At 37.0% G+C, this 243,793-nt stretch overlaps 1 protein-coding gene and 1 pseudogene across 11 annotated transcripts; one reads left to right on the top strand and one right to left on the bottom strand.

Moving 5' to 3' along the window:
* Nucleotides 1–767: 767 nt before the first annotated feature.
* Nucleotides 768–8,735, bottom strand: LOC137218907 (RNA-binding protein with multiple splicing 2-like; annotated as a pseudogene).
* Nucleotides 8,736–18,707: 9,972 nt separating this feature from the next.
* Nucleotides 18,708–176,437, top strand: TTLL7 (tubulin tyrosine ligase like 7). Of its 11 annotated transcripts, none has more exons than XR_010940918.1 (23): nucleotides 18,708–18,863; nucleotides 78,474–78,675; nucleotides 78,880–79,011; nucleotides 83,532–83,653; nucleotides 84,283–84,350; nucleotides 86,723–86,881; nucleotides 91,124–91,340; nucleotides 95,802–95,966; nucleotides 100,836–100,994; nucleotides 111,582–111,676; nucleotides 126,366–126,513; nucleotides 126,599–126,672; nucleotides 128,003–128,138; nucleotides 132,154–132,240; nucleotides 136,348–136,546; nucleotides 140,052–140,257; nucleotides 141,212–141,346; nucleotides 143,145–143,225; nucleotides 158,953–159,113; nucleotides 165,436–165,609; nucleotides 171,754–171,858; nucleotides 173,244–173,347; nucleotides 175,562–176,437. XR_010940918.1 is itself a non-coding variant. In XM_067726699.1 (22 exons), the coding sequence occupies exons 2-22, from the start codon at nucleotides 78,651–78,653 to the stop codon at nucleotides 175,569–175,571; spliced, it is 2,658 nt and encodes an 885-aa protein (XP_067582800.1). In that variant the 5' UTR covers nucleotides 18,708–18,863; nucleotides 78,474–78,650; the 3' UTR covers nucleotides 175,572–176,437. The 11 variants fall into 11 exon arrangements, 9 of the variants coding, with proteins under 9 accessions (XP_067582800.1, XP_067582799.1, XP_067582801.1 ...); XR_010940919.1 differs by adding an exon at nucleotides 165,786–165,845 and having other exon boundaries at nucleotides 173,244–176,437; XM_067726699.1 differs by lacking the exon at nucleotides 173,244–173,347.
* The last annotated feature ends 67,356 nt before the right edge of the window (nucleotides 176,438–243,793 follow it).

The following is a 243,793-nucleotide window of genomic DNA, read 5'->3' as shown; positions in this document are numbered from 1 at the left end:
CCTGTGCTCCACAACGGGAGAGGCCACAACAGTGAGAGGCCCTCGTACTGCAAAAAAAAAGAAAAAAAAAATAAGGGCAGAGAAAGAATTTCCTTAAAGGGTGTTGGCCTGTCTGAGGAGAAGGACGTGGAGGACCCTGATTTGAAATGACAAAGAAAACACTCTCTCTGTGTTGGGTGGTCCTTCCTGTTCAGCCTGGGAGTGTGTGTGGTAGTGGGGAGTGCTGGTCCCTGGGGAAAAACAGGCTGCAGCGCTTGGCCCTCACTGAAGCAGGATAGGTACAGGGGAGAGGTACAGGGAGGGACCAGGAATGATGAACTATTCGTGGCCAGGACCTGTTGCTATGGCGACACAATGTGAGAACAAACTGTACACTCACATATACACAAGTTTGTGTCTTAATTCATGTCAGAAAACACGGAAAATGAAAGGCCTTGTTTCTCTGAGTTGGAGCTACAGAAGCAAGTTTGGAGTGGAGGTCGGGTCTTGCTCAGTCCCAGAGAGGCCTCTCAGCTGGATCTGGGTGGCCCAGCAAGAAGGCCCCTGAATCCTGCCATGAGGCCTTGGAGAGGGGATTTAGGGCTGGGCAGGGCTGAGGAAGAGGAGAAAAAGGAAACAGGAAGCAGTCCACTGAGTCAGGCTTAAAATTCACAGTCTTTGGAGGGAAGTGGCAGCTCTGCACAGGCCACTTGGGGGCAGGGGGCGCTCAGGGAATCTTCCTCCCCAGTGGGGCAGGGGCTTCAAGCCGTGGTGACAAGACTGAAGATCTAACAGAACTGGCCATATTTCCATCCTTTCTGGGTGGTGTCTGAGGAAGGGGGCCAACGTAGCAGAACAGGCAGGGCGGTGGCAGCAGTGGTAGCTGGGCAGGTGAGAGCAGCAGGTGAGATGGCTGGGGTCAGCTCTGTGGGGTACAGAGGGTAGGAGACCCAGGCCTCTGGGGATGTGGGGATCAGAGTGGTCCCCATCAGGTCATAGAGGCCCTTGCGATAAACTGTACTCCTAGGGCGGGGTGGGCATTGGTGGGATTTGGTATAGCCATTAGCTTGTTCTTGGCCCTCTCGGTTTGGCTTTGGCAAACTCTACCCTCAAGATCTGCAGATTCTTGGGATCTAAGTGAATACATTTCCATGCATTCTTGGCCACTTCTGCTCCTGCCCAGCTGTCAAAGATCACAAAACAAAGCCTCTCTCTATGTGAGCTTGATCAGGGACGCTTCATACTCCTTGGATGTTACAAGGGGACGCAGAGGGCAAGCAGGGCTTCCGGCTTCGGGGAGGAGGTGGGAAGGGGCGCGGTGAGCCGTGGGCTCCGGGGGTGGAGCATTGGGGCCATGAGCGGGGCAGCCTCTGTTTGGGGCTGGATCACCTCAACTTTGCCTGATGTGGGAGATGGGGAGGGGTGCGGGGGCGGCACTGGGAACCTGAGCCGACTGGAGCTTTCTCACTGTGTCTACACATCCTGTCGATGGCAGCCAGACTCTGTCTTGTATCTGGGATTGGTCTTGTGCAGGAGTTTCTTGCCTCTCCCTCGCTGGTGGCAGCACTCTGATAAGATCAAGATCCAGGATGGTTTCTTGCCTCTCTTCCAGAGCAGGTGGCTTTTTGCTTCTACTTCCTCCTTAGATGCAAGGCGTCTTTGCCTCTACCCTGTAAGCAAGAGGGTTTGCTGCCCTTCCTTGCAGAGATTAAGGCCTTTGCTTCGTAGGGGAGAAGAAAACAAGGGAGCAAGTAAGGCCTTGTGCCCATCCCCAAATAGCCGTCCATTACTTCTTCATACCTGCATTAGCGAGGTGGTTCTCTCAAATCTCCTGCCCAGTCCCCAGTCTCTTTGTGAGTACCCTGTGGAAGCCTGTGGGCAAAAGCTTGCAGTGAGTGCAATCTCCCCTTGTTTCTAGGAGGTTCAGCTATCCCAAACTGATGCATCAGCCCACATGTGTCTTTAATATATATTTTTAAAATTTTAGCTATTTTTCCCCAACCCATTTATTTGTATGGCTGCCACCAGCTTTCCCCCTACTCTGCCACAGGTTGAAAGGCTCACGTGTTCCATCTGTCCTGGAAGGATTTTGTCCCTTATTAGAATTCAGGTTATGCAGTTGCCTTGTGATCTCAGCTCTCTGAAATGCTCAAGGAAAGTTTTTGCTTTTGTGGGTTAACTACCTTTCACACCCCCCCTCATGTTTAGGTTTAATGCGATAATCTTTACAAGTTTGTACATCCTAGGTGGGAGCTGAAATTTTGTGTTCTTCAGTTTTAAGTAATAGAAATTAATTCTAGCTAATTAAAGCAGAAAAGACATCTTATTACATTGATACTTATTAAAAAGCAGAAAAGACATACTTATTACATTGATAATTAACAAAATCTACAGGTAAGGTAAAGAACAAAGCTCAAATTAGACAAGAACCAGGGGGATTCTAAGGGTCCAGTCAACAAGGACTACTTAGCTCTCTTGGCAGGGTACCTTTACAGGAAGGAACAAATTCCAGCAGTCCTAGGTTCTCAAGATTTGGCCTTGGGAAAATTTCTAATTGGTCAGTTTGGCCCTCATGCTTTCCTCTTAGTTTTAAGAAGAAACAGTGGTTATACAAATGGAAGATAGGAATGTACCAAAATAGGTGTTATATCACTGGAATAGGGTGAGTGGACTCTGGATAGGGAAGAAAAACAATTTCCTACTATGCCTATAGGGGTTCCTGATTTACTGATTTCGATCTGTTATAAAGATTTCATTCATTTGTTTGTTCAACAAATATTTACCAAATATTTATTATATGCAAGGCAATGTTCTTGTTAGAATCATGTGCAAATGAGCCCAAAATAGGGAACATTTAATTAATTAAATTATTAATTTTGTGATATATATGAATGTTTTTGCTTGCTTCCGTGTTCTCAGTTTTATTCTTGGATATTTAGATAATAATGAGTATGTAAAATTTGAATCTTTTGTTTTGGAAGTGAGTTACAGGGGAAGAGTAAACAATAGTAATAGGGAATGTATTTTTACTCACTGAAAATGTGAAATCATCATTCAGATTGTTGCATGATACTTTAAGAGATAGAATAGACTTTAGAAGAGAAATGCTCTGTCTAGTATCAAAAATACTTAAAAAAATCTTTGTATAATTAGATGAATTTCAATAATTATTCTCTATATCCTGAAAATATTATGAGAACTAGTAACTTAAGGCAAAAGGGCAAGGTCAGAGGCAGTACAGAAGTACATCTGATAGAATTATTTATAGTACATTCCTTGTACTTCTAAGGAAATTATTCTTCTTGGAATCTGAGAATGGGCCAAATGGTTTGCAAGTTTAATTTTTTCTTATTTGCCTGGCAAATGGAATGGCTTTTCCTAAGGAATTGGTCTGATGATAAAATGTGCTAAGTCTGGGATACTTGGGTCCACAAATGGGATAAAATATATTAGCTTCTCTTCCTCAATGAGGCAGTAGAATGGGACAGGAGCTCAGGAATCAGAACGAGCTAGATTTAGACAAACCTGGATTTAAGTCGCACTTTGGCAATTTCTAGCTTTTTAACATTCCAGAAGTTATTTAATTCCTTTACATTTTCAGTTTCTTTATCTATAAGATGGGACTAACATGGTCTTTTCATGAGTTTAAATGAAGATTAAATGAAGTATTTAGTATAGTGTATTTTACTTACTGAAAACTCAATAAAAAAGTACTATTATTATTATTATTATTTTTTTTTTTTTGCGGTACGCGGGCCTCTCACTGTTGTGGCCTCTCCCGTTGTGGAGCACAGGCTCCGGACGCGCAGCTCAGTGGCCATGGCTCAGGGGCCTAGCCGCTCTGCGGCATGTGGGATCTTCCCAGAACCCATGTCCCTGCATCGGCAGGCAGACTCTCAACCACTGCGCCACCAGGGAAGCCCAAAAAGTACTATTATTATTAGCTCTCTTACCATAATAATCTACCAAGCTTGTATGTTCTCTGGATGATTTATGTTGAATTATTTATAATTTATTCTGGAAATGAACTTGATACACTGAAATCCTGTTATTAATACATGGATTTACTATAATTATCAACCAGAAATATTACAGTCTCACTTTTAAATAACCAGATGTGCAAATTACAATTATAAGAAGAAAGGCGTCTGTCACTGGGAGCAGCAAACAGAAAACCTTAAGCTACATCCTCGACAGAGTGAAGAAGAGGGGTTGCATTGGATAGGAAGGGCCAAGTTCCTTCTTCAAAACATATCACTGTTGTGTGGGAAACATGCACAAGACTGAAGATCAGTCACTGCTTGAAGGGCTGACAAGCTTGTAGTCTCTCAAATCCAATTATAAAATCGTAGAGCCATTAATCAGTGGGACAAATATTTGAGGGTTTTTATATTTTGTCTGCTTTGTTATGATTTACTTTGAATCATTCCTTCCTTCAATGAAAGGGGACTGACATCATGGGTTAAAAACTAGACAAACTAGGCTTTAGTCAGACCCATTTTTAATTTCTTATGTGACTCTGGCAAGTGCTCATGTGACTCAGTTTCCTTCTCTGTCAAGCGTTGGTTATAAAATTGTGTTTCCTCCAACTTCAGCAGCTGTGAGTAAAAAAGAGAGACACAATAACTACAACAATTAGTATTCCTGTTTTCTTTCCCCATGTTTCCTAGGATTTCCCCGCATCTTTGTGTGAGGTACCTTGAGTTTTACTCAGAGTGTTCCTGTTATTTCAGGGAGAAAAATGGGACTGATGAAGAGTTGCCTGAGAACTTAAGATGCCCAGTTATCTTAGAGAACTTGCCATTTCCTTTCCCTCTGCTTGAGTATCCAGGAAATCACAGTCTGTTTCTGCCTGTGATGCAGCTTCTCCCCAGTTTGCTGGTATTGCTGATGCCCGTGTGTGATAAGTGACTATCCTCAAAATGGCCACAGCTGATATTAGGATAAAAAACAAGCAGTAACAACACCAAAATTAAACAAAAACTCCCACCCATTTTTTTCATGGAGGTCCCAATTATTCCTGTTTTATGTTTTCAGTGTCTTATTGAGTTTTCAGTAAAACAGTTTTTCTTGAGCCCTTGTTTTCCTAGGACTTGAACCTGAGAACTGGGCTAGAACTCAATGTGAGCAAAAGATACCTAGCTGCACTCAAATTCTGCCACTGAGCACAGAAGCATAATTATTGAAACAAGCTGGCGAACCTGACTTTTTTTTCCCAGAAGACTCCTCAGTCCCTCATTGAAATATGTTCTTGGCAGACATTAGTCTTGTAGACAAGCCCTAACTGAACTTCAAAGCATGGACTGCCTGAGCTCAGCCAAGAACCCTAGTTTCATTGTCATTTATGTGTCCTTTCTATAACATGAAATAGGTGTTAGAACATGTAATAACAACTAACACAGTTTGGCTCTACACAGGTGGAGTTTGCAAAATGGATACATGACTCAGACCAGATGCCCACTTCTCCTGTCCAAACATCTCAGCACCACATAAGAACTCCAGAATCAGGATTCTGTTCCAGAGAAAAAAAGACAGGATCTTGAATTGACTGAGATTAAATCTTTATTACCTGATGGAGCGAGAAACTTAAGTAAAAGTTGACGTGAGTTACAGAAAAGCACAGTTAGATTTCTGCACCCAACATAGGAGTATCTGAATACATAAGGCAAATGCTAACAGCCATAAAAGGGGAAATCAACAGTAACATAATCAGAGTAGGGGACTTTATCACCCCACTTTCACCAATGGACAGATCATCCAAAATGAAAATAAATAAGGAAACACAAGCTTTAAACGACACATTAGACAAGATGGACTTAATTGATATTTATAAGACATTCTATTCAAAAACAACAAAATACACTTTCTTCTCAAGTGCACATGGAACATTCTCCAGGATAGATCAAATCTTGGGTCACAAATCAAGCCTTGGTAAATTTAAGAAAATTGAAATCACATCAAGTATCTTTCCGACCACAACACTATGAGACTAGATATCAATTACAGGAAAACAACTGTAAAAAGTACAAACACATGGAGGCTAAACAATACACTACTAAATAACCAAGAGATCACAAAAGAAATCAAGAGGAAATCAAAAAATACCTAGAAACAAATGACAATGAAAACACGACGACCCAAAACCTATGGGATGCAGCAAAAGCAGTTCTAAGAGGGAGGTTTATAGCAATACAATCCTACCTCAAGAAGCAAGAAACATCTCAAATAAAATATCTAACCTTACATCTAAAGCAATTAGAGAAAGAAGAACAAAAGAAAGCCCAAAGTTAGCATAAGGAAAGAAATCATAAAGATCTGATAAGAAATAAATGAAAAATAAATGAAGGAAACAATAGCAAAGACCACTAAAACTAAAAGTTGGTTCTTTGAGAAGATAAACAAAATTGATAAACCATTAGCCAGACTCATCAAGAAAAAAAGGGAGAAGACTCAAATCAGCAGAATTAGAAATGAAAAAGAAGTAACAACTGACACTGCAGACATACAAAGGATCATGAGAGGTTACTACAAGCAACTCTATGCCAATAAAATGGACAACCTGGAAGAAATGGACAAATTCTTACAAAAGCACAACCTTCCAAGACTGAACCAGGAAGAAATAGAAAATATGAACCGACCAATCACAAGCACTGAAATGAAACTGTGATTAAAAATTTTCCGACAAACAAAAGCCCAGGACCAGTTGGCTTCACAGGTGAGTTCTATCAAAAATTTAGGGAAGAGCTAACACCTATCCTTCTCAAACTCTTCCAAAAGATAGCAGTGGGAGGAACACTCCCAAACTCATTCTACGAGGCCACCATCACCCTGATACCCAAACCAGACAAAAATGTCACAAAAAAAGAAAACTACATACCAATATCACTGACGAACATAGATGCAAATATCCTCAGCAAAATACTAGCAAACAGAATCCAACAGCACACTAAAAGGATGATACACCACGATCAAGCGAGATTTATCCTAGGAATTCAAGAATTCTTCAATATACGCAAATCAATCAATGTGATACATCATATTAACAAACTGAATGAGAAAAACCATATGCTCATCTCAATAGATGCAGAAAAAGCTTTTGACAAAATTCAACACCAATTTATGATAAAAATTCTCCAGAAAGTGGGCATAGAGGGAATCTACCTCAACCTAATAAAGGCCATATATGAGAAACCCACAGCCAACATCATTCTCAATGGTGAAAAACTGAAACCATTTCCTCTAAGATCAGGAACAAGACAAGGTTGCCCACTCTCACCACTACTATTCAACATAGTTTTGAAAGTTTTAGCCATGGCAATCAGAGAAGAAAAAGAAATAAAAGGAATCCAAATCAGAAAAGAAGTAAAACTGTCACTGTTTGCAGATGACCTGATACTTTTCATAGAGAATCCTAAAGATGCTACTGGAAAACTACTAGAGCTAATCAATGAATTTGGTAGAGTAGCAGGATATAAAGTTAATGTACAGAAATATCTTGCATTCCTATACACTAATGATGAAAAATCTGAAAGAGAAATTATGGAAACACTCTCATTTACCATTGCAACAAAAAGAATAAAATACCTAGGAATAAACCTCCCTAGGGAGACAAAAGACCTGTATGCAGAAAACTATAGGACACTGATAAAAGAAATTAAAGAATATACCAACAGTTGGAGCGATATACCATGTTTGTGGATCGGAAGAAACAATATTGTGAAAATGACTATACTACTGCAAGCAATCTACAGATTCAATGCAATCCCTATCAAATTACCAATGGCATTTTTTACAGAACTAGAACAAAAAATCTTAAAATTTGTATGGAAACAAAAAAGACCCCGAATAGCCAAAGCAGTCTTGAGGGAAAGAAATGGAGCTGGAGGAATCAGACTGTCAAACTTTGGAGTAACTACAAAGCTACAGTAATCAAGACTGTATGGTACTGGGACCAAAAACAGAAATACAGATCAATGAAACAGGATAGAAAGCCCAGAGATAAACCCACACACCTATGGTCAACTAATCTATGACAAAGGAGGCAAGGACATACAATGGAGAATAGACAGTCTCTTCAATAAGTGGTGCTGGGAAAACTGGACAGCTACATGTAAAAGAATGAAATTAGAACACTTCCTAACACCATACACAAAAATAAACTCAAAATGGATTAGAGACCTAAATGTAAGGCCTGACACTATAAAACTCTTAGAGGAAAACATAGGAAGAACACTCTTTGACCTAAATCACAGCAAGATCTTTTTCGACCCACCTCCTAGAGTAATGGAAATAAAAGCAAAAATAAACAAATGGGACCTAATGAAACTTAAAAGCTTTTGCACAGCAAAGGAAACCATAAACAAGATGAAAAGACAACCCTCAGAATGGGAGAAAATATTTGCAAATGAAGAAACCGACAAAGGATTAATCTCCAGAATATACAAGCAGCTCATGCCGCTCAATATCAAAAAAACAAACCACCCAATCCAAAATGGGCAGAAGACCTAAATAGACATTTCTCCAAAGAAGATATACAGATTGCTAGCAAACACATGAAAGGATGCTCAACATCACTAATCATTAGAGATATGCAAATCAAAACCACAGTGAGGTATCATCTCACACTGGTCAGAATGGCCATCATCAAAAATCTACAAACAGGGCTTCTCTGGTGGCGCAGCGGTTGAGAGTCCGCCTGCCGATGCAGGGGACACGGGTTCGTGCCCCAGTCCAGGAAGATCCCACACGCCGCGGAACGGTTGGCCCGTGAGCCATGGCCGCTGAGCCTGCGTGTCCGGAGCCTGTGCTCCACAATGGAAGAGGCCACAACAGTGAGAGATCCACATACTGCAAAAAAAAAAAAAAAAATCTACAAACAATAAATGCTGGAAAGGGTATGGAATAAAGGGAACCCTCTTGCACTGTTGGTGGGAATGTAAATTGATACAACCACTATGGAGAACAGTATGGAGGTTCCTTAAAAAACTACAAATAGAACTACCATATGACTCAGCAATCCCCCTACTGGGCATATGCCCTGAGAAAACCATAATTCAAAGAGAGACTTGTACCACAATGTTCATTACAGCACTATTTACAATAGCCAGGACATGAAAGCAACCTAAGTGTCCATTGACAAATGAGTGGATAAAGAAGATGTGGCACATATAAACAATGGAATATTACTCAGCCATAAAGAGAAAAGAAATTGAGTTATTTGTAGTGAGGTTGATGGACCTAGAGTCTATCATACAGAGTGAAGTAAGTCAGAAAGAGAAAAACAAATACCACATGCTAACAAATATATATGGAATCTACCAAAAAAAAAATGGTTCTGATGAACCTATGGGCAGAACAGGAATAAAGACACAGATGTGGAGAATGGACTTGAGGATATGGGGAGGGGGAAGGGTAAGCTGGGATGAAGTGGGAGAGTAGCATTGACATATATACACTGCCAAATGTAAAATAGATAGCTAGTGGGAAGCAGCTGCATAGCACAAGGGGATCCTCTTGGTGCTTTGTGACCACCTACAGGGGTGGGATAGGGAGGGTGGGAGGGAGACGCAAGAGGGAGGAGATATGGGGATATATGTATATGTATAGCTGATTCACTTTGTTATACAGCAGCAACTAACACACCATTGTAAAGCAATTATACTCCAAAAATGATGTTAAAAAAACCCCAAAAAACAGGCTTAAGGGAGATTCTGGTGGTATGTTGACATGAACTCAGCTCCTCTTTCCTTCGCCCTCAGCTCTAAGCTATCTGCCTTTCAAGAGCCTAATGGCTGCTGGCTTCCATGGGAGGCTAGGGAGATGTTAGGTCTCAGGCTCTGTTGAGGTTCTAGCAGAGGGTAATTAGTCTGATGCTTTTTCCTTTATGGGAAGTGTAACGTCCTCAGTGGATGTTCGGAAATGCTGGGAGGTCAGAGATCTGTAACTCTCCAGACAGAAGACAATGTTGGCCCAGATCTTCTTACCTTCACACGGCCAAACCAAAGCTGTGCAGGAACACTGGATCTCCCTGTTCCTCAGGCTGTGGGAGATCTGAGAGCAGGGAGGGGGTTTCCTTCAAGACCAGCAGCAGGGTCTGGCAGGCTCCTGTAGTTAGAGATAGCTTCATCTTTCAAGGTCTGTGAGATTCTTTTCATTTAGCATCTGAGCTCCAATGAGTTGACATAGAAAAATAACCCACACAATAACTGAGAGAAAAGCAGTCATTAGAACAGACACACCACTGATAGAGTGCTGTTGAAGGAGATGGTGACATTTTGAATTAAGATTCAAGACTAGAATAAAAAAATTCTTCCTATAATTGAAAATGTGGCTTCCAAAATAAAAAAAAATCAGGAAAAGAACTGTGGGAGAGGACAGTCTCTATTGAAACTGAATCAGTGGTCTGAAACATCAAGTGCTAAGAAATATCTCAAAGCATAAGGCAAAGCGAAGTGAACCTCAAAAGGAAATGGAAGTCAGGTCCAAGGGACCTAACACCTATGGAATTTCAAAGGGAGAAGAAAGAACAATTGGAGATAAGGCAATAAGTAAAAATAATCAGTATAAAAATTTCCCTATTTTAAGACCTAAGTCTGCTAAAATCCCTGAATGCCAAGGATACAGGGGAAATTCTCACATGTTTCCAAGCACTTATGAACAAATTATCTAAAAAAACCCATCAGACTTCTTATTTGCAACAATGGAGCTAGAAACAAGAATGTACTAGTATCTGTAGATTTCTCTCAGAATAGGACCACAACCAAAGAATTCAGTACCTGGACAAGTATGAAAGAAAGGTATTTGAAGATATACAAGAAAGAGTTTACTACTTATGCACCTCATCAGAGGCAAATCTACAAGAAAAGGCTTTAACCAAATAAGACACAGGCCAGAATAGAAATTTCAAGATGGAAAAAGATAAAGACAGAAATAGAACTGGAGCGTAGGAGAGAAAGAATGTTGAAAGAGAAAGAATGTTGAAAGAGGAAGAAAGTGAAAGTATTCTAAACCTTATTGAAATGGAAAAGGAGGAAAATAGAATCTTGGTAAGGAAAGTAATTAATATCTTGCTCTCATATAATAGCCCAGTAATAATATCTGATTATGAGAACAAGAGAAGGGGAGATAACCATTTATGAAAAACAAATTAAAAGATGGTATAACTTGCAAATAAACAAGGGGAAAGAGGAATGAATAAAACTTGATCAGACAAGCAAGCATAAAAAAGGTAAAGGTTTCCCCTTATCCCACTTATCATAATGTGGTGTGATAAGTAAGTAAAAAATAATATGGAAAGAGCAATGTGATACATATCAAGCATTATATAAAATGTGATAGACTCAAATTCTATTATTACAAAAGTCTGTTACAGTTTTTTAAAAAAGAGCAGAATTTTGCTCTTTGCAAAATACATACTTAAAATACAGTAATAAAAGGGATTTGAAAATAAAAGAACCATAAAAACCAAAACCAAACAAAACATTGGAAATGCATAGAAAGACATCAAGAGAGGAAATATTAATGGCAGACAAAGTGGAATAGAAGGATAAAAGCACCCAATAGGATAAGGACAGACATTATAAATTGATTAAATGCACTGTTTTTAGCAAATAAAATAAGAAACTAAATATACAAACAAAACTTTTAGGATTACAAGGGGACATTTTATTTCTATGAAAAAAAATAAATGAAAGAACATGATAAAAATACAATTGTACTGAATTTTTCAGTATATTTCCAAGAATTCGAATAATTTAATAGACTCCCCCCGCAAAAGCTATAGAGAGGATATAGAGGAAACGAATAATGCAATTTATAAACTTGATTTAACATATTAATATAGAACATTTTATTTCTTGAATAGGATATATAAAAACATGTTTCCACAGAATATTTCCAAAAATCAATCATGTGCTAGGCAAAAAGAAAACCTTAACAAATTCAAAGTAGAGAGCTTACACGTTATGTTCTCTCATTACAGTCCAATAAAGTTAATTGGAAATTAAGAAATACACAATGAGATAAGCCTGGTATGAAAGAGAAAATTAAAGAATTGTTTTAGTCTCTCTGGGCTGTTATAACAAAATATCACAGATTGAGTAGCTTATAAACAACAAAAAATTATTTCTCACAGTTCTGGAAGCTGGAAGTCTAATATCACTTCTGGTGAGGGTTTTATTCCTGGTTCATAGCAGGCACTTTCTCACTGTGTCCTCACATGGTGGAAGGGACTAAGGATCTTTCTAGGACTCTTTTTACAAAGGCACTAATCTCATTCATGAGGGATTCACCCTCATAACTTTAGCACATCCCAAAGGCTCCACCTCCTAATACCATTATCTTTGGGGATTAAGATTTTAACATATGAATTTGGGAGGGGACATAAATGTTCATACCACAGAAGCAATGGAAAAACAAACAATTTGTACTAAAATAATGGGGAACAGCAAAGGTGAACTTAGAGGAAAATGTGTTGCCCTTAGGTATGGAAGCAGAAATGTAAAAATAAAAGAATTAAGTACTTATCTTAATGAATCCAGATAAGAACATTAATGAAAGCAAAACAAAAGAAACTTTGAAGAGAGAATTAATATTGATAAAAGCTGAAATTATTAAAATAGATGAAATAGCAGAAAAGAATAATAAATTCAAAGATTGATTCTTTAAGAAGACCAATAAAATAGATAAATACTATGTGAGCCTGATAAGAAAAGAGAATGCAATAAAAATTAGACAAGATTAATAATGTGAAAGTAGAAAGAACTTAAAAGAATTCCAAGTAAATACAGTGACTCTAAAGCAGTATTAAAAGAACAAGAACCTAGAAGAAATGAATACTTTCCTAGGAAAATATACATGATCACAAATGAGATAGAGGTGAAAACTTGAATAGACCAATTATTACAGAAAAGATTGGAAAAGTGATAAATGATCTCCTATCAAAAAAGGCAGCAGGCAGATGGATTCACAGGTGAATTTTTAATCTAACCATTAAAGAATAGATAATTCCAATATTATTTAAACTATTGTGGGTCTTAGAAAAGGATTGAAAGTTCTCCAGTTAGTTTTATGAGACCAGAGCACCTCCAATACTGATGCCAAAGAAGGAATGCAACAACAACAACAAAAGTGCAGGCCATTTCATCTATGACTATAAATGCCAAATGTTTAAATAATATATTAGAGAACATAATAGAGGAGTGAATCAAGTGAGTGATACACTATGACAAAACAGTCTTTTATTAGAGAAGTGAAAGGGCAGTTCAATTCCAGGAAGTCTACCTACATATTGATTACATTAAAAATTAAAGGGAAAAATCCCAACCATTATCAATAGGTGGTGAAAAGGCATCAGACAAAGGTCAAGCAACCAATGCCAAGGGAAACTTGAAGCAAAATAGGAATAGAAGGAAATTACTTATAATAAAGAGAAGCCCACAAATAAACATTATCTTAAATGGCAAAAAATATATCTTTCACTTAAAATCAGGAATCAGACAGGCATCACTGTAATCACTTGTATTGGTGGTTCTAGCAAATGTAAGTAAAATAACTAGTATAAATAATGGAAAAGGAGATAAAGTTCCTGATGATGATGACTGTTTTTTTAGAAAACCCAAAAGACTCTCATGAAAAAGCAAGTTAGAAGAGAATCTGGTGTGTTGAATACAAAATAAATTACAGAAGTAACCAGTCTAGCTCTGTTCACGCAAAAGCACCTAAAAAAAGAAATGGGAAGAATATTTTACTCAAAGGACAAATGCTAGAAAATAATTTGGTGTAAGTTTAGTAGGTGCAGAACATATATGAACAAAACTACGAAAATATTCTTAGGAAATGCATGACAAAATATAAGCAAATGGAAAAGTCCATTATCATCTTGGATGGAATGACTTATTGTTACAGATATGTCAATTCTCCAAAAATTAATGCATAAATTTACACTGTGCTGATTGGACTCTTTTTTCTTGCACGAAAAATACCATATAATAATTGAAAAGAGTCTTAAGTTCCAGATATCTACATATAATAGTAATTGTGAGTGAGTATAATCTTTAACTTAAGGCTTTTTGAAGAATTTTCAGAATGATCAAAACAATACTGAAAAAGACTCTAAACAATTTAATAAATACACTTCAGTACAAGAAATGTGAAATTATATATAGTAGGTTTTAAATACTAGTCTCCCATTTCCTTCTCAATAATTGGTAGGGTTAAGGGGCGAGTCTAGGAGACTGGATGTTTTTGTGAGCCCCAAGCTGTTCTTGTTTGTATGGACTGGTCAAACTTGGTTGTGCATTAGAATCACCTATGGTGCTTCATAAAAGTAGAGATTCTAGGGTCTCACCCAGGAGTTCCTGCAATCAGAATCTGTAGCAAAAGTGTAGAAATCACTGGCTAAGTCTATACTGCAATGGTCACTTCTTGTTTCAGGGTTTCTATTCCGAGCACGGAAACCTAACGTTTACCCAATGTTCCACTGAAACAGTCCATAGAAAAGGGTACAGTGTTTCCACTGGGAGGACTCTCATTTAAATCCTCTTTGTGAGAAATGATTCATTTCCTTTTAAATATGAGAGTTGAAAATCAATTACAAAAAAAGAAAATAGATTTCCCACGGTAGACAAACATACGATGTGAAACTTGCTTTCTGTGTATCAGGAGGCAGTAAAAGTATGTAGACAGTTACGTCATGTATTGGTTTGAGTTTGAAACCTGGCTTTGCTTTTTTCCAGCTGTGTTACCTTTGACAAATTAACCTTTAAGTATCTTCATCTAAAAAATGAGGATGAAAATAGTGCTTCATAGGATAATAGTACTTACTTTAAAAATAATAATGATTTAAAAAGTGTTAGCTAAAAGCAAATAAACAGAAATAATGATCTCAGGGGACCTGTAGGGTGGCCACGGCTGTGGGGACTTGAAGTGGCATCTCGGTTCCCCGACCAGGGATTGAACCTAGATGGCAGCACTGCTTTGGGTCTCGGCCCCTTTGGGAAAGAATTTCAACAAAGAGATGGAAAATAGCCAAGCAGGTAAAGTGCTTATTAAGAGAGGAATATGTGCGGATAGACACATGGGTGGGCTCAGTAAGAGTTGTACCTTTGGGAAGTTTAGATCATTTATAAGGGGGCAGTCTTCCAGGTCTTTGTTTTCCTCTGGCCAGTTGTCTTGCTTTGACCCTGTACCTGATTTGTCTCAGGGTCCTCCCTATGTGCACGTGCATCCTTTAGCCAAGATGGATTTCAACTTGAGGGTCTCTGGGAAGTTAGCAAAACTTATTGTGGTCTGGTGCCCCCTCTCCTGAGGAAACTTTCTGTGCATGTGTAATTTGGGGCGTCTCCCTGACCCCAACAATGAGAAAGATGTGACTTCCTTATCTTTTATCCAAGCAGGGCTTAGCCCCTCTCTGCCTCTGCCATTACTGTTATCTTAAAGTGTTCACAGGAGACAAAGTCCAGCTATTCATCCTATTCCTGTTGTTATTTCTATCTGAAGTATAAATAGGAGGCTAGTTGTAAATTCTACAACTGGAACCCATTTATCTCCTGCCTCAATTACGCTAGTAAATACTCTCCTCAGCAAGACTAGCTTGGAAGGTTAATGTCACCATACACCTTAGTATGGGGCCAACACATAGTAGGTACTTAATATTCTTGAATCAAGTTTCAACATGGTGTGGCTCACACTGTACTTTTATCAAAGGCATTAAGTAGTTTCTTTCTCTCTAGCTCTCTTTTTATTAATATAATTTTAAGTGTAATATCATTTGAACATCCCCAGGTGATTCTGGTTTGTGAATACAAATGAATTCACCTTAATATCACTGCCTAAATAAGTTTTATCAATTACCTCCCTCTACCCGGGCTCCACCACTTAGGACTGGAAATCTTCAGTTGTTTCTCTCAGATGCTCAGGAAGAATTCCACTTCTGTTCTACTGGTCTGTGCTCCTCATCAAGTTATCTTGACCCTGGATTGGGCACTAGTGTCCTTTATGAGAATATGCCTTCTCTGGGTAGAGCCCTTCCTTACTGGTGACAAGGTACACAGAGGTCTGTGGCAGACTGGGTTGAGAGAATGACCCTCTCTCCAGTTCTGTGCTATACTTTGTCACCAGAGCCCAAAGTAATACTTCTTAAATCTGAAATCCCACAGTCATTTGCAAAAATGATTCCTCAGTCTCTGGCCCTAAGTTATTTCCCCAAAGGGCTTAAAACCCTTCAAAGACTCTGTGGGAGAGCAGGGAATGCAGGCACAACATCACTCCCTCCATTCCTTTCGACAGTTTCCCAAGGCCTCTGGCACAAAATTTCTCCATCCTTCTTTATTCAGAAACACATGCTCCAAGATCATCAATGTATACGAACAGATGGCTGGAGCTGTCACCAAGTCCATCAGGTTTATAGAAGATAAGGTTCTAAATCCCAGTTTGGTCTCAGGTGGCCCACCAAAGACCTTATGCTCCTTGCTTATATCTCCGTCAACCAGACAGAGAATTCTAATTCAAAAGGCATCTTGTCTACCTCAGTTCTGTTCCTTTGTTGTCTCCTTTGAAAGTGAAACATCTGTGCGTGGAGAGAAGAATCACACATTTCCGAGGCAGAGGCCATCCTGGCCCTGAGTCACAGCTGCCTGGCTTCACTGAGGATCTAGTGCCCCGGCTTCTCAGCAACGTGGAGCTCAGGGCATTTCTGTTGCGCTGGTACTGATGTACGAACATCTATAACAAAAGTTAACATAATAACAATGGCACAACATAAGGTTAACAATTTAATTTCTTAATTTTCAGAAAGCTTCTTTAAGGTGATATGAAAGTTGTTAATGCCCTGTTAACTTCTTTAAATTCTAGTAAGGTATATAAGGAGTTATATAATGACATTAGGCTCATTAAAAAACTCTTTCTCCTACCTGGGATTGGAAGAATAATAGCGTAAAGTGTAATAGAGTAACAGTTGTTTAAGTGTTGTGTAAAATGCCATATAGTGATTAACAAAAAAATAGTGAAGAATTCCTCCTCACCTTCACATGACTTTAATCATGCGTTTTTGAAATAGATGTTTTCAGTCTAGTTCTGGATGAAGTCCAGCTTCTTCTTCCTGATCCTTATTCCTAATCTCAGGGTGACATCCAACTTAGATACTGAAGTGTTCCTTTCTCCACTATGAAACCTAGTTTTCACAAGGGAAGGATAAACAAACTCATGTTCAAGTGCCAATCATGGGTGGGATAAGGCTTAGCCTGTGTTTCCCAGAGGCATTCTAGTGGAAAGGCGTTAGTCAAAAGCTCCAGGTTGCAATGCCTGGTCTGCCACTCATTCTATGATATGTGAACCCAGCACAACAAACTCTGAGGCCAGTTTCTCTTTTTTAAAAATAGCAGCTATATGGGGACTTCCCTGGCAGTCCAGTGGTTAAGACCTCATGCTTCCACTGCAGGGGCCACCGGTTGATTCCTGGTTGGGAAACTAAAATCCCTCATGCCCCATGTTTGGTCCATAGCTGGTACTCAATTTATGTTAAAAAGTCTTGTTAATTTACTCAAAAGAGAACAAAGCCTTAATCCAGAGAAAACGGCTTTTAACTGTGGAATTTCATATTGAGGAGAATCTGGTGGGCCTTTTTTTGGTCTCCCTTAAATCATATTTTATAGGTAGTTGCCAACTCTGTTCTTTTTTTTTTCTTTCTATAAGGAGAACAATACACTTGTCTCCATCTCCACCATGGTCTGACAGGAACTTGTTTCAGCCTGGTTGTGTCAGGGGCAGGGACCACAAAAGTGCTTTCACTAAAGTCTAAGGGATGTCACGTGTGGGGCGTCTCTTTCCAGTTACATAAAGTTCACTTCATATGAAGACACGATTCCCTCCCCATTCCCAAGACACTGATCTGTAAAATGGTGCACAATGACCCTCAAATAGTTGTGCATTTCTTTAATCATCTTGTATAGATCTATATGTTAAAGCGGTTTCCTAAATCTACATTTTCCATCTGCTGTGGTTCAACCTTTGCGAAGGAAAGGAAAACGGATATCAGACTGTCGCTCACTTCTCCGTAACTACAAAGCACCTACAGGATGGGGGCACCACTTGATTTTACTTTCTAACTTTCAAGCTGGCTTTGGATAAATACCCTTTTATTTTTTGCTCCACAGAGATGCTTGGATAAAAGATCTGAAGAGTCCCTTCAAGTGCTCCAGACGGCCCGCTCTGTTTGGTGGTAATACATCAGTGGTGAGCTCTGCAGCAGGACTGGCGCCCCGGGGGCCCGCGCTGGAGCAGCAGGGGCACGGAGGCAGGGCTCCGGGCCAGCGCCCTTTCACATCTCCTTAGGAGGGGACACCGCCCAGGCGCCCGCGTTGCTAGGTCTTCTGTTTGCCGGCTTCTAAAAGAACCCAGAGCGGGACCAAAGCAAACCGGGAGGGGGGCCGGAAAAGCTAAAGCGCCTTCTCAGTCATCAGTAGGGAAAAGCGGTCGCTCCTCGGTTGGCCCTTCCCGCCCGTAGCCATCCCGGAGAGGGGCGGGGTGCTGAGAAGCCCCCTCGTCCTTGGTTCCTCCCAACCGTCGCCGGCCCCGGCGCCCTCGCTCCCGCTCCGCCGCGCACGTCGCGCACCCCCGGTCGCCGCCCGCGAATGGTCTGGCCCGTCGGTAGCCACCACCCCTTTGGCAACGACCCCTGTTCCAGCTGCTCCGGGTCGAGCGCCGGCGCCCAGAGCTGTGGCTGCCGCGGGCGGTGGGTGGGTGGGCGGGCGGAGGGGAGCAGCCGACGTTCAGCGCGGGCTGCCGGGCCCGGGGCAGCTGCGGTGGGAAGCCGAGGCGCGCGGGAGCCGTGGAGGGACCGTCCGCAGCCCGGAGGCGAGGACCCGGGCTGGGTTTTCCTTACTCCGGTGAGTACCTGCTGCCCCGATCCTCCCTGACCCCCTTTCCCTGTCCCCACGCCCCCGAGGTGTCGGTCCCCCCCCGGACGGTCACTGCTCCGGGGACACTGGCCCCCGCGGGAGCAGCGGCACGGGGAGCTGCTGCTGTTGGTGCTAATGATTCAGCACCATTCGCGCCCTGAGAGATTTGGGCAGAATGGGGGAGGGTGGGGGGGCGAGGTCAGTTGCTGCTCTCTCCTCAGCTTCTGGGTTCCAGATGAACGACCCCGGCGGGCGAGGTCGGGTGGGGGGAGCTAGGAGGCTCCCTGCTGGCTTGTTCTGTGATTCTGTCCTTTTCCCACATCACGGTACAGACCTCCGTGAGTGTGCGGTGCAGTATTCAGTGTGTCTTTTTCGCACAGGCGAGTGAAGTCTAGGGCCCTTTTCTACACCTGTCATTTTTTCTACTTCTTCCTCGGTTGGATGCCCAATTCGTGCCATCATTCGTGCAACTTGACATCGCGTTGCATCCCCCGCAAACGTGTGAGAAAGATGCTGTATCCAACCTGTCTTGTATTCAGAGTGGGTTTGATTGGTCTTGACATAGTAGGAAAAGATTTAAGGGAGGTTGGAAATAATACTTTCAGAGCCTAGGCACTTTATGTATACATACATATATATATATATATAAATAATTTCATTAAATCACGACAACAACTCAGAACCAAATGTACAAAGTGAAAAGCGGGGAAGTTAAATTACGTGCTCAAGGTTACAGCATAGGTATTTGGATATGAGATGCCCTGATCCCAAAGCCCACGAACCTTCCACTGTATTAAGGAGTTGTGTATCCAAGTGTGTCCAAGTTATATGTACAAGTATATGATTTATTACATATTAAACATAGTATTAATTTTCATAGAAGTAATCTCAAACAACAGCAACAACCTGTAAACTTCCTGTGTATGGAATTATCATTCTTTTAGTGTAAAAGTAGGAGCATTCTTTGAATTATATGAAAAAATATACTATTTTCTTAGAAAGCATATGCCAAAATGTAGTATCTTGACCACACTGCATAGGAGAGCTAGGTCATAACAGGAGCTGTTCAACACTTTTTTGGCAGTGATAGATGGTGAATGCTTTGTGCTTTGGCATAGCAGGTGATAGCTCCATTTTACAGACGAAGGAACTGAAATACAGAGAAGGTTCAAGATTACACAGCTAGCTAGTGGTGGAATCTGGACAAGCATTGACTCTTACACAAAACATGTGTTGTAGCAAAGTGTAGCTCTGTATAGTGGGAGACTGTATTGATTTGTTTTTACCCTGCCCTTCAGAGTCAACAGTTATATTGACCTTGTATGCTCTTTCTATAAAAATAATGGATGCTAGGTTTTTCTTTGTTCCTTGCTTGGCCATTTGATTTGCTTTCATTTACGATTTATGTATTTTCTCTTAAGATATGCAACTCTTGTTGATGTTTCAGGAAGCAGGTTGCTATAGTACAAATGCTCATTATCTCCAAGTACTGGACTAGTATATGAGGGCAGATAGGATCATAGTCATCTTCGTCCATCATTTCTAAAGTATTTAACCATTTGCATTGGAGAATTCTTTTTTGAGTTGATGAGGATATTGATAGACTAAAGGGATAAAATGGAGGCACAAATTTACATTTGTTGTTCAGACAAGGCTGTTAAGAGAAGTAGGGTCTTGAGATGAGTCTTAAGTTTGATTTCTAGGAGGTCATTTCTTTTTGTTCTTTATATGGCTATAGACCATACCCTGACCTCAGTGAGGCCTCTTGTGGTCCAATCTGTTTAATCCCAAAGGAGACAGCAGAATTGGTATAAATGAATAAGCAAAAATACAATCCCACTGCTATTTAAAAAAAAAGGAAAGTGCATGTTCTAGCGTTGGAGGGTCAGTAGGAGCATTTTAAAACAGATGCAATACACTTTATTTAGATAACATCACTGAGTATGAATATAATACCAACTTGGCTTTGGAACTGTATTCTCTCTCTCTCTTCCCTTTGTGTGTGTGTGTGTTTGTCAAATGACTACTATCTGCAGACCATCTAAATTCTAAAAGTCTAGCTGGGGAAAATAAAAGTCTAGCTGGGAAAATATTTACCTACATATGAGCGATTAACCAAATAGGTAGAATTGGCTTAATACCGGAAAAATGTAGTGCAGACTTAAGTGCCATATGAACACCTTAAGAAGAAGGAGAAATAGTAATGGCTAGGGCCATAAGAGGATCAGGAAAGTCTTCATGGATGGAAGTGTATTAAATCACTCTCTGAGAGATGGGAAGGCTTTTAGTAGGAAAGAGAAAGCCAGATGAAGAAGTTCAGCAGAGAAGTGGTCATGTACTGTTTGGATGCATGATGACAAATTATGAGGAACCTTGCGTATCAGGCAGTGAAATCTGCTCCTTATTGGGTAATTATAGGGAACTAGTGTAGGTGACTGAGCAAGCCAAGTTTCTCTTTGGCTTGTCTTGCTCCATATTCCTTGTTCCAAGTGCTGTTTGAGAAAATGTTATATTTCCTGGGTACTGATATTAAAAGTACTAACCCAGAAAGTTTTCTATGCAAGTAAGATTTTTCCTCTTCCAAGGAGGTTTGCCTTTTTAAAAGCTTTCCCCCTTTCATTATAGTATTACAAACAATTTGGAAACTAAGAATATATTAAAAAAATCACCATAATCTTACTAACTGAAGACAACCACTATTAACATACTGATGTGTTTCCTTCCACTCTTTTTTCCGCACATAGTTTTAATCATGCTGTGTATATTACTTTTTATACATTTTTACTTTAAATTTTATAACAGTAATTTTCACTTAATTACAATTTGACAGTGAACATTTAAAATGCCTACATAAGTTTCCATGAGGTAGATGTGCCATAAATTCCTAATCACTCCTCATTGGCACTGTATTTTTAAAAAAAATTTTATTGCAGTATAATTGATTTACAATGTTGTGTTAGTTTCAGGTATACAGCAAAGTGAATCTGTTATACAAATACATAGCCATTGTATAATAAATAACACTGTGATGAACATCTTTGTTCATAAGCTCTTTTCTAAATTTTAGAAATTAGTTCCTTAGGATAGAGTCTCAGAAATAAAAGTTCTGGGTTAAAAGGTATGAGTTCTTGTTTGACTTTTTTTAAAAAAATTGAGCTATAATTGGTATATAACATTTTATTAGTTTTGGGTATATAACATAATGATTTAATATTTGTATATGTTGCAAAATGATCACCACAGTAAGTCTAGTTAACATCCATTACTACACATAGTTACAGGTTTTTTTTGTGATGCTTACTTTGACTAAATTTTATGCAAGTTTTAAAACTCTACTGGATTTTGTATTCTTTGGAGCATTAGCATATTAAGTACAGGATATTTGCATGTTAATAATTAATAACACTCCTGTCTGTGACTCCTCAGATTATACTGTTTCAGGCAAACTTGTCTTTTGATTAGAAAGATTAGTTAAATCATGGATACTGGGAGAAAGGCAGGCAGTTGGGGCCACTGAAGAGAGAAGATGTAAATAATGGAGGACAGGTTTGGTGAGAGTGAGCAAGAGTTTGTAGCCAGAGAAGGGGCTTGTGTGATAGACTACTTTCTGATCCTGGTGTTGTATTTGTGGACGTCAACTCTCTCCTTTACCGTGCTCTTCCCTCAGGAATCCACCCCTATCCTCCACACAATATCTGTCTCTTTCAAACTTCTTCCACCCTTCTGTATCAGGTTCCCAGGTCTCAGCTGCAGTATCCCAGCAGTGCAAGGCTTATGAACTCACTATCGCGTTCTAATTTGAAGAATCCACATAGGTAAGCGCAGGAATTCCAGACCTCCTTCAGTTCTCAGCAGAAGCCCAGGTTACATGGTGCAAGAGTGTCTGGTGGACGTTGAAGACTCTCGCCCTCTCCACCGTGCACATTGCCAGAGATGGCCTTTGAGAACAGCAGCCGCTGGGGAGTCGCCTAAGGTTTCCAACATCCCCTGCTGGCATTCGGGTGTCCCCTCCTCTCGTTCCCAGTATTTCTCGACCAGAGGAAATTCCCCTCATTGAGGAGAGACAGTGTGCTTCAGTGTTCCACCAGTTGTAGGGTTACATGACGCTACCTCCTTGGACAGGTACATTGGCCAGGCCTCTGCCTTGCTTCCCCAGGCTCTCACCTGGGTTTCCTCTGGATCCCACCCCCATTCTCCTTGGAATTTGAGGCCAGGGAGCCACTGAGGCAGGGAGGCCATGAAGTGTCTCTGAGAACCAGTGGAAGGGGAGTTAGGGATACGAAAGTGCCTCGAGGGCACAAGTAGTTAGCAGAGAGGCAGGCACTTGGAATATATCATCAGTTTGGGAAGATGTGAAAGGAAACAATGAAAACTGAAGCATCACTTTACAAACCAAAAATAGGCCCCGTCTTTTTAGGACCTGACAGATGATTTCTGGTGGAAATTGGGCACTGAGGTAGGCTGAGTAATATTCTGGGCAGAATTTGTCGTGTGCTTAGTTGGGACCTACTATTTAAAACAGTTTGCTTAAGCTATTAGAAGGTGGTAAGTCTATTTCCATTCCTCCCAGGCATTATTTGTCAAAGTTCAACTGGGCTTAGTCAACAGTTTTCCCTAGGGTTAAGTTAAAGCTAAAAACTTAAATTATTTATTATTATTATTTATTCTCCACTACCCTTGTTTCGTTAGTTCCCATTTGACATTTACCTGACACGTTCCCACCCATGGTATACATGATAGTTGACAAAGCCAAGGTGTTGGGTTGTTTAGGCTCTGGGAGTTGAGTGATAAATCCAATTTTCTCTTTTTTCTTTCACTTCTTACTTGTAAGCAACTAGTTGGACTGTGTTTCTTTGACTTCTTTGAAGGTTTAGAGTTAGGTGGTCAAGTGGTCACTGCGTCTCCCCTGGGGCTGATTACTCCTTTCTTTTGAAATTGATGATATTTTGGGTCCAATGGGCATGCTGAACTGTCCACATTGTTTGGTTTTTCTAAATTGTGTTATGGCACCTGAGCTTCCAAACTTCTGTGTTATTTTTGTTCTGCGTAGCTACGTGAAATGGAACATTATGTTTGATAAAAGATTATTTTGAACATTTCTATCTCTTTTACCCACTACTTTGCAAAGTCTGAACTGGTGACACATCTAATTCAGCAAGGTGGCAGTAGCTTGTTTTCATAAAAATTCTCCTCCCTCCTCTGTGAGCTTATTTGCAGTGAAGTTGACTTTTTAAAGTAAAGTGAGCATTTGTAAATTTGGAAGATGGATCAGCAGTAATCCAGGCAGCAGCTTCAAGATTATTTCTATGCTCTTTGCTGGATTAGAATTTTAGGGCTGTTTAGGTATACTTCTCATTTAAGGTAGTACTGTCTTTCTTTTGTAAGAGAAGAGAGCCCACTTAAAATTTGTGTAAAATCTAATTGATGTGATTCTAGTGCTGTGTTTGACTGGCTTTGTGATATGAATGGTTGTATGTGTGGTGTATTGGTAGGAAAAGTTAGGAACTGTGGATTTAATTTGCATCATTGCATTTGATGGGAAGATTTTCATGTGTAATTTTGTCATTGCTATTATTTAAAATATATTTTTTCCAGGTATTTAATAAATAAAATCTGTAATCATGTGTGACATTCATAGTGATTGCTGAAAAATCAGGACAGTAATTTTAGCACGCGTCTCAGTTTATATTTAGAATCGGTCTGTCTGCAGTTACCCAAACAAATATGTGCTAGCTACTCTATGGAGAGGAAAGATAGAAATTGAACACTTTCTACAATCAGTTTAGTTCACATGAAACCAGATGGAGACATTTTCATTTAGCTGTAGGTTTGAGCACATCCAAGATGATAATGTTGTATTTAATTACTTACATCTCTCAATCTAGAATCCTAAAGATTGACAGATATTACTTCCTCCGTTTTAATGATGTGAAAAATCGAGCTAGGCAGAGGGAAAAAAAAAAAAAAAACCAGGCAAAATGCATGCCGAATCATCATAGGATTAGAAATTGGTCTACAGCTGCCCCTTTTATACTAATTTTGACAATAGGCGCTACTATTTACTGTTACATGTAAACAAGGGGATGACCTTCATTCATTTATTAGATAGTTTTAGTTTAATTAGATGGTTTTGCTACTTTTACAGTATTTGAGGAAAAGAAAAAGTCGTCAAATCCATTGAATACTTTTTCCTAATCTCTGATGTCTACTTTAGTCCATGTCAGTTTCACCCTTAGTCAACACACACATACTTCAATCCATTATTTTTGGAAAATTTAAACAAGTTATTTCTGGAATTTGCTGCAAAAATTAAAGGAAAACATACATTTTAATATTCAGGAAAGTTTTAAAGGGAGGGATCAGTGCTTCTTAAAATCAAGTGGACTATACATATGTGGAAAACTTTTTCACTTGTCAGAAATCAGTGCCAAATGGGCATTTCTGGCAGAAAGAAAAGTTTGCTGCTACATATGTTAGGAGGTTGTCATTTTGGAATAGGAGGCATTTTCTCTTTTAAAAATGTATCTTGGGGCTTCCCTGGTGGCGCAGTGGTTGAGAGTCCGCCTGCCGATACAGGGGACACGGGTTCGTGCCCCGGTCCGGGAAGATCCCACATACCACAGAGCGGCTGGGCCCGTGAGCCGTGGCTGCTGAGCTTGCGCGTCGGGAGCCTGTGCTCCGCAACGGGAGAGACCACAGCAGTGAGAGGCCCGCGTACCGCAAAAAACAAAAACAAAAACAAACAAACATGTATCTTGGGTATGTGTTGAGAGCTATTTTCATCCTTGACTAAGGAATTAAAAGTTAAATGTATTTTTCATTAGTTGTAATATGGCCTATTTACTTCCATAATGTGCTTGAAAGCATATCTGTGAATTTTGTTTTTGAATTCATAAGGAACCAGAATAATAAATATAGGATGAAGTGAAGGTCCTGAAGTATAGCTTCTACTGAGAACAAAATTAAACAAATACACTCAGCAATACCTATGAATATAGATATTTAGATCTCCAAGTAAAATTACCTAATGGTAATCCAAGAGTTTTCTCCCGTTGGTATAACTATACATATTATGGTAATATGCAAGTGATATTCATGTTTTCTGGAAGAAAAGAGTCTAGAGTAGTGTAAAAATACTGTGATTTATGTAATTGTTTGGGTGATTTCTGATATTTTGTAGGCATTCCACAAATGCAACAATTTTTTCTTTCAGTTAATGTTTTGTATTTTTTATCGTGATAAAAACACATAACATAAAATTTACCATGTTAACCATTTTTAAGTGTATTGTTCAGTAGTGTTAAATATATTCACATTGTTGTGAAATAGATCCCTAGATCTTTCTCATCTTGCAAATCTGAAATTTTATATCCATTAAACAACAACTCCCCTTTCCCCTTCCCCCAGGTCTCTGGTAACCACCATTCTACTTTCTGTTTCTATGAGTTTTAGTAGTTTAGATACCTTAATATAAATGGAATCATACAGTATTTGTCTTTTTGTGACTGGTTTATTTCACTTAATAAAATGCCCTAAGGTTTTATCCATGTTGTAGCATATGACAGTATTTCCTTCCTTTTTAAAGCCAAGTAATATTCCATTGTATATACACCACATTTTGTTTATCCATTCATCTGTTGATGTATATTTGGGTTGCTTCCACATCTTTGCTATTGAGAATAGTGCCATTATGAACATAGGTGTGCAAATATCTCTCCAATACCCTGCTTTCAGTTCTTTTTGATATATAGCTAGAAATGGGATTGTTGTATCATCTTTGGAGAAATGTCTATGCAAGTCCTTTCCCCATTTTTACTCTAAACCAGTCAAACAACTGTTTTTTTGTTTTTGTTTTTTTTTGTGGTACGCGGGCCTCTCACTGTTGTGGCCTCTCCCGTTGCGGAGCACAGGCTCCTGACACGCAGGCTCAGCGGCCATGGCTCACGGGCCCAGACACTCCGCGGCATGTGGGATCTTCCCGGACGGGGGCACGAACCCATGTCCCCTGCATCGGCAGGCGGACTCTCAACCACTGTGCCACCAAGGAAGCCCCTTTCCCCATTTTTAAATCTGGTTATTTGATTTTTTGTTGTTAAGTTGTTGGAATTCTTTATATCAGATAAATGATTTTCTCCCACTCCATAGGTTGCCTTTTCACTCTATTGATTGTGTTCTTTGACGTACACAAAAATTTTGTTTAATGTAGTCTCATTTGTGTAGTTTTGCTTTTATTGCCTGTGTAGCACTGATTATTTTTAGCAGTTTAAAAATGTATTGATAGAATTGTTTCAAGTTGCTGTTTATTATTTTCCTCTTTATTCTTTGAAGTCCATGAGATTTTTTGAGACTTTGCAATTATGATGCCTGGTGTAATTATTTAACAAATTAAACTTAATTTTGATTAACTTTTTCTTTTTCAAAGATCCATTTTTTAATCTGTTTAATGTAGAATTTTGTTGCTGTAACTTAACTAATATGTTAATAGGAATTATGTTAATCCTGTACATTAATTTAGGGAGAATTAACATTTTTAAAAAATTAATTAATTAATTTTTGGCTGCATTGGGTCTTTGTTGCTGTGCATTGGCTTTCTCTAGTTGCGGCAAGCAGGGGCTACTCTTTGTTGCAGTGCTAGGGCTTCTCATTGCAGTGGCTTCTCTTGTTGTGGAGCATGGGCTCTAGGCACGCAGGCTTCAGTAGTTGTGGCACGTGGGCATGGTAGTTGTGGCCCGTGGGCTTAGTTGCTCCATGGTATGTGGGGTCTTCCCAGACCAGGGCTTGAACCCGTGTCCCCTGCATTGGCAGGCAGATTCTTAACCACTGCACCACCAGGGAAGTCCAGAATTAACATCTTTACTATATTGATTCTTCCAATCTGTGAACATGATATGTGTCTCCAGGTATATATGTCTCCCTTGATTTCTTTTATCAAAATACCATAATTTTAATTACACATATCTTGCACATGTTTTGTTAGATTTATACTTAAGTATTTCATATTCTTTGGGGCAACTGTAAATGATACTGCATTAAAATTTTTTTGTTTCCATTTCTTTGCTGTCAATATATAGAAATGCAATTGGTTTTTGTGTTGGTCTTGTATCCTGAAACCTCATTGAACTCACATTTTGGATCTAGGACTGTAGATCCTTTGATTTTTTTTAATGTAGACAGTCATGTCATTTGCAAACTGAAACAATTTCTTTTCAACCTGTATGCCTTTAATTTATTTTTCTTGCCTTGTTGCAATGGCTAGAACTTCTAGTATTGTGCTAAATAATTTGAATGGTGAGAGTGGACGTCCTTGCCTTCTTCCCAATATTAGAGAAAAATTATTCTGTCTTTTACAATTAAGTATGATGTTAGCTGTATGTTTTTTTGTAGATGTTCTTTATTAGGTTGAGGTGGTTCCCCCCTCTGTTCCTAGTGTACTGAGACTTTTTATCCTGAGTGGATATCAAATTACATCAAATGCTTTTTCTGCAACAACTGATATGGACATATGATTTTTCCCTTAGCCTATTGATATGGTGGATTGTATTGATTAATTTTTTTAATATTGAATCAGCCTTGCGTACATGGAATAAATCCCATTTGGTCATGTATACATGACACACACATACATACACATATACAAACACACATACATATACATGCTTATTGTAGTATTCAATTTGCCAACATTGTTAAATATTTTTTGCTATTAATTTCAGGAGAGATATTGGTTGTAGTTTCCTTTTTGTTGTGCTTCCTTTATTTGGTTTTGGTTGTTAGAATATTACTGGCCTCATGTGGTACCAAGAAACTACCGCTTGTTGAGTTTGGGTGTTGTATCAAATTCAAATATCTATAATAACCTGAGAAGGGTATTAAAATACTCCTTTTTTCCAACTACATATCTCTGTGAGGCCAATTTTTTCCATATATTTCAACCAGAAGAACTTATCAAAATGAATGCAGAAACAGGTATGAGAATCTATTTTCTTGAAGAAAGATATTAGAGGAATTTGAAAAAGTATAAAACAATGTTACTCATTCCTTTTTAAGAAAACTATAGTTACTTTTTAATACAGTATGTTTTTGTTAACATGTAATGGCTTTATTATTGTTATTTTTAAATGAATGAATAAGTATTTTAAACATTTATCAGTTTTACTTTCTAATAAGGTGAATATTGATAGATATGACCCACAAAAACAAAGCTCAACAAAACTGAAAGAGCATAAAGAGTTCCAGCACCAAAAGTTTGAGAAGCACTACTAAGATGACCAAGGCAAGGAGAAAAGTGAAGCCAGAGGCATGGGCATATGCATCTCACACTTGGCATTGGTTTAAACAAGTTGTTACACGTGCACATTTTCCTCTTTCTCCGCTAGTATTTTTATTTCACAAAAAGATGCTTTTTCCTCCACATCAATTCATTGATATGTATGCTAATCTCTTAGGAAAAAATACAACACATCAATTCATTGATATGTATGCTAATCTCTTAGGAAAAAATACGATAAATAGACCAATAGAAGTCCATAATGTAATCTTTACAAAATGAAATGCCTCAAAATTATCTCCACCCTAACTTTAACAAATGTTTTATATAGACATATAACTATATTTTAAGTTACAAATTATAAAAGAAATATTCAGTTATAACTTATGCAAGGATTAAGTAATTTAGAATGTTTTACCAAGAATTGACTAAGAGATAGTACAAGAGATATTTACATTACTGTCTTTTGATTTTGATTATTGTAAATGGCTTTTCTTTTGTATTTTTCCCCAGTACTTCATTGAAGTATAATTTGTATATAGTAAAATGTACACGTTGTAGAGTTTTTATAAGATTTTGGTAATACCATTCGAAGATACCTAGTTTGTAATAGAATGAACATGCAAGATGAGATGATAAAAAAATCTTAGGGGTCTTCCTTGGTGGCGCAGTGGTTGAGAGTCCGCCTGCCGATGCGGGGGACACGGGTGCGTGCCGCGGTCCGGGAGAATCCCACATACCACGGAGCGGCTGGGCCCGTGAGCCATGGCCGCTAAGCCTGTGTGTCCGGAGCCTGTGCTCCGCAGCGGGAGGGGCCACAACAGTGAGAGGCCCGAGTACCGCAAAAAAAAAAAAAAAAAAAAAAACTTAGAATATCAGTGAGGGGAAAAAATAAGATGAAGTGAGCTAGGGGAGACATTAGCTCACAAAATCCATGTTATGAAATCCTGCATGTTTATTAGAGCTGGACACGCTTTTTTTTTTTTAACATCTTTATTGGAGTATAATTGCTTTACAGTGTTGTGTAAGTTTCTGCTGTATAACAACGTGAATCAACTGTATGCATACATATATCCCCATATCCCCTCCCTCTTGCATCTCCCTTCCACCCTCCTTATCCCACCCCTCTAGGTGGTCGCAAAGCACTGAGAGCTGGGCACACATTTAATTCAAGTTTTCTAACTTCCAGGCAAAGAGGGACATACACAGAAAGTTTAATGATTAATTGAAAAGCTAATCAAAGAGAAAAACAAACCAATTGCCTAAGAGGAACAAAGTTGTTGCTATGTAGAATCCAAAGTGAAATTTATGCTACAGTTTCTTTTAAAATGAATTCAGTATAGTGTAATGCAAAATGTCTTCAACATCCTTACAGTGGAATTCAGTAGGATATTTTGGGCTGTTTTTTATAATGTCCTTCAATGGGCCCATGATGTGGATCTGTGTTTTGGGGGGAAGTAACCTCCAAAGATCTGATTATTTTCTTCTCTAACATGAGAATAATATCTACCTTGAGAGCATTGTGATATAGGTAAAGATTGTAGTCTGTGCTCAATAAATGATAACTATTCTGTTATAGGGTGGCTGTGACCAACAGTGTAGTGTGGTCCAGATATGTAGCTCTCTGATGATCTGGCTTAATCTAGGAATGGATGTTACAGTGTCTCAAAGAAAGTTCTGCATATCTTTTAGGAATTCCTTCATACATATTATTATTCTTAGCTGAGATGTTAAGGAGCAATCCGTCTGAGGTTTTGCTCCCTGAGAATTACCTGCTATTATTTCTTTTCAGTCAAGTAAAGAATTCCATGATTTGAGAGTCAGCTGGACCAAGTAATAGGAGGACTTTACCAAATGTATGTAGCTAAATAGAAGGCCACAGCTCCTCTGCAGCAAATGGGCTAAAGTAATGATCTTAGACAGGTTTAAATCTCCTCCAAAATCAATTTTGCATTTGTTCCAACACACAGAAGAGTAGGTGTTGGAAGTCCTAAATTTATGACATGGAATGTGGCTCCAAATGCCCATTTCAGCTAGAACAGTTTTAGGTAGAGATAAAATAGTTGGAATTACCACTTCCGCTTCTCTTGCAGAGAAGTGTAATTTTTTTCTTCAGACCAAAATATTTTTTCTGGAGTGTTTTTTAAACCATCAGTTAAGTTTCTGTCGAGAGAAAGTGAAAACAAAATTGTTGGGGTTTGGAAAATTCTCACCTAGCGAAAGTTGAATTAGGCCTCAGACTTTTTTGAATAGAGGAGTAAACTTAGTTTGTAGTAATTGCATGAGCATTTTAGGTTGGTTTGCTTCCTGAGCAGTAGTCTTTTAAAGTCAGCTATCAGATCAACGTAATGGGTATTTGATTTTTAAAAATCTTTTGAGCGTTTGAGTCTAATTTTCTTTCATTAGTAATCCCTTGTGAATTTGCCTTAAGTAAGTCCTACAATCTGTACACATTTTCCACATCATTTAAAGCCTTCTGGGGCTGCCCACGGTGGACTAACTCAGATTCACTGTGATGTCTGCAGGCGGCTGAAGCTAGAGCACGGGCTCCTCTCTGCTTCCCAGGGCCCACAAGAGAAAGGAGGGCCCATCCTTCTTGTCCAGACTAAATCAGTGGGAAGGTCATGATCTTAGGTTTGGAGTCAGTTAGGTACTTTTAACATGTGCTAAAGAATGAATTAGACTCAATTATATATCGTAGCCTCAATGATTGTTTTCAAATTCTAAGCAACTAATTGGATTATAACGTAGCCAAATTTCCATCATATTAGAAATTTCCATTTTCCTCACTGCCAGATTAGAGTTTTGGGGTTTAAATAAATGCTTATTTATTTGTAACATATAAAAATAACATAATCTATTATTAATTATAAATGATTATTAATATATAGTATTATATGTTATAATAATATAATAAACTATAATTCTCATTCAGTTTTCCTTTTCCAAATACCAAAACACCTCTTGCTTTATTGGAAAGTCTTCTGTATAGTTTGATTTAATTTTGATTTAAACTGATCCTTAAAAAATGAGTCATACAATGTGTTACAAAAATCAGTTATAAAAATATAAAAATATTTAATTATTAGATTTATTTATTAGTCTTGCTTTCATGGTTGAGATTTGCAGTTTCTCATAGGAAAACTAGATGAATGTTTAATTTTTGGCAAAGAGCAATTCTTCTCTATATTATGGAAAATCTGCAGGATGTCATTCTAGAGGGTAAATAAGAGGGGTACCCTTTCCCCTCCCCTCCCCTCCCCTCCCCTCCCCTCCCCTTCCCTTCCTTCCCCTCCCCTCTCCTCTCCTTTCCTCTCCTCTCCTTTCCTTTCCTTTCTTTCTATGACTATAATTTATCTGTCTCATTTGAGTTTTGGATGTGGTTCTGGTTTAGGGTCCCTTAGTCTATCTCCTCTAATTAGTGGATTCTGGTCTGTGAGGAGCCAGATAAATGGACTGGGAAGCTGAGAAAGAAAAGCTTCTCTGGTGCATATAGTCCCCAGGGCACATTTGTAACTCAATCTCTATGACTGGTGTCTGCATCATTTTTATCCTAATGGTCTTCTTAAGCAGTTGTCTCAGATTGTGTAATATAATAGATGAAGGGTTATTATTTTAACTCTAAAATGTTTAGGTATATATTTGGTAGGTGAGATAGTTGTTATATAAATTCTAATGGACTAAAATGAGGAAAATAGGAAATTCATTTTTTTTGTTATAGGTTACCTCCAGGTTATAAAGTACAAGCTAAATACTTAGTATAGTATAGGTGAAATAGTCATGTAACTTGTTAATGAAATTACGTGAAACAGGAAAATGTTACTGTATTCTAAAAAGCATATTTAAATTGTCCAATCTTGGGATCACAGTATAGCTCTGCAAATTATTACTTTTACCTCCCCACTGCCCTTTTCTGGCCCAAAGGAACCACATTTAAATTGAAATTCAAATGTAGTGAGCTCAGAGTTTTGTCTACTTCCAGTCCTTCTGTCTGTGCTCCAAGAGGAAATACTTGGCTTATGACCATTACTTTACCCTCTTTGGACATCATCAGAACTGTGGGTGCTGCAGCCTGCTTCTCCTGAGATGAATCAGCGATGCTGTCTGCCAGTCCGCTCCAGCCATGGCTGGCTGTTCATTCTAATAGTTGGGCCCATAATGTTCCATGAAGCTGCATAAAGTAGAAGGTCATAAAGCCATTTGATTTGGGCCAAAAATTTGAAACCAAAGAATGGTATGTGATTTTCTTCTTCACATTTTAAGATTGCAAAAGTTTGTAACTAGAAATTTTGAAGGTTAACTTTGCAGAAAGACTGGCAGAATTTTTCACATGGATTCCTAAAATAGATTTTTAGGGAGTATGCTTTCTGGCATTCTTTCAATTTTAATTCTCATTTATATCCTATTATAATTTTAAATTACTTTCTTCTAATGCTAAATAAATTTGAGTTCTGTTTTATTTAAATTTCTGTAGTTTCTATTAACTGCTTACTAGATATGGTGAATGATATCTGTTAAATGTCTTAATTATTCAGATCAGTGTGATAATATTGGACTTTTGACTGGTCAGGGATATAAGATATTAAAACCTCATATTTGTATATATATTTATATATATAATGTATATTTTTAAGACTTTTTTTGAATAATCAAATAGTGCCAGTATTTCAATGAAGTTAAGAAATGTGAAAGACATGATAAAAATACCTTTATGTAGATGAACATAGATGATAAAAAGAGTTTGGTGGAGTTAAGAATTCAAGATTAAGAGAGAATAAATCATTATTTGTTTCATTTTGATTTGCCTTTTAGTAAAAATGTTTTTTTTTCCCCATTACCATTTGTAAAATGGAAACAAAACATAACCTATTTAGTGTATTTTGTTTGGTAAGTGTTCAGTAAATCTGTTTAATTAAAACCAAGTATGAAAACAGAAATTGGAAAAGTCTATTTAATATTAAAATAGATAAGAGAGTAGGCTGGTATAAACAATGTAGGCTAATGCAATAGAGATATCTTCAAAGTTTGTCTTCCTGCTTCTTTGATGTAATCCTTGGCAGAGAAAGGGTATCATGTAGACTAGCTGTCGATAAGCCAGATATTAAAGTAACTATATTTGTGATTATTTAGAAAGATGGAAGATGTGATTCATTCTTAACCTTTATTTTGTATCACCAAAATTTCATGAGTAAAATAATGCAGAGTTGCTGTAACCTAATTTAAAAAAAACCCAGATAAACACATTAAGCTCTACTATGTATCAGGCTCTGTGTTTTGTTCATATTGCTCAGAATGAGAGACACTGCCTTTTCCAGTAAAGAACTTTAAATCAAATACTTTAAAAATACGATACAATGTGGTAGATTATGTAACAGTGTTCATGGGAAAGACAGACCATTGTGCCTAAGAGACAGAAGGAAAAGAAAGGGCATCTAAGCTGTGCTTGAATGTTGGGTGGTGAAAGAGAACATTCCAGGATTAGAGAAAAACACAGGTTAAGTGCATGCAAATTAGAAAATGAATACCATTTTCAGGATCGTCTTTTTATCTCATGCTTTTATCTCTAGCTAGAATATTTTTCAAACATATTTGGCTGCAACTCATGGTAAGAAGAAATAACAATTTATTTCTTGCCATAGTATACATACACCCAAACACACCCATGCGTTCCCCCCTGCCCCCCACCAGAAAGAAAAATGTCAAGACTCAGTACTTACTTTTCCTCCTACATGCAATGCAGTCTGTCTCTCTTATATTTTCATCTATTCTATTCTTTCATTTAAAAATGCTGATTGAATCTCACTAAATTGATTTCATGACCCTCTATAGGTCATGGTCTGTATTTAAAAAACAAATAAGCAAAAACCTGTACTAGAGTTCAGAATTCATAGGGAGGACCCTTTCATACCCAATATGCAGGTTTACAAAGGAACTATTTGGCTTTTTCTCATCAGGGTTTTAAGATTGTGAGAAACAGACCGATGGCTTTAGCATATTTGCAGTTCAGAAGGCAACATGGTATAGTTCAAAGGTTTTGAGAGCGGAGGAGACCTGTCCAAGTCTTTGACAAGTTAGTGAATCTGTCTGAATCTCAGTTTTCCCATCTGTAAAATGGAACTATGAGGATCAAATGAAACAACACATCTATTTAGATAGTGGTTCTCAAACTTTTCTGTATGTCTAAATCATATGGGGAGCTTTAACAAATTTCAGTGCCCAGCCTGTATCTCAGACCAATTAAATTGGAATGTTTGGGGCTGGGACCCAGGCATCAGTATTTTTTTTTTTTCTTTTTTGAAACTTTATATTTTTTGAATAGCAACTCTTCATATTCCCCTCCCTTCAACTCCTGGCAACTGCCATTCTTCTTTCTGTTTCTCCTTGTTTGACTATTATAGACACCTCATAAAAATGTTATTATGCAGTATCTGTCATTCTGTGACTGGTTTATTCCACTTAACATAATATCCTCAAGATTCACCCATATTGTCATATATGGCAGGATTTCTTTCTTTTTTAAAGCATAATAATATTCCATTGTGTGCATACACCACATTTTATTTATCCCTTCATCTACTGATGGACATTTAGGTTGTTTCCATGTCTTGGAATGAACCTGGGAGTGAAGATGTCTCTTCATAATCATGATTTCAATTATTTTGGATAAATACTCAGAAGTGGGATTGCTGGATCATATGGTAGTTCTATTTTTAATTTTTTGAGGAAACTTCATACTGTTTTTCACAGTGCCTGCACCATTTTACATTCCCACCAACAATGTGAGAGGGTTCCAGTTTCACCTCATCCTCACCAACACTTGTTATCTTTTTTTTTTTTTTGAATAATAGCCAGTCTAATTGTGTGAGGTGATATCTCATTGTGGTTTTGATTTGCATTTCTCTGATAATTAGTGATATTGAGAATCTTTTCATATACCTGTTGACCATTTGCAGGTCTTCTATGGAGAAATGTCTATTCAACTCCTTTGCCCATTTTTTAATTGGTTTATTGTTTTGCTATTGAGTTGAAGGAGTTTCTCATATATTATGACTATTAGCCCCTTATCAGATATATGGTTTGCAAATATTTTCTCCCATTCTGTAGATTGTCCTTTCACTCTTTTGACAGTTTCATTTGCTGTGCAGAAACTTTAGTTTGATGTAGTCCCACTTGTCTACCTTTGCTTTTGTTGCCTGTACTTTTGGTGTCATATCCAAGAAATCATTGCCAAGACCACTATCATGAAGCATTTCCCTTGTTTTCTTCTAGGAGTCTACAGTTTCAGGTCTTACACTTAAGTGTTTAATCCATTTTGATTTTTTGCATATAGTGTTAAGATAGGGTCCAATTTCATCCTGTTGCATGTGGATGTACAGTTTTCCCAACACCATTTGTTGAAGGGACTATCCTTTCCCTATTGTTTATGCTTGGAATCCTTGTCGAAGATAAGTTGACCATATTTACATGGGTTTATTTCTGGACTCTCTTTTGTTCCACTGGTCTATGTGTCTAGCCTTATGCCAGTATCATGCTATTATAATTACTATAAGTTTGTAATATATTTTGAAATTAGGAAGTATGTTACCTTCAGCTTTGTTCTTTCTCAAAATAGTTTTGGCTTTTTGATGTCCTTTGTAGTTCCATATGAATTTTAAGATTCTTTTCTCTATTTCTATAAGAAATGTCATTGGGATTTTGGTAGGGATTGCATTGAATCTGTAAGTCGTTTTGGGAAGTGTGGCTATTTTAACAGTATTGTCTTCTAATTCATGAACGTGGGGTGTCTTTCCATTTACTTGGCCCTTTTAGGATTTCTTTTGTCACTGTTCTGTAGTTTTTAGTGTACAAGTTTCACGTCCTTAGTTAAGCTTATTCCTAAGTATTGTATAGGCATAAGTATATTTTTAAACCTCCTCTGGTGCAGTGTATGTTGAAATGCCTGATTGTGAAGCCTATAGTGGAATGTGTGGAATATGGTAGACATTTGATACATGTCTGGTTTCCTTGATTAACAACATCAACAATAATGTATAGCTAACCCTTTTGTGGTGCTTACTATGTTTCAGGCACTGTGCTAAATAAACACTTTTCATATCATGTAGAAAACACCATGTTTTGTTTTTGTTCTGTCAAACAATAGAATAGCATATGACTGAGAAAAAAAGGGAGAACACTGCTTACTAGAGAGGAAAATGGCTACTTTTATCATCAGGAGCTGAGTTACCCATGCAGTTATTTCAATGAATTATAGAATTGTCTTTCACTGAACAGCCTCAAGAATATAGATTGAATACCTTAAAAAAATATTTTAGATTCAAGTTTAAACCTTACACAGTGACTTACAGGGCAGGTATAGCAGATCAGTTTGATTCAGATAAATATCTCAAACGTGAGTATTCTAATTTTATTAGAAATGTATTGATATTATATAGTGGATTGTGTCTGGTGTATATTTTCTAGAAAGTACAAAAAAGTGAGTATTAACCTACAAATGCTTTTGCCACTTGACGTCAAAATCTGTTACGCTTAATATCATGATGACTGGAATATTTTTTGTGTGCTTATTAACAACGTCTATATTTTCCATTGTATTAAGTTGATATACTTAGTAGTCTTCTGGTATGCTTTTTCCTATTGTTGTTTGTTTTGATTTTGGTCTTAGGAAGCTTATTTATTTATTATAATTATTTTTCAGTATGATTTTTCTGTAATATAATTGCTTCAAAAAGAATATCTGAATGATTTATTTCAAATATATAATTTATTAGTTGCCTTTGCATTTAAATAACAATTTACTAGTTCTTGTCATAATCTTTAGTTTGCTTCTTAGTTTTCAATAACAGCTTCCATAATGGTGACTGAGAAAGCATTCATTTTTCATGGATGTATGCGTTCCTTATACTTAATAATGTTCAAATAACAAAACAAACATTTTTTTGTGTCCAGGAAATGGATTTGTAAGTTGCTACATCAACTCTGTTTAGATAAAGTGCATTCTTGTCTTACCTTTTTCTTTGTGCATTTTCTTTCAACCTATTCAAGTATTAAAGCATTTGTAGGGTACATATGCTCTTAAATTTAAATGAGTTAATAGATGTAAAGTTCTTAGAATAGTATCTGGTACTTAGTAAGCATTTACTATATGTTAGTTATTGTTTATTGACAGTGACTTACAAAAATGTGTAATGCAAAAGTGTATCATGGTAGAGTCAGATATTTGCAAAAGAAGTTGAAGAACTTTATGCTTTGTGACTGAGAATAAAAGTTGGTATTTCTGCTTGTCAGTGCACCTGAAAATGAAATGCTTGATATACCAACAGGCATCATGTATTCAAAGCTGAAATTAGGTATTTAAAATTGAAGTGTCAGATTTCAGGAAGGAAAATTAGCTTTTTAAGGTTTTACAGATGATTTAGTTTAAAAAGCTTTGCTATTGAGGTTATCAAGAAAATTAAAGAATTTTAAGCCTAAAGAAGGGCTTAATCCTTTACTTTGTTAGCCTTTGTAGGCACAAAATTAAATTCATTTGATAGCAGTAGAACAGTTTTGAGGTGAGGTATTAGTAGAGAAAGGAAGAACATTTTCTGAATGTTGGATTTGAATGAAGGATTATTTGTTTCCAGAGCATTCCAATATGATAAAACCCAAGCTAGGAATAATCCACTTGGATTGGACTTTAGAATTTGTGAGAAGTATCTAAACCATTGAGTTGAGTCTTATAAAGATTGACATGTGTTGTCGGTATGATTATCTGCCATGTGCTCTCACTCTGCTGTCCTCATTCTCAAATTATTACCTTTGACACTGTGGAACTATTAGAGTCTCTTGTGATTGACAGTTGAAATCTAGAATGTGTCACACAGGACAGCCGTTGTCAGAGGCCGTGTGATATACTTAGAATTAATGACTAAGCATAGTTTGTAGAGGCAAATGAAATCATACACTCCTATGTGACTGAAAAAATGGCTTACTTTTGTTAGGAAGAAAAATTTAACTCTCAACCCATCCTTTCCACCCTCTTCCCTTGGCTTTCCTCCCTTACTCTTTTATTCTATTTTTTTATTTTTGGCTGTGTTGGGTCTTCGTTGCTGCTCAGGCTTTCTCTAGTTGTGGCGAGCAGGGGCTGCTCTTTGTTGCGGTGCGCAGGCTTCTCACCGCGGTGTCTTCTCTTGTTGCGGAGCACGGGCTCTAGGCGCGTGGGCTTCAGTAGTTGCAGCACGCGGGCTCAGTCATTGTGGCTTGCAGGCTCTAGAGTGCAGGCTCAGTAGTTATGGTGCACGGGCTTAGTTGCTCTGCGGCATGTGGGATCTTCCTGGACCAGGGCTCAAACCTGTGTCGCCTGCATTGACAGGCAGATTCTTAACCACTGTGCCACCAGGGAAGCCCTCCCTTACTCTTATTTCTTCCTTCTTCCTTACTTCCTTTTCCTTATGAAAAGTTAACTTCATCCTTTTGAAGAACTTTTCCATATAAATATGCTATGATATACATTTTCCCCCGTTCTATATTCCCTTTGATTAAAGGTCTTAAGATGTGTTAAAATGATGCTAACGGAAACTAAGCCATGGCATTGTATGACATTAGCATACAACTGTGTTGTTTAAAGTGCTGTGCTATGTCTTTCCTTTAACTTTATTAATTTCTGAAAAGAAGATCGTGCTCATAGAGAGTTTACTGTGGAGGTTAGTCACAGAAGGAGAGATTTGGTGAATCTGAATGTGGATACAGTACAGGGATGAATTTTGTGCCTGGCTGCAGAGAGGTAGCGGGATTAAGGTTTTTTTTTAAAAAAGCAACGAAGTTGGTGTTGGACCTGGGCTCTAGCCTTAGCTGGTACCTAGCATGGCCTTAGGCAAGTCAATTAACTTCTTAACTCTCAGCTTATTCATTTGTCAAATGAAAAAGAAAAATCTTATTAAATTGGCCTTATAGTGTTGTGAAGGGCAAAGGGATTGATAGTGTGAATGCTGGAGTAAAGCTGTTCTTTGTGCATAAGTGGTAAGGTACCAGTCTTACCACTTATAACAATGTAACTTCATCTATTCATCTGTAAAATGGGAATGATAATAGTTCCAGACTCATAGCGTTTTTGTAAGTATTACATGAGATAATCTACATAAAGCATTTTACATAGTGCTTGGTACAAAGCAAATATTCATTCATTTATTCACTCATTATTGAGCGCCTGTCATGTCCCAGGTGCTTTTCTAGGTGCTTGGAAAACACCTGTGAGCAGAACCAAACATAGTCGCATTTCTTTGCAAGTTTATAGGCCAGTGACAGAGATGGAATTGATTAAAAATAAATGTATAATTATTACTATAAGTGCTATGAAGGAAAAGTACCCAATGCTCTGAGAGTAATGTCAGGGAAGGTGGGCTCTAACTAGGCAAAGGCCAGGGACCGATGGAGGTGGATTTCAGTCAGAAAGAGTATCATGTATAAAGCCTGTGTAGTGGGAACATGCAGTGGGTGGTTACTGCACAGAGAGTGAAAGGGAAGGTGGCTCAGAGCCTGGAAAGACAGGCAGGCTAATCGGCCCTTGCATCTGTTCAGGGTTCCATCAGCGAAGCAGAACCACTAAGAGTGATATGGAATAAAATATTTATTATAAAGATGAAAAGAGGTCTACAGAGGGCTTATAATTTTGCATCTGGTGCTGGGTCAGCAGGGCTGAAAATCGGAAAGAACTAATATGAACTAGAATCTACTAGAACGGATTGGAACCCATAAGAACAAACTGGAACCTATATCTGACTCTTGCCTTCTTTAGTCTTGACAATGTGGGTGACCTCCAGGAAGAGGTGCTGTTCTTTGCCATGGAACTGCACGTGTGCCTGGTCCAGAAAGGCTTGATGTGCCAGGATTTGGAGAAGCTGAAGAAGATCTGGCAGGATCTGGAGCAGCTGCAGGCTCAGATGCTGCTCTATACCAACAGGGGGAGCCAGCAGATTAGTGTCAACATGCACAGCAGTGCATGGCGCCCCTGTACTGACCTTTGGAGCATAAAGGCTACTTCTTTACTTCTGCCTTCAAAATTACATGCAGATTTCTTCTTGTGGCTAACTCTAACCTGAAACTATGTAAGGAAGGGATATCTAGGAAATATTATTAGCTTAGCTGAATTGACTAGTATCACAGGTCTTTTTTGGAAAGGTCTTTTTGGGCCATGAGTGGGCTTTTGGATTTTATCAGATGAGCACTGAAAAGCTGTCAAAGGGGTTTAAGCCAGCTAGGATGACGGGGGGTGGGGGGGGAAGGGAAGTGCGAGAATAACATGACAAGATTGTGATCAGATTTGTATTTTGGAATCTGTATTGTAGGAAATGGATTGGACTAAGAATATAAGTATGAGTAGTTCTATTAGGAAGCTAGTGTAGTGGTTCAAGTGAAAGAGTGATGGTGGCTAGGACTAGATGTGGAGGTGAAGGGGACAGAAACAAGTAGATGGGTTCCAAAAATAATCGGGGATAAACAAAGCAGGACTTGAGCATGGAATTGCTAGTGGGTAGGGAGAGGAAGATTCCAAGATTATGAGCTTGATTTTGAGTTTGTGGTGACATTGAAAATATCCAGATGGAAATGTTCAGTAAGCAGTATGATATTAACATTAGTCATTGCTGTAGTAGTAGAAGCATCAGTAGTAGTTGTTAACATTATTATAGTTGACTTATTTTCTGGCGGCCTGAAACCATTTCTAATTTATATATGGACACTCAGTGCACTGCTCATTCCCTGGCATAGAATAGGACTAATTTTTTTATATCCCTCCCTCTCTCGACCACTATTTGTTGACAAAATCTCACATTTTCTACTCTTGTAGAGAGTTAACCTCTCTATGTCTATTAATTCTCCTTTTAGCTCTTAGAGTACCCTCATTCTGGGGTCAGTAAACTTTTCTGTATGAGGTCAGATGGTTTCTATTGCAACTATTCAGTCCTACTGTTTTAGGGCAAAAACAGCCTTAGACAATGATATGCAAATGGGGGGGGTCACTGTGTTACACTAAATATTTATTTATAAAATAGGCAGTAGGCTGGATTTGGCCTGTGGGCTGTAGTTAGATCCTTGTGCCTAGCCCATTAGGCATTTCATTCCTTTTTTATTTTTAATTATTTTTAACTCACTGGCTCAACATATTCAAGTTTTTTCTCTCATATCCCTCTCTTACTACACATCTCCAAAAAGACCCAACTTTCCTTTAGACCTTCTTTCCCTTAAACTACATGCCATCTTTCTTTTCCCATTCCCTTTTGAAGGTCATCTCTTCCTTTTTTTATCTAGTAAACCCTCAGTAATCTGACTTTTCCTGTTGCTGTTCCCCAAACAGTCATAACTTCCACTTTTCTAAATAAGGTGACTACTTCTTGGTCGTTTTTCTTTCTGATTTTTCTTTCTGTAGTACTCATGTGGTTGATCATACCTTACCTTTTTGGAAACCCTGTTCTCCTTTTGACTTCTGTGACCCTGGAGTCTCCTTATTCTCCTCCTATCTCTGATGGTTCTGTATCACTACCTTTTTAAAAATTGAGGTCTCACACACATGCACACACACATACACACACACAAATATATGTAACATATATAGAGTAAACGGCACACATATTAAGGATATGGCTTGATGGATTTTTAAGTATGTTTAAACTTGTGTAAGCATCACCCAGGTAGAGATATAGAACATTTCCAGCATCCCAGGTTTCCCTCATGACTAGTCACAGTGAATGACCTCTGATTCTACCCAGAGGTGGCCTTTATTCTGAATTGTATCATTTTAGGTTTATGTTTTTTTTAAAAATTGAATCATAGTTGATTTACAATATTATATTAGTTTCAGTTGTACAACGTAGTAATTCAATATTTTTATAGATTCTACTCCATTCACAGTTATTACAAACTAATGGCTTTATTTCTCTGTACTATAAAATATATCCCTGTTGCTTATTTATTTTATACATAGTTGTTTGTATCTCTTAATACCATATCTCTATCTTGTGCCTCCCCTGTTTCCTCTCCTCACTGGTAACCAATAGTTTGTTCTCTATATCTGTGAGTTTGTTTCTGTTTTGTTATACACATTTGTTTTATTGTTTTAGATTCCACATGTAAGTGATAACATAGAGTATTTGTCTTTCCCTGTCTGACTTATTGCACTAAGCATAACACCCTCTAGGTACATCCACGTTTTTGCAAATGGCATTATTTCATTCTTTTTTATGGCTGAGTAATACCCCTGTCTGTGTGGGCGTGTGTGTATGTGTGTGTACATCTTCTTTATCCATTCATCTGTTGATGGACACTTAGGTTGCTTCCATATCTTAGCTACTGTACATAATGCTGCTATGAACATTGGGGTTCATGTATCCTTTTGAATTAGTGTTTTCATTTTCTTTGGATATATACCCAGGAGTAGAATAGCTAGCACATATGGTATTTCTATTTTTAGTTTTTTGAGGAACCTCCATACTGCTTTCTATAGTGGCTGCACCAATTTACATTCCCGCCAACAGTGTACTAAGGTTCACTTTTCTCTACATCCTCACCATTTGTTATTTATAGACTTTTTGATAATAGCCATTTTGACAGGTATGAGGTGATATCTCATTGTGGTTCTGATTTGCAGTTTCTTTGATGATTAGTGATGTTGAGTTTTTTTTTTTTTTTTTTTGCGGTACACGGGCCTCACTGTTGTGGCCTCTCCCGTTGTGGAGCACAGGCTCAGGACGCGCAGGCTCAGCGGCCATGGCTCACCGGCCCAGCCGCTCCGCGGCATGTGGGATCTTCCCGGACCGGGGCATGAACCTGTGTCCCCTGCATCGGCAGGCGGACCCTCAACCACTGTGCCACCAGGGAAGCCCCCATGTTGAGCATTTTTAATGTGCCTGTTGGCCATCTGTATATCTTCTTTGGAAAAATGTCTATTCATGTCTTCTGCCCATGTGTTAATCAGGTTGTTTATGTTTTCTTGATACTGATTTGTTTGAACATTTTATATACTTTGGATATTAACCTCTTATCAGTCATATCATTTGCAAATATTTTCTTCCATTCAGTATGTTGTCTTTTCTTTTTGTCGGTGGTTTCTTTTGCTGTGCAAAAGCTTTTAAGTTTTTAGGTCCCATTTGTTTATTTTTGCTTCTATTTCTTTTGCCTTAGGAGACAGATAAAAAACAATATTGCTACTATGTAAGTCAAAGAGCGTTCTGCCTATGTTCTCTTCTAGGGGTTTTATGGTTTCAGGTCTTATATTTAGGTCTTTAATCCATTTTGAGTTTATTTTTGTACATTGTATGAAAATATGTTATAATTTCATTCTTTTATATGTAGCTGTCCAGTTTTCCATTACCACTTATCGGAGAGATTTTCTTTTTCCATTGTATATTCTTGCCTCCTTTGTTGTGGAATAATTGATCATAAGTGCATGAGTTTATTTCTGGGCTGTCTATTCTGTTTCATTGATCTACGTGTCTGTTTTTGTGCCAGTAGTACCATGCTGTTTTGATTATTGTATAGATTTAGTTTTTCCTGTTCTTGAACCTCATATAAATGAAATCATACAGAATATATGGGCATACTATTTCATATCCAGCTTCTTTCACTCATCATTATGCTGTGATAGTAATCCATGTTGTTGTGACTAGATGTAGTTCATTCTTTTTTAATATGTAGTTTTCCATTGTATTGATATGTCACAATTTATTTCTTCATTTTACTCTTAGTTGTTATTTGTGTTGTTTCTGGTTTCATCCTATTATTACTAAAGCTGCTATGAATATTCTCATACAAGTCTCTTGGTAGACATATGGGATGTGTTACTTACTGGGATTGTTGAAGTTTTAAGATAGAAAATGCTACTAAGTTTGAAATGTCAGAGGGAAAAGCTTTGGTTATAGAATCTGGAGTTTAAAGGAGAGTTAGGAACTAGAGGTTTAAATGGTGTAAATCCTTCCCATCTCTTCCTTTTCTTCCTCTTACCTTATATTTTTAGGATTGGTTTTTACAGGGCAGGGGGACTGGAGTGGGAAGTTTATTATTAGAGATAACAGAGGCATTAAAACCTTAACAGCAAAGAGAACCAAGGACTACATGCCAAGAACTGGAAGATAAGTCTGAATAGGCAGTAAAACTGTAGGGTCCAGAAGAAACATTCCAGGATGGGGTACAGAACCAGGAGTGTAGCAAACTCCAGTGCATGCAGTGGAGTTGACAGAATGAAAGATTCCAGCAGTGGGCCACTGAGGTGTATCCTGTGGATGTGAACCACATATGTAGAACCTCTACATCAACTTCATCAAAATCACACATACACACACACACAAAACCCAATCTAATTAATATAGAATACCTACTATGCAAATACAGCAAGTAAACAATATAAGCAACTGTAGTGTACTTGATGTGCAATATCAAATCTCCTAGCATACCCATCTAAACCAGATTGTTATTCCTAAGTCCTCCATGTAGAAACTGGATCCTAGACCTTGCTAAGAACTGGTGCTGATATTTTAACTTGTTTTTATATGATAGCTGGGCCACGATAGATGGTCTGTTGGTTGAATTTAAACGATAGTGTAGAATGGATCCATCATCAGGTAAGTGATAATTAAGTCTTGGACACAAATAATGTAATTTAGGGATAGCTGTTGATTAAAAGCCCTCAGTGTCCTGACCATATCTTTGGTACTTTACCACTTCATTATGCTCTCCCTACTTCCACCTGCTTGCCAACATCTGCATTACTTTCCCTTAGGGCTTTTGACAACCTTTCTGGAAGCCATGGAACTACAGGACCCTTGCCTTTCCAGACCTCATCTCCCCACACCCACTCTCACCCCTCAGGAGGGCTAAAAGTGCTAGGGAATTAATACTCATCTGCCCCCTACAGCAGCCGTCAACCAGTGGTTGATCCATGGCTAGGTTAACTCTGAAGCGTGGCGTTTTACACTGATTCTCAGAGTTTCCTCAGGGATTAAGCTTCAGCCACCTATAGTGTAGCTGGCTTTGACTGGCTTGATTGACTTCCTTCCCTTACCTGTCTCACTTCCCAGTTCCCCTAACAGGATTTCCTGTACTTCCTGAAATAAACTACTTGTATCTGAATCCTATTATTAGGGTTTGTTTATGGGGATCTCAAACTAAGGGAGATCTCTTTCATAATATTCCCAGCTGAAAGGTAGACAAGTGAAGAACTACATCTTATTTATTTTTATTTTTTTGCGGTACGCGAGCCTCTCACTGTTGTGGCCTCTCCCGTTGCGGAGCACAGGCTCTGGACGCACAGGCTCAGCGGCCATGTCTCACGGGCCCAGCCTCTCCGCAGCATGTGGGATCTTCCCGGACCGGGGCACGAACCTGTATCCCCTGCATTGGCAGGCGGACTCTCAACCACTGCGCCACCAGGGAAGCCCTAAAGGGAAACATTTTTAAGTGAGTTCAGTATTACTATGTGTTCTTAATTTTCTCTGAGTTGCAATGTGAATAAAACCTCAAACAAGTATAACTTGTACTGTACCTAACTTGCTAGATACTTTTACTTGATGATCTAAGTCTTGGCTTGAATTCCTGGAATCCGGGATCACTTAGTTTACATTTTGATTTACTCTAGAAATGTTAACCTCTGAGGTAGTTTAGAAAACACTTCAAGTACCAAAATAAACACAATGTTGTAATTCACAATCATAATCCTTGTGTACTACTTAGGAATCAGTCTTTTTTTAGAAGTAGCCAATTTATAGATTTATTTTAAGTGGTTTTTATTAATACTGTATACTAAAGTTCATCCTGGCATATAATTCATAATTGATGATTTTCGTATCTTTGCTTTAAAGTATTTTGAAATTTCAGAAAACTAAAAATAGAACTACCATATGACCCAGCAATCCCACTACTGGCCATATACCCTGAGAAAACCATAATTCCAAAAGAGTCATGTACCACAATGTTCATTGTGACTCTATTTACAATAGCCAGGACATGGAAGCAACCTAAGTGTCCATTGACAGATGAATGGATAAAGAGGATGTGGCACATATATACAATGGAATATTACTCAGCCATAAAAAGAAACAAAATTGAGTTATTTGTAGTGAGGCAGATGGACCTAGAGCCTGTCATATAGAGTGAAGTAAATCAGAAAAAGAAAAACAAATACCGTATGTTAACACATATATATGGAACCAAAAAAAGGTTCTGATGAACCTAGGGGCAAGACAGGAATAAAGATGCAGACGTAGAGAATGGAGTTGAAGCCATGGGGTGGGGGAAGGATAATCTGGGACGAAGTGAGAGAGTAGCACTGACATATACACACTACCAAATGTAAAATAGATAGCTAGTGGGAAGCAGCCACATAGCACAGGGAGATCAGCTCAGCTTTGTGACCACCTAGAGGGGTGGGATAGGGAGGGTGGGAGGGAGACGCAAGAGGGAGGAGATATGGGGATATATGTATATGTATAGCTGATTCACTTTGTTATAAAGCAGAAACTAACACACCATTGTAAAGCAATTATACTCCAATAAAGACGTTAAAAACAAACAAGCAAACAAAAACAAATGGAATGTGGCATGTAAAGCAGGTAAATGGTGAATATAAGATCTCAGTGTGAACCGACCAATCAGAAGCACTGAAATGAAACTGTGATTAAAAAATCTTCCAACAAACGAAAGCCCAGGACCAGATGGCTTCACAGGTAAATTCTATCAAAAATTTAGAGAAGAGCTAACACCTATCCTTCTCAAACTCTTCCAAAATATAGCAGAGGGAGGAACACTCCCAAGCTCATTCTACAAGGCCACCATCACCCTGATACCAAAACCAGACAAAGATGTCACAAAGAAAGAAAACTACAGGCCAATATCACTGATGAACATAGATTCAAAAATCCTCAACAAAATACTAGCAAGCAGAATCTAACAGCACATTAAAAGAATCATATACCATGATCAAGTGGGGTTTATCCCAGGAATGCAAGGATTCTTCAGTATATGCAAATCAATCAATGTGATACACCATATTAACGAATTGAAGGATAAAAACCGTATGCTCATCTCAATAGATGCAGAAAAAGCATTTGACAAAATTCAAAACTCATTTATGATAAAAACTCTCCAGAAAGTGGGCATAGAGGGAACCTACCTCAACATAATAAAGGCCATATATGGCAAACCCACAGCCAACATCGTTCTCAATGGTGAAAAACTGAAACCATTTCTCTAACATAGGAAAAGGACAAGGCTGCACACTCTTACCACTATTATTCAACATAGTTTTGGAAGTTTTAGCCACGGCAATCAGAGAAGAAAAAGAAATAAAAGGAATCCAAATCAGAAAAGAAGTAAAACTGCCACTGTTTGCAGATGACTTGGTACTATACATAGAGGATCCTAAAGATGCTACCAGAAAACTACTAGAGCTAATCAATGAATTTGGTGGAGTAGCAGGATACAAAGTTAACGCACAGGAATCTCTTGCATTCCTATACACTAATGGTGAAAAATCTGAAAGAGAAATTAAGGAAGCACTCCCATTTACTATTGCAGCAGAAAGAATAAAATACCTAGGAATAAACCTCTCTAGGGAGACAAAAGACCTGTATGCAGAAAACTGTAGGACACTGATGAAAGAAATTAAAGATGATACCAAGAGATGGAGAGATATACCATGTTCTTGGATTGGAAGAATCAATATTATGAAAATGACTATACTACCCAAAGCAATGTACAGATTCAATGCAATCCCTATCAAATTACCAATGGCATTTTTTATAGAACTAGAACAAAAAATCTTAAATTTTGTATGGAGACACAGAAGACCCCCAATAGCCAAAGCAGTCTTGAGGGAAAGAAATGGAGCAGGAGGAATCAGACTCCCTGACTTCGGACTATACTATAAAGCTACAGTAATCAAGACAATATGGTACTGGCACAAAAAGAGAAACACAGATCAATGGAACAAGATAGAAAGCCCAGAGATAAACCCACACACCTATGGTCAACTAATCTATGACAAAGGAGGCAAGGATATACAATGGAGAAAATAAAGTCTCTTCAATAGGTGGTGCTGGGAAAACTAGACAGCTACATGTAAAAGAATGAAATTAGACAGCTTCCTAACACAATGCACGAAAATACCCTCAAAATGGATTAGAGACCTTAGTGTAAGACCAGACACTGTAAAACTCTTAGAAGAAAACATAGGAAGAACACTCTTTTTTTTTTTTTTTTGTGGTATGCGGGCCTCTCACTGTTGTGGCCTCTCCCGTTGCAGAGCACAGGCTCCGGACATGCAGGCTCAGTGGCCATGTCTCATGGGCCTTGCCGCTCCACGGTATGTGGGGTCTTCCTGGACCGGGGCATGAACCCGTGTCCGCTGCGTCGACAGGTGGACTCTCAACCACTGCACCACCAGGGAAGCCCAGGAAGAACACTCTTTGACATAAATCACCGCAATATCTTTTTTGATCCACCTCCTAGAGTAATGAAAATAAAAACAAAAATAAACAGATGGGACCTAATGAAACTTCAAAGCTTTTGCAAATCAAAGGAAACTACAAACAAGACGAAAAGACAACCCTCAGAATGGGAGACAGTATTTGCAAATGAATCAATGAACAAAGGATTAATCTGCAAAATATATAAACAGCTCATGCAGCTCAATATTAAAGAAAAAACAACCCAATCCAAAAACGGGCAGAAGACCTAAATAGACATTTCTCCAAAGAAGACATACTGATGGCAATAAAGCACGTGAAAATCTGTTCAACATCACTAATTATTAGAGAAATGCAAATCAAAACTACAATGAAGTATCACCTCAGACCAGTTAGAATGGGCATCATCAGAAAATCTACAAACAACAAATGCTCAAGAGGGTGTGGAGAAAAGGGAACCCTCTTGCCCCATTGGTGGGAATGTAAATTGATACAGCCACTATGGAGGTTCCTGAAAAAACTAAAAATAGAATTACCATGTGACCCAGCAATCCCACTACTGGTGGGCATATACCCAGAGAAAACCATAATTCAAAAAGACACATGCACTCCAATGTTCATTGCAGCACTATTTACAATAGCCAGGTTATGAAAGCAACCTAAATGCCCATAGACAGATGAGTGGATAAAGAAGATGTGGTACATATATACAGTGGAATATTACTCAGCCATAAAAAGGAACGAAATTGGGTCATTTGTAGAGATGTGGATGAATTTAGAGACTGTCATACAGAGTGAAGTAAGTCAGAAAGATAAAAACAAATATCATATGTTAACGCATATATGTGGAACCTAGAAAAATGGCACAGAGGAACCGGTTTGCAGGGCAGAAATTGATGTAGAGAACAAATGTATGGACACCAAGCGGGGAAAGCAGTGGCGGGTGGGGGTGGTGGTGTGATGAATTGGGAGATTGGGATTGACATGTATACACTGATGTGTATAAAATTGATGACTAATAAGAACCTGCTGTATAAAAAATAATAATAAATAAAATGCATATTTAAATAAAGGGTAGACAGAGAGACTTCCTATAAAGAACTTCTACATTTATTATTAATATCTTCACCACAACTTACCACCTCCTTGGGTGAAGGAAAATTCCATTTGACAGTTATATAGATTGAGATTATAAAGTTAGCATTTCCATTTTTCTTTGACAGCATAAGATGGAAACTCTGTTGTGGGAATAAACATTAGGGACTCATAAGTTGAGAAAGTTATCTCAATTCCTTAACCTTAGTGTTACAAGAGGGCAAAAGAAAAGATACTTTTCCAGGCCAATATCTTAGCTGACTTTTATTAGTGTTTGTAATAAAACCTCTTCTCCTTGGAACTCAATTGTAATATGTCTCATCTAACTAGAACCCAACTGAGAGTCAAGAAGCAGATATAATTGACTTCTCACTAGCCAGAGGGGAGTAATGTCTTCATTGAAAACATGAATTTAGATATAATCTGTGTGTCTTTGGATTCCATGCTTAAGTTCTTATTCTTTTTAGGGGTGGGTAAGGAGTAGAGGTGATGAGTAAAGAGGGCAGAGAAAATGGCAGGCCACTCTTCATTTTGGGATTAGGTGTGATGGAGGGTGGGTACTTATGACTCCAGTATTTTTCTGGTCCAGTAATGGTATAGACAGGATCACAGCCACAGGCAACTGTGATGTTGGCCTTCCCTGATTATTTGCCACCAAGTTTGCTATTCTTTTTCATAATACCTATGGGCATGGTGCTTTTCCACACTTTGCTCCAAATCAAGTCAGGTCTATTTAGCAGCAAAGCTGCTGCATTTAATGCCCTGCCCAGCCCTGGTACTGATGGAGCTAGAGGGTACTGGTGTATGAGGACGGCTCCAGGCTAAAATGCCACTCCCACTGTTCTTCCTCCAAGTTCAGTACTTTTTCTTGAGTGAAAGCCTTTCAATGTCTTATATTCCAGAGGCCTGGAATGGTTGTTTGTGACAGTTTTGTGCAGTGATAAACATTGTTTTGAGGAGAAGAATTGCTGAACTTTTCACTTCACTATTTTAGAAGTTCTTCATTTGGAGTCCAGTTTTAACTGGAATGTTAAAATTTATATTTTGAGTGAGGCCTGAGTAGAAAGCCTATCCAGATCATGAGTGACCTAGATTATAATTTGTTTTTCTTTGCTTGGGACAAAGATTTTAGAATTTTAGAACTAGAAGGGGTCTTAGTTCTTCCCTTTTTTTCAGGTTAATAATTGGAAATGTTAGTACGTTGTGCAGTTACCACACAGATTGTTGGTGTCAGAATTGGATTTGGAAATGGATCACACATGTGTCAGTCACTGTTTCCCCTCCCTCTGTGCAGCTGTAGGTACTGATACCCTTTCTCTGCAGGCTCAACCCTTTGCCCTGAGCTAATCCTGCCCAGGTCAAGAGTATATGAGTTTCGCAGCCTTGCTGTGGTAGGTCTGACATGAGTTGTGCTGCCTTGAGCGAAAAGCTTGGGGAAGGGGCCTAGCAATCTTATTCAAGCCCTCCAGGAGATTTTGATGCATATTCAAGTTTGAGAACTGTTGGCATAGAGTGAAGGTTCAAAAGATGGTTGGAGTTGTCATTAGTTCTATACACTCTATATTCTGATAGCCAATATGCTGCTATTTTTCACTGCAGTTAAGATCACATTCATTGTAAGACACACTGTTGTTTTATCAGTTTGGGAAAAAAAAACCCTCTGCAATTTCAACTATGAAGCGACACTTTCTTAGTACTACAATTTTATTTTATACACACTGGAAGAGCATTTATTTTAAATGCTCTTAAAGATAATTTTAAAAAGTCACATCACTTTCATGCAAACAAGAAAAGGAAAAATATGTCAGATAAATTGATCAAGGCATTCCTTAAACTTCTTCACATTCAAAGGCAGACACTTTTGAATCTCTTATTCTTTAGAGTCCTCATTGTCCATGTTTTTCTGTACAACATCATCCTCTCTGTCGTCAAGAGTTGGTGATGCAACATTTCTTAAAAGAGTGTTCCATTATCATATCTGCGTTTTTCTCTCAGTCTCTGACACTGGTTCTGCGAATTTTGATGTAAATGCACAGGCAGTGATCACTATGTCAGGACTGCCACCCAGCTATCAGTGATTGTAAGATGCATCACAATTTTATATGTTTTTGAATGTTAAGAAACAAAACAGGGGCTTCCCTGGTGGCGCAGTGGTTGAGAGTCCGCCTGCCGAAGCAGGGGACACGGGTTCGTGCTCCGGTCCGGGAGGATCCCACATACCGCGGAGTGGCTGAGCCCGTGAGCCATGGCTGCTGGGCCTGCGCGTCTGGAGCCTGTGCTCCACAACGGGAGAGGCCACAACAGTGAGAGACCCGCTTACCACAAAAAAACCCAAAAAACAAAAAACAAACAAAAAACCCAAAACAGTATGGTTTAGAATCAAAGAAATATGGTGGTAATTATGAAATAGTCTATATAATCTACTCTTTTTCTCTCTTCTATTAAGATAAATCCTGTAGATTGTTCTTTATACAACTGTCCTCATCCATCCTTTTTATAATAATCTAACATCCTTAGTTTAGGCCTTGGTTATATTTAGGTTGGTATATCTTTTTCTCCAGAAACTTTTTGCCTTAAAGAGTATGTTAAATCATGGTTTTAGTCTCATGAAATGTAGCTGACCCTGTGGAATAATGAATGTATTACTCAGGGTTCTCTCAAGAAAGAGAACCAATAGTATATATAGAGTGGAAAGGACGAGGGGGAGAGGGAGTGGGAGAGGGAGGAGGAGAGAATGAATATGAATTGGTTTATGTGACTGTGGCCACTGGGAAATCCAAAATCTGCAGGATTGGCAATCTGGAGACCCAGGGAAGAGCTGATGTTGCAACTCAAATCCAAGACAGTCTGAGGCTGAGTTCCCTCTTTCTTTGGGGTTTCAGTGTGTTTTCTCTTAAGGCCTTCAACTAATTGAATGAGGCCCACCCGCATTTTGAACATGCGGAGTGCTGTGGAGAATGCAGAATATATATACTGTACAGAAGCTTATATTCTAGTTAAAGAAGACATTAAAGTGCATATTTAAATAACTAAATAATAGCAGAAAATAACATAGGTAGAGACAATATTTAAAATTGCACACCAAATGTATATTGCTGTTTTAAGATTCATCTTTTTCATGTTCTTAAAGAAAGCAAATCTTTTTTCTTTAATAGATTGATTGGGAAGATATAAATGAAGCTTTAAAAAAATAATCTGTTAGTATAAGTTCTAGCAATGTGGCATGATCACCAAAGTCAGCCCAAGACAGAAATAGATGACAGTTTAAAATTGTTTTAAAGAAAGCACATTTTTATAGTCAGACTTGTATAATATATGGATAGCTTTTTAAAATTTCTCCTTCTTATTGAAGTATAGTTAATTTATAATATTATGTTAGTTTCAGGTGTACAGCATAGTGATTCAGTATTTTTGCAGATTATACTCCATTATAGGTTATTACAAGGTAATAGGTATAATTCCCTGTGCTATACAGTATATCCTTGTTGTTTATCTATTTTATATATAGCAATTTGTGTCTCTCAATCCCATACCCCTAATTTGTCACTCTCTCCTTTGGTAACAAATTAGTTTTCTATATCTGTGAGTCTGTTTCTGTTTTGCATATACATTTGTGTTATTTTTTAGATTTCACATGTGGTATCATAGAGTATTTGTCTTTCTTTGTCTGACTCATTTCACTAAGCATAATATTTAGTGCATCCACATTGCTGCAAATGGCCGTATTTCATTCTTTTTTATGGCTGAGTAATATTCCATTTTATTATACTCCATATCATGCATATATTACATATATATATGTATATATACCACATCTTCTAATCCAATCATCTGTTGATGGGCACTTGGGTTGCTTCCATGTCTTGGCTATTGTAGATAGTGCTGCTATGAGCATTGGGGTGCATGTATCTTTTTGAATTAAGAGTTTTCATCTTTTCTGGATATATGCCCAGGAGTGGGTTGGGTGGATCATATGGTAGCTTTAGTTTTAGTGTTTTGAGGAACCTGCATACTGTTCTCCATAATGTTTGTACCAACTTACATTCCCACCAACAGTGTATGAGGGTTCCTTTTTCTCCACACCCTCTCCAGCATTTATTATTTGTAGACTTTTTGATGATAGCCATTCTGACAGGTGTGAGGTGATATCTCATTGTTTTGATTTGCATTTCTCTAACAATTAGTGATATTCAGCAACTTTTCATGTGCCTGTTAACCATCTGCATGTCTTCTTTGGAAAAGTGTCTATTTAGGTCTTCTGCTCATTTTTTGATTGGGTTGTTTGTTTTTTGATATTGAGTTATAAGAGCTGTTTGTATAATTTGGATATTAACCCCTTGTCAGTCACATCATTTGCAAATATTTTCTCTCATTCCGTAGGTTGTCTTTTTATTTTGTTGATAGTCTCCTTTGCTATGCAAAAGCTTTTTAAGTTTAATTAGATCCCATTTGTTTATTTTTGCTTTTATTTATTTTGCCTTACAATACTGATCCAAGGAAATGTTGCTACAATTTATGTCAAAGAGTGTTCCACCTACATTCTCTTCTAGGAGTTTTATGGTTTCAAACCGCTCTTACATTTAAGTCTTTAAACCATGTTGAGTTTATTTCTGTATATGGTGTGAGAGAATGTTCTAATCTCATTGCTTTACATGTGGCTGTCCAGTTTTCTCAGCACCACTTGTTGAAGAGACTGTCTTTTCTTCATTGTATACTCTTGCCTCCTTTGTCGTAGATCAATTGCATAGGTTTATTTCTGGGTTCTCTATTCTGCTTCATTGATCTCTGTGTCTGTTTTTGTGCCAGTACCGTGCTGTTTTGATTACTGTAGCTGTGTAGTATTGTCTGAAGTCTAGGAGGTTTATACTTCCAGCTTTGTTCTTTTTTCTCAAGACTGCTTTGGCAATTCAGGGTCTTTTGTGGTGCTATATGAATTTTAGGATTATTTGTTCTAGTTCTTTGAAAAATGTTATGGGTATTTTGATAGGTGTCATGTTAAATCTCTAGATTTCTTTTGGTAGTACAGCCATTTTAACAATATTAATTCTTCCAATCCAAGAGCATGGGATATCTTTCTGTTTCTTTGTATCATCTTTAAATTCCTTCATCAATGTTTTATAGTTTTTAGAGTATAGGTCTTTCACCTCCTTGGTTAAGTTTATTCCTAGTTTTTTTTTTTTTCAAAAAACTTTCTCATATTTCATTATTAGTGTAGAGAAATGCAACAGATTTCTGTATATTAATCTTGTATCCTTCAACATAGCTGAGTTCATTTATTAGTTCTAATACTTTTTTGGGTAGAGACTTTGAGGTTCTCTATAGAGTGTCATGTCATCTGCAAATAGTGATAATTTTACCTCTTCCCTTCGAATTTGGATATCTTTTACTTCTTTCTCTTGTCTGATTGCTGTTGCTAGGACTTCTAATACTATATGACTAGAAGTGGTGAGAGTGGGCATTCCTGTCTTGTTCTTGAATATAGTGAAGGCTTTTAGCTTTTCTTATTCCTTTTTTTTTTTTATTGTTTCACTTTATTGCACTTCACAGATACTGTATTTTTTTTTTTTTTTTTTTTACAAATTGAAGGTTTGTGACAACCTGCATGGAGCTAGACTATTGGCGCCATTTTTCCAACAGCATTTGCTTACTTACTGTGTCACATCTTTTAAATTTAAATTTAATTTAATTTATTTTTTATACAGTAGGTTCTTATTAGTCATCAATTTTATACACATCAGTGTATACAAGTCAATCCCAATCGCCCAATTCATCACTCCACCACCTCCACCCCCTGCCGCTTTCCCCCCTTGGTATCTATACGTTTGTTCTCTATATCTGTGTCTCAATTTCTGCCCTGCAAACCGGATCATCTGTACCACTTTTCTGGGTTCCACATATATACGTTAATATATGATATTTGTTTTCCTCTTTCTGACTTACTTCACTCTGTATGACAGTCTCTAGACCCACTCATGGCTCAACAGATGACCCAATTTCGTTCCTTTTTATGGCTGAGTAATATTGCATTGTATATATGTACTACATCTTCTTTATCCATTCATCTGTCGATGGGCATTTAGGTTGCTTCCATGACTATTGTAAATAGTGCTGCAGTGGACACTGGGGTGCATGTGTCTTTTTGAATTATGCTTTTCTCTGGGTATGTGCCCAGTCGTGGGATTGTTGGATCATCTGGTAATTCTATTTTTACTTTTTTCAGGAACCTCCATACTGGTTTCCATAGTGGCTGTATCAATTTACATTCCCACCAACAGTGCAAGGGGGGTTCCCTTTTCTCCACATCCACTCCAGCATTTGTTGTTTGTAGATTTTCTGATGATGCCCATTCTAACTGGTTTGAGGTGATGCCTCATTGTAGTTTTGATTTGCATTTCTCTAATAATTAGTGATGCTGAGCAGCTTTTCATGTGCTTCTTGGCCATCTGTATGTTTTCTTTGCAGAAATGTCTATTTAGGTCTTCTGCTCCTTTTTGGATTGGGTTGTTTGTTTCTTTAATATTGAGCTGCATGAGCTGTTTATACATTTTGCAGATTAATCCTTTGTCCATTGATTCATTTGCAAATATTGTCTCCCATTCTGAGGGTTGTCTTTTCGTCTTGTTTATGGTTACCTTTGCTGTGAAAAAGCTTTTAAGTTTCATTAGATCCCATCTGTTTATTTTTGTTTTTATTTCCATTACTGTAGGAGGTGGATCAAAAAAGATCTTGCTGTGATTTATGTCAAAGAGTGTTCTTCTTATGTTTTCCTCTAAGAGTTTTATACTGTCTGGTCTTACATTTAGGTCTCTAATCCATTTTGAGGGTATTTTTGTGCATTCTGTTAGGAAGCTTTCTAATTTCATTCTTTTTTTTTTTTTGTTGTTGTTGTTGTACACGGGCCTCTCACTGTTGTGGCCTCTCCTGTTGCAGAGCACAGGCTCCGGATGCACAAGCTCAGCGGCCATGGCTCACGGGCCCAGCCGTTCTGCGGCATGTGGGATCTTCCCAGACCAGGACATGAACCCGTGTGCCCTGCATTGGCAGGCGGACTCTCAACCACTGTGCCACCAGGGAAGCCCTAATTTCCTTCTTTTACATGTAGCTGTCCAGTTTTCCCAGCACCACTTATTGAAGAGACTGTCTTTTCTCCATTGTATATCCTTGCCTCCTTTGTCATGGATTAGTTGACCATAGGTGCGTGGGTATACCTCAGGGCTTTCTATCTTGTTCCATTGATCTGTGTTTCTCTTTTTGTGCCAGTACCATATTGTCTTGATTACTGTAGCTTTATAGTATAGTCTGAAGTCAGGGAGTCTGGTTCCTCCTGCTCCACTTTTTTCCCTCGTGACTGCTTTGGCAATTGGGGGTCTTCTTGTCTCCATACAAAATTTAAGAATGTTTGTTCTAGTTTTGTAAAAAATGCCATTGGTAATTTGATAGGGATTGCATTGAATCTGTAGATTGCTTTGGGTAGTATAGTCATCTTCACAATATTGATTCTTCCAATCCAAGAACATGGTATATCTCTGCATCTGTTGGTATCGTCTTTAATTTCTTTCATCAGTGTCTTATAGTTTTCTGCATACAGGTCTTTTGTCTCCCTAGGTAGGTTTATTCCTAGGTATCTTATTTGTTTTGTTGCAGTGGTAAATGGGAGTGTTTCCTTAATTTCTCTTTCAGATTTTTCATCAGTAGTGTATAGGAATGCAAGAGATTTCTGTGCATTAATTTTGTATACTGCAACTTTACCAAATTCATTGATCAGCTCTAGTAGTTTTCTGGTGGCATCTTTAGGATTCTCTATGTATAGTATCATGTCATCTGCAAACAGTGACAGTTTTACTTCTTCTTTTCCAATTTGGATTCCTTTTATTTCTTTTTCTTCTCTGATTCCTGTGGCTAGGACTTGCAAAACTATGTTGAATAATAGTGGCGAGAGTGGACATCCTTGTCTTGTTCCTGATCTTAGAGGAAATGCTTTCAGTGTTTCACCATTGAGAATGATGTTTACTGTGGGTTTGTCAGCTATGTCCTTTATTATGTTGAGGTAGGTTCCCTCTATGCCCACTTTCTGGAGAGTTTTTATTGTAAATGGGTGTTGAATTTTGTCAAAAGCTTTTTCTGCATCTGTTGAAAATGAGCATATAGTTTTTATTCTTCAGTTTGTTAATATGGTGTATCACATTGATTGATTTGCATATATTGAAGAATCCTTGCATCCCTAGGATAAATCCCACTTGATCATGGTGTATGATCTTTTTAATGTGTTGTTGGAGTCTGTTTGCTAGTATTTTGTTGAGAATTTTTGAATCTATTTTCATTAGTGATATTGGTCTGTAATTTTCGTTTTTTTGTAGTATTTTTGTCTGGTTTTGATATCAGGGTGATGGTGGCCTCATAGAATGAGTTTGGGAGTGTTCCTTCCTCTGCAATTTTTGGGAAGACTTTGAGAAGGATGGGTGTTATCTCTTCTCTAAATGTTTGATAGAATTCACCTGTGAAGTCATCTGGTCCTGGACTTCTGTTTGTTGGAAGATTTTTAATCACAGTTTGAATTTCATTACTTGTGATTTGTCTGTTCATATTTTCTATTTCTTCCTCGTTCAGTCTTAGAAGGTTATACCTTTCTAAGAATTTGTACATTTCTTCCAGGTTGTCCATTTTATTGGCATAGCGTTGCTTGTAGTAGTCTCTTAGGATGCTTTGTATTTCTGCGGTGTCTGTTGTAACTTCTTTTTTATTTATAACTTTATTGATTTGAGTCCTCTCCCTCTTTTTCTTGTTTGTTTTTTTTTTTGCAGTACGTGGGCCTCTCACTGTCGTGGCCTCTCCCGTTGCGGAGCACAGGCTCCGGACGCGCAGGCTCAGCGGCCATGGCTCACGGGCCTAACCGCTCTGCGGCATGTGGGATCTTCCCGGACCAGGGCACGAACCCATGTCCCCTGCATTGGCAGGCAGACTGTCAACCACTGCGCCACCAGGGAAGCCCTCCCTCTTTTTCTTGATGAGTCTGGCTAATGGTTTATCAAGTTTTTTTATCTTCTCAAAGAACCAGCTTTTAGTTTTATTGATCTTTAGTATTGTTTTCTTTGTTTGTGTTTCATTTATTTCTGCTCTGATCTTTATGATTTCTTTCCTTGTGCTAAGTTTTGGTTTTGTTTCTTCTTCTTCTCTAGTTCCTTCAGTTGTAAGGTTAGATTGTTTATTTGAGGTTTTTCTTGTTTCTTGAAGTAGGTTTGTATAGCTATAAACTTCCCTCTTAGCACTGCTTTTGCTGCATCCCATAGATTTTGGATCGTCGTGTTTTCATTGTCATTTGTCTCTAGGTATTTTTTGATTTCCTTTTTGATTTCTTCAGTGATCTCTTGGTTATTTAGTAACATATTGTTTAGCCTTCATGTGTTTGTTTTTTTCCCTTTTTTCCCCCTATAGTTGATTTCTAATCTCATAGCATTGTGGTCAGAAAAGATGCTTGATATGATTTCAGTTTTCTTAAATTTACTGAGGCTTGATTTGTGAACCAAGATGTGATCTATCTTGGAGAATGTTCCGTGTGCACTTGAGAAGAAAGTGTAATCTACTGTTTTTGGATGGAATGTCCTATAAATATCAATTAAATCTATCTGGTCTATTGTGTCATTTAAAGCTTGTGTTTCCTTATTTATTTTCATTTTGGATGATCTGTCCATTGGTTGTAATTGAGGTGTTTAAGTCCCCCACTATTATCGTGTTACTGTCTATTTCCTCTTTTATAGCTGTTAGCAGTTGCCTTATGTATTGAGTTGCTCCTATGTTGGGTGCATATATGTTTATAATTGTTATATCTTCTTCTTGGATTGATCCCCTGATCATTAGGTAGTGTCCTTCCTTGTCTTTTGTAACATTCTTTTTTTTAAAGTCTATTTTATCTGATATGAGTATTGCTACTCCAGCTTTCTTTTTTTTTTTGGTACGCGGGCCTCTCACTGTTGTGGCCTGTCCCGTTGCGGAGCACAGGCTCCGGACACACAGGTTCCGCGGCCATGGCTCACGGGCCCAGCCGCTCCGCGGCATGTGGGATCTTCCCAGACCGGGGCAAGAACCCATGTCCCCTGCATTGGCAGGCCGACTCTCAACCACTGCGCCACCAGGGAAGCCCTCCAGCTTTCTTTTGATTTCCATTTGCATGGAATATCTTTTTCCATCCCCTCACTTTCAGTCTGAATATGTCCCTAGGTATGAAGTGGGTCTCTTGTAGACGGCATATATATGGGTCTTGGTTTTGTATACATTCAGCAAGCCTGTGTCTTTTGGTTGGAGCATTTAATCTATTCACGTTTAAGGTAATTATCAATATGTATGTTCCTATGACCACTTTCTTAATTGTTTTCGGTTTGTTTTTGTAGGTCCTTTTCTTCTCTTGTGTTTCCTACTTAGAGAAGTTCCTTTAGCATTTGTTGTAGAGCTGGTTTGGTTGTGCTGAATTCTCTTAGCTTTTGCTTTGTCTGTAAAGCTTTTGATTTCTCCATCGAATCCGAATGAGATCCTTGCTGGGTAGAAAAATCTTGTTTGTAGGCTCTTCCCTTTCATCACTTTGAGTATATCATGCCACTCCCTTCTGGCTTGTAGAGTGTCTGCTGAGAAATCAGCTGTTAACCCTATGGGAGTTCCCTTGTATGTTATTTGTCATTTTTCCCTTGCTGCTTTTAATAATTTTTCTTTGTCTTTCATTTTGGCCAATTTGATTACTATGTGTCTCGGCGTGTTTCTCTTTGGGTTTATCCTGTATGGGACTCTCTGTGCTTCCTGGACTTGCGTGGCCATTTCCTTTCCCATGTTAAGGAAGTTTTTGACTATTATCTCTTCAAATATTTTCTCAGGTCCTTTCTCTCTTTCTTCTCCTTCTGGGACCCCCACAATGCAAATGTTGTTGCATTTAATGTTGTCCCAGAGGTCTTTTAGGCTGTCTTCGTTTCTTTTCATTCTTTTTTCTTTATTGTGTTCCACAGCAGTGAATTCCACCATTCTCTCTTCCAGGTCACTTATGCGTTCTTCTGCCTCAGTGATTCTGCTATTGATTCCTTCTACTGTATTTTTAATTTCAGTTATTGTATTGTTCATCTCTGTTTGTTTGTTCGTTAATTCTTCTAGGCCTTTGTTAAACATTTCTTGCATCTTCTCAATCTTTGCTTCCATTCTTTTTCTGAGGTCCTGGATCATCTTCACTGTCACTATTCTGAATTCTTTTTCTGGAAGGTTGCCTATCTCCACTTCATTTGGTTGTTTTTCTGGGGTTTTATCTTGTTCCTTCATCTGGTATATAGTCCTCTGCCTTTTCATCTTGTCTATCTTTCTGTGAATGTGGTTTTTGTTCCACAGGCTGCAGGATTGTAATTCTTCTTGCTGCTGCTGTCTGCCCTCTCGCTTTTAGCTTTTCACCGTTGAGTAGTCTATTGGCTGTGAGTTTGTCATAAAGAGTTTTTATTATATTGGGGGGTGTTCCTTCCTCTTCAATCTTTTGGAATAGTTTGAGAAGGATAGGTATTAGTTCTTTATATGTTTGGTAGAATTCCCCAGTGAATCTATGTGGTCCTGGAATTTTGCTTGTTGCGAGTTTCTAAATTACTGATTCAAATTCATTACTGGTAATTTGTCTGTTCGTATTTTCTATTTCTTCCTGTTTCAGTCTTGGTAGTTAGCAGTTTAGCTCCTTGTTCTAGGCTGTGTATTTGAGATTGAAGAATATGTAAATTAAAAGACAATTTTAAAGCTGCTGCCTCAGAGCTAATTTTCTCATGGAAGAAACATGTAAGGAAGCCTGTTCTTATTTTACCTGAGTTGTGGCATTTTATGTAAGGACATTGGGAAGTAATTTTCTTTGTTTAAGAACAAAATAATAAAATGGAACGTAAGCTTATAATTGTTTGTATTGGTTAGGAATCTGGTTTAAGCAAAAAAGGAATTTTTTAGTTTATTTTTTCAGCCATAATTTCTTCAAATACATTCTCATTACTCATCTTGCTCTCTCATCTCCTTCTGGAACCCCTATAATATGAATGCTGGCATGTTTAATGTTATCCCATAGATCTCATATGTTGCTTTCATTTTTTTTTTATTTGTCTTTCTGTCTGCTGATCTGAATGAGTGACTTCCATTATTCTCTCTTCCAGATCACTTATGCATTCTTCTGTGTCATTTAGTCTGCTATTCATTGCTTCTAGTGTGCTTTTTATCTCAGATATTGAATTATCTATTTTTGATTGGCTTTTTATATTTTCTACTTCCTTGTTAAAATGATTTGTGTTTAGATCAATTCTCTCCTCTAATTCAGTTAGTGTATTTATTGCAAAGGTTTTGAATTATTTGTGTGGTAGATTGACTGTTTCTGTTTCATTATTTAGTTTTTTCAGGGGTTTTCTCTTGCTTTTTCAATTGAGAGTAGTTCCTTTTTATTTTACTTAACTTTATCTGTCTCTATGAATTTAGGTGAAATAGTTATCTGTTGTGGTCTTGAAGGGGTATTCTTATGTAGGAGCATCCTTATGTAGACTGTGTTTGCCCAGTGCGTTTGGTGGGAGGGCTGGATTTGATGTGGACCCCAGCTGACTTTCCTCAGGGTGTGCTGACCACTATCTCCTTAATAGGTGGTGTGGCTGGTGATGGAGCAGCTAGAGCCTGTGCAGGGTGTGAGGCACTATTTTCTCTTTGCTCAGTGGCTATCACTGCCTGCTTAAGGGCCTATCTGCTTCCAAGTTGCTGGAGTGGAATCCCTGAGTGTCAGGTTTGAGCTGACTCTGTTCCGTTTAAGTGTGTGTTTTTGCTTCTCTCTGCACTGGGGCCTTTGCCCCAATAGAGGGAGGTGCTGAAGCAGTTTGAATTTGTGTACTTACAGAGATTTGATCGGCTGCTTGTGTAGGCATCTGTGGCTCTGTTCAGATGCAACCCCCAGTCATGTCTTTTCCCCTGTTGTGGCTGCCCCAGGTCTAGTGCTAGTCTGTAGCATGGAGTGGGTGGGGCAGGAGCATTTGCTCAGCTAGAACTGGGTAGGGCAAGGTGGTCTCAGGAATTCTGGTGGCCATGGTGCCAGGAGTTTGGGCTGCTTCTGGGGTGCTGTTTATGTAAGTGCTAACAGTGCTGCTGCTGCTGCCCCACCTGGACCACACCCTAGGCCCCTGGGTCACCTGTGCATCCCTAGATCGAGTCTTTTCCCAGGTCCTGGCTGCTATAGACCCAGCATCAAGCTGTGGCGTGGAGTGAGGGGGGCTGGGGTGTTCACTTGCCTCAGATTAGGTAGTGGAGAGGCGGTAGCTGCTAGGGCAGGCCTCTTTCCGCCCTGCCTGGGGGCAAACCAGCACCGGTGCTCTCTCACCAGTGGAGTCTAGGCTTCCCCAGTCTTTCTATCTGTCCCAGCAGTTCTCCAAGTAGTCAAGGTGGCTTGTCTCTTATGCGTTGGACCCCAGGACTGGGACACCCACTCATTCCCCAGGAGGAATGTCTGCCTGTGTGATGTCCCTTTTCCTCCTAATCCCCTCCTAGGGGCAGAGGTCCCGACCTCATGCTTTTCTTCCCACCCTACCCAATTCCGTGTAAATCTTTTCTGCAGCCTTTGTTATATAGGAGTCCTGCTGCAGGTTTCCAGTTAGTTTCCCATGAGAGTTATTCCACTTGTAGTTGTTTTTTTGATGTGTTTGTGGGGGAGGTGAGCTCCACATCATCTTACATTGCCATCTTGAGCTCCTGTATATGGATAACTTTGAATACTAGGTAAGAATAGAAAATAGTAAATGTAAATCCCATGAGGCACAACTGAAAATCAGCTTTGTTGATTTTATATAGTAGTTAATTTATAACACTGAGATACATGTTGTGGATATATGGTTGCATGTATAATTTTATAGATACTTAGGGTCTACTTTCATTCTTAAGTATATTTCTATTGATATAATCAGTATGTCAGTCTGTTTTAGATGAATTCTTATCTTTTAGGTAGTTTTGGATATGCTTAGCTACTTCTCTCAAAGATAAATGTGTATGTCGAAGGCAAGATGCATATTTTTTTTCTCAGTAGAGACCTAATAAAATGATGAGCATTAAAATGTGTATTGCCTTAATTAGGAATGTGATGAGATAATGGAGGGTAACTAAACTTCAAACAGATCGGTGATACATCCTAATAGTATTTATTTACTCTGTGTGAGAAGGGAAGGTAGAGGTCAAGAGAAGAAAGAACTATTAAAAAAGAAATTTGTATTGCTTGAGCGTTTAGTATCTGTGGATATTATATTATTGAGCACTGGTTAACTTCGGCCACTAATTCTATTCTGCATTCCGTTATTGTTTTTAGAATGAAGGACAAAAATAGTTCTTTTTCTATGCATTTCTATAAAAGGACTGGTTTCACAGCAAAGATTGTGGTGCCAGATAGATACACTGTTTTTAAAGGTATGGAATGACTTTGGGGAAAGATTCTTATTTTAAAATGAGCTAAACTTATTAAAATATAGTTAAGTTTAATTAGTTTTCTTAATACTGGGCCTGTTAGATAAAAGCTATTAGTATTTTACTTCTTTCCAAAAGCTGATCTTGTAAATTCTCTTTACACCTAGTTTAACCATCTAGAAACAAAGTAGTCTTATTATTCCTTCCCTCCTTAGGATCTTATGGTGACATACTCAGCTTAATTTAGCTGATGGGGGCATGCAGAGCATTATATGAACTAGGCCTGTGCATTTTCCTTTTTCCATATGGATTTTCTACACTTAGACTGACTCTAAGACCATGGATTAATTTTACTGGGATTTAATTTAATTTAGAGGGATTTGAAAACTGTGACAAATTTACCTGATTCTATTGATAGAAATTAATACAATGGAAATTTAAAAAGTTTTTATATAGTTTTAAATGTTACACTCCATTTACAGTTATCACAAAATACTGGTTATCTTCCCCATGTTGTACAATACATCCTTGTAGCCTATCTCACACCCAGTAGTTTATACCTCCCACTTCCTCACCCCTATATTGTCCCACCCCTCCCTCCCCACTCGTAACCACTAGTTTGTTCTCTATATCTGTGAGTCTGCTTTCTTATTTTAAGTTCAAAAACCTCCTACAGAACTGTATCCCTCTGATATGGAAGCTCAGCAGTTTAGTTTCTATGTTCCAGACTGTGTGTTTGAGATTGAAGAATATGTAAATTAAAATACTTTTTTCTAAAGCTGTTGCCTTGGAGCCAATTGTCTCATGGAGAAAACGTGCAAGGAAGCCTGTTCTTATTTCACTTGAGTTGTGGAATTTTATGCAAGGACATTTTGAAGTAACTTTCTTTATTTAAAATCAAAATTAAAAATGGAACCTATGTTGGTTAAGTTCCATTGGTTAGGAATCTGTTTTAAGCAAAAAATGAATTTTTTAGGTTATGTTACTGAAAAGTTCAGGAATATGTTATCTGTCTTTGTCGCTGCCTCCCTCACGTTGACTTTATCCTCAGCCTCTGTGTAGAGGCAAGATGACGACCAGCAATGCAGATCCTCTCAGGTTCAAATCCAGCTCAGAAGAGAACCTATATTCTTTAAGAGTCTGAAGGCGAGTTCTAGACTTGATTCTTGCTGGTCTTAGTTGGATCCAGTGTTCCTCTCTGAACCAGTTCCATGGTCAAGGGAATGGACTTCCACAATCACTTTAGATCTGAGTCATTTGCCTAGCCTTGGGGCTGGGATTGGCATCAACCCCATGAAGGCACAGGGAATGAAAGCAGGCGGAGTAGTTCTTCACAGGAGATTCAGATCACTGTTCACAGAAAATGGGTAAATGTAAGCTGTGGCAAAAACGATAAATGCCTAAAGTCACTTGTGCCAGTGACTTTGCATTTGGTTTATCTTTTTCAGAAACAAAACTCATAATTTCTATTGGAGTAGCATGTCCATTAGAAGGCACATCTAGCTGATGATGACAGAAACTTAAAATAACCATGGCTTAACAAGATGGAGGCCCCCCCACCCCAGGTAGGCAGTCCAAGACTGAATTAGCATTTCCATGACAAAACCAACGCCCCTTTGAATTGCTGCAGCTCCTGCAATCACATTTGCATTCCAGGATGGAAGGAAGAAAGCAAATAAATGAGTGTCCATCAATTGTCTACCTCCCTTTTACTGGAAAGTCCTGCTCAACAACTTCTACTTGCACCTCACTGGCCAGAACTTGGTCACATGGCCATGTATACCTGTAAGGATGTCTGGGAAATGTGCTTATTTAGATCGGTACAATGCCACCTCTAATAATAACTCAATAGGTGTTTTGTTAGTAAGGAAGAACTAGTGAAAGGCTATTAGGTAGATAGCTAGTGGTCTTTCTACATGTGTTAACTCATTAACTGATATGGATGCCATCTGAGGTTTAACAACCCAATGCATTTTATACATTTACGACTTAAAACACATTTTAGAGGTAGATGGTAAGATGAATAATGGAACTAATATATACCCTAAAATTAGTAACAGGGTGTTCATTGAATGAGTATCAAACAAGGAAGTCAAAAAAAGAGTTAAAGATGATTCTGACTTATCTGTCTCTTGAATACTTGGCTGTAGTGATGCCTTTGCCTAAGATAAGGAACATAAGAGGAGTGCCAGGTTTTCAGCAGAAGTTAAAGCGTTAAGTTTTGGACATTGAACACTATAAATGCTGGCATCAGATGACCTTTCGGGTGATGTCATTTGTTCACCAGCTGCGCATTTTGATATCTATTGTGCATTTTCTGGCAGAGTACAGAGAACTAGATACTTTAGAAATTTTCCGCTTCCCTCAGTCCCTCTCTTTCAACTTGTGATCTAGGTGCCTGAAAATCATGGAAAGTTGGGTCCAAGGAACCTTTAACTCCAATTCTATAGCTTAGAACAAGAGAGAGGTCTTTGTGGAGTCAAGCATGGGTTGCGTATTTTTCATTATCCTAAGTACTGGAAATACATCTATTAATAAGGAAAAAAATGCCTTCAAGCTATGCTTTGTTATCATTACTTATTTATCAATCCCTATTTTTTCATGTCATACTACACTAAATTCCAAAGACAAGGAATTCCACAGAGCTTAGTGGAATTTTGTATGGGTGCTGTAATTTAATTATAAACATTGAACAAATGCTAAACAGTCTAAGGCAATTTGAAATATAAATAAGCAGTACATTCATGGGAGCTACTGTTGCTCAAGGTAAATATTAATTGTTGCTAGAATGAATAAATAGTTCTTCTGTTTATTCTTATGTAATGTCACACTTGGCTTCCTATTGGGTCTTTACAAGTGGTTGATCAAATGGTTTTTTTTAAGGTCTGGAAAACACTACGGATCTAGCTTTTGAGAATATACCCAGTCTGGGATAGGGAGACAAAAGTTTCTGTGTTCAGGGAGTAAGTAGCTTCTCTAAAAACCCTTTTAATTTGTACACACAATGAGTGGTGGCAAAGCAGTATCACTGTGACAGTTGTTTGGGTGATGTCATTTGTTCACCAGTCAGGCAGCTGGGCATTTTGAAAATCTGTTGCCATTTCTTGGCAGAGAGCACAGAGATAAGAGCATTTATGCTTTGGAAAGGACCTTTCTGTGTTTAACCAAAAGCATTTTATTTTTAAAAGTGGAGGTTTTCCTTATCTTCAGTCATCACTAATTCCATTGTCTTATTGTCTTTTTTTTTCCATCTATCCTTTTCTGCAAATATAAAACTGAAATCATCTTATCCCTCAAAATGCCTTTTCTTTCTGCTTTCTCTTGTTGAATGGTGCTGTCTTCTACCCAGTTCTCCTAAGGCAGAGATCTGTAAGTCATCCAAGATTACTTTTTCCTTCTTGATCACCAAGTTCTGCTGTTCTTCCGTAGTTAACGTGTTCTTTCTCCCTGTGTCTGTTGCTTGTATCCATGATCGAACTCTTACCATCTCTCTCCTGGACTTGTGCAACTCTTGAGACTCTCTGTTCACTCCTGCCCCTCTCCCATCCAGCCCCCACAATAACTGCTGGTGTAATCTATAAAAAAGAAATTTGGATTATGTTACTCCTCTTTAAATCCTTCAGTGACTCCACCATATTGCTAGTGAGTCAGAATTGGACCTACATTTTCAACAGTGTGACTTAAAACAGAATACTTCCAAGGAGACATATAGTGGTTCAAACAAAAGTATTTTGGCTATTTCATTTCTCCCTATTCTTTCAAAAGGCTAGAATGATAAGGGTATATTCATTCTTTACATTAAGGGTTACATCTTTGGCATGTATAGGAGCATAGCTGCTCACTTTCTGTAAAACAGGACTGGCTATTACATGCTCTCCCTTCCTCTCAAGAGGTATCATGGGGTGTTTATCATCCCCATGTAGTTCTTTACACTTTTATTTCATATGCATTAATTTCTAAGAGATCTATATGTATATCTCAATGTTTATCATATATTATTGTTTTAATAATTTTAAACTTCATGTAAATAATGTACTGCCGTGTATATTCCTCAACTTTTTTGATATGCATTGCTTGTGAGATTCATCATGTAGTTCTAGTTCATTTAGTTTCACTCGTGTATAGTACTTTCACTGTATGAGTGTACCACAATGTGTGCACTGTCCTGTTGATCATTTTATCCCCTCTCCCACCATTTTACTGCTATCCATGACCTTTTCAGATCAAGCTCCCACGCTCCTGGACCAACTTGGGAGTAGAGGGTATATAATTGATCTTTGTGGTTGCTGTTAATCTTCAAATAATTATTTTTGGTAGATTGCTTATCTTTAAAATGAATGTCTTTGTTGGTCAGCACTGGCAACTGCCTTGGGCTCAAGCAAGGGGTATAAATTGTCTTTCTAAATTAGCAAAACCTCACCTCACTTAGCAGGGCTGTCTGCAGTAGTAAATGAGATCCTTTGTAGCAAATGCCTTCCTTTGCAGCTGCTCAAAGCCCTGTGTGACATGTGCTTTCTCCACTACTTGTTGCTTGGCCAGGTGATTTCTAAGTCATATGGCTTTGCTTCAAAAGACCCGTGAGGAGAGAGTAGGCTCCAGTAGTGGTGTCCCTTACTTTCTTGGGGTTTGCATGTCACTGGTGCTTGGCCCTCTAGTACAGTGGTTATCAAACTTTAGCCTACATCAGAATCACCTGGAGAGCTTGTCAACTGGTGGGCCTCACCCCCAGATTTCTGATTCAGAAGATCTCAGGTTGGGTCTGAGAATATGCATTTCTCATACGTTTGCAGGTGATACTGCTGTTCCTAGGACCGTACTTTTGAGAATCACTGTTCTAGGTCAACATTTCCCAACCTTTTAAATTTTATTTTAATTTTTTTGACTCATGGACCCATTTAATATTAATACATAACTTCACATAACTACATGAATTTAAAAATAATTTTAGGCCTTCCCCGGTGGCACAGTGGTTAAGAATCCACCTGCTAATGCAGGGGACATGGGTTCGATCGCTGGTCTGGGCAGATCCCACATGCTGCGGAGCAATTAAGCCCATGCACCACAACTACTGAGCCTGCGCTCTAGAGCCTGTGAGCCACAACTACTGAGCCCAGGTGCCTAGACCCCGTGCTCTGCAACAAGAGAAGCCACTGCAATAAGAAGCATACGCACCGCAACCAAGAGTAGCCACCTCTCGCTGCAACTAGAGAAAGCCCACGCGCAGCAACAAAGACCCAATGCAGCCAAAAATAAATAAATAGAATAAATAAATTAAAAAAATTAAAAAATCAGTTTATAATTTCATAATTTTTACATATTATAAAGAAAGGCTTTAAGTTAAAAAAATTCTATCAGCATAATATTAAGCATTGTGGTTGTCTAGAGCCTTGCTACTCTAAGTGTGGTCTATAGACCAACAGAGCTGGGAACTTGTTAGAAATGCAGACTCTCAGGCCTCACCCCAGACCTAATGAATCAGAATCTGAACTTTAACAACATACCCAGGTGATTAGTATGCACATTAAAATTGAAGTTGGTGGTCTAAGGCTCACATTAAATATGATCCTAATCATATGTAAAACAAATAAGAAACACTTCAAATTTTAACGTTTAAAAAGTAGCACATGATTCATTTACTTTCATTATCTTATTTTCATGTAAGAAAATGCATCATTTCTTGGAAAATAAAAATAACATCAAATTTGGTTTGAGGACCAACTGCTGACATTTAATGATGTTTTAAAACACAACAATGGACAAAATTGTATTTATGACCTGATGTTTGGAAATATTACTATTTTACCTAAAAAACCAACTGCCTTATTTTGATGATTTTCATGAAATAATAGATTCCTGACTGCTACTTGCAATAACCTCTCTGCAAATAATACATTATGTGTAAGGCGAGTGTTTTCCCCACCAAGTTAAATGGATATAATTTTTGTTATATTTATTATTTTTCATTTTTCTTGAAGTAGTAGTCGAAACATCTTTCATCAGTTGATAACAGTTTGACATCCAGAGAGAATTATCTTGGGGCAAATTTGCAAAATTGTTATCACTTAAAAATTTTATTTGTGTTTTAATATCATTGTTCATTATACCTCTTTTCTTTAAACAACCGTCTGTGGGGATAATAATAACAGGATACCATTTAGGGTTGGGAAGATCAGAGTTTTATATGTAGAAACCTAAAAGAGTGCCTGGCACATAGTATGTTTTACATAAATGACTGTGTCAACCCCATCCTCCTCTTCCTCCTTGTCTTCTTCCTCTTCTTCACCATCTTTATTTCATTCCATAGCAGCTCAGGATAGAGAAATTTAACTATCTACTGCGTAAAGCTGAGAGGTAGAGTGGACCCAATACAGATCTCAGCAATTTTTCTTCCAGGCAAGGGAGAACACTATAAAGTGGAGTCACGGAGAACTAGAAACTAGGTTCATGTAAGCAGTAATCAAGGTCTGAGTCTGTGATGGTTCTTAGTGTTATTTACTGGCTTTTTTTCCTGCTAGTCATTTGATATGATTGCACTTCCTAACTCTTGTTGGCCAGGGTCATGTGACTGCTTGAGGCCATTGAATTGTGAGCGGAAATTGTGTGTGTCATTAGCTGCTGGGAAAAGATCCTCCAAAACTTTCTTTCCCTCTGGCACAGTGACTGGTTATTGTTAGGATGATGACTGTTCTGACAGCTTGGGTTTCTGTGTGACTGTGATATGTGGAGCACCCCTGCCATGGTTGAGATGTAACATGATCAAGAAATAGACCTTAGTTGTTTCAAGCTGCTAAGATTTGGGGGTTGTTTATTATTGCAGCATTATATAGCTTGTACTGACTAATATAGATTTTTTGATGGGTTTTGAAAACTGAAAGTATAGAAGTGGGGTGAGAGTGAGGTAGATGCCAAAAACTACACAGTTTTTGCTAGGAGCCCAAGAACCAAAGAGAGTCCTCAGGAGTGTGTCACAGTCTAGTGTCGGTATAGGGGACACAAGGTGGAGGGAGTGGTTGGGATCTTTCTAGTGCCTCCCTCCTTCAGAAAAGTGATACACTATCAAAAGTATACAAATCTACATACGTTGTGAAACATATCTGTTCTACTCCTTGCCAGTGTGAAAATAGAAATATGAAAATCAATGTAGAAAATGAAGTAGGAAAACTAGGATTTAGGAAGAATCATGTTGAAGGGCTGAAAGATTGTTCAGTACCCAGAAGGTAGTAGGTTTCCCCATTTCCCCCCTATTGTACATGTTCACATCCACACATGCTTACATGCCCATATGCTCACATATGCATAATATTTTTAAAAAATATTTATTTATTTATTTATGGCTGAGTTGTGTCTTTGTTGCTGCTCGCGGGCTCTCTCTAGTTGTGGCGAGCAGGGGCTACTCTTCGTTGTGGTGTGCGGGCTTCTCATTGTGGTGGCTTCTTTTGTTGCAGAGCATGGGCTCTAGGCGCTCAGAATTCAGTAGTTGTGGCTCGCGGGCTCTAGAGCGCAGGCTCAGCAGTTGTGGTGCATGTGGGATCTTCCTGGACCAGGGCTCGAACCCATGTCCCCTGCATTGGCAGGCAGATTCTTAACCACTACGCCCTGGGAAGCCCCTGCATAATATTTTTATCAACTCCACTTGTGATTACAAATCATTGTCCTCCTTAGTATATCATCCCCAGTGAGGCCTGTCTGGATACAGTACTTAAAATTGCAAACTTTCACCCTTTCCCCCCCACACTACTGACATCCTAACTAGTAGCTCTGTTTTTTTTTTCCCCATAGAACTTAGCATATTCTTTAGTTTATTTACTTATTTTTAAAATTTATGTCAATAATTTTATTGACATATATAGTTGATTTACAGTGTTGTTTTAATTTCTACTGTAAAACAAAATGACTCAGTTATACATATATATTCTTTTTCATATTCTTTTCCATTATGGTTTATCACAGGATATTGAATATAGTTCCCTATGCTATGAAGTAGGACGTTGTTTATCCATCCTATATATAATAGTTTTCATCTGCTAATCCCAAACTCCCAATTCTTTGCCCCCTCCCAACACCCTGGCAACCACAAATATGTTCTCTATGTCTGTGAGTCTGTTCTTGTTTTTGTACACATGTTCATTTGTGTCGTATTTTAGATTCCACGTATGTGATATCATATGGTATTTGTCTTTCTCTTTCTGACTTACGTTGCTTAGTATGATAATCTCTAGGTCCATTCATGTTGCTGCAAATGGCATTATTTCATTCATTTTAATGGCTGAGTAATATTACATTGAATATATACCACATCTTCTTTAGCCATTCATCTGTTGATGGACATTTAGGTTGCTTCCATGTCTTGGCTATTGTAAATAGTGCTGCTATGACCATAGGGGTGCATGTATCTTTTCTAATTATAGTTTGTCTGGGTATATGCCCAGGAGTGGATTACTGGATCATATGGCAATTCTATTTTTACTTTTTTGAGGAACCTCTGTACTGTTTTCCATAGTGGCTGCACAAATGTACATTCCCACCAACAGCATAGGGGGGTTCCCTTCACACCCTCTCCAGCATTTATTATTTGTAGACTTTTTAATGATGGCCATTTTGACTGGTGTGATGTGGTACCTTGTTGGTTTGATTTGCATTTCTCTAATAATTAGCAACGATGAGCATCTTTTTTGTGTGCCTATTGGCCATCCATGTGTCTTCTTTGGAGAAATGTCTATTTAGGTCTTCTGCCCATTTTTCAACTGGGTTTTTTGTTATTAAATTGTAGGAGCTGTTTGTATATTTTTGAAGTTAGGCCCTTGTCAGTCACATCATTTGCAAATATTTTCTCCCAGTCTGTAGGTTGTCTTTTCATTTTGTTTATGGCTTCCTTTGCTGTGCAAAAGCTTGTAAGTTTCATTAGGTCCCATTTGTTTATTTTTGCTTTTATATCTATTGCCTTGGAAGAGTGACCTAAGAAAATTTCTGTAGTTTACTGTTATTGTTTGTCTCTCCACAACTAGAATGCAAGCACCACAGAGAAAGAAAATTTTTATCTATTTTGTTTACTGAGAACAGTACCTGATATATAACAATACTTGTTGAATTGCAGTACATTCATGAAGGAGAAACCCGGGAAGATGATCTGGATCCTGCTAGCTGCCTAGGTGTTCCAAGAAGAAAAACTAAAGCTGATGCAACTTTGTGATCTCAACCACATTTTAAACTACACTTTGATTCCTTACTTTCATTCCCTAGCTTTTAAAATAGTTCCAGTCAAGCAGAATTAAGCTTCTTTGTGAAATTGTTAATATGTCATGTTTAAAGACTGAGTTTTGAAGGTAGCACAAAAAGTGGGAAAGAATATGGGCTTTAGAGAGAAATCACTTCATTGTCACCTATTAAGGTGTGACTTTGGGCAAGTTACTTATCCACGGACTCTAAATTTTACCATATGTAAAATTAGAATAAAAAATGCTTTGTATGGACTAAATACACATAAAGTTATGTGAAAGTGCTTAGTATACAGTAGGTACTGGTTTATTTGGGTCCCTTCTCCTTTCTCTCATCACCAGAAAACCAGCTTTTATTACATTTCTATTTAATGTTATTATACATATTTTCAATTTAGCTCTAATTTTGGTTCCCATGACTTTTTGTTAGATTATTTTAGTAATCTTTGGTAAGCTAAAATTTCAGTACATACAAAGAGCCCATATACCATTCACCAGGGCATGGGTTTGGGGGAATTGTTGGAGAAGGTCTGAGTTTCCTAGTTTTTTTACACAAAAGTAGTTTTGCCTTCATCTTGTTGTCATCTGAAATATCAACAATGCTATCCTCATTGGTTGACATTTTAGACTTTAGGGCTGGAAAGAATCAATTCCTTCCTTTCGCATATTAAGAAATTAAGTCATCTATTTGGTAAATGGCAGAGTAAAGGGTAAGAGTTCTAATTGACTTCTTGTTCAGTGCTCTTTCTACCATATTATACTTTCATCTAGATTAAATTATTTTCATCTAAATGAAATACACAATTTGATGGGTTTTGTTGTCCACATGATAATGTTGACACAAACTTTTATCACATATATTTAACTTTTTGAATAGGTGATACATGCTTGGGTCACTGAAGGGTATACATGAAAGTTAGCCTCCCTTAGCTCTGCCCCCAGCTACAAAAGGCCACCACTGCTCTGTGCATATATCCATGTATTCACCTATCATTTTACACAAATGTAAACTTTTATGTACTTTGCTGTTTTCACTTAAAAATGTGAAAGTACTATATACATGTGTTTTGCTTCTCAGAGCTCCATAACCGCCTCTTCTTACTCCCAGGTGTCGTTAGTTGATTGATTTTTTAAAATTCATGAACAAGCACTCATTGAGCACTGAGTTAGGTACTATTCTAGGCTCTGGGAGTGGAAGAGTAAACAAGATAGAAGAAAACCACTGTTTTCACAGAGCTTAGTTTCTTGGTTTGTGATTGGTGATATGATAGGGGTACAAATAATGGTCTCTAGGATAGGCCAGAAGAGGGAGAAATGAATTTCTTCAGACATGATCAGAGGAAGCTTTAAGGAAAAAGTGGAAATTTATTTGGATTTTAAGTGATGGGTAGAAATTCAGCAGGAAGAACTGGGAAGAAAGGGTACTCCATCACGAATATATTAGAATTTTTGTTGTTTCAGTCTTATGCAGCTGTTGTTTTGCATGGTAGCACTTGAAGTTCTACATTTAAGGATACTATTTGCTTGACATTTTAGTAAATTGATTCCTTTTGGAGATGGCTTCTTTACTTGCAAAATAAAATTGTCTTAGAAATCAATTTCTGCTGATCTAATTCTTTTTTCTTCTAATTTGTTTACTTGAACTAGATATGAGGATTTTTATAGATGACTTCTACCTATTTGACCCTTTTCATTCAGTTATAAGAGTTTTCATCTTTGTTTTACTTTTTTATTATAATTTGATATGTGTATGTTGTAATTAACTATTATTTGCTTTAGTGCAGTTATGTGCTTACAGCAGAGGTTGTCAACCTTGGCTGTACACTAGGATCATTTGGAGAGTTTTAAAAATGCTGATGCTTAAACCCCACCTGGGTCTGGGATGTGGCCTGGGTACCAGGATTTTCAAAAGTGCCTCAGGTGATTTTACTTTGCAGCGAAACTTGGCTTATTTGGGAGGTAACCAAAACATGCTTTCTGCTTTCGGAAAGTAGGTAACCATGGTTCACCTGAGTGGTGTGATCAATCTGTCATCTCAAATCTCTTGTTTAGAATAAAGTGAAATGGTTAGAATTGGATGGCAGAATGAGGTCCTGGAGTTTGTTAGAGCACTTTTATTGTTAATCACCAAACCATAAATGGAATTAAGCATAATCTATGGAGAGAATAATTTTAAGGCCTTTAAATTCTGTGTGGGTGGGGGAAGGGATAACAGTTCTTGTTTTGAGCTCTATACAAATCAAAGTTATTAGGCTCATTATGTAAGTCAGAAACTAATAAATCTGTTTTTACAGCCTATAACAATTATTAATTTATTGTTAGTATAGTTAGGCAAACATTGTTCTCAAGCTCTTGCTTACTTTGTCACCTACTTTCAATGTAATAAGTACTCCATTACCGTAAGAGGATCTTTGTTTATTCCAGTAACAAGGTGTTGCACAAGGACTTGTAAACTCAAATAGTTACCTCCCTGAGGTATCAGACCTTCCAGAAGGAAACCAAACTGAACCATAGACTACTCCTTTCTTTTATTCTGAAAAATGATCTAGTCTATTTCCAGCTTGGAATTGGGAACTGTTGTCAGGTTAGGGATGTTTACTGTGATTTCACTGTTGGGTTTGAAGTATCGTGAATTCCCAGATACACCCATATCTTGCAGTATGGACTGCAGTAGGGTCACAAACTTCTTGTACATCTATGTAGCATATTAGCACGCTGTCTGAAACTAGTGGGGCTCAGTGAATAGAACAGATAATCAGACAAAATTGGGTTCAAAGCCCAGATTTTCTATTTATAAGCTGTATTACCTTGATTTACTTAACTTATTTAACCTTAGTTTCCAAGTCTGGAAAACTGGGGGAAATGATACCTAAGTTCCAAGTTTGTTAATGAGGTAAAATAGTTTAGATTCTTAACATAGTGCCTGCCCACAGTTGGTCTGTAATAAATAATAGTGCCCTGGTTTTGATATTGAATTACTCTAGAGAATTATTCTAGTGAAATGATACTTGAGAACAAATCAAGCTCTATATTTTCTTATTGAATCTATTATGAATCTTATTATTAATAATGTCTGTTGGGAGTGGTGTATATGAGTCACATTTTATGTAGCTGAAGTTTTAAATACTTGTGAACTTCTCATAAACCTGATAATATCCTGATAAAGGTGTTGATACCATACCTGTGTTTATTGTGATAGGTTTTATAACTTTCATTATGTTTAGAGACATTTTACAAGAACTTGAAGATTCTTGAAGTATGAAGGGAGAAGTTAGAAAGTTGATAGTATAGACTGGGCAGTATAGTATAGTCAGGGCACAACCCCTAGGTTCATACATACACAATGAAAATATAAGTGAAGTGTAATAGGCCATGTTGAGGCATAGCCAAACTAATTAGTTCATTCATTACAAAATGTTTATTGTGTTCCTCCGTGTGCCCAAATAAGATCATCATGGTAATGACTCCTATTTTCTGCCTTTCAAAATTGTTCTCATTTTTAAAGGCGTAATTCAAATGTGGTCTGTTTGATGAAGTCACCCCTCCCCCTCACACAACTTAAAAGGAATTTCTTTTTCCTCCATTCTGTCAGCATGTGATCTCTACCCTGGCACTGGCACTTATTTCACTGTTTCATATTAAAAGCGGGGCTGCAACTAAGTTACAGGCATTGGGTTTGAAGGTTGTATGGGGTCCTGGTTAAGGGCACTGGTTTTAACATCAGAGAGATGTTATTTTAATCTCTACTTTGTCACTTACTTTCTTTGTGAAGATTTGTCCTTTCTGAGCTCAATTTACTTATCTGTTAGATGGGGATAAAAGCTTCTACCTTATAGTTTTGTTGAAAGTTTAAGTGGTATAAGTGACCTGAGATAGTAAATGTTCAACAAATGGTAGTGAATATTGTTATTGTTGTTCTTGTTTGTGTAAAGCATGTTATTTATTGTATGCAAATATGATACATGACTTAAAACCTCCTCCTTTAGATTGTGCACTTTTAAAAACGGGGGACTATTGCTTGGCATTTTTACATAAGGTTTAATAAATTAATATTTGTTGATTAACTACATTAACTTTCATCTCTCCTTGACTTTTAAAAAGAAGAATATTGGCATATATCAAAAAAATGTCATAAAAGTTGTTTTCTAATGCCTTTGTTTTAAAATCACTGCAGGTCCCTTCTTATCTCATAATGTCAATGTCCTGAAATCTGAGGATTCCACCAAGATAATATGATAGGAACTTTCAGTGATTTGGAGCCGTATCCTACTTAGACTAATGCGGGCCTTCCAGGTTTCCTAAGAGCTTGTACAGCAGCACACACTGCTGTTGTTAATCGGCACAGGCAAGAATGCCATCTTTGCCTCAAGAAAGAGGTAAGCAGCTTGATTTAATCATGTGTACCTATTATGTGGCTGTATTATAGATCATCACTGCTAATTTTTTTAAGAATTAAAAATTAATTGGGGACTCGAAGAATCAGCATTTATAATTTTACCTTGTGGGGGGCATTTATGTTCTCTGGTATGGAGTTTTTTGTTATTTCAGTGATGTTTGGTTGGTTTACATTTCTTTTAAAGTTATTCAGGGACCCTCTCCCCTGGATCTGAATACAGAATTGCCTTATCAAAGCACGATGAAAAGGAAAGTCAGAAAGAAGAAAAAGAAGGGAACCATTACAGCAAATGTTGCTGGGACAAAGTTTGAAATTGGTAGGTCTCCTCAGAATCATGAGATTTTCATAATTGTCGGAAAAACTAATTTGATGTTGAAAACAACATAGAAATTCAGAGATAATTATCTTCTCAGAGATAATTATCTTCTATGTAATGGATTTTTGAATGGCTTCTATAAAATTTTCTTTTTTTATGAGATATTTAACATGTCAGTAATCAAATAGAACATCACTGTAAACTAAAAAGCTTTAGTTATTGATGGGATTGGATTAAATATATATGATTTTGATTAATACTTAGTTTTTAAATCAAGTGTAAAGTAATATGAGCAGTGAAACCAATGGTTCTAGCTTTAATCTTTAAATACAGAAGTGCTTAGGAAAATTGTATTGTTGTAATGCATTTTTCACTTGGGGCTAAAATTATGTTTAATCTTTAACGTTCATTATTTTGTAAATCTTTTTTTTTTTTTTTTGCTGTACGCGGGCCTCTCACTGTTGTGGCCTCTCCTGTTGCGGAGCACAGGCTCCGGACGCGCAGGCTCAGCAGCCATGGCTCACGGGCCCAGCCGCTCCGCGGCATGTGGGATCCTCCCGGACTGGGGCACGAACCCGTGTCCCCTGCATTGGCAGGCAGACTCTCAACCACTGCGCCACCAGGGAAGCCCTGTAAATCATTTTAAAAACAGATTAAAAATGTAAAATGAAAAGTGCAGAATTTGAGATTTATATTAAACAATGAGAACCTGACAATAGAGTAAGAACATATTTCTGTCTATGCTTTAAAAATTATTTTGATGATACTGTTGCCTTTTATTAATAGAATTTTAGTTTTTATTTGTAAGCAGTGTCTGCAGTGGAGAGAATAGGTAAGAATTAATTACCTTAAATTAAGATACTTTTGCCCGGCACTGAGAAACTCATTACTACTACAAGTACTCAAAAAATCTTCCTCTTTTTAAAACATAATTTTGCATTAAAAGAGTTGAGGAAACCATGTGAATCTCAAGGATGTTAATTATTCTTACTCTTATTAACCTTTGAGGGTCGTGTTTCCACTTACAGTAATTCACCAAAGTTCATCAGGGGTCAATGGAATATTTCATAGGAATCGAGGTCCCCTAATACTCTATTTCAACAAGTGTTCCTCAGAGGAAAAAACTTTGGGCGAGTTAGTGTGGAAGGGTGAGATGTGAATTATGTGTAGCGTATTTTCTAGAGTGAAAAAACAAGAGTAACTGTTGTCAAGGTGACTAATGGGCGGTGTCAACTTATCCTCCTGTTTGCTGTTAAGGTCTTGGTGGGGTTTATAAGCAACTTGATCTAAAGGAGAGTGTTTTTGACTGTAGTTCCCTCTCACTTCTAAGGGCTGAAGTTGCATTAGCCTTCTTCACACTGATTCCAGACCTCTTTGCTGAGCCTGCTCAGTTGTGTTTAGCAAAAGCCCTGGCTAGATCAGGCTTGGAGACTTGGACAAGGGACTGCTGGGAGAATACAAAGCTAAGTATAGGGGAGGGAAAGAGACAATTGGCTGTGTGTCCAGGAGAAAGTGTTACCTTGCTTTCCCTTATTTAACCTTGTGATATGCAACAGATTACTTCTTGTAATTTAATTACTGCTCCTTTGACAGGTTGAATTATATAATAGAAAGATAATTAATCCATAGTCAGCACACTTGTGTTTTGTTCCTGGTGTTGCCTGTTTCCTCATGTAGAATACTTTGATCACTACTAGTCTTAATATTAATTCTTTTATAACCCTGGACCAAATATTTTCACATGAATTACCTCATTTAATCTTCCAGTAACCCTGTCAAATAGGCTGCATTACTCCCTTGTTGTCCTTTTCCCTGACTTTCCTCACTCTAATAGTGAATTTGAAGTGGCTAACAGCCATAAGAAAATAAATAAGGAAAAATAAAAACAGTAAAATAGGATGAATCTTGTGGCTGATCAGAATACAAACTGCATTCCATGAAATCCTGTATAGTTAGAGATGTGCATGGGTTTGACTCTGAGCTTCCTAGCAAGCAAAGCAAATCATCGAAACATAATCAGCTATATAGAATACACAGTGCCCAGAAGATAAAACCATACTGGTTATTCAAGAGAAATGCAATTTTTTTCTAATTCTGAGTCTTGAGAGAAATTTCTCCCATAATTCCTCTTGGAGACACGTTGTGGAATGGGGAACTACATTCTCACACTAGTCCTATAATTAATACATTATGAAATTTTAATTATTACTTTTTAAAATGCCCCTTAGCACAGTTGAAGAAACTGAAGCTCACTGAGAGTTAGCAACTTACTCAAGATCGTACAGATGGCAAAAGTAGAACTTGAATTAATTTGCTTCCAAATTTAGTGTTCTTTTTACTCTATCATACTGCCTAAATAAAATATGAATTGAAATTTAAATTGAGGAACATTAAGGTGTCCTCTGTATCTAAAATTCAGAGAGTTGTTGCATGGATTCCTATTTTTAAAACTCCTGAACAGCCTCTGAAAGCTCTATGGGTCAAGGTAAGAAAAAAGTAGGACAAATTTGTGAGGAATGTATTTTTGGTAATTTTCATTAAATGGGGACAAGACAGATTGGAGAAGGGGGTACTTAATTATGCAAGGGGAAATGTGAGAAAAATGGTTGGTGTGGTTATCTCTATTTTATCAGTGGGGAGTTTGGTTTGGTAGAAATTCAATATTGAGGCAATTACTTCACTTCTTTTTGTACAGAGAGCTCCTAAAAGACCAACATTTAAAAGCACGGATTTAGGCTTTGGCTGCCAACGGCCTTCTATTTGAAACTGACATGTTAAAGGAAGTTCTTTTCTATGCAATGGAGGATGGTATACTTAAAAAGATGCCAATTGATTTCTAAAACTTCAATTCAAACAAAAATATGATTAAATAGCTTAGCTGAAAAAAATAGTGACAGTTTAATACCCTACATTGTATTTTTCTTTGAAGTTCAACTTTGTCAGCTCTCCAAGCTTTGAATTTCATAATAAGAGAGATTTATATATGACCGACCTTACAAATTTGACTTTGAGAATCTAAAAAAAGAATGGATCTTTTCCACCATTATGTACCCTGAATGTTCCCAGCCTCACCAGCTCATGTGTACATTAATACCCACATTTTAGTAGCTCATTATACTCCCTCCGTCCATAACTGCCACCAGTTCCATCTCTCTCCTCAGGGGTTTCCCAGTTATTTGAGAGGCCCAGGGCAATGACTTCCATGCACTCAGAAATGGGTCTGCCCCTGAGCTGCGGTTCTGGCCTTGTCATTGTTTTCTGCTTGTGAACCAGTGAAAGAACTCTCCTAGGCTGTGTCACTACGGTCCTTGCCCTCCCCACGAGCTCTAGATGACACAGAAGCTCTTGGGCCCTCAGGACGCCAGCACTGCATGGTGGTCTGCAGCAGAGAGAGGAACAGCCCTTTCCCCAAATTCTTGTACTGTATGTTGTCACATAGGTCTTCAGAACAATCCCATGTTTTATCAAGCTTCTCATGGATAAAAGCAACTTCACCTCAACAATCCCTTCCCTGACCTCATCCGTCTCCAGTCACTGTCCTCTTCTTTTATTATGCCTGTGTTCTAGGCATTATTGCATAAAAAGCCCATTCTTTCTCCTCAGCCTAAAAGAAATCAAGAGTCCCTAGGACTTGACCAGCAGGTGTCTGGTCATCAGTTGCATACATGAGCCAAGTACATTCAGACAATTAATCCCTTTTTACCGTATCTCCCCATATATAGGGCAGTAAAAAGAAAATGTTTAAAAATAAACATCGAAGTGCTGCTAATTTGTTACGCCATTCTATTAAGACTCCAAATTCTGTTGGAACCTAAATTTATCCTAAGTATTTGCTGATCTTTATTCTAAATTTGAACTTCATTGGAAGAAAAATGTCAATATGTTAATTGTGTAATTGTGATATCAATGTGTTGATTGTGAAATCTAAAAAACAAGATTTTCTCTGAGCATAAATTTTTTCCATAGGATTAGAGGGTTGGGAGCAGATAGGAGGGCCAGAGTTTCCAAATCTCTACTGTAATTCTGCTTCATTATTTTGTATCCTGTGTCAATATAGCTGACTTGGTTTTAACTGCTAAAAATAATTTGAACTAGGGAGGTGAAAAATATAGGATAGGTCTAATGATCGGGGCTATTTTTATCTTTTCCTTTTTGTACCTAATCCAAGGTCATGAAAAAGCCATAAGTACATTTTCCTGAGTAGAGGTGTTGTCAGCTGTGTGTGTATTTTCACTATGCTATGAATAATCACTAAACTCTTTAATAGTGTTTGTACCTGTTAAATCTCAGAAAATTGAAACTAAGGATTTTGGGTGCCACTTAAAAACAGTTCTCTGTTGCTATTGAGTATAATTTGGCATTAAATTGTTGTAGCTAAAGATAAGGTTATGCTATAACTAATGGAAATTTTACAAGTGAAATACTGTGAGCTAAAATTGATATATATCAAAAAATATTTTCATAATGAATGTATTTCAGAAGTATTTTAATTTTGGTTTAACTTAACTGTTTACTTGCAGTTCGTTTAGTAATAGATGAAATGGGATTTATGAAAACGCCAGATGAGGATGAAACAAGTAACCTTATATGGTGTGATTCAGCTGTTCAGCAGGAGAAGATTGCAGAGCTGCGAAATTACCAGGTGGGAAATTAATCATGACCAATTTTTGGTCAGTAGGAAAGTTATATGAATTCCATTATAATTTTCTTTAGATAAGGCTCTTAATAAGTTGACATATTAAATTTCAGTTCTAATTTACCTGAATAGCCTGTTTTGTTGCTGTCCAGTTATACTGACTCTTTGCCTGAAGACTGCATCCTCTCAAATTTAACTTTTAACCTCTTTCCATCTTTAAGGAAGAATTGATAGAGGAAAACTCTTCCTACGCTGGTGCTTTGCATTATGCTTAAAGATGAACAATGTGGAGTAGATTGCATAAAGAGATCTGAACACAGATATCCCTTGTAATGTCAGCTATGTGTAATTTGGCTTCATTATTTTATTTCTGGAATGTAATACAAACATATTAAAAAATAAAAAAGCCAAATACATGGAATTTTAGACAATTGAGATTTTGAATAGTTCTTCCTGTTAGTGTAGAGGGTTATACAAAATTGACTGTAGGCAACAAATTAGTCCATTTTCATCAGGTTTTTTGTTTTCTACTAAAAAAAATTAAACTCAAAGAATGAATGTAACTTTATTATAGTATAAATGAATATATTCATTAAGTTAATGAAAATATTAATGTTGACCTTTTTATTTTCCAGAGGATCAACCATTTTCCAGGAATGGGGGAGATCTGTAGGAAGGATTTCCTAGCAAGAAATATGACCAAGTAATCTTCATTTTCTTGTAGTAGAGAAGACCTGTTCAAAAATTACATTTTGAATGTCATAGTGCTATCTTTCACAAATTTATATTGATTTGAAATGATATTTTGTTGGAAGAGATAGAATTTTAGAGCTAGGAGTGTTTTAAAATTTTCCTGGTTCTATTCTTTGACTTTGCAGAGGAGGTAATTGAGGGTCGGAGACATGAATATCTTGCACAAAGTCAAATAGCTAACAGCAGAGCTAGAGTAGAAACCTGGTCTCCAGAATTTCAAGGTTCTTTTCACTGCAACTTGCTGTCTCTCTAGCAGCATAAGTTTTTCTTTTAAATGTAAAAAGTTTTCTGTACATGGCATTCAATATATACTTAATTATTTTCAGTTAAACCTTGCAGGAACTAATTTGTTGCATTATATCCCGCCTGTGGGTATGTATGTGTTCAGAATACTGGTTATTGAGCATCTAATATGAGCCAGGCACTGTAATAGGTGCCTGTGTACACACATATACGCATACACACATGTATATGTTCCTACCTGGGGATACATGCACACATATTTATCTCAGAGACCATTATTTAGAGTAATAATCTGCTTTCATGGGAAAAACTGTTAACAGGTAAAGTGTTATACTGAATATACTGCGGAATTTTTGTGCAGCTTATATTTCTGTTGATTAGATTTTTTTTTTTTATTTTAAGAAAATTGATAAATTGTATGCTTGGATTTTTTTCTAAATATAACAAAGAATGGTATCATTCATAAACACCTCATGGTTAGTTTTAAAATGTATTGTTCTATTAAACTTTAAATTGATCTAATTTCACATTATTGTTAAAATATAATAAATACATGCAAAGGTGTTGGAAATAAAAACAAGTACATTAGCACTGTTATTGTGCTTCCTTTAGATGTGTGTGTGTGTGTGTGTGTGTGTGTGTGTGTGTATGTGTGTGTGTGTTTCAAAGCAATCAGTGTTAGCCTATTTGGTACTGAGATTATTTACCTGGTTGGCTTATTTTGGATTTGACAGATGTAGTTGGTGATTATTTTCCTTCTCATAGAGGAAACGTAACTTTTTTTATCAGGTTCTCTTGAAAGAGCACTTGAAATATGTAACTGTATGACCTTCCAGTTTTTGTGGAAGCCAGATAGCTTATATATTCCACACCCTAGTCTTACAGTATAGGCCCTGCTTCTGTGCATATTATATACTATGGTCCCATTTTAGTTTTTTTTTTTTTTTTTTTTTACGGTGTGCGGGCCTCTCACTGTTGTGGCGTCTCCCGTTGCGGAGCACAGGCTCCGGACGCTCAGGCTCAGCGACCATGACTCACGGGCCAAGCCGCTCCACGGCATGTGGGATCTTCCCGGACCAGGGCACGAACCCTTGTCCCCTGCATCGGCAGGCGGACTCTCAACCACTGCGCCACCAGGGAAGCCCCCATTTTAGTTTTAACTGATCTCGTTTGGAAACAGTAACTACTCATCTATAAAAGACTTGCATACATTTATAAAGAAGACTTTTTGAAACAATCAGATTTTCTTAAATAGGTAATATTTTAAAATATTTCTAAGGATTTTTAAATTGTTATTGGGAATCAGTAGGTACCAAATAATTAGCATTTGGATTAATCAAAAGCAAACATTTTATACCTAGTATTGTATCAGTATCCCTAAGTTATGTACCAAATAGGCAGCCTGATTTATAGCAAATACAAACATGTCAGGCCATACATTGTAGCCATAAAACTACATGTATAGGTAGATGTAGTTGATGTAAACAAAACCTGACTCAGAGGCTTCAATGGTTTTCTCACAAAAGTAGTAAAACTCCAGAAAACACCGGGGTAAAAGGCAATCTAAAATTTTTCCCTATGGATGACCCAGCAAACTCCAAATCATCTTTTAAGAAGCAATATGAATGGCACCTGGCTGTGAACCGTACTAACCACCCGCATCCCAGAGGCAGAGTTAATGCCGCCTTCCACATGTTACCTTGCCTTATGTAGCTTTATTGCACCTATCACACTGTATTTAACTAATAGCCTATATATAAATTCCTTAGAACAGAGACCATGTTAATCCTCAGTGCCCAACACGTAGTATATACTCAAATGTTTGATCTACTAATATGTAAATTAATACATGGGGCAGAAATTCTTGTCTATTTTTTCCACTAATGTATCCCTAGTATCTAGAATAGTGCCTAACATATAGTAGGTGATTAATAGGCATTTTAAAAAATTAATGAATTGATCAATAAATGAAGAAATGGAGGGAATTTAAATCCTTGTAGTAAATGTCAGTAGCACAGAGAAAGAAAGTTTAGATAAGTTTGAATAGAAATTACTTTTCATATTATCTCTAACTTACAGAATGATCAAGTCCCGGCCTCTGGATTATACCTTTGTTCCTCGAACATGGATCTTCCCTGCTGAATATACACAATTTCAGAATTATATGAAAGAATTAAAGAAAAAAAGAAAGCAGAAGACTTTTATAGTAAAACCAGCTAATGGTGCAATGGGTCATGGGTAGGTATTTTTCATATGGAATACATAAAAATTTTAAAAAATTGGGGGAAAGAATAAGTGTGACCATTTGCTCATGGTTGAGTACTAATATGAAAAAAAAATAAAATAGCTTTCTAACTTTTGCTTTTTTGGAACTAAATATTTAATGAGCCCTTTTACCCTGTCCTGGAGACTTCAATAATTCAATCTAAAAATTTAATCAACAGGTTGTGAGACTTTGATAGGAGACTACAAAATAGAGAAAGTAAATATTTTCTAATTTTTTTCTTAAACATAAAATTTGCATTCATCATAATTTTAGAGTAAGCTTGGAGAGGAAAATCAGTTGATACAATAGAGCTAAATTGAGTTGGTGAATGAAATGGAAAGGGTGTTACTGTTTTCATCTTAAAAAAAAAATCTTAAGCACAAAATATCTATTTTCTTTGCTTTACAAATGATTTTTTTCTTTATGTAGCCATGGTAATTGGATTGAAGATGAGTAGAACACATTTTAAGTTAAAGTGCTGAGAACTAGACCTGTTAGCTGGGGATAGATTATACAACTTAATATTCCTGTTTACTTTTGCTTTCTTATGTTAGTTTTCTGCTGTTTACTTTTTCAAAGAAAATGTGGCTGAAGCTACTTTTAATAAAAACACAAGTAATTTTTATCTTTGATTTAGAGTGCTGTGGGGAAAAAAGATATTTGGAAATATAGCTGCCAGGTAAATTACTGTTCAACACATTTCCTTTTAACTTTTAATCATAATTTAATAATTTAATCAGACATTATTTTAAACTGTGGTTTAGTGACTTAAAAGACAAACGACATGTAGTGTTAGTGGAAATTGTATATTAATTGTTTAATGTAAATTTGGTTCACTATATGTTAGTATCAAGGTAAACATTTTGGGGAAGATAATTGAAGTTCACATTTTCTCAATTTTAATGTTAAAATTATGTTAAAAATTCATTTTTATATATATTTAATGTTAGTATAATAGTTAATAATATGAATTGACTACAGTAATAAAATAGCTGAAAAAGTATACTATACATACTGTGCTGCCATGGTTTATCTCATGCAATGCAGAAGTACATAGGTAAAGTACACCTCTCTCATCTGTAGAATATATCTATTTCCTTGCTGGTTTTCTGTTTAATTGTCCTGTTCATTATTGAGAGTGGGGAGCATTGAACACTTCAGCTGCTATTGTTGAACTGTCTATCTGTGCCTTCAATTCTATCAGTTTTTGCTTCATATATTTTGGAGCTCTGTTGTGAGGTGCATATGTTTATAATTATTATATCTTCTTGATGCATTGACTTTTAAAAATTATTATATTACTGTTCTTCTTCGTCTGTTGCAGTACTTTTTGTCTTAAAGTCTATTTTGTCTGATACTAGTATAGCCACTTCAGTTCTCTCTTGGTTACTGTTTGCATGGAATATCTTTTCCATTTGTTCACTTTCAGCCTATTTAAGTCTTTGAATATAAAGTGTGGCTCTTGTTGACAGCATGTAGTTGGGCCATATTTTTTATACATTCTGCCAAATCTTGTCTTTCAACTGGAGAGTTAATCCATTCTTATTTATTATGTAATTATTGATAAGGAGAGATTTACTTTTGGCATTTTGCTATTTGTTTTCTTTATGTCTTATATAGTTTTCATACCTCAATTTCTCCATTTCTGCCCTCTTGTGTATTACATGGGTATTTTCTAGTGTACCATTTTAATTTCATTGTCATTTATTTTACTATATATTTTTTGAGTTATTTTTTAAATGGTTGCTTTGGGGTTACAATTAGCATCTCCATTTATAACAACCTAGTTTGGATTAATATCATTACTTTTAACAGTAAAAACAACAACAACAACAACAAAACTTGCTTCTATTTGCCTCTGCCCCCTTTATGATGTTTTTGTCACAAATTACACCTGTATGTATTGTGTACCCATCAAAATAGATTTATAATAATTGTTTTATGCAGTTGTGTTTTAAATAATACAGGAAAAATAAGCAGTTACAAACCTAAACTACACTAGTAGTGACTTTTATTTTTACCTATGTAGTAATCTTTACAGGTGCTCTTTATTTCTTTGTGTAGATTTGAATTACTGCCTAGTGTCCCTTTGCTTCAGCCTGAAGGATTGTCTTTAGCATTTCTTATAGGCCAGGTATAATAGCAACAAAATCTCTCAGTTTTTGTTTATCTGGTAATGTCTTAATTTCTCTTTCAATTTTGAATATTTTGTCAGGTATAGATTTCTTGGTTAACAGTTTTTTTTTTTTTTTCTTTTTCTATCAGCACTTTGAATATGTCATCTTACTGTGTTCTGCCCTCCATTGTTTCTGATGAGAAATTAGCTCTTTATCTTAATGAGGATCCCTTGGGTGGGATGAGTGGCCTGTCTTGCTACTTTTTTCTCTTTCTCTAGGCTTTTGACAGTTTGATTAGAACATGTCTTAGTGTGGCTCTCTTTGAGTTTATCTTACTTGAAATTTATTAGGCTTCTTGATTTGTAGGTTAATATTTTTCATCAGATTGGGAGATTCTCAGCCATTAATTCTTCAAAGAGTCTTTTTGCCCCTCTCTCTTTTCTTCTTTTGAGACACCCATTATTAGTGTGTTGATATTATTGATGTTGTCTTGCAGGACTCTTAAGCTCTGTTCATTTTTCTTCATTCTTTTTCCTTTCTGTTCCTCAGACTAATCTCAATTGATTTATCTTCAGGTTTACTGAGTCTTTCCCTGCCTTCCCACATCTTCTGTTTAGCCCCTCTAATGTATTTTTGTTTCAGTTATTGTACTTTTCAACTTCAGAATTTTTGTTTGGTTACCCCCACCTACCCCGCCACCTTTAAAAGTAATTTCTATCTCTACTGATATTCTGCATTGGTGAGATATTATTCCCATGGTTTCCTTCAGTTCTTTGTACATGATTTCCTTTAGCTCTTTGAACAAATTTAAAATAGTTGATTTAAATAATTTATTGTCTAGTAAGCCAAATGTCTGGGTTTCCTCAGGTATAGTTTCTATTAATTGAGAATTTTTTTTGTGTATGGGTCATACTTTTTTTTTTTTGAATGACTCATGATATTTTGTTGAAAATTGGACATTTTGTGTATTGTAATGTAGCAACTCTGACAATTAGATTCTCCCTCCTCTACAGGGTTTTTTGTTACCATTTGTTCTAGTTGATGTTTATTTGTTTAGTGACCTTTCTGAAATAATTTTGTAAAGTTTGTATTTTTTAATTGTGTGTGACCTCTGAAGTTCCTGTTCTGTTAGATCAGTGGTCAGTGTAATTGTCCAATCCGTTAGTAATTGAACAGAAATTTCCTTAAACACTGGGAACCAAATATCTGTATCTATACCTATATATCCCCCAATCCTTGCAGATGGTGTGTGTGTGTGTGTGTGTGTGTGTGTTAGAACATGCCTTCAACACTTAGCTAGGTAGTTTATAACTCTGCCTTAGCCTTCACCTCCTACTTGATGGTTAGCTGGAGGTAAGAGCTTAGGGCCATCTCAGATCTTTCCTGAGCATGCACTTAGCCCTGGGCATTCATGTAGTCTTCTAGAATCCCAGAAATATATGAGAGCTTTTCAAAGTCCTTATTCCCCAAAGATTGTCATTCCTGTCTTTCCCCCCAATCTTTGCAGTTAGTCTGATGGTTTTCCCAACTGCTATTTGTTGCAGGGACTACTACATTTGTCTTTAAATGTTTTCAATATTGTCTCTGCCGACCACCCCCCCCCCCCCCGCCCCCCGCAAGTAGCTGCCTCAGCACTGGGAGAGTTTGCAGTTAGACAAGATAAAAGAAAACCTTTGAGATTGTCCAGGGAACCACAGAACTGAATTAAACAAATAGACAAACAAACAAACAAACAAAACAACCACAAGAATAGGTCTGTTCTACTGCCTCTAGAACCAGTACCTGTACTGGGAACACAGGTTATTGCTCAAGGCCACTGCTGAGCTGGGGGTTGGGGGTGGTACCAGAGTAAATTAAAATGCTAGGAATCTCTTTTACACAGATTCAGCTGGGTTTTTTTGTTGTTGTTTGTTTTTTATTACATGTTCCTTGGTTAGTATCCATGGTTCTAAAAAAGTTGCTTCTGACAGTATTTTTATGCTGTATTTTTTTTGTGTGTGTGTGATGGGACCACTTTCCTCTTGAGTATTACCTATAACTTTGTTAAAATCCTGACTCCATAACAAATTATTCTTTTAACCTTTTCTTTAAATTTAGGATTTCTTTGATAAGAAATGGTGACAAACTTCCATCTCAGGATCATTTGATTGTTCAAGAATACATTGAAAAGCCTTTCCTAATGGAAGGTTACAAGTTTGATTTACGAATTTATATTCTGGTAACATCATGTGATCCACTAAAAATATTTCTCTACCACGATGGACTTGTGCGAATGGGAACAGAGAAGTACATTCCACCTAATGAGACCAATTTGGTAAGTGATACCAGACACTATGATTTTATTAATTTATTCAACATCTATTTTTTAAAACACCTATTGTGTATAAATGTTAAATGAACAAAGTTCCTCCTCTCAGGCTTTTATAGTCTAGAAGAATTATATACATAAATAAGACTGCCTCTAATTTAAGACAGCTTTGTGGAAATTAGAAAAAAAAGTGCCTGCTTCTCCAGGTAGGCTAATTAGGAAAATACACCCCATCTGGGTGCTGTGAGCATGAGGATGGATTTCGAAGTATATATGTGTGTGTAGTGGTACTGGATAGAAATGATTGATACAGAAATACAAATTAAAATAATATGCCATTGAGAAATACAGATAAAGTGTTATAGAATTGAGTGTAGGAATAGGTTTTGTTCAGCTTCTCATGGGAGAGGTGGTATTTGAGCAGTCTTTGTATGAAAGGTATGGTTTAAACATGTAGAATGTGGGAGAAAGTATATGAAACAGAGAAAGCAAAAGTTATCAGAAAGTAGAGTTATTTTTTGTTGGAACAAAAGAGAAGATTTTAAATTTATGTTGATCAATTGTGAAGTAGAGACATAAATTGGCAGTTTCATAGTATGTTTTTAATTCTGTTAAGTGGAGATTTTTGTAAGTATTTTTCCATTAAGATTATCTTTGTGTAACCATAACATATTGATGAAAGTCATAACTGTAGTTTATGAAGGTCAAACTGTAATTTATTATCATAATTTATCATGAAAGTCATAAATGTAATTTATAGTTTATGAGAGACAAACCGTAGTTTATTATCCATACTTCAAAGTTTAGTTAACCTCTACCTCTATTTTTGGATCTACTAATTACAGTAAAAAAATATACCTAATTAAGGATCGTTTCCCATTTTTGTCAAAGGCCTGGTTATTGTTCTATAATATTATGCACATAAATGACTACATTGAGTGGTCATTTTCCAAAATTAAATGACTAATCATAAATGTTGCTACGTTCAATTAACTAAAAAATGTTGTAAACCTGGCAAAGGAAGAATAAGGGAACTGTCAAAGTTTTTACAGGGAAGGAAGATAAAAGAAAGAATCATCTCTTCAAAGCTCATAAGGTGTGGATACATCCAAGCTCCAAGAAATGTTTGAACTCTACTGCATTCTAGACATTGTGCTGGTTTGGGAAAAACGGTGACCAAGACAGATACAGTACTTGATCTCACAAAAGCAACAATCTAGTGGGGAGGCAGAAAATAAAATAAGCAATTATAATACCCAGTGGTAAGTGTAATGGTTTAAGAAACTGAGAATGCTATGGCAGTGCATAGCAGGAACATCTAACTCAGTTGGAGATACAGTTAGAGAGGGAGTTTGTAAAGTGAAATCTGAAGAGTGAGGGGTTAGCTAAGTTAGAGGTGGGGTGGGATGGGTTAAGACTCCAGGTAGAAGAATGGCCCAGAGGTAGGAGGGAGAGTGATACGTCTGGAGAGAGCACACACGTTCAATATGGCTAAAGTACAGACTAAGACATCAGGATGGAGAGTCCCAGAGGCCAGATCTTGGTAGATCATGGCTAGGATTTTGGAACTTAACCTAAGAAGAAGGGAAGCATTGAAAGATTTTAAACAAGGGAAAGAAGGAATGAGATTGTTGTCTTAAAAAGATCACCTGGTCTATGGTGTGGGGAATGTGAGATGGGGCTGTAGATGGATAGGGGAGACTAGAGTAAGGGAGACAAGAAGCTGTATTCTAGTCTAACCACATGTGAGAGACAAGATGACTTAATTTGAAGTGATAGTAGGGCAGGACTACGAATAAGAACACAGATTTCAGATATATTTACGATACCATGGGTAACACTGATATACCAACAAGTTGATTTGTAGAATAAGGGAAAGAGAGAGAGAAATTAAGGATAAAACTCAAAAGAGTTTTGGCACAGCAGTTGGGTGGATGGTGACATTCACTGTGATAGGGAGTATAGGAGCTTTTAAAGTTTTGCAGAAAGCTGATGTGTTTGATTTGAGATGCCTGTGTGACTTCCAAATGGATCTATACTATTGGCATTTGGATATACAGTATAGGTCTAAAGCTCAGATGAGAGAACTGAGCTACAGGCGTAATTTGGGGCTTATCAGTTTATAGATTATAATTAAAATAGTTGGAGTGGGTAAGACTGGATTACATATATGTAAAGCAGATAGTCATGTTTTGAGAGGAAAGAGTAAAGGAAGAGATAGGAAAGGGTAAGACTTGAAAGCTCATTTAGGTGATAAAGTGATTTATTCTAATTTCTTAAGTTGGATGTATGTGATTTGCTTAACTACACTGGGTTAGGAAATCATATTGAAAGATTGGGAGTCAGGAAATGTGGCCTCTAGGTTTCGCTTTGCCAAGTGCTCTTGAGTCACATAATCTCCTGGCTTTGGTTTTCACATATATGAAAAATGATGTTCTCCTGTATAAACATCAGTGTTCCTCATATATCTCTAAAATTTCACGGTTGAGTTCCTACATGAAGATACTAAAAATTTAAAAAGTGAAGTGCAAAACTTTATCTAAAGTGAGATCACTCTTATTTAAAAGATAAGTTTAAGAAAAAAGGTGGAAAAAATAAACCAAAATGCTCCCATTGGTTGTTTTTGGACAGCAGACTGCTTCATATTTTTTTCCTTCTTCGTATTTCCAATTTTTAAAATAGCGTGCGTTTTGTCATGAGCTGTATATTGATAAGCTACATGTAAGGAAATCATGAGAGAATTTCAGAAATTGAAATATAATAAACATAAATTTTTTTGCCACCCCGTGTAGCAGTCAGTCAATCCTTGAAAGGTTCTGTATATTCCAATTCATTATTTTGAGCCTATACACTATAAAATAGGATAGAGAATAGTTATATACTTTTTATGCATTGCAGGTTGCTATTTGATTCAGAGCTGCCATTACTTCTCCTTATGGCAAATGTCCAACTGACAGTGAACTGTTTAGAAGGGGATTTTTGTCAAAGTAGATGTGAAATTGTGGAATTTCCAATGCTACATATAAAAATAATGTTTTAAGAAAAATGCAAAGTTCCATTTCTTATTCACGTTTCCACTAGGATAGCTAGAGTTTTTATTACTGCTGTTAGTATTTATTTTAAGAAATTCCTGCCAAATGGAGAGCTCCTCAAAAAATTATTTTCCAAACAAAAATAATTTCTGTTTTGGAAACTAAGAAATGTTATAGTTTGATTAATTTCCTTTTTTCTTTAAATCAAGCACTTAAAATTAGACAAGTATGAGGTTATGCTCTTTCTTTTAAATATCACTTAAAGTGATAATTTTCATGAAGGTAGGGACTATGTCTGCCTTATTAATCTTTGTGTCCACAGTGCACAGCACACATTCCTGCCAGTGGTGGGTGCTCCTTAAATATTGTTCAATATACAAAAAAAATTCTTAATTACTGGTGGGCATATGGATTAATAAACAACATGTAGCTCATATGATCAGTTCTGCATATTTGCTTCAAAGATTTCAATACTGTAGACTTAAGTAACTGCAGTGAAAATAAAATATGATATAAATATCATTGGTTATTAACAAATCAGAATAGTAATGATGTGCTCAAAGTATGTATTCATTGTGATGCAACATTGCTATCTAAAGTGGTTTCTGGGAATAGGATCATGAGGGTGGGATTTACAGACCTCATGAATGTTTATGATAGATTGATAAGGAGCTATTAATGTATATTAATTGACAATTATGAGAAATTTTAAATTTTGTATTCTTTTTCAAGTTTATTTGAGGATAACACTGTCAACAAACATAAGAATATAGAGAGACTAAGACCTAAGAACTCGAGTATGGAGCGCTATAAATTTGCTGTTAATCATTTAGACATTTGTACAGCATCGTGTGGTGCTTCTGTCTCCTGACTCTGAGTGCACTCTGTCTTGTTAACAAGTTACAGTGATCTTCCAGTCAGGATGGGAGGGCAGAGGTTGAGGTTGGTATCCTACCTCTAGGTTTCTGCTACTTACTTGAGCTTTTACTTTTAAATCTTTGTTTGAGAAGATATAGAATACTCTCTCAGAAAATTCCTTTCCCAAAACAAGTTAGGATGAAAATTTTAGAAAAACATTAAAAACAAACCAACTAAGAAAAACAGACTTCAAAGTTACAGCATTTTTCTTGCTTAGCAATATGTAGTTTCACATTTTCATTTAATTACTCTATATATTCTTATTATTTTCATACTTTCTATGGTAGATATCTTTTCAATAATATACAAAGTAACTTTGAAGGTGACTACTTTCACAACCTTTTTTAGAAAAATGTGCCATTGCATTTTGAAAATTACCTTTATAATCATTAAATTATGAATATGTATATTTTAAACTTTAAAATTGGCTTTCCTCTTTGGATGCTTTCTTTTCTGTGAAACGTCATGGTTCTAGAGTCTCATAGGTGATAACAACTTTGGTTCTGACTTGTTACAGACCCAGTTATACATGCATCTGACAAACTACTCTGTGAACAAGCACAATGAGCATTTTGAAAGGGATGAAACTGAAAACAAAGGCAGCAAACGTTCCATCAGATGGTTTACAGAATTTCTACAAGCAAATCAACATGATGTTGCTAAGTTTTGGAGTGATATTTCAGTAAGATTATACCATTTCACAATTTTAACTGTCTTTCCTCATATTAATTGAAAGGATCATCAACCATTTTAAATAAAAAACGGATTACATTAGATTGGGCAGATAAAGTGTGCTTTTATGAAGAAAGTGAAATTTGTCATGGACCTTAATAGATAAGTAGTACTTTTACTGCTAGGATCGGAAAGAGGGAATGCTAAGCGGAGGCAAAAGCATGAGTAAAGGCATGGTGGTATGAAAATAGTTCAAAGTGGCTCAGGTTGGTGCATATCGTATTTGTGGGAGATACATGAAGACTTAATGGCTGGAAAGATATGTGGAGCCAAGTTTTAGGTCTGGAAATCAAGGCTTCACTTGGTAGGCAGTAAGGATTCATTCAGTTTTTAAGGGAGGAGATTAATAAGGCCAAAGACCATGCATGCATTTGAAAGATAAATCTGACAATGGGTATAGGATGGGTTAGAGTGAAGACCAGAAGTAGGTAGAGGAGGGCATTTGGGAGTAGTTTCAGGGAAAAGAATGGCCTGAATTGAACCACAATAAAAGAGGTGACAATGAAGTAGACCTTGAGATTAACTGAATGTTTAGAATGGGGAGGGGGGAAGAAGTATTCAGATATTCTTCTGCAGTTTTGAGGAATAATTATAAGGAGAATGGGTGTGGTCTTATTTGAAATAGAATAGGAAGCAATTTATTTTGAGAAGATGTAGAGCTTAGTTTTGCAGATGAGAGAAAAGAGTTCTATTCACTTATTTGCTAGTTCATTTATTCATTTATTCAGTAAACATTTATTGAACCCATAATATAAGCCTGTCCCTGGCTGATAATTTGAGGATTTATAAGATACAGCTCCAAGCCTCAAAAAACTCAAGAGTTTGGTAGGAAACACTTGCACATAAATTGTTAATGAAATGCAATGTAGCAAGTACAAAAACAGAGGCATACATTGGCTTCTGTGGGGTTGTAGAGGAAGACCACATGTAGTAGCTTTGAGTGGATGGGCATAGCAGGACTTCCTGGAGGCATTGACACCTGAACTCAGTTTTTTAAAAGTCCATGAGGCTATGATGAATTCTACTTTCGATATGTTAAACTTGAAATGCTCTCTCAGGTAGAAAAGTTGAGCAGGCAGTTAAAAGTGTATGTATGAGGTGTAATGGATAATTAAAGCCATGGCAGTAGATGAAATTCCAAATGGTAAGGGTAAAGAGAGAAAAGGAAACATGTATGAGAAGATAACCTTGGTTAAACAGACCCTTTTATTAATCCTAGCAGAAATATTAAAATGGTATTCATAGTTAAGAAGAGTATGTTGAAAATACTTAACATGATTAGGGCTATACAATTTGACTTCTGGGACAAGTAATATATATTTAAATAAAAATATTGTGGAAAATGGATGTGAAAGTTCATTGTTGGTTGAACTTGGTTCTCTTGAGAAAATCAGAGAAAAAATCAGCATCATTATATTTATTCCTTTTCTTAGTGTTTTGTTAGTTTGAATCTTTTTAAAAATCTTATTTTCTGTCTCACAGAATGTAAACCGGAAGATACTTAGGTGTCAGACAAGTAAAAAGGAGTTAAGTAGCCTGGATAGAAGAAAATAGGGCAGGCTGAGAACGGTGGTCATTTGAAGAGCGTAAGCGGTCTAAAGGGGATAGATATCACTCAGCACCAGCCTATTGGTGCCATGTGGTATTTTGGGCCCAGTGTGCCTCATTCTCTAATTTGTCAATAGATGCCCTAAGTCTCCTGATTTATAAATGTTGGCAACAAATTCAAAATTTTTAAAAATTTAGGGGTCCCATCAAATTTTAAAGTTTGTCATTTGGGTTTGGTCAGATTCTCACCAACTTGTTAACTTTCTTTTATGTCTTCCCGAGAGACTAAATATTGATACATCCAAACAAGAAATTTGATTCCAATAATGCCGTTTATTTATCTATTTACTTTATCAAGGCCAGTTTTTTGGAAATTCCAAAAAATATTCTAATAATGATAGTTTACTATCATGTGGGTCAGAAACATCAAAGTGGTAAAATTTGCAATTTTGATACAGTAGCTCAATGATGGAAGATCTACTTGGTGATACCTGGATGATTTAATGAATGGGTCATTTGGTGACTAGCTCAGAGAGACCAAGAAAGTTTTAGATGCCCTCTGGTATTCTTTTTCTTTACCAGATTCTTCACTTCTTATGAGTTTGATTGTTCAGGGAAGTCTTTGTGAAAAGGTGCAATCTGTTGGGTTGCCTTGGTGAGGAATGTACGGAGAGAATCAGTCAGAGAGAAAAATGGATATCATTAGCTTTACAGACATTGGTTTTAAGTGGTACTTTCCCCACATAATTGAATTAGGACAAGGTATACAACTAAGACTAATACTAATAAGAGTATGGAAATTAACTCCTCAGAGCTTAAAATATAATTTTCAGATATTACCTGAACATAGCAATTGCCGGCCTATTAAGCTCTGATACACTGCATGATCATTTCTATAAATGGGTAAATTTTGCATCATTCTTGCCTACATTTGTTAAAATGTATATTAATAAATCTATAAGTAACCAATTAATAAATAATAACATTAACTTTTCCAAGTACCTTCTTACAATTATCTTGTCAAACTATCTGCACTTATGTAATTCTTTTAAGAATTGAAATTTGTCATGGACCTTAATAGATAAGTAGTACTTTTTCTTGTTAAGAATTGCATGTACTTACAGATGTCTGTTGAAGGTGAATCAATAGGATAGTATAAAAAGAGAATAAGAGGAGATGAAGAAGGCAATTGTGCAATAAATTTTTATCTTAATAGTTTACTAATTTCATGAACTTAACTTAGAACTTTTTTTCGGTGACTACTTTATTGATGGTAATTTCTCTAAAAAGTAGCTGTCTGCATATGAAAACTAACATTCAGCAATACCTTCTATGAAGAACAGATATATGTGCTTTTGTGCTGGTCAAGAATAAATAAGAAATCAACAGAAAAGCAGGCCATGGAGGTTAAAAATGACTTTAATCACTCATAAGATCATCCTTAATGAATGCTTTTTATATACTTCGGGTACAAATCTACAAAATCATCTTTCAAAGCAATGTTGGAAATTCTCAAAAGCATTAGTGGAATTTGATTTGATTAGTGGAATTTGTATTTGGTTGTATCATTACTGATTTCACATATACCTGCAATCTTGCCTCTGGATTCCTAAAATTGTGCTGTTTTTATGTAGTAAAAACACAGATTTGTAATCCAGAGTCTAAATATTCATTCCCCCTCACTCTGCCCCCCCATATCCCCACCTGTCTTGTTTCACATAGACACTTACTAGTCAAGGTTTTAACTTCTTTTTCCTACTCAGGTGATTTCAGTAATATCTCAAGATTTATATAATGTGGACTTTTCTTTTTTATCCTCACATACTGTGGTGCTACCACACATTTGTTATTTTGAATAGAATTTTCTAAGAACAGCCTCTTGTGGCATCTCTGATATCCCCAAATACGTTCTGGGTTGGGATTCTTGGTAACAGCGAGGTTAACTTCATCTTCCATTTCTTTCTCTCATAATAAATACTGCTCCCACCAGGCAGCTGAATGTTTGTGTCTGACCAGATATATGAGGTGGAATTCCAGAAGAATAATAGAATAAATATAACTACAGTAGTTAAGTTGCTAACCCCTCTTGATGGTTTACTCTGTTCTAGGCACTATGCTAAGAGTTATACATGGAGTCTCATTTTGTCCTTCCATCAGTCTTTTGCAGCAGGTATTATTGCTATTGCCAGTTTACATTTTAGAAAAATGAGACAAAGTTTAAGCAACATGACTGAGGATGCACATCTAACAAGTAGCAAAGCCTGGGATAAAGCCAGAAAGTCAACTTTGGAGCCATTTTCTTAACTGCCATGCTATATTGCCTGTACCTGTAGAATGGGAGTTAAAAAGACAGTATATTCTAAGCAAAAACCAGCAAGACAGCTTTTCCACAATCCATAGCTTGTTCTCAAACTTCGGTAAACCAACTTTTTCTTTTATTAACATTAGTAACTCACCCTAGTAGTATTATGTGTTCTCACAGAAAATGTTGACAGCTAGTTTGTTAATTGGCAGTACTCTGATTTCAGATAAACCTTATGAACAACAGAATCATCACTGCACAGAGAAACCCAGCTCTCCTAGATTCTGTCCTCTTGACCTTTCAGGCTTTGTCTAAGTGGAGGTTCTATAATGTTGTTTGTGAAATAGTTTTCTCTCCTTGGAAGTTTACTCTCCTTGTCTTCCCTCCCATCCCCTTGCCTTCTGTATGGTTTCTGAGAAGGCAAGCATGTGATCCTACCTTACTTATTTAACAAATACAAGCCGCATTCATAAATTTTTATTTGTTCACAGGTGATCTTGAGCATTTACTAAATGCCAGGCACTATTGTTAAGCACTGGGAATGGGGTTGTAAATAATACAGACAAGGACTCTGTTTTAACAAAAAAAAGAAAAAGATCAGCTTGTCCTATGCTGTGTAGTGACACAGTAATGAATGATGTATGGGTGCCTACTTTTGACTCAGGGGTCAGGGACGGACTCTCTGAGTATCAAGGGGCCAGACATGGGAATATTGGGGGAAGAGTGTTCCAGGAAGAGGGATCAGCTAGTGTGAGAGGCCTAGAGAAGAGGAGCATGGCTGGAGTACAGTGGGCAGGGGGAGAGTTGGGTGAGATGAGGTCAGAGCAGTGGCAGGGGTTAGATGCCACAGAGCTTTGTGAACCTGGCCAGGATGCTAGTTGGTAAGTCCAGGCCTGATTTCCAAGTATGTAAATGAGATACAAAGAAATAAGGCTTTTCATCTTTTTTTTTAAATGACAATCTTTACAGGAATTGGTGGTAAAGACTCTGATTGTAGCAGAACCTCATGTCCTGCATGCATATCGAATGTGCAGACCTGGTCAACCTCCAGGAAGTGAAAGTGTCTGCTTCGAAGTCCTGGGATTTGATATTTTGTTGGATAGAAAACTAAAGCCATGGCTTCTGGAGGTAAGGCATTTCTTTAAGAAGAAAGAGAACTGATCTCTATTCTTTTTTTTTTTTTCTTTTTTCTTTTGAATTTTATTTTATTTTTTTTAAACAGCAGATTCTTATTAGTCATCCATTTTATACACATCAGTGTATACATGTCAATCCCAATCGCCCAATTCAGCACACCACCACGCCCACCCCCCTGTGGCTTTCCCCCCTTGGTTTCCATACGTTTGTTTTCTATATCTGTGTCTCAATTTCTGCCCTGCAAACCAGTTAATCTGTACCATTTTTCTAGTTTCCACATATATGCGTTAATATACGATATTTGTTTTTCTCTTTCTGACTTACTTCACTCTGTATGACAGTCTCTAGATCCATCCACGTCTCAACAAATGACCCAATTTCGTTCCTTTTTATGGCTGAGTAATATTCCATTGTATATATGTACCACATCTTCTTTATCCATTCGTCTGTTGGTGGGCATTTAGGTTGCTTCCATGACCTGGCTATTGTAAATAGTGCTGCAATGAACATTGGGTGCATGTGTCTTTTTGAATTATGGTTTTCTCTGGGTATATGCCCAATAGTGGGAATGCTGGATCATATGGTAATTCTATTTTTAGTTTTTTAAGGAACCTCCATACTGTTCTCCATAGTGGCCGTATCAATTTACATTCCCACCAACAGTGCAAGAGGGTTCCCTTTTCTCCACACCCTCTCCAGCATTTGTTGTTCGTAGATTTTCTGATGATGCCCATTCTAACTGGTGTGAGGTGATACCTCATTGTAGTTTTGCAATTACATTTCTCTAATAATTAGTGATGTTGAGCAGCTTTTCATGTGCCTCTTGGCCATCTGTATGTCTTCTTTGCAGAAATGTCTATTTAGGTCTTCTGCCATTTTTGGATTGGGTTGTTTGTTTTTTTTAATATTGAGCTGCATGAGCTCTTTATATATTTTGGAGATTAATCCTTTGTCCATTGATTCATTTGCAAATATTTTCTCCCATTCTGAAGGCTGTGTTTTTGTCTTGTTTATGGTTTCCTTTGCTGTGCAAAAGCTTTGAAGTTTCATTAGGTCCCATTTGTTTATTTTTGGGTTCACTTCCATTTCTTTGGGAGGTGGGTCAAAAAGGATCTTGGTGTGATTGATGTCATAGAGTGTTCTGCCTATGTTTTCCTCTAAGAGTTTTATAGTGTCCAGTCTTACATTTAGGTCTTTAATCCATTTTGAGTTTATTATTATGTATGGTGTTAGGGAGTGTTCTAATTTCATTCTTTTGCATGTAGCTGTCCAGTTTTCCCAGCACCATTTATTGAAGAGACTGTATTTTCTCCATTATATATCCTTGCCTCCTTTTTCATAGATTAGTTGACCATAGGTGTGTGGGTTTATCTCTGGGCTTTCTGTCTTGTTCCATTGATCTGTGTTTCTGTTTTTGTGCCAGTACCATGTTGTCTTGATTACTATAGCTTTGTAGTATAGTCTGAAGTCAGTGAGTCTGGTTCCTCCAGCTCTGTTTTTTTTCCCTCAAGAATGCTTTGGCTATTTGGGGTCTTTTGTTTCTCCATACAAATTTTAACATTTTTTCTTCTAGTTCTGTAAAAAATGCCATTGGTAATTTGATAGGAATTGCATTGAATCTGTACATTGCTTTGGGTAGTATAGTCATTTTCACAATTTTGATTCTTCCAATCCAAGAACATGGTATATCTCTCCATCTGTTGGTATCATCTTTAATTTCTTTCATCAGTGTCTTATAGTTTTCTGCATACAGGTCTTTTGTCTCCCTAGGTAGGTTTATTCCTAGGTATTTTATTGTTTTTGTTGTTTTGGTAAATGGGAGTGTTACTATAATTTCTCTTTCAGATTTTTTATCATTAGTGTATAGGAATGCAAGACATTTCTGTGCATTAGTTTTGTATCCTGCAACTTTACCAAATTCATTGATTAGCTGTAGTGGTTTTCTGGTGGCATCTTTAGGATTCTCTATGTATAGTATCATGTCATCTGCAAACAGTGACAGTTTTACTTCTTCTTTTCCAATTTGGATTCCTTTTATTTCCTTTTCTTCTTTGATTGCCATGGCTAGGACTTCCAAAACTATGTTGCATAATAGTGGTGAGAGTGGACATCCTTGTCTTGTTCCTGATCTTAGAGGAAATGCTTTCAGTGTTTCACCATTGAGAACGATGTTTGCTGTGGGTTTGTCGTATATGGCCTTTATTATGTCGAGGTAGGTTCCCTCTATGCCCACTTTCTGGAGAGTTTTTATCATAAATGGGTGTTGAATTTTGTCAAAAGCTTTTTCTGCATCTATTGAGATGATCATATTGTTTTTATTATTCAATTTGTTATTTATTATTCAATTTGTTAATATGGTGTATCACATTGATTGATTTGCTTATATTGAAGAATCCTCGCATCCCTGGGATAAATCCCACTTGATCATGTTGTATGATCCTTTTAATGTGTTGTTGGATTCTGATTGCTAGTATTTTGTTGAGGATTTTTGTATCTATATTCATCAGTGATATTGGTCTGTAATTTTCTTTTTTTGTAGTATCTTTGTCTGGTTTTGGTATCAGTGTGATGGTGGCCTAATAGAATGAGTTTGGGACTGTTCCTTACACTAAAATTTTTTGGAAGAGTTTGAGAAGGATGGGTGTTTGCTCTTCTCTAAATGTTTGATAGAATTCACCTGTGAAGCCTTCTGGTCCTGGACTTTTGTTTGTTGGAAGACTTTTAATCACAGTTTCAATTTCATTACTTGTGATTGGTCTGTTCATATATTCTGTTTCTTCCTCGTTCAGTCTTGGAAGGTTATACCTTTCTAAGAATTTGTCCGTTTCTTCCAGGTTGTCCATTTTATTGGCAAAGAGTTGCTTGTAGTAGTCTCTTAGGATGCTTTGTATTTCTGTGGTGTCTGTTATAACTTCTCCTTTTTCATTTCTGGTTTTATTGATTTGAGTCCTCTCCCTTCTTTTCTTGATGAGTCTGGCTAATGGTTTATCAATTTTGTTTATCTTCTCAAAGAACCAGCTTTTAATTTTACTGATCTTTGCTTTGTTTTCTTTGTTTCTATTTCATTTATTTCTGCTCTCATCTTGATGAGTTCTTTCCTTCTGCTAACTTTGGGTTTTGTTTGTTCTTCTTTCTCTGGTTTCTTTAGGTGTAAGGTTAGATTGTTTATTTGAAATTTTTCTTGTTTCTTGAGGTAGCCTTGTTATAAACTTCCCACTAGAACTGCTTTTGCAGTTCCCTGTAATTTATTTCTAATCTTATAGCATTGTGGTCAGAAAAGATGCTTGATATGATTTCAATTTTCTTAAATTTTCCGAGGCTTGATTTGTGACCCAAGATGTGATCTATCCTGGAAAATGTTCCATGCGCACTTGAGAAGAAAGTGTAATCTCCTGTTGTTAGATGGAATGTCCTATAAATATCAATTAAATCTATCTGGTCTATTGTGTTATTTATAGCTTGTGTTTTCTTATTTACTTTCATTTTGGATGATCTGTCCATTGGTGTAAGTGAGGTGTTCAAGTTCCCCACTATTACTGTGTTACGGTCGATTTCTTCTTTTATAGCTGTTAGCAGCTGCCTTATGTATCGAGGTGCTCCTATGTTGGGTGCATATATATTTATAATTCTTATATCTTCTTCTTGGATTGATCCCTTGATCATTATGCAATGTCCTTCCTTGTCTCTTGTAATATTCTTTATTTTAAAGTCTATTTTATCTGATATGATTGTTGCTACTCCAGCTTTCTTTTGATTTCTATTTGCATGGAGTATCTTTTTCCATCCCATCACTTTCAGTCTGTATGTATCCCTAGGTCTGAAGTGGGTCTCTTGTAGATAGCATATATATGGGTCTTGTTTTTGTAACCATTCAGTGAGCCTGTGTCTTTTGGTTGGAGCATTTAATCCATTCATGTTTAAGGTAATTATCGATATGTATGTTCCTGTGAACATTTTCTTAATTGTTTTGGGTTTGTTTTTGTAGGTCCTTTTCTTCTCTTGTGTTTCCCAGTTAGAGAAGTTTCTTTAGCATTTGTTGTAGAGATGGTTTGGTGGTTTTGAATTCTCTTAGATTTTGCTTGTCTGTAAAGCTTTTGATATCTCCATCGAATCCGAATGAGATCCTTGCTGGGTAGACTAATCTTGGTTGTAGGTTTTTACCTTTCATCACTTTAAGTATATCATGCTAATCCCTTCTGGCTTGTAGAGTTTCTGCTTAGAAATCAGCTGTTAACCTTATGGGAGTTCCTTTGTATGTTATTTGTTGTTCCTCCCTTGCTGCTTTCAATAATTTTTCTTTGTTTTTAACTTTGGCTAATTTGATTTTATGTGTCTCGGCATGTTTCTCCTTGGATTTATCCTCTATGGGATTCTCTGTGCTTCGTGGACTTGGGTGGCTATTTCCTTTCCCTTGTTAGGGAAGTTTTCGACTATAATCTCTTCAAATATTTTCTCTGGTCCTTTCTGTCTCTCTTCTCCTTCTGGGACCCCTACAATGCAAATGTTGTTGTGTTTAATGTTGTCCCAGAGGTCTCTTAGGCTGTCTTCATTTCTTTTCATTCTTTTTTCTTTATTCTGTTCCGCAGCAGTGAATCCCTCCTTTCTGTCTTCCAGGTCACTTATCCATTCTTCTGCCTCAGTTATTCTGCTATTGATTCCTTCTAGTGTATTTTTCACTAAAGTTATTGTATTGTTCATCTTTGTTTGTTTGTTCTTTAATTCTTCTAGATCTTTGTTGAACATTTCTTGCCTCTTCTCGATCTTTGCCTCCATTCTTTTTCCGAGGTCCTGGATCATCTTCACTATCATTATTCTGAGTTCTTTTTCTGGAATGTTGTCTATCTCCACTTTATTTAGTTCTTTTTCTGGGGTTTTATCTTGTTCCTTCATCTGGACATAGCCCTCTGCCTTTTCATCTTTTCTGTCTTTCTGTGAATGTGGTTTTTGTTCCACAGGCTGCAGGATTGTAGTTCTTCTTGCTTCTGCTGTCTGCCCTCTGGTTGATGAGGCTTGTGCAAGTTTCCTGATGGGAGGGACTGGTGGTGGGTAGAGCTGACTGTTGCTCTGGTGGGCAGAGCTCAGCAAAACTTTAATCTGCCTGACTGCTGATGGGTGTGGCTGGGTTCCCTCCCTGTTTGTTGTTTGGCCTGAGGCAACCCAACACTGCAGCCTACCTGGACTCTTTGGTGGGGCTAATGGCAGACTCTGGGAGGGCTCATGCCAAGGAGTACTTCCCAACCTTCTGCTGCCAGTGTCCTTGTCCGCATAGTGAGCCACAGCCACCCCCTGCCTCTGTAGGAGACCCTCCAACACTAGCAGGTAGGTCTGGTTCAGTCTCCTATGGGGTCACTGCTCCTTCCCCTGGGTCCCGATGCGCACACTACTTTGTGTGTGCCCTCCAAGAGTGGAGTCTCTGTTTTCCCCAGTCCTGTCGAAGTCCTGCAGTCAAATCCTGCTAGCCTTCAAAGTCTGATTCTCTAGGAATTCCTCCTCCCATTGGTGGATCCGCAGGTTGGGCAGCCTGACGTGGGGTCAGAACCTTCACTCCAGTGGGTGGACTTCTGTGGCATAAGTGTTCGCCAGTCTGTGAGTCACCCACCAGCAGTTATGGGATTTGATTTTTTTGCGATTGCGCTCCTCCTGCCATCTCATTGTGGCTTCTCCTTTGTCTTTGGATGTGGGGTATCTTTTTTGGTGAGTTGCAGTGTCTTCCTGTTGATGATTGTCCAGCAGCTAGTTGTGATTCTGGTGTTCTCGCAAGAGGGAGTGAGAGCACATCCTTCTACTCTGCCATATTGGTTCAGGGCCCCTGTGATCCCTATTCTTGTGTACTAAAACAAATGTTTCTTACATGTGTACTTGGCACAGTTGTTTCATTAACTGAGCAGACAGAAGACTGAATAGAGTATGTGGGAGGAAGAGAATGAGCATTCGGGGAATAGAACAGTTCCGATAGTGGGTCAGTGTATTTAATCCTACTTTTCCCAAATTAGTACTGGGTGAATTTCTAGGTTAGGCATTTTGCATATACGCATGGATCTGCTTTTACTGATTTGTTGTCTACTCTCTCCACTATTTTCTCAGCCTCACAGCTCTACCACTTCATGACTTCTGGTTGTTGTCTTTCCTCTCTGTGGGTGCCTAGGCTGCAGGACTGTAGTTCCCTGCCTTCAGTGTGTCTCCCCTTCAAACTCTCTAGGAGGAGAGAGGCTCCAATTAGTTCATTAATCAGTAGTTAATAACTTCACACCCCAGGTGACATGAATTCTCCTTTAAGGCCATATTACGTGCCTGGGGCTCCCCTCATGTCTAGCCTGTGAACTGTGCCTTTGGGCTTGCTCCCAGACCCTGGTTTGGTCAGAGTCATCATTATTTTTCTTCCATTATAAAAGATCATTTGGAAAATATAGAATAATATAAAGGCAAAATAAAAATAATGTCTAAGATTTCTGTACCTTTTCAGTCATGTTTGTATTTATATTGTATACAGAAGAAACCTTGGAAGTCACACAGTGCCACATCCAGCAATTCCCCTAAGCTCCCTGATCATAGAGTATGTGGCTCTGATCATCGAGCTCCATGGTCATAGATCACATGGCCACAGAATACTGTGTTTAGGAAACTTTGTCAGGAAAATAACACCTACCTAAACAGTGTTTACTAGATTAGTTACATTTTAAGGAAAATATTACTACAGAAGATATCATCAACAACTACCTGTCATTTTAAGCTGGTTATCTCTTTTTTTGTTAATGATTTAGAAGTTAGAAGTTATATCTGTAATATCAAGGTTTGCAAAAGCAAATTGAATGAGTGATAGGTGAGATCAAGACACTCAAAATATATTTTTAGGAAAGAACACTTTTCCAGTTTGAGGGCTACTGGTTTCATTTGTGTGTGTGTTGAATCTACTATGAGCAAATAATGTGTATTATATTTCCAATCAAATACAGTTCTGTCAGGTATTCAAATTTTGCTCCTGCCTGGGTCCTAGAAATATGATAAATGTGAAGAATTTTGATTATCATTTTGCTTCCTCCGTTCCTTGGATATGAAAGCACTTGACTCTGGACTATGGCCCTTCACCTAAGGCCTAACATTTTCTTCCTTTTATTTTGCTGTTTTCCTCTTCTTACTTTCCTTTCCTGTTTTTACCTGTATTTTTTTTTTTTTTCTGCCCCTGTTGCTTGTCTTTTAGCCTTGATGGAGTGGGAAAGAAGTGAAGGCAGTATGCATGAAGTAGAACTGAAAGGATAGCAAGGAATAATGATTTTATATATATTTTATTTACCTGTTTTTAAAAGCACTTGCCTAACTGGAGCTTACCATTAGCTTGGTAGATCCGAATTGACTAAATGGTTCTGTATTTTTTAAAGGCTCAGAAATACTATTGTTTACATTCATGTTTCTTTATACTTTATTTTCTCCATCATTTCCAGATCAATAAGAACAATTAAAAAACTCCACAATAACTTCTTTTCATTTTCTATTCATTCTTTCATCATTTTCAGATCAATCATAACCATTTAAAAACTCCACAATAACCAACAGCTGTGGGTAATGAACATTTATTATATCAAAACAGTTTAAAGAATCTTATTTAGATCTTCCTTTGTATTTTCTCCCGGCTGCAATCATAGTACGTCTAATATACATTGGTTAAAAACCTTTTGGCGCCATCAAGTGGAATTAGGTGGAGAGTGCCTCTGAACATGTTAACTTTTAGTTGACTGGAATAATTGCAGGCAATGATTCGTAGTGGCAAATTGCAGAAATTTTCAATCATAGAAAACATTTTTAGGGAAAAACATGGAAATTGAGTGGAGTATAAATATAATGCTAATATTTTAAGTATCCTTGAATTAATTTCAACAAATCATTGGGCCAGATGGTAGAGATAGAAGAAAAATAAGGTTGTCCTGGTCTAGTGGGGACTCAGATATGTGTTTATGCTAGTATTTACAAGTATAAGTAGGGAATAAGGAGGCAGCACAAGCAGAGTGATTAATCTCTCTGTGTACATGTGTAAATTTGAGAGTTAAAAAAATGTCTTTGCAGAAGAGGGAACACCTGAGGAGTATTTAAGGTGGTAGAAAGTGGGGTAGGGGCTGGGGCTGGGAGAAGTTACTGGTCGGAGGAAACAGCACTAATTTAGGAGCACAGAATCTATTATGGAAACTTTTATGTGTGCATGAAATGATTGTGCTTATCTTGATAATAAAACTGTGATTTGGTTGGTTAATAAATAGTATTTATTAATTTAATTTGCTTTCTAATAATTTTCCTTTTTGCACGCATTTACAAGCTGCTGAGCTTTAAGACTCTAACACTTGTGGGTTTTGTTTGTTTTACAGTTGGGTTAGGAAATGAGAACCAAAAGAAGCCGTCCACATTATAGAATAGAACTTGGGCTGGAACCCTAATTTTCAGCGTTTCTTCTGTCAGCCATTTGTGGTTTTTCTTTTATTTTTTTCTTTACCTTTCTCATAAAACTTAAAGAAAAAATCCAAAATGTTAATTGAATTAAGTTTTTCTACCTTTCCATGTATTAGTTTATTTGATGTGTAGGTACATTTCTTGATAGACCAATTTCTCTTGCATGAGAGTAGAGTGAAGAATCTGAAATAGAAAAGAGAGAGGGTCTGAGATTATGTTGTACCAAGACTGTCTACCATCCTGGAGGAGGGATATGCTTGGCAGAATTCCAGACTGCAGTTTTAGAATGAAGCACTGAGGAATTCTATAAAGATAGATAACATTTCAGTAAACCACTTAATCATCAGTTCAAAAATGTTTTTTTTTTTAATAATCCTGTTACATGTAGTAGCAGAACTATCTTTGTTTTTCAAATTCCAGAGATTTGAATCAGTATTGAATGGTTGAAACTTTTTTCATATAAAAATATTACTTTACCCTTTCTCTGTACTTGTAAGAGGAAATACTTGGAGCTTTAAAGTAGTAGATTAATAAACTTCCTTTTTCAAATTTACCTGGAATAAATGGATGTTCTTGCAATTACCAAGCTATTCTATTCCCGTTGAGACCACATCACACAGACAAGAATATGTTCATCACCTTCTATATCAGAAATCAGCAAAGGCATAATATAGTAAGGCATTTCTCTATTGAAAAAAATACAGTTTGCCATAATTCTACACAAGGAATACCAGGTAACTATCAAAATGATGACATGAAAGATTTTCACAATACATTATTAAGAGAAAACCTTGGATTATAAAGTAGTATATTTAGTATAGAGATATATTGGAAGGCAAATGAATATTATAAAATGTATACATAGCAAATATCTGGAGCACCATTTATCAAATGGTTAACAAGACACAAGGTAGTGGAATTGCAGGTGATCTTTCTGTGTTTGTTTGGCTTTTGTTTCTAATTTTTCTGCAGTGATCTTGTGCCACATTTATAATTAGAGGCATTTGTATTCCTGGATGATTTCTTAAGTGTAATGTGGCATTTCCTTCAGCTGCCAGTTGTAAAATGCGTGTTGTCAGTTATCTTGTCTTTTGTGCTGATGGTTTTGTATAAGATGACCCTCCTCTATGAGGAGTAGCATGCATGTTTTTTGAGATAGCCTGTGGAGTTAGTTGGTGGTCATGAAGCAAAGCTGTAGTTTTGAACTCAGCAGTGTTCTCACCAACTGAGTTAATTGAGTAAGTAATTTTCTTAAACATCTGCTATCCCAATTACATTTTCATAACAACAACAACAACAACAATAAAATCCAAAACAACAAAGACAAAAACAAACACTCCAGCTCTTGAAGTGGTAATATATTGTATACTAGATTTCAGGGTATATGTAGTTACTTCTTATTTTTCTTCTTAGTGAAATCTTAGAAATGATGTGGGAAAGAACAACCACAAATGGCTCAGTTATTCCCATGACTCCTTAAACAGTTAGAAAAGCTCATAGAGGTTAGTTTGCAGCTACCTTTAATGATATCCTCTGAGTAATTTCAATGAAATGAAATGAAAATTGATGAATTATTGTCTGACCCAGGAAGAAAGAAATACAATTTATTTTTCAGGCAACAATAGACATATTCATCCAGAAGATCTGAAAGCAGTGAAAAGAGGGCACTGATAATTTCAATATGGGAAATACATACATGAGTATAATTATTACTATATTGGTAATATCCCTATTATTTTTTGTTCCATTTTTATTATTGTTATTGTTATTACTGGTCCTCCAACCTTGTTGTCTGGATGAGTCACTTTAACTTCCTAAAGTTAAGACCTAGAGTTCATGGAGTAATAGATTGGAGAGAGTGGAGAGGAGGGAGAAGGCAGATATGCTGACTGAACGTCTGAAGCTAAGGCAGCAGGGGGAAGGGGCAGTGATGACAGTCAATTCCTTGCAACTCTTTGACTTAAGGTGTTGGGGAAGGGAGGAGTGGCAATGGTGACTGGGCCATCTACCATATAGTGCTTTGAGATTTATTGTAGAGTCCTTCTACTGGTTGGGGATCCCACATTAAATTAACAAATTTGTACTGCATATTGATTGACCTACCAACATTTGTTTACTTATTGTTTTCTTTGTAAATTTCAGATCAATCGAGCTCCAAGCTTTGGAACTGATCAGAAAATAGACTATGATGTAAAAAGGGGAGTGCTGCTAAATGCACTGAAGCTACTAAATATCAGGTAAAGTGTTTCCTCCATCTTCTGGAATTTTTGTCACCATATTTGGCATAGAACAATCATTTGTAAGTAGAATTGTCTTGTAATTTTAGTATTTTGTATTGTGAATTTCTTGATTCCATTCTTCAAACCCATTTAGTTTTCTTCTTTTTAAATATCTTTTCCTCTTCTCCTGAACTCAGCTTCTCCTTCTCCCCATATTATTTGAACCTACAGTAAATATGCTTAAATTGCATTGTTGGTATAATACAGACTATGGGGTGGAATTGGAGAATACCTTAGGCAACCTTCTGGACTGTTTTCCTCACCTCACAAGAAAAAAACTAAAGCACAAAGGTCACTCAGGGAGTTAAAAAACCTCAAAAATGCATTTCCAACCTTTCTGTCCAAAGGTCTTTCCACTGTATCATGCTGCCTGGGTAAACAGAGAAGAAAAGAGAAGCAGTTAAGTGAGAGTTAACCTTCCCATTGAACAGCATTAACAGGATTTCCTTCGTTTTTAAGGCTGAATAATATTCCATCTTATATATACCACATTTTTTATCCATCCATTGCAGAACATTTAGGTTGTTTCCATGTCTTAGATGTTGTGCATAATGCTGCAGTGAACATGGGAATGTGGGTATCTTTAGATCATATACCCGCAGGGTATCTGTTGAATCCTGGTTCAACAGGATCAGTCAAATCCTGATTTCAACTTCTTTAAATATATACCCAGAACTGGGATTGCTGCATCAATAGAATATTATTAGTTTGGTTGAAGCATACATAATCATGAATGTCAAATGTTTGAAATCTTATTATGTGGTAAGCTTTGGCTCATTATGAAAAAAATTGTTAGAAGTTTAACTGAACTGCTTAATGAGGTAGTGAGTTGTCTGCTATTATAAGTGTTCAAATAGCATTTAGGATCACATCTTGGGTCACAAATCAAGCCTCAGTAAATTTAAGAAAATTGAAATCATATCAAGCATCTTTTCTGACCACAACATATGATATTAGAAATGAATTACAGGGGAAAAACAGTAAAAAACACAAACACATGGAGGCTAAACAATACGTTACTAAATAAGCAAGAGATCACGTAAGAAATCAAATAGGAAATCGAAAAATACCTAGAGACAAATGACAATGAAAACACGATGATCCAAAACCTATGGGATGCAGCAAAAGCAGTTCTAAGAGTGAAATTTATAGCTATACAAGCCTACCTTAAGAAATAAGAAAAATCTCAAGTAAACAATCTAACCTTACACCTAAAGGAACTAGAGAAAGAAGAACAAACAAAACCCAAAATTAGCAGAGGGAAAGAAATCATAAAGACCAGAGCAGAAATAAATGAAATAGGAACAAAGAAAACAATAGCAAAGATCAATAAAACTAAAATCTGGTTCTTTGAGAAGATAAACAAAACTGATAAACCATTAGCCAGACTCATGAAGAAAAAGAAGGAGAGGACTCAAATCAATAAAATTAGAAATGAAAAGGAGAAGTTACAACAGACACCGCAGAAATAAAAGCATCCTAAGAGACTACTACAAGCAACTCTGTGCCAATAAAATGGACAACATGGAAGAAATGGACAAATTCTTAGAAAGGTATAACCTTCCAAGGCTGAACCAGGAAGAAACAGAAAATATGAACAGACCAATCACAAGTAATGAAATTGAAACTGTGATTAAAAATCTTCCAACAAACAAAAGTCCAGGACCAGATGGCTTCACAGGTGAACCCTACCAAACATTTAGAGAAGAGCTAAAACCCATCCTTCTCAAACTCTTCCAAAAAACTGGGGAGGAAGGAACACTCCCGAACTCATTATTTGAGGCCACCATCACCCTGGTACCAAAACCAAAGATACTACAAAAAAAGAAAATTACAGACCAATATCACTGATGAATTTAGATGCAAAAATCCTCAACAAAATACTAGCAAACAGGGGCTTCCCTGGTGGCGCAGTGGTTGAGTCCGCCTGCCGATGCAGGGGATGCGGGTTCGTGCCCCGGTCCGGGAGGATCCCACATGCCGTGGAGCAGCTGGACCCGTGAGCCACGGCTGCTGATCCTGCGCGTCCGGAGCCTGTGCTCCGCAACGGGAGAGGCCACAACAGTGAGAGGCCCGCGTACCGCAAAAAAAAAAAAAAAAAAAAACCAGCAAACAGAATCCAACAACACATTAAAAGGATCATGCACCATGATCAAGTGAGATTTATCCCAGGGATGCGAGGATTCTTCAATATATGCAAATCAATCAATGTGATACACCATATTAACAAATTGAAGAATAAAAACCATATGATCATCTCAATAGATGCAGAAAAAGCTTTTGACAAAATTCAACACCCATTTATGATAAAAACTCTCCAGAGAGTGGGCATAGAGGGAACCTACCTCAACATAATAAAGGCTATATACGACAAAGCCACAGAAAACATCGTTCTCAGTGGTGAAACACTGAAAGCATTTCCTCTAAGATCAGGAACAAGACAAGGATGTCCACTCTCACCACTATTATTCAACATAGTTTTGGAAGTCCTAGCCACAGCAATCAGAGAAGAAAAAGGAATAAAAGGAATCCAAATTGGAAAAGAAGTAAAACTGTCACTGTTTGCAGATGACATGATACTATACATAGAGAATCCTAAAGATGCCACCAGAAAGCTACTAGAGCTAATCAATGAATTTGGTAAAGTTGCAGGATACAAAATTAATGCACAGAAATCTCTTGTATTCCTATACACTATGATGAAAAATCTGAAAGAGAAATTATGGAAACTCTCCCATTTACCATTGCAACAAAAAGAATAAAATACCTAGCAATAAACCTACCTAGGGAGACAAAAGACCTGTATGCAGAACACTATAAGACACTGATGAAAGAAATTAAAGATGATACCAACAGATGGAGAGATATACCATGTTCTTGGATTGGAAGAATCAAAATTGTGAAAATGACTATACTACCCAAAGCAATGTACAGATTCAATGCAATCCCTATCAAATTACCAATGGCATTTTTTACGGAACTAGAACAAAGTATCTTAAAATTTGTATGGAGAAACAAAAGACCCCAAATAGCCAAAGCAGTATTGAAGGAAAAAAACAGAGCAGGAGGAATCAGACTCCCTGACTTCAGACTATACTACAAAGCTATAGTAATCAAGACAATATGGTACTGGCACAAAAGCAGAAACATAGATCAATGGAACAAGATAGAAAGCCCAGAGGTAAACCCACACACCTGTGGTCAACTAATCTATGTCAAAGGAGGCAAAGATATACAATGGAGAAAAGACAGTTTCTTCAATAAGTGGTGCTGGGAAGACTGGGCAGCTACATGTAAAAGACTGTAATTAGAACACTCCCTAACACCATACACAAAAATAAACTCAAAATGGATTTGAGACCTAAATGTAAGACCGGACACTATAAAACCCTTAGAGGAAAACTTTGGAAGAACACTCTTTGACATAAATCACAGCAAGATCTGTTTTGATCCACCTCCTAGAGTAATGGAAATAAAAACAAAAATAAACAAATGGGACCTAATGAAACTTAAAAGCTTTTGCGCAGCAAAGGAAACCATAAACAAGACAAAAAGACAACCCTCAGAATGGGAGAAAATATTTGCAAATGAAGCAACAGACAAAGGATTAATCTCCAAAACATATAAACAGCTCATGCAGCTTAATATTAAAGAAACAAACAACCCAATCCAAAAATGGGCAGAAGACCTAAATAGACATTTCTGCCAAGAAGACATACAGATGGCCAAGAAGCACATGAAAAGCTGGTCAACGTCACTAATTATTAGAGAAATGCAAATCAAAACTACGATGAGGTATCACCTCACACCAGTTAGAATGGGTATCATCAGAAAATCTACAAACAACAAATGCTGGAGAGGGTGCGGAGAAAAGGGAACCCTCTTGCACTGTTGGTGGGAATGTAAATTGATACAGCCACTATGGAGAACAGTATGGAGGTTTCTTAAATACCTAAAAATAGAATTACCATATGATCCAGCAATCCCACTACTGGGCATATACCCAGAGAAAACCATGATTCAAAAAGACACATGCACCCCAGTGTTTATTGCAGCACTATTTACAATAGCCAGGTCATGGAAGCAACCTAAATGCCCATCGACAGACGAATGGATAAAGAAGATGTGGTACATATATACATTGGAATATTACTCAGCCATAAAAGGATTGAAATTTAGTCTTTTCTTGAGACGTGGATGCATCTAAAGACTGTCATACAGAGTAAAGTACGTCAGAAAGAGAAAAACAAATATCATATATTAACGCATGTATGTGGAACCTAGAAAAATGGTACAGATGAACCGGTTTGTAGGGCAGAAGTTGAGACACAGATGTAGAGAACAAATGTATGGGCACCAAGGGGGGAAAACCGCGGTGGGGTGGGGATGGTGGTGTGCTGAATTGGGCAATTGGAATTGATATGTATACACTGATGTGTATAAAATTGATGACTAATAATAACCTGCAGTATAAAAAACAAACCAAACAAACAAAAAGAAACAACTAATACTAAACTTTCTTTGGGTTATTTGTATGGAAATATGTTAATATAAATGTTTCATACATTGCATGAAATTTCTAAAAATCTTATACGTTCTAGTACAATGTTATAAGTCATAATTCTAGTTATTACTTTAAAATATATATCTCAGAAGTAACTAAATTTCCTTGTCAATTGCATTATTATGAACTTTCATCAAATCTTTAACCGTGGTCATTTTTAAGTCTTTTGTCATTTACAGACAGTTCTGGGTGTATTCTGATGCTTTTGCAAAAATGTTCTTATAAAAGGGTTTCATTTTCGAGGAATTCATGGAAAAGACTCTGACAAGTACAGGTTTCTGGTAACTGACTATACTGCTGAACTGAATGAATAAGCATTTTCAGAACTCTAATGGAAAACTGATGAATTCATAAAAGTGCTAACAGAAGATCAAGATAAAAAAAATAATTACATGGGACTGAGTGAACTGATGAGGATGATTATAATTTTTGTGACTTTCTGTTTGAATAAAAAAAAATCCCTCAAGAACTCAGAGGCAAAAAATATACAACTGAATTTTCACTGCAAAGTAAAGGAGCTGTTACAGTGGAGGATTACTGGACTGAATGTCAATATTGTGACATAGTATGAATGTGTTTCATGTTTGGCAATTGCAATCATTGTTGCTTTCGTTGTGGTCATCCATTTACAATGCTTGGTGTCAGTTTATTTTATCTCTTGTAAAAATAAAATACAGTGTGTGTGTGCGAAAAAGAAAACAAAAAACAAATAGCATTTAAGGTATTAGATTAAAGGACCTCTGAGGTCATTTAAACTCAGGAATTTTATGATCTCAGTTGGTTCTAATTGTCATTTCAGGAACTCTAAAAGAGTTGTGGGATACTTCCAAGCAATTTATTTATTTGAAATGTTTTCAAGCATTTAGCGGATGCCTGATTGAGAAGTAGATTTATGTGGAAGGCATTATTAAAAAAAGATTGACATGTAAACTTGTTCAGAAATTTTCATATGGCCCCTTCTTTTGTATGATCAAGTTATGATTTGCCTAAACTCTACTGATATTTCAATTATTCTAAAGGAAATGAGGAGAAAGGAAAGAAATGTAGAATCGGAAAATTTTATTTAGCTTATACAAGTGTATCAAGTATTTTAGATTATTTAAGCAATATGCCTATACATTTTTTTGGCATATATATTGTTTAAGTAGTTCTGTCAAATGTATGACTTCCGCTTAATTTCTTAGACTCCTTTTCAAGTTTAGGGACTTCTAATTTCTCTCCTTGGCTATTTTATTGGATTCCTTCCTTCCTTCAGCACTAACCTTCACCCCGTTTTGCAGTGTCCACTCTGTTGATCTGCAAATCACTTAACAAGTATTTATTGAGTGCCCGCTACTATAGGGGTAGGTGCTGGGAGTTCAAAGTCTCGGTTTCTGGCTTGGATGACTTATTTGACAGTATACCATTTATTTAGATAGAGCTTTAAGGCAAGAAACAGGCTTAGAAGTGATGGGAGAAGGTAGAAATGAGAGATAATTCAGTCTTAAACATGTTGATTTTGAAGTGCTTTGAGACACCCAGGCAGAATTGTTAAGTGGGAGATTTGATATACAGGGCTCCAGGGGATAGAGACATCTATGTGATTGAAATCTGTATATAGATTGCTGTTGAATCCAGTGGATGAGAACATACAGTTGGAGTGTATATATTGAGAAGTAAAGTGGGGTAAGGGCAGAGCCTGAGTGATGCCAACATTTAAAGAGATATTTATAAACTCTAATATTCTGCTCAGATTGTTTCACACAATCAGATAAAGTTTAAACATTGCCTACAAAGTGTTTTTGATCTTTAGACACAAGACTTTTTTTGATCTGGCCCTTGCATATCTCGCCAATCTGATCACTTTTTGTTCTTCTCTTTTCCCTGACTTAGAATTAACTTTTCTAAGAACTCTCGTGCGATGCTGTTTCACATGTTCATGGTTTTGCGTGTATTCTTATTTAAATTTTCTCTTAGCTTTGTTCCTCTGGTGAATGTTGATTCATTTTTAAAAATCGTGGTAAAATATACTTAAACTTTACTATTGTAACCATTTTTAAGTCTGCAACTCAGTGGCGATAGGTACATTCACATTATTATGCAACCATTACCACCATCCTTCTCTGAACCTTTCTTCATTGTGCAAAACTGAAATTCTGTACCCATTAAACAACTCCCCATTTCCACCTGCCACAAGCCCCTGGCAGCCACCATTCCACTTTCTGTCTTTATGAATTTGCCTAGGTACCTCATATAAGTATAATCATACAGTATTTGCTCTTTTGTGACTGTCTTATTTCACTTAGCATAATGTCTTCAGGGTTCATCCATGTTGTAGCATGTGTCATAATTTCCTTCCCTTTTAAGGCCAAATAATATTCCATTGCATGCATATACCACATTTTTGTCAGCTAATCCTTAAATACCTAGCACAGGCCTGACTTCCTATTTGAAGCTTTTGCTGAGGCAAAGTGGTTTACTTCCTCCCTTGTGCCATCACCCTACCTACTATCACTTTTTAAAATAGCATCCATTGTACTCTATGTATTTATTCACATGCCATTGCTGACACTTGAGGGCAATGTCTCTGTCTATTCATCTTTGTATTTCCAGGGCCATATCTAGGACTAGCGTATAGTGAGTACTAAAAAAAAATTAGGTTGGAAGACAAGGGTAGGGGAAGGACATTTCATTCCAAGGTAACTCCTTGTGGTAAGATAAGGAAGTGAGGCAAGCACAGGATGTTCATAGAACTTCCAGGGATTCCATATTACAGGAGCTTGAGTGTGTGAAGCCAGCTGATTAGAAAGAGAAATCCCTTGTATGGAATCACAGAGTAATGAGTAGTGGAAAGAGCTCCAGAAACTATAAACAAAACTCCTTAGGACAGTGTGTGGATACAGCTGAATGGAAAAATGCTGATTACAATGCTAAGTGAATGGTGATCCTTTGGTCTCTGGTTAAATTTTTATTGTGGACTAAGAGTCATTAGTGCTGATTTATACCTATATTTATAGGAATCCAAACACAGTTTTTAGAATGGCAGTATTGCTCAACGCCAGAATATGGGAGCAGTCGTCTAGAGAAAATATCTGGGTGTGACTGGCTTTTCTTTGTTTCTCAGTGTGTCCAAAGGACTTTGTGAGCTTATTTCTGTTACTCTTCTTTATAGGTATGTTCTTGAGCTGTGTGTGTCAGTGTCCTTGTCTGTGAGTGCCGTGTTTGCTGTGAAGGTGCATATAGCTCTATGTTCATTTCTTCCACAGCATTCTCATAATATTCTCAATCCTTTTTTTTTAATTCTCCCTTCCTCTTTTCTGTCATTTCATTTTTCCTTCCTCTCTTACATTTTTTTTTCTTACCAACTGTTTGGTCTTTGTTCTTCTTTTCTCTCCTCTCCTTCCTTTAAATTGTATGGTAAATAGAAATGATTGTTCTACGTAAAATGGAATATCAAAAAAATTAAAAGTTAAGAGCTACCTAAACCACATTTCCCCTTTCCCTAAACAAAGGAAACTCATCCAGATTTAGTATTTACCATTGGAAAAATGATATTCTCAATCATCCAGTCACTAAAATCAATCTTGTTGCCATCTCAAGTTCAGCCCTTTTTGTTACTCCTCACATCTAACTAATAATAATAATTAATCACCAAAGTCATTCATTCTTCCTCTAAAATAACCCTTTGAATCTTTCCTTATTTTCTAATCTGACTGCTGCTTCCCTGGTCCAGACTGTCATATTTTATATTTGCTAATGAAATAGCATTCCATTTGTTTTAATTTGTTTGGGCTGCTATAACAAAATACCATAGACTTAATAGGTTATAAAAACCAGAGATTTATTTCTCATGGTTCTGTAGGCTGGTGGTCCAAGATTAGGGTGCCAGTGTGGTTGAGTGTGGCCTGCTTCTGGGTCACATACTTCTTATTGTATCATCACATGGCAGAAGGGTCTAGGGAGCCCTCTGGAGTCTCTTTTATAAGGACACTAATCCCTTTCAAGGAGGTTCCACCCTCATGGCCTAATCACCTCCCAGAGGCCCCACGTACTAATATCATCACCTTTGGAAGTTAATATTTCAACATATGGGTTTTGGGGGGGGCACAAACATTCAGACCATAGACTATCTTAACAGCCTGCTTCTTTTCTCATCCACTTCTAAGCCACTGTACATATTGCCAAGGGATACTCTTTTTTTTTTTTTTTTTGATTTTGATTTACTTATTTTTATATAGCAGGTTCCTATTAGTTATCAGTTTTACACATATTAGTGTATATATGTCAATCCCAATCGCCCAATTCATCCCACCACCATCCACCCCCACTTTCCCCGCTTGGTGTCCATACGTTTGTTCTCTCTCTACATCTGTGTCTTTATTTCTGCCTTGCAAACTGGTTCATCTGTACCATTTTTCTACATTCCACATATATGTGTTAATATATGATATTTGTTTTTCTCTTTCTGACTTAGTCTCTAGGTCCATCCACATCTCTACAAATGACCCAATTTTGTTCCTTTTTATGGCTGAGTAATATTCCATTGTATAAATGTACCACATCTTTATCCATTCGTCTGTCAATGGGCATTTAAGTTGCTTCCATGACCTGGCTATTGTAAATAGCGCTGCAATGAACATTGTGATATATGACTCTTTTTGAATTATGGGTTCCTCTGGTTATATGCCCAGTAGTGGGGTTGCTGGGTCATATGGTAATTCTTTTTTTAGCTGTTTAAGGAACCTCCATGCTGTTATTCATAGTGGCTGTATCAATTTACATTCCCACCAACAGTGCAAGAGGGTTCCCTTTTCTCCACACCCTCTCCAGCATTTGTTGTTTATAGATTTTCTGACGATGCCCATTCTAACTGGTGTGAGGTGATACCTCATTGTAGTTTTGCAATTACATTTCTCTAATAATTAGTGATGTTGAGCAGCTTTTCATGTGGCTCTTGGCCATCTGTATGTGTTCTCTGCAGAAATGTCTATTTAGGTCTTCTGCCCATTTTTGGATTGGGTTGTTTGTTTTTTTAATAATGAGCTGCATGAGCTCTTTATATATTTTGGAGATTAATCCTTTGTCCGCTGATTCGTTTGCAAATATTTTCTCCCATTCTGAGGGTTGTCTTTTTGTCTTGTTTATGGTTTCCTTTGCTGTGCAAAAGCTTTTAAGTTTCATTAGGTCCCATTTGTTTATTTTTGGGTTTATTTCCATTTCTTTAGGAGATGGGTCAAAAAAGATCTTCCTGTGATTTATGTCATAGTGTTCTGCCTATGTTTTCCTCTAAGAGTTTTGTAGTGTCCGGTCTTACAGTTAGGTCTTTAATCCATTTTGAGTTTATTTTTGTGGATGGTGTCAGGGAGTGTTCTGATATCATTCTTTTACATGTAGCTGTCCTGTTTTCTCAGCATGATTTATTAAAGAGACTGTCTTTTCTCCATTGTATATCTTTGGCTCCTTTGTCATAGATTAGTTGACCATAGGTACGTGGGTTTATCTCTGGGCTTTCTATCCTGTTCCGTTGATCTATATTTCTGTTTTTGTGTCAGTACCATATTGTCTTGATTACTGTAGTTTTGTAGTATAGTCTGAAGTCAGGGAGTCTGATTCCTCCAGCTCTGTTTTTTTCCCTCAAAGTTGCTTTGGCTCTTCAGGGTCTGTTGCATCTCCATACAAATTGTAAGACATTTTTGTTCTAGTCCTGTAAAAAGTGCCATGGGTAATTTGATAGGGATTGTATTGAATCTGTAGATTGCTTTGTGTAGCATAGTCAGTTTCACAATAATGATTTTTCCAATCCAAGAATATGGCCTTTATAATGTTGAGGTAGTTTCCCTCTATACCCACTTTCTGGAGAGTTTTTACCATAAATGGGTGATGAATTTTGTCAAAAGCTTTTTCTGCATCTGTTGAGATTATCATAGGGTTTTTATTCTTCCGTTTTTTAATATGGTGTATCACATTGATTGATTTGCATATATTGAAGAATCCTTGCATCCCTGGGATGAATCCCACTTGCTTATGGTGTATGGTCCTTTTAATGTGCTGTTGGATTCTGATTGCTAGTATTTTGTTGAGGATTTTTGCATCTATATTCATCAGTGATATTGGTCTGTAATTTTCTTTTTTTGTAGTATCTTTGTCTGGTTTTGGTATCAGGGTGATGGTGGCCTCATAGAATGAGTTTGGGAGTGTTCCATCCTCTGCAGTTTTTTGGAAGAGTTTGAGAAGGATGGGTGTCAGCTCTTCTCTAAATGTTTGATAGAATTCACCTGTGAAGCCATCTGGTCCTGGACTTTTGTTTGTTGGAAGATTTTTAATCACAGTTTCAATTTCAGTGCTTGTGATTGGTCTGTTCATATTTTTCCTTTCTTCCTGGTTCATTTTCAAAGGTTGTGCTTTTCTAAGAATTTGTCCATTTCTTCCAGGTTGTCCATTTTATTGGCGAAGAGTTGCTTGTAGTAGTCTCTTATGATGCTTTGTTTTTCCGTGGTGTCTGTTGTAACTTCTCTTTTTTCATTTCTAATCCTATTGATTTGAGTCCTCTCCCTCTTTTTCTTGATAAGTCTGGCTAAAGGTTTATCAATTTGTTTATCTTCTCAAAGAACCAGCTTTTAGTTTTATTGATCTTTGCTATTGTTTTCTTTGTTTCTATTTCAGTGTTTTCTTCTCTGATCTTTATGATTTTTTTCCTTCTACTAACTTTGGGTTTTATTTGTTCTTCTTTCTCTCGTTCCTTTAGGTGTAAGGTTAGATAGTTTATTTGAGATTTTTCTTGTTTCCTGAGGTAGGATTGTATTGCTATAAACTTCCCTCTTAGGACTGTTTTTCCTGCATCCCATAGGTTTGGGTTGTCGTGTCTCCATTGTCATTTGTTTCCAGGTATTTTTTGATTTCCTCTTTGATTTCTTCAGTGATCTCTTGGTTATTTAGTAACATATTGTGTAGCCTCCATGTGTTTGTGTTTTTTACATTTTTTTCCCCTGTAATTTATTTCTAATCTCATAGCATTGTGGTCAGAAAAGATGCTTGATATGATTTCAATTTTTCTTAAATTTACTGAGGCTTGATTTGTGACCCAATATATGATCTATCTTGGACAATATTCCGTGCGCACTTGGGACAAAAGTGTAGTCTGCTGTTTTTGGATGGAATGTCCTATAAATATCAAATCTATCTGGTCTATTGTTTCATTTAAAGCTTGTGTTTCCTTATTAATTTTCTGTCTGGATGATATGTTCTTTGGTGAGGTGTTCAAGTCCCCCACTATTACTGTTTTACTGTTGATTTCCTCTTTTATAGCTGTTAGCAGTTGCCTTATGTATCGAGGTGCTCCTACGTTGGGTGCATATATATTTATAATTATTATATCTTCTTCTTGGATTGATCCCTTGATCATTATGTAGTATCCTTCCTTGTCTCTTGTAACATTCTTTGTTTTAAAATCTATTTTATCTGATATTAGTATTGCTACTCCAGCTTTCTTTTGATTTCCATTTGCATGGAGTATCTTTTTCTGTCCCCTCACTTTCAGTCTGTATGTGTCCCTAGGTCTGAAGTGGGTCTCTTGTCGACAGCATATATATGGGTCTTGTTTTTATAACCATTCAGTGAGCCTGTATCTTTTGGTTGGAGCATTTAATCCATTCACATTTAAGGTAATTATCGATATGTATGTTCCTGTGACCATTTTCTTAATTGTTTTGGGTTTATTTTTGTAGGTCCTTCTCTTCTCTTGTGTTTCCCACTTAGAGAAGTTCCTTTAGCATTTGTTGTAGACCTGGTTTGGTGGTGCTGAATTCTCTTAGCTTTTGCTTGTCTGTAAAGCTTTTGATTTCTCCATTGAATCTGAACGAGATCGTCACCAGGTAGAGTAATCTTGGTTTTAGGTTCTTCCCTTTCATCACTTTAAATACATCATGCCACTCCCTTCTGGCTTGTAGAGTTTCTGCTGAGAAATCAGCTCTTAACCTTATGGGAGTTCCGTGGTATGTTGTTTGTCATTTTTCCCTTGTTACTTTTAATAATTTTTCTTTGTCTTTAATTTTTGTCAATTTGCTTACTCTTTGTCTCAGTGTGTTTCTCCTTGGGGTTATCCTGCCTGGAATTCTCTGCACTTCCTGGACCTGGGTGGCTATTTCCTTTCCCATGTTAGGAAGTTTTCGACTATAACCTCTGCCAGTATTTTCTTGGGTCCTTTCCCTCTCTCTTCTCCTTCTGGGACCCCTCTAATGTGAATGTTGGTGTTTTTAATGTTGTCCCGGAGGTCTCTTAGGCTGTCTTCATTTCTTTTAATTCTTGTTTCTTTATTCTGTTCCACAGCAGTGAATTCCACCATTCTGGCTTCCAGGTCACTTATCCGTTCTTCGGCCTCAGTTATTCTGCTATTGATTCCTTGTAGTGTATTTTTCATTTCATTTATTGTATTGTTCATCTCTGTTTGTTTGTTCTTTAATTCTTCTAGGTGTTTGTTCTTTACTTCTTCTAGGTCTTTGTTGAACATTTCTTTCCTCTTCTTGATCTTTGCCTCCATTGTTTTTCCAAGGTCCTGGATCATCTTCACTATCATTATTCTGAATTCTTTTCCTGGAAGATTGCCTATCTCCACTTCATATGGTTATTTTTCTGGGGTTTTGTCTTGTTCCTTCATCTGGTACATAGTCCTCTGCCTTTTCTTTTTGTCTATCTTTCTGTGAATGTGGTTTTCGTTCCACAGCCTGCAGGATTGTGGTTCTTCTTGCTTCTGCTGCCAAGGCATAACATTTAAAACCTGCAAATATAATTATTCTCTTCTCCTTTTAAAACTCACTCTCTCCTCTCCCCCATTGCCTAAAGTTCAATTTGAGAGTCAGTAACCTAGTATTAAAGCTAGAAGGCTTTAATTAGCTGAGTTTCCTGCATTCACTGATAGCTCCAGACATACTAAATGACTTACAATTTTCTGGACGTGTTTATTCCTTTTCTCAAATTATTCCTTCTATCCTGTTCACTTGTTGAACTCCTGCCACTCAAACCGTAATGTTGTTATGAAAGATAATAGATCAGTTTCCTAATACCCTTGCAAGTTCAAGTTGTGAGGTGGTGCATACTTGAGGCAAAAGAACACTCTCTATTATCTAGGGCCTTGGCCCAGTATTTTCAGTGCAATCCCTTATTGAATAGAATGGGACCTCCTGTAAACTTAGGTGTGTCTTTTACCTCTCCACACTAGAAGCTGGCCAGATGGCCTCTTTGTACCCTTTCCTTTGCTTTACACCTTCATCTGGGCCCTACCAGACTAATGACATTGCAAGGCATGGAAATATAAGCTCAAGAATAAGAACTCTATTTTTTCCTATGGCTGAGGGAAAAATTGGCTTTGCCTTTTCTTTTTTGCCTTTTTCTTTTTTCACCCTGTTCCTGCTAGATCTTTAAGATTGGTATATAATAGTGTAAGTCAGAGGGAGAGAGAAGAGACCTCAGGCTTATCTGATCGTACCAGCTACATGGGAGGGAAGAGAGAGAAAACAAGTTCAGAGGAAAGCACTCTTACAACAGGAATTTTCCAATAAAAATCAGACAGCTATGATTAAATTTGCATCACTGGGCAAAAATGAGAAGGACTATGCAGATGCTTTCAATTCAGTAATGATTGTTAGGCTGAGATTTCAATCTGAATTGAAAATATGCTGAAGGGTGGTCAGTATAAGTAAGAATGCTTAAATATGAAGGGCATTGGTTGAAGGAAGAGTAAGGAAACAACATTTATTAAGGACCTATTAATGTTACCCCAAGTTAATCTTTATAAGAACTCTAGGAGGGAAATGATATTGTTAGCATTTAATGTATGGGAAAACAGACCCCGCAGTTAATTGACCTAAGGTTGTATTGCTAGTAAGTTGCTATACTGTCTCCATTTTATCTTGTTACCTTCAGACGTCTATTTACTGTATGGAGATCCATATTTGATGAATGACTAGGTGAATATAACATATGTGAATATATAAATTTAATAAAAACTGATTCTTATCTCCACTGGGTCCCCTCTTCTGCTGATTCTCACAGGGATAAGGTTAGAGCTTATTTGAATTCTTGAATATGGTCTTGTGTTCTATATTTTAGGACCAGTGATAAAAGGAGAAACTTGGCTAAACAAAAAGCTGAGGCTCAAAGGAGGCTTTATGGTCAAAATTCAATCAAAAGGCTTTTACCGGGTTCCTCAGACTCAGAACAGCAGAGACATCAGTTGGAGAGGCGGAAAGAAGAGTTGGTATGAAAAATTTAACAATGTACCTGCAATTTGAATTGCATAATTCATTTGTCAGGTTTTATTTGTAAAATTTCTTCATTTCTAGAAGGAGAGACTTGCTCAGGTACGGAAGCAGATCTCGAAAGAAGAACATGAAAATCGACACATGGGGAATTACAGGTAACTGTGCTTTTGTTTTTTAATAGATTGAAGAAGTGAAGTGTCAAAACAGAAGTGCCTGCATTTTTTAACTTTTAAGCTTATCTTAAGCGCTGTTTATTTCATTCTGAGAAAGTGCTTTTTGTTTAATTTATTTCCAGAAAGAAAAGATAGTTAGCAAGTAGATGGTTCAGACTTGGAGAGAGCTCCTGGGGTGGTTTGTGTGAAGTCTTTTCAGGCTGATGTAATCATATGACCTTATTTAATTATAATACACTATTTTGAAAAAGTCAGGTTTCAGGTCTCTTAGTATTCTTTCTGTCAGTTCAGAGTGGTTGCTGTACTTTGTTTTACTTTTATTTATTTATTACTATTTTTTTTTTGCGGTACACAGGCCTCTCACTATTGTGGCCTCTCCCGTTGCGGAGCACAGGCTCCGGACATGCAGGCTCAGCGGCCATGGCTCACGGGCCCAGGTGCTCCGCGGCATGTGGGATCTTCCCGGACCGGGGCACGAACCCACGTCCCCTGTGTCGGCAGGTGGACGCTAAACCACTGCCCCACCAGGGAAGCCCCTGTACTTTGTTTTAAGTTCAAATATATCAGGAACCAGGCAAATAATGAAAATGTTTGGAGGAGGCAGGTATGAGACAATAGAAAGGGGTTTGGACTGTACAGAACTGGACCTCCTCCACAGTATCACCTTTGACAGGAGAAAAGGGGATCCCCTAAGCTCTTTGTGTTCTTGGAAAGACAGCCCCTCCTCCCAAGCTTTGATACTGACTCAGCAGAATTAGGAGGATTTGACATCATAGAGCTTCCCGCACTCCTGGTAAGATGTTCTTTCCGGCCTTAACACTATCAACAGTGATGATGAGAACACATTCCTCTCACCCTACGTCTACCTAATTCTCTCCACCAGAGAGACAAATTCCACCACCCCTCAAAAGATCATTAGGATTAATCCCTACATTCTGGTATACATCAATAATCACACTGAGTCTAAAACTTCTCAAATTATCCCTCATCACCTAAACTCTCTCCAGTAAAGTTCTATATTTCTCAATATGCCCAATTGTGATTCTTCTTCAACCACCTCCCCTTGACCAAACCTTTATACTGTGCCTTCTGGAACTGCATTGTTTAATGATAATTTTCTAGATAAACTTCAATTTGTATTGGTAACAAATGAAAATTTATGGATTTCTTGTAACTATATTCACCTTTATTTCTAGCACCTAGTAAAGTGACTGACAGAGTAGATGGTCAAGAATTATCTATGTAGTTGACCTTAACTCTTGTGCTATGATAGCTTTTTTTAAACAAGCTGGTTTATCTGATTTTATTGTAGGCGAATTTATCCTCCTGAAGATAAAACACTACTTGAAAAGTATGAAAATTTGTTGGCTGTTGCCTTTCAGACCTTCCTTTCAGGAAGAGCAGCTTCATTCCAGCGAGAGATGAATAATCCTTTGAAAAAGATGAAGGTAAAGGAATGAATGTTTATAAAGAAAAAAAAGAATGAAGCCACACAATATGTCTTTATAAACAACCCATCTTAATTCCACATATAAAAACATTTTACTTTTAAGATGCACTTTCCTTCCATTTTAACAGTTGGTAATGTTTCATAACCAACCAAATGATTTCATAAATAAGATGTTTTTTAACAAGACAAGTTAAGCAGTAGAAAATGTTGATATTATGTTGTAATCTATTTTAATAAATGTTTTATTACAGTTATTTATACATAACTGAATAAAAAAATAGATTGAAATAACCTAGTGGTTTGTGATGTTCTCATTGTTTGAGAATGAGATATGAGTTACATAGTTAACAATATAGTTAACTATGTAACTATATTGCTACATAGTTAGATTGTAACTAACGTTATACAATAATTTTTTCCTGATACTGCATAGACCTGGCATATGAGAAGTAATTGAAACACACACACAGAGTAATCTATTTGCCTTACTAAAAGGTCTGTTAGTTATCTTTTGCAGTATAATAAGCCATTGCATTTATTTGCTCATTATTCCACAGTCTTGGCTGGGCTTAGTTGAGTGGTTCTTCTGCTGAGCTAGCTTGGAGTGAATCATATATTTGCATTTATCAACTCAACTGGGGAAGGAAATCCAAGAAGGCTTCACTTCTGTGTCTGGTGCATCAGATGAGATAGCTGGAACATCTGGGGAGCAGGCTGGGTGTCTCTTTCTCTCTACATGACCATGTAAGGAGGGTAACTGGATCTCTTAATACGATAGCTCAGGGTTCCAAAATGGAGCATTTCAAGAGGACAAGCCCAGAGTGCAGCGACTAATCAAGCCTCTGCTAGCATCATGCTTGCTAATGTTCCATTGGACAAACAAGTTTTTATTTGTTGTCTAAACAGTCAGTGGTCTTTAATAGTTTTCTAAGTATTCATATTTACTCACGTACTTACTCTTCCTTGTGTTCTTCATTCCATCACACAGACCTATTAAAATTGTTTATATTTTACATTACTGGAAACCTCCCTAGAGTGATACCTCCAGTATCTTGGATACCCTGTTATATTGAGTGATTCAAAAATCTTGATAAAGTTTATTATAGATAGATTTTGCTATGGTCTTTTCACTAAAATTCTGCAACAGGAGGATATAAAGCCATTTTCAAGCTGGCTAGGCCTAAGGGACAGAAGCAGAAGGAATATTGTATACCCCAATGCTCTTTTCCTTTAAATATCCCTCTTTTGACATATGCAAGTATTTTCACCATTAGAATTATGTTCTGTGGTCTTTTTGTTTTTCCTGACCCAGACAGTGAGAGACCTTTTCATTTTCCTCTACCTGTTTTATAATGTCATTTCTCTCTCCTCTGGATGCAGCCTCTGTTCCATCTTCCCATCACTCTGCTCCTAGAAATCCTAAGGATTCTGGAGCCAGATAGACCTACATTCAAATTCCAGCTCCCCCACATGTTAATTTTGTAAACTTACATTAAACTATTTGATCAATCAGATCACTAAAATAGTAGTATTAAAAGTATACTTGACAGGTTATGAAACTAAAATTGAGGTTAATTAAAATAGTCTGTTTTAAGTACCTTGGCACATAATAAATAGGCTTCAAGTCTCAATTTGATTCTTCAAAATCTAGTTTAAATGTCACCACTTTGCCTGCCCCCTTCCATTGATCTGGGAGCCTCTTCTTATATAACACTCACACAGTCTTTACTACTGTTGTTTTATAATGAGTGTCAAAACTAGGTAGTGTGAGTCCTTAAATTTATTCTATTTAAAACTCTTTTGGCTTTTCTAGGTCCTTTTATGCTTTCATACACATTTTAGAATCAGTTTGATTCTAGATTTTGATTAATTTTTTAATTACAAAAAAAGGCTGCTGGGATTTTAATTTGGACTGAGGAATCTACAAAACAATTTCTGGGGAATTAACAACACTGAGTCTTCCGATCCATTAATATGACATATCTCTCCATCTACTTGGATCTTTAATAACTCTGCTATATTCGTAGTTTTCAGTTTATAGTTTTTGCACATCTTTCATTAAATTTATTTTTAAGTATTTGATGTTTTTGCTGCTGTTGCTGATAATATTGTTTGTAATTTTTTTTAATTTTTAACTTGTTGCCAGGATGTGAACACCTGATTATTTTTGTATATTACCCTTATATCTAGCATTTTTATATATTGTATTTTTACTAACTGCATTTTAAATTATTTTTTTATTTTTATTTTGGTTACTTAGAAGTTTGTTGCTTAATTTCCATACATTTAAAATGTTCTAGTTTTAGTTTTGGTAAAGTTTCTAGCTTAGTTCATTGGTGTTAGAAAACATATTCTGATTTCAGTCTTGTAAAATAAATTGAGACTTGCTTTAACTCAATATGGTACTTATATTAGTGAATGTCCAAGTCTACTTGAAAATAATGTGTACACTACAGGCGATGGTTATAGAGTTTTATTTATTTATTTATTTAATTTATTTATTTATATTTAATTAATTAATTTTTTTGGCTGCGGTGGGTCTTAGTTGCAGCTCGTGGGTCTTCATTGAGGTATGCGGGATCTTTCGTTGCAGCGCGGGCTCTTTGTTGCAGTGCGTGAGCTTCTCTCTAGTTCTGGTTTTCCATCCATGCCTCTATCCTCCTATTCTACTACATACTCAACTAAAATTGCTATTGGAAAGACCCAGCAGGCGAAGAGAACCAGCTCTGTGGGGCTCTTCTATATGTCTCAGTAGCCCATGTGACCTTTGAAAACTCCACTGGATTCTCTTTACCCCCACAGAATCTCTCTATTATAGACCTAATCTCTGCTCATCTGTGTCCAGACCTGACAAATGAACGTAAAGTAGAAAGTGGCCACTTATCTCTGCTCACCTAGGGAGAACTTTTCCCTCTCTGGTATAATTCCTTTTACACTACTTTTATCCACAGCTTTCTAATGTCTTAAAATATATGATTATTTAGTTTATCATCTTTTTTTAGCTCTTGATGAAAATGCTGTCTATATGACCTTCCTTCTCCTGAACAGAAGCAGAACTCCTTACTTTTTAACTGTCTTGTGCTGCTGTCTTTGGAATCCTTTGTAGGGTTATTGTTTAATCAAACTTTATACTAAGAGTCTTTTGATATTTTAATAGCTAAATCTTAGATTGCGATGAAGAGTAACCTATTTTACAGATTTCCATTGCACAGTGAGATTTCTAGTTTCTCTAAAACCCTTTTTTTAAAAAAAGAAGCACAGATATAAATCATAAATATATAAATGAAGTTGTGATATTTGTATAGGTTGAATAAATAACTCAATGAAAGCAGTTAACTCTACCTCGTTTAGTAAAGCTGTTGTACTCCTATTGCTCTGGTTTGCTCAACATCCACTTGGGTGTATGTTTTTGTAACTTTACCCTTTGACTTCAAAGTGACTCTAGAAGAGCATGAGAAAAGGTGTTAGGCCTATAGAGTGAAAACCTTTCATAAAGTTCTAAAGATACTCGTGTGCAATAGGTAAAAATTTTAAAGTTTCATTAAATTGTGCCTATTACCTAAATACTAACATTAGATTGTTCTAAATGAAACTATTAGGCCAATCATCAGTGTTCTGTCTGCAGTCGTAATATTATTTTGCACTGATTGATACAGCAATGATTGATGAAATTGCGGTCTGGAAAAATTAGAGTGAACTTTTAGAAATTTTAAAGTGTCCAATGGCTAATTTATTGAAGTATTGTATTCTAAGATTTTAATAGTATACTAGAACATAAGGATATATTTGTTTATGATAATCAATACATAATAGATTTCAGCTAAGTATTATTTTTATTGCCAGGTTTTAGTGAAAGTTTCTTTAAGAGGGTTTGCCATGACCCTTTATTTCTCATTTGATCTGAGCAATCTTTGTTAAATACTTTTCGGAATCCTTGTTGTACACAAGATTAATAATTTTAATTAATTCTGGGGTCCATTAGTCATAACAATTTTAATTAAATATTTTTTAAGGAGGAAGATATTTTGGATCTTCTGGAACAATGTGAAATTGATGACGAAAAGTTGATGGGCAAAACTGCCAAGTCTCGAGGACCAAAGGTGCAGTATCTTTATCTTCCTTAATATCAGAGTAGATAGACTCTACTAAGGACAGTTGATTTTCCCTTTGTATTTCTCACTGTAAGAATGACTGATGCTACTTTCAAGGAACTCTGTGGACTGTGTTTCCAGTGAAGATAGAATTAGGAAGATCATGCTTTCTTATACTCAGGAGAAGCTTTGTTTTGTTTTGATAGTTTTCCTCATTTTCTGACTCTTTCCTTCATCTAGTGAAAGCCCTGTGAGTCAGGGCCAAGCAGGACCTAGAACTGGTACCCTCATTCTATACTCAGTATTATGTTTTCCTATCTCCAAACATATAATTATCAGAGACGTGTAGCATTATAGATCAGGCAAATCATGACTCCAGAGATCCTAATGGGGAGCCCCATCTTTTGCTGGCACGGCAATATTGAAATTTTGTAAGGAAAAATAGTTACAGTTTCTAGGAAGACATAGAAAGCTGTCATGCTGGCAAAAATAGGCAGGTGTTTGCTTTACCTTCATCTGCTCTGTGGTGATGACATCCACATGTTCTTTTGTTATATGTCAAAGTCCTTGCTAGTAGAGTAGGAAAGAGTTGAATTTGTAAAGTCTTGGAAAGTTTTTTCATTCTGCTGTTTTTCACTTTACATTTCAGCAATACTGAACTATTACTATATCCTTACATACATCATGCTCTGTCATGCTTTTTCTATACGCCTGGAATGCTTGCCTATTAAAAGAATAATTGATTAATTGCTTGATTGATTAGAGACCCCCCTCCTAATCCAGCTGCTTTTGTGAAATCTTCCCTCTTTCTCCTAGCTGGACTTAGATCTTCTGTTCCCTCCTTCTATTGCTGTACCACAAGTGACACTTTTATAGAGCAGATGTGACAAATAATTGTTTGCATGCTTGCCTTAGTATGAGCTTGTAAGTTCCTTGAGGATAGGAGGTGTATTCCATCTTTACATCTCTAGCACCTAGCATAGCATCTGGCACTTAGTAGGTTCTCAAAACCATTAGTTAAATTTGTTGAATGTGTCCACAAGGACCTCACTGACTAGTGGAAGGGCAGATAGGTGAACCAAAAACCAGGGTATATTGTGGCAAGTACTGTAATTAAGGGAGTGGGAAGTGCTACAGCAACATAGAGAAGAAAGGGATTGGTAGATTATGGATGGCTTCATAAAGGCAGTGCCATTTGAATTGAACATTAAAGGCAAAGACATGGAGGTATGATGCTGCTTAGGATGTTGGAGAAATGAGAAGGAATTTGGTATGACTCAGGTGGAAGATTCTTGGAGAGTAAATTGGTGCAAGATGAACCTGGTAAAAGATACATATCTGATGAAGACCAGAGACCTTGAATGTCAGGCACTGTTCTTCTGAATTATGTATTCTATATCAAAGAACTGTAGAAGATGTTGATAATTCCTTTGGAACAAATATTTTTTAGGGTATCTGTAAAAGTCAATACCTTCGTGAGTTATTGCTTCATTTTGGAAAACATCGGAAAGTCTCTAAACTTTGTATATTAATTATTTAGCAATTTGGCAAACCAGATATGAGGCAACCTGGGGGCACAATATTCATAGAAGATTGGCAAATGCAAAGGCTCTAAGTCAGTCTTCTACTGTTTTATATTTTCCTTTGCTTCATCAAATAAGGCTTATCATCCAAATAAAAATATAACCTCCTAGAGGGCAGAATTCACACTGTGTATATTTCAACCCCTCTTATTCCAGGCAAATAGTAGGAACTAACAATGTATTCGTTGAAATGAAATGAATTGGTTAGTTCCTATAGTTATTAACACCAGAAATGTTTTGAAGTGTTGAAAACTGCATAATCAGTAAAAAGGTAAAAAGTAAAAAAAGTAAAATTATTTTTATAACTTCTAACCTTAGGTATACTGAGGGTCTGGAGTGAGCCAAACTTCAAAGCAGCCTTTCCTTTTTAGAGGGTTGTTATCACATGTCAAACACTGATTTCCAGTGTCTTTACTGGTAGAATAATTGAAGGTTATCAAGGTTAAATTGAACTTGGGAGAAATAACTTTTCACTTATTTGAGAATCTAAGAAGTATTAATTAGCTATGTAAATAATATCACATAAAGTATTAGCATTGTTCTTCAGCCAAGTGCTAGGTACTTAGTATTTATTATTCTTTATGCCATTTATATATATTTTAATATATGAGCCAGTTCATAATACAATTGGACATAAAAATAAATGGTATGGTTTGTGTCAGAACTCAGCGCCGGTTTACAAATTCCAATTTGTAGTTACGGCACTGTTTGGAGTTTATGTTGCTGTGACTTCTTATTACTTATTGCTTTAACAGTGTATTGGTTAACAAATCCCAAATGCATATATGACACAAAGGTTCAACTATCCGTTTCCCTTTGTGATTCTTTATAGGATCGAGTAACTCATTATGTAGTCAAGCTCCTTAAGAAACTTTAAAGCTGTTTGCCTACTTGAAGGAAGGCACTACTAGCAAGCCTGATTGTGCCACTGTTTCTTCTGGGTACGCTAGACTTCTGAAGAAACATCCTTCCTCTAGAATTCATATTCCCTAAGACTATCAAAATGTTTGATGATTGTGTTACTGGTAAATGTTTTTATGCATATCTCTTTGAACATTGTTAGTGCTCAGTAAATATTAAGACTATCAAAAGGAGAACATATTTTTAAACACAAGTTGGTACCTTAGTGTATTAAACTACTTCCCCGCTTTGGTTATTTTTCATCCTCTGCTAAGACAGTAACTTTAAGAACATCATGCTTTGGCTTACTATGTATTCCAGGCACTTCGTGAAATGTTATTTCTTTCTTTATCTTTCATCCTACACTGTTACATGAGAGGATATACCTTATTTCAGTGAAATCTCAGGGTAACCCAGGATTTCATTATGGTATATGCTAACATCAAAGCATTTTTGTTTGATTTAACAGAGAACAAGAAACTAGTATACAACTGCAGGAACCTTCCCCAGGAAATAAGAGGCATGTGGCATGTGTAATTGTCTCTTAAAATGACTAAGTTACAAAACTGTTGTGCTCTTGGTTGTGCACATTCTTTCTGAAGTGAAGATGTCCCACTTATCTTTTATTCCTTCAGCTGGCGTCATTGGAAACACATTGATTGGGAGATTCAGAGACAAGTGATTCTGATGGAGATATTATTGGAACATGATAGCCTGGCATTTAAAATCTTTACAGATTTACCCTTCTACATGGCACTTATCCTCTAAAAAATTTATGCCATACTGATTTTTACATTATATCCCTTTTTAAAAATGTAGTGTGGGCAATGAAAAGTAATGTTACTCCATTATGTCCAGATCCTATGTAACAGAGGTAGAAATCCTCCAAGCAAAGCTGTGAGTTTGTGCATGGCCAATTTGGAAAGTGGATAATTAACTAAAAATTTTTATTTCTAAAAATGTCCAAAGAGAAATTAGACATGTGAGGAATGCCTTGCTTCTTGTTGCATATTATCTGAGTGTATCATAGGCTCATAGGCTCTGTTTTAAGATACGACCTACTTTATTGATAGTGGATTATTTTACTTATAGTGATTTATCTGGCTTCTGCTTCCTTATTTTATTTTACTTTTGCCTGTCTTGCCCCTCCTTCCCCTTCTTCTCTCCTCTCTCTCTCTCTCTCTCACACACAAGTGCACATACACACACACACAAATACACATTTGTTGAGTGATTTTGAACATTAGGGATACAACAGAGGTATACCTCTGAGTCTTGATGAGTAATGAGTAATCATTCTGCATGGAATGAAGAAAAGCTATGTTTGATTTTTATGTTTTTAGCTCAAATGTTTTTTCTTTATTTTGTTATTCTTTGTGGATATTTTGGTCCTTTATTTGAATCGTGCATAAACGGCATTTTCCTCATCATGACTGAACTGTATTATTTAAGAAAGAATATTTCATAGAAACAGAACCATTAGTGGATAGCATTAGAGCAGTAGTACTTCGGGGGGATTTTTCAGACTTAAGTGAAAAGCAGTAATCGTAAGTGAGAAATTAAAAATAGTAAGTAATCATGTGAATGAGCCTTTCTGAATTCTAACAAAATATCACATTTCCTTCCATTTTAGCCTCTGTCTTCCATGCCCGAGAGTACCGAGATAACAAAAAGACAGAAGTACTACAGCAGTGACAGCAGCTATGGTAGTAGCAGCAGCTCTTCAGAATCAGAAGAAAATGAAAAAGAAGAGTACCAAAATAAGAAAAGAGAAAAGCAAGTTACATATAATCTTAAACAGTCCAACCACTACAGATTAATCCAACCATCCAGTAAGTTAATTTCTTCTAATTTAGTTGTTATGTGACAAATTATGGAACTGAAATTACTGAACTCAATAAAAAGACCTTGGGCCAAACGAACCCTTGTGTGTGAGGAGACCTGGATTCTATCCCACTTCCTTCTCCAACCAGACCTTGATTAGGTCTGGATCCCACAACCCTTTTCGGGGTCTGCAAATAGAAAACAAAAGAGTTGACTTAAGGATCTCTACAGGCCATTCTTCTATATTTCAAAGTTTTTGTTAAGTCCTAGATTTCTGCATGAATTGTGTAAAATGTGCCTCATGGTTGATCTGATGACTGCATTCTCTTTTAAGCCCAAATATTCTCTCATTGCATTCCCCACTCTGGCACTCATTTTGTTTCATATTCTCGCCTGTTTTTAAAAATGTGTGTATCTCCCTAGGCATTTGACTTGACTGTATCTGTGAGCCACACAATTGTGAAATAGTTAGAAGTTTTGTTCCCTCCCATTTTCGTCACGGGTAAGCACTTCAGTCAGGGCTTCGGTGTATAGGAAGGAAGTATTCAGGAGAGGAACCAACCAGCTTCTCTGTCTCCTTCCTTTCCTGCTGCCTTTTTCCTCTTTCCTCTTTTATTCCTTTTCCCATTTTCTCTCTCTTCCATTCTCCTGTCTTTCATTCCTTCTTCGATCCCAAATGTCCACTATTGTGTCTGTTATTCGTCTTTCATCCCCAGATGTCCAGTGTGGTACTGCTGTTGCCCAGGCTCAGTCGGATACCCCTTCCTGATGCTGCCTCCAAAGCAGGACTTTTCTTAACCTCTGTTTCTCATCTCGCTGTTTGCCTTGTCCTCCCTCATCCTAGGGCTCCACAAAGGGACAGGTCCAATCACGCAATAAACACATTTCTGAGCCTTTGTTGCTCTATCTCCAGCAATGGTTTAATAGTTACCTGATAATATGTATGTTTTAAACCTGGCCTTCCAGACTTACGAGAAAATGCATAAGGAATGCAGACCTAATAGTTGAAGGTTTTCAATGGTCTTTCTTTTACTTCCAAATTATTCCATAAAGATACGTGCTAAAGTTCCTGTCTTTGAGGGCTTATGTGTTTGGAGGGGAAATAACGTATTATGTTCCATTTCATTTGTTTATTTACTCCTTTAATATATGTTTATTGAGCACCTGTTCCAGAGTTTGTAAGCTATTTTATCTATTATTTCCCTTTTTCTTAAAAGCTCCTTAAGTACTTTCAGTGCATCTCTGTGTAAATATGACTCTGTTTCTCTTTTGGAAGCTGACATTGTTCTGCCCAGATCTTGTCAGTTTTGGAGCCCCTTTTCTATTGGCTAATGTGTGTATCCTTAACAGCAGGAACTGACAGAGGATAAGGGTAGTGGTGAGAAAAAATTGCTAGGGCTCCTATAGCTCTGAGATTCTTCTTTCTTCTCAGACCAATAGGTTAATAAATTGAGATCAGACAAAGAGTGTACTAGAAATGTTTTTAAGCATAAATTCACACTTTATAGCTAGTCTATTTCAATTAATATCTTTTTCCTTATTGGTTATTTGTTTTTATAGTCATTAAGAATTGCAGCAAGGGTTTCAATTTGTTTTATATTCCCTCTTTAATCTTACACTAAGGAATATTTTAGCCACAAACACTCCTTGAGTTTTCTCTACAAAGGGATGTTGATAACCGAGGACAAAAATCCAGATTATGTACAATGCTTTCTGTTGTAGATAGTTAATTTAGGCAATTTAAAATTGTTACAGTACCAAAGGATATATTTAGATTTGATATATGGTAGTCCTACACAAAACTATATGAAGTATTTTTTTCTCAGATAATTTGTGTATGCAAGTTTCAACCATTTATTGTTAATCTACCTAAGTATCATTGGCATGTCTAGCTATTTAGTTATTCTGTCTGAATTCTAGTGTATGCAGAAGAAAAAGTGGAAATCTCTGGTGACTCAAGAGAAAGGATATTTCTTTCTGCAGCTATGATCAGATTATATATGTCCAAACCCATCACTGTAAGCCCTTGAAGAGAGCAGGGCCAAGGTGTAGGTATTAGTACATGCTTATGGGTATTTCTTAGTAGAAGATTGACGAGTGTTATGTACCCCACACAGCCCTTTTTAGAAGCACCGTTCTTTAAAAAAATAGTGTGACTTTCAGGTTCAGAAGGAGGTTGGAACAAATGGAAGGTTTTTTTTTTTTTTTTTTAACATCTTTTATAGCTTGAATGAGTATACATTTTTGGTCCTCTCCAGAACCAAAAGAGGACTATTAGACTTATCATCAATTCAAAATATTCTTTAGAAATACTTCCCTAAACATAAGGTTCATGTCCATTGCCTTTATAAAGGTTTAAATTTTTTTCAACAGCTAATGAAGAGAAATATTTGGGTATTCATCCTGCCTTCATGTGAGTTTTATTAAATTATTTAATTAATGAAGAGTGATTGATATATTTCCCAAGCCGAGAGAGAATATACAACAGAGGGTATATAGAATATATGTATTAAAAAAGATATAAATGTTGATAATATTGAGTGATATTCTATTTCTCTGTGTCAGGAATTAAAATTTACCTGGAATAGTTGGTTCTCTTTTTTAAATGTTCTCAATATGCCCTGAGGAAGATGTTCTGTGGTTTTCCCTAGTTGTTCTGATAACAACCCTTTTGATCCAGACATTTTTCTTCACTTAAATCTTTTACTATAGGAATGTAAATCTAATTTTTAAAATTCTTCTGTCCTGTGAATAAGAAGACTTATCTGTCTAGTACTACTCTTATAATAACCAGTTACATATTTAAACTTCATTAGGATAATCTTTGTTTTTCTTCTGTTTTATTATCATTATTTTATTCTCATGGGCCCTAAATTTTATAACATCCACTTATCCTGGCCATTATATAGACTCCTATCCATTTCCCCCTATGAATCCTGTTGTAAAATATTCTATTTCTAACCTCTACACAGATTCTGATGAGCGACCAGTCTAGTCTGAAGATAGTAGGTGGCATCATGACGTCATAGAAAGAGGGAGGCTGCTGCCATTAAGTCAGGATTTAAATCTGAACTTGGTAACTTTCTTGTCATGTGACCTTGAGAAATTTCTTTCTCTGAGTCTCCAGGTGATGGAGATTTGTACTTCAGAGGGTTTCTGTGAGAACAAAAATAAAAGTGAAGCGCCTAGCATGATGCCTGGTTTATAGAAGGAGCTCCATACATGTTAGCGTTCCTTTCTTTTGTTCCTTTTATGTCATGTTTTGAGACTAGAACATTAAAGTACTGTATAAGTATTATTCTCATGATAGCCATTCTTTACACATGACAGGGGTTCTGCACCAAGTTCACTGCTTAAATTGAAGAATTAACTCCAAACTCATATTCTCATGATGATGCCTATGCTTTGACATTTACTGCCACCCTGCTAATTATTACTTTGTATAGATCCAATACAGTGGAAAACTTCTACTAACTCTGCTGCTGTGCGATCCCTCCTCTCCATCATCCATAGGCTCCATAAGGCGTTCAGTCAGTTGCCCTCGGTCCATCTCTTCTCAATCACCATCCAGTGCAGACAACCGCCCCTTTTCTGCTCAACAAGTGATATCATCATCCCGGTCAGCTTCAGGGTCTCGGTCACATTCTTTAAACCGTGCTTCCTCCTACGTGGGGCATCCGCCTCAAAGAAATGATTCCAGCTCTACCGACTCTCCGATGGTAAGTCTTCTGTTTTGCTCCCCTGAGATTAGCGCTGTATTTAGGATTTAAGTGGCAAAGAGATTAGCTGGAAGGAGGACAGATTGAACTTCAGATCCTTTCTATAATTCAACTCATGGCCTCCTGGAATTTGCGTTTATTCATCTTTCTTCACCTATAACTGAGTATGGACTCTTAAAAGGCAGACTTCACTGTATCACAGAACTTGAGGATGAACACTGAGAATAGTATTTTATTTTCCATTTGCTGATGGAGTAGGATAATTTTGTTGAAAATCATCTGAGTAGATATGTGATTTTCCAGTGTACTGTACAGTATATCTGTAAATTTGGGGAAATTTGTTGTATGGAAAATTTTCCTTAATGGGACTATTGATTAATAGTTTTAAAAAATAAACTATTGGTAAATTAGCCTTAGAGCACTGAAGTACGGCATTGTTTATAATGTTTCCTGTGTGTTGTTAACATATAGTATTAGTTTTATAAATGCTCAAATAGATATCTCCATGTACCTTCACATAGACCAGGGACTTATTTAATTTGTTTATTTAATGTGGAAGTTGCTTCCAAAGGGAAGAGTCTGAAGAATATAAGTGAATGAATTTCACTGGGTAACAATGAATGCTTTTTTTTCTAATCAAGAATTGCCTAAGGTATATGTAGAAAATGAAACTGACCAGGAAGTCTTTTTTAAACACTTGTATTTTTGTTTTAGTATTTTGAGCTACATAAAATACAACTGTGTGGAAGTGTGAAAGACACTCTTGGGAAATCATACCCTTTTAATGCTAAGATTTTAATGCTAAGAATAAATGTAAAAACATTATTTTCTTCCTTTTTTATTGTTATTTTGTCAATTAAAAGTGCATCATTTTTACCTAGAAATATCTTTCAGATTATAGTGGCACAATGAAATAAGACCCCCTCCAAATATCTGTATTCTTTCAAATTTAAGAGTGAGTCTTTGCGGCAACTGAGACCAAAAGAACAAGAAGACGATCTAACAAGTCAGACCTTATTTGTTCTCAAGGACATGAAGATCCGGTTTCCAGGAAAATCAGATGCAGAATCATTACTTCTGATAGAAGATGTGAGTATTTGATGTATATAAAATACCAAGGAGCTCGTGCCTTTTTATTCTTCTTCTTAAAATATTAAAATTTATTGCTTGATGGCATTATCCTCAATGACATAGTAAACTTAATTGATGTTCTTTTCAACCTCCACAAGCTTTAGAAGATACAGGGGTTATTTTAATCGTTATGATTCACGAGCAACGAAATCACATTTATAATCAGCAATGCAAAATATCTTTTAGTGTATAGTCCTATTTTAATGATGCTTCATCAAGTGAAAATAATTAGTGTTAAATAATTATCGTTCTTAATGATTAAAGACACATCAAGTTAAGCCTGCTTCTGTAACGATTTAGAAAGATCTATTATGGAATGAGATAATAAGGAAAAAAGTGGGGCCATGGGCATAAAGTGTCCAGAATATTTGAATGTGACACCTTGCATGGTGTTAGTCAGATTTTGAAATGGCTTATGTTGTGTGTGTTTTCTTGTTACACAAGCATTTGCACCACCCAGTGGAACGTTCTAAAATGTCAGAGTCCTAAAATTCACATTAAAGTCAATGACTTACTCCTAATTTAGAAAGAAGGTCCAAGGTATTCGAATATTTTTGGTGAAAGAGCATTTCTTCACTCAGAGTTCTATTTCTTCATTCAAGAATTCTTCTCAAATTGTCCTTCTTAGATAATTCCTCAGAATAGAACGTTGTTTTCTGGTTTCCCTGTTTTTTTTTGTTTTTTTTTTTTAATCCAGAGGAGAAGGCACCATCTAGTGGCCAGTTGTAGGATAAAAACCACAGCCATACATTTGGCTTTTTTCACTTTTTAGCTTTACTTTAGGCCTGTCTAAAAGCGCTGTCTAGAAACAAAACAAACAAAAAACAATAATAAAAAAGACTTTCTTAGTTAACAAATCAATAATGGCAATTTGTATTTTGTAGTCATAACATAGTTATAATCAAAATCCCCAAATATTATGCGTTGCATTTGTTATATATTTTTTAAAAAGTGAAATGGTATTTTGTTTGCAAATGAGGTGCTATTTGTTACATCAGGGGAAAAGGAAGAAAAATGGACATTAGTTATAAAGCATTATGCTAGATATATTTTTATTTACATATGTTATTTTATTCAATAAAGTAGGATGTCTTTGTACCAGACATTTTATTTCTATATCTTAGAGATATAAGTTATGTAATACCTTTCTGAATCAGCTAGATGAAAAATTAGATAATCAGAGTAGAACTAATATTTGTGGCTACTGTGATTGTTCTATAAAAAACGTGGGTATAGGCTTATATAATTGATAAAAGATATTAATAATTATACAAGACATTAGATTATTTACTATATGTTTACTTATGCAGCAACTATTTTTATCTATTCATTATAATATATATAACTAGAATATATATTCAGAAATTTTGCAGATTTGCACAAAAAACAAAACAGGGGCATAATGGAATCCTAATTAAATATAGGCTATCTTCTAATGTGTTATTCAATATTTTGTTACTGTGAATGATGTTGTAAATACAGTTCTTGGAATTAAAATGAAAAATCTATGTTTTGGGCTTCTTCCCAAACCTTATATTCCTGAAGACATTTGACTTTCAACCATTAGAGATTGTGTGCTTTTTTTACAGCAAAAAGAGAAAAGCTTTAAATTCAGATGGCTTCTTTATCTTACATTAAAAGTCTTTTCACATGTCTTTTTATGAAAGTAGACATTCTTTATTGTAAATAGTATTATAGTGCTTTCATTTCACAAATTAATTAGATTAAATTTCTTAATGTTTCTCCTCCAAAACAGATGATTGATAACTGGAAGTATCATAAAACAAAAGTGGCTTCATATTGGCTCATAAAATTGGACTCTGTAAAACAACGAAAAGTGAGTAATGAATATCCAAAAACAGGTTTGCTCTTTTGGATTATGTATTAAGCTAGGATCATTAAGCCACATTCATAATCAAACTATATAAATGCTCATCTGCTTACTCATTTCCTCAACAAATATTTATTATGTATCTGCTATGTTTCAGGCACTGTTCTAGCTTCTGAGGATAAACAAGTAGATTAAAAAAAGATTCCATGGTCTCATAGAGCTTATATTCTAGTTAAGGTGTTTGACAATAAACCAATATATACTGGAATGTAAGGTAGTATTAAGTACTATGAAGAAAAATAAATCAGGATTAAAAAATTGAGAGAAGGTGACCTAAATGAAATGAGAAAATTACTATGCAGACATCTGTAGGTACAATGCATCAGACAGAGGGAAGAGCAGATACAGAGGCCCTGGGGTAGAAGTCAGCTTGATGTATCCATGAGACAGGAGACACCATTTATTTCCTTATGTACAGGATAGTTGGTTTGTGCTGGTTAAGAGTGAGTGATGTGGAGGTGACAGTTGGATAGATAATCAGGGGTCAGATCACAACTTTACAGGCCATGGACAGTCTTTGGGTTTTATTCCAAGTAATGAAAAAACACTGGAAAATTTTGAGCAGAGGAGTTACATAGTCTGGTTTATAATTTAGAAGGTTCATGAGAGCTACTTGTGAAGAATAGAACTAGGGGAGAGGGAATGTGGCAGAACAGAAGTAGAGACCAGGTAGGTTTTTCGAGTAACTGAGGCAAGAGCTAATGGTTGCTTAGCTAGGGTGGTAACTGAATTGGGTGGATGCTGGAGAAAGAGCAGGGCTTTGTTGTTCCTGTTGTTTTGTTTTACTTTGATTTTGGTTTTGGACATGCTAAGGTTGATATATTGGTTAGACATCCAACTGAAGATATTGAGTGTGTAGGTGTATACATGAGTTTTTTAGTTCAGAGCTAAGGTTGCATATGGAGATACAAAATTTAAGGGTCACTAGGATATTTAAGCCTTGGGACTAGATGAGGTTACCTAGAGAGTAAGTGTGGTTAGAAAAGAGAAGAGTTTTGAGGACTGAGCCCTGGGCCACTTCTATGTATAGAAATCAGAGAGATGGGGTGGAGGGATTAATCTAAGGGGACTAAGAAGGAGCAGCCAGTAAAGTATGAAAAAACATGGGAACTTGGGGTCCTTGAGACCAAGTAAAGCAATTATTTCAGGGATGGAGTGATCGACTGAGTCAGATGTTGCTGATAGGAGTTATAAGATGAACACCAAGACCTGACTGTTGTTTTTGACAACTTGGAGGTTAATGGTTACCTGATCATAACAAATTCAGGGGAATGGTGGGGAGTAAAACTTGAATGGAGTAGGTTCAAGAAATGGGAAAAAGCACAGCTAGTCCAAGCACTTTTTCAAGGAATTTTGCTATAGAGGGGAAAGTTAAATGTGGTGGTAGCTGGAGAGGTATGTGGGTTGAGGACAAGGTATTTTTTTTTTGTTTGTTTGTTTGTTTTAAGATGAAGCTATTTACACTTGTTAGTTGCTGATGAGAATGATCTAGAAGAGAGGAATGGTACAGAAAAGAGAGGTGATAGAAAATCCTCGAAGTAAGTAAGCTGGGAAGGTTTGTCCTACCAGGAGCACTTATTCTAATAGGAGGGAAGGTAGAGTCTGTGGCATTGTGGTGGGAAGATGTGAAGGTTCTCCTCCAATGGGGAGGGGCTTTGGAGATTTTCAGAGACAGTACAACATCTCAGAGAGTAGGAGAGGGGAGTGGCCAGCAGCCCGAGGGGCCCATAGATGCACTGCAACATTATCTGGGGGGAGATGTACTATTTTAGTAGCTTTAGTGAAGCTGTTGTATTCCTAAATAGTGCAAACTATTACTTCCCCTTTCTGGGACTTATTGCTAGTAAGCTGAAAGTTGACAGCGATCAAATAATGACTTTGAAGTTATGTACTTTCCTCTGAGTAAACTGAACTCATTATTAAGCATTAACTCATTCAACAAAGGACAACTTAGTGTCCTGTCATGTGCCAAACACTGTGCTGCTGTTGAGGAGGGTGTAACAAAGCTGGTAACAGAAGTAGATTGAAAACATACTGTAAGCCCAGTACTCCTGTTTGTCAAGTCACTAACTGTGGCCTTATTCATTAAAATAAGGACCTCTTCGTGGAATTGGAACCCTGAATCTTTTCAAGTCCTTGTACTTTTTGTAACCTAGAAGATAGAAGAGTTTAGCTAAATTGGTAATTAAAGCAAAATAGATAACCCAGAAACAGATTAAAATACTTATAAGATATTAATACTTGATAAATGTGACATTTCAAATCAGTGGAGTAAAGATAATTTTTTCCCCTAAATGATACTGAAACAATTGATTACCTATTTGTAAGAAAATTAAGTTGGAGCATTACCTCTCACCATATGCAGAAATAAATTCCAGATAGATGATAGTTTTATATGTAAAAAAATATTAAAAGTTTAAAAGAAAATACAGAAAGCTATGTTTATAATCTTAGAATGAAGAAACAACTTCATAAGGAAGACTTAGGTTTTAGAACCCAGAAATCATAAATGAGAAGAACGACATATTTGATGACATAAAAACTTAATGGATGGCAAAAGATGTCTTAAACCAGGTTAAAAGGCAGAAGTGGTGAGGAGAATTGGGTGGCAGGGGAAAGGGGTGGATGTTGAAGAGGACAGATGTTTGCAGCACATAAAACACAAAGTAGCACAAGTAAACCAATACTTCCTACCGATCAATCAGCAGAAGACACACTATCTTGTAAAGTTAATAAATAAAATGGAAAAGCATATAAAAAAGCCATGAAAAGACAATTTATGGATCTTCAAAGAGCCAATTAACATGTAACTAGATCTTGTCCTCACTAATGCTGAAGGAAAAGCAAGTAAAAAACATATCGGCAAAAATTAATAAGACATAATATGCAATGATGGAAATAGTCTGGATAAAAGGGGCTTTATTATACTATTAGAGAGAGAACACATCGGTACAGCTCTTTAGAAAGGTAGTTTGCTGTATCTATTAAAGTTACAAATGTTCACAACCTTATGACTCAGCAAAACCACTTCCAGCATTCTGTCCTACAGAATAATAATCTGTATAAAATGTATGTGTAAAAGATTTATGCACATGAGCATTCACTGCAGTGGTATTTGTACAAGCAAAACACTTGAAGCAGCCTAAATATCTATCAGTAGATTTATGGTTAAATAAATTATAGTACATCCATACTATTCAGTTGTGTTAAATTGAGTGCTATTCTGGAATCATAGATCTTAACTTGAGATACAGCACAAGATTATGACTTGTGACATATGCAACATATGTACATTGGTAGAATTAGCCAGATTTTACTAATCATGAGTGAAGAATATAAGCGATAAGCAGCCACCAAGTGCATGGTTTCTGGGAGGTCATGAGTCCATCAGCCGTCAGGCATCTCTTTTCACATATGGGAAGCATTCTGGTTCAGAGTGATGAAGGCCAACTAAGTGTGGTTCACGTTGGCACTGAGGGAGCCTTCCAGATTTGGGTGACTTTCATCTTTATTCTTCATTAGTTACCCATGCAGTCTTTGTGACCAATCCATTCTCTAGCCAGGTGAAATAAAAATACCAGGTTTATTTACTGTGAGTGTTGTCCCATAGAACTTTCTGCAATGACGGATATGTTCTGTATCTGTGATGTCCAATACGGTGGTCACTAGCTACATGTGGCCATTGAGTGAGATCTTGAAATGTGGCTATTGTGACTAAGGAACTGAACTTTTAATTTTAATTAACTTAAATGTAAATAGCCAAATGTGTCTAGTGACTACTGCATTTAAGAGCGTGGATCTAGACAGACCACGTGTAGCCTTCTAAGTTCTTACATGAGAACCTTCTCAGTTATTTTCCTGCTGAGAAATTCTATCAGAGGGTTTGCAAGGATGTCCATTAAGGTCACCATTGCCTTGGGCATCTCAAAGAGAGAGTGCCTTTTTCCTTTTCATATGCCATCTTATACCAAGATAGTAAATTAAACAAACAAGTTATACAGTAATATGTGTTGTTCTACTTTAAATCACCACTCTGATTTTTACTGTTTTAAAAATATATATCTAGTGTTAAAAAATTTCAAAAATTAAGATATTTTATTTCTGGAGGATAGACTTACTGAGCCAGAGGAAGGAAAGTGGTAATATTTGGTGTCATGTTTCCTTTTGTTTTTGTATATTTCTGTTTTTTTTCAAGTGAACATAATCTTTTTAGAAATGAAACAATGACAGGGAGACACAGGCATTTCTGTGAGGCCTGTCTGTATTCCCCCATAACCAGATATTATCTTTCCCTATTCTAAATCCTCACAGTACTTCATACTCAGTTGTACTTATGATCTGACTTGAGAGGTTTCTGTATTAATTTTTCCACCTTTCTAAAAGCCAGAGGCGAGGGGGGGAGGTGTGTCTTACTTTGTAGTCAGCTGTAGGCTTTCTATAAACATTTGTTCAGTTGATTCAAATCTAGACTCTTTTGTGGATCCTGTCAATAGCAAGTTAGCTTCTTCTTTCTTTACCCTTGTTTCTTTACTAGTGCTATGTATTTATCTGAACATCAACAAATTAAGATAATGCTGTTATTTTTTTTAACATGTGATATGAGAAGGTCTGATAAAACATTGTATGGGGTGATCAAATGATGTGCATGAATAGTAATAATGTTTATCAATTAGAAGAAACAATCTATTTCATGTTTTAGGGTTGTTATGCTCGATTGTGTTTATAAATTTCGAGTAAAAGTAAATACTTGCTTCTAAATTTACTAGCAAGTACTTGTGTCAGTATAGTGACTTCTGCTATACTGATTTACTCTAAGAATATTTGGAGTAAGTTATCTTTGTGTAATCCTTCCCTCCAGTTCTCAGATGTGCATCTGCATCTCTGTATTCATCATACCCTGTTATGTTAAGGGAGTGAGAGCACTGATGAGAGAGGGCATGTTTTTTATTACAACTTAAACACCTTTTTCTTTTTCTTTGAACTCCTTTTTTGCATCTTCCATTTTGGCATTACTCAAAGCTACTATATTTCCTTTGTGCTTGTTATCAGTGATAAGATGTCCCATCTCCAACCCAAAGCTACCCAAGCAGTTATAGTCATTCTTCTACAAGGTAATTTAATAGACAGTTCTATTTGGGGCAGAAGAATTCATAGCTTGAATTTAAAAAAAAAAAAATTATTGGAGTATAGTTGATTTACAATGTTGTGTTAGTTTCTGCTGTACAGCAAAGTGAATCAGTTATACATATATACACTCTATTAGATTCTTTTCCCATATAGGTCATTACAGAGTATTGAGTAGAGCTCCCTGGGCTATATAGTACATCCTGATTAGTTATCTATTTTATATATAGTAGTGTGTATATGTCAATCCCTATCTCCCAATTTATCCCTCCTCTTCCCTCACACCCTGGTAACCATAAGTTTGTTTTCTGCATCTGTGCCTCTATTTCTGTTTTTAGATAAGTTCATTTGTACCTTATTTTTTTTTGATTCCATATATAAGCGATATCATATGATATTGGGTTGGCCAAAAAGTCCGTTTGTGTTTTTTTCCATTACACTGTACGGAAAAACCTGAATGAGCTTTTTGGCCAACCCAATATTTGTCTTTCTCTGTCTGACTTACTTCACTCAGTATGGCAATCCATGTTGCTGCAAATGGCATTATTTCATAGCTTGAATTTTGACTCTCAGAGAAGAGTAAGGGCTGATCTTAACAAGAATAAGTTTATCTTGCAAAGTTGCCCAGGTTCATGGAGGGTCCAGAAAGGTGGCTGAGGGATGCTAGGTGTAGGTTATGATGAGAAGAGGAAGCCCAGTATTTACACAGTATGCAACTTATCTGTAACAACTTTTCTTCCAGTTGTTACGATTACTCTGTTTCCTGTTCTTTCATCAACATTTTGTTCTTTAAAAGGCTTTTTTCCCCCAAAACAGACTCTAATTTCCTGGATATATAGCGATGGATGAGACTTCCTTATATATTTATAATAATGTATATATTATACATTATTCCCTACCTTGTTTATTTCAGATGAAATCAGAGGTAAAGTGGGATCAGAGAATGACTGACTGACTGGAATATTTTTTTTCTTGACAACAAGAGAGCCAATATAATAATTAGCTGCAAAGTGTATTGAAATTTTTTTTAAAGCTTTTATATGTTGATATTAAACTAAAGGGGCAATAATAGGTAGTGGAAAGAGGAACTGGACTTGTAGTCATATGGACTTGGGTTCAGTACTGCCCCTGCCCTTTTTGCGGGGGCAGGTAACCTCTCACAACTTCTCTGAGGTTCGTAGCATTAAGTATTGGAGAGTTCTTGTGAGGAAGTAAGCCATCATATGGCAAAGGTGCTCTAGGCTTAGAAGGTATAAAATGCAGGTGAATTTTTTTCCTTCTAAGGATCTTCATGCCAGGCTGTTTCTCTGATGTATTTTATTACTAAGAACTCTTCATGTGTAGAATTATTTTATGTAGAATATGTATAAATGAAGTATAAAAATTTGTCTGTTGGGTTGTAACATGTTGACTCTTCATTTGACTATCTGTTTGAAACCTGTGCTATTGCTTTATAAAGCTAGAAACTGCAACCAAGACAAAAAAGAAACCTAGAAATGTGGGTCGGCTTTAGAATGTAGCATTAGGTATTATTAAAAGTTACCCATTTAGAAGGCCAAGAACTTAACTCATTTAACATCTAGATGTGGATTAATCAGATCTATCCTTTGGACTATGATGATAGTCAATAATCATTGGATGGCTATGTCAGTTCAGTTCCCTGGGAAGCAGACATAAGACAGAATTAGAAGTGAAAGACATTTATGAGAGAAGACACCCAAGAAGGATAAAGGGGAGAGAAAGTTTGAGCAGGTAGAAGAGCCTTCCACCTGCAATATTGGTCTAACACCAGTGAATGGAAGGCAGGAGGATTGGGGAGGAAGATCTTCAGACTTTAGTGAAGTTCTGAGAAAGGCCTGTCAGGCTGATGGGGAGCCCAGAACACAGATTGCCTGTTAGAAGGATCACACTGGGCAGAAATATTCCCCCTCTGGTATCCCAACCGTGCTCAATCCTTGGTCGGGAGCAGCCTGGGGAGAGTATAAGCTTGGCTTGACTGTTGTAACAAATCCTGAATGGGGATGCTGTCAGCTAACTGCACTCTTAGAAGCTGGTTGATTCAAATGGCATGTCTCCATGACTACCACAAAGGTTGTGTGTGATACAATTTAATTTGACAAACATTTATTGGTTGCCAATTTTGTTCAAGAGCTATACTAGGCACTGTTGGGGATTTTGAGAGTTGTTTATTCATTCATTTATTTATTTGCTCATTAAAACATGCACTCAACAATATTGATTGAGAGACGACCATGTCGCAAGGAGAATTCTAGATGTGGAATGCACAAGACTCATTTAAATCTCTTAATTCCATTTAGAAACCATTGTTGAAATATGTATCTCACTTTTTCTGCTCCAGTATTGGAAGCTTTTGCTAGTTTCTCATTTGAATATTGCAAAACTCTTAAGATTAGAATACCACACACACAAACTCTTCCACATGTCTTATTTCAAATTTTTCTTAATGGGAGTAAAATTTAAAGGTCAGTGATGTAGGACTAAACTACTGAAAGGAATCCTCACCAGGTGAAAATGGAATCAGCTGATCTTACTTAATGCATGTTGTGGTAACTCCACACTAGCATAATTCAGCTTTCTGCTAAGAATGCAGTTGCTTTATATAGTTTGTAAGGAATATACTTGAAGTATGAAAATATCACAGCAATGGTGGGCTGTGAAGAATGCCAAATTTTCTGAAAAGCTTATTCTCTGATATCTAGGCATAAACTAAGATTGGAGAAGGAAGAGAAATAAGTAGTGATAATAAGGTTGTACAATATTTGCATTTATTTTGGGGTTCTAAGAAACCCTTGTTTATCAAGTATTTCTTCTCTAAATAGCAATTTTTTAAATACCTACTGTAGCTGCTTCTGCATGAATTTTGACGTTATTATTTTCCATCTCTTTTTCATTTGGGCTGACATAGATGCTGTACAGGGCTGTTCATTTTCCATCAACAAAGATGCCTTTACTCTATGTCACGGCTGCTGCATGCATCATTAGTACAGCATGTAGTGTTTTTAATGTTATTTCTAAACCTCCCTCACCTCATGCCATTATTTTAATTTAGGACCAACTGTTCAGCCATATGGAGCAGTTTGTCATTCAGCATCTGTATGTTCTTGCAAAATATGAATTTGTCTGTGGGCTTTATGCCTTCAAATGTGCTATATTTCATATGGAAAAGATAAATCTTTTCATTTTATTAATGCTTTCATTGACTGAATATCCCATTTATTTTTTCCCTTGGAGAGCTTGATGTTGGATCGGGATGCTTTTAAAAGTCACAATGTCAGGAAATGGATCCATTACCTAACATATTCTATAAGTTAGCCTCACATGAGTCCACAGGTAAACACAAAGGGCACCTTGCTGACTATTTGTTTTTGTGTTTCACAAGTTATTCATCTCCCATCCATTTACTTCTAACTGCAAAACACCCAGAAATCCAAATAGCATTGCAGATAGAACTGACACTAATTTTCCTCATCCCAGTCTGATTTCTTGCCTGTTTTCTGCCTTCCTAAAATTATTCAGCCAGTGTTTTGCTAGAGGTACAGGCATTGTCTCCCCATCTGTGTGGCCTTTTAAGCAAACTGGTTCCTGATGGACTGCATGGCCTTATTGGAGGGGGTGCCTGGGCAACCTTGTTTGTACACAGTGACTCCACCCATTTTCCCAAGTATTACTTGACTAGAGGTGAATCTGAATCTAAGAAGAGACAATCTCTTCTAGGATTTTGCTGTTGGCACCAGGACAGATCAAATTAATTATGAGGCATTGTCAGGTAGTGGTTAAGATCATGGGTCAGGCTACATAGCTATCCATTACCTAACTGTGCAATCCTGGGTAAGTTACTTATCTGCTCTATGCCTGGGTTTTCTCATCCATAAAATGAGATCCAAAATGTTTTCAGAACCAAACATTTTTCATAACCATTAGGCAGCAAAACCTAACCCGCCGGAACTCCTTTGGAGACAATGACCCTACAGGAAGTTATTATTTTTGTCTGTCTCTTGGTTTGAATATTCACATGTTTTCCTGTGGAAATAGTAATGTGTATGATTATGAAATCTAGCCTCAAGATTTTTGGAAAGGGATTGTGGACCAGTGTTATCTATCTCAGTGTTTTTATTTTGAGGATTAAATGAATTGCTATATGTAAAAGTGATTAGAACAGTGTTTGGTCCATTGTAAGCCTTCAATAAGTGTTAGCTCTGATTTTTACCTTGTTTGCATAGGTTTCACTTTCTTGCAAGAAGCATTTTCACTAAGACAAACACCTACTAAGTGCTAGACCTCTTTTGAGCCTTGGGAACATGGTAGGTATACTGGTATAATTCCTCTTTTTATGTAGCCAACAGTCTCCATTAACTAAACAGGAAATTAAAATAAAGTGAGATAATTATTAATAGGGGAAGAGTTGGGCATTCAGGGATCATACAATAGTTTAGTGGCAGGTAAAGGTCTCCCTGGAGAAGTGATGTTTGAGGTAAAACATAGAAGTTCACCAGGTGAACAGTTGGGGCAAGACTGTTCCAGGCAGAGGAGTGAGGCTGTGTGAAGACTCAGAGGAGAGATGAAGGGTTTGGGCTCTTGCTTCCTTGGTTTATATGCCCTCATATCCTCCAAATTACAGGTCTCTCTAACCCACTCCTTTCTCCAGGACCAGAGCTTGAAATTGAAAGATGAAGGGAAGCAAAGGAGAATGTATCTTCCCAGAAGGTGCTCTGGCAAAGAACGAGCAAGTTTCTGGGTTGCCCAGACCATGCTGGTCTCACAATCTGGGAGATCACTCCTCAGGCAGAGTTGTTTGCTGGGTTGCAAGAGGCCTGAAGATTTATCCGTCTCCATGTTGGAGGAAACATGAGGAGTGGCACAGCTGCATTCCCTATCCCTAACTCCTGGGCCGTTTTCCGAAGTTGCTGCTTTTAGCCATGTGTAGGCTAGTATATTAGACCATCATGCTTTAAAATTCCCTCGAAATTAAGAACAAAGCATATACAGAGTAGCGGCCAAGAGAGCCTCCTCTAAGTGATGTACGGAGAGCAGTGCTTGGCGCGGAGCAGGCAGCCAGTTCATGTGAGCTGCCCTCCTCTTTGGTTCTGTCGCATCCTATGGATTTCACTGTGCACATATTCAGAAGGAATAACGAATAACTCGTCATCTCAAATGCTGTGTCACTTTAAAGCTGAATAATTATTTAATAATAGAATATGAAACGAAGATAATGTTAAAATTTCCAGTATTGTTAACATTTTAATTGCATTTATTACGTAGAACTCATATTTATTCTTGAAACCAATTTATGGGTTATCTTTGCTGCTTTTTAAATTCTTCCTGCGTTATGACTTTTGGCCTGTTATTACTCACTAATACATAGAAAGGAGGAAGGGAAGTTGAGAAGAGAATTGATTAAAATTTGCTGTTTACTGCTAGTGTTGATTCTTGTATCACATCAATTATGAGTCCTGTTTTCTACATTAAAAATATAAAAGGTTAAACTATTAGCTTAACTGAAAATCGTAAAAAGATAAAAAGTATGAATTAATGTCTGATATCCAAATTATATCAGTATTATTGTGAACAACTCATATCAAAAATTTTTAAATCCCTTTTCATAATTAAGATTTCATTATCTAATAACAAGCTTTTCCAGGACAATTTTTTTCACAAGCTACTTTATTACAGATTGCATTATCTCTCCTCATTCTCCTCCCCTTCAGCCCACACACCCCTGACACCTGTAGGGTTTACATACTGTTCCCACTTCACAGTGAAAGAAGCTGGAGTAGGAAAGGAAGGAATCATGCTGCTTACACAATTCACTGTGAGAAGCTGTGGTTGATATTCTTCTATAAATAAAATGTTATTTTGAAATTTTTTCCCTAAATTGATTTTTTTTGCTTTATTTATTTATTTTTCATCTTTATTGGAGTATAATTGCTTTACAATGGTGTGTTAGTTTCTGCTTTATAACAAAGTGAATCAGTTATACATATACATATGTTCCCATATCTCTTCCCTCTTGCGTCTCCCTCCCTCCCATCCTCCCTATCCCACCCCTCCAGGCGGTCACAAAGCACTGAGCTGATCTCCCTGTGCTATGCGACTACTTCCCACTAGCTAGCTATTTTACGTTTGGTAGTGTTTATATGTCCATGCCACTCTCTCACTTTGTCACAGCTTACCCTTCCCCCTCCCCATATCCTCAAGTCAATTCTCTAGTAGGTCTGTGTCTTTATTCCTGTCTTACTCCTAGGTTCTTCATGACATTTTTTTTTCTTAAATTCCATATGTATGTGTTAGCATACGGTATTTGTCTTTCTCTTTCTGACTTACTTCACTCTGTATGACAGACTCCAGGTTTATCCACTTCATTACAAATAGCTCAATTTCGTTTCTTTTTATGGCTGAGTAATATTCCATTGTATATATGTGCCACATCTTCTTTATCCATTCATCCGATGATGGACACTTAGGTTGTTTCCATCTCTGGAATATTGTAAATAGAGCTGCAATGAACATTTTGGTACAAGACTATTTTTGAATTATGGTTTTCTCAGGATATATGCCCATTAGTGGGATTGCTGGGTCATATGGTAGTTCTATTTGTAGTTTTTTAAGGAACCTCCTTACTGTTTTCCATAGTGGCTGTACCAATTCACATTCCCACCAGCAGTGCAAGAGTGTTCCTTTTCTCCACACCCTCTCCAGCATTTATTGTTTGTAGATTTTTTGATGATGGCCATTCTGACTGTGTGAGATGATATCTCATTGTAGTTTTGATTTGCATTTCTCTAATGATTAATGATGTTGAAACACATGAAAGAATGTGTTTGTTGGCAGTCTGTATATCTTCTTTGGAGAAATGTCTATTTAGGTCTTCTGCCCATTTTTGGATTGGGTTGTTTGTTTGTTTTTGTTATTGAGCTGCATGAGCTGCTTATAAATTTTGAAGATTAATCCTTTGTCAGTTGCTTCATTTGCAAATATTTTTCTCCCATTCTGAGGGTTGTCTTTTGGTCTTGTTTATGTTAATGGTTTCCTTTGCTGTGCAAAAGCTTTGAAGTTTCATTAGGTCCCATTTGTTTATTTTTGCTTTTATTTCCATTTCTCTAGGAGGTGGGTCAAAAAGGATCTTGCTGTGATTTATGTCATAGAGTGTTCTGCCTATGTTTTCCTCTAACAGTTTGATAGTTTCTGGCATTACATTTAGGTCTTTAATCCATTTTGAGATTATTTTTGTGTGTGGTGTTAGGGAGTGATCTAATCTCATACTTTTACATGTACCTGTCCAATTTTCCCAGCACCACTTATTGAAGAGGCTGTCCTTTCTCCACTGTACATTCCTGCCTCCTTTATCAAAGATAAGGTGACCATATGTGCATGGGTTTATCTCTGGCCTTTCTATCCTGTTCCATTGATCTATCTTTCTGTTTTTGTGCCAGTACCATACTGTCTTGATTACTGTAGCTTTGTAGTATAGTCTGAAGTCAGGGAGCCTGATTCCTCCAGCTCCATTTTTCGTTCTCAAGATTGCTTTGGCTATTCAGGGTCTTTTGTGTTTCTATACAAATTGTGAAATTTTTTGTTCTAGTTCTGTGAAAAGTGCCAGTGGTAGTTTGATAGGTATTGCATTGAATCTGTACATTGCTTTGGGTAGTAGAGTCATTTTCACAATGTTGATTCTTCCAGTCCAAGAACATGGTATATCTCTCCATCTATTTGTATCATCTTTGATATCTTTCATCAGTGTCTTATAATTTTCTGCATACAGGTCTTTTGTCTCCTTAGGTAGGTTTATTCCTAGATATTTTATTCTTTTTGTTGCAATGGTAAATGGGAGTGTTTTCTTGATTTCACTTTCAGATTTTTCATCACTAGTGTATAGGAATGCCAGAGATTTCTGTGCATTAATTTTGTATCCTGCCACTTTACCAAATTCATTGATTAGCTCTAGTAGTTTTCTGGTAGCATCTTTAGGATTCTCTATGTATAGTATCATGTCATCTGCAAACAGTGACAGCTTTACTTCTTCTTTTCCAGTTTGTATTCCTTTTATTTCCTTTTCTTCTCTGATTGCTGTGGCTAAAACTTCCAAAACTATGTTGAATAAGAGTGGTGAGAGTGATCAACCTTGTCTTTTCCTGATATTAATGGAAATGCTTTCAGTTTTTCACCATTGAGGATGATGTTGGCTATGGGTTTGTCATATATGGCCTTTATTATGTTGAGGAAAGTTCCCTCTATGTCTACTTTCTGCAGGGTTTTTATCATAAATGGGTGTTGAATTTTGTTGAAAGCTTTCTCTGCATCTATTGAGATGATCATATGGTTTTTCTCCTTCAATTTGTTAATATGGTGTATCACATTGTTTGATTTGCGTATATTGAAGAATCCTTGCATTCTTGGAATAAACCCCACTTGATCATGGTGTATGATCCTTTTAATGTGCTGTTGGATTCTGTTTGCTAGTATTTTGTTGAGGATTTTTGCATCTATGTTCATCAGTGATACTGGCCTGTAGTTTTCTTTCTTTGTGACATCCTTTTCTGGTTTTGGTATCAAGGTGATGGTGGCCTCGTAGAATGAGTTTTTAAACAGATGTTTATTCTAAATTTGCCTTTTTCCGAGAAAACTAATATCACTTCTTTAAATATGGCTGTTTTAAAGAGAAACAAATTCAATTCTTCTTTTATATGCTCCCAATTTTCTATACGTTTGTACCTATGGAGAAAAATCGTATCTTCATTCAGTCTGTATGTTTGAAAGTCTTTCTCTTTTCATCTCTCACTGTCATCTTTACAAGGAGTCCCTTTAATTAGATAAAATAAGAAGTGAAAATTCTACTTTGGTGAACTGAAATTAGGATAACTGTGTTTGTTCATATTTACTTTTTAAAAAAAGTGTTTCCTTGCAAATACCTGAATTGCAGAAGTATTAAATACATTGAATTAGTCAAAGTAGCTTTTTGGGATTTATAAATTTTTCAGAACCTCTAGGATTTTAGTTTCCCAGAATTAGATTAATCCTAGGCCTATTTCATGATACTTCCTCATTATTGGTCCATATGTGGTCTGCTTTTATTTAGTTAGTGTTTTTAAGTTATTGTACCATTTGTGAACCCAACACCCAAATCAAGTATCTTGGCAATAATCTATTTTCTTATCAAATGACTACCTTCCATCCCCCTGGCCCTTTATGTCTCAGGTAGCCATTTTCTTAAATTCAGTATTCCCCAGTCCCTTGCTTTCTTTCTTTATATATTCTTATTATATCTATGTGTATTCCTCGTAAGTATTTTTAAAATTTAATTGTCTTTACTTCTATTAAAAGAGTTTCATACTGTATGTAATGACTGGTATGTATTTTTTAAAAACTTAACCATTGATAATTAAGATGCTCCGGATTGTTGTGTGCCCTTTAATTTCATTCATTTTGACTGTTGTATAAAAGTCCAAGGGAATGAGTATACGACTTTTATTCACTCTCCCATTGATGGAGAGTTAGAATTTTTCAAGTTGTCTGTAATTGTGAACAGCTGTTTGAACATTCTTGTACGTGGCTTTTGTTTTTAACCTGTGAGAGAGTTTCTCTTAGGAATAAACTTGCTGGGTCTTGGGGTATATGCATTTTCAACTTTAGGAGATAATGCCCAGCTATTTTCCAGTTTGTACTCCTGCCAACAAGTCTAAGAGATGCTGTAGATCCGAATTTCTCCAGCACTTGGTGTTGTCAGACTTTTAATTTTTGTCAATTAAATGGATAGAAAATGATGTCTTATATAAGTCTTAATTTTTATTCTTTATGTTTATCAGACATATTTATTTCCTCTTTTGTGAAATTCCTGTTCATGTATTTTTGTCCATTTTTTTCTGTTAATTTGTTGGTGTGTATTTAACAATTGGTTAGGCATTCATTATATATTCCTGATACTAATCTTTTGTTAGATGTATATGTTTTGAATGTATTTTCCCAGTTTGTAACTTGATCTTTATTTCTTTTAAGCTATCTTTTGATGGCCAGAAGTTCTTAATTTTAATATAAGGGAAACCTATTAATCTTTTATGTTCTATACTTTTTTGCTACTTAAGTAACCTTTTTCTAAACCAGGGTCTAAAAGATATTCACTAATACTTTTCACTAAGATATTTAATGGCTTATTTTTCAAACTTAAAACCTTAATCACTCTAGAGTTGATTTTTGTGAATTGAGGGAATGATTCAACTTTATCTATTTTTTCCATGAAGATTACTATTTAAAAATTCTCCATTTATTGATTTAATTTAAATTTCACTTAACTTTAATTTTTAAATTTAATCTCTTCTTACTCCAATGAGTCAGACTTGCCACCTATGTCATATACCAGAGTTTCATAAATACTGGATCTATTTCTGGACTTTTCATTCTGTGCTGTCGTTTAGTGAGTGAGTGAGTGAGTATGTGTGTGTGTGTATATTCATTTTTGAATTATATATATTCATCTTTGAATTTTAGGCACACATGTATACACCTAGATTTTGAAATATTTTGGGTTTTCCACTAGGTTTTGGACATAGTAAAAACAAGTGTCCGTACAGTTCTTCCACGCATCTGGAAGGTACCTGATGTTGAGGAAGTAAATTTATATCGGATTTTCAACCGAGTTTTTAATCGCTTACTCTGGAGTCATGGCCAAGGACTGTGGAACTGTTTCTGTGATTCAGGGTAAGTGTTAAGTTACCTTTTATTATTGTCATTTTTAATAATTTACTATTTAGTTATAAAGTTAGCCCAATAAAATGGCTGAATTTCTTTGATCTCTTAAAGTGTGGATTTGTAACTGCATGTAAGTTTCAGTACTCAACTATAATTTATAGCATTTAAGCTGATGTAGATGAGATGATGGATATGAACACAACACCACTCAACAAATTTGAATTCAGTGGAGAGAAAGTAGTCTTAATTAATAAAAAGTCTCAGTTAGACCTCTGTATCCTTACAGCTCTTCTGCTGTTGCCTTTATGTAGCAAACTTCCAAAATCATGGCTACACTCCTGCTCCTCTGCAGACTTTCAGTCCTGTCAAAGCTGTTGTGACTCACTGTCATTTTGTCTTCAAGATATCTAAAACCAAACGTTCCATACCTCCCTTTTATTCAGAAATGGCTTCCCTTCTGGACTTCCCAAAACCCCATTGTTATTCTCCCAATCACATGGGTTTGATATCTCAGGGGCATCCGCATCCTTGTTCTCCTTCATTTTCTTTATTCAGTCATGTGCTAAATCTTGTTAGTTTTTCTGTCACATCCCCACTGTGGCTACTCTAGATTATTTTTCATTATTCTTAACAATTATCAATTATTTAATTGTAGGTTGTTTTTCACTGTTCTTCACAATTATCGAGTATTTACTTGATAATTTAAATACTTTTGGAGATACAAAGCTGAATCTGACATAGATCCTGCCCTGAAGAAACTTAAAAATGATAATAGCTAACACTATACCACTTATACTATGTGCCAGGCATTGTTCTAAGCACTGTACATGTATTAAGTAATTTAATCCACACAACATCACTTTGAAGCAGGTTTTATGATAATTTCCATTTTATAGATAAGGAAACCAAGGCACAGATAGGTGCTAAGGACCTAGTGCAACTGGGATTTGAACTTAAGCAGCCTGGTCCCAGATTTCATGCTCTTAACCAATAAAACTCTGCTGTCTCTAATAGACAAAATAAGATACATGCAAAAGTCATGATCATGAAGGAGATGACAGATACGTTATTGTAGGATTTCAGAGAAGAGGAGCCTTTTTGGTAGAAAGGCTAAATGAAATTAATAGATTCCCAGGCATTTTTGCCTCCAGTTTTTTGTTTCCCTTATCCATCCTACTGTCAGAGTCATTTCCTAAAATCTAATGATTTCCCTCATTTATCATTAAAGTCTAGACTTTTTATCTAGAGATATAAGACTCTCTAATATGCTGATTCTTTCTTATTTCTCCAGTCTTCTCTCTCATTACTCTCCTACTTAAACTTTGCTCCCCAAAAATAAATTCATTATTTTTCAAATATCTTAAAAATTTGTCCTTTTCTGCCTCCGAACTGTTAGTGTCAATGAGTAGCTGATTGGGCTGCCTTCTACAACCCCATTTCTCCAATCCCCTCTGCATTATTTAAATCCTATGTAAAGACCCAGACCATGCCCTTTTTTTGGTAAAACCTTAACAGACTATTCTAGTCTGACATGATCTCTGAATGTCTTCCATTTAAATATTCTAGTCATCTAGTACTGAATCATTTATACCATTTGCAGACTTATTCTCACCACCATAATTTTCCTCAGCTACCATTCACCAACGGGGAGAATTCACAAGGTGCTCTGGGTTGTGATGAAATCTGAGAATAATCTTGGCCATAAATTATTTCTACAGAGACTTAAGTGAAACATTTGAACTGTACTCCATGGCCCTTAGTTGATGGCTGTCTGTAGAAGTTCAATTAATCTAAAGTCATAATTAGAATTTTTTTCTGTTTGTTGATCCATTGGTTGGAATGTTGAACATGGATTTCAGCTACTCTTCACAAATGGAAGGCACTGAGATAGTCTGCTACTGAAATTGGTGCTGATGACACCATTTTGGTAATTTACTCTGACTCCATTCAGAATCCTTTCCTCTTGTACCTAGCACACTACTCCCCCCCAGATGTCTCTGGTGGTATCTATTACTACTAGTAATCATAAAGAATGTAAATAACATTTATTGAAAGATTACTAAGTGCCTGATACTGTTTTTCATAGTAAACATTTTTATAATTACCACTACAATATTTTGAATAAACTATTATTATTATTTTCATTGTATAGATAAGGAAATGGAAGCATAAAGTATATAACTTGCCCAAGTTCTCATAGTGAGCCTGGATTTAAACCCAGGTTGTCTGAGTCAAGAGCCCAAGCTCTTAACTCTATGCTTTATTCAGTCCTCTCAAAGCAGCATTGCCCATGGTTGCCGAGCTTGCTATACTGCAAGCCCATAGCATTAGCCCAATCCCCAGCCCCCTGCACTGGAGCGGCTGGAGCAGGTGTAGCTTTGAGTCCTATTTGACCTCCACTCTCCATCCATTTCTTTAAAAACTTGGAGGCTTGTAGAGATGAGTTTTACATCCGATTTTTTTTTTTTTGTACCCTTACAAATGGCATTCCTAGGCTTCTTCAACTTAGTGAAGTCACATAGTGTTGTGTGTGTTTGATTGTCACTTTGAACCCAGACTAGTTCTGCTTATTCTTTGAATCGTATCTAGTCAATGTATACTCCTTTAACCTTTGATCTAACAGCCTAGCGGTCTAGGTAAAAATCTACTCTTAGCTCATTTCTAAAGGAATGATTTTAATAAAAGGTGTAGCTGTCTTTCACAGTTAGGTGTAAAACTCTTAGAAAAAATATTCCAAATAACTCTGGGCCACCTTGATTCCTGCCTCTGCCTGTCAACATCTCAATAATAAAACAAAATGAATAAACCATTCCCTGTCCACGTCCAGAAACTTCAAAGAATATTGTAGATGTTTGTCATAGGTTTTCCTAGAATTGGCCCAGGGGTTTGGCTGATGCATCAAAGAGAAAACACCCTCATCCCCCTCTCTTGCTCTTCCAGGCTGCTGAAGCCCATGCTCAGTGACCGTTTTTTATCACATGCAGCCTCCTGGGAGTGCTATTCAGAATGATGCTCCACGTTCTGAATGTGTCCTCTCCAGGGGAACAGCTCTTGGAATTTTCATGCATAAAATTATCCACCATGTTTTACTGAGCTAGGGGAAGCCTAGGTGCTATGGGACTCAAACTCAGGCCACAGAGCTCAGGAAGGGTGGCCAAGGGAAGCAATATTTCAGCTTAGACTTGCAGGATGAGGAAGAAGAGGAATCTGCCAGGTAAAGCAAAGAGGAGGAGGCAGGGGGACTATGGGAGAAGGAATGTATTATTTGGAAAAGCCCTCTTTCCACTCAAACTCCTGATATGTAAACCCCAAAGAAAAGAATCTAGTTTAGACCCTTTAGCCAAAGACATTTTCCTATGGAAGTTTGTCGTAGAAAAGCTTTTCTTTTACAATCTCAGGGAAAGAAGAAATTGTAAGGAATATTCTAAGGCAGCAGTCTGCTTCTAGGCTGAATTATATGCCTACCTGAAAATGTATGCGTATCATATAGACTACTTAAAATGATGTGAATCTTTCTGTTCTTATATCACTTTCAACTGGATGTTGCGTTGTTCATACTTTTCAGCTCATTAATCTTTCTGTTGCTGATTGTCCGGTTGGTGTAGTCCAGATTTTTTTTTTTTTTTTTTTTTTTTTACTTTCCTTTCTTCTTTGGGCTACTCAGTCATTCATTTGGGCTTCTACCAGAGGAGAAAGAAATGAATGTTTCACTTTTTAGATAGCTGCTTTATTAAATATTTTGATGAAAAAACTGGTAAAGATTATTGGATTACTGGATAATATGAGGCTCTTCAAGTCTCTGGATTTCATTAATCATTCCCCTTTGTTACCGGGAGGTTATTCAGTATTCTGTATCTTATTGTTATATTATTAAAAATGTCATTTGAAGTCATTTCTTTTCATATTTCTCTGAGGATTAGGGAGTTCTGGAGAGAACTTTTTAACCATTTAATTTTTCTTTTTGAATTCATAGATTTTGGCCCTCCCATTTCCTTGGAATTTAGATTTAGAAAGCAGGCAGATAAGACCCTGGGTTCTTTGATAAAGGCACTGGTATTTTAAATTATTTCTCCATCCTTTCACCTTCTTAAAATTTTGTGTGTTAGTATTGAAAATTGAGAACACTGTCGTGTTCTAGAGGCATTTCATATTACTCAGCTGTGCCAGGTAGTGGGTAGGAGGGAGGGGACACGGTTCAAAAACATTCAGGTTGAAGAATAGGTTTCTTTTGTGCAGAGGGGGTGCCATTAGCCTAGTACCAAACAAAGCAAGTCCTGGTCATTTTCTTTTTTCTTTATGAGTGATTCTGGAGTGTTGACACTTAAATATGGATTAATAGAGTAGAATGTGGTCTTTGGTCAGTGATGGTGAACATACACACCAAAATTAGGTAGAGAACCTTGATTCATATGTTTATTTTAAATATTTAAGGAACAATGAGAGAATGAGAAGCCAAAGCTGCTTATATTATAACTCACATATTACTCAGAGTGTTACATCAAATTAAGGTGCTATTTGAAGAAGGTCCTTTGCCTTTCCTCCATTTTATGTGTTCTTTTCTTACGTCTGTACTCCAAGTCAGCAAAAGAAAAATTACCGTGATGTGAGGAACCTGATAGTGAATCTAATCAGATGTCTCCAAAGTATCAAAATATAAATATATTCAAATTCAGGGGGGAGGGTGGTGATGGAGGTAGGCTTTTACAGAAATACCCAGAATCCCAGGGGAGAGAAAGTAAAAGTGCTCAGCTGAGAGTCAGACAGTCAGAATGTTTTCTTCGTGTATTTACGTTTGTATGAAATTTTGATTTCTCTGGGCCCAGGCATGTAAGCCTTGCTAGATCAAGACTTATCAGTTATAAACATATTCCCTTATTAATTGGTGTTCTCCTGTTTTTCTTGATTACATCAAGTAAATTGGAGATATATTTATATACACACAAATATGCATATCATATCTAGTTTTTCTTATATTTAGTAATAATTTAAATTTTTAGAGTTAATTTAACTAACATATTACTATTTCTTGAATGAAAGTAACTTTTAATCCTTTTTAAATAATAAAAACAGTATTATATTTAGCCCTGAACATCTTAGAAAATGGAGGAAAATTTATTCCTTTCAATCTACTTATTTGAATCTTATTCCCTTTAAGAAAATCTGTCATTCACTGATGACATGCTGTCTTTTCTCCTGAAAAAATAAACAGTAGCCTTTCTACTAAAAAATACCTTTCTGAGTTTCTAAAGCATTTTTAAAAAATTCCAAAGATATCAAATATCCACAGGAGATTGAAAATGGAATCTTTGAATTTCCCACTGGGAAGTACATTTCTTCAGAAAAATATTTTCCTTAATATTTTTTTCTTTCTAGTCTTTTCTCTCTCTGCGGGTTAAGCGAATTGGTTTATGTAAAATGAGACTTGAACCATTACCAAATCTTAAAGCAAACCTTCCCCTTGAGGCTTGAAAGGAGTTTCAGTTACACTAAGGAAATAAGTCAGTCTCTCTCTCTCTCTCTCTCTCTCTCTCCCTTTCTCGATGGTGGTAGGATGATAAGATGTTTCCTGATTTGGGCCATGACAATCAGCTTAGGAATTGTGAATACATATATATGTGTACACACACACACGCACGCATGCATGCATGCACACATTTAAATTTACCAAGACAGTATGTACTACTGCCTGCTGTGCACTAAGCTGAGTGCACTGAAGGAGGGAAGACACTACCTTTGGAACTGCAGTAGGGCAGGACTTGTGGAGATTACATTACATCTACAGTATAGAACCTGTGCTCTAGGAATATCATGGACATAATTACATATGAAAGTGTTTTGAAAGGGGTGGTCATAAGCAAAGGATTAACCAAAATTCTCAGAGAGAATCTGAGAGATAACAATTAAGAGGTCACAAATTAAGTTGCAGCAACTTTTTAATTTGTGGGATCATTATTAATATAAAAATAAATGTAGCTTCCTAGAAAATGTAAATTCTTAGAATACCTAACTTGTGAGAAATTAGCTCAGTATTTTACAGTTACTTTAATGTAGAGTAACTCAATTTTTAGGAGGTGTTGGGAAACCATCCTGCTACTTAGAGCTAGCAGCAGTGAAGTCTTTAAAGATATGAATTCTATGTTGTGTTTTTTTTCATGTAAAGATTAATTTCCATATTTGTATATTTACTTCATACCTCTCAACCATCTGTAGTCACTTCAAATGTGTGAGGCCATTTCTACATTTTTTTAATGGGTTTGTTGCTAGGTAAGTGATATAGTTGGTTGCCATTTTTAACAGCCACATGAGGTCATGTCTGTTTCCATGCCAACAGATCCTCTTGGGAGAGTATTTTCAGTAAAAGCCGGGAGGTGGTGACTCCTTTGCAGCTCCAATGTTGCCAGCGCCTGGTCGAGCTTTGTAAACAGTGCCTGCTAGTGGTTTACAAATATGCAACTGACTCAAGAGGATCACTCTCAGGCATTGGTACCAATTGGGGTAATTCCAGGTACTGGTTTACATTTCCTAGACCCTGTGAGTTTTATATAAAGTAATGCCACAATGCAGTTTGAAATTGAAAGTCTCTTTTTGTCTATATGGTTAGAGAAAAAGCTAAAGACTAAAAATTCATACATGCTATTATCTATAAGATCCTTTTAATTTGAACAATCTTTACCTTTAAAGGACTGAACAAGGACAGCAATTACAAACCCGGAGGTGACAGAAATAACCTACATGGAGATGGTATTATTTAACTTATATACTTTTGCTTTCAAAAGCCAAGTAAGAGCATACAAAAGGGTAATAAATTTAATTTTTCCCCCAGTAGGGATATTTCAACATTTGTCCTTTATCCTAATATAGTTGAGAAGATGCCTTTAGTTTAATTTTTATTGTTCAGTATGCCTCTACTATTCCCTTCATCACCAAAAAGATCTATGGGAGGTGGATTTTAAGTTCCATTTAAAAACTGGATTTTTATAAATATTGTCCAGTTAAAATAGGTAGTTTTCCAAAAGTATGAAAATATTGTTTTTAAGCTGCAAAGATACACGAATAAACAGGAAGTACATTTTAGCACTTCTCAAGACAGTCGTAGTTCCATTTAGAATTAAAGACGAATATGTGACTTTTAGTATGTGTAAGTTGTAGTACTCTCAGAGACAATTTTCAGTCTCAGCATCTCTGTATTTCTATCTTTCATGTACTGAGCTTCCATATAAGCTCATTTACGTGGGTAAAAACATTTTTTAAAAACCACTGAGTTAGGGCTTCTGCCTTTGGTAATAGAGCAAGCACTGGGTATTTGGACAAATCCTCCCTCTGATGACAACAAGAAAAGCTGGACAAAATACCAAAACATTTGCTTGAAGACATCAGAGAGTTAAAACCAGGTACTTGTTAGTGAGTACTTGTTAGTACTGAATAATGCTTTTGACAGACTCATGGGCCTAAGGGAAAAAAGTAGGAGTTCAGGGCCTGTCAAAGATTGGGGCCTTGATAAACACCATAGATTCCTTCAAGTGACAATGTCCCAGATGTTTTGCAAAGCAAAAGTTGACAGAATTACAGGGAAAAATAGACAAATCTACAGCCATCGAGGGAGATTTTAATATATACTTCTCAAAAAATTAGAGACAAAGAACATTTTAACAATATGATTAACAAATTTAACTGTCATATAATAGTGAATTCAGTGACCTCAGAATACAATACACCAAGCATATCTGAATCTTTTATAAAAATCAACTATATAGTGGAATAATAAAACATAGTTCGAAAAATTGAAATCACACAGAGTATTGTTTCTCATCACATGCTATTAAAAATAACAAAATATCCAGAAAATCCATACTTTGGAAAGATAAAAAATATACTTTAAATAACCCATGAATCAAAGAAGAAATCATAATGAATGTAAGAAAATATTTTTAACTGAATGATAACAAAAATATTACAAATAAAAACACAGTATGTACATAAATCATTATTATAGGAATACTTATAGGCTTAAATGAACATATTAGGGAGGAGTAAGGCAAAAATTAAATGATCTAAGCAACCGTCCTGAATGATGACAGAATGATATTAAAGTAAACCCAAAGAATACAGAAAAAGGAAATAATAAAAATGAGAGCAGAAATTAATATAATGATGCAAACGGAATAAAGAAGATCAAAATGGCAAAAGTGGGTTTTTTAAAAGGCTAATAAAATTGATAAACAACTGGTGAGACTGATCAAAATGTAAAAGACAAAAATAGTTAACGTCAAGAATAGAAATAGAGATGTTACTGCAGATATTACAAATATTGAAAATTTTATAAGAAATATGAATAATTTCATGCTGATAAATTCGGTAATTTAGATTGTTAACAAATTCCTTGAAAAACACATATTACCAAAAGTGAGAAGAAGATATACTCTTAATTATTGAAAAAATTGAATCAGTAATTAAAAACCCTCCCACAAAGATGAGTCCAGATTCATAGGTCTTTACTATCTAATTCTACCCACCCAGAGAAGAGAAAATTACTATCTAATTCTATCTAATTCTACCCACCCAGAGAAGAGAGAAGTACTATCTAATTCTATCTAATTAAACCCACCCAGAGAAGAGAGAAAAGGAAGGAATGTTCTCTAACTTGTTTTATGAGGCTACCATACCTTTGATACCTGACCAGGACATTGACAGTCTAATCTCACTCCTGTACATAGATGGAAAAATCTTACATAAAATATTAGCAAAACAAACCCAGAAACCTTAAATAGGATAATGTATCATGACTAACTTTTGTTTATTGCATCAGCTTAATTGTACAATAACATTAAAAAGTGATCAATGTAATTTTAGTAGAATAAAAAATCATTTAAAAATATATGGATGGGCTTCCCTGGTGGTGCAATGGTTGAGAGTCCTCCTGCCGATGCAGGGGACACGGGTTCGTGCCCCGGTCCGGGAGGATCCCACATGCCGTGGAGCGGCTGGGCCCGTGAGCCATGGCCGCTGAGCCTGTGCGTCCGGAGCCTGTTTTCCGCAACGGGAGAGGCCACAACAGTGAGAGGCCCGCGTACCGCAAAAAAAAAAAAAAAAAAAAAAGGATAAGTCACTTGTTAGAATTTAGTATATTACATTCATGCTTAAAAAATGCTTAGCAAGTTAGAAACCAAGGGGAAATTCCTTAATCTAATAAAAGATAAATACAAAAACCCTACAATCATATACTTAATGGTGAAATGTTGAAGGCTTTCCTTCTGAGGTGAGAAACAAAACAAGATTGACTGTTATTACCGCTTCTATTTACCATTGTGTTGGACCTAGCTCATTCAAGGAAGCATGCCAAAGAAGTAAAAGGCATTGGATTTGAGAGAAAGAACTAAAACTAATTACTAATGGATATGATTGTGTTCACAGAATCTAAGTAAATCTACAGATAAATTATTAAGTAAATTTAACAATTTTGATGAAATCAAAGTTGGGATAAAATCAGTTGTAGGGGCTTCCCTGGTGGCGCAGTGGTTGAGAGTCCGCCTGCCGATGCAGGGGACACAGGTTCGTGCCCCGGTCCGGGAAGATCCCACATGCTGCGGAGCGGCTGGGCCCGTGAGCCATGGCCGCTGAGCCTGCGCGTCCGGAGCCTGTGCTCCGCAACAGGAGAGGCCGCAACGGTGAGGGGCCCGCATACCGCAAAAAAAAAAAAAAAAAAAAATCAATTGTAGTTTTTCTATATTAATAACAAACAGCTAGAATATATGACATTTTAGATACAATATCATTTTTCAATAGCATCAAAGAATAATTCTTAGGAATAAATGTAACAAAAATGTGTAAGTCTAAGGTGTTTCTCCTTGGGATGAGTTAGCTACAAGTTAGCTAGTTTTGTACTTCGAGAGTAAGCTACAATAAAAATAAAGCTGGAAACTTCACATTTTTTGGTGCTTTAGCACAAACTCTTTAGATACAGTCTATAGAACCACTTTCTAGAGATTCTTCCTGCTAAAAAAATCAAATTGTATTATTTAACTTCATTGCAAAGAACATTTCAAAACTAATCTTTGATGTTCAGCTAGTGTGGGATCTCCCAAGAGATACTAATGGAGATATTAAGGCAAATAATCCATTGTGTTTCCCTGTAATGCTTTAAAATATCCCACAGCACTTGCTTTAGGGAAGCAAAATGTTTCTTCCAATGTGATTTTATATGCTTTTTCTAGTTCACACTGAATTTCTTTTCCTTTCTAAGTCTTTAAAAAAGTTTTATTTTAGCCTTTTCTGCTTCTATTAAAAAGTTTAGGTTTGCAGATATATAATATTTTTCTACTTTTTAGGTTTTTTATACTTTATATTTCTGAAAAAAATGAGTATAATCATTATATCCTTTAGTTTTAAAATTGGGATTCACACAGAAATGACAGTATAGTATAGTTGCTGGGAGCACTGGTTCTGGAGTGAGACCAAATGGATTTGAATCCTGGCTCTGCCACTTACTAGCTACGTGCCTGTGGGCAAGGCATTTAACTCCTGTGCACTCTGGTGTTTTCATCTTTAAAATGGAGCTGATAATAATACGTATCATAGAGAATCGTTAGAAATAACTAATATTTTTAAATCAATTATAATGGTCCTGGCACACAAAAACACTTTTAAAATACAAAATAGTGTTAAAGAAAATAGTGTAAGTTAGCTCTAACCCTGGACTTTGTACTTTTATTTTTTCATCTGTGAAAATGGAGATCTTTAGCTCAGAAGGCTATGTGAATGTTATCGTAATGTCAGTAGTAACTACTGCTTGGAAATTCTTCAAAAGAAAGTCAGCAAAAGTTACTGTTTACTATAATAATTATCAATGAAATCAGAATGTATTTTCAGTAGAAGATAGAATAACTCTCAACTAATATGGAATAGTGGTTTTTGATCAAACACTTTAGTTTCTTTTGCACCTTTGCCCTAGATAGGAAGGGTAGCCTTTTCCTGGCAGAAGATATCAGATCAATCATCATGACTCCACTAGCTCTTGACATAATAATTAATCCATATAAATTACCCAAGTGGTATTAAGAAAATAATTTATATAATCTGTGATGTGAGAAATCAATTGTTTCATTATTCATCACCCATTGTGCAATTTTGATTTAATTTATATTGTTGTATATTATTTAACTGCTCTGTTAATGATTTGAGCAATTATTTATAGTTTGTGATATTAAGTAATAGATTAAGGGGATATTATCAGATAATTCATGATCAAATGATATTTATGAATATTATGGAGAATTCTGCCATCTTAATCTGAATGCTATATGCAGTTTGATCATAGTGAATTCATATTCTTCTACAAAATTCATATAACACAACTATAAATGTAATTTCCCATTGACACAGAGGTTAGTAGTTACCAACATTATTTCATATAGAATAGGTAGCTAATCCTTGGCCTTCAATTTCTTCATGTGTCTTTGGAAGTATGATACTGTGGCTGGAAGATGCTAAAGTCAAGTGAAGAAAATAAGTGATTTGATGCTCTACCTTCGTTTCTTTTTTCAAGACTAATTATAAATCTCCTTCTGTTGCTACTTCTGCTCTTGGAATTTTTTATAGATATCTTTGTCCTGACTTTCTAGCATGTCCTTCTCATCATTACCAGGATTTAACGCTTTTAATAGTGATGCTTATTTGCATTTGCTCATGTGGATTTCCTTGATCATTTCTCTCTCGACATATAGATTGGACTGGCCTAATGCTAATCAGAGGTTTTCCAGAGAAAACAGATTATACAGGCACACACTCCTACTTGTAATTACTGAATCCCAAAGCTCTGAAAACTCAAACGAATAAAAGTAAAATAAAAGTAACCCATTTATTGGCACATCTGAATTGACACGAAGTTGTTTATAGTCTTTATCCAATTTATTGTGAATATTTCTCTGTTTCACTACAGAAATATTAATGATTTGTTTACAGGATGCTGCCCCAAGACCCTGATGATGTTACATTATATATAATATATATACTATAGTGTCCTAAAATCTGGAAAATTTATGTATTCTGAAATATATTTGGCTGAAACGGTTGCATGCAACCTGTAATTATGATTGTTTTTGGTTTTCTGTAATCACAAGCACCCAGTAGTCCAAGAATATAAAATTTACAATCTAGTTATGAATGTTAATCTTTAACTTTTTCTTTTAGATTACCTATAGTCATAACACATCAATGATATATTTATTAAATAATAATCAATGGTTTCAACATCCTTGAAACATTATTTTAATTGGTTAGCCAAATTCTCATGTCACATGTTTTTAAGAAATATTTGACTGGTTACACACATTATTTACAGAGGTGAATGATGAATTCCAAATTAACATGAGTCATATAAACAGTCTCCTAGCATGTGAGTTCATGGCTGTTTATGGGATGTCTCGGGACACTAAGATCACATGTTACATCTATATTCAACTCTTTGGGTGAGGCTTTATGACCCTCTCCCTGCCTCCCCTCCTCAACTCAGGAGAGGAAATCTTTTTATGTGGGTTGCATTGTTATAGTATCATTTCTCATGTAAGATGTACAAATTATTAACCACATAATATTTTAGTGAGAGATGTTAATATTAGTTTGTAAAGTCTAATTTTTTAACTATCATTTTTAGGTATTTACTACCAGGAAGTACACAATTCTTCATGAGAACACCAACCTACAACTTGAAATACAGTTCACCTGGAATGGCTCGCTCCAATGTTTTGTTTACATCCCGGTATGGCCACTTGTGAAACAGAGGGAAGATCGCCATGGGTTATGCACAATAGCAATTCATATTTTTCCCAACTTAACATTGCAAAGACAGTGACCATTAAGTGCTGTTTTATGTATATATGACATATATGTGTGTGAAACTATATACACACATGCACTCAAATAACATATATATTTATTATAATATATGAAGGAAGAATTAGCAGGAAACTGGATATAAGATTTAACCTTTCTGGAAATGTAATAAACCATGTTAAAATTGTTTACACAAATATGTGAATGTCTAGAATTTGCTAGGTTTATAATTAATACCTTCCTACTAGAAATGTTATTTTTGCTGCAGAGTGTATAAAACAGAATTGATCTTGAAGATCCCATTACAGTGTTAAATTATTTTCTAGGTAATATGTCTTTTGACTTGAAAAAGCATTAATAGTAAATTACCTTATTAATTCTCATATATAGTGGCTATTTAAAATGAAAACAAAAATTAGAAGCCTGGTGTTGCTTGATGATAGGATTAAGTAGGAAACAGGTTTGTCATTACTATAGCACACTGTAAAGTACTATAAAAATCCCAACCAGATTCTCCAAGATTTTTATCCCTCAGTGTGGAAATTTAGCTACTTGTGAAAGTGATAATGTAAATTTTCAGTAAGGATCTAGTAAGGTCATACTATGATCTAAAATGGAAGACAATCCAGTGGGTTAAAAATAAACAAAACTTACTAGCTTGTATTTTTACTTTTTATTGGGAGTCACATAAAGGGAACAGAAAATGGTGGTAATAACAAAATCGTTCCATATGATTTTGGTATCTCTTACCGCTGTTACCACTCACTTTTTTTTGGAAAGTATATCTCTGATGAGTACATATGGTCAAATACAATTTCTTCTGTTCAAAGAGCTGGTATTTTAAACTTATTTCAGTGTTACAGAAGTGTCACACTTATTTTATAAGTCTCTCAATGCTGAGACCAAATTACATTGCAAAGACTAATACAGAGTTTCATATTGCACCATAGAAAATAAGCTAAATTATTGCAAATAGGAGATTCTGATTACTAAATATTATTAGTTATCGATGTGCCCTTGAGAATTTAAAAAAAAGTCAAAATAGAGTTTGAAGTTTTCTTCTTGTCCAAAGTTATTATGTGTAAGTTTCATAGCAGTTTACTTCCTTTTTTTTTGCTTACAGTTTCAAAAACAATGAGTGAGCTTTCAGTTTTCTATACAAATATAAATAGTACCATGGATATCCTTAGAGATTGCAATATTCACCTTTTAGAATTTTATTTAAACTTCTCCCAGTAGTTTTATTCTCTCACAGATGGTAATTATTTGCAACATTCATGAGTGTTTTACCTCCTTTTACTATCCTGAAAGCTATTTCCAGTAAATGGAGAAATGGTCCCAAAGCAGAAGGAGAATTGAGAGGGGCAAACTGGCCTGCTTTAATTCACAAGCTGGATAACTGGCAACCCAAAGTTGTAAGTTGATATATTGTGCTTTTAAAGCCATGTTCTGAGGCTGGATTAGGATAAAATAGGTTCTTCCCTAAATTATTGCTGGCTACTTGATTCTTTATGACTACCTATCATCCGTATTCCAGTGGATACTTTTCCTTGCTAATTGCATCCCAAAGAAGAGTTTGTTATTGTCTTTGTGGGAAAAGAGGATAAGGATGTCAGGATGAAGGAAATTGCAGTGTAGCTCTGAGTGTTTATGACGCCATTTTGTGAATTCTTAAATATGTTTAGAATTTTTTGGAATAAATAATGCAAAAATTGGGAGATTAACAAAATTATTATAAGAATGATCGTCAGGTAGGCCTTTTCATGGAGCAGTTTTAGTCATTTTTCATTGAAATTCATGATTTTGTTCATGAATGAGACACAAATTCAAGTGTCTGATATATGATATCAACCCAGTTTGTTGGCCACTCACTTGCATTAGCTTAAATCACAACGGTGACTTAATTTGCTAGAGTGGGTACTTTGGAAGTTCTTTTCTTAGTTGTATAAAAGTGAAATTTTTATTTAAAACGAGAAAAGAATATCTAACATGTCTCCCCCTGGGGAAAAATAAATACAAAAAAAAGTAAATTTAAATGTATGAAACTACCCAGTTAGTTACTGATGAGCAAATTTCATTTTCATTCCTCTAGTTACCTAAGTCTGGCATTGTTTGAGTGCTAGAATTTTATTGCCCACATTTGCCTCTTTATACTGATCTAGTCTGATATGATGAAGTTGTGAATAAAAGCCATGTGCTCATTATTTATGTATACTACCTGGTATGCTGTGGACTACGGTTGTGTTAATGCTTATTCCCTAATGAGAAACTAAGAAAAGAAGATACAGTAATAAACCGTGGAAGTCTTTAGAGGCCATAGAAATATTTTAGTGATATAAAATATTCCTTAGTTTTTAATTATAAATTTTTTATTCATAGAGTTAAAACGTAGCAGTATAAGTGATAGTATGGGTCTGACTCTCTCTCTTCGAGGAGAGAAAATAACTTTATCTGAAAAACTCAGAAGCTATTCAATCTTACCAAGAGATTTTGATAGGGAATTTGGTTTACTTATGATGAAAGCATATTTTCATTCTGTTATTAAAAAATATATCCCTGCTCATTCTGTGACTAATGCTTTCCAGAACTGTATATGTTTGGAATGATTGCAGAATTGTATAAGAAGTAACCTTTTAATGTTAAATTATCATCTATGAACATTGTATGAGATTGAAGATTAGTTTTCACTGTAATAATCCAGCATTGTAATAATTACCATTTGCTTTATGTATTCTGTTGAAGGAACTATTTGTGATTCATATTATGATTATTAGCAACAAATTTTATTTCATGTTGCATGTGTAAAAATGAAATTATAACAGGATCAAATATGGAAATGCCAATGGTAACCTCTATCAGATGCAAAGATCTATACAAATTTTTTCATATATCTGAATTAGGTCTAAATACAAAATTTTTCTACTAATTCCTCCCCCCAGAACTAAAATGAACCAAACTCAAGCAAAAAACCCCGATCTTCTTCTCATCTAATATTTACACACAGCTAGATGATAGTGGCTTCTAGACATCAAGAAAAAGATTTCATTCTAATTCTTTTTTTAATTTGGAAAGTATATGATTATAGAATTTTGTTACCTAACTCTAAATTTCACATTTTAATATAAATTAATCCAAATGCTTTCTTCTTTAGCATGACAAAGTCATTCCATTTAAAACTTCTCTTTAAATCTAAACTTCCACATTACTTATTTTCAAAAGTACCAAAAAATTGATAGTTGCATAAACTCTATATAAAGCATTGCTTCATTCTTAAACGTATATTCTTGAAAATATAATACCAAATACCTTGAGAAGAGTGACAATAAATACTTTCCTTTTCTGTTCTGTAATGCTGTTTTACATTTTGAGTCTTAGTTTACTTGGTTCTAAGGGTTAAACAATAAAAAGTGTAAGTACAATTAGTTGTGTTCCTGTGACCTGATGGTTTTTGAAAATTTCTTTTCTCTTTAAATTGAGAAATTTAATAAAGCTTTCAAGAACTGAATTAGTTATCTAAATATTTTGCACTAATGCTACTTACCAATAAATTAAAATTTTGAAAGTATTTTGATAATCAAAATTTTACTCCTTACACTGTTTTTTCTTTCTTCTTCTTTTTTAAACTTAAGTTCCATTTGAAGTTTTGACCTTTGCATGGACAAATTCAAGAAAAGAGAAATCCTGCCTTTTAAACATTGGTTTATGGTGGTGTATTTTTGCTTCAGCAACAATAAAACTTATAAGATGTGTTATTGGATCAAGTTCAGTTTTTCTGCTGAGATTTTTAAGAACAAGGTTGAACTTTCAATGTCTAAAAAGCATTAATTGTCTGGATCCATATGAACCAAGATAATGGCCACAAATAACAGTCTTGCGACCAAAAATTGTTAAATTAAAACTAATTGCACATTTTGAGATTCTTGCCCTTTTTTGGTGCTTTTTTGCCTTGTTATGGGTATTGAAGGAAAACTATTCAGGTGAAACATTCTGCATTAACTGGGCTGTATTACCTAAAAAGAGCTACGTAAAGTTTTTATTTTATCCCCACCTGCTAATTTGAAAACTATTGGTAAAGTCATCATTCAGTACACTAATATTTTCTAAATTAGTAAGACTTACCTTACAAAAATAATCAGATAATGCTGATATTTCTCTTTCAAAGGCTAACAATGACAGTTCTTGGTCCTGAGCTGGTTGGTTCATACAATAACTAATGTACATGCTACTACATTGAATATTAATAGATTTGCTGAAGATTCTGGGTTTGAGGGTTAGCTTGAAAGCAATACATTTGCTACCATGAATCATGACGCAAATTATCCCCATGTGTTTTACTACCTGTATATGAATGCAAATGTTGTTACAGAAAATATGCTTGAAATGTCAACACAATGTGCAATTAGTATTGCATTGTCATGCTTCAGCATGTGATATCTGTATGGTGAAGTTATTTCAATTACTCAGATATGTTACTATAATAAAAAATATTTAATATAAGAAAGCTACATATGTCATCAGATGGTTATTTCTGTTCCCCCCCCCCACACACACACACTGTTTTTAGTAGTAGAAGAGACTGGCTCTCAATTAAGCTTTCAGGGTAATGAAATATATTTTCACAGTAATTTTCTTCTGCTGTAGAGTCAGCAGTAGAACTGTGGAGATAACTTTACCTGCTATTAAAGTCAGGTTGAGTAAACAGAATTGGTGTCAATTCCTCTCTTAGTTAGCTGGAAGGTAGACTGGTCTAAAATTTAGAAATGACATTTTTATATCTTTCTAGCATCATTATAACAATAGTATTACTAATCTGAATAGAAATATGTCAGCATCTCAGCTATGACATTTTTTTCAGGAATTTATAATTTTATCACTATTAAAATATACTAAACCTCAATAAGTAGCATATCCTAGTCTTATTGCCACTATTACCATTGTCTATAAGACGATTGTATATAAAGAAATTGAATATTTTTCCTTTAAAGAAAGGAAGCTCTTTGGATAAAAATCTATCATGATAGGAACTTCAATGCATGTATACCTCAGCAACAAGTGATATAGATATTGACTTTTTAAATGTATTTTTAAAGATTTGTTATTTTATAAAGTAAAAATATTCTATAAAAGCTTTAAACTTTGAATTTTTTTCAGTGATAGATAAAGATGAGACCAATGTGGGTAGTTTAGTATCTCCCTATTATATCAAATAATTTGTAAGATAAATATACATATAGTAAATGATTGAAAATCTTTTAACACTATAAATAAATCATTCTGAAATAATCTCAAGTGTTAGAAAACTTCTTGTAGTGCCTTAAAATAAGATTAACATTTCACTCTTTTGTAGAAAGTAAGATAATAGATCTTTAATTTGCAGAGAGTAGTCTCTTAGTGATTATTCATGTACATATAGAATATAGTGACGAAAATGTCCATCACAACAGTCAAGTAAATGTGGAAAACATTGGATGTATAAATTGGAATGTGTTTCCTTCTACTTTCAGGACCTATCAAGAGTCTTTAGTATTCTAAGATGCTTTGAGAGTCCCCAGTGAGGGACTGGGACATACACTAGTTCCTAAACTAATTTCGCTATGGTATCTTATTTAAAATGCATCTCCCAGGACTAGTCTTCTATTGACTAAGGTTTGGAAAACACTTAACTACACCAAGTCATTCACTAATAAAGGAATCAAGGTATTTATTAATTTATTTATTTAATATATACTGTGATATAATTATGAACACTGACAAATCTAGTGCAAGAATTTACTTGCACTTGTTGCTTGAGAATTTGGTCATTTCCAGAGGAATATTTGAACAAGTGTTTCAGCAGGAATGTCTTGACCCAAGAAGGATGACTGCAGATAAGTAGTCTTAATGGTAAACATGAGTTATATTAGATACTTGAAACATAATCATGATATGCAAAGTAATATAAAATGCTTAAGATGTGGTCAGAATGTGGTTCAAGCCCTTATGAAAAACTATTAATGATGTATTGGGTCTAACATGATAAAAGTTTGTCTTTAATGAGAGTCTAATGTCACCCATCAGCAGATGATAAGAGCTTTGTATAACAGACAATATATCTAGATGCCCTTGCTGGCCATCTGAAAGACTCTTCTTATATAAACAAAAAGGCCTGTTTGTGGCTGATAAGTTTCCTTCAGAGCTGGAATTTATTAAAAATTTGTTGTATTTGTGAGAGACAAAATCTACTGAACCAGTTTATTTTCTGTGGTTAAGTTTTCCTTAAGCAGTATGTTAGACACTTTGGGAGCCTTCAGAAGTTTCATCTTTCATTTCTATTTGTCCTTATGAAATATTGCCAAATTAGTCTCCCTCATTAAAAATATAGGAAAAATACTGCTATTCAGTATATTTAGGGAGTTATACACTGAATGGTACTATAATGACCTAAACTGAACTATTTTATATAGTTATCAAAAATACTAAAATTTTGGCTTGGAAAGTAGTGTCTAGACTTTTGTACAGAAATGACACCATTTTTATAACTTTATAGCAAGGCAGCCTTCAATATTTTATATAGAAGTAGAAATATACAGTGAAGGTAAGCAAATTCCAAATTTTGTCCTAAGAACAGGTGCAAGCGGACATAAACCACATAAATTGGCACCGTTGTAACAAAAACCTTCAAGGATAATAACAAAACTATGTAAATTTAGCCAAGCTTTGTTCTATTACAGATGCTGCTGTTGCTAGTGATAGAATAAGATAACTTTTTAAAGGTCAAGAAACATAATAAAATTTATTTTTTTAAATGGCAGTACAGTATGCTGTTAGCAGTAAAAACATTAATATATTGCCATGGTTATAATATATCTGATTTTGTGGAAAATATATGACAGTGTGTGTGAAAAATACAGAGTATATAAACCTTAATGCAATCTAAGAAAATACAATTTCAACATATTACCTCATTTTCATTAAAATGATGAAAATATGAATTCAGAAAATCACATAGTCCTTAGTCTAAAAATAGGTAGATCATCAAAACCTAATATCATTTAAACTCAAATTGGTATTTGTTCAGTAAATGTTCTACATCATAATGTGATGTAGAAAGGAAATCTCACATTTGTGGAAGAAAATGAAGGGATTATTTTTTTAAAAAGCAACTTTAGCTAATCCCATTATGTTTTTGACTTCCAAACTGAAGCAACAATCTTGTTGTCATGAAACATTTACTGCAAATAAAGAATAAGTACATTCCTCAGAAGTTAGCTTCATTTTGTATTTTAGCCTCAGGTTTCTCAGCCACAGATTACTTATATTTGTGTTTTTGAATTTTTTTCCTGATCATTTCTAATTTTCTGCATTTCATCTCCTCTGGTTCCACTTATTACCATGTGAAGCATTACCACATTATTCTCACTCTAAAAATACTAAATGATCATTGCCTATTTTGGTTGTTTTAACTAAAACATTGAGTTCTTATAAAGGTATACAAAGTGCAAAGGCAGATTCCACTTCTGCATTACTGTCTACACTTTTGGATTAATACTTTTTTCAGCATTTTGGTCCACATAGTATCCATTTTTTTCTGAGCAACAGGTAAATGGTTTCACTTCTCTTAAGTTGTGTGGTTTAGAATCTCCTGAGAATGTACATCCTGATAAACCAGGAGAAGCTCACTTCTAGAGCTGAAATGTTCTAATATCGATCTTGCTTCTTATACGTGCTAGAAATTTCCACACCAGTTTGCACATCTGACCTAGGTACTTAATTATTAAATAGGGGATTACAGATTTCTAGAGAACTCCATGGCACCATAACACCTTGCTAAGTAATCCCAAGGCTTTGGGAAAATAAAAGGAAGTTCTTTATAAAGGTTGGAGTCTGCTTTATTACCTTCCTTAGCTTATTATCTCTCATCTACTGTCTTTTTTACTTTTCTTATGTAATAGAACATCCAATGGAATAGGAAGCAGATGATGTGTGTTCCAATCCTGGTTCTGCTATGATCTACCTGAGTGGGACAGGGTCTTCGTTTCTTAAAAATAAAAACCAACTTTGTCTATATGAGAATTGTGTTGTGAGGAAAATAGGAAGCACTAGTCTCTGTAGTAAAGTAGTGTCATTTCCCCATTGTATATAAAAAAAAATCTCACCGACGATCAGAAGACTCTTCTTTGTGATTCTGAGTCTGTCGGGTATCATCAGGATGTCAGGATCTGTAAGAATGAGACGAAGGAAACTTGTTACCAGGTGGTGATCATCTTCACCCATTCTATAAAAACACCGTACATATACCCACTAAATTCAGTCTCAAGATCACAAGTAAGTTAAAAGTTATTTACACAGGGCTTCCCTGGTGGCACAGTGGTTGAGAGTCCGCCTGCTGATGCAGGGGACACGGGTTCGTGCCCCGGTCCGGGAGGATCCCTCATGCAGCGGAGCGGCTGGGTCCGTGAGCCATGGCCGCTGAGCCTGCGTGTCCGGAGCCTGTGCTCTGCAACGGGAGAGGCCACAACAGTGAGAGGCCCGAGTACCGCAAAAAAAAAAAAAAAAAAAAAAAAAGTTATTTACACAGCCAGGGATTTTAAACAAAACAAAACCAAAATCTGTAGATTTTGTTATTCTAAGTAAAGTAAGATGCTGGTTGAAAGACTGGCCTCAGATGCCAGATGGCCTGGGTTTCAATGACTCTGAGCCTCAGTTTCTTCATGGTAGAATAGGGCATTCCCTATAGTGTCGTAAGGGAACTAACTGGACTATTCTATGCAGGGTTCTGAGCCTGGTGCATACCTCCCAATAAATGTTCGTTGCTGTCATTTTACTTCCACGTGATGCCTTTCTCCACCATCCCAGAGAAACACAATTCTGTGGTGATATTTTAGGATTGAGAGCTCCCCGAACTGTCACAGCACTCTGGGCCATGCTCCAGGTCCTCCCATCACATATTTCCAGCCTTGCTGTCTAGCTCGTTCCTCCTCTTGAAGCAGGTCAGTTTTGGTCAAGGGAACAATGTGTCTGTTCAATTCCCCAAAAGTTCCTCTAACCATCAAGATCTCTGAATACACTGAATAGAAGGGAAAATAGAGTGTTCTGTAAGGAACAGACTTACATATTTGTTCTTAGGAAATGCTAAGTATAAACATCACAGAATTACCGTGCACATGCCTTTTCTGAAACAAGAAGATGTAAAGAAAAATCATAATAAGTGAAAATTTTTATGGGCTGCTCTTGGTTTTGCTCACTAGGGCTTGATGTATGCTGTCAGCACCACAAACAGCACTAGGCCTCCTACCTGTCAAGCACTGCTGAACGGAGCTCTGGGGTATACAGACCTCACATTCTGGGTGGGGAGATACATAGGCACTGCTAGGAAGCGGTAACGCAGGCAGGTGGCACAATGGAGATATGAGGGTTTTGTGCGAGAACAGCAGAAACCACGAGCATCCTGCGTGGGAGAACTGGGAACAGTGTCACAAGACAGCAGTGGTGTTAGATCTTGATATATGAGCAGGATTTCAAAAGAAAAGAAGAGGGTTCCAGATACAGGGAATATCAGAGGTGAGAGGGCCCGACTCACTCACAGAGCCGAGAAACTCCGTGTGGCTCAGCGTGGGTTGGGGTATGGAGTGGATGAAGAGATGTAGGTTGAGCCCAAACTGCAAAATCCTTAGATGCTACAGTTAAGAGTTTGGATTATACCCTTTACACACTGGAATCGATGGGCATTAAAAAAAAAAATCAAGTAGTAAGGAGGTGGGGTCTGCGACTTATGGAGTTGGCTACGCTGGCCTGGTGGGAGAAGGAGGAAGACTGGGCTGGGCGGCAGGAAAGTAGTTAGGACTGGAGTTAGGACCAGGGCCTCAACTTAGGTGGGTGGATCCAGATTCAAGAGACATTTCTGAGGAAGAATCCTTCAGACCTTTGGACCAATTTTATATGAGGAATGAAGGAGAGAGATCAAGGGATTGTCTACTTTTTAAAAAATTATTGTGAAAAATTTAGTGTAAAAAACTTGTGTTTAATATTCAGGCTGAAGCTGTTCCTTTCAAGCCTGCTTTTGTTGGCTGAGGCATGTAATTTCATTTTGACAAACATGTATCAAGTATCAGCTGTATGTCAGGAGCTGTGCTAGATACCAGAGAAACAAATGATTAATAAGACAACATGCTCACCTTCCATGAGCTGCAATTCCAGCAGATGAAAAAGTCAGCTAAATAGATCGTTATAATAAAATATACTAAGGATAAATAACAGAGAGATATGTAAGGAACTCTGTAAAATGTTCTATTCTTGGTGACATGGAGGACCTCTATAATGTGAGGGCTTAGCTCTGGTTGCCAGATGGAATTGCCCTTATAGGCATCCAGGTACCATGAGTAATTTGCTTAACAGAAAGCGGAATTGAGGCTTAATATTTAGATTAAAAATAGGAGCACATAATAGGAAGAGGTAAAAAAAAAAACCAAAAAAGTTAAACTTTCTCTTCAGAAAGGACTCCTGGATTTTCTACAGTTTCAGCTTTAGTCCAAATGATGAGAGGTGTGTAATGCAGCTGCTCGGAGGCAGGACTCAGAAGTGAAACTGTCAGGATTTGAATCCCAGTCCTACCACCTCCTAAGAGTCTGACCTTAATACCCTGTTTCTCACTTTCCTTATCTGTAAAATGGGGAGAATAATGACAGTGTTGATAGGGTGGTTATGAAGATTTTTTGTGCATTTCTGAAGTCATCAATGAGAGAGATGCATTTCATTCCTTATGCTAGATAACCTTCAAAATAGCTGTACCAGAGGTCAGGCTTTTATTTTAGTAAGGAAATACCTTATTGATTTGATGCAGTTTTTAAAGTTATTTTTATTATATGGTTTCACAATAGATTCTGATTATATGTTGTATTTAAAACTTGATTCTCACATATCTTCAACTGAATGACTTGTAACAGTGCAAATTGCATTCCCATTGATCTTTGCAGTGTGATAATTCTTTCTTTCTACGTTACTGATATGATGATCTTCCTGTTTGTCTGTCAATATTAGCAACAACCTTATATCGCTAGATATTCTATTCTGAGGTTTAAATGATAGAGAGACAACTCTTGCTGCTTTAATGATTATATATTCTCTAACATCTTTTCATCTAAAGTGTGCTTCTGTTATTGGTTTTCATTAGGAGGAAATACATGGAAAGATTAATTTAAAAGACACTGTTTCTGCCCTCAGTATCTGGTACTGTTTATCCATTGCTCAGCTCTGCTGTCACTCTTAGTGACATTGTTAAGCTACTTAACTGAACTATTGCTCAGTTAGTCTCTTTCCATTATTTATATGTAATCATTAATTAATATTATATTACTTTCAATAAAATAGTCACCTTGTGGTATAACATCTTCAAGCAGATCCTGTGGGAAGAGGCAGAACTGAAATAATAATAATCAAACCTCTATTCGATAATCCTCCCTGCACAGTGAGCTGTACTTAATGCAGATGCAAGCTACCAGACCGTGCGCTGTGAGTTCCTTGCATTGCCTTTGACATCTGTGAGCTGCAGAAGACTATGATACTTCAGAAGTTAAGTTTTCGTACCTTGTAGATAGAAGGTCCTGCTCTAAGGTTTTAAACAACATAACACTTGTTTCCTGAGGTTATTTCTCTAAACTTATGGGTAAGTCTTCCAAGGGAAAGGAAAACTCTGAAGTCCCTGAGTCTTGCCTTCCAAAGATGACCCAGTGAGCACAAGAGGGGCTTGGCTTATGGAATACCATTTTCATGTCTTTGTCAAAGAAACTTTTGCTTACATCTTTCATATCTTCGTTCACCTGATAGAACATCCACTTTATTCAGTCTCGTATTTAAAATACAAAAGCATACAAAACGTTCTTTCACTTTGTTGGTTGAGTGTGGTATTTTGGTAAGCTAAATTTCCCAAAGGTTAGTCAGGTCTATTTGACTAATGCAGCGAACTGGTTAAAGTATGACTGGAGTGACTCTCTGAAAAGACTCTTGATTTGGAGGAGAGGAAATGGTAATTGTGAAGTTTCTATTCTGACAATAAAATGCTATATGTTGCTTGAATTATAAGTGAATTAAAGAGAAAGGAAAAGTTGCCTGTTTATTCCAAGATTCTACACTCAGTTTAGTTGTGTTTTCATTTATACAATGTTTAGTAGGTAATGGCTTCCCCTGGTTCTTTATTCAGTGTTTATATTCATCGTAATTAGGAAAAATTTTGTTTTTTGTTAATTTGTTAATTATAGATCAATTGTCATTAACCAGTGGGAAAGACCTTTTTGGCATGTTTTTTGACATTTCTGGTGGTGTGCTGGTAAATACACACACATACAGAAAAACAAAACGCTGATTTACAGTGTTTGCCAATTTCTGTAGTGTTAATACTCCCACATGACAGATTTCTCATATCAAAATTATGTCAGTGAACGTGGAGTTGGGACATTATTTTCAGAGTCAGCTTTTGCAAGTTGGTAAGAGTTGGCTCCAGCAAACCACTGGCTCTGATTTTAAAATTGGTAATCACACAAGTTTTTTTTTTTATTAATCATTTGGACTTTTGCTACTACTTATGTTTATACAGTAAGTTTTCTTTTCAAATGGTTCATAATTTGTTTCTGCAAATATGTAAATGGATAGAGCACTTAGGAAACTGCAAAGACTTTCACTTTTCAGTAAATCAGTTTCTCAGAGCTGAATTTTTTAAGTAGTTAGTACCCTCCTGTTCATTTTCTTTGGTACTTTGTTTATTACAAAATGAAATTTCCTGGCAGGCCATAAATGAAAACGTTTAAGTGTGTGCTCCAACTGGCTTTTAATTCATGTCAATTTAGAAACTCGGAATTATTTGAAGCAGTTCTAGCTGTTCTAAGGTTAGCAATTAGCACTTCAATTTGTGCAAATGGCACTGAAAATGCTGTTTTGAAACAGACTGTTTCTCTTAACAAGGAAACCTTTAAACAAAGTTTTAAAAAAATCGGTGGCAATCAATTTGAACAGTACTACCTTTTCACCAAGAGAGAGCAACATAAGCACGCTTTACAAAAATACATTAAGTGGCCATTTTACACTGTAAGTGGTAGAATCGTGTCCGAGCTTTACTTAGGAATCTATTACTTTACCTGCCTCTGAACATGATGGATGAGGTGCAGTGATTAGTTAGGGTTATGGCAGTTGCCGATCTCTATAAAGATCATATTTTTGCCTTCAGATATTTTTCTATGCACAATATGTTTCTTCATTACGATTTCATTTATCGTCCATGTTTAAGTTTCTGAATATTGACACTGTCCTGTCAGAAATGTTTTTCAACAAGATATATTTTCTCCATCTGATATAATGAAGTTAAGTGAAACTGCAGGAGTTTTAAATGTGTGAGTGGTGGATTTTTAATTTTTATATTGTTTGAAAATAATTAAGGTGTATAATATCCAACTTTAAGAGAACTGGTATGTCTGGAACTTTTCTTTAGGGAGATTTTAGTTCTATTAAATGGAATGGCAACTCTGAATACAAACAACTGGCACTTGACCATAAAGTGGAAGTGTGAAGATGTCACCAATAAATTTTGAGCTTTCAAAGAATTAATTGTGATTAACTTTAATTGGACATTTTGCTGGATTTTGTGTCTCGAAGTCTTGCCTTAATTACTTTAGGGACAAAATTTCCTCTTAAGGTTTTCATACTTTAGTAAGACAGTGTCTTTAGGTTGCAGTAACTAAATATTAAACTTATACTGCTTCCATATAACAGCAGGACTGCCTGCAAAACATATCAGTTAAAACTCGATAAGGCCAAATCTTAAAAATGTCAGTGACAAATGATTTATTATACTTTTAAATTCAAGTTTTATGGATCTTTAGATACTTGTCAACCTCTGGGAGTGCATTTACCAGGTGAGGGCAGAAAAAGAAAAAAAAAGGTCATGGCTGCAAATAAATTCATCAGATCTATGCTTTTAGGAAAGTTACTTTCATGTTACTTTAATTCAGGAAAATTCAGAAAAAATACACCTAAAGCATTTATTTTTAAAAGATTTACTTCTAGAATTCTTTATAAGAAGAAGCTTGTGGCTTTAAAAAATTCTGTGTAAATATTTGCCTGGTTTCTGTAGCTTGCTGCTGGGAATGTTGACAGGCGTGTGCTAGGAATGTTAATGCCACAAGGAGGCGTTGCCCTGTACCCTTGAGGTCTGGTCCTGCTCTTGTCCTTTCATATTGTACTTAGTTTTGAAAAAGTAATTATATTTAACATCCTGGGCCTAACTCTATACTAGACATAGTTACCTCAGAATATAACAAATTTTATGTATTCAGTGAGCCACCTACTTTGCAAAAAAATCTTCAGATCATGTATATGTGCGCACACACACACACACACACACACACACACACACACACTCGTATAATTCGTATAACACACACTTATAACTGCAAGATCCCAATTTTAAAGTTGTAACTTAGGAATTATTTTGCACATTTAATAATATTTTACTTCTGGTTTCTTTATATAGAAAATTCCCCTAAAGCATTTAAAATACAAATTAAATGAATAAAATTTTGACTTGTAGACTTTAAAGGGCCATCCATCAATCAAAAAGCTATTGCTATTTATAGAACACGCACTATGTTCCAGGCAGTCTGATGAGTAGTAGAGATCCAGAGGTAAAATATCTCTGCCAGTGGAAGGACATCCCACCAAAGCTCAAAGTCCTTGAAAAGTACAAGATGGCAAGTTTAGGGAACAGAGAAAGGCTCTGACAAGAGGGAGGGGTGGCCTGTGGTAGGTCAGGGAGGGTGGCACAGATGAGGATGGAGACGAAGGAGCTACTCACACGGGCTTGCTAGGTCATAGTGTGGAGGCTGGATTTTTTAAGTTCTGTGGAAAGCCACTGCACAGTCTTAAGCAGAAGAGTGAGGCACTACTATACCTTTGAAGAAAGACCTTTCTTACTCCTATGCATAAGACAGATTGTAGGGTGGAAGGAGTGAATATAACGTCATTTGGGAGGCTACTAATGTTAGTAGATTTGATGAGGGTGAAAGAGACGATGAAGATGAAGAAAGGAGAAATTAAAATATTGGGGAGGTAAAGGATAAGACTTGCTGGTATTGGGGGTCAGTAAAGGGAAAGAATCAAGGATGTTTTTAGATTTTTTGACGTGAACACCTGAGTGTATGGTTTATTGACATTTATTGACATGAGGAGGAAAGGTTTGTGAGGGGCTGGGGAATATAGAATTCACTTTTGATGTGTTAAATTTGATATCCAAGTGGAATTATTAGGAAGATAGTTGTATATAAAAATAGCTACTATTCTCATATCCATTTTCAAATGAGAGTACTGAGGCACAGAGAGGTTAAGCAACTAACCCAAGATCATCCAGTTTAGTTTAGTCAGTGGAGCTAGGATTACCATCCAGGAAGTCTGGCTCCAGAGTCTACTCTTTAAGCCACTTCTCTGTCATTTTGGCATTCAGGGTTGGAGATTTTTAAAATCATGGTGTTGGAAGGAGCTCCCTCTGGAAGAGAAGGTAGATAGGGAGTAGAAAGACTCCCAGCCATGCCTGTACACTCCTGCATTAGAGGTGTTGAAGGAGAAGCTAGCAAGGGAGACAGAAAAAGAGCCACAACTGAGGTCGAAGGAAAACCAGGGGTAGGAAGGGTCATAGGAGCCAAGAGGAGAAATTGTTTCAAGCAGATGAAAGCTGCATGGACATTGAGTGAGATGAGAAAAGAGGTGAATTGGTCAACATGGGACAGTTTGTGACCTTCACAAGAGCTGTTTCAATAGAGCGGTAGGGAAGGAAGCCAGTTTAAATTAGGTTGACCATATTATGGGAAGCACAATATCAACAAGGAATTAGGAATTAAGAAGGTATCTCATGTTGCTACATATGTGACATATGTGTAATATGGACAGTGAATCGCATTCTGTTTGGGTTAATAATGTGGAGAGCATGGGCTCTGGAGTCAGACCTGAGTATTAATTCTAAATCTGATACTAGTTCTGTCATCTTAAGACTTTTACAAGAGCTTTTAAGCCTCTTTTATCTTAAGCTTCTCTGAGGCTGTTTATCCGTAACATTTGTTTCATGCAATTCTTGGAAGAGGTTCTGCTGGTTACCTCCTTGCTTTTCCTTTTCTAAAATGCTATTCCCTTTACTTGAAATCGGTTGAAATCTCCACCTGCCCCTAACGTGTCTTTTCATTTTTTATCTCTAAACACCGATCAGATTGTGCAGCATAGAGTACATATCCCAAACATTTTGACCGAGTTGAATTACTTTAGTCCCACGGTGTGAGTGGAGCATGAAGCCAGTAAGGACTGCTGTGGGGGTAAGGAGAGGGCAGGGAACACTGGAGCTACACAAATGCTTTAGGCAGCAGTGCAGTGGTGCAATCCGTTTTCAGTTTAAATGCCAAATGCAGACATGTGACCAAAGAGATTTAAAACTTCTCCCATCACACAGCATAGAGAGAAGGCAGCTGTTAGAACAAAGGATCCAAGGTCCCTACAGAGAGAACTCAGACATGTTTGTTGTGCAGTGTTAGAGAGACAGGGAGCTGTGCAGTGGTAGAGAGACAGGGAGCTGCAGCAGTCTACAGCCGTGGCCAGGAGTTCATAAAGCGGACTGGCGGAGGCAAAGTTTTCAGGAGAAAACAGTTGATAATATATTCACTCAGTACTTTGAGCTAAGATTAAGGGTAAGTCTTAATAGTAAAAGAGTCTCCAAATAAGAATAAATAAGGTGAATAATCTGACTTTAGAATGTTGGAGTTTCACAAAATATTGTTTACTTAATATACATGTAAACTTGATCTTGCTTTGCACGGGGGAGTTGATTATATAAGGGCATGAAATAAAGTAAAATGATGATTGAGCCAGGTTTGTTCATATGTTATTTTCTAGGTGTGATGGAATTTTTTTTCTTGCTCATAATCTGTTCATTTTCTGATTTCTTTTAAGGGCATTTCTTATTGCTCTCAAATTAAATAGCTTTATTTTGGCCCACATACTAAGAACATAAAAGAAATGAGGTCAAGTCTAATGAAAATCATAGAGTGAGACACTTGCTATCAGACAATGAGTAGAAATGAGAAATGAATGTAATCACCTTCTATTATTTATGGGTTTTTATTATTATCATTATATTTCATGAGGAACTGTTTTGGGATATAATTGAAGCATCTAAATATGAAAAGAACCTCAAAGTTGTCAGCTCAGAAGGTAAAGAACTTGTTTTTCTGTTGAGTTCTACTGACATATATAGGGAGAAATATAGGCTACCTAAGCAGTAAAGAGACATTTTAAGTGTAAAAATTAAGATTTGAGATCAGGGAACACAAAAGTCTAACAAATCTAACAAATATAAAATAAAGTATACTGTCACTTAACTCCCTAAGGAAGGGAGAAGAAATATAAGGAAGTTTGAGGTGGAAGGAGGGAGAGGACCAGAAAAAGAAATAGACTGCTGACATTCATGTGGACAGCTACCAAGAGAGGGAAGGAGAATCAGATTTCCCCTCAAACACAGCAACACAAGTATGAAAACAAAGTTTAACAGGCACACCCCATTTATCTAGATAAATTGAATAGAAGAAAAGAACACCATATAAATACACTAAATAAAAGAGATTATGAACTCCCTAAAGGCAAGGCTTGTTTCTCATTTATCTTTGTGTCTTCAGCTCCTAGTACACCAAAGTAGGTTCTTAGTAAATGTTTGTTAAAATGTTGAAAAAACAGAAAACAATTTCTTGTTGAGTAATAGCTCATCCTGTAGCCTACAAAGGTACTTTGCAACTACAGGCATGAACAGAATATATAAACTGTAGTCACTCATCCAAGGACTGTAAGAGATTCACTGAATATTGAAGGTTTTCCATTATGCTTTAGCCTACTGATATGGAAAGCAATGGAAGAAGGAGTCATGACTTATAATTGTTGAGGTCAACACTGATATGTTCTGAAATGGTCAATACAAATACATTTCAAAAGACACCGAAAAAATTTCTAAGAAGTTGAAATAAATATTTGCTTGTGAATATCTAGAGAAGTGTGGAATGCACCACGAACATTTTTTACGACCCAATAAATTTTAGGTATTTAATTTTGAAAACCGAATATTATTGAATTCAGTATAGAGTGTCTTTAAATGCCTGTGTTGATTTGACTTTAGAATTCCTCATAGCCATACCACCTCTGCATATGTTCCTTCCTCTCTGTTTTCTTTTCATAAGAAACTTATTTGACATAACTTAGAGTTTTTAGAAAAGAATAAAATATTCTTGTTATATTGCTCTTAATATATGAGACTATGGGAGAAAGTGGTTTGAAGCCCTGCTATCCAGGAAAGCCCATTTTCCCCACATATTCTAGTTGAGAAAGTAGTTACAATAGCTGGTGTGATAACTTGTAGTAAGATGGAAACTTACTTTGCTGTATTCTGCTTTTTTCAGATTGTCAGGTTTTATTGTTGTTGTTATGCTTTTCTCCTAGGTAAACCTTGGTATGTTTGAAACAATGATAACTGTGGTGTTTTGGCATGGGGGCTGCTAGGGGCATTGGGTGGGAGTAATCACTCAACATAACCCATGTACAGAAGCTGGGGGCTGGTGGCCTCTCCTTCTACTGTGATACCACCACACTAAGACTCCAGTGCACTCTGTTGGAGACTTTCAAGTGTCCTGAGCTTCCAGAGAGTCAGTAGGAGGAAGTAGATTGTCCATAAAGGATGATTCAGATAGGGCTGAAACAGATAGGCATGATCACCAGGTGATAAGTAGACTGCAGTGAATAGTAAATTCCTGGATGGTAATAAAAAGAAAAGCCAATGGAATTTCTTAGCATCAATGATGTGTACTGGTCCATTGGATGCTCTTAGAATGGACATGGGACAATGAGAGGGTTTTCTATGCCTCTCTGATGCTCGTAACATGTACCTTTTGCTCTGGCAAAGGCTGGGCAGTTTCGGGGTGCACTTTGTTTTTCCTTCAGGCTCAGGCCCCCGTCTTGGGCCTCAGGGACCTCTTCCCCTAGTCACATCCTCTTTCATTATTGTCTTTCCTCTTCCAGCCCCGTGAATCTTTATCTTCTCTGGAGTGCAGTAACCTGGCTCTCTTTTGGTCTTTCCAATTAGTGTTTATGGCATAAAGTTTATGTCCCAAGTTCTTTCAGTGCTTTGCCTTTTTATTTCTTACCCAATTCCCCAAACCATGCTTTCGAATTAAAAAAAGTCTTTCTTGCAAAATAACCTGGTTCTTGCAAGGAAAAACTTCAGTGTTCACACTTTGCTCTCTGCTATCAGTTTCGCAAATCTACTTTAAAATTTAAAAACTGAGCACTCTCTCACTTCGTCCCAGCTTACTCTTCCCCCTCCCCATGTCCTCAAGTCCATTCTCTACGTCTGTGTCTTTATTCCTATCCTGCCTCTAGGTTCTTCATAACCCTTTTTTTTTTTAAAGATTCCATATATATGTGTTAGCATACAGTATTTGTTTTCCTCTTTCTGACTTACTTCACTCTGTATGACAGACTCTAGATAGATAGTGGGAAGCAGACACATAGCACAGGGAGATCAGCTCAGTGCTTTGTGACCACCTAGAGGGGTGGGATAAGGAGGGTGGGACGGAGACACAAGAGGGAAGAGATATGGGGATATATGTATACGTATAGCAGATTCACTTTGTTATAAGGCAGAAAGTAACACACCACTGTAAAGCAATTATACTCCAATAAAGATGTTAAAAAATAAAAAACTAAAAACTGAGCACTGACCGTTTCTCTTCTCTCTCTCTTTTCATTCCTGTTATAACAAGGCTGATCTCCCAGAGACAAAGAAGGATATTCATTATTGAGTGATGGGTTCATCAAGATTTTGTGGGGCTTATGGAGGCACCTGTGCAGGGAGAAGTGGCAGCATTAAGGCAGGTCTCTGCTCCCATCAGCTGGTGTCACACAAATATGTATTTTCCATAGAACAAGTTCTCAATGTAACTGGGCTCCAACTGCTTTGATGAGACCCTGGTGTGTGTGTGTGTGTGTGTGATAAGAAGTTAGGTGGGGCATGCCCACATCTACTAAATAGGGGGCTATGATGTACCCGCAAATGGCCCCCGCAGAAAAGCTAACATGTGAATACACAGATGGCATGTAAAGTATCAGGAGCAGCCAGTATAGAACTATAAGCATCATTGCCTAAGTAACAATATTTTGTCCCTTTCTCTGGACACTCCTTCTCCCTGTCCTGACTCTAGAAAAGTCAGAGTAGCTGGTGGAGGAGAGAGAGAGAGAGAGGAACAGACAATGTCCAGCTTTTCTGCTACAGGATCCTGGACTCAGGTTGGGCCTGAACCGTGCTTGGGGGAGAAGAGAAGCTTTGAATGAGATGTGAGATTAAAGTTTCAATTTTTTCTTTCTTTTTTTTGGGGTGAAGTAGAAAAGCATAGCTTTATTGCTTTGCCAGGCAATGGGGGCCATAGTGGGCTCATGCCCTCAAAACTGTGTGTCCCAACCTGGAGGGGGTAGTGAGGGGTTTCATAGTAATCGTACAAAGAGGAGGGCATGATCAGCTGGTAGACATTCTTCTGATTGGCTGGTGGGGAGGCAAGCAGGAGTCAGCATCATCAGCCCTCTGGTTCCTATCGGTCTGGGGGTCTATGTGCCTGTGGGTAGAACACAGTTAACCTCTCCCACCTGGTGGGGGTTTCAGTATCTGGTTTCAGGACTTAATGAAGCTCAGGTTCTTGATGTCTCATCGCAGAAAGAATTCAGTGAGAGACAAAGTGATAGGTAAGAAGTGGATTTATTTAGAGAGAAACACGCTCCACAGACAGAGTGTGGGCCGTCTCAGAAGGTGAGAAAGGCCTCAAGTTTCAAATTTAAGAGAACCTTTTACTATCTGGAAGTGTGTCATAATTACTGAAATGGGACTAATTTTTGTTGTTGTTATTGAAAATGACTAGAAAGTAATGAAGCTGCCTAAAATGTCATTCAGGTATGGGAGAAGGGAATCTGACATGTTGAAAGGCAGTGGTAGGAGGAAGATACAGCTGCTTCCTGTTTGTACTCAGTATGTTCAGTCCTTTCAATAGACTGGTTACACATTTATTGATTTTCATGTAGTCATACAATGACTAATAGCAACCCACACTGAATCCCAAGCATGAAAGCCAGAAGATGGAGGATCCCAAGCAGAACATGGAGGGGCTCAGATTCCCCAGCTCACAGAGAGGTACGAATGGGCTGACATGCATGTCTATTGTGTCTGTGCCTGGAACCCTGACCTCTCTTTCTCCTTGTCTTCTTCAAGCCCCAGCCTGAAATTGTTAACATTTATCTTTTACTTTCTTACTCATTCTAACCTGTGTTTTCTGATTTCTTTTGCAAGATCATCCTCACCATCACCTAGGCTTGACTTTGTATTTGACACCCTTCATAGCTTTATCATTCATGTTTAACAGGCAACAAACCTATGCAACAGCCTCCAAAACACCCCTAGTTTAAGACTTTATTACTTCTGAGTTGAACCATTTATTGATTTATTCACAAATGTAGAAAGGCCTATGATAAAGCCTAACCAGCTAGATAAGAAATGCTACTAGTTCTCTGGGCCCTTGTGGTTTAGAGAGCAATGGACTCATCAGTAAGTCACTGCAATGCAATGGGATGAGTGTGATAGTGGAGACACAGTCAAGCTGCTATGGAGTCTGGGGAAGAGCTAACTGCTTAGCGGAATGGAGAAGACTCGTCAGGGAAGGGGCATTGGAACTGTTCTTTAAGGAGGAAATACAGAGAAGTGAAAAGCAAGGGGGGGAATCAGCCAGCTGGAAGCCATTAAGTAGAGGGAGACTGTTAACAAAAGACAATGAGAATTGCCAGTAGTTCCTTACAGCTGGAGCTAGAGAGTGCTGTGGGAAGTGACAGAGATAGGGCTAAAGAGAGACAGTTTAATATTTTAGACTCTTCCTTTAGAATAGATTCCCTGGAACAAAATGATAAATGTCATTAGTATTTCTGCTGGGAGAGAAGGGGAGCACAGGACATTGCAACAGAGGCTGAATGGGCTTTAGGAAATGTTGGGAGGGTGTATGTGTGTGTGCACATTTGTGTTGGAAGCAGATAAAAGGTAGATTATGGGTCTGCTTTTGGCTAACCAAGTACATACCATGTCCTTTGTTTAATAGGCAATATGGAGCCATCAGCGGTGTTGAAGTAGGGTGGTGAGGAATATACATACAATTTAGGAATATGATTCTAGCAGTAATGAGAAAGTGAGGCAGGAGGCTATTACAGTCATCCAGGTGAGAAATAGTGAGGACCTGAGGTGGGCAGTGGGGGTGGGTATGAAAGGAAGAGACATATTGAATGAGAGGAAATTGAAAGTAGCCGGTGACTCCCAACTTGGTTGAGTATCGGATCACTTGTGGATCATTATAGCTATAGATTCAAAGGCTGTACCCCAGGCCACCTCAGTCGGAATTTCTTAAAACTGACGATTAACCAGATTTGCAAATAGTGGCACTGATTGGTCTGCCTTTGACTTCTCTCCTACCTCCTTTTACTAGTAGTTACAATCCAGTCTAACCACCTAGTAAATCTGAATGTCTACCAGCTACTGTTAGTGCTCCCCATAAGTCCCTTCTCTGCCCCTGTGCCTTTACATGTGCCACTACCTTCTTTTTGAAATGTCCAGTATCCTACTTCCCTGCATGGCCAATTCCTAGACATCCTTGGAGGACCACCACAATTAAAATCTGTCATGTAAAGCTTTCTCACATCCCTCTTCCTTCTTCACATGTCCAAACCCAGACTCATCCAGTGAATGAGACTGAGATGATAATCCTGCCTCAAGCTCCAGAATAATTAACCTATAATTCGTGGATGGACCATCACCTTTTACCATGCAATAAGGTTATATATGAATATATCTTATCTCTTCTATCAGGCTGTGAACTCCTTAGGAAAGGGATCATGTCTGGCATAAGATAGGTGCTCAGTAGATAATAAGTAAGTGAATATTGGTAATCATGTTTACCAACTCGTGATTAAAAGAATAGTATATTTTCCTCTTTTCAATGTGGGGGAGACACAACAACTTTAAAAGATACAAAACATAGTTTTAATTAAGTCTTTCAGTTTGATCGTAATCTTCATAAAATTTTGCACACTTGAAGATTCCATTTTCTGACATTAAGATCTAAATATATAAATGCTACTCATTCCTTTATTTTAAATAGGGATTAATTCTTTTTCAAAGGAAAACTGCAATCCTTCAATAGTAAAACTCACAAAAATGACTCCCATAATTCTGTTTTAAAAAGCAGAGGAGGAGAGACCTTCAAGATGGTGGAGGAGTAAGACATGGAGATCACCCTCCTCCCCACAAATACATCAAAAATACATCTACATGTGGAACAACTCCTACCAAACACCTACTGAATGCTGGCAGAAGACCTCAGACTTCCCAAAAGGCAAGAAAATCCTCACGTACCTGGGTAGGGCAAAAGAAAAAAGAAAAAACAGAGAAAAAAGAATAGGGATGGGACCTGTACCTCTGGGAGGGAGCTGTGAAGGAGGCAAAGTTTCCACACACTAGGAAGCCGCTTCGTGGGCGGAGATTGCGGGTGGTGGAGGGGGGAAGCTTCAGAGCCAAAGAGGAGAGCGCAGCCACAAGGGTGCAGAGGGCAAAGCGGAGAGATTCCCGCACAGAGGTTCAGTGCCGACCAGCACTCACCAGCCCGAGAGGCTTGTCTGCTCACCCGCCGGGGCTGGGAGCTGAGGATCGGGCTTTGGAGGTCAGATCCCAGGGAGAGGACTGGGGTTGGCTGCGTGAAGACAGCCAGAAGGGTGCTAGTGTGGCACAGCTAGCCAGGAGGGAGTCTGAGAAAAAGTCTGGATCTGCCTAAGAGGCAAGAGACCATTGTTTTGGGGTGCACGTGGAGAGGGGCTTCCTGCTCTGTGTGCCCACAGCTGGCTTAAGTGAGCTCCAGAGATGGGTGCAAGCTGAAGCTATCATCTCAAACCCTACAGGCAGGTATGGACCACTAACACTGATGCTGCTGCCTCCAAGAATCCTGTGTGCAAGCACAGGTCACTACCCACACTCCCCATGGGAACCTGTGCAGCCTGCCACTGCCAGGGTCCTGTGATCCAGGGACAACTTCCCCAGGAGAACACACAGTGTGTCTCAGGCTGTTGCAATGTCACACTGGCCTCTGCAGCCACAGGCTCGTCCAGCATTCCAATTATGGCTCCCATACCCCTCCCTCTCCCTGGCCTGAGTGAGCAAGAGAGCCCTAATCAGCCACTGCTTCAACCCCCTCCTGTCTGGGCAGGGAACAGATGCCTGAGGGTGGCCTACATGCAGAGGCGGGGCCAAAACCAAAGCTGAACCCCAGGAGCTGTGCGATCAAAGAAGAGAAAGAGAAATTTCTCTGTGCAGCCCCAAAAGCAGCAGATTAAATCTCCACAATCAACTTAATAAACCCTGCATCTGTGGAGAACCTGAATAGACAACAAAAATTCCCAAAATTGAGGCTGTGGACATTGGGAGCAAATGTAGACTTGGAGTTTGCTTTCTGCATCTGATTGGTTTTTGGTTTTATGTTTATCTTAGTTTAGCTTGTAGTGCTTGTTATCATTGGTGGATTTGTTTATTGGTTTGGTTGCTCTCTCCCTTTTATTTTTTCCTTTTGATCTTTCTGTGCGTGTGTGTGTGTGTGTGTGTTTCTTTGTGTGATTTTGTATGTTTAGGTTTACTTCTACCATTTGTCCTATGGTTCTGCCTGTTCATTTTTGTTTGTTTTGTTTGTTTGTTTGTTTTCTTTTTATGAGGGTTTGTGTGTATGTCTCTTTGTGTGATTTTGTCTGTTTAGTTTTGCTTTTACCGTTTGTTTTGGGGTTCTATCTGTTCTTTTTTTTTTTTCTTCCTTAACTTCTGAGCCATGCGGCTGGCAGGGTCTTGGTGGTCCAGCTGGGTGTTGGGCCTGAGCTGAGGAGGTGGGAGAGCCGAGTCCAGGACATTGGACCACCAGAGATCTTCTGGCCCCACATAATATTAATTGTTGAGAGCTCTCACAGAGATCTCCATCTCGACCCTAAAACCCAGCTCCACCCAACAGCCAGCAAGCACCAGTGCTTGATGCCCCATGCCAAACAACTAGCAAGACAGGAACACAACCCCACCAATTAGCAGAGAGGCTGCCTAAAGTCATACTAAGTTCACAGACACTCCGAAAGACACCATCAGAAGCAGTCCTGCCCACCAGAAGGACAAGATCCAGCCCCACGCACCAGAACACAGGAACCAGTCCCCTCAACCAGGAAGCCTACACACAACCACTGAACCAACCTCACCCACTGGGGGCAGACACCAAAAATAACAGGAACTATGAACCTGCAGCCTGCAAAAAGGAGACACCAAACACAGTATGTTAAAAAAAATAAGAAGACAGAGAAATATGCAGCAGATGAAGGAGCAAGGTAAAAACCCACCAGACCAAACAAATGAAGAGGAAATAGGCAGTCTACCTGAAAAAGAATTCAGAGTAATGAGAGTAAGGATGATCCAAAATCTCGGAAATAGAATGGGGAAAATACAAGAAACATTTAACAAGCACCTAGGAGAACTAAAGAGCAAACAAACAGTGATGAACAACACAATAAATGAAATTAAAAACACTTTAGAAGGAATCAATAGCAGAATAACTGAGGCAGAAGAAAGGATAAGTGACCTGGAAGATAGAATAGTAGAAATAACTGCCAGGGAGCATAATAAAGAAAAAAGAATGAAAAGAATTGAGGACAGTCTCAGGGACCTCTGGACAACATTAAACACACCAATATTCGAATTATAGTGGTCCCAGAAGAAGAAGAGAAAAAGAAAGGGACTGAGAAAATATTTGAAGAGATTATAGTCGAAAACTTCCCTAACATGGGAAAGGAAGTAGTCAATCAAGTCCAGGAAGCGCAGAGAGTCCCATACAGGATAAATCCAAGGAGAAACATGCCCAGACACATATTAATCAAACTACCAAAAACTAAATACAAAGAAAAAATATTAAAAGCATCAAGGGAAAAACAACAAATAACATACAAGGGAATTCCCATAAGGTTAACAGCTGACTTTTCAGCAGAAACTCTGCAAGCAAGAATGGAGTGGCAGGACATATATAAAGTGATGAAAGGGAAAGACCTACAACCAACATTACTATACCCAGCAAGGATCTCATTCAGATTTGATGGAGAAATTAAAACCTTTACAGACAAGCAAAAGTTAAAAGAATTCAGCACAACCAAACCAGCTTTACAACAAATGCTAAAGGAGACTCTCCAGGCAAGAAACACAAGAGACCTACAAAAACAAACCCAAAACAATTAAGAAAATGGTAATATGAATATACATATTGATAATTACCTTACATGTAAATGGATTAAATGCTCCAACCAAAAGACACAGACTGGCTGAATGGATGCAAAAACAAGACCTGTATATATGCTGTCTACAAGAGACCCACTTCAGACCTAGGGACACATACAGGCTGAAAGTGAGGGGATGAATAAAGATATTCCCTGTAAATGGAAATCAAAAGAAAGCTGGGGTAGCAATACTCATATCAGACAAAATAGATTTTAAAATAAAGACTATTACAAGAGACAAAGAAGGACAGTACATAGTGATCAAGGGATTGATCCAAGAAGAAGATATAACAATTGTAAATATATATGCACCCAACATAGGAGCACCTCAATACATAAGGCAAATGCTAACAGCCATAAAAGGGGAAATCGACAGTAACACAATAACCGTAGTGGACTTCAACACCCCACTTTCACCAATGGACAGATCATCCAAAATGAAAATAAATAAGGAAACACAAGCTTTATATGACAAATTAGACCAAATGGACTTAATTGATATTTATAGGACATTCCATCCAAAAACAACAGAATGTGCTTTCTTAAGTGCACATGAAACAGTCTCCAGGATTGATCATATCTTGGGTCACAAACCAAGCCTTGGTAAATTTAAGAATATTGAAATTATATCAAGCATCTTTTCTGACCACAACACTATGAGACTAGATATCAATTACAGGAAAAAAAATGTAAAAAATATAAATACATGGAGGCTAAACAATATGCTACTAAATAACTAAGAGATCACTGAAGAAATCAAAGAGGAAATCAAAAAATACCTAGAAACAAATGATGATGAAAACACGATGACCCAAAACCTTTATGACACAGCAAAAGCAGTTCTAAGAGGGAAGTTTATAGCAATACAATCCTTTATGAAGAAACAAGAAAAATCTCAAATAAACAACCTAATCTTATACCTAAAGCAATTAGAGAAAGAAGAACAAAAAAACCCCTGCAAAGTTAGGAGAAGGAAAGAAATCATAAAGATCAGATCAAAATAAATGAAAAAGAAATGAAGGAAATGAGAGCAAAGATTAATAAAACTAAAAGCTGGTTCTTGGAGAAGATAAACAAAATTGATAAAACATTAGCCAGACTCATCAAGAGAAAAAGGGAGAAGATGTAAATCAACAGAAATAGAAATGAAAAAGGAGAAGTAACATCTGACACTGCAGAAATACAAAGAATCATGAGAGATTACTACAAGCAACACTATGCCAATAAGATGGACAACCTGGAAGAAATGGACAAATTCTTAGAAAAGCACAACCTTCTGAGACTGAACCACGAAGAAATAGAAAATACAAACAGACCAGTCACGAGCACTGAAATTGAAACTGTGATTAAAAATCTTCCAACGAACAAAAAGCCCAGGACCAGATGGCTTAACAGGCTAATTCTGTCAAAAATTTAGAGAAGAGCTAACACTTATATTTCTCAAACTTTTCCAAAATATAGCAGAGGGAGGAACACTCCCGAACTCATTCTACAAGGCCACCATCACGCCGATACCAAAACCAGGCAAAGATGTCACAAAAAAAGGAAACTACAGACCAATATCACTGATGAACATAGATGCAAAACTCCTCAACAAAATACTAGCAAACAGAATCCAACAGCACGTTAAAAGGATCATGCACCATGATCAAGTGAAGTTTATGCCAGGAATTTAAGGATTCTTCAATATACGCAAATCAATCAATGCAATACACCATATTAACAAATTGAAGGACAAAAACCATATAATAATCTCAATAGGTGAGGAAAAAGCTTTTGACAAAATTCAAAACCCATTTATGATAAAAACTCTCCAGAAAGTGGGCATAGAGGGAACCTACCTCAACATAATACAGGCTATATATGACAAACCCACAGCCAACATCATTTTCAATGGTGAAAAACTGAAACCATTTCTTCTAAGATCAGGAACAAGTCAAAAGGGCCACTCTCACCACCCTTGTTCAACATAGTTTTGGAAGTTTTAGCCATGGCAATCAGAGAAGAAAAATAAATAAAAGGAATCCAAATTGGAAAAGAAGAAGTAAAACTCTCACTGTTTGCAGATGACATGATACTATACATAGAGAATCCTAAAGAAGCTACCAGAGAACTGCTAGAGCTAATCAACAAATTTGGTAAAGTAGCAGGATACAAAATTAATGCACAGAAACTTGTTGCATTCCCGTACAGTAGTGATAAAAAATCTGAAAGAGAATTTAAAGAAACATTCCCATTTACTATTGCAACAAAAAGCGTAAAATACCTAGGAATAAACCTATGTAGGAGACAAAAGTCCTGTATGCAGAAAACTGTAAGACACTGATGAAAATATTAAAGATAATATAAACAGATGGAGAGATATACCATGTTCTTGGATTGGAAGAATCAACATTGTGAAAATGACTCTACCACCCAAAGCAATATACAGATTCAATGCAATCCTTATCCAACTACCAATGGCATTTTTCACAAAGGTAGAACAAAAAATTTCACAATTTGTATGGAAACACAAAAGACCCTGAATAGCCAAAGCAATCTTGAGGAAGAAAAACAGAGCTGGAGGAGTCAGTCTCCCTGACTTCAGACTATACTACAAAGCTACAATAATCAAGACAGTATGGTACTGACATAGATACAGAAATATAGATCAACAGGATAGAAAGCCCAGGGGTAAACCCACACACCTATGGTCACCTTATCTTTGATAAAGGAGGCAAGAATATACAATGGAGAAAAGAGAGCCTGTTCAATAAGTGGTCCTGGGAAAACTGCACAGCTACATGTGAAAGAATGAAATTAGAATGCTTCCTAACACCATACACAAAAATAAACTCAAAATTGATTAAACACCTAAATGTAAGACTGTTTACTATAAAACTCTTAGAGGAAAACATAGGAAGAAAACTCTTTGACCTAAGTCACAGCAAGATCCTTCTCGACCCACCTCCTAGAATAATGGAAATAAAAACAAAAATAAACAAATGGGACCTAATGAAACAAAAGCTTTTGCACAGCAAAGGAAACTATAAGCAAGACAAAAAGACAACCCTCAGAATGGGAGAAAACATTTGCAAATGAAACAACTGACAAAGGATTAATCTCCAAAATATACAAGCAGCTCATGCAGCTCAATATCAAAGAAACAAACCCAATCCAAAAATGGGCAGAAGACCTAAATAGCCATTTCTCCAAAGAAGATATACAGATTGCCAACAAACACATGAAAGGTTGCTCAACATCACTAATCATTAGAGAAATGTAAATCAAAACCACAATTAGGTGTCACCTCACACTGGTCACAATGGCCATCATCAAAATACCCACAAACAATAAATGCTGGGGAGGGTGTGGAGAAAAGGGAATACTCTTGCACTGTTAGTAGGAATGTAAATTGATATAGCCCCTCTGGAGAATGGTATGAGGTTCCTTAAAAAACAAAAAATAGAACTACCATAAGACCTAGCAATATCACTACTGGCCGTATACCCAGAAAACCATAATTCAAAAAGAGACAAGTACCACAATGTTCATTGCAACACCATTTACAATAGTCAGGACATGGAAGCAACCTAAGTGTCCATCAACAGATGAATGGATAAGGAAGATGTGGAACATATATACAATGGACTATTACTCAGCCATAAAAAGAAACGAAATTAAATTATTTGTAGTGAGGTGGATGGACCTAGAATCTGTCATACAGAGTGAAGTAAGTCAGAAAGAGAAAAACAAATACCGTATGCTAACACATATATGGAATCTAAAAAAAAAATCGTTCTGGTGAGCCTAGGGGCATGACAGGAATAAAGATGCAGATGTAGAGAGTGGACTTGAGGACATGGGGGTGGGGGAAGGGGAAGCTGGAATGAAGCGAGAGAGTGGCATGGACATATATACACTACCAAATGTAAAATAGGTAGCTAGTGGGAAGTAGCTGCATAGCACAGAGGGATCAGCTTGATGCTTTGTGATTGCCTAGAGGGGTTGGATAGAGAGGGTGGGAAGGAGGTGCAAGAGGGAGGGGATATAGGGATATTTGTATACACATAGATGATTCACTTTATTATATAGCAGAAAGTAACAATATTGTAAAGCAATTATACTCCAATAAAGATGTAAAGAAGAAAAAGAAATAAAGGAGAAATAAAGAATGTCTCAGACAAAAAGGAAAAAACTCAAAAACAGGAAAATCTCAGGAAAACAAACGTAATCAGGTAACTGCACCCATGTTATTGTGACATGTTACATCTCTCCAGGGAGCCCATATTAGGTAGCTTTGCTATTTTCCAGCGGGCATCTTTATTTTTTTTCCCTGTATCCTAAGTGGCTTGCTTAGGGTTTACTGGAATGCTAAATTATTTCTAGTAAATTATGAGCAATATGGATGAATGGACATGTAGTATTTCACTTTTGCCTCATTATGCCTTAGATTTGGGATCTCCAGTTTTGTAAATGATAGCTATGATATTTCAGGCCATCTTTACACATGCTTATGCTTGAATGCATCTTGCTTCTCCTCCCATATGGAACAATGTCAATCATTGATGTACAGCTGTTGTTAAGATGCATCCTATGTCTACAGAAAATAACCCATAAGTATTTGCTATAAAATAATGCATAAGATTGCAGAAAAACACAGGAGAAATGGTCTTGGCTGAAAAAAGGAAACTAACAAACAAGAAAATAAATCCTTTGGAATATTTTTAGGTAAAGGGAGACAGGAAGTATTCCCTTTTCTTAAGGCTCTGAATTCACCTCATACCTCCTGCTACTCCCTGGGTGACTGAGATGTTTGCCATCATCTTCCTGAACCTCAGTTTCTTCATTTGTAAATAATTCTCAGAGTTGACAGTGTTTTTTGAGGAAAAACAGATAAAAATGCCTTGAAAGTACTTTGTGAGCCTACGGTACTCTGTAAATGCTTAATGATAATAATATACAGTAGGGTATCTTCCCTTGAAAACAGCAGGAGCGTTTCTTTACATAATGATCTGACAGATGGGTTATGGTATCTAATCCCCTTAAACCCCCAAAGCTCTTTGATAGTGGATGTTGTAAAAGGCCAGATTAAAGTGCATGCTGCTCTTTTATTGAGCCCTTTCTTTCAGTATCTATGCCATATTCAATTGCTTCCTTTTCTAAGTACGATGCATGTTAACCTACTACCTGCAGGAACAATTAGGAGCAGAAATAGAGATTGAAGGACAGTGCACTACAGTAGAAAAAATTAGTAAATTCTTCTTGTCCCCAAGATTAAAATCCACTTTGGCCTTTATATATGGTTTTTATCAAAGGTTCCTGCCTTCCTAATTCCTGACTATTAGTCTCAAGCTGTGGGTATTTGTCGATGTTGAACACAGGCTGTGTGTGTGTGTGTGTGTGTTTGTGTGTGTGTGTGACAGTCCTGTAAGTGGTGAGAATGGAGCTTTAGTGGTATTAATTCTAAACCAGTGAGGCTTATGGAAATCACTGGCAGTTTAGGATATTTGTAACATTTATGGAAGAGCTGGAGCTTTCAATCTTTTCAAAATGAGGAAAGGATGATTACCAGTTATTCTACTGTAACCTTAATTCAGCTCTTGAACCTGCATTGGACCAAGAAGTTTACATTTCCTCTTTATGTTGTGCTTGTCTTTTGAGAATAGCCATTAAAAGTTATCAGTTTCTAAAACCTTCTGTGAAAATTCCTTAACCCAAATTCATCATCCTTCCTTAGTGACAAACTTGCTTTCTTTGCATGCTGTGAGAAGTGTTAATTGTGAAATCACCCATGGTATGTAATCTGTATAAACAAAGAAAAGAAAAGGAGGAGCAATAGTAGTGTGTGTGTGTGTGTGTGTGTGTGTGTGTGTTTCTTGTTTGGCAACTGAGTATATGCCAGCACTGCATTAAACATTTTAAATGCACTATCTCTTTTAATTTGGTGTGTTTAAAGAGACCACGATGGTTGTTCAAAAACCTTTCTGAAGAGTCCCTCCATTTATATTCTGGATCCATCCCATCTTACCTTCTGAAGAACGTCACTTCTATATTTAGGTCTTCTTGCCCTGTATCTTCACGTACTCTTTCTTTTCTGAATCATGGTGCAAAAAGGCTGAAATATCACCCGACTTTATACAAACAACGTTACCTTGACCCCACATTCCCTTCCTGCTCTGTTTTTCTGAATCTCTTTGTAGCAGAAATTCCCCAAAGAGTTATCCCTACTTGCTATCTCAACTTTCTCTTTTCCTATTCTCTCTCATTCTCTATTTCTCTCTCTCTCTCTTTCTAACTCTCACTCTTTCTCTCATTGAGAAATATATATATATATATATATATATATATACACACACACATATATATATATATGAATATTTCTCAACCCCATAGGCAATCACCATTCTGATTTTTTGTACCTAGATTTGTTCTGCCTGTTCTGGATTTCATGGAATAATAGAATAATAAAGTATGTGTTTGTGTTTCTTTGCTCAACACAATCCATTTGAGATTCATCCAGTTGCTGTTTGTATCAATCCATTCTTTTTTTTTTTTTTTTTTGCGGTACGCGGGCCTCTCACTGTTGTGGCCTCTCCCGTTTCGGAGCACAGGCTCCAGAGGCGCAGGCTCAGCAGCCATGGCTCACGGGCCTAGCCGCTCCGCGGCATGTGGGATCCTCCCGGACCGGGGCACGAACCCGTGTCCCCTGCATCGGCAGGCGGACTCCCAACCACCGCGCCACCAGGGAAGCCCTCAATCCATTCTTTTTGCTCTTGCTGAATAGTAACTGATGTTATGAATATGCCACGGATGTTTTTTTTGTTTTTACTGTATTCTCTTGTTGAGATTTTGCATTGCTTCCATTTTTTTTTTTTTTTTGGCTATTATGAATAAGGTCTCTACAAACATTCTTGTACAAGTATTATATTTGTCTTTGTCTTGGCATATGTCTCTATTTCTCTTGGGTAAATATCTAGGAGAGGAACTGCTAGGTAATGAGGGTAAATGTATGTTTGACTATATAAGAAACTGCTGGTTTTGAAAGTGGTTGTAGCATTTTTATACTCTTGCCAGAAGTATATGAGAGCTCCAGTTGCTACACATTCTCACCAACATATGATTTTGTCAGTATTTTAATTTTAGCCATTTAAAAAAGTGTGTGTGAAATAGTACCACATTCTGGTTTAAATTTGCATTTCTCCAATGAGCACTTTTTGTGACCTTATTGACCATTTGTGCATCTTTTTTGTAAATTGTTCAATCTTTTGCCCATTTGAAAAAATTGGATTGTTTTTCTTTTTATTACTGATTGTAGTAGTTCCTTTTATACTCTGTATACAAATCCTTTGTTAGGTGTATGCATTATAGGAGTTCCTTACAGTCCATTGCCTGCTTTTTTATATGCATAAATGGTATATTTTGTTAAGAACAAGTCTTTAATATTGATGATGTCTACTCAATATTTTCTTTTAAGGTTAATGCTTTTTTGGTGTCCTATTTAAGAAATCTTTGCATACCACAAGGTGATGAAAATGTTCTTTTATATTTTCTTCTCCAAGTTTTATAGATTTAGCTTTTACATTTAGGTCTGTAATCCATCTCAAATTAGTTCTTGTATATTGAGTGAGATAGGGGGTGAAGTTTGTTTGTTTTTCCATAAGGATATCCTTTTATTTCAGTGCTACTTGTTGAAAAGATTTTCCTTTCCTCATTGAGTAATCTTGGTACTTTGGTCAAAACTATCTTGACCATATATACACCCTAACGTATTTTTACACAGAGTTTTTTTGTCTATCGTTACACTAGCACTACATGTATATCACATAATTATGGTAGCTTTATATTAAAGTCTTGAAATCAAATAGTGGCATCAATACAACTTTATTTTGCTTTTTGTAAAAAAAAGTTTGTTTGGCTGTTTTAAGTCCTTTATAGCATAATATAATTTTATGATATATATGTCAATTTTTACAAAATTCTTCTAGGGTTTTGATTGAGATTACATTGACTCTACACCAATTTGGGTAAAATTAACATCTTAACATTATTGAGTCTTCTAATCTCTGAATATGGTTTATCTCTGTCCATTTATTTAGGAATTCTTTAGTGTTTCACAGAATGATTTGAATTTTCAATATATATGTCTTGATTTTTTTTGTTAGATGTATTCATAAGTATGTATTTTGGGTGCTTTTTAAATGGAAAAATTTTATTTTCTAAGTTTTTGCTGATAGGATACAGAAATATAATTGCTTTATTTATTATTGGGTTGGCCAAAAGGTTCAATCGGTTTTTTTCCGTAAGATGGCTCTAGCAGCACTTAGTCGTCTTTAACTTCATTCAGAACAAATTGGTTAGACTGTATGTAACAGCTGTCTTATCAGCGCGCATTTAAAAAAAAGACTTATCAAAATTGGTGAATTTTTGTGTAGCCATTTTAATATTGAAGGTGGAAGAAAAACAGCAACATTTCTGGCATATTATGCTTTATTATTTCAAGAAAGGTAAAAATGCAACCGAAATGCAAAAACAGATTTGTGTAGTGTATGGAGAAGGTGCTGTGACTGATCAAACCTGTCAAAAGTGGTTTGTGAAGTTTTGTGCTGGAGATTTCTCACTGGACGATGTTCCATAGTCAGGTAGACCAGTTGAAGTTGTTACCGATCAAATTGAGACATTAATTGAGAAAAGTCAACATTATAGCACATGGGAGATAGCTGACATACTCAAAATATCCAAATCAAGTGTTGAAAATAATTTGCACCAGCTTGGTTATGTGAATGGCTTTGACGTTTGGGTTCCACATGAGTTAAGCAAAAAAACCTTCTTGACCATATTTCCTTATGCAATTCTCTACTTAAAGGTAATGAAAACATTCCATTTTTAAAACAAATTGTGATGGACAATGAGAACTGGATACTGTACAATAATGTGAGATGGAAGAGATTGTGGGGTAAGCGAAATGAGCCACCACCAACCACACCAAAGGCCGGACTGCATACAGAGAAGGTGATGTTGTGTATATGGTGGGATTAGAAGGGAGTCCTCTATTATGAGCTCTTTCTGGAAAACCAAACGATTAATTCCAATAAGTACTGCTCCCAATTAGACCAAATGAAAGCAGCACTCAATGAAAAGCATCTGGAATTAGTTAACAGAGAACGCATAATCTTCCATCAGGATACTGCAAGGCCACATGTTTCTTTGATGACTAGACAAAAACTATTACAGCTTGGCTGGGAAGCTCTGATTCATCCGCCGTATTCACCAGACATTGCACCTTCGGATTTCCATTTATTTTGGTCTTTACAAAATTCTCTTAATGGAAAAAATTTCAATTCCCTGGAAGACTGTCAAAGGCACCTGGAACAGTTCTTTGCTCAGAAAGATAAAAAGTTTTGGGAAGATGGAATTATGAAGTTGCCTGAAAAATGGCAGAAGGCAGTGGAACAAAAGGGCGAATATGTAGTTCAATAAAGTTCTTTGTAAAGATGAAAAATGTGTCTTTTATTTTTATTTAAGAACCGAAGGCACATTTTGGCCTACAACCCAATACTTTGTATCCTAATCCCACCAGTGGTAGATTCTTCACGTTTCTGCCTGGGATGAGAGCATCTGGAGGTTTTACTTTTCCAACATAATATGGCTCCTCTATTTCTGACATTTGGGTTATTTGCGGTTCTTTTTGTGCTCAGTATTTTGATTGGTTTTATAATCCTATTATTTTGTAGTTTATCTGATCTGCCTTGTTTTGGTTGCTAGGATGAGAGTGATGGTCTCTTGCAACTTTCTATATCTAAGCCAGTGTTGGAATGGCCCTTATTATAGTTTCAATGTCTGTAGGATCTGGAGTGATATCCCCTCTCACTAAGTTATATTTTATGTCTTAATCTCTTGCTCAGTTCACTAGAAGTTTATCAGTTATTTTTATTCTTTTCAAACAGCCATCTTTTGATTTTGTTAACTTTCCCTGATTTTTTTTTCTATTTCCTTTTTTTTTCTGCTCCAATATTTTTATTTCCTTCCCTCTACTTACCTTGGTTTTTATTTGCTCTTCTTTTTCCAGATTCTTAATGTAGAAATTTATATCACTATTTTTATACCATCTTTCCTTCCTAATATATGTGTTTAAACCTATAAATTTCCCTCTAAGCACTGCTTTAGTTGCATCACACAAATTTTAATATGTTGTATTTTTATTGCTATTCAATTATTCAATTAAAATTGTTTTAATTGAATTAAAACAGTGATTTATTCTTGGCCCATGGGTTATTTAGAAATGTGTTACTTAAGTTAAAAATATTTTGGCATTTCATAGATCTCTTCCGTTGTTGATTTCTGGTTTACTTCTGTTGTGCTCAGATAACATATTCTATAAAATTTTGGCCTGCAGTCAGTTATTTTTAAAATAAATGTCAATTAAGTCAACTTTGTTATTCAAATCTTTATCTTGATAGATATTTTTGTCTAGTTGTTCCATCAATTTCTGATAGAGGAATGTTAAAGGAATCAACTGTGATTGTGGATTTGTCTGTTTATCCTTTTAATTCAGTCAGTTTTTGATTCCTGTATTTTGAAGTTCATTAAGATTATTATATGTACATTGAAGGACATGATCAACAGAGTGAAAACCAATGGAATAAGAGAAAATATTTGCAAATCATGTATCTAATAAGGGATTAATATAGAGTATATAAGGGACTCCCACAACTCAACAACAAAAAACAAACAACCCAACTTAAAAATGGGCAAAGGAACTAAGTAGAGATTTCTCAAAAGAAGATATACAGATGGCCAATAAGCACATTAAAAGCTACTCAATATCGCTAATCTTTACAGAAATATAATTGAAAGCCACAATAAGATACTACTTTATATCTTTTAGGATAGTCATTATATATTTAAAAAACCCAGAAGATAACAAGTATTGATGAGGATGTGGAGAAACTGGAACTCTTGTGCATTGCTGGTGGAAATGTAAAATGGTGCAGCTACTGTGGAAAACAGTATGGCTGGTCCTCAAAAAATTAAACATAGAATTTCTATATGATCCAGCAATTTCACTTCTGGGTATATACCCAAAAGAATAGAAAGAAGAGAATTGAACAGATATTTGTATCAATACAACCATGTTCATAGTAACATTATTCACAATAGCCAAAAAGTGGAAACAATCCAAACATCCATTGACAGATGAATGGATAATAAAAATGTGGTATATACATGCAATGAAATAATATTTAGCCTTAAAAAGGAAAGAAATCCTGACACATTTCACAACGTAAAGGAACCCTGAAGATGTGCTAAATGAAATAAGCCAGAAACAAAAGGACAAATACCGTATGATTCCACTTATATGAGGTACCTAAAGTAGTCAACTTCATAGAGATAGAAAATAGAATGGTGGTATCCAGGGGGTTGGGGCAAGCAGGAAATGGGAAGTTATTGTTTAAGGGGTATAGAGGTTTAGTTTGGGAAGATGAGAAAGTTCTGTAGATGAATGGTGGCCATGGTTGGTCAACAATGTGAATGTACTTAATGCCACTGAACTGTGCACCTGAAAGTAGTTAAGTTGTAAATCTTATGTTATATATATTCTACCACAAAAAAATGATTGTTATGTCTTTCAGTTGAGTTTACACTTGTAATGTTATAAAATGTCCCTCTTTATACCTGGTAATACTTCTTGTCTTGAAGTCTCTTTTGTCTGACACTAGTAAAGCCATACCAGGTGTCTTATGGTTAGTGATTATATGACATATCTTTTGGTATTCGATTGCTTTTGATCTTTCTGAATCTTTATTTAAAGATTCTTGTAGACAGCTGTTTTTTATACATAGCATATAGTTGAGTCTTGCTTTTTTAACCAGACTGACAATCTCTGATTTTTAATTGGGTTAGACCATACGTATTTAATGTAATTATTGATGTCGTTGATTTACATCTTCCATCTTGCTATTTGTTTTCAATTTGTCCCATCTGTCTACTTCTCATTTTATTTTTTCCTGTATTCCTTTTCTGTTTTATAGTGTCACATTTTATTTTACCTGCCAGCTCACTTTCATCCATTGTGGTGAACAAAGACAAACACAGTTCCTCCTCAAGGCTTCGCCCTAATTATTCCATCTGCCTATTAAGTGCTCCACACAGATATCTTACAGCTCGGTCCTTCCCTTCCACTCTGCTCAAATGTGACCTTGAGAGGACTTCCTTCATCACCCTATTCATTAACTCTCTTGCACTGCCTTATTTTTCATTATAGCATTTTCACCACCTGACATTATATTTACACTTGTTTGCTGAATTTATTTCTCCTCAGATCAGAATATAGGCACCAAAAACCAGATCTTTGTTTGCCCTTTGTTTTGTTTATGAAGTATCATCAGCACTTACAAAAGATTTGGCAAATAGAAGGCTCCCAGAAATATTTTTGGAATAAATGAATTAAAAGGATATGTACAAAAGATTTAAATGAGGACATTTAATTATGGTGATTAAAAGACAGTGGACCAGACCTATAATAACAGTGTCGACCAGATTAAAACACAAAATACTGAGGTTTAATGTAATTGTTAAAGACTGATCGTATAATATTGAAGGAAAAGAAAACCTTCAGAACTTCTCAATATTCAAACTAAATATGATAGAACTGAAATTATACAGGAAAAATAGATCCAAGGAGACGAGAAAACCTAGATATCTAAATGATATTGAGTCCTTAACACAGCTGGTTATACTCTAAATGTCATTGTTTCTTTGGTCATGGAACATGTTAGGAACCCAGAGACTGGCTGAATGGGAGTTGAGGAAACAAACCAGAATACCTAAGAACTTACAGAAGAGTTACTCCTATCTACGGTGAAGCCAGACAGATATCCAAGGTCCCTAAATAGAAGATAACAAATTCTAATTCTAGCCAGGACTCTAGTGATGTAAAGAGGCCCTTCGAGATGGTAGACAGGGCATGGCAATAGTGTGTAATTGGCAGGTCATATTGCTGTATAAAGTCAATAACAGGAGTATCAGAAGCAAGGTCCAGTCTCTGGCTGGCAATAAAGAGAAGAGTTCAGTACCCCAAGCTTAGGAATTAGTGCCAGGCCTCAGCTGCAGTTAAAAACTGTACATGGGTAGTCAGGCTTATACTAACAAATAGTCCAACATATGTGCTCAATGTTAGAACAAAGGGCTAGAGGTCAAACTCTTTTAGATACTCAGGGCACAAAATTTATTACAGAATCATAGGGTGTGAGAACTACAGACATATTCACTGGTTGGGAAGGATAGTACTTTGCCATTATCACCTCAGTATCAATTTAAGGCTGATTCTGTCTGTAATTTCATATTACTTCTGGCACATCTGGAGCAGAGAACTTCTTGAGAAATTGTGTGAGGATCAGAAGACTAGAAACACATGCCATTTGGATTTTAAAAAAATGGGACAAGAGTGAATTCACTGAACCACAGATCCATTCATTCAACCAACCAACCAACCAACCATCAATTAACCAACTAACCAACATTTATTGAGTGCCTACTGGATGCTAGGCATTGTGCAGGGCTCTCAGGACACAAGGCAGTTATGGTACCCTGCTGTCATGGGGCTTTCCATTTACCTTTATTAAACCCAAAGGTAAATTCTAGAAATCAATGTCAACTACAGGCAAAATTATAGGCAAGCTATTGAATGGGTGGCTGGATTTACTAAAAATAAGACATGTTAATCTAATTCTTTCTTTGCCAGAGCTATTTTACTAGAAGATCTTGGAGATGTATTATTTTATATTGACATTTTCCTCTGTGTCATGATAAGCTTAAATTGAGGGGACAAAAAGACTGCTTGGAAGTAAAATTAGGCAGTGTCATAACAAATTAAGCAACTATGGCAAAATATTTCTGATGAATTCAATATATTAATAATAATATATTAATCTGATAGCAAGTTTGTAACATTTCTGTCTTCAAACCTGTTCTGTATAATGTTCTGTTAATAGTTTGCTTGAAAATATGAAAGGGTGATTTTCAAATTTGCTGATAAGATGAGGCTGAAGAATATCAAATATTTGTTAAATGAATACAACAAGTGTTGAATTGGAAAACCTGTTCTCCACGTTGACCTCCATTAGAAGTTTTCTTAGTCTTGACAAACATGTTCAGTGAATACTCCTTTAAGAACTCACCTCCATGTAGATTCATACTCCCCCACCCTTAGAGACACTCCTGTGTAGAAATTCTGCAGCCACCTTGATTTGGAAGGCAAAATTACTAGTATGACTGAAGATACTGACAAGCTGAAGGGGTAAGCAGAATCTAAGAAGACAAGATTTTATGAGTTAACTGTAAGATTATGTATGTGTGTTAAAATAAAAATTAAATAAATGACAATGATATAGAATCAGGGAAATGAAAAGGGGACTTAACTTGCCAACAATTTCTGTTAAAAAAATGATTTTGTCAGTCAGAGACACCTGAGACACCTCACCAAAGAAGATATTCAAATAACAAATAAGCATATAAAGAATGCTCCACATCCTATATCATCAGGGAAATACAAGTTAAAACAACCATGAGATACTGCTACACACCTATTAGGATGGCCAAAATCTGGAACACTGACATCATCAAATGCTGATGAGGATGTGGGGCAGTAAGAACTCATTCATTCTTAGTGGGAATGCAGACTGGTACAGCTACTTTAGAACAGTTTGGTGGTTAATTATGAAACTAAACATACTCTTACCATATGATCCAGCAATTGCTGTCCTTAATATTTACCCCCAAAATGTGAAAACTTATGTTCACACAAAAACCTGTACACAGATGATTATAGCAGCTCTATTCATAACTGCCAAAACTTGGAAGTAGCCAATATGCCCTTCAGTAGGTTTATGAATAAACTGTGGTATATCCAGATAATGAAATTTTACTCAGCACTAAAAAGAAATGATCTTTAATCCATTTGGAGTTTATTTTTGTGTATGGTGTTAGGTAGTGTTCTAACTTCATTCTTTTACATGTACCTGTCCAGTCTTCCCAGCACCACTTATTGAAGAGGCTGTCTTTTCTCCATTGTATGTTCTTGCCTCTTTTGTCATAAGTTAGGTGCCCATATGTGCGTGGGTTTATCTTTGGGCATTGTGTCCTAAGACCAGACTATAAAAGTCTTAGAGGAAAACATAGGAAAAACACCCTTTGACATAAACCACAGCAAGATCTTTTTTGACTCACCTCCTAGAGTAACGGAAATAAAAACAAAAATAAACAAATGGGACTTAATTAAACTTAAAATCTTTTGCACAGCAAAGGAAACCATAAACAAGACAAAAAGACAACCCTCAGAATAGGAGAAAATATTTGCAAATGAAACAACAAACAAAGGATTAATCTCCAAAATATACAAGCAGCTCATGCAGCTCAATATCAAAAAGACAAACAGTCCAGTTAAAAAATGGGCAGAAGACCTAAATAGACATTTCACCAAGGAAGACATACAGATGGCCAAGAGGAACATGAAAAGCTGCTCAACATCACTAATTATTAGAGAAATGCAAATCAAACCTACAATGAGATATCACCTCACACGGTCAGAATGGCCACTATCAAAAAATCTAGAAACAATAAATACTGGAAAGGGTGTGGTAAAAAGGGAACCCTCCTGAATTGTTGGTGGGAATGTAAATTGATACAACCACTATGGAAAACAGTATGGAGAGTCCTTAAAAAACTAAGGATAGAACTACCATATGACCCAGCAATCCCACTCCTGGACATATACCCTAAGAAAACCATAGCAACCTAAATGTCTATTGATAGATGAATGGATAAAGAAGATGTGGCACATATATACAACTGAATATTATTCAGCCATAAAAAGAAACAAAATTTAGTTTTTTGTACTGAGGTGGATGGACCTAGAGTCTGTCATACAGAGTGAAGTAAGTCAGAAAGAGAAAAACAAATACCGCATGCTAACACATATACATGGAATCTAAAAAAAAAAAAAAAAAATGGTACTGATGAACCTAGTTGCAGAGCAGGAATAAAGATGTATACATAGAGGATGGACTTGAGGACACGGGGTGGGAGGCGGAAGCTAGGTCGAAGTGAGAGTAGCATCGACATATATACACTACCGAATGTAAAATAGTTAGCTAGTGGGAAGCAGCCGCATAGCACAGGGAAATCGGCTCAGTGCTTTGAGACCACCTAGAGGGGTGGGTAGGGAGGATGGGAGGGAGGCTCAAGAGGGAGGGGATATGGGGATATATGTGTGCATATGGCTGATTCACTTTGTTGTACAACAGAAACTAACACAGTATTGTGAAGCAATTATACTCCAATAAAGATCTATAAATAAATAAACAAACAAGCAAATAAATAAAAGTATCCTAGGATACCTGAACACTTTATTTTAAAAAAAATAGAAATGATCTACCAAGCCATCAAAAGACATGGAGGAACCTTAAATGCATAATACTAAGTGAAAGAAACTAACCTGAAAGGCTACATACTCTATGATTCCAACTATATGACATTTTGGAAAAGGCAAAATTATGGAGAGAGTAGAGATCAGTGATTTTCAGGGGTTGGGATTGGGGGAAAGATGAATAGGTGGAGCACAGAGGATTTTTAGGGCAGTGAAAATACTCCATGTGATATTATAATGATGGATACACATCACTACACATCTATCCAAACCCATAGGATGTACACCACCAACAGTGAACCCTAATGTAAACTATGAAGTTTTGGTGATTATGATGAGTTAATGTAGGTCCATCAATTGTAACAAATGTACTACTCTGATAAGTGATGCTGATAACGGGGGAGGCTATGCGTGTGTAGGGGCAGAGGGTATATGGGAGATCTCTCTACATTCCTCTGATTTTTACTGTGAACCTAAAAACCTCTCTAAAAAAATAGTCTTTAAAAATCTGAAAAAAATATTAGAAGTTGGCTACCTTATAAAAAGTTTATCAAATTGATGTGTCATTTTTCAGGAATATTCCTAGACAAAATGTTAAAATTCCCCAGTATTTAGGAGATGTGTTGTATTGGACATGGTACAATGACTAAATAGATTTGCAATTTCTTGAGGGTCAAGCTGGGTCAGATTGATTTTGTTTTTCTCTTGCAGGGTGTTTGTCTGGAAAGCCAGATATGCTAGATCTAGTTTTGTTAACGACTTTTTTCCATTACCTGATTGACCTATAATTGGCCTGCTGTTTATTAGAGGATGTACAATATGAGACAGCCTTGAATTTTTACATAAGAACTAACATACTGACTCTGGGTTCTCCTCATATAATTAGAGAATAGATTCTCCATTTTACCAAATCAATTAAAGAGTTGGAATATGAAGCATCAATTTACAAATGCTTAGTCTCTTAGGTATAGAGGATTTAGCTATATGTTTAGGTTAATGTCCAAATAACATCTACTTGAAATGCTAAAACAATGAATTTTAGCCTTTAGCAATATAAAATATTCAGGTATGTTAATGCATGGATACTGATTTAACCATATAAGAGATTCACTATAAAGAAGAAACAAGATATGATAGCAGTGAGAGTATGTCAAATAACATGTCAAATCATGAAGCTCAGTTCAAGAGAGAACTGAGTTAGAATCTTATCTTCACCCTATCTATTAGTTGGATGATCTTGGATAAGATGCTTAAGTTTCATTGTCATTGCCTATAGATTGGGAATAAAAAATAATATTTCTATAATATTTTGTACCAGTAGAATGGCAGTGACATTGCTTTAAGAAAGATGTGGAGATTGTTCCTTTGAGTAACAGTGTTCTTGCTGACCCATTTAACATCTCTTTACTAAGGTGTTTACTGGACAAGACTTTGAATTGAACTCTCTCTATGCCTCAGATATGCAGGCAATCCCCCAAAATGAGAACAGTAGGCCTCCCATTCTAAAAACTGTCTCCAAAAATCCTTGCAAGACATACTTAAGAGGTGGCCAAACTAGCCCCTCCATTTATATAAGGAAGTCAAGAAGAATAATCAGAGAAGTTGTCAGCTTAGAGGACAATGCATTCTTGGAGCACCTATACACTGCAGCCACCAGAACAAGTGAGGGGAGAGCCACTTAAGTTTGAAAGGGGGACTGGAAAAAAGGGAGAGAGTCTGGCTTCTTCTCTCCAGGTGGATCTCTGTATGAAGAGGACTTGCTGATGTGAATAAAGAAAAAAGGAATTGGCAAGAGATGAGAATGGAAATATTGCTTACAGCTACACCACTGTCTGGCCTAGGAGGGTTCTATGAGATTCTTTTTGACCTCTTGGACTCCACGGGAGCTAGCTGGGCTTGAACCGTCTGGCCAGGATGCCGACCAAGAGCTGAAAGAAGTGACACCAGTAGCAAGGGGGCTGTAGTAATTGTACAAGGGGCCAATAAAAAGAGAAAGTTTGAAGAAATCATGGCAGAGAGCATCTCCCCTACAAGAAAGTATGTAGCAGGGACTGAGCCTTGCAGTGTCCAGATTGTTCAATACACCACTTATATTTGCTTTCCATGAGATTCTTATCTGCAGCCACAATAGGATCACAATAATGGGGAAAAACAATAATCTCCAGCTTAACACCCCCAGTGAAATCACTGGCACCCTAGTTCCCCCAAATCCTTTCTATCAATGAAAGAAGTATCTGTGTTATCAAGTCCTTTGATCCTGCTGATCTCCACATATTTCCCCTTGTTATTTCTGTTCTGACACTCTCAACAATGGCCACAATGCTCTCAGGTATCTGTAGTATCTTCTGCTATTTTCTTTCTTTTTTTAAAATCCTTTTAAAAATTGTAGTATAGTTTATTTACAATGTCATGTTAGTTTCAGGTGTACAGCACAGTAATTCAGTTATACATACACATATATCCATTATTTTTCAGATTCTTTTCCCATCTAGGTTATTATAGAATATTGAGTAGAGTTCCCTGTGCTACACAGTAGGTCCTTGTTGATTATCTCTTTTATATACAGTAGTGTGTACATGTTAATCCCATCTTCTTCTGCTGTTTTCAGATGGCTTAGTTGTCCTTCAGTCTTGCACATGGAAGTGGGGAAATGCTCTCTTCTCTCTCTTGCTTTGCTCCTTTCTCATCTCTGGTGGCTTGATCTCCCAAGTGACTCCGCATCTATAATCATTTTCCTTTGAAGGTAATATGAGTGCCACCAAACTGAGAGATGCTTAAAGTCATTCATCCTCTGTGACTGCCCGTCCCCCAACCTCATCCTTGGGTCAAGTGTTGAACCTCCAACTTCTCTTCTTAGGATGGCTTGTTTCCCCATCTGACCACCAGCATCATTACCTTCATTTCTTCACTGTGTCTATCCAGGTGCACTGCTTGGGGCCCCTGGGAAGGCTCATTGCTGGAGAGTTTAGGATCTTAGCCCTAGCAGTCACGTGTCAGTCTCAGTATTACTAAGGCATTTTGAAACCTTGAATCTTCTTGCAGATGAGATCTGGTTGGCCTTCCTTGCCAGCCCCTGGGGCAAGTAAAGCTCACTGAGTTTTGCTGTATATATTTAGTTTAAAACTTTGTTTTGGTACCCCCTCAGAGAGAAGAAAATTCATGCAGGTGATGCTAATGGGGAAAAAGATCTGAAGAAAAGGGCGTGTGTTCATAGCATTACAAAAATATTCTCTCAGTTTATTTTCTCTGATGAATCATATGCTCATAATCAAGCTTTACCATGTTGGCAAATCTCAAGGCTTTGCTTTCAAACAACTTTGAGAAATGTTTCTAGGTACAAGTGATTGCTAACAACCGTATATACATTATTTTGCAATATAATGAGTAGTTACAGAGCTTAATAAAAGGGAAAGAGCCAAGCAAAAATTTTGAGAAGAATAGAGAAATTGAACATTTGACAGGATTTGTTTTCAAGCTGTTTTTTGGGAGATTTAAATAAATCCTCTTAAGTACTCCAACTTTTGAGCCCTAACTGTGCCTTAGTTAGTTTTACAAATTGTTTTTAATCGGGTAAATGGGAGTGTAAAGAAAGACCCTCCCAGAGTCTGGGTGTGATGAAGTCTTCTCTCTCAGGTTCATGGAAGGTTATGCCATGAAATCTGTGAAAGATGCTTCTACACTAATGATGCTACTTAAAAAGTTGTCTCCAGTTCTTGGCGCTTTTAAAGACAATGACAGTATTTTCAGGATTCAACCATTTTGAGATCAAAGTCCACATCCAGGGTCAGGCTAATTTGGGCAGATATTTCAGTGCTTAACAGTCAAAGATGCACTTCCCAACTATAAATCTGACTTTCCTGTCATAGAATATGCACGAGTATATCTGTCAAAAATGGAATATTTTGATTAATTGGGGCTTTGTGATGGCATCTGGCTTAGGAGGACTTAGTCACCCCAGGTAAGTATGGATTGTCCTCTGGAAGACCTTCAGGCATAGAGGTTTCAAAACCTTCTTCAATTTTCTTCACCATCTAAATGTCCTGTGCACTTGAAGGTTTCCTTTCTTAATTTTTTTTCTTCTAGTGAAGATAAGGTACAGATGGTCCATATTTGTATAACATTTTTAAATTTATGATCATCTTATTCCTTCCTTGCTTTATTAAAAAATGAAATACTAGTTTCTCTATCTAAAATACTCCTTAATTAATTAAAAAATGAAATTCCAGCTCCTTATACATTTAGTAAAACTTGCTACTTATTGAACCCATAGGGAACACATTGTTTTGAAAAAATGGTATTTGCCGCTAAATGAAGTTTCAAGTCTCTTTGTAATAAACAGTTATTGAACAGAGCAGTTTGCTTACAAGAGGACTGTCTTCGTGGAGACGTAGGTAAATGTGAACCATGTGGCAGTTTTCTAGAAGCTGTATTTTCCCAGGGTGGGCTCAGAGATCTTAGATGACATTGATCCATACTGTATACCCAGCTTCCCAAATTTACCAAAAAATACAAGGTATGACCATGGTCATTTACTTAATGCTTTGTACTGGTCAATCCCAATGTGTGAGAATTAATTTAAGTAACAGTGAAATACTGAAAGACCAATTAGGATAACAGTAAAATCATATCTAACACTCCCAAACTCTCACAAATTTTAATAATTTTGTAGTTTCTTCATGTATGGGTGAAGGTTTTAGAAGTCAAATTTTGGTTTAAAATAACTACACGTTCACAGCTGTGCAAACTGGCTTTTCTCGTCTTTCTCAATTTATGACCATTCAATGAGAAGAATGTTATTTCATATCTAGAGACATTTTAATAAAAGCCTTCAGCTTTCATGTCCTTTCTTCAAATGTTTAACAGATGACAGTGTATCATTCTTGATTCTTAAAGAGACAACTTGCTTCAAGCATGTGAAAAACATGAACTTAATGTAAAACAGCAATGTATATTTCTTGGCCAGAGGCTGAAGACAGAAAAAAAAAAAATGCAGCCATGTTAATGGTGGACTCGTGTCCTTTTAACAGAAATTTCCTATATCTAACAATACAGTGAAAGCAGCATTATAACTTATTGAGTGGTTCTTACGTGGTGATCATGGTACTAAGTCTTTACAGTATTTCACAACCCTAGGAGATAGCTATTGCCTTTTCTACTTACAGCTCTATTAAATCACTAAACTTCCAGAGGATAAGTAACTTGTCCAAGGTCATTCCTTTAATAAGTGACTGAGCTAAGTTTTTTTTTGTTTGTTTGCCGTACGCGGGCCTCTCACTGTTGTGGCCTCTCCCGTTGCGGAAAACAGGCTCCGGACGCGCAGGCTCAGCGGCCATGGCTCACGGGCCTAGCCGCTCCGCGGCATGTGGGATCTTCCCGGACCGGGGCACGAACCCGTGTCCCCTGCATTGGCAGGCGGACTCTCAACCACTGCGCCACCAGGGAAGCCCCTGAGCTAAGATTTGAACCCAAGCTATCTGACTCCAAAGTCATGCCTTTTAGCCATCTGATGGCACTTCATTTCCCACTAGAGAACTGTATCGGATAGTCACTCCTTGAGATTGTTAAAAATCTCCAATTTTTTCCATTTTAAAACCACAAAGTTATATGCAGGCAGTTTAAAAGGATGTTGAGCTCAGCCATCCTGAATGTCAAGACCGTGTCTTTCCTGGGAGTTTTAGTCTTGTCGCTAGTGTTTCAGTGACACATATTAGTTGCAGCAATTATATTTCTCCATTAACAGAACTCAGAGAATAATACCTAATTCTAAAGCTGTTTTTTCTTTTTTAATTGTTCGTAAGGAAACTGACTTTTCCACTTATTAAAAAAAAATGCTAAGCCTTTACCTAATATATGCAGAATTGCCCCTACTGAGTCTATCTCATGTTGACATTTGCTTATGAATTTCATTTCTCTTATCCCAGAAGGACTGCTCCTTGATTGAACAACTTGAATGGTCATGATGAGCTATGGGCACCTCACATAACTCCAGTCTGTTAGAAGATGACTTGAGGATAGGGGTGCTTCAAATATATTGCCTGTCTAAGGCATTTCCCTCTTTTTTTCCTGTGTGATGTATTGTGTGTGTGACCACAAAGCACTTATCTCCTATGATTCATACCAAATGTAACTTTGGACTAGAACCATATTCAGCTTATCATATCTATGGTTTGCTATCCAGAAAGTTCTGTCTCTCCTTAAATAATGTAATCAAAACAAAAATAGATAAGTTAAAAGTTATTTTATAATATCCATAGTCCTATTACTAGTTACTATGTGTATTAGAAACTACCTTCATCACTTATAAAATTTTGAAATTTTAAAATCCAATATATTGTATGATTAAGGTTACCTATAATTTAAATTAATGTTGAATTCTCAAAATTAAAACTCCCTACTTTTTTTCTAAATCTTTGAAGTTCAATTTATAAATAGTTCTTGTTACAAATTTAAATTTTTAAACAACTATGGAGCATAACTTTGAGGGGGAATTGACTAAGTGTTTGATCAACTTAACAAACTAGTTTCTCTTTAAATAGTCAGGCTCGTTTACAAACTTGGGCATTTTAAACTGCAGCTATAAATGTAATGCATTCAGTTTTCTTTTTAAGCACTTTAGATACTTGACCAGACAAGTTGATGTCTCTAATGAGCAAAACTGCCTTGAGAATTCAAATAAGTCATTTCAGTCTAATAAATTATTAAACTTATAAATGTAGTAAATCTAATTCTCTTAAACGTTCTAATTCTGTTTACAAACTTAGCCAAAAATCTTATACCTCAACTTGAAATCACAAGCCAATTACATATTTTAAATTGGAATCACAAGGCTAATCTGTCAGACTCTCTAATATGCCAATTCTAAATTATTACGAACACTTTAAATACTGAATATACACAGGTTGTCCCAATGATGAAAAACTTATTCTTGAACTTAACACGAAAGTATTAATACTTCATCATCTTTATAATTAATTCTAAACCATCCTGGATTTGGAAAGACACTCACTAAAGGAATAGTTTTTTCATCTCAGATGTGGAATCCAAGGCTTTGCATGTTCAGGGTTATTATTTTTATCTCGGATATGGACACCTGGACCCCTTTTTAGTAGTTGCTATGAAAACAAGGATTTCAAGCTACTTTCTTCAGATGAGGTTTGTTTTACAATCCCTATCTTCTGGGTTCAAGGTACGCTTTATCTAATTGCTTCAGCTGATTAGTTTAGTTGCCAGCCTATAATATTGTACCTTCAACCAGGATATAACTAACTACACTTTATTTTCTAAATTTTCTGATTAAATTTTGGATCCTTTCTGCCTCTTTGGGCCACAATAGTTATGGATATTTTAATGACATCTTATTGGATTCTGCATATTTCTCATTTACACATCTGATTCTACAAATAGCCATAAAGACATACTAATGACAGATACATTTTTGGGGAAATATATTACAAATTGGAAATTAGTTTTAGTAAATTCTTGCTAATAGATGAGTGTAGAAGATCATAGAATACTCCTTACTCTTTATGTGTCAAATTGACAAATTAGTTTTTCTTTTCAATGAGTTTGTAAGTCAGACTTTAAGAAAGATATTTTCTAAGAGGCTTTTTCAGATATAGCAAAAGCAATAAGAAAAAGTAGATAAATTATACTTCATCAAAATTAAAAAACTTTTGTGCATCAGAGGACACTATCAAGGAAGTAAAGATACAACCTTATAGAATGGAAGAAAATACTTGCAAATCATACATCTGATAAGGGCCTAGAACCCAGAATATGTACAGAACTCTTATAATTCCACAAGAAAAAGGAAAAAAATCCACTTAAAAATGGGCAAAGGACTTGAACAGACATTTCTCTAAAGATGATATACAAGTGTCCAACAAGCACATGAATAGACATTCCACATAATTAGAATTAGGGAAATGCAAATCATTAGAGAAGCACACCCACTAGAACGGCTACAAAAATACAGAAAATAACAAGTGCTGACAAAGATGTGGAGAAATTGGAACACTTATATATTGCTAGTGGGAATGTAAAATGATATAGTCACTGTGGAAAACAGTTTGGAAATTCCCCCCAAAATAAAATTTAGAATTACCATATGACCTAGCAATCCTACTCCTAGATATATATCTAAAATAATTGAAAACAGATATTCAAACAAAAACTTGTACATGAATGTTCATAGCAGCACTATTATCAATAGCCAAAGGATGGAAACAATCCAAATATCCACCTACTGCTGAATGGATAAACAAAATGTGGTAAATCCATACAATGGAATATTATTCACTCGTAAAAATAAATGAAGTACTGATCTGTGCTACAAAATGGATGAACCTTGAATATATGCCAAATGACTGAAACCAGACGCAAGAGGTCACATATGATATAATTCTATTTATATGAAGTGTCCAGAATAGGTAAATCCATAGGGACAGAAAACATGTGGTTGGTTTTCAAGAGCTCAGAGGGAGTGGGGGATGGGAAATGACTGCTTAATGGTTATGAGGTTTCTTTGGGCTGTGAAAATATTTTGGCAGGAGGTAGAGGTGATGGTTGCACAACGTTCTGAATGTGTCAAATGCCACTGAATTGTACACAGTAAAATGATTAATTCTATGTTGTGTGAATTTTACCTCAATTTAAAAATGAAAAGGTTTTTTTCAACAAAGTCCCATTTTTTTTTTCTCCACTAAGGATGATATTAAGAATCAGATTATTACCAACATTCTTTCTCATAACTTTACTGGTGAAAATCTGGCACAAAGATGGAGGTTTGCTACATAAGGGGTGAACAATGTTCCATGAAAACAATATGCTCCAAGCTATATAGGAGAAAAGTTTTCTGACTCCCTCTTATAAAGAGATGATTGACAATGATGACATCAATTATGACTTTTCTTTCTCTATGGGGTCACCAACAAGGCAAATTCCTCTATTTAATAAAATTTTTGCTAAGCACTAAGGTATAATTACTCAGGACAGAGATGAATAAAATTTTCAGACTATTTCGTACATGACACACCCTCCACCCTTTTTTGGTTTTAACATCTGTAAATTATCTTTTGCAAATGAAATGGCTCAATTCTTGTGGTATCTTGCTCTAGAAACACTCATAATAAAAACTTACAAGCTCAGAACAAGCTTATAAGAGAGGCAGTATTATTATCTTCATTTGATAGGGAGAAGATTGAGGGACAGAGAGAAGAAGTGAATTGGTCAAGTATACTTAGCTATTTAGTGGTGGAGCTGGCAGCCAAACCCAATCTCACTCTAAAGTCCAGGCTTTTAAACTATCCCAGAATCAGTTTATCAAACCTATCATGTTCTAGGTGAAGAAAGATGTGGCAAAGGTAGTTTATGCTCATTAAATATCCATGTGCTTCTCTATATTTCCCAGCTGTCTTTGCAACTGAGTTGAGGTCACGTTACTAATTGTGGTCTATTAATTGGGAGTAGAAGTGATTTGTGTCACTTCCAACCCAAGGCAGTTAAGAGCAAGGGTGAGTTTTTCATGCTCTTTCTCACTCATCTTCAAGGCTGGAAAGGAAGAACTTTGAGATGGTGATAGATGCAAGATGAAAACAGTCTGGATCCCTGAGTCACTGTTAGAGGCAAGTAGTACCCCCCACCCTGCCCTCAAAAAATAGCTACCAGATCCACTACAAACTTTGACATGAGTGAGAAATAAACCTTTGTTGTATTAAGCCATGCATTAGTTTGTGACCAAAGCACATCCTTCTCTCTTCTGCTAGTTCAGGATTGTCATACGATAAATGACATAAAGTCTGGACCCAAGAAACAGGCTTTTTCTAAGGGTCTTTTGGTGTCTCCTTAGGGATTGTTAAGGGTTGAATTGTGTCTTCCTCCCAAATTCATATATTGAAGTACTAACCCCAAGTACCTCATGTGACCTTATTTGGAAATAGGGTTGTTACAGATATAATTAGTTAAAATGAGGTCATTAGCATGAGCTCTGATCCAAGAGGACTCGTGTCCTTATAAAAAGGAAAAAAGTCTGGACAGAGAGTCACTCACACCAGAAGTATATCATGTGAAAATGAAGGTATAGATCTAAGAGCCAAGGAGTGCCATAGGTTGCCAGCCAACCACCAGAAGCTAGGGGAGAGGCACTAAACAGATTCCTTCTCACCATCCCAGGAGGAAAGAACCCTGTGGACACTTTGATTTTGGACTTCTACCCTCCAGAAATGTAAGACAATAAATTTCTATTGTTTTAAACCACACAGTCTATGATACTTATTTATGGCAATCCTCACAAACTAACACAGTGATCCCCGTACGCTGCATCTCAGTGGAATGGCAGTTGTGATGCATTCAGACCTGGGCAGACCAACCAGCACGTGGACATGACACACTTGCAGCTGTGATTCTCCACTAAACTCCATTAAGAACTACCACAAGCCTGTTAAGAATCCTTTGGGATGCTGGATAAAATGGCCCAGATGAAGTAATAAGTCTTTGTTTTAAAAGAAAATCTCTTTAAAAACAAACATGGGAAGGATCATAGGGTGAAAAAAAAATGTTCAAACAGTGATAGGACGTGTATTATAAATACATGGCATGGACAGAGCGTGAGGCCAAGCAAGACAATTTTAAGGTCTGAAATTGAAATTCCTCACTAATAAACATTTTACCCTGTGACAAAGGGGAGTCTTGAAAGGGAGAGCTCGCTAACCTTTGGGAGCTTGTTCAGACACCGATAGCAAACTCAGTCTTCCTGAGCCAGGCAGAGGTCGAGCTCCAAATGGAATCCCTTTTTTCTTTCAGCCTGTGGATCCTGGCAATTCCCCTGCCTGTCTGAGCTACTCTCTGCATCATAAGTGGGATACCTGAGGCTGGGTGCCCTCGTGTTAGCAAGTTGCGCTGGAAAAAGGAACAAACCTTCTCACATTCCAGCCTCAGAAAGTAACTATTCTCGTGGAACAGCATCCTTTTCGAGAGGTCCATCTAATTCAGGAAAAGCCCTGCCATATAGATCTGGGCCTAAAACTTGCCTGAAGAATATTTTTTTCTCTTAACAAAAACTAGAAAGATGGTTAATAAATCACCCCAGATAACCCCAAGCGATATGCCTTGAATCTGAACTGAGCAATCCAGCCCCATGAGCAATTTACAATATTTATTATTTTCTCCTCACATATCTTGAGTAGAAATAGCTTAACCGCAATGAATCATGGTTGGTCCTACTATTTATTTACTTTAGGTGGTTTTTATTCTCTAAACAGAGAGGTTGGAAAAATGGCTCTGCTTTACCAGCTACCGCTTAGATTCCTTGGCTATGCTTTTCTTCGTATACCCTCCAGCAAGGTTTGCTTAGTGAAAGTTGTAAGTAAGTAAGGTATTGATTGCCAGAGGGATGTTACAAACCAAGAGCTAGCTAGTCGTGGCAGGGTCTCGCAAGGAGCATAATGAGCTATAATTGTTGGCTGGGATCTAAGAGGAAGGGAAATCGTTTGAACAGGACTGTGGTTCCTGTTCCGGGTAGTACAAGGTTCCTTGCCTGTTTCTGCACTGTGTGCTTCCTTGTGCTAAGGGGAGAAAATCTGAGAAATGGAAACAGTTGCCTCTATGGCAGTATACCAGGTCTCTGAGCTCAGGAAATACCTGCCAAGGTAAAAATCCTTACCCTTCAGTCAATCAACAACCACTTAATGAGAATGTGTTTAATTCAATTCAGTTATTTGTTGAGCTCTAACTATGTGCAAAGCAGTTATAGGAGCTGTAGAGATACACACTTGAAGCAAATAGAGTCCTGACCTCGGGAGGTTCATAAAGAAGACGGAGGAGGGGTGGAGTCAAGATGGCAGACTAGGGGGACGTGGAATTCACGGCTCCACACAACTAGGGCACTACCAGGCACCAGTGGGGGACCACGGACACCTAGGGGACAGGAGGAATCCCCAGCAACCGGGCAGGACTTGGGTGTGGGGGGAGTGAAGGGGGAGGAGAAGTGGAGGTGGGATGGGACCGGTACCCCTGAGGGACACCTGGGGGAGGTGAAGGGATCCCACGCCTGAAAGGGGAAATTGGGGGATCACTGGGAGGGCAGAGGATCAAAAGGGAGTGTGGCCAGGTTTCCCTGCCCACTTGGGTGCCCGGGAGCCAGCTGAGATCCTGGGCCTGATGCTCTGTCCCCATCCAGCAGTGCAGGTCCTGAGGGAGTGGGAGGGAGGAAAGGGGGAGAGAAAGTAAAGGCTGGACCTACGCACCCCTGAGGGGCGCCTGGGGGGAGGGGAGGAATTCCTACACCCAGTGGAACCCACCCACAGTTAGGGGTCCAGCAGGGATGGGGGAGACACTGGGGGAGACAGGGAGGGGGCGTGCACAGAGGAACGGAAGGGAATGCCGCCAGCACTTTGTCTACTTACGCACTGCGGAGCCTGTTGGGCTCCTGGGCCTAATCCTCTGCCCACGGAGCCTCCCTCCTGCTGTGCAAAGCCCAAGCCCCGCCCCTACACTCTGAGACCCCTCTGAGACCCCCTCCAATACGCTGGGCCTAAACCCCACCTGCACAGACTCATCTAGGGCCCTACCTCCAAACTCCAGAACTCCACACTACAGAGGTCCTCCTTTCCATGTGCTGCCTCTCCCCTTCCACGCAGGTCCTAAGCAGAGGCTCCGTCCCATGCTTTTGAATGTCGTCCTGCCTAGGCCCCACCCCTAAGGCCTTTTCCAGCTGCTGCTGTGGGTCCTGAGCCTAGGCCCTGCCCCATGCTCAAACGTCACCGCCTCCACCAGCCTAGATCCTGCCCCTGCCTAATTTCTGTCCCCACCTAAACTCTGTCCCCATAGCCAAGGTTTTTTTTTTCTTTCATTTTTCCTCTTTTAGATTTGGGTTCTGTTTTACCTTGTTGATTCATTGTTATTGATTCATTTATATTTTTATTTTTTTCTAATGAATCTTTTATTTTTCTAATTTTATTTTATTCTTTATACTTTGTTATTGCTCTTTCCTTTTGGATTGTTCCCACACTCCCTTTTTTTTTTTTTTAACATCCTTATTGGAGTATAATTGCTTTACAATGGTGTTTTAGCTTCTGCTTTACAGCAAAATGAATCAGTTATATATATATACATATGTTCCCATATCTCTTCCCACTTGCGTCTCCCTCCCTCCAACTCTCCCTATCCCACCCCTCCAGGCGGTCACAAAGCACCCAGCTGATCTCCCTGTGCTATGCGGCTGCTTCCCACTAGCTATCTACCTTACGTTGGTAGTGTATATATGTCCATGCCTCTCTCTCGCTTTGTCACAGCTTACCCTTCCCCCTCCCCATATCCTCAAGTCCATTCTCTAGTAGGTCTGTGTCTTTATTCCTGTCTTACCCCTAGGTTCTTCATGACATTTTATTTTTCTTAAATTCCATATATATGTGTTAGCATACTGTATTTGTCTCTCTCTTTCTGACTTACTTCACTCTGTATGACAGACTCTAGGTCTATCCACCTCATTACAAATAGCTCAATTTCGTTTCTTTTTATGGCTGATTAATATCCCATTGTATATATGTGCCACATCTTCTTTATCCATTCATCATTGGATGAATGGATAAAGAAGATGTGGCAGGATTAAAGACCTAAATGTAAGGCCAGAAACTGTCAAACTCTTAGAGGAAAATATAGGCAGGACACTCTATGACATAAATCACAGCAAGATCCTTTTTGACCCACCTCCTAGAGAAATGGAAATAAAAACAAAAATAAACAAATGGGACCTAATGAAACTTCAAAGCTTTTGCACAGCAAAGGAAACCATAAACAAGACCAAAAGACAACCCTTAGAATGGGAGAAAATATTTGCAAATGAAGCAACTGACAAAGAATTAATCTCCAAAATTTATAAGCAGCTCATGCAGCTTAATAACAAAAAAACAAACAACCCAATCCAAAAATGGGCAGAAGACCTAAATAGACATTTCTCCAAAGAAAATATACAGACTGCCAACAAACACATGAAAGAATGCTCAACATCACTAATCACTAGAGAAATGCAAATCAAAACTACAATGAGATATCATCTCATACCAGTCAGAATAATCATCATCAAAAAGTCTAGAAACAATAAATGCTGGAGAGGATGTGGAGAAAAGGGAACCCTCTTACACTGTTGGTGGGAATGTAAATTGATACAGCCACTGTGGCAAACAGTATGGAGGTTCCTTAAAAAACTACAAATAGAACTACCATATGACCCATCATTCCCACTACTGGGCATATACCCTGAGAAAACCATAATTCAAAAAGAGTCATGTACCAAAATGTTCATTGCAGCTCTATTTACAATAGCCCGGAGATGGAAACAACCTAAGTGTCTATCATCAGATGAATGGATAAAGAAGATGTGGCACATACACACTCCCTTTTTTTTCCTTTTTTCTGTTATGGTTTTATTTTACCTTGTTGCTGTTGTTTCAGTCATATTTTAATTTTTCTTAATATATTTTTTATCTTTCTAATTTTATTATTATTATTATTATTATTATTTTTTTTTTTTGCTGCACCATATGGCTTGCAAGATCTTGGTTCCCAGGCTGGAGGTCTGGCCCAAGCTCCTGAGGTGGGAGCTCCAAGTCCAAACTGCTGGACTAATAGAGAACCTCAGACCCCAGGGAATATTCATTGGAGTGAGACCTCCTGGAGGTCCTAATCTCAGCACCAAGAACTGGTTCTATCTAAATGACTGCAAACTCCAGTGCTGGAAGACTCAGGCCAAACAACCAGTAAGACAGGAATACAGCCCCACACATTAAAAAAAAATGAAACAAAAAAAAATTGTTACAAACGAAGGAGCAAGGTAAAAACCAAATAAATGAAGATGAAATAGGCAACCTACCTGAAAAAGAATTCAGACTAATGATAGTAAAGATGATCCAAAAATCTCAGAAATAGAATGGAAAAAATACAAGAAACATTTAACAAGGATCTACAAGAACTAAAGAGCAAATAAACAGTGATGAACAACACAATAACTGAAATTAAAAACACTCTAGAAGGGTTCAATAGCAGAATAATAGGCAGAGGAACAGATAAGTGAGCTGGAAGATGAAATGGTGGAAATAACTACCATGGGGCAGAATAAAGATAAGGAATGAAAAGAATTGAGGACAGTCTCAGAGACCTCTGGGACAACATTAAATGCACCAACATTCGAATTATAGGGGTCCCAGAAGAAGAAGAGAAAAAAAAAAGTTCTGAGAAAATAATTGAAGAGTTACAGTCAAAAACTTCCCTAATATTGGAAAGGAAATAATTGATCAAGTCCAGGAAGCACAGAGAGTACCTACAGGATAAACCCAAAGAGAAACATGCCAAGACATATTAATCAAACTAGCAAAAATTAAATACAAAGAAAAAGTATTAAAAGCAGCAAGGGAAACGCAACAGATAACATACAAAGGAATCCCCAAAAGGTTAACAGCTGATCTTTCAGGAGAAACTCTGCAAGCCATAAGGGAGTGGCAGGACAAATTTAAAGTGATGAAAGGGAAGCACCTACAACCAAGATTACTCTACCCAGCAAGTATCTCATTCAGATGCTATGGAGAAATTAAAACCTTTACAGACAAGCAAAAGCTATGAGAATTCAGCACAATGAAACCAGTTTTACAACAAATGCTAAAGGAACTTCTCTAAGCGGAAAACACGAGAGAAGAAAAAGACCCACAAAAACAAACCCAAAACAAGTAAGAAAATGGTAACAGAAACATACATATCGATAATCACCTTGAATGTAAATGGATTAAATGCTCCAACCAAAAGACACAAACTGGCTGAAAAACAAGACCCTTATATATGCTGTCTCCAAGAAACCCACTTAAGACCTGGGGACACATACAGACTGAAAGTGAGGGGATTGAAAAAGATATTACATGCAAAGAGAAATCACAAGAAAGCTGGAGTAGCAATACTCATATCAGATAAAATGGACTTTAAAATAAAGATTGTTATAAGAGATAAGGAAGGACACTACATAATGATCAAGGGATCAATCCAAGAAGAAAACATAACAATTAGAAATATTTATGCACCCAACATAGTAGAACCTCAGTATATAAGGTAACTGCTAAGAGCCATAAAAGGAGAAATTGACAGTAACACAATAATAGTGGGGGACTTTAACACCCCATTTACACAAATAGACAGATCATCCAGACAGAAAATAAATAAGGAAACACAAGTTTTAAATGACACAATACACCAGATAGACTTAATTGATATTTTTAGAACATTCCACCTGAAAGCAGAAGAATACACTTTCTTCTCAAGTGCACATGGAATATTCTCCAGAGTAGATCACTTTTTGGGTCACAAATCAAACCTTGGAAAATTTAAGAAAATTGAAATCACATCAAGCATCTTTTCTGACCACAACGCTATGAGATTAGGAATCAATTACTGAAAACAAACAAACAAACAAAAAAACCCCACAAATACATGGAGACTAAACAGTGCACTGCTAAATAACTAAGAGATCATTGAAGAAATCAAAGAGGAAATTAAAAAGAAAATACCTAGAAGCAAATGTCAATGAAAACACAATTATCCAAAACCCATGGGACGCAGCAAAAGCAGTTCTAAGAGGGAAGTTCATCGCAATTCAAGCTCACTACAAGAAAGAAGAAAAATCTCAAATAAACAATCTAACCTTACACCTAAAGCAACTAGAAAAAGAAGAACAAAGAAAACACAAAATTAGTAGAAGGAAAGAAATCATAAAGATCAGAGCAGAAATAAATGAAATAGAAACAAAGAAAACAGTAGCAAAGATCAGTAAAACTAAGAGTTGGTTTTTTGGGAAGATAAAATTGATAAACCTTTAGCCAGACTCATCAAGAAAAAACAGGAGAGGACTCAAATCAATAAAATTAGAAATGAAAAAGGAGAGATTACAACTGATACTGCAGAAATACAAAAGATCATAAGAGACTACTACAAGCAACTATATGCTAATACAATGGACAACCTGGAAGAACTGGACAAATTCTCAGAAAAGTAAAACCTTCCATGATTGAACCAGGAAGAATTAGAAAATATAAACAGACCAATCACAGGTAATGAAATTGAAACTGTAATTAACAATCTTCCAACAAACAAAAGTCCAGGACCAGATGGCTTCACAGGCAAATTCTATCAAACATTTAGATAAGAGTTAACACCTATCCTTCTCAAACTCTTCCAAAAAATAGCAGAGGGAGGAATACTCCCACACTTGTTCTATGAGGCCACCATCACCCTGATACCAAAACCAGACAAAGATGTCACAAAAAAATAAAACTACAGGCCAATATCACTGATGAACATAGACATAAAAATACTCAACAAAATACTAGGAAACAGAATGCAACAACACATTAAAAAGATCATACACCATGATCAAGTGAGATTTATCCCAGGGGTGCAAGGATTCTTCAATATAAGCAAAGCAATCAATGTGATACACCATATTAACAAATTAAAGAATAAAAACCATATGATCATCTCAATAGATGCAGAGAATGCTTTTGACAAAATTCAACACTGATTTATGATAAAATTCTCCAGAAAGTGGGCATGGAAGGAACATACCTCAAGAAAATAAAAGTTATATACGACAAACTCACAGCCAACATCATTCTCAATGGTGAAAAACTGAAAGCATTTCCTCTAAGATCAGGAACAAGACAAGGATGTCCTGTCTTGCCACTACTATTTAACATAGTATTGGAGGTCCTAGCCACAGCAATCAGAGAAGAAAAAGAAATAAAAGGAATACAAATTGGAAAAGAAGAAGTAAAAATGTCACTGTTTGCCAATGACATACTATACATAGAAAATCCTAAAGATGCCATGAGAAGACAATTAGAACTAATCAATGAATTTGGTAAGGTTGCAGGATACAAAATTAATGCACAGATACCTCCGGCATTCCTATACACTAACAATGTAAGATCAGAAAGAGAAATTAAGGAAACAATCCCATTTACCATCGCAACAAAAAGAATAAAATACCTAGAAATAAACCTACGTAAGGAGGCAAAAGACCTGTACTCAGAAAATTATAAAACACTGATGAAAGAAATCAAAGATAACATAAACAGGTGGAGAGCTATACCATGCTTCTGGATTGGAAGAATCAATATTGTGAAAATGACTATACTACCCAAAGCAATCTACAGGTTCAATGCAATCCCCATCAAACTACCAATGGCATTTTTCACAGAACTAGAACAAGAAATTTTACAGTTTGTATGGAAACACAAAGGACCCCGAACAACAAAAGCAATCCTGAGAAAGAAAAACGGAGCTGGAGGAATCATGCTCCCTGACTTCAGACTATAATATAAAGGTACAATAATCAATACAGTATGGTACTGGCACAAAAACAGAAATGTAGATGAATGGAACAAGATAGAAAGCCCAGAGATAAACCCACACACATATACTCACCTTATCTTTGACAAAGGAAGCAAGAATATACAATGGAGAAAAGACTGCCTCTTTGACAAGTGGTGCTGGGAAAAATGGACAGCTCCATGTAAAAGAGTGAAATTAGAACACACCCTAATACCATACACAACAATAAACTCAAAATTGATTAAAGACCTAAATGTAAGGCCAGACACTATAAAACTCTTCGAGGAAAATGTAGGCAGAACACTCTATGACATAAATCACAGCAAGGTCTTTTTTGACCCACCTCTTAGACTAAGGGAAATAAAAACAAAACTAAACAAATGGGACCTAATGAAACTTAAAACCTTTTGCACAGCAAAGGAAACCAGAAACAAGACAAAAAGACAACACTCAGAATGGGAGAAACTATTTGAAAACAAAGCAATCTCCAAAATATAGAAGCAGCTCATGCAGCTCAATACCACAAAAACAAACAATCTAATCCAGAATGGGTGGAAGACCTAAATAGACATTTCTCCAAAGAAGATGTCTAGATGGCCAACAAATGCATGAAAAGGTGCTCAACATCACTAATCATTAGAGAAATGAAATCAAAACCACAATGAGGTATCACCTCACTCCAGTCAGAATGGCCATCATCAAAAAATCTACAAACAATAAATGCTGGAGAGGGTGTGGAGAAAAGGGAACCATCTAGCACTGTTGGTAGAAATGTAAACTGATATAGCTACTATGGAGAACAGTATGGAGGTTCCTTAAAAATCTAAAAATAGAACTACCATACGACCCAGCAATCCCACTACTGGGTACCATGACAAAACCATAATTCAAAAAGATACATGTACCACAAACCTAGAAAAATGGTATAGATGAACCTGTTTGCATGGCAGAGTTAGAGACACAGATGTAGAGAACCAATGTATGGACACCAAGGAGGGAAAATGGCAGGAGTGATGGTGGTGGTGGGATGAATTGGGAGATTGGGGTTGACGTATAAACACTAATATGTATAAAGTAGATAACTAATAAGAACCTGCTGTACAAAAAATAAATAAAATAAAATTCAAAAAAAACACAAAGAGATACTTGTACCACAATGTTCATTGCAGCTTTATTTACGATAGCCAGGACATGGAAGCAACCTAAATGTCCATCAACAGATCATTGAATAAAGAAGATGTGGCACATATATACAATGGAATATTACTCAGCCATAAAAAGGAACGAAACTGAGTTATTTCTAATGAGGTGGATGGACATAGAGTCTGTCATACAGAGTGAAGTAAGTCAGAAAGACAAAAACAAATACCATATGCTAATGCATCTATATGGAATTTATGAAAGCGGTACTGATGAATATAGTGGCAGGGCAGGAATAAAGATGCAGATATAGAGAAGGGACTTGAAGGCACAGCCGGGAAGGGGAAGTTGGGATGAAGTGAGAGAGTAGCATTGATGTATGTACACTACCAAATGTAAAATGGGTGGCTGGTGGGAAGCTGCTGCATAGCACAGGGAGATCAGCTCTGTGCTTTCTGACAACCTAGAGGGATGGGATAGGGAGGGTGGGAGGGAGACACAAGAGGGAGGGGATATGGGGATATATGTATACGTATAGCTGATCCACTTTGTTATATAGCAGAAACTAACACAACATTTTAAAGCATTTATACGCCAATAAAGATGTGGAAAAAAAAAAGAAAAGATGGAAAGATTGACATACAGGTAAGTAATGCAGGGCATATTGTGATGAGTATCCTAATCCAATTCAATTTCATTAAACAAATATTCATTCGATTCTTACAAGGATAATGGAAAGCCAGTAAAAGTAAAAAAAAAAAAAAAAAAAAAAAAAAAAAGTCTGGCAAATTTATTTGCATGGGGTTTTAGCAGGGCCTGAAGGATGGGTCTTTGGCTGATTCAGATGGGCATTCCAAGATGGAAAGGGCAGGGAAAGGCTGCTAAGCTGGACACAGGCTATTGAAGGAGTGATGAGGAGGTGAGGAGTATGGAACCCAGGATGCATGTGGTATGGAAGGCTGTGAGGGATTGGACTGAATATGGGGCATATCCTGGAGAACTTCTAAGAGTGACACCTAGAGATCTCTGCCCTGAAACAATAACCTGCAGCTTATAGAATTTGAGGGACCTCCTCTAAGAAAAAAAAAAGAAAATTATTAATGTAAAGCTACATGTGTGAATGAAAGAATATTTACAATGAGAAAATAATTTATCATATTAGTGGAGCCTTGAAGATCAGGTCTCTACCCTCTGAGATCTCTTTAAGCAATTTACCAGAACGGCCTACATAGAAATGCTCATGACTGCAACCTGGCTTCACTCCCTCCCCAGGCGGACACTCTGTACGTCCCAGAATATCCACCACTCCCAGGAGCCTGTTCTGATAAGGGGCCTTGACAGTTAAACCTCTTTCGTGTCACAGTAAATCCACCTGTGCAGAAGTCTCCAACTTTTGCTGATTCCTTGGTAAAAAATTTGAGCGTGAATCCGGACTATGGCAAGGGTAATAGGTACCATGATTAGTCCCCTCTAGGTCAGGTGCTTCCCCCTGTGTCTAGGAGGGGATATCTGTGATGAGAACCTTTCTGTCATCCCAAAACACATGGTTAGAATAGGGAAGCAACAGTTCCCTAAAAGAATGGAAGTGGATGGAAGTTTGTGCTACTCAAAGAGTATTTAAGGAGACAAACATGGTAAGGGTGTAAAGAAAAAACTGGAGAAGGGAGAGTCTTTAGGCTGGAGGCCCAGATGTGAGACTGTAGCCCGGGTCTGAAGAGCTAATGTTTTGGAAAAGGCTGATGACTGTGGGAAAGTAAATGAAGGACCAGCCATGAGTACTGTTATGAAGAAGGGGTTAAGAAAACTTGGACCTTACAACATTCACTGCTATTAGTATATCCATTACGATTCAACACTTCAACAAAAGTCAGTCACTATTTAAGTATAGATCCTGCTGTCTTGAGTTTTATTTCTTATCCATTCATTGACCTCCAAGTGAGCCATAGATGTAGCTGTGACTTGTTCAAACCCTATACACATATGCCTGCTCACCAATTCTCAGGCTAGAGGTTCTTTCTTTCTTTCAATGTGGTCACCACACATATTGTCCCTGCACATCAAGGTGGCAGAAAACTAGTGCTTTGATTACTCAGAATGATCTCCTAGGACAGTCTTGGTCTCTATTTGCAATGGTAACATTATTATTTCTTGAATACCAGTCTCTGGCCTCCTTATAAGTAACCGTCGGGTCAGCTTCCACGTGTAATGGCTCCCACGCAGCCTATAAAGATTTGATATACTTGAACTAGTCTTTCACCGAAAGTTAGCCGTAAACAACTGGCCTATAAAGCTTTCCAAGAAGCAAGAGAACACCCACGTGGTTGATAATGATGACTTCTCTCTTCATGATGACCTTTGAGGAATATAGTTAAAAAGCAGAGATGCCACCTTTCTATTTTTCTCCGCAGTTTATTTTGCACAGTAAGTTGCCAGCTCTGTGTTTGACGTAGGAGCAAAACACTGCTGGGCCTCTTACCTCTAACTCTGACAGAGCAACAACGCGTATGCCCTGTAAGTCTAACATAATCAAGAATTTATTTTCTACAAACTACATTTCATCTTTTTCCCTCACACGTGGCTATTGGTGTTTGCAGTAGTTTCAAGTTGTTTGAAAATGTGCTTGCCTCAACAAAATGGGCAATTTATTTCTGCACACAGTGTCAAGACAGAGAAATGGATTATTCTAGTGAGGTTAATGAGAAACCTACCCGTGGCTGGCTTGTTCTCCTGGCCCGTGACAGTATTGGTCAAAGAGTGCTCAATTAGGCAGTACATTCATAACGGTAGATGCCAGGATCCTAAATGTGGCAGGACAAGTGGCTAGGGTCCTAGCATCACTTTGTATATCTCAAAAATTTCACGGTAGAGGGAAATGGAACCTTTCTCATTACTTGAGGCCTGTTTTGGCAATATCAGTTTAGCAACTGTGGCTCTGAACGGCATTGAGTGGGGTGAGCGTCTTCCTCAGGGGGATTTAGGAAATGGAATAATTGATTGTGCTCTGAGTAGTTGTGCACTCAGAGATGGTTGATATGCTAATTAATTTATATGTCTGCAACTCTCAGCTCAGTTTTATCCACAAATATTTACTTAGTTTTTTAATGTTAATTTTAATTTTTAAATTTTTGTTGAAATATAGTTGATTTACAATATTGTGTTAGTTTCAGGTGTACACCAAAGTGATTCAGATATATATATATATATATATATAAGAATATATATATGATATATAAAGAATATATATATATATATATATTTTGCCCTCTATACCAGATACCATGTTATGTGCTGTGAAGCCAAACCTGTCTTATTCCCCTCTTTCAGTGCAGGTTTTGATAGAGGAAGAATTGTTCATAGCCTGTTTTAATGCAGCGTGGGAAACTCAGTGGTAGCAATGTGTATTATGCAGGGTTGCACAGGATAAAGGGCACCTGACCCAGTCTACAGGGAGTAGAGGAGGAGGACAGGAAGGTTAAAGGGGGGGCAGCTGGAACTGAATTTTTGAAAGGGAGTAGGAACTAGGGGAACAATGAGGGCAAAGGCAGGGAGGCATGAAACAGCATGGAGCATGTGGGTAACAACAAGCAGTTTGAATTTCTAGTGAGTAAAGAGCAAGACAACGAGTGGAGGAGACGACGGTAGAAAAGTAGGTAGAGACAGATCCTGGAGATGCTTGTACATCTCCTGAAGAGGTGAAGCTTGGTCCTATAGGTAGTGGTGGGGGATGGAGTACTAAAAGTCATAAAGTGAAGGACAGCATGCTTTAATTTGGGTTTAGCAACCTGGGTAGAATAGATTTGAGAAAGGCAATGCTGGTGTAGAGGACCAGGGACATTGCGGTAGTCCAGGAGGGAATGGATGAGGACGTTGGGAAGGACAGCAGGATGGACGCGGAAAACGTTCTGGAGTTGAAGCTCAGAGAGGGTCGAGGCTGGAGATGGGATGTGGGAATCACCACCATGTAGGCTGGGGTTAATGGTGATTAGCATGTTCTTGTGCAGTGTGCACAGTAAGAACAAGAGACTAAGCTCGATCCTCTCATGGATACGACCTTTTTGAGTGGACAGAGGAAAAGAATGTCAGTGAAGGAGACTGGGTACAGAGGAAAAATGAGAATCAGCAGAGTGTGCTGTGACAGAAGCCAGGTGAGCAGAGCTGGAGATATTTTAACAAGAATGCTGAATCGTCACATCTGGAACTGTACTGCAAAAGCTAGCATTAATTAATCCATTCAACAAATATTTACCGGGTCCCAACTACATATCATGGACATGACGGTTTATAGTATTTTTCATTTATAATTTTCCTGAGATCAACTTGCAGATGATTAGCCTAATGCAAGCTACAAAATAGGTTTGTTGGATTTCACTCCGGCAAGTATTTATCTGCTCTTTTGTTTTGGTCCCATCATTGTTTTCAGTTTATTTCCACTTCTAACTTTAAGATTTTTTTTATACAGTACAAAAAAGGAAGAGGCTTCCATCTGAGCCTGGCATGCAGAAGGGCAAAGGCAGAGATGTTGACTGCTGGTGAAATAAACGCTATAGGATGAGGAAAACATTTGTTCTTTCCATTCCTCAGAGTAAGCAGGCTGGACCATGTCGGGAGAGACTGAGAGTTCCTCACTGTTGAAGGGCAAAGATTGCTCTTCATTAGAGTTTTCCTCTCTCTCCCTGTGCTTCTAGTTCCCATAATGGTCAGTGTAAATGTGTCATATTCTTTCCACATTGTTATGTGCAAACGTACCCTTAACACCTGCTCGGTACCTGACGTGGGATGCTGAAACTCAGCTGAGGTCGTTCTCATGTCAGACTAGTGAATTTTGCTTCTTGTCATCATCTCCCAAGAAATCAGGAAAGAACTGGGCTACATATAGGTAGGGGTAACAAAGATGGGTTAGCTTTACTTAACGGCCTTCGAATTATTCATAGTCTAGCAAGATAATTCATATATGTGAGAATTCTTCATAAACTCTTAAGTTCTTTCTCTTTACCACCTGGCCCTTTAGATCACAGACATTCCAATATGCAGGTAAAAGCAGGAGGGCCAGATGGCTCACATGAAAAGCACCACATCTGTGGCAGGCCGTTGTTGAGCTCTGCGTGGCAGCCTTGTTTTGGTGACTGACTCCAGCCCCATTCAGACTTCCATTTCTCGCAGTTCCTGGCTCTGTTCTCTGAGTTGGAGGGCACTAAATTATCACGGATGAGGTATTCTCTGCCTCTGTCTTGGCCTCTTGGGATCCTCTACTGGGAGAACTGAGGAGGAAGATGCGTATTTCTATATAAATATTAACCCCGGTGATCATACGTCAAATCCCAACATAATCACTGCATTTGAGCGCTTGTAATTTCTTAATGACCAATATCTCATTAATTTGTAAAAGACATGTTTAATGTAATAGTCTTAGCAATATGCCCTATTCTCTTAGCTAAGTGTTTACGCATATAGATTTGTTCTTATGGTTAAAACTCTTATAATCATATTCTCTTCATACTCTCAAAATACCATTTGGCTTAAAGAACTGATGTTTTCTCTGATAACTTCTACATAGCATCTGCTCAAACTACCCTTGAAACTACTGCATTAATTTGCTAAATGTTTATCTCTTTGCACTTGCCTTTGCACTTGTGGAAACTGATCTTTTACTGGTTCTCTTTCCCCTAAATCAGCAAAACCTCAGCCTGCTCCATCTGGCAATATCCTCATTTGCCACATGGCAATATAGTGTAGCGGTTATGAGCACAGGATTTAGAGTCCATCAGGCCTGGGTTTGAGTCCCGGTTCTAGAACTTTCTAGACATGAGATCTTGAGCAATTGACTTCAACTCTCTGTGCTAGGTTTTCCAACTGTAAAATGGGTAAATTAATGTGATCCATCTTGTAGGGTTATTGCAAAGTGAATACCACTGTGTCTGGTTCAGAATAAATGCTTAATAAAATCTTTTCTTTCTTATTATAATTTTCTTGCTATAGTGGGAAGCATTAAAATCAGATGGACTTGTTTGAACTATGTCACTGGGCAAGCCAGTTGCCTTTCTGAATCTCAGTTTCCTCATCTGTTAAATGGAAATATCAATGCCTTCGAGCATTGATATGCTATTTCAAATACTGAGACAACATAGATAAAAAATAAATCGTCATGGTGCCGGATATGATAAAGAGATAAACACTGCTTATCAAATCTTGTCAAGGATTTCTGCCATGACTCAATCCCCACACCTAAAGCGTCCCTCCTTAAAATCAATCTCTTGCCGAATCTACAAGTATACTCAGTATCAAGAGGGCTTTAGCACATGTAAAAAATCTGGTCTCCTTGACTGGTGTTACATACGGTTTACTAATCATGAAATCCTTTTCTAATTATTTCTCCTTAGGTACAGGTATAAATGTTTTAATAGAAAATATTTTATCTCTAAGTACACTTGAAATTGTCTCTAGTTCATGCCATATCTTTTGCCTATGTTGAAGTACTGCTGGGAGCATGCCGGTACATGCCTGCACTCGTTCACTCACTCAACAATATTTGTTGTACATCTACTATGTCCTAGGCAGTGCTCTAGGTGTTTGAGATGATCAATAAACAAGCCAAACAAACATATATCTTTTTTTTTTTTTTTTTTTGTGGTACGCGGGCCTCTCACTGTTGTGGCCTTTCTCCCGTTGTGGAGCACAGGTTCCGGACGCGCAGGCTCAGCGGCCATGGCTCACGGGCCCAGCCGCTCCGCGGCCTGTGGGATCCTCCCGAACCGGGGCACGAACCCGTGTCCCCTGCATCGGCAGGCGGACTCTCAACCACTGCGCCACCAGGGAAGCCCGAGTCACAGTTTTAAATAGGGTGGTTAGAAGTAACCTCACCGAGAAGGTGACATTTAGACAAACATTTTCGAAAAGTAACTTGGAAACAATTTGAACACTATCCTACCCTTTTTCTAACTCAATAAAGCCTCAGTAATTCTGACTTGATTACTTCATCCTTCCAAGAACACTGCCTTGCCTTTGTCTTATCTGGATGTCATGGCATTACCGTTGCCTCTTTGTGGTCTCCCTTTGCCCAGCCCTGGTTCTCTGTTATTAACAATCCCACATTGCTGCAAAATGATATTCTAAAACTATAGGTTAAATTGTGTAGCCTTCCTCCTCAAAGGATCCAGTCGCTTTCTATTGTTTTCAGAGTCAAGTTCATGCTCCTTGGCAGGACCATAATTCCCTGGAATGCTCCTCCAACCTCCTCTTCTGCCATATCCCTTTTTGGGGCCATAATTCAACCACTCTGGAGTTCCTGATCTTTGCCTTTGCCATCATTCCCATCAGAAATACTCTTTCCCACATTTTATGCCTATTAGAAGTTGTACTCATCTTTCAAGTCCCAGATCCAATGCCATCTCCCTTGTGGAGCCTTTCTGTGCTTTCCAAGTGAAGTTAACGGATCCATGCACTTCCCCATTTCCTTGGCCCTGAATGCTATATGGTTAGTGGATTAGATAGCTTTCTCTTGAAATTGTCAGTTCTTTCTCTACAGAAGATTGTTCTCACTTACCATGGAATCTTTTCAGAGTTTAGCATACTTTTTGGCCCACAGTAGACAACCTGCTTACTTGAATCAATCTAATTGGCCTAGCCACCCCTCAACTTTGAGCCCTAGTTTCCTCATCTTAAAATGGGCTAAAGACACATTTTCATGAGGAATAGATAAGGATTAAATGAAATTACATGAGATAATGTCTCATTATTTGAACACTTCTTGACTGGCATGCAACTTGCCTTCAGTAAACATTCTATGAATCTAACTTTGTTTTCTAAATTGTCTTTTAATAATAATGAAGTTCCATCACCCATCATCTTACTTCTTTTCATTGCATTATGGCTTCATAATTGTCACTATTTTTTCTTTCTGGATTTCCAAAGGAAAGTGCTCCTTCAGTTTTCTGTTTCTAAATGACTTTCATACAATCTCTTTGGCATAATTAATAGATTTTGGTTTTTAGAACAGTTTTTGTTTTACAGAAAAATTGAGTGGAAAGTACAGAGAGCTCCATAAACCCCACACATGCACAACCTCCTTCACTATAAACATCCTGTACCAGAGCAGGTATGTTTCTCACAATTAATAGATGAACCTACATTGGCACATCACTTATCACCCAAAGTCCACAGTTTACATTAGGGTTAACTCTGGAAGTTGTACATTCTATGGCTTTGGACAAATGTATAACGACATGTACCCACCATCATAGTATCGTACAGAAGTTTCCCTCCTGAACAATTCTAAATCTTTTGTGTCATTCTGACTGGACTCTTCTGCTATAAAGGACTTTTTGGGAAACAGGAAACTTAAGTGGAATCTGACGATTAGATGGTAGTAATATATCAGCATTAATTTCCTAATTTTGATGACTGTATTTGAAAACATAGGAGAAGTATATTGTGGGTTTTTAAAAATAATATAGGAGACTTATCTTTGTTTATAGGACATATAAACTAAAGTATTTAGGGATTCAGGATATCATGTTAGCAAATTACTCTCAAATGGTTTAGGAAAAATAGTTCTTTGTACTGTATGCACAATTTTCTACAAGTTTGAGATTATTTTTTAAAAAGTTGGGGGAGACAAAAAAAAAATTAAAAAAAAAAAAGTTGGGGGAGGCAGAGAGAAGCTTCTATGGAGAGGTCTGGACATGTTACCAGCTAACACATTAATGGGGGCTTCTTTTGTAGTCATTAAAAATACAGCTCTGGAAGATACAGCACCAGGGGAACTTGCCTATGGTGGTGGTAAATGCACAGCCGGGACTGGGTTTCTAGGGGCATGGAGCTCAGGCCTGACTTTGCAATTTAACAGCAGAATGTCTTTAGAGAGAACACCTACTTTCTCTGGATGGCTATTTCCTCATCTGTAAAATGAGGGGTTGCTGTAGCTCCCTTCCAGCTCTAAAATTCAACTCTGTGACTTCACCTTCTAATATATGACAGCCCACTACCAGCTCTGTGGCGGCCTTCGCTGCGAAGTTCTCAGTTCTCTGTATCTCGCTGCCCCGAGGAAGTCTCTGACTGATGCGGTGCTGCCTCGTTTAGCAGTTTGGTCACCTTGGCCTGATTTAATTCTCCTCAGGCAGGAGAATTAGTGTCTCTGACATGCAGGGCTCCGGGAAGGGAGCACACCCTGGTCTAATAGTACAGTGATGGCTTTAAGATAAATCCATGCTCTCTTCTGGCCTATATAATTTCAGCAGCATGACTTGAGGCTCTATTGCACACTGGCCACAGAGAATGTTTCCTTGGAGGGCCTCCAGATGTGAATTCTGGACATGATGGTGGCGCCAGAGGTGACGAGCCAGATGGGCAACGCTGGTCCATGATGAGAATATCATCTCCCCACACCCAGGCCCGTCAGAGTTTTAGAACATGCAAGGAAACTTTAGCAACATCCACATGCGTACATGCCAACCACACACAAAAAATCAGTCATAGCAGTTGACATTTTGCCAATGGAAATTAATATGCTGTAGTGTGCTGGGAATGCTCTCTACTTAATAATAACCAG

Source organism: Pseudorca crassidens, chromosome 2 (assembly GCF_039906515.1).
Source record: "Pseudorca crassidens isolate mPseCra1 chromosome 2, mPseCra1.hap1, whole genome shotgun sequence".
NCBI lineage: Eukaryota > Metazoa > Chordata > Mammalia > Artiodactyla > Delphinidae > Pseudorca > Pseudorca crassidens.
Note: the sequence above shows the minus strand (reverse complement) of the source record. Positions and strands in the feature narration are given on the sequence as shown.

Coding starts and splice junctions, on each gene's coding strand:
- TTLL7 (XM_067726696.1), top strand. CDS start 78,651: ATGCCATCTTTGCCTCAAGAAAGAG. Junction 141,347..143,144: donor CATTACTTCTGATAGAAGAT/GTGAGTATTTGA, acceptor CCTCCAAAACAG/ATGATTGATAACTGGAAGTA. Junction 159,114..165,435: donor AACTGTTTCTGTGATTCAGG/GTAAGTGTTAAG, acceptor CCATGCCAACAG/ATCCTCTTGGGAGAGTATTT.